The sequence below is a fragment of the Balaenoptera physalus genome (assembly GCF_965194825.1).
Source record: "Balaenoptera physalus genome assembly, chromosome: 7".
Classification (NCBI taxonomy): Eukaryota; Metazoa; Chordata; class Mammalia; order Artiodactyla; family Balaenopteridae; genus Balaenoptera; species Balaenoptera physalus.
This window is the reverse complement of record NC_138886.1, coordinates 92,207,932-92,423,444: the sequence shown is the minus strand read 5'-3', so window position 1 is coordinate 92,423,444 and position 215,513 is coordinate 92,207,932. Positions and strand designations below refer to the sequence as shown.

Sequence of the window (215,513 nt, the reverse complement as noted above, 5' to 3'; positions counted from 1 at the left end):
TCTTGTGATTCTGTGAACAGGGACAAGACGCCCATCCACGGAGTGCCTGGCATAGTCCTAGAGCTAAACTCTTCTCAGGTCTAGATAAGGGAAATGGAGACCAAGAAGGACTTGCCTTCTAGATTTGGGGCTCTTTTATTTCTGGTCCCTCCACTGAGGCAGAGGGGATGTGCTAGGAAAGGGTGCCAAGCACAGAGTGTAAATCCAGATGTAGGTCATGGGGGGACGATGCTTGGTGGGACCTTTCGGTCATGAGCAGGGACAACATCTTTCTCTCTGGCAGCCGGCAGTGGTCTCTGTAGGACCAGAGAGAGAAAGGTGGCCACTGCACAACTCCAGAGGGCACTCTTCCCTGAACCTCCCAGGCAGAAAGAGGAAATAATAGCCCTGAATAACAATACCAGCATCGGGAGCTAAGGTTTATTGAGTACTTGAATCAAGTCAGTACTGGGCCAAATGCTTCACATGCCTTATTTTACTTCGTCCTCCGCAACACCTCTTTGAGCTAAATACTATTTCCCTGTTTAACAGATGAGCCTTTTGAGGTAAAAGGACCTGCTCAAGGTCACCTAACAGTAAATGCTGGAGGTAAGCCTTTCATTCCGGAACCTGTCATTTACTCATTATGTGAGTCCAAACTCTAAAGCCAGGTTCAAATCCTGGCTGCATTTGGGCCTCAGGTTACGTACATGGATGAGCGTAATCCCGGAATGAACTCCTACATCCATCACTCTTTATACCTCGAGCACTTGTGACATGGGGCTGCAAAGCTGCTTCAGATTGTTATCTAAATATTGGGGAGCTGGTCTATGTTTTTGCTCAGATAACTAATGTCATGAGGGTTTAAAAAAAGTGCTCCATCCTGTAACAAACAAATTTAGTGAGTCCAGATCTAATATACCAATACTGACCTGCCTTGGGGGAAAATTTTCAGGACATGGCACCTAGATAATCCAGGATGATCTCTTCATTTCAATAAATCCTTAACTTTGCCACATCTGCAAAGTCCCTTTTGCCATGTAAGGTAACTTTCCCAGGTTCCAGGGACTAGAAAGATATCTGGGTATCTTCGCGCCCCGTAATTCAGCCTATGACAGTGCCTATCAGTGTCCCCCCTTGAACAAAAAGACGCTGCTTTCTCAAGGGATGGCCTAGGAGCACCAAGCTCGGCTCAAAGGTTTCTTCTGCCCTTTCTGCCAGCAGCACTAATGTATGCTTCCAGAAACTCTCTTGCCCCTTGACCTCATGCGTACTGTGCCACGGTTTCCAAGTTACTTTGAGCTTGCCTAGCAAACTATATTTCAGCAGTGAAATAATACTCAAGGAAATAGAGGAAGCGCCCCCTTGATTAGAAAAAATGTAATAAAGTAAAATTAAAAAGCTTGTACTTTGGAGCCAAATTGATCTAGATTTGAGTTCTGGTTTTATCACCTATCATCTGTGGATTCTTTGGGTTTTTTTTTTGGCTGTGTTAGGTCTTCGCTGCTGCGCACAGGCTTTCTCTAGTTGCGGCGAGTCGGGGCTACTCTTCGTTGCAGTGCACAGGCTTCTCATTGCAGTGGCTTCTCTTGTTGTGGAGCACGGGCTCTAGGTGCGTGGGCTTCAGTAGTTGCAGCATGCGGGCTCAGAAGTTGCGGCACGCAGGCCCTAGAGCACGCAGGCTTCAGTAGTTGTGGTGCGCGGGCTCAGCAGTTGTGGCTTGTGGGCTTAGTTGCTCTGCGGCATGTGGGATCTTCCTGGCCCAGGGATTGAACCCATGTCCCCTGCATTGGCAGGCGGATTCTTAATCACTGCACCACCAGGGAAGTCCACATCTGTGGATTCTTGGTTGAGTTTCTTAATGGTCCTAAGCCTCTTGGTTTTTTTTTTTTTTTTGGGTTTGTTGTTTTCTTTTGTCTGTTTGTTTTGTTTTGTTTGTTTTGTTCGTTTTTTGAATAGTGGTAGCAACCCATTAAGGGCTGTACACTTTAAATGAGATAATTCATGTAAAGCCCATAGCATAGTGCTTGTTAGATATTATTTTTAGCAAAACCAACTGTTTCATTTCTCTATTCTAGCATTTTCTTCTTATTAATAGTTTCACTTTTTAAAATGTGAGATCCACAAGCTTATGAAATTATTTTACTGATCTTGAGAAGAACTTTTTCCAGCTTTATGGAGATGTAATTGACACATAACACTGTGTAAGTGTAAGGGGTACATGTAATAATTTGATATATGCATATATTGTGAAACGTTTACCACAATAAGGTGAGTTAACACATCCATCACCTCACATAGTTACAACTTTGTGTACGTGTGTGTGGTGAGAATATTTAAAATTTACTCTTCCAGCAACTTTCAAGTACGCAACACAGTACTGTTAACTCTAGTCACAAAGCTGTATATTAAGTCCCCAGAACTTATTCATCTTATAATTGGAAGTTTGCACCTTTTGACCACCTTCACTCATTTACAGCCCTGCCCATGACAATCACTAATCTGTTCTCTGTTTCTATGAGTCTGGTTTTGTTAGATTCCACATATGAGTGAGATCATATGTGATCATATGTGGTATTTGTCTTTCTCTGATCTGTTTCACTATGAGCATAATATCCTCACCGTCCATCCACGTTGTTGCAAATGGCAGGATTTCCTTCTTTTTTTTCTGAATAATATTCCATTTGTTGACCTGAAACAAATAGACTGCCAGATATTTCTCCAGCAAAGATGGGTTTATTTGGGATCAGCAAAGGATTGCAATTTGGGGTCTCCAGCCATGGCAAGCCACTGGGCAAAGGAAGGAACAGGCTTTAAGAGAGGGAAAAAGAAGCAGGGAGGGCTACAGTGAACAAGGAGTGCATGGCTTTTCCTTGGCTGAGTCCTTGCCAGGAATGAGGAGGAGTCATTATTCCTGCGGGGCTCTGCTATAGGTGCAGGAGGTGAGAGCGCCCCCTCTGGTCTCCCAGCTGTATTTGATTGAGGTTTCTGTTTATTAATTTTACACACACACACACACAAAATATATATATATATATATATATATATATATATATATATATATATATATGCCACATTTTTATCCATTCATGTGTTAATGGACACTTTTATGTTTTGGCTATTGGAAACAATGCTGCAATGAACATGAGAGTGCAGAAACCACCATCTCTGAGATTTCATTTTGAGAAAGTTTTATTTTTTTAAGAGTCAAGAGTAAATCATTAAAAAAATTACTTGGACTTTGCTACACAGACCAAAGAGGGTTTGAATATGCATTTTATATATTTAATTTCTTAACAAAAATTAAAGTAAAGCACATAGAGCAAAATCCATCTTTTCAAGTGTACAGTACTATGAATTCTGACAGAAACACGCTGTCATGTAACCACCACCACAATCAAGATAGAAGATATTTCCATCACTCAGAAAAGTTTCCGGGTGCCCCTTTGCAGTCAATCCTCTTCCCCCAGCCCTGGCCCCTGGCAACCCCTGATCTACTTTCAGTCTTTTGTATTTTGTTGACTTGAGACATGGAAACAAAGTAAGTTGCTGGGTATCTTCTGGAGAGTTCAACTTCGGTTCTGCCACTTAGTAAAACTCTTCCTATGCCCTGCTGTTGATGCTGTCAAGGTCTAAAGCTGAAAAGATTCAAAGGCGGACCTTACTAGGATTTACCTCAACTTTTCCAGGAATCCTGGGAGGTCCTGAGCGTGACCACAGTTGGGGCTGAAGCAGGGACAGCAGGTGCCGTTCTGGAGCCCTCATGACACTGTTTACAGTTATGTAGACAGGACAGTGTCGAGACTGATGCCCCAGATGTTGGAGGCATCAGTGTAAAAGGAAGACCATAAGATAGAGAGAGACAGTAGTCAAGGTGCTGCCCCTTTTACCTGCACTTGTCCCACCGGGGCCCACACCCTCTGAATTAGAACCTTTCTGTCTCTGCACTGGCTGTGCCATCTCATTTTATACTTCATTTCTCTAATATAACTGGAAGGGACTAGATTTGTATATCTTCCTTCTTTATTAAAACTTTTGTTCATCTTAAACAAATACGTCTTGGGAGAAACTTACTGTTCTGCTTGCTGTGAGAGGTATTTAGTATTAGACAAGGCAAGCACAGTGAAAATGTGATTTAAGGTCAAGGATAATACCAACTACCCGTCTGTTGTGTAACTGTACTTAAGGGCACTAATCTGTGAGCTTCTGGAAAATGAAAACTGCATGGTATTTGTTTTTGTATTCAAAGACCTATCACAGACCATGGTGACGTCTAAGAAGAGTTCACTGTGTACCTGATGTACTTCATTTCTAATCCTCAGAACAAATCTGTGGAGTAGGTCTTATCCTCTCAAACATCAGCAGAAGCTTCAGGAAGTGCCTTTCTCATTGGGATTGGAAGCAATATGACTCTTTGCTGTATTATATTTTCACATTGCAAGGATGTGGAGAAATTGAAACCCTCATACATTGCTGGTAGGAATGAAATGTACAGTTACAGTGGGAAGTGGTTTGGCAGTGCCTCAAAAGTTAAAGAGAGTTACCCTATGACCCAGAAATTCTACTCCTAGGTATATACCCAAAAACTTGTACATGAATGTTTATAGTAGCATTATTCTTAATAGTCAGAAAGGAGAAATAACTCAAAAAAACATCATTTGATAAATGGGTAAACAAAGTGTGATATATCTAGTACTGTGGTTGGTTCTCAGGAAGTACTCTAAACATGGATGCTTATTTTCATTCCAAATCTAGGAAAAGGTTACGAAGAATTGCTTTGTGCACTTGGCTAACATCTCTAATGGCAACTCATGAGCTAGAGAAATGGAAATTATGTTGTATGGTGAAATCTCCATCGAAAACAGCAATAATGTAAGTTCCAACCCAAGGAAAGTAATAAGAACCCAGTGAAGTTGAAATTTACACAATGCACAATAACAAAGTCTATATTTAAGGTAAGTAAAAACTAAATCTAAAAGCCAAATTAGATAAGGAATTTCTATGCTCCTTGAAATCAGAGCTCAGCAGATGAGAGAAGTATAAATATTCAAGTGAAATTTGATACTGTAGTGAAATTGAGAAAAGTTTTTTTAATATTGTTTGTTACTATAATTTTTTAATAGAAATCACTTCTCTGTATGTCTTTTATTTATACTCGCTCAACATATGTTACGAAGTCCATAGCTTGTAGCCACATCTTTCTTGGTCTGGGGCTCTATGGAAGTTCACCATTTTGGCCTTTTTATAATAAAATAAAGACGTCTGTGCCAAGATGCCACTCTACCTTTGTTTAGTGAATCTACTTTTCATTGAGATACAGCCATAAGTTGCCCTGTAATCAAGAAAACAGGAGAATGATTACTGTAAGAAATATGCTCTTAAAGAAAGCTCTACTAATATACAAAATGCATAACACTCAGTGGAGGGGAGCTCGAAAAAAAGGTCATTTTTATTTGAAAATGAGTCTGTAATAATCACAATTAAAATTTATTTCAACCTCTTATTTCTTTCTTTAGTTTAATCCTTACAGTAACCCTCAAGCCTGGATGTTAGCCCATTTTTCAGATGACACAACAAGGCTTACTGAGATCAAGTGATTTATTCGGTTATAAAACTCCTAAAGTAGCAGAGCCAGGAGTCAAACTGTTATGTGTCTGACTTCAGAGTCCATGCTTTCCCACCACACTCTATTATTTCTCCTTAGTAAAGCTTACATATCCCTTTTTTGGAGGATATTAAGCTTCCTTGGGCTTTAGCCTCCCTCCAGCACGTGGGAAAATCCACTCCAATTGACATCTCAGTATCGTTACTTGAAATCACTCTGTAAATTCTTTTCAAGGCACTTCATGATCAGTAAACCATATGTGCCCTAGATTAGCATACGGCAACTTAGTCTTGTCATGTTCTAGCACTGGTTTCTAAATTTTATTAACTCTCAAAACCCTTTGTTCAAATGAAATCTTATAGGAAAGCCCAAGACATAAACAGAGTTGCTGCTGGAAGAGAGCAGGGTGAGCAGTGCATTGATAACCTGACCATCATCAACTGTAGCCACATTTATCGTTTACCGAGCACTCACCTGACACTATTTTAACTCACTAATCCTCATTAACTCTCATTTAATCCTCCCAACCACTGTTGTTATTCCCAACTTAAGAACCCGCCCATGAGTTAGGCATGTCTTACTCCGTGGGTGACGGAGAAGCCTACCACCCTTGCTTCATGGAACCGGGAAGTTGAGGGAGCCAGGCCAAGCCTGGTGCAGTTGCTCAGAGACATCAGCCTTCTTTTATCCTTTCCCCAAACCCTTAAAATGAGGCTTCTCTCCCTCTGGATGTTGAGGATGCACATTTGCTACAATGGAAGAACTAAGTGGTCTAAAAATTACCAGGTTCTAGGAGACCTGTGAAGACTTTTCTCCAGATTCAGTCACTGTGGTAATTTCCTCAGGCCCCAAGCGCAGCACGATCCTGTTTCCTGGGTCTTGGAGCTCCCTTCAACTCATCACAAGCGGGCTGCTACTGCTTTCTTCCCCCCCTTTTCTTGCTCCCCTTTTGACTTTGAGCTGCCGGTTCACTTCCACGATGATCCCAGGGGAAGCGGCTGCATTCAGAAGCACCTGGGAAGCACATCTTCACGACCTTTGGAAACCATGAATCATTTCGGACTTTTCACATACAAGATCTGATTTAATTCAAGCTTCAGAGATGTTCTCTGTTTAACATTCAGACAATGACAAAAATAGCAAAGATGTAGTCCTTACAATGAGCCAGGCACTGCTCCAAGAGCTTTACATACATTAATTGAATCTTCCAACAGCCCTATTATCCCCATTTACAGATGAAGAACTTAAGTACAGAGTGATTAAGGGACTTGTTGAAGATTGCACGATAGGAAGGAGCGGGACAGGCAATGTGGCTCCATTGTTTTCATCCACGATGTTGCCTCTAATAAATTTAAAAATATTTTACAGGTTATGATAACATGTTGAAATAAACTTAGCTGAAAAATAACTAATTGTTAACATTCATCAAATGCCTAAACATGCTTATCTAAATTTGCATCAATGCTATGATTTCTCATTCGAATATGCTAAAGCAAATTGTTACACTACTGTATTTCTAATCAACTAAGATATGCACAATTCATGTACGTGACGTGACAGAGGAGCTAATTTGATAACCTTTTGGCAAATGAGCTTCTTACTGGGACTGTAGCACTGTTTTTCTGCTTAAAATATTAATTCTGGCAACTTGGTGTTTCTTACGTATCAGGCACTGTCCTGGGGTCGATTACAGACGTCACAAATTCTTTGTTACATCTGCTATGGAGAGTGGAGTCTCTCTTTCTATGGAAGCTGGGTTGGCCTTAGTGATTCGTTTGACCAACAGAATGTGGCATAAGTGACATTTTGGGCCTTCGGAGACTAGCTCATAAGAAGTTTCTGCAGAGATGTCTATCAATTTTTAAACAAGGGCCCACTTGAGTAAAATGAGTCCGATCAAGTTGCTGTCATCTTCTGCCTGGAATTCAGCAGGGTGAGAGGGAATGGCCAAGCAGCTTGAATGGAGAGCAGCAGCAGGCAGGTCACCGCTGTCAGCATTACTGGGTCTGTGGTAGGGACTCGACAAACACCTTGTGAAGTCAATCTGCTCGTTCTTCCTTTATTCTTTTAACCTGTCGTATGCATTTATTTCCAGCTTAACGGTGGATGCCGGTGGTAAGCAGTAGTAGCAGCCAAACCCCCAAGAGCTTGTTGGAAGACTGCCCTCATCACGTGCTTATGTTCTCAGTCCTAGTAAGTGACATGACCTGAGGCGGGGATCTTGCCCCGGGAGCTCGTCTGACACAGCCCCTTGGTTCCCCTTCTCTTCCTTTATACCAACACTGGAGCTCTGACAGACAGATGGATAAGACAAGACAAAGTACAGGAGGGAAGATCTAACTGATACATGATAAACCTGAGTAATATCTATTAAAATCTATATCCTGTAAACCGGGAATATACTTTTTTAAAGTGATCCTGGAATATTTTAAAATTAAGAAAAGACAATAAACTCTCCACAGTAAATAGAATACACATAACATTCTCTGATCCTGATGCCAAAACATGACAACTAATAAAAGAGTCAGAAAACAAAACCACTACCCACACCAAACTGCCATTATCTGGGGGAAAAAAACAGCAAAGAAAAAGGGAAAAAGCCTTCTTTTATACAACTTGTCGGTTAAGGAGGAAATAAAAACTGAAACTGCAGAACACCTAGAATATAATAGTAATGACAACACTAGTTCACCTAAGTGATTCAGCTTAAGCAGTACTCAAGTCCACACCTTAAATCTCATATTAATAATTAAGAAAAAATAAAAATGATTAAACTGAATGCTAACTCAAGGAGTTAGAAAAAAAAAAACAACAAAATAAACTAAGGAAAGCAAAAAGTAGGACATTTAAGGAAATCAATTAATTGGAAAACAGAAAAATAACAGAAGAGACGTTCAAAGCATACCACTTGGGGGAAACAAGCAAACAAAAACAACAACAAAATAGGTCAACCATTAGCCATCTTTATTAAGACAACAAGGGAGCAAGCATAATACATAGTAAGGGGGACAGAGCCATATGCAGAAAAGAGGAGGGTAACTTTGCTCACCTCTAGGCAAATGAACTTGAAAACATGGACAAAATGGATGGTTGATGATCCTAGCTAAGACAGAAAAACTACACAGACCAATTACTGTAACAGATACTAAAAGAGCTGTCAAAGAGCTATTGCCGAACATCCACCAGCACCAGATAAATTCACTGAAATTTTAAGGAAGAGAAAATTCCAATGCTGTGCAAACTGTTCCAGAACTCAGGAAAAGGAAAAACATTTCCAATTTACCAGCATAAAATTAAAAACAAAACTTATTAAAGATAGCGTGCAACACACACACACACACACACACACACACACACAGGACTAACTGCACTGATGAATACAGATGCAAATATATTAAATAAAATATGAAACATAATCTGGAAATATATTAAAAGAATAATACATATGGTCAAGTAGTTTATTTCAGGAACGCAAGGATGGTCCAAAATGACAAAATATATTAAAAAGTCAAAGGAGAAAAATCGTATGATCATCTCCATAGAAAATGAAAAGGCATGTGATAAAATTCAACATGCATTCCTGACTAATTTATTTTAAAATAGGGATCAATGGATACTCCTTAACATGATTAAATGTATATATCTCAACCCAGTTCATTATAGCCAATATATTTTAACATTATTCTAGAAGTACTAGACAATGCAATCAAGACATAAAGAGGTATGCAAACTGGAAGACATGACTGTATAACTGGAAAACACAAAAGAATTAACTGAAGTACTATTACAAACCATAAGAAAATGAGAGTCTGGTAGCTGGGCAGAAAATTAACATAAATAAGTCATTAGCTTTCATATATACTAAAATCAGACTAAATTATAAACAGAAAGGACTTCCTTAATAATGGTAACAAAAATAATAAAATTTCTAAGAACTCTTGAAAAACATGTACAAGATCTCTGTAAAGTAAAATGCGAAGCATCTGTGAAGGAAACAACAAAAAAGACTTGAACAAATTGGGAACCATTTTTGGATAGAGCACCATGGTTTAGATAGAAGCTTTAACATGATAATGATGTCAAATTTCCCCAAGTTGACCTATAAAAGTAAAACTGTCCAAAAAAATAAATGTACAATGGATTTGTTTTGTGGAACACAAAGGGTTGATTCTAAAGTTCAAATGGAGAAATAAGCAAGAATATTTGAACATTTAAAAATTACTGTTATTAAAACAGTGTAGGACTGGTACAAAAAAAAAAAGGCAAGTCAATTGAAGAGAATGGAATTAGAGTCTAGAAATACATCCACATAATATGAAAATCTGCAATACGATAAAAGGGCCATTTCCAACAGCAAGGAAAGGACAGATTTAATAAACAGCCTTGCAGTAACTAGGTAGTTACCTAGGAAGAAAAACTGGAGCCTTAAATTCAGGATAGATCAAATTTTTAAATGTGAAAAGTCAAATAACAGAAATACCCAACTGTACTTTTAACATTCAACCAGTAGCAGATACACTTTTTCCCTTGAAAAAAGGTGCAGAAAAAGAATGCATAGTATGTTACAATTTGTATTACATCATATAGCATTTATACATATAGATACATTTATGTATCTATATGGTATTTCTGGAGGGTATACAAGAATTTGGTCTTGGTACCTATTTCTTTGAAAGGGAACTAGAAGATGGCTGTCAGGGATAGGAGAGAGACTTAATTTTTTTATTGTTTGAATCAAGAAGATGTATTAGTTAATTAAACAAAGAAATTAAAATATATGTCAGAAAACAAAAACAAAAAACCTATACATAATAGTATATAATTAGTAGGACCTAAACAAGGTTAATTTGGTAACCCAAATTCTGCCAGTAAAATATTGTATAGGGGTCTAAAATGTATCTGAAAATAATATAAAAAGAGAACTGATATAGTTACTGACTCTTATAAGACACATCAATTAAAGGCAAAATAATGTCCAGGTCCTTAGGGATTTTTTTACCCTTGAGAACTGGAGTAAGCTACTACTTTACTATAAGGGAGTTAAGAAAGACATCCCCTCTTTAATTTTTCTTCTAGACACACTGCATATTTCATGGCCTGAAATTGTATATGCACCAAATGAACAAAAATAAATAGAAACTTTGATTTAAAAAGTACCTCAAGGCAATACAAAAAAAAGAAGTCATTTTAATTTTTGATACATATTAAAACATTTCAGTCAGTTCTTCCTGACAGCATAACACGACAAATACACAAGACCTCAAACATGCTTTAAAATGACATTCAGCAAAGTATTTAAAATTTAATAAATAGCAATAATCATACACAAATACATTTTTCATACTCAAACATTAAGCTACTAAAACAGACAGCTAAAGAATAAATAAATGGGAATTGACAATAAAAAAATATGTGGGGTTTTGCAATTCATTTTACTTAAAAAAGGGAGGTGATCTGAATGATTTCTTAATTTGCTTTTCAACATGTAGCATGATCCTCCCCTTATGAATAAAATATATTGAAAAAATCACTTTCTTACTATAATGCAGTTTTTAAATACAACAAATAAATATGAAACTAGCAAAGCAACCTCAAGTTGTCATAAAAATGCCCCCTCACGCCCCCCCCCATAAGCTAGGGAAATATATAGTCATTATGATAGCAAATAATAGTATTTAAAGTGATAGTGCTTCTGCACTAAACTCATCTGAGACCTTGATATGATTTTAGTGCAAATCCCTAGGGTCCAATACAAGCATAACCCTGTATCAGGGAAAGACATTACCAGTTGGAACTTATCTTGTACAATTTTTGTACATATTTTATAAAGTTCAAGATTTAATGCATAGTAGAATATCTTCATCCGCTTAATTCTGTCCTTAAATAGAGATAAAAAAAGAAATGATTTGGGCTTTTTACCATTTGGTTTGTACCATATTAGAGTATTAAAGTCAACATTAGAAAATTTATAAAAGAGTTTTGTTTTTGCCATTAATTTATCTAACTCTATCTAAATTTCACATCATTGCATGTTAAACATGAGAAAAAATTTTAGACAGTTTTTTTCCCTTTGACAAGCTCATATTATGAAATCTAATAATGTTTAGACAGATGTTATACAAATAAAAACAGGTGAGAATAAGGACTTTTTCTCTTTTTATATTAACCACCTTAACATCTAGTATATTAAGTTACAAGATGTATTGGCAAAAGCATAAAGGGTTCAATTAAAAGAAGGTATTATTTTGAACAAAGAAACGTTTTAACATAGGATAGATAGAAACTGACAGTCAAATGAGTTTCTGCAGCCATATCTCTACTGCGAACTACAGTACCAGGATGAAAACAATTAGAAACAAATGGAAGAACATTATTGAACAATCTGAATACATAATGCATTTTTAGCTGCTACAATAGTAAACTCTAAAGTTTATAGAGTTACAGGTGTTTAATTTAACCATGCAGGCTAACATATGATAGTGAGAAATCACCCTGCATCTTTTTTCTTTTTAAATTAAAACTAGTTTAATTGTAAAGTTCCAAAACAATGAATGGATATTGCTCCAACTTGTATCCAATCTCCCTGATGGGATTCGTGTACCTAACAAAGTAACAAAGCTTCATCATCACTCGTTTCATTTTTCAGCGTTGCTTCTAAGCAAGAGTCTGATATCTGCGCAGTGTGGACAATACCGCAGCGCTCACAGGGGCCATCGCGATTACTTGGTCTTACTCCAGGGTCTGCTGCACTATATGGTTGTCTGAACCTTTGCCCTTGATCGGAGGCAAGATCAAGAAGAGGTCTGGAACAGTCATTCGCGTCAAAGTCTGAAGCTCCTTCAGAAACTGGACTCAGCATTTCGACATCATCATCTTCTTCTCTTCCATTTACCCCATTATCAAGTTGTCTCAAAGGGCTCTGGTTCTGACTTAGGGAGCTTGATCGCCCTAATGTAAAACGTACCCAACGTAGCCCCTGAGTCATACGACTTAGCGCACTTGTGAGCTGGTGACGCGCTGGACTCACACTTGGGGGTTCCGCACTTGTCACATCCCGTCCGGTTTCTGTGTGACCACCTCGGGTATTCTGAGTGGAGGAACTTCCACTTGCTCCCACTGTTGCTTCTACCGCTGTTGTGGGAGGGATTTTTTGAGGCAAAGGAGCTGCAACCCCGCCAGATGCTCCTACCGTATCTCTTCTCTCATTTTCTGTGTCTGTGTCGTCAGATTCCACAGAAAACAAACTTCTGTGAGTATGATTTCTTTCAGGTTCTCTGTTGGTAGTCTGACTAGGGGCAACCTCATCCCCATCTGCTGAGACCAGAGCCAATGACCCTGAATGGAGTGATCTTGCAAAATTAAAAATACGATTCCAGATGTTGCTGGATCTGCCTGCCATAGGAAGTCTGATTGAAGTAAATCCAAGCTGAGACCATACAGCTAGCCTCAGGTTTTCCAAAACAGAAGCCTGCGGAAAGAAAGAAAAGAAAGAAAGAAAGAAAGAAAGAACGAAAGGAAGAAAGAAAGAAAGAAAGAAAGAAAGGAAGGAAGGAAGGAAGGAAGGAAGGAAGGAAGGAAGGAAGAAAGAAAAGATCTTAAAACAGCTAACAACGAGGTATTAAGATGGAAAACACCCTTCTATTCAGCATGTGTTGTGGATGAAAGTTCTATTACTCATTTTACGGTCTATGGAGGATGAATTAAATTCTCTCATCGATACAGGTTCACCTCACTCCAGAATCTAACCTATAACTTGAACCACTGTTCACTGTGTTTAAGATTTTCTCGATACTTCATTTTATATATGAACTTTAAAATGATGTTTAATGCCAATTACAACAGCAATTTTATTTCAAAACTTCACATAGTAATCCAATCCTAGAAATGCACCAAAGATGGAAAATAAAAGTATTTGATACTTCTTTAGCTACGAAGATAGAAGAGTCTCTACAATAATTCTCTAAATGACCTAAAGAAGTGTGAAAACTAGGCTGTTTGTTTTTTTGTTTTAACACAGCACAAGTTAGACTTGATTTACAAGGATGAAACCTTCCAAAACATGTAAAAATTATATCTCACAGTTGGTTCTCAAGGATTTGTTGAATGAGTGGATATTGAGGATATCCATAAATTGAGGATATCCATAAATATTTATTATAAATAAATACAAATTTATTTATATTGTCATAAACAAAGGAATTACTGTATTTGTAATGCAGCACAGGAAACAAAAAGCCAAAGAAATTAACTTGTTTATAGCCCTATTCAATGGTATCTGAGACATTTGGGTTCCTTCTCAATCTTAAAGATTTAAGTCTTGGGCTTCCCTGGTGGCGCAGTGGTTGAGAATCTGCCTGCTAATGCAGGGGACACGGGTTCGAGCCCTGGTCTGGGAAGATCCCACATGCCAAGGAGCAACTGGGCCCGTGAGCCACAACTACTGAGCCTGCGCATCTGGAGCTTGTGCTCCGCAACAAGAGAGGCCGCAATAGTGAGAGGCCCGCGCACCGCGATGAAGAGTGGCCCCCGCTTGCCGCAACTAGAGAAAGCCCTCGCACAGAAACGAAGACCCAACACAGCCAAAAATAAATAAATAAATAAATAAATAAATAATAAAAATAAAGGAATTCCTTTAAAAAAAAAGTCTTTAAAAAAAAAAAGATTTATGTCTTATTTTCTACAGCTTCATGTTAAACATAAATTATAACCTTATTCTTTGAAAATTGGTGATTTTTAATTAGTGCATATGGGAGGTGACCATATTGCCCAACTGAAAGAAAAATCATCTAGATTTTCTTTTTTCTAGATGAATGACTATCGGAATTAAAAAAAAAAAAAAAAAAAAAACTACAGTATTTACAAAAACAGTCTTTAAGCTCCATCTAGTGGTTACAAAAAGGAGTAATCAAACTTGGAACAAACACAGCTTTCATCAATCTGACATTTAGTATTTAAAATACAGTATTTCCAAGAAACAATGGTGAATTGATATACTCCCTTTCAAAAGGTGATACAGTTTCCCTCCGCCAAAATGAATGGCTCTTGCCTGTCCCCCCACAGAAAAAAGGAAGGGAAGAGAATAAGAAGATGTGATAACGTATGTTTTCCATCTCTGTTTGTGACTGGTATTGAAGTAAATCCAAGCTGATACCGTACAGCTAGCCTCAGGTTTTCCATATAGATTTGTGATTTCCATATACACCCTTTGAACATAATCCCTGGAATATAATTCACAGAAAGCTAAGAAGCTACTATCACAGGAATATTTCATAGTCTAGCCTTAGTAAATAACAGATTGCCAATAAGAAATCTGAATATCAGCACATAAAATTTACTATATAAATGAGTAAGAGTTTTCACCAATTGGGAATGTAACTATAAACTAACTGAAAAAAAAAAAAAAGTGGCTCACATCCCTATGAACTCCATAGATTTGGTCCTCTTCATTTGGCATTCACGTTCTAAGGCTTTGTGTGAGCACTGTCATTAAATCCAGCAATGAATACAAGGCTCTTCAGATATCCTCCACTTTTATGCAGCTGCCACCCACAATGCCTTCAGCACACTTCAAAGCCGACTTTAACAGTATAGTCTGTCAGTGAGATGAAGCTCTCTACTGGCTTCAAAGTCTGTTTAATTAAATGATTGCCAATTTAACATTAGATTCTACAAGGGGATCTCATGATTGTTTTAGGAATAATTTTATATACTTCTTCCATTTATGAAGCAGAAGAAAAGGATTCTTCAGAAAGGATCGCTATTTTGAATGAGTTGGTAATCAGAAGATTATTTTTCTTTTTAAAAACAAATAAGGAAATTTGATAATTTATTACCAAAAGTTTCAAACATAAGAGTGTAATCTCATTAACTGAATAAAATCGAGTTTACCATTTGCAAACATATTTTATTTTAAAACTTTGTTGAAGCAGAATTCCCTCACAAGGGTAAATTATAACCCTACAAAAATGCTGTAGTAGGTAGTAAAGAATTGAAACCTTACCCAAAGTGAGGTCTGACCTTTGCCCTTTACTTCTGGGATGAGACCTCAGACCTTGGAATGTCAGCTTTGACAGGAGTGTCATTGCATGGAGACTTGGGCCAGCCAGAGAGTAGCACCGCGTTTTCGGTGGAGGCTCTGGGCCACACCAATGTGATGTAGCGTGGGAGAGTTGAGTCAGCAGAATCAGTCAACCTCTGGAGAGGCTAGAGACTGGGATCAGCCACGTGTGCAATTAATCATGCCTATGTGATGGAGCTCCAGTAAAAACCCTGGACACCGAGTTTGGGTGAGCTCCCCTAGTTGGCAATGTTTCGTGCATACTGTCACACACCTGTGTCGAGAGAATAACACTGTCCTGACTTTATGGGGAAAAGACAATTGGAAGGGTCGTGTTTGGTACCCTCCTGAACCCTGTCCTACGTGTCTCTTCCTTTGGCTGATTTAATCTGGATCCTTTCCCAGCAATAATAGTTACACCAGCTTATACTATTAAGTAAAACAGCTTTCAATGAGTTCTCAGTCCTTCTAGTGAATTATCAAACCTGAGGATGGTTTGGGAGCCCCGGAACTTAAAATTGGTTTTAGAAGTAAGGGCTGTCTTGTGTGGACTGTGCCCCCTCTAACTTCACAGTTGACTAACCTCTTGAAGGTAGCCTCAGGATATAGGGGTGGGGTGATACATGGTGGAGTGGGTGGATGGAATTAACCATCCTCTGAATTCCTACCTAAGAAGAACCCTTCCCCATGGCAGGGACAACAATATATAAAAGCCACAATGTAGGTTTTTCCTATGTTGCACACAAAATTCCAACCAGTGGAAGTTCTGAATTACTTACTTAGCAAATTACATCAAATTCTCACAAAGATTTCCTAAAAGACTCAAATAAGATGACCCACTGTAATTGGAAACCTATTTAACAAAAAGGAAACGGTCTTTCATTTTGAACAGAATTCAATTACTGGGAAAACAATGTTCATCAATTTTTCTTAATTCTGATACTGGGAACAACTTTTAGAAATGATTCTGGATGAATTTACATTTTAAATGTAGAAACCTTAATGCCCTTAAGAACCCTGGGCACAATTGTAAGCATTGAAAAAGAAATTAAAAAATAAATTGCAGGGAACTATATTTGATATCTTATAATAATCTATTATGGAAAAGAATCTGAAAAAGAATATATATATATATGTATAACTGGATCACTTTAATGTACACCCGAAGTAAAAAATCACTCACAAAAATTTAAAGAATTCAGAAACATTAATAAAGAATGAGTTACTATTTAAAGAAAATGATATGAATTTTTAAGCACTGTAAAATCCAGCTGTGAAGAAGTTTCCTCTCAAGTCAGGTAGAAATGTTAACTTAATTTCAACAACTTTTATTTTAATCTAGCATATTACTAATCTATTACTAAGCATATCAACTTTAGTATTTCTTTTTAAATCTTTGAAATAGTTCAAGTAGAAAATAAGCTGTCAAACTTTACTTTTGAATTTTAACGCACTAAATTATCCTAAACAGTAAAATGCTTAAGAATCACCTAACCAAATCAGAAGTAAAGAATGAAAAGTATACTTCTGAATTTGTTAAAATACAATGAAACAATTAGAGTTGACCCTTGAACAACATGGGCTTGAAATGCACGGGTCCACTTATACGTGGATTTTTTTCAATGGCAAATACTAGAGTACTACATGATACATGGTTGGTTGAATTTATGGATGTTGAGCCCCAGACACAGAGGTCTGACTATAAAGTTACATGTGAATTTTCACCTGCACGGAGGGTGGGTGTCCCAAGCCCCCTCGTTGTTCAGGGGTCAACTGTATAATCTCAAATCCTCCATATATTTAATTCTTAACTTGACTGCAAAAATTCTGACACAGTCAAGGATACTTTACCATTATATACAAGTATAGATTTCATTTTAAGAGGTACGGAAAGAGAAATAATAAGTTGCAACATACCTGATTAGGTGGACAAACAGGAAAATCTTCAACTGGTGGAATTAAACCCTGAGCAATCAATTGTCCATAAGAGGGAGGAGCTTCTCTTCTTAACAATTCTGCTTCCACTCTGGACAACTGTGTTTCAAATGATCTTTGAGAGAAACAGGGGGATGAAAAGGATTAAAAAAAAAGGCAAGCCAAAACAGTAATTTTTAAATTATCAACAATTAAAACAATCTGAATTTTAATATACTTGTTCATTTGTAAAGCTTACTTAGCCAACATTTGATGAGTATCTATACTACCCTACACTGAGAACACAAAGATGAAGCAGACAGTTTAGTCTCATGCGGTTTTACACTAGGGGTCTGGATCACTAAGTTTTAATAAATTAGATATCCCCGTAAAAGATAAAAGTACTAGATCTTTAAACCCCTAAGAACATAGGGGCTTGAGACTTGAGGTGAAAGTATTTGAAAATTCTTAGAAGACACTTTATTCATCAAGTCCAACACATTTACTTTTCAGATAAGGAAAAGAGTGAAATGAGTCACCAAAACCCTTTCTGGAATAACTTGTTCTTAAACTCAAGACCTCTGGTCTTCATTGTACTCTTATGTTGCAATGTAGTAAAACATTTTCTGGCCATTTATACTGAACCAAAGATAAGATGCACTTGGTTATTGTGATACTGTGCATCTATTCTTAGCTGTCTGGTATGTGACTTCTTTGTTGTATCTATCATTTGTAATTCTCCTGGGACTGACGGTCATGGTCTCCACAGGAGCTTTCTAGAAGGCCTCTCTGCCATCACCTTCTCCCAGGTCCAGTCTCTCCTCTACCACACAAAAGACAGCTCTCCCTGAAGGCCACCCTTTAACGCCGAACCACTTCTTAACTGAGATCTTCGACTTTTATACCACTTTATTTTATAGCTCTTACAACATTTATATTTTTTGTCATCTAATTCTACCCAACAGTTCCTTCCTTCTAACTGTAAACTGCCCATGAGATTACTCCTACGCACTTCTCTATTCACCTGTATAATGCTTTCAACACAGAAGGTTCTCAAATATCTGGAATTGTTGAATTAATATTTATAAAAACCGAGGTTAAAGAGCAACCACCGAGAATTACAGCTTGCAAAATTCCTGTAAGACAGATTAACCTGAAAACAGGAACTGATAAATACTGATTGGCTTTTCTCACCTCATAACTCTTAGTATTTATTTGTTTTTTAATGTTCTTATTAGGTTTTTGAGTCATAGGCTTTTCATAGTCATTTTATAAATCATAAGAAGTATTTATTTCTCAACAATATAACAAAAATATATTGCTAATCTCATTAAAAAAAATGTGTTGTAAATATTTGGGCCACGCTTTTACTGTAGAGAGCATAAGCACTATAGTTTTGTCTTGATACTGACCTTCGTTCAAACATTCTCAGAGAATAAAGCTTACAAGTACATCCCAAGGCAATGAGCAGTAACAGGCCACAGATATGGCTCCCTATGACGGCTGCAGTTATGACTCGGGTAGGCACGATTACCGGGCAATTCTCCTCGTCGCTGCCATCGCCACAGTCGTCCTGAGAGTCACACACCCAGCTTTCAAACACACAACGATTGTTTTTACAATGAAAATTTCCTGGCTGGCAAAAAAAGCAGTGTTTTTCATCGGAGCCATTTGGGCAATGATTCTGGTAGTTGCAGCGATCAGAACGAGGGTAACAGACGCCGTTCCGGGAACATGGGAACTCTTCCTTTTGGCACATGGTACAATTGATTTCATCCCTTCCGTTTGGGCAATGCCAATACCCATCACAGCGCTGCTGCGCCGTATAACACCCCCAGTTCCCTCCGCAGGGTATTTCCCATGGCAAACAGAAGCCGTCTACTTGGTAAGTAGCATTAAATCCCCTGGCAGCGTTGACTTTATCGGCACAGAAATGTACCCTTATCTGTCCAGAAGAAGACACGACAGTGAGAGGCGCATGAGAATCAAAAGCAGTTAACACACGCAAAAGCTTGTGTGGAGTCTCCTCTAATCCATCGTATATTTTGACATAATCACCATCACCAGTACCATCAAGTTTAAAGTCAGTGAAGCGTAAGATGACTTTGCGATGATCACCAGTGTCTATTAACCAGGTGCAATTGCTTCCAGGAGGATAAAAGTCTGGATAATTGGGAGAATTAAAAGTACCATAAAAATATTTTAACCACTGCCCGCAAGTTGGCACATCACACTCTATCTCATCTCCAAGGTCAAGGCAGTCAATGTTCCCATCACATTTTAAAGATTCGGGGAGGCAAGTGTAAACTTTGGTAAACCGAGATAGACACTGGAACTGGTTGTAAGCACAGGGTTGGAAAGCGGCCGATGTTGGAGGATTCACTTCTTTGGCACAGATCTCTTCATCAGAACTATCTCCACATTCGTCCATGTTATTGCATTTCCAGGCTGCTGGTATACACTTTCCATTACCACAACGAATCTGGTCACAGTTTGGTTCCTCAGATTTCCCTGGGAGGACATTGGGAGGAGGGAGATGGAGAGATAAGGAGGGAAAAACATACTCTTTAAAGGGTATGTAACAGCAAGTGGCATTTTTATCATAAATGTTGATTAGCCCAAATGATAGTTGGGCTTGATCAAAAATAGGTTAAACTCTAATGACAAATTAATATTGGCTTACTGATTACTCAACAATTTATTAAACACTTATGATTTGTTCCATGAAGATCTCTACAGCTGATCTAAAGAGAAAAGACCAATCCTGTTTTTGCAGAAGCTATTTTACTGCAGAACATTTAGTAAAGTGATGTAAGATATATAAGTTAGTAGGATGTATTGCCTAAGAATTTCAAATACTCTATTGTATAAACATTTTGCAATGAAGAAAAACTCTTCTATAATAATCACCTTTTCAAATCCAGTTTTAATATTCTTTTTGAGTTGTTTATATATATTATATATATATATATATACACATACACACAATATTTTGCTTTGTGTATCATAGCATATTTTGCAAGCCCATTATTTAGACTCAAATTTTTGCTAAGATTATCATAAGTTAACTTTATTCTATTTCTAACATTTCATGTAACCACAACATGGTACTTCCATTTTATAATTTCTATTGTTTTAATACAACTGCAAAATATTTTATGAATCTGAGCTAAAGGTATAAATTTACTCAACAAAACAGTAGGGGGAAGAAGAGAGAAAAGAATTGAAATGTTTATAGAATTCTGATTATCTTAGTGGACTACCTTAAATATATAACAATAATGAGGTAGGGAAAGAAAACCAAACATTAGATTCCTACAGTCCACACTGATGATGTCGGCCAATGCTTACCTCTCCATTAACAACTTTTATTTACTGGCAAATAGGTGACAGAAAATGTGCTTCAGCACCTAAGTAAATATTACAAAGACTGTGCTTTTAATAAAAAAGAGAAAAAGCAGCATATGTTGCTAAAGGAGACCATGTAATTTCAGAAAGTGTAAAATGATTTTCAGCAAAAATTTACATAACTCTAATGCTCTGAGTTCTTCATATTTGTATGATCTGCTCACTCTTTTTGGATAAAGTTTAAGAATTAGCATAAGAAGACTTCTGATACTACAAACTACGAAAGTGAAATTGATTGTCTTTTCTTTGAAGGTGTAAAGACAAGGGTAATGCACACACAAAAATACATTCTGAAGTAACTTGCAGGATACTGGTAAACACTTGAGGGGAAAAAGTTCCTTTTAAAATAAACGTATTCAAAATATTTAAAAAGAAAACTGACCTTAGTTTGTAAAATTAATCATTTTATTAGGATTATACAAAATGCCTTTTGGAGACCCGGATCTACGGCACCTGAACCTTTAGCCTCTAATTTCTCAATCTCAGCTGCCTTGAGGATTGAGTCACAATTAAATGGACCTTGTTTAGAAGGCGAGTCCCAAAGTGACTGAGCAGTAAATACTATAGAATTCTGTTCCATATCTTTCTTCTTATTTAAAAACACACCTGAAAAGTATGCCAGTCTGAAACCCTTCCTAGAGATACTGTCATCGGAATGGAACCTGATCCAGACGTGGTCTTGTGAAGAAATATATGGTGGTGGGATTGTAGAACCACAGGCTCTGTAGCTTTCAATATTCTTGTATGTTTCTATCGTCAACCAGTCCAAACTGCACCTTCTGGACCCTTGAATATCAAAATCCTGAAAACTACAAATAAAAAGTCAGAAAAGGCTACTGAAAAGGAAATTTTGGAAAAAAATTTCATTAATAATACAAAGTAACTGAGGACTTTATTATAAGCCTCCATATATTCACTGATTATCCTGGCTCTTCTAGGCCCACGACTATATCATCAGCAAATAATAATACTGCTTCTGTGTTCCTAACATTTACATCTCTTTCCCAGATTCCAGAACAATACCTCTTCATAAGTAACACGAAATTCCAAAAAAACGCTAAAAAACAGGAGACAGTTGGCACGATGTTTCTTTGTCTTCTCCCTGTGTGTGTTTAGGAAGGACCACTTCTAATTCTTAGCACCCTAAATTGTTCCCTGTTTGAACCACTCCATAATTCGATGAACTGAAAGACACAGAGGAAGTCTGCCTTCTCTAGATTAGACTGGTTCATCTGCTTGCTTAACGAGTTTACAGCTTACATTTTCAGGAGAGCAAATAGCAAACCTGAGCCAAGTAAAAAAGTTAAAAATGAACAAACAAAAAACTTCTTCAGTGAAAAGTCCCTGAGTTTGGGAATACTTTTCTACATAAATGATTTATAACCAAACGTTATCTTGTAGTTCATAAAATATGGGCATGAATAAAGGGCAGAAAAGTCAAATAAGGAGCACATACAAAATTAGCCAGTGCTATGAAAAAAGAAAAAACAAAATAGCATTTTCTACTAACATGTCTCACCGAAAAGTGAGATTCCTGCCTTAAGCCAAGTGATGATAAAGTTAATTATCCAAGGATTATTGTACCAGGATAGTTCCTCTTTAAATATTCTGGGGGCTTCCCTGGTGGCGCAGTGGTTGAGAATCTGCCTGCCAATGCAGGGGACACGGGTTCGAGCCCTGGTCTGGGAGGATCCCACATGCCGCGGAGCAACTAGGCCCGTGAGCCACAATTACTGAGCCTGCACGTCTGGAGCCTGTGCTCCGCAACAAGAGAGGCCGCGATAGTGAGAGGCCCACGCACCGCGATGAAGAGTGGCCCCCGCTTGCCACAACTAGAGAAAGCCCTCGCGCAGAAATGAAGACCCAACACAGTCATAAATAAATAAATAAACAAATACTCTAAATATTCTGAGTAACTATAACAAAGGCTGACAATTTGACTGCTTCCAGTTTTTCATTATTATGAACAATGCTGGAATCCTTATACATGTTCTCTCCACACACACATAAGCAAGTATTTCTCTAGGACAAATTTTTCTAGAAGTAGAATTGCTGGGTCAAAAGACACAATTCCACTTTAAATTTGATAGCAACACTGAGAAAAATGTTTATACCAACTCACAATTCCACCAAGTGCGTATGAAAAAGCACCTTATACCCCACAACTCTGGCAAAATGCAACATTTTATTTCTAAAGATTTGTTGCCAGTTAGGTGGATAAAAGAGATTTATCATTGTTCTAGTTTGCATTTCCTTATTTACTGAAATTGAAACACTTTTTCCTATGTTTATTAGCTATTTCTATTTCTTTTTCTGTGAATCACCTTGTTATATCCTTCGTACCTTACAATTTGTTCTTATTTAAGAGCTCTTTATATAGTATAAACGTGTATCTATTTGGGGCATGTATGTTATGCAAGATATATATAGATCCACTCAAACCCTCATTCTCTCCAATAGTTGGTGCTGTCAGTCTTTCTTAATGGTATCTTTTACTGAGAAGTTTTTTTTTTTTTTTTAAGTATAGTTGACTTACAATATTATATTAGTTTCAGGTGTACAACACACTGATTCGATGTTTTTACAGCTTATACACCATATACAGTTATTATTGCATATTGGCTATATTCCCCTGTGCTGCACATTACATCCTTGTAACTTATTTATTTTATACATAGTAGTCTGTACCTCTTAATACCCCTCACCTATCTTGTCCCTCTCCTTGATCTCTGTATCTGTGAGTCTGTTTCTGTTTTGTTATGTTCGTTAATGTGTTTTATTTTTCAGATTCCATATAAACTGAAAACATACAGTATTTGTCTTTCTCTGTCTGACTTATTTCACTAAGCGTAACACCCTGTAGGGCCATCCATGTTGTTGCAAATGGCAAAGTTTCACTCTTCTTTTATAGCTGAGAAATATTCCATTATATCACATCTTCTTTATCCACTTATCTGTTGATGGATACTTAGGTTGCTTCCATGTCTTGGCTACTATAAGTAATGCTGCTATGAACACTGGGATGCATATATCTTTTCAAATTTTTTTTTTCATTTTCTTTGGATATGAAGAGTGGAACTGCTGGATCATCTGGTAATTCTATTTTTAATTTTTTGAGGAACCTGTGTACTGCTTTCCATAGTGGCTGTGCTGAATGGGAGAAGATATTTACAAATGATATGTCCAATAAGGGGTTAATAATCCAAAATATACAAAGAACTCATACAACTCAATATCAAAAAAAACAAACATCCCAATTAAAATATGCACAGAGGATCTGAACACACATTTTTCCAAAGAAGACACACAGATGCCAATAGGCACATGAAAAGATGCTTAACATTGCTAATCATCAGGGAAATACAACTCAAAACCACAATGAGATATCACCTCACATCTGTCAGAATGGTTACTATCAAAGCCATGTTGGCAAGGATGTGGAGAAAAGGGAACCTTTGTGCACTGTTGGTGGAGACGTAAACTGGTGTAGCCACTATGGAAAACAGTACAGAGATTCCTCAAAAAATTAAAAATAGAACTACCATATGATCCAGCAATTCCACTCCTAGGTGTTTACTGGAAGAAAAAAACACTAATTAGAAAACATATATGCACCCCAATTTTCATTGCAGCATTGTTTACAACAGACAAAATATGGAAGTAATCAAAGTGTCCTTTAATATACTTTTTTTTTTCACACACACACACTGTATTTTATTTTTACAAGAGATAAATAGACTGACACCAAGCATTGTACATGGATGACCACAACAAAAGCAACAATGATTGCAATTACCAAACATGAAACACACTCATACTATGTCATAATATTGACATTCAGTCCAGTAATCCTCCACTGTAACAGCTCCTTTACTTTGCAGTGAAAATTGATTTGTATATTCTTTGCCTCTGAGTCCTTGTGGGATTTTTTTCTTTTTTTAAATTCAGACAGAAAGTCTCAAAAATTATACTCATCCTCATCAGTTCACTCAGTCCCATGTAATTAATTTTTTTTTTCATCTTGATCTTTTGTTAGCACTTTTATGAGTTCATCAGTTTTTCATTAGAGTTCTGAAAATGCTTATTCATTCAGTTCAGCAGTACAGTCAGTTACCAGAAACCTGTACTTGTCAGAGTCTTTTCCATGAATTTCTTGAAGATGAAACCCTTTTATAGGAACATATTTGCAAAATCATCAGAGTACACCCAGAACTGTCTGTAAATGACAAAAGACTTAAAAATGACCACGGTTAAAGATTTGATGAAAGTTCATAATAATGCAGTTGACAAGAAAATTAGTTATTTCTGAGATATACATTTTAAAGTAATAACTAGGATTATTACTTATAACATTATACCAGAACATATAAGATTTTTAGAAATTTCATGTAATGTCTGAAACATTTATATTAACATATTTCCATACAAATACAAATATAAGATTTTTAGAAATTTCATGTAATGTCTGAAACATTTATATTAACATAGTTCCATACAAATACAAATATAAGATTTTTAGAAATTTCATGTAATGTCTGAAACATTTATATTAACATATTTCCATACAAATAACCCAATGAAAGTTTAGTATTAGTTGTTTTGTTTGTTTTTTTATACTGCAGGTTCTTATTAGGCATCAATTTTATACACATCAGTGGATACATGTCAATCCCAATCGCCCAATTCAGCACACCACCATCCTCACCTCACCGCAGTTTCCCCCCCTTGGTGTCCATATGTCCATTCTCTACATCTGTGTCTCAACTTCTGCCCTGCAAACTGGCTCATCTGTACCATTTCTCTAGGTTCCACATCCATGCATTAATATACGATATTTGTTTTTCTCTTTCTGACTTACTTCACTCTGTATGACAGTCTCTAGATCCATCCACGTCTCAACAAATGACTCAATTTCGTTCCTTTTTATGGCTGAGTAATATTCCATTGTATATATGTACCACTTCTTCTTTATCCATTCGGCTGTTGATGGGCATTTAGGGTGCTTCCATGACCTGGCTATTGTAAATAGTGCTGCAATGAACATTCGGGTGCATGTGTCTTTTTGAATTACAGTTTTCTCTGGGTATATGCCCAGTAGTGGGATTGCTGGGTCATATGGTAATTCTATTTTTAGTTTTTTAAGGAACCTCCATATTGTTCTCCATAGTGGCTATATCAATTTACATTCCCACCAACAGTGCAAGAGGGTTCCCTTTTCTCCACACCCTCTCCAGCATTTGTTGTTTGTAGATTTTCTGATGATGTCCATTCTAACAGGAGTGAGGTGATACCTCATTGTAGTTTTGATTTGCGTTTCTCTAATAATTAGTGATGTTGAGCATCTTTTCATGTGCTTCGTGGCCGTCTGTATGTCTTCTTTGGAGAAATGTCTATTTAGGTCTTCTGCCCATTTTTGGATTGGGGTGTTTGTTTCTTTGATATTGAGCTGAATGAGCTGTTTATATATTTTGGAGATTAATCCTTTGTCCGTTGATTCGTTTGCAAATATTTTCTCCCATTCTGAGGGTTGTCTTTTCGTCTTATTTATGGTTTCCTTTGCTGTGCAAAAGCTTTGAAGTTTCATTAGGTCCCACTTGTTTATTTTTGTTTTTATTTCCAATACTCTAGGAGGTGGATCAAAAAAGATCTTGCTGTGATTTATGTCAAAGAGTGTTCTTCCTATGTTTTGCTCTAAGAGTTTTATAGTGTCCAGTCTTATATTTAGGTCTCTAATGCATTTTGAGTTTATTTTTGTGTATGGTGTTAGGGAGTATTCTAATTTCATTCTTTTACATGTTGCTGTCCAGTTTTCCCAGCACCACTTATTGAAGAGACTGTCTTTTCTCCATTGTATATCTTTGCCTCCTTTGTCATAGATTAGTTGACCATAGGTGCGTGGGTTAATCTCTGGGCTTTCTATCTTGTTCCATTGATCTATGTTTCTGTTTTTGTGCCAGTACCATATTGTCTTGATTACTGTAGCTTTGTAGTATAGTCTGAAGTCAGGGAGTCTGATTCCTCCAGTTCCATTTTTTTGCCTCAAGACTGCTTTGGCTATTCGGGGTCTTTTGTGTCTCCATACAAATTTTAAGATGATTTGTTCTAGCTCCGTAAAAAATGCCATTGGTAATTTGATAGGGATTGCATTGAATCTGTAGATTGCTTTGGGTAGTATACTCATTTTCACAATGTTGATTCTTCCAATCCAAGAACATGGTATATCTCTCCATCTGTTGGTATCATCTTTAATTTCTTTCATCAGTGTCTTATAGTTTTCTGCATACAGGTCTTTTGTCTCCCTAGGTAGGTTTATTCCTAGGTATTTTATTCTTTTTGTTGCAATGGTAAATGGGAGTGTTTCCATAATTTCTCTTTCAGATTTTTCATCATTAGTGTATAGGAATGCAAGAGATTTCTGTGCATTCATTCTGTATCCTGCAACTTTACCATATTCTTTAATTAGCTCTAGCAGTTTTCTGGTGGCAGTTTTAGGATTCTCTATGTATAGTATCATGTCATCCGCAAACAGTGACAGTTTTACTTCTTCTTTTCCAATTTGTATTCCTTTTATTTCTTTTTCTTCTCTGATTGCCGTGGCTAGGACTTCCAGAACTATGTTGAATAACAGTGGTGAGAGTGGACATCCTTGCCTCGTTCCTGATCTTAGAGGAAATGCTTTCAGTTTTTCATCATTGAGAATGATGTTTGCTGTGGGTTTGTCATATATGGCCTTTATTATGTTGAGGTAGGTTCCCTCTATGCCCACTTTCTGGAGAGTTTTTATCAGAAATGGGTGTTGAATTTTGTCAAAAGCTTTTTCTGCATCTATTGAGATGATCATATGGTTTTTATTCTTCAATTTGTTAATATGGTGTATCACACTGATTGATTTGCGTATATTGAAGAATCCTTGCATCCCTGGGATAAATCCCACTTGATAGTGGTGTATGATCCTTTTAATGTGTTGTTGGATTCTGTTTGCTAGTATTTTGTTGAGGATTTTTGCATCTATATTCATCAGTGATATTCGTCCGTAATTTTCTTTTTTTGTAGTGACTTTGTCTGGTTTTGGTATCAGGGTGATGGTGGCCTCATAGAATGAGTTTGGGAGTGTTCCTTCCTCTGCGATATTTTGGAAGAGTTTGAGAAGGATAGGTGTTAGCTCTTCTCTAAATGTTTGATAGAATTCACCTGTGAAGCCATCTGGTCCTGGACTTTTGTTTGTTGGAAGATTTTTAATCACAGTTTCAATTTCATTACTTGTGATTGGTCTGTTCATATTTTCTGTTTCTTCCTGGTTCAGTCTTGGAAGGTTATACCTTTCTAAAAATGTGTCCATTTCTTCCAGGTTGTCCATTTTATTGGCGTAAAGTTGCTTGTAGTAGTCTCTCAGGATGCTTTGTATTTCTGCGGTGTCTGTTGTAACTTCTCCTTTTTCATTTCTGATTTTATTGATTTGAGTCCTCTCCCTCTTTTTCTTGATGAGTCTGGCTAATGGCTTATCAATTTTGTTTATCTTCTCAAAGAACCAACTTTTAGTTTTATTGATCTTTGCTATTGTTTTCTTTGTTTCTATTTCATTTATTTCTGCTCTGATCTTTATGATTTCTTTCCTTCTGCTAACTTTGGGTTTGGTTTGTTCGTTCTTCTTTCTCTAGTTTCCTTAGGTGTAAGGTTAGATTGTTTACTTGAGATTTTTCTTGTTTCTTGAGATAGGCTTGTATAGCTATAAACTTCCCTCTTAGAACTGCTTTTGCTGCATCCCATAGGTTTTGGGTCGTCGTGTTTTCATTGTCATTTGTCTCTAGGTATTTTTTGATTTCCTCTCTGATTTCTTCAGTAATCTCTTGGTTATTTAGTAACGTATTGTTTAGCCTCCATGTGTTTGTCTCTTTTACGTTTTTTTCCCTGTAATTCATTTCTAATCTCATAGCGTTGTGATCCGAAAAGATGCTTGATATGATTTCAATTTTCTTAAATTTACTGAGGCTTGATTTGTGACCCAAGATGTGATCTATCCTGGAGAATGTTCCGTGCACACTTGAGAGGAACGTGTAATCTGCTGTTTTTGGATGGAATGTCCTATATATATCAATTAAATCTAACTGGTCTATTGTGTCATTTAAAGCTTCTGTTTCCTTATTCATTTTCATTTTGGATGATCTGTCCATTGGTGTAAGTGAGGTGTTAAAGTCCCCCACTATTATTGTGTTACTGTCGATTTCCTCTTTTATAGCTCTTAGCAGTTGCCTTATGTATTGAGGTGTTCCTATGTTGGGTGCATATATATTTATAATTTTTATATCTTCTTCTTGGATTGATCCCTTGATCATTATGTAGTGTCCTTCCTTGTCTCTTGTAACATTCTTTATTTTAAAGTCTATTTTATCTGATATGAGTATAGCTACTCCAGCTTTCTTTTGATTTCCATTTGCATGGAATATCTTTTTCCATCCCTTCACTTTCAGTCTGTATGTGTCCCTAGGTCTAAAGTGGGTCTCTTGTAGACAGCATATATATGGGTCTTGTTTTTGTATCCATTCAGCCAGTCTATGTCTTTTGGTTGGGGCATTTAATCCATTCACGTTTAAGGTAATTATCGATATGTATGTTCCTATGACCATTTTCTTAATTGTTTTGGGTTTGTTTTTGTAGGTCCTTTTCTTCTCTTGTGCTTCCCACTTAGAGAAGTTCCTTTAGCATTTGTTGTAGAGCTGGTTTGGTGGTGCTGAATTCTCGTAGCTTTTGCTTGTCTGTAAAGCTTTTGATTTCGCCATCAAATCTAAGTGAGACCCTTGCCGGGTAGAGTAATCTTGGTTGTAGGTTCTTCCCTTTCATCACTTTAAGTATATCATGCCACTCCCTTCTGGCTTGTAGAGTTTCTGCTGAGAAATCAGCTGTTAACCTTATGGGAGTTCCCTTGTAGGTTATTTGTCGTTTTTCCCTTGCTGCTTTCAATAATTTTTCTTTGTCTTTAATTTTTGCCACTTTGATTACTATGTGTCTCGGCGTGTTTCTCCTTGGGTTTATCCTGTATGGGACTCTCTGCGCTTCCTGGACTTGGGTGGCTATTTCCTTTCCCATGTTAGGGAAGTTTTCGACTATAATCTCTTCAAATATTTTCTCTGGTCCTTTCTCTCTCTCTTCTCCTTCTGGGACACCTATAATGCGAATGTTGTTGCGTTTAATGTTGTCCCAGAGGACTCTTAGGCTGTCTTCATTTCTTTTCATTCTTTTTTCTTTATTCTGTTCCGCAGCAGTGAATTCCACCATTCTGTCTTCCAGGTCACTTATCCGTTCTTCTGCCTCAGTTATTCTGCTATTGATTCCTTCTAGTGTAGTTTTCATTTCAGTTATTGTATTGGTCATCTCTGTTTGTTTGTTCTTTAATTCTTCTAGGTCTTTGTTAATCATTTCTTGCATCTTCTCAATCTTTGCCTCCATTCTTATTCCGAGGTCCTGGATCATCTTCACTATCATTATTCTGAATTCTTTTTCTGGAAGGTTGCCTATCTCCACTTCATTTAGTTGTTTTTCTGGGGTTTTTTTCTTGTTCCTTCATCTGGTACATAGCCCTCTGCCTTTTCAACTTGTCTATCTTTCTGTAACTGTGGTTTTTGGTCCACAGGCTGCAGGATTGTAGTTTTTCTTGCTTCTGCTGTCTGCCCTCTGGTGGTTGAGCCCCAATTCCTCTCTCTTTAAACATAAAGTGATTGGACTTAAAGCAGTGCTTAAAGTTTACTGGTACTATAATCCTTGTTCAAAATTGCTCTGTGGCATAAGCCACAATGCAGTGACTTGCTGACACCTCCAAATCCCAGGGAGGCCCCTGAGTGCTCTCTCAGGAGGAAATTGAGGTCAGGTGTATCTGATGGCCTGTGTGCTCTCTGTGCTCCTGGTGATATGTGGGGGCTTTCATGTGAGTGCAGTGGGTAGACTCATGGACTCTTAGTCTTGGCTGTGGGAGACAGCACTGTCGGGTTTATGTTTCCACATTTGCCTCCTTTTGTGTTGCCTTTCTCCCAGTTGCATTTAGCCTGATGAGAGGGAAGGAGGAGATGTCGGTAGCTGGGCAGGTGGTTCTCCAGGAGCAAATGTCAGGGACGGTTGTGTGGGCAAGATCCCTAGGCCCCGTCCTGGCAATCTTGCTGTGCACTGAGCAGTCCAGATGAATCGGGTCCTTGACCAGAAGTCCATGAAACTTTTGGCAATCTGGGCAAAATTTGGGATCTGAGGATGGGCTCAGAAATTTCAGCAAGGATTTGATGGTATCTTACCCTCGGGCTGTTTAAGAGCCCCTGGTTTTGAATGGCATGAAGCACCAGAGAGCCTTTGATCACATTCTATACAGCTGTCCTGTGTGTGGCCCTCCAGCAGCAAACCTTCTCTGCTGTGACCTCAGGGCAGGCCCCATCCCCCCCGCCCCGAGGCTCCTGCCCTGTGAAACATGAGGGTGTAACGCAGGCTGCTTGTCAGTGCTTGGCTCCTGGCTTGCCTGACGCAAAGGATGGAGCATCTGTTCACCTTGTGCTGGTGCCCTTCCCAGAATCAATGGGCTCACAGCCCAGACATTTATGCTGAGTCTGGGGGCAGCTGTGCCCTGAGAAGCCATGTCTTGTCACTTGGCCCAGGGAGCACCTCCTCAACGGACCACACTTATCATACGGGCCTCCTGCTCTTGTGCCCTCTTGTTTTGTTCTGAGGCAGGTGGTTGTGATGGCCAATACTGTGGGGTCTTGTGATCTCAGAGCAGACACTGGAGGCTGACTGACCCCACAGAGGTGGACAAGGATGTGGGCTCAGGCGATGGGTCCTTTCTTGGGTTTCTGCCTCTCCTCCCTGACTCCTGACCCTTGCTCTCAAAAGCTCACCTTTCTGTTGTAGTTGCCTCACCAGGGGGCAGTGACGGGCTTTGCCCCGCTGAACTATACCCTCGGGGTAGGTGGCCACAGCCTGGCTTGTCACACACTGGGGAAATCCTACACTGGGGAAGTCAGGATTGTGCCTTGCTGGGCTTGGAACCCAGGTAGGAAGGTAGATGGTGTGGGTCTGAGGGACTGATGCCCCAGCCCCAGGGCAGGTGACTTCTCCTGGGAGAGGTTGCTCATGGCCCCCTTTGGCCCCTCGACCCTGCAGAGGTGCTGATACACGCCCCCTGCAGGCCACAGCCTCTGTGCATAGGATCTGCCCCAGTATCACATGAGAAGCCGGGGCCAGGAGCCTCGCTCTCTCTGAGAGCAGCTGGTCATCCCACACTGAGGGGTGTCTTCTCGGACACAGGGCACATAGCTGACCTGCAACTGACATATGGACTCTTCCCTGGGCTTTACCCCTGAATTTACCTCCATTCTTGTCTCCTGTCTCATGGCCCCTGCCTTTTCCCCCAGACACCGGAGATCTCCAGGCTTGGGTGGAGTATGGCATGTTGTCAAGCTCAGTGGTGTCCACCTCACCAGCCCACTGGAATCAAGCCCCAGGGAGCCTTTGAGAGAGCAAGACCAAGGACTTTAAGAAGACTACGGTTAATGTTAAGGAGCAGAGATTGTAAGATGAGGAATTTCACTAGTGTTTTTCAATCCGTAAGAAGAAGGAAATAGAAATTGCAGAATTGAAACTTGCACAGATATCAAGAAATAATAGTTTACAGGTCTCAAGAAATAATAGTTTAACAAATGCCCCATTCACAGAATCAAGGAAATGAGCACCATCCACAGGGTGTGCAAAGGAGGTGCCTAATCCCAGGAGCAGCATGGCCACGGCTCGTCTGAGAGCGAGGCATGTGCTGGGCAAGCTTTTGTATGTAATGTTCACCAAAGGGAACCTTGGCCAGTGATACCAGGGAAAGGCTATCATGGTGAAGGCCCACTCATCTCCACCACCCTCAACTTGAATTAAAGTATTGGCTGAAGAAACAGACTTGACAGAGACTTTGGCCACCTGGCCTGGGTTCTCCCTACAAAATGTCATGTTCCTCCAAGAACAGGACAAGGAGTCACAGTTGTCCGAATCACAGACGGCATATCTTAACGGTACAGCTATTACAAATTTGCACCTTTGTTTGAAGGGAATTGTTAAGTGGTGGGTAGGGAGTGATGTGTTCCAGGGAGGATTTGGGCCCTCTGGCTTGCAGGTGACTCTCTTATCAGACAGGGCAATTCTGCCAATAACTCATCACTGCCTTCATTCCTCAGGTGGTAGGGATACAAAGGGATTAAAAGGGGTGCGGGCAGAGGACAGCCCTCACTGACAGCACAGAGCCATCACCTACTGTCTCCTCAACTCCTCTGCCCATATAGCCACCGAGGGTGCCAGCTGCTTGCGTTCACAGCAGCTGTTGATAGCACACCATCATCCAAGGAGTTCTTGAGCACCAACTTTGCACTACTCAGCAGCATAATGGAGAAATCAAGGATGGTCCATGGAAATAGCTAAGGGTCTTGTTTTAGGGCAAACGAGCTTATTCTGCAATATGTGCTTCTTAGTTAATTGGGGTTCGAATGTCCTTTCTTGTATGAAATGATGTTGATAATGTTTGAAAAATAAAAGGTTGGCCACCCCATGAGAAACTATGCTTTTATCTGAGTGGGGTTGGGGAGCAAGAGGGAGTAATGAAAATTTTGGTTGTTGAAGTAGTGACAGGGCAGGGCTAACTTGTTCAAGACTGCCTCCCTGCATGAAGGCCGGCCTTCCTCAAGACTTCATGGACACTACCCATAGCCAGGGTTTACGGCTGTCATAGCTGGTGACTCAGCCATGGGCCTACTGAGCAATACAGCTGCAACTGCAGCTTGGCTCAGCCCTGACCAGCAGGAGAGAGGCTGGGCCTCCCTCAGCCTGACTGCTCGTTCCATGGAGAGGGACTGGACCTGGGTCCTGTGTGTCCCAGTGCTGGTCCTAGTTCCTGCCCACACGGGACCTGGGCTTCCCTGATTCTGCAATATAAACACCAGAGCCCAAAGTTTGGGTCCCTCTCCTGGACCCTGGATCCCTACTGGATCCCTGTGTGCTGGCCCAGAACAAAGTGTGCAGTGGGGACCCACAAACTCCCCACTATTCCTGTGACTGTGAACTGCCCCTGATAAACATGGCTCCAGCAGCCAGGGTTACATATTTTTAGGGAACTCTCTCATGGTTACAAGTGCAAAAGACTGAGAACTACTATGTAAAACTAATATTTGAAAACTTCACTCCAGTGATATTTGAAGAACCTCTATAAAATAACTAAACAAACATAATCGCATTTTATTCCACTGTGTCCACAGTCTAAGCTTTAAATTGTATAAAAATGAGAACGAGAAGTAGAATGCCTCCAAACATTTGGAAATTAAGATGCACACTTCTAAATAATCCATGGTTAAAGAGGAATTTCAAGGAAAATTTTTAAGATAAATAGAACTGAGTGAAAATGAAAATACAACACATAAAATGTGGAAGGATCCAGAGAAAACATTCTTAAGAGGGAAACGAATGGCACTAAATGCTTATAATAGAAAAGAGGGAAGGTCTCAGATCAATAATCTAAGTTTTCACACACGGAAACGGGAAAAAAATTGCACAATAAAATCAACACATGAAGAAGGAAGCAAATAACAATACATTCTGATCAACTGGAGTCTATTCTCGGAACACAAGCTTGGTTTACTATTCAAAAATACTCAGCGTAATTTGCCATATTAATAGATTGAAGAAGAAACTCTACATGGCCACATCAATTAATGAAGAAAAAGCATTTGATGAACTTCAACACACATTCATGTCAGAAACTCTCAGGAATAGAAGGGCTCTACTTCAACCCAGTAAAGAATATCTACAAAAAAACAACAGTGAACATCATACTTAATGGTGAGAGAATGAATGTTTTCCTCCTAAATTCAAAAGAAGGCCACAATGTCCTCTTTCATCTCTCCTTTTCAACTTAGTACTGTAGGTACTAGCCAGTGCAGCATGGCAAGAAAAAGAAAGAAAGACACACAGATTAGAAAGGAAGAAATATTACTGTCCATACTCATGGATAGCATGACTGTCTGCATAGAAAATCCCAAGAAATCTCTAAAAAGCAATTAATAAGTGGCAATTACTTTAACAAAGTCTCAGGATACAAGATCAACACAAAAACATTAGTCATATTTCCAAATATTAACAATGAACAACTGGAAACCAAAACTAAAAACACAATGCCGGGGCTTCCCTGGTGGCGCAGTGGTTGAGAATCTGCCTGCCAATGCAGGGGACACGGGTTTGAGCCCTGGTCTGGGAAGATCCCACATGCCGTGGAGCGACTAGGCCCGTGAGCCACAACTACTGAGCCTGTGCGTCTGGAGCCTGTGCTCTGCAACAAGAGAGGATGCGACAGTGAGAGGCCTGCACACCGCGATGAAGAATGGCCCCCACTCGCCACAACTAGAGAAAGCCCTCGCACAGAACCGAAGACCCAACACAGACAAAAAGAAAAAAAGAAAAATTAAAAAAAAAAAACAACACAATGCTATACACAATGCTTCCAAAACATGAAATATTTGATTATAAATATTTTAATAGAGGATCTGTATGATACAACCAAACAAAACCTAAATCAATGGAGAGACATATCGCATTCATGGATTGGAAGACCCAACACAATAAAAGGTCAACTTCCAACAGAATTTTTTTGTCAACATGGACAAGCTTATTCTAAAATGTATGAACAAAAGGTAAAGGCAAAGGAACCAGAATAAGTAAAACAATTTTGAGAAAGCAGAATATAGTTAGAGGATATTAAGACCTACTGTAAAGCTATAAGTAAGACAGTGTGGTATTGGTGGAAGGATAGATACATGGTTCAATGAATAGGATAGAGAATACAGAAATAGACACATGCCAATACAACAAACTGTTTTTTTTTACATAAGTTAAAAAGCGATATAAAAAGCAAAATCTCTAGTCCTTATAATAACCCTAAAAGGAACACAAATCTGTTAAATGACTAAGCAAGACCATACAGTTAGTGGCAGCACCAGAATCAGAACACAGGTCTACCTACTCTTGCTATGACTGAGCCTCTTCTTCTACATCTCCTAAATGTCACTCTGAGTTGAAGAGGGGAAAGAAATGGGAGACCACCGTGATGCCACATCCCTGTGCTTTAACAAGTATGTTTCCTTTATATACTGGACCATCTATTTCAGATTTTATTTGAAGGAAGTTTTGGCTCGCTTCAGTATGTATTTCATGTTCTATTTATTACCCTCTTTCATTCATGGCAGACAGGCTCTAGAGGTCCTGAGAATGTCTGAAACAAAGAATGCTATAAAACACCTTAGTAACTCGAAAATGCTAAGTGGACCCTGAATCAAAACTTCAAGTTTCAGAGAACTTACAGTCACTAATGATCTGCAAAACAAACAAATAAACAAACAAACAACCCCACACCCTAGCAACTCTCAACCTTGGATCAAACTACAATATGTTGGAAGAGGTATTACTGAAAAGAGCTTGAAAGGGCAGCCTAAAAGGCAGAGGGTACAGAACATGGGCCATGTCCCTGTAAAGGGGACATGGTTCATAATATTGTGAATCAAGGGGCTGGTTCACAATACTGGTTATGATGTTCAAAACTGTCAATCAAAGAGAGGTGCATTATTATATATTTGCTTGTTGCTATTGCTTTTCTGATTAGAAGATACAGAGTCACTTTAGGTAACTTCCATTTAATTTAATATTTATTTTCATTTTATATCCAGGTCACATTTTCTACATTAAAATATAATCATGCTGACTCCCCCCACCCCCTATACCCTCAGAGAAAAAAAGTGAAGAACTTTACACAACTTGAAAGAAAGATGGAATGCACAGAGAAGTTGCTACTGCACCCAAGTAACAAAGAACACAGAGAGACCAAACAGTAGACATGTCAGAAGTGCACAGAAGACAGCTCAGGACGCGCAGCAGGAAGGAGGAGGAATTAAAAGACTAAAGCTTTTAAATGCTATCACTTGTGCCACAAGATTACCATGAAAAGGCAGATAGGTCAGAAAGCAGAACCAATTAGGGGATTTTCCAAAGGCTGCTATCTAACAGAGTTTAAAATATCCATAGATTATATATATATATAAAAGATTCCATACACAGAAGAGCTTTCTCTTCCCCACCTTGTCTTTAGCATCCGGTCAACACTTCAGAAACTTAAAACCACTGTTAGCATGTCCGAATGTAGAACCGATATAGGTTTTTTCTTTCTTAAAAAATTGTATCCCAACTCTTTCCAACCAAGAATTCTATTAATTATTTTCATTATGATTCCTCTGCATGGAAACCCAGTAAGGGATCATCAAGACAGGGCATCTCACTACTATCAGATCAATGCCAGTTGGGCAAAAGCTGCATGATTCTGTGTTACTCAGAGGGAGGGAGAAGAGTAAGACACAGGAGTTGAAACTTATCCGCACCAAAGAGGAAAAGGAAACTCCTTTTCTAACCTATTCATTAAATAGGAAACAGCAGGTGGACAGGAAAAGCCATCTGCTTAGAGCAGACCCAGAGGCACACCAAAGTCTAAAAACAAGCGCTCAGGAAAGCGTCTCGGCTCGGAGAGGAAGCGTCTTTCAGACCCTATCTTGTCCCTAGTTTGGAGATCAAAGCATTGTCACTTCAGATAGTGATACTCTGGAGGGGGTGGACAGGGAAGGTCTGAGAGACCCACATAATGAGGACACTAGGCAGCTAACTACACCACTACGTACAAATACACACATCAGTAAGAAAACCTCACCTCCAACCCTCAGCTACTTTAAACAAAGCACTGCAGTTCCAGGCTTTCGAAACAGGGGATATTTTAAAGTCTGTTAGCAATTTAAAACATTGCAACACTGGCACAATATGTTACCTATTCTTTGTTTTTAATTACAGGGTAACACAGTAAACTCCAACACAAAGGTGGGGATGGGGGAGTGCAAAAGGAATAAAGAAAACAGAACCAGTATTTCACAAGAGCATCGAGCCAGCGATGAAGTAGCAGCTAATGCTTTGCAGAGTCTCGAGGGTAGAATTCGCTCAAGGTGCTCTGAGGGATTCTCTTCAGCATTACTTTGGGGAAGATTCGGAGCAGTTGCCAGCCAATGTCCAAAGTCTCATAGACAGTGCGGTTTTCGTAAGGACCTTACAAAAAATTGAGATTAGATGAATAAAGGCCAAGTGCTTCCAACTTATCAGCGTTATTCAAAATTTATTGTTATGGGTCTAGCACTGTGAGCAGGAAGTATAAAAAAGAAACACAAAGCAGTCAGGCCTCCCAGGACTGGATGTGACCAAATGTGGAAATGAGGGTCTAGACAGTAAGTACCCCTGGGAATCAGAGAAAAGGGAGAAAGCTCGCAGGCGAGACGTTGGGCGCGTGCGTGCGTGCATGCGTGTGTGTGTTTAACAACGGGTGGGATCTAAAAACACTCCACGGAATAATGGCAACTAGACCCAGAGTTTTGTCCAGAGAGTAGTGAGAAAAGCAGTTTCCCAGCAACACAGGCTGACCTGAAGGAGGCTAGTACAGATACCTAGAAGGCCTTAAATGCCAATGAAGCACCTGAATAGGTCCACGTGAAAGTTTTCAAACTTGCTATTGCTATTATTATTTTTAATAGCAGCATCATTCTTATCCTGCAAATAAATCTCATTTTTTAACTAAGGAGTTAGAGTGGCTAGAGTTCTGCATTCTTTTCTCTACCAGAATAATTTTTATTTTTTTAAGATATTAAGGTTCTGCATAAATTTTTTTTTTTTTTTTTTTTTTAGAAAACCCAACAATCATATGTTCTGGGGATTTTAATAGTACTTAAAAAATGTATCACACAAATAGAAAAGTGCACAAATCCTAAGGGTGCAGCTGATGCATTATTCCAAAATAAACACATCGTTTGTAAGTATCACTGAGGTCAAAAATAGAGTTTACCAGCATTAGCAGGGGTGGCAGGGAAGAGACCAAACAAAACAGCTTGAAAGCCCTACACATGCTATGTAATAAAAACCATTATAGACTTTTTAACAGAAGGACAATCAATAAAATTAATACTAAATTTACCCCGGCAATGGCACATAGAGAGTCAGGGAGACTGGTGAAGATGCTCGCACTAACAGCCAAGGATGATGGGACAAAGGTCTGGACTAGGTCTTGGGACACAAAGAGTGGTCAGAGATCAGCAGCTTCAACATCGCCCAGGAACTTGTCAAAATACAGGCTCTCTGGCCCCACCCACACCTACCGAATCAGAATCTGCACTTCAACAAGATCCCTGGTAGATTCAAAAGCATATTCAACTTTGAGAAACACTGGCCTAAGTGTTTTTAATAGGAATGAAAAGAGAACAGGATAAGATGTTTCAAAGGAGAACAATGCAAATTAGCAAATATTTGATGACTGGAGAATAAATGAAGAGGCTTAAGAATGCCCAATTCCTGAGCTTGGGCTAACTAGGGTAATGGTCATGCCAGAGGTAGACAGAAATTGAAAAGGGAATTGCTAGGCAGGTGGTCAGTTGGGAAAAGACTTTGGTTCTCACCACGCTGAGCCAGAGAGGATGGTGGCATAAACACAGGCTTCCTAGCTGGAGATGTGGGATTAGAGCTTCAGAAAGAGGGTCAAGGCTCATACATAGCAAGTTAGTCATCAGCATAGGGGAAAAAAGCACAGAAAGAACAGGTAATTAAGCCTTTGGGAACATTAACAATTAAGAAGCAGGAAGATAAGAAATCAGGAGGATGAAAACAGAGGGACTGGGAAAGTCCAAAACCCCCAAAGCCAGAGGAGAGCATTGCAGAGAGGTTAAGAGCGAGGAGAAGTGGCAATGGAGGTAGGAGAGCAGAAGGCCGGTTGTAAGGAAGATAAAAAATAAGACAGGAGCTAAATAAATGGATAAAGAAATTGAAGGTAGAGGGGAAGGAACCAGAGGGCTAAGAACGAAGACATGGCAGGCGGCTGGAAGAACCTCTTCTCTAATCAGAAGGAGAATTGTATGGAGACCAATGTAAATTCTCTCAGACTAGGAAAGAAGTCCTCAAAACTGCATATGAGGGGATTAACCAAGATGGCGGAGTAGAAGGACGTGTTCTCACTCCCTCTTGCGAGAGCCCAAGAATCAAAACTGGCTGCTGGACAATCATTGACAGGAAGAACCTGGACTTCACCAAGGAGGATACCCCACATCCAAGGACAGAGGAGAAGCCACAGTGAGACGGTAGGAGGGGCGCAATCAGAGTAAAATCAAATCCCATAACTGCTGGGTGGGTGACTCACAGACTGGCGAACATTTATACCACAGAAGTCCACCCACTGGAGTGAAGGTTCTGAACCCCACGTCAGGCTTCCCAACCTGGGGGTCCGGCTACGGGAGAAGGAATTCCTAGAGAATCAGACTTTGGAGCCTAGTGGGAATTGATTGCAGGACTTTGACAGGACTGGGGGAAACAGAGACCCCACTCTTGGAGGGCACACACAAAGTAATGTGTGCATCGGGACCCAGGGGAAGGAGCAGTGACCCTGGGGGAGACTGAACCAGACCTACCTGCTGGTGTTGGGGGGTCTCCTGCAGAGGCGAGTGGTGGCTCTGTTTCACTGGGGGGATAAGGACACTGGCAGCCGAGGTTCTGGGAAGTTCTCCTTGCCGTGAGCCCTCCCAGAGTCTGCCATTAACCCCACCAAAGAGCACGGGTAGGCTCCAGTGTTGGGTTGCCTCAGGCAAAACAACCAACAGGGAGGGAACCCAGCCCCACCCATCAACAGTCAAGTGGATTAAGGTTTTACTGAGCTCTGACCGCCACAGCAACAGGGAGGGAACCCAGCCCCACCCATCAACAGTCAAGTGGATTAAGGTTTTACTGAGCTCTGACCGCCACAGCAACAGTCAGCTCTACCCACCACCAGAGCCTCCCATCAAGCCTCTTAGATAGCCTCAACCACCAGAGGGCAGAGAGCAGAAGCAAGAAAAACTACAATCCTGCAGCCTGCGGACCAAAAACCACAGTTACAGAAAGATAGAGAAGATGAAAAGGCAGAGGGCTATATACCAGATGAAGGAACAAGAAAAAACCCCAGAAAAACAACTAAATGAAGTGGAGATAGGCAACCTTCCAGAGAAAGAATTCAGAATAATGATAGTGAAGATGATCCAGGACCTCGGAATAAGAATGGAGGCAAAGATTGAGAAGATGCAAGAAATGATTAACAAAGACCTAGAAGAATTAAAGAACAAACAAACAGAGACGACCAATACAATAACTGAAATGAAAACTACACTAGAAGGAATCAATAGCAGAATAACTGAGGCAGAAGAACGGATAAGTGACCTGGAAGACAGAATGGTGGAATTCACTGCTGCGGAACAGACTAAAGAAAAAAGAATGAAAAGAAATGAAGACAGCCTAAGAGACCTCTGGGACAACATTAAACGCAACAACATTCGCATTATAGGGGTCCCAGAAGGAGAAGAGAGAGAGAAAGGACCAGAGAAAATATTTGAAGAGATTATAATCGAAAACTTCCCTAACATGGGAAAGGAGATAGCCACCCAAGTCCAGGAAGCGCAGAGAATCCCATACAGAATAAACCCAAGGAGAAACACGCCGAGACACATAGTAATCAAAGTGGCAAAAATTAAAGACAAAGAAAAATTACTGAAAGCAGCAAGGGAAAAACGACAAATAACATACAAGGGAACTCCCATAAGGTTAACAGCTGATTTCTCAGCAGAAACTCTGCAAGCCAGAAGGGAGTGGCATGATATACTTAAAGTGATGAAAGGGAAGAACCTACAACCAAGATTACTCTATCCGGCAAGGATCTCATTTAGATTTGATGGAGAAATCAAAAGCTTTACAGACAAGCAAAAGCTAAGAGAATTCAGCACCACCAAACCAGCTCTACAACAAATGCTAAAGGAACTTCTCTAAGTGGGAAACACAAGAGAAGAAAAGGACCTACAAAAACAAACCCAAAACAATTAAGAAAATGGTCATAGGAACATACATATCGATAATTACCTTAAACGTGAATGGATTAAACGCCCCAACCAAAAGACATAGACTGGCTGAATGGATACAAAAACAGGACCCATATATATGCTGTCTACAAGAGACCCACTTTAGACCTAGGGACACATACAGACTGAAAGTTAGGGGATGGAAAAAGATATTCCATGCAAATGGAAATCAAAAGAAAGCTGGAGTAGCTATACTCATATCAGATAAAATAGACTTTAAAATAAAGAATGTTACAAGAGGCAAGGAAGGACACTACATAATGATCCAGGGATCAATCCAAGAAGAAGATATAACAATTATAAATATATATGCACCCAACATAGGAGCACCTCAATACATAAGGCAACTGCTAACAGCTATAAAAGAGGAAATCGACAGTAACACAATAATAGTGGGGGACTTTAACACTTCACTTACACCAATGGACAGATCATCCAAAATGAAAATAAATAAGGAAACAGAAGCTTTAAATGACACAATAGACCAGATAGATTTAATTGATATATATAGGACATTCCATCCAAAAACAGCAGATTACACATTCTTCTCAAGTGCGCACGGAACATTCTCCAGGATAGATCACATCTTGGGTCACAAATCAAGCCTCAGTAAATTTAAGAAAATTGAAATCATACCAAGCATCTTTTCTGACCACAACGCTATGAGATTAGAAATGAATTACAGGGAAAAAAACGTAAAAAAGACAAACACATGGAGGCTAAACAATACGTTACTAAATAACCAAAAGATCACTGAAGAAATCAAAGAGGAAATAAAAAAATACCTAGAGACAAATGACAATGAAAACACGACGACCCAAAACCTATGGGATGCAGCAAAAGCGGTTCTAAGAGGGAAGTTTATAGCTATACAAGCCTACCTAAAGAAACAAGAAAAATCTCAAGTAAACAATCTAACCTTACACCTAAAGAAACTAGAGAAAGAAGAACAAACAAAACCCAAAGTTAGCAGAAGGAAAGAAATCATAAAGATCAGAGCAGAAATAAATGAGATAGAAACAAAGAAAACAATAGCAAAGATCAATAAAACTAAAAGTTGGTTCTTTGAGAAGATAAACAAAATTGATAAGCCATTAGCCAGACTCATCAAGAAAAAGAGGGAGAGGACTCAAATCAATAAAATCAGAAATGAAAAAGGAGAAGTTACAACAGACACTGCAGAAATACAAAACATCCTAAGAGACTACTATAAGCAACTTTATGCCAATAAAGTGGACAACCTGGAAGAAATGGACAAATTCTTAGAAAGGTATAACCTTCCAAGACTGAATCAGGAAGAAACAGAAAATATGAACAGACCAATCACAAGTAATGAAATTGAAACTGTGATTAAAAATCTTCCAACAAACAAAAGTCCAGGACCAGATGGCTTCACAGGTGAATTCTATCAAACATTTAGAGAAGAGCTAACACCCATCCTTCTAAAACTCTTCCAAAAAATTGCAGAGGAAGGAACACTCCCAAACTCATTCTATGAGGCCACCATCACCCTGATACCAAAACCAGACAAAGACACTACAAAAAAAGAAAATTACAGACCAATATCACTGATGAATATAGATGCAAAAATCCTCAACAAAATACTAGCAAACAGAATCCAACAACACATTAAAAGGATCATACACCACGATCAAGTGGGATTTATCCCAGGGATGCAAGGATTCTTCAATATACGCAAATCAATCAATGTGATACACCATATTAACAAACTGAAGAATAAAAACCATATGATCATCTCAATAGATGCAGAAAAAGCTTTTGACAAAATTCAACACCCATTTATGATAAAAACTCTCCAGAAAGTGGGCATAGAGGGAACCTACCTCAACATAATAAAGGCCATATATGACAAACCCACAGCAAACATCATTCTCAATGGTGAAAAACTGAAAGCATTTCCTCTAAGATCAGGAACGAGACAAGGATGTCCACTCTCACCACTATTATTCAACATAGTTCTGGAAGTCCTAGCCACGGCAATCAGAGAAGAAAAAGAAATAAAAGGAATACAAATTGGAAAAGAGGAAGTAAAACTGTCACTGTTTGCGGATGACATGATACTATACATAGAGAATCCTAAAACTGCCACCAGAAAACTGCTAGAGCTAATTAATGAATATGGTAAAGTTGCAGGATACAAAATTAATGCACAGAAATCTCTTGCATTCCTATACACTAATGATGAAAAATCTGAAAGAGAAATTATGGAAACACTCCCATTTACCATTGCAACAAAAAGAATAAAATACCTAGGAATAAACCTACCTAGGGAGACAAAAGACCTGTATGCAGAAAACTATAAGACACTGATGAAAGAAATTAAAGATGATACCAACAGATGGAGAGATATACCATGTTCTTGGATTGGAAGAATCAACATTGTGAAAATGAGTATACTACCCAAAGCAATCTACAGATTCAATGCAATCCCTATCAAATTACCAATGGCATTTTTTACGGAGCTAGAACAAATCATCTTAAAATTTGTATGGAGACACAAAAGACCCCGAATAGCCAAAGCAGTCTTGAGGCAAAAAAATGGAGCTGGAGGAATCAGACTCCCTGACTTCAGACTATACTACAAAGCTACAGTAATCAAGACAATATGGTACTGGCACAAAAACAGAAACATAGATCAATGGAACAAGATAGAAAGCCCAGAGATTAACCCACGCACCTATGGTCAACTAATCTATGACAAAGGAGGCAAAGATATACAATGGAGAAAAGACAGTCTCTTCAATAAGTGGTGCTGGGAAAACTGGACAGCTACATGTAAAAGAATGAAATTAGAATACTCCCTAACACCATACACAAAAATAAACTCAAAATGGATTAGAGACCTAAATATAAGACTGGACACTATAAATCTCTTAGAGGAAAACATAGGAAGAACACTCTTTGACATAAATCACAGCAAGATCTTTTTTGATCCACCTCCTAGAGTAATGGAAATAAAAACAAAAATAAACAAGTGGGACCTAATGAAACTTCAAAGCTTTTGCACAGCAAAGGAAACCATAAACAAGACGAAAAGACAACCCTCAGAATGGGAGAAAATATTTGCAAATGAATCAACGGACAAAGGATTAATCTCCAAAATATATAAACAGCTCATTCAGCTCAATATCAAAGAAACAAACACCCCAATCCAAAAATGGGCAGAAGACCTAAATAGACATTTCTCCAAAGAAGACATACAGACGGCCACGAAGCACATGAAAAGCTGCTCAACATCACTAATTATTAGAGAAATGCAAATCAAAACTACAATGAGGTATCACCTCACTCCTGTTAAAATGAGGATCATCAGAAAATCTACAAACAACAAATGCTGGAGAGGGTGTGGAGAAAAGGGAACCCTCTTGCACTGTTGGTGGGAATGTAAATTGATACAGCCACTCTGGAGAACAATATGGAGGTTCCTTAAAAAACTAAAAATAGAATTACCATATGACCCAGCAATCCCACTACTGGGCATATACCCAGAGAAAACCGTAATTCAAAAAGACACATGCACCCGAATGTTCATTGCAGCACTATTTACAATAGCCAGGTCATGGAAGCAACCTAAATGCCCATCAACAGACGAATGGTTAAAGAAGATGTGGTACATATATACAATGGAATATTACTCAGCCATAAAAAGGAACGAAATTGAGTCATTTGTTGAGACGTGGATGGATCTAGAGACTGTCATACAGAGTGAAGTAAGTCAGAAAGAGAAAAACAAATATCATATATTAATGCATGTATGTGGAACCTAGAAAAATGGTACAGATGAGCCAGTTTGCAGGGCAGAAGTTGAGACACAGATGTAGAGAATGGACATATGGACACCATGGGGGGAAAACTGCGGTGAGGTGGGGATGGTGGTGTGCTGAATTGGGCGATTGGGATTGACATGTATACACTGAGGTGTACAAAATTGATGCCTAATAAGAACCTGCAGTATAAAAAAACAAACAAAACAACTAATACTAAACTTTCATTGGGTTATTTGTATGGAAATATGTTAATATAAATGTTTCAGACATTACATGAAATTCCTAAAAATCTTATATTTGTATGGAAATATGTATGGAAATATGTTAATATAAATGTTTCAGACATTACATGAAATTTCTAAAAATCTTGTATTTGTATTTGTATGGAAATATGTATGGAAATATGTTAATATAAATGTTTCAGACATTACATGAAAAAAAAAAAAAAACTGCATATGATGCTGTTTCTATTCATAGGAAAATAGTAATCTTACCCTGAGCAATGAAGTTCCTCTCAAACTTCTGCAGAAATTCCAAGTAAAGCACATCATATGAGGTAAGGGCTTCTTCTCCAACTACGGCTTTCACGGCCTGCACATCCTTACCAATAGCATAGCATGCATACTAAAGAGGAAAAAAGGTTTACATGAACCTTTATAAATGGTAACGGTACTCTGGGCATTATAAGTGTATTGCTGTAGCTATCTTCACAGTATTTCACATTATTTCCAAACATAATTCACATATGCAAGTATTGGAAAGACTTTATTATACAGCAGTCTCACTAAGGAAGGAGTCTTCAGGCATGCAATACATAGACATTACTAACACTCTACAAAAAATACACTCCCTCAATATATCAATGAGCTTCCATTTTGTAGAGCATTTAAAAATCACAACTTATGCAATAGGAGAAATCCATCTCTAAATTCTATTCAAAAAAAAAATCTGGGTTATCAGTAGGTTTATTTATCATTTCTACTTTAAGGTCAAATGTAGTTTTCTTTAATTATGCTTGGTATACAATCTCAGGACTATAGAAACCGAGGATTTCATAGAATATACACAGCTGTATCCCTTAGCGTTCTGGTGATTGCCTAATATGTTAAACAAAAAATTAGTTAGAACAGTCTTTCAGAAATACTCTATGATAAAGGTTACTAATAAAAACTTAATCGTCTTATGCCTTTTTTATTTAAAAACTACCTCATACAGCATTAGAGGTGGGTTTCAAGCATGTGATCTTTAATCTTTGTCATGAGCAGTTATCCTTATGAAAAAGACTGTTTGGCTCTAATGAATGTTTCTGTATTCCAGTATTCTATATTATATATTCTATATTAAAATTCTACTTTGATGGGGGGAGAAGAAAAGTGATATGGAAGAAAGACAAGAGGTATAAGACAGCAGCATGAACTGAGAAAGTATTCATTTCTTTAAACACAATCCTGGAGAAAACATACGTACCAGCTGATTAGATACATCGGCGTGATCCTTTCTGGTCATACCTTCTCCAGTAGCAGACTTCATTCACCGAGACAACGAGGGCAGCACATTAATAGGCGGGTAAATCTTGGGTAAAAGGGGAAGGGGGAAAATATTATATTTAAGTACAAAATTCAAGCTTTACTGGTAGTAAAGGAGGATTTTGAAACTCATTTTTATTGCTTAAATTGCATAAAACTGCTACATTTGTTTCCTAGATGATTCCTAATATCTCTTCCTGGTAAGAAAAGGAAGTAAGAAACATTTTACAGGTTAAGATTTCTTTTTGAGAATCAAATCCAAAAAGTAAAATCTACAAAACAGTACAAGATTCTATTAAAAAACTGAATTTTCAACATCTGCCTACAATAGCAAATCCAAATGGTCTTCTGAACTCTGACTCATAAAATCACACATAAAAAGATTAACAATAATTTCACCTAAAAGCTGGTATCAGAAGCTGGCATCTACTAAAGAACCGATAAAAAATCTGTTTTTGATTATTCAGTCATAAAAAAGAATGAAATCTTGCTGTTTGCAACATCATGGATGGACCTTTACGGCACTATGCTAAGTGAAATAAGCCAGACAGAAAAAGATAAATACCATATAATCTCACATATATGGGACCTTAAAAAACAAACAAAAAAATGTCAAGCTCACAGATAGAGAACAGACTGGTGGCTGCCTGAGGCAGGGGATGAGTGAGCCAAATGGGTGAGGGAGGTTAAAAGGTACAAACTTCCAGTTATCAAATGAGTAAGTCATGGGGATGGAACTTTCACAGCATGGTGACTATGTACGTTAATAATACTGTATTGCATATTTAAAGGTAGCTAGAAGAGTGGCTCTTCAAAATTCTCATCACAAGAAAAAAAGTGCTGTAACTATGTGAGGTGGTGGATGTTAAGTGGACTTATTGTGGTGATCACTCTGCAACATATACAAACATCAAATCATGACATTGTACACCTGCGACCAATGTAATGTTACCTCAATTATACCTCAATTAAAAAAATTTTAACCATAAAAGACAAAGAAAAAACTCTGAAAAATCTGTTCTTGTATTAATAACAAAAGTGTGTGTGTTTAACAACGGGTGGGATCTAAAAACACTCCACGGAATAATGGCAACTAGACCCAGAGTTTTGTCCAGAGAGTAGTGAGAAAAGCAGTTTCCCAGCAACACAGGCTGACCTGAAGGAGGCTAGTACAGATACTTAGAAGGCCTTAAATGCCAATGAAGCACCTGAATAGGTCCACGTGAAAGTTTTCAAACTTGCTATTGCTATTATTATTTTTAATAGCAGCATCATTCTTATCCTGCAAATAAATCTCATTTTTTAACTAAGGAGTTAGAGTGGCTAGAGTTCTGCATTCTTTTCTCTACCAGAATAATTTTTATTATTATATATATTATTAGTATATGTGACCTGGAGGGAGTCACTCACTCTTTGAGACTTTGTTACAGGGAAGAACCAAATCTGACTACACGTTGCATCTGTTTCTTTGACTTTAACCTTTGCCTTCCGCTGCTTTTGTTCACTAAAAGGATACTGTCTGTACATAATGGCCTGCCTCGGGGAACCCTGTTCCTCTGCCTGAATGTTAAACCAAAGTGCCTTTGTTCAGGGAAACATACAGACTCTGTCCACCTGTGGATGGCTGCAATTAAAAAGAAATTAACACATCCCCTCCCTGAGGCTGGCCATTCCAGGGGATATTCGCAAAACTTATGGCCCTTTTACTTTACCTCCTCATCTCCTCCCCATCTCTGTGCTATAAAACAAACTGGCATCCAAACCCCGATAAGATGGTTATTTTGAGACTTTAGTCCGCCGTCTTCTCGGTCTGCTGGCTTTCCGAATAAAGTCGTATTCTTTCCCTCAATGCGTCATCTCTGATTTATTGGCCTGTCGTGCGGCAAGCACAGCAAGCTTGGACTCGGTAACAACCTTAGTTTATCCGGATGCGGGTGCTTTGTACCAGGTGAACTCTAAAGTTTTCCCTTCTGTAGATAAGTTTACCTCAACACGTTCCAGAAGGTAAAAGAATAATCTCTCCTTCTGCTTGATTAAAGTAAGCAAACATCTACCTAAAGTGCACTTAAAATATTTGCTTTCCAGACATTTATGTAATATATTCCGCCATGAAAATCTCAAGTTGTGGTCAATGTGTTGGAAAAAGTATGCACTTAATCAGTATTTCCAGTTTGGGTTTATGGCCTCTTGGTGGAAGCAAGTCAGGAGAGTCAAAAGCAGAAAGAGATAACCATCTCCGTGTGTCCCACCACCTTCTCCTACAGCAAGAGGGAACCCACCTGCCCCATGGCTGAGCACAACTACACCACACAGGAACTCACAGCGCCTGGCCCTGAAATCATCCGAAACCCAGGGCCAATGCAGATCTGTGAAACTGGGTCCTAAATGCTGCTTTTAATTGACATGCTTTTGTTATCTGTCTTGTTTAGACAGCTGCAACGTAAGCATGATAGAAACATTGTTGAAATCAAGTATTTTTCAAACACATTGCTAAAGTTATAAGCTTTTACTTTTTTTTTTCCCTCCTGCTTGAAATATTATTAATCTAGGATGGAACACAGGTCACCCTTCCTGTGCAGCAAAAGTACAGCTCAAGTTTCTCAATACTCTTTCTTTCCCAATCTTTCTAAATGATCAGGAAGAAAACATTTTAGAAGACATCTGGGAACATATCTTTTGCTGGCAAAGATGTTGAAAACAGAGAAAAAGTCAGAAAAAAATTACTTCCAATGACATCAAGACCGTATTTTGAAATTGTTACCGACCAGGGTTCTTGGCGTCCTTAAACAATAAAAATTGATCAAAGGCCAGACAAGAAATTCAGTCAAGGCTTTATTGGGGCCCCTGCTGCAGCAGAGCGAGAACAAACAACAGGGAGCGAGAACAAACAACAGGTTCCTTTGCTTGCGTGCTCCCTAAGCGGGGGCGAGCTTGCTGCTTATAACCTTATAACCTTTTTGGCACCAGGGACCGGTTTCATGGAAGACCATTTTTCCACGGACCGGCAGGGGGTGGGGTGGGGGGATGTTTCAGGCAGTAATGTGAGCGATGGGGAGCAGGAGATGAAGCTTTACTCGCTCCCCTGCCACTCACCTCCTGCTGTGCAGCCTGATTCCTACCAGGCTGCGGCCTGCCTGGGGGTTGGGGACCCCTGTTATATGGCGTGAGGGCAGGGGTGTGTCCAGGGGTCGGGCCAGAAGGGTGGCTTAGGTGGTTTGCCCACCGCTTAGGTGGTGTTGTGTGCAGGGGGCACGTGCAGTACCCTGCTTTTGCTCTGGGATCTTCAAAAGTGGCAGTTGGGTTTTTTGGTCTCTTTGTATCTTTTGTCCAGAATTTGCCCCAACTGGGCGTGCACGTCGTTATTTTTAGTCCCATACAGTTTCTTTGTTATTTTGTTGCTCGAGGAGAGGTGTGTCGAGGTGCAAGCACTGCAACACTGCAGCAAAGGGCCCCAGGTCCCAGCAAAGGGTCCCAGGTCCCAGCCTGTCTCAAAATCAATCTATGGCTGTTGAAAACAATACTAGAACACTGCAAATAAAAGTATGTTATTTGATACATGGCACAAATTTAGTTCTGACAAATGAATTGGCTTCTAAACTTCAAGAGTAACACAAAAGAAGAAAATGAAGTATGGTCAGTGTTATTAAGGAATGCCTCAAAGGAGTGCTGGGTAGTGGGCATATTCTATTAGCAGCTTCAAGGAATTAAATAAATTAATGAAATTAAAGGAATTAAAGTATTTAACTGTGAGTCTAGACTGTTTCAGGACTACTGGGAGAATAGCACTAACCCAGTGGCCTCCTGTATATGTTGAAAATAGTAATATGCAAATTGGGTCATTTGTACAAAATTTAGGAAGATTTCTCATTAAGAAGTTCCATTGACTTAAAGTGATCCCAATATGTGTTTAGTTCAACATTAAACTACTTCAAATGGTAGGGAATTCCTTTAACCTACTGTTATGTTGAAGCCCTAACCCCCAGTACCTCAGAATGTGACTGTATTTGGAGAAAGGGTCTTGAAAGAGGTGATTAAGGTAAAAGGAGGCCATTAGGGTGGGTCCTAATCCAATCTGACTGGTGTCCTTACTAGAAGAGGAAATCTGGACACAGAGAAGCACCAGGGAAGTGTGCACACGGAGGAAAGGCCATGTGAGGACACAGCAAGAAGACAGTCATCTGTCAGCCAGGGAGAGAGGCCTCAGAAGAAACCAACCCTGCCAACACCTCGATCTGGGACTTCCAGCTACCAGAACTGTGAGAAAAGAAATTTCTGTTGTTTAACCATCTGAATGTGGCATTTTGTTACTGCAGCCCGAGGAAAATAATACTCTTAGCTTCTGGATTGGCCTGTGGTGGCCTTGCTGAGTGACTTGGATCAGTGAGTCCCTTACGGCTCAGCCACAATCCGTTATACTCATGACCCTCAGGGTCTCACAAGGTTTGTATGCTAGGTGGGTGCCACGTTCGCTACCACTCTCTAAGTCTGCCTTATTTCCAAAGTAGTTTAAGTTTCTCCTCAGACCATCACTGACCAGTCTAGTTCTGGCAAGCAGAAGGCACTCGGTGGCATTGTGGAAATTCAGGAAGTTTTCAAGTTTAATTGTGTCTGCCAGTTGAATTCCCGGAAGAGTATGTGTCTGAGAAGGACCACGATGGTACCTCCTAGCTAACTCAGACCATCCTTAACCACATTCCACACCGTCCGTGCCTAACAGACACTTGTTCACTGACTCAATTTTCAGGGCCAGTTGGTCATTTCTAGCCTTTGCATCCTTTCTAGCGCAGGCTCCTTGTTCTCTCCTGTAGAGAGGGCCAGTCCAGAGGGGTCCTCTATGAGCCATCGCTCTTAAGGACTCAGGGAAATTACCCTGAGTCCTTAGTTTTGAAATGCGGCATCACTTATTTTTGAAATGTGACAGATTAAGCGCCTTACTAGGGAATGACCATTTCTTAGGTAATGAATGAAGGGCCTTGGTCGTGCCCTCCTCAGGAGCAGAGCCTCCAGAGCTTCAGAAGGACTTCGTGTGTTCTGTCCACCTTAGCGCAGGACCATGCTGGTATTTTCATGTAAGAAACTAAGGGTGTTAAATCAGATCATCTTATTAAAATAATAGAATATAAGATTGAAGGTAAGAAAGACTGAAGGAAAGGAAGAAAAAAAATCAGAACCAAAAGAGATAACAGTGATAACATTGCAGGCCTGAGTCACCATCCTGAGAAAGGCTTGCTGGTGTCTAGGCACCTGAATTTTGGGAGGGCTTTCACCACTCGCAGAATTGATAAGAGTGGCTCACTGCTGCCTAAGATGTTTATGCAAACAATGTGGTTGGTGCTGAACACTTGCTTTCCTTCTGGAATCTGGGATTTTGATATGTACCAGGGAGAGGGTGCCTACATGACCATCCCCCATAAAAGCCTGGGACCCTAGGCTGAGGCTAAGCTTCCCTGGTTGGCAACATTTCACACATGTTGTCCTCATGGCTGGAGGACTTAAGCGTGTCCTGTGTGCTTCCACTGGCAGAGGACTCGAGGGAGCTTGCCTCTGGTTTCCTCCAGACTTTGGTCCACTTGCCTTTTCCTTTGTTGACTGTACTTTGTGTCCTGCTGCTGTAATAAATCACAGCTGTGAATATAACCCTAGGCTGATTCCTATGAGTCCTTCCAGTGAATCATGGAGCCTGGGAGTGGCGTGGGGGACCCCAATACAGGAGTGATCACGGAGAACTGCCAGAGGCAAAGAACCCAGAGTGGAATGCAGCCTGGAGACATTCCCTATAGGGCACAAGTCACCTCCATGAGAACTGCACAGAACAAGCTCTTAACATAGCATCCTCCTTTCCACCTGTCACAGATGGGCCTTTCATAATAACAGGAGATCTGTTCTGCATTTCCACACTTTCAAGTAACAATCACAGGTCACAGGAAGATGCGTGACACAACATACTTATATATTCCAAGCGCTTTATCTAGTAACAGGGCAACTCTACGAGGCTTTCTCAAGATTTGGCTCTTTCGGTGATTTCATTGCTTCTGAGAATGAGATTATTATCTTGTGCTCAATAAAACATACAAACAGATAAATGTGTTAATGTCTTTACTAACTGTTACATTTGGGTAGACTAGTATAGGCTATGCGTGGTAGGATTAATTCTTAGATTTGCCAAAGTCCAAAAGAAGAGAGCCAGGTAAGCATCAAACCTCACACTTATCATCACAAGAAAAAGAATGTGTAACAATGTGAAGTGATGTTTGTTAACTAAACTTATTGTGGTAATCATTTCACAATATATACATACATCAGATCATTATGTTGTACACTTTAAACTTACACAATGTCATGTGTCAATTACGTCTCAATAAAACTGGAAAATAAATTTCACGCTAATGGTAGACATCTTGAACAAAAATTCCATTTTTAAATAATTTGTGAGGAAGAGTGAAAGCCACTGAGCAACTAAACCCTTCTGAGACATTCCGTATGGATTTTTAACCTCTTTCAAGAGGCTAACTGTCCATTTTAATATTAGGGAGAAGTAGACAATCCTGCAACAGTGGAATGAAAAATTCCTCCATTCAAAATTTTCTTCTCAAATCAGAATATTTAGATTTATCCTACACTATGTTTGTAAGGGAAACATACTTACTACCACAAGATTTTGCTCTCATTTATGCAAAAAATAGTAGCTCTCTTACAGTGTTTGTCACAATTCCGATTTCAGAGGAAGTGTTAAATAGGATTTAGCCAAATATGTTTAAAAATATGTCAAGATCGGGACTTCCCCGGTGGTCCAGTGATTAAGACTTTGCCTTCCAATGAAGGGGGTGCAGGTTCAATTCCTGGTCAGGGAGCTAAGATCCCACATGCCTCAGGGCCAGAAAAGCAAAACATAAAACAGAAGCAATATTGTAACAAGTTCAATAAAGACTTTAAAAATGGTCCACATCAAAAAGCTCTTTAAAAAAAATATGTCAAGATCAAACAGCTGTTTTTAAACTAACTGTGTATTTAAAGCTGTTTTGGTAGTTTTAGTGACAAAATAGAGATGCTTTTTTCTCAGCATTTTAAATTTGAGTTAGCAATACTGTTAAACCAAAATGATTAGGGTCATACGGTTCACACTGTAATTTCAAAATTAACTCTTACACAAGAGAAGTTAATCTTAGAATAGGACAAAGAAATATATATTTGAAAACTAAGTTTAAGTAAATGTGAAATAAGTCCTTTGCAACATATAATTGCCATTTCATAAGAAAAGTAAAAGGCTGTGTGTTAGTCAGAGCAGAGGTAAGACAATTCTCCATGGGTTTCTCACATTTCTGCACATCTTACAAACAGAAGCACCGACAGCCCTTTATTCTCAGCTATCTTTCCAAGGATGTTTAGATAGAAAACAGCCTTGTAAGATAATGTCTTCTTCCAGAGGTAAGGGCAAGCATGCTTACCTCCCAAAAGACTCTGATTCCCTGAACTCTTGTATTATAACCCACTGTGTGTGCAGGCATCCATCTGGGCCTGTCCACACAGCCCCTGTGTGACTCAGGGTCAAGGAGAACCAAGGCAAATATTCGGATGCCCATGCTGGTTGCAGTGGTTTATGAGTAACCAAGTAAGTAATAGAGTCCTTTGTTTCTGACCCATAAGTCTTCTGTCTTCTACCTGCATCCATGGAAAACGGCAGCTTAACTTGTTGCAAATAGGGCAAAATCTCAGATACTCCAAAGTTCTGGATGGAAAGATTAAAGTTCATCTCTCAGAAGACTTACTATAGAATGCATATGAAAAGGTCTATGACTAAATAATCTATTTATTTCAGGTCACTATGCAAACATTTATATATTTTAAGAGATTGATCTGCTCAATATGTTAAAATATATATGTATGTTTGTGCTCTTTTGTATTTTATTGATGCATGATTAGAAATTCTTCTTTGTTTCCTTTTTAAAAATGGTATGTATTGCATTGTTTTTTGATAGAAAATAACAATGAAAAAAATGTAGTCTGTGGTCTCACTAGTCAGAAAATCCCTGGTGACATAAAAAATAAATAATAGACATAGGCACACTTGGCTAGAAAATTCAAATAGTACAGAAAAGCTTAAAGAACACAGAAGCCACTCTTTCCAACCCAGCACCAACTTAACCATTTTTATGGTTTATTAAAATTGTCTGGGCTTCCCTGGTGGCGCAGTGGTTGAGAGTCTGCCTGCCGATGCAGGGGACACGGGTTCCAGCCCTGGTCTGGGAAGATCCCACATGCCGCGGAGCAACTAGGCCCGTGAGCCACAACTACTGAGCCTGCGCGTCTGGAGCCTGTGCTCCGCAACAAGAGAGGCCGCGATAGTGAGAGGCCCGCGCACCGTGATGAAGAGTGGCCCCCGCTCGCCGCAACTGGAGAAAGCCCTCGCACAGAAACGAAGACCCAACAGAGCCAAAAATAATTAATTAATTAATTAATTAATTAATTAAAAATGAATATCTGCTTAAAAATTTGTCTTTTACTTCTGCATTTACTGCTTCCCATAAATCCTTTCTTTTCAGATTTTCTGGTAGGAAACTCCACAATCTAAGACAGGGAAGGCATCAGGTTCCTGGTTTAGGCACGGTGGCCACCATCCCTCTGCCATGAGATCCTTCTCATCATTAACAATGTTCTAGGGAAGCTGCAGCTTAGGTTCCAGGCACTGGGGGAAATGTAAGCAAATACTTCCTCCTTCCTGTTCCCAATAGGGAAGTGTGCTGGGCCCACAAGACTCCAGTCCCTGTCACCTGGGGACACCCTCCCCTTTTCTCTTCCAAAAGGGAAAGAGAAAAAGATCTACCATGGCCATAGTTAATCTTCTGAAGAGCAGATCAGGATCTTATTTTTGCTTTAACCATTTAGAAGCAGGATCAACTGAAGTCACTATTGTGAACTGATTACCATTCATTTTAAATTAAAATGTGACATAATAAAAAGCATGCATCTCGTTAACTATATGTCACATTTGCTCAGCTCTAAATTTTGCTACACCATATTCTATTCATGTAATTTCAGTCTTTGAGTTTGTTTCTGCAGTAAAATTTCCACCTACATAAAATTTTACAGAATTGAAGAAACATGTTATGTGTACAGCCAGATCTTTATCATTTCAAAATGTTTATATCCATACTTCAGTATGCTTTGATGATCTTATTTTTAACCTCAGAGTACAGGTTGGACTCTTTAGATATGCAGATTAATCTATGATCTTGTGATTTCAGAGTCACAGGCAATGATGGTATCATTCACCAACCAATTGCTAGTGTCAGGAAGCAGACTTTTCTTCTGCCCTATTAGGTTTAGTAATTAGGGGCCTGCAAATTAAAATGACAAAAGATAGTTTAACAGGAGAAGAAGTTTATTCACATATATGGGAGCTAACAAGAGAAGTAACTATCCCACTAAATGTTTAAAGTTAGAGGTTTATATATCTAACTTAGCAGAGAAAAGGAAAGTGGAAGAAAGGACTTCTATTCTTTTAGAAGAATAAATGAACGATAAGTAATTTTGTGATTATTTTGTGTCTGCACGTTCAAGGGGTCTTTCCTTCTTCTATGCGAATCTCCCCAGAGAGGGGATTTGTGGTAGGTTTACTCTTGATTTCTCTCCTGGGAGTAGACCTGTCTTGAAGAGGGAATCATAGAAGCCTCATTTCTCAGAAATGTCTGCTTTTAGTCAAATAAGGAAAGCTCTTTCTGCATCTGTTGATTCCCAAATGTTTTGAGCTTAAAATAATGTCCATACCAACTCTGAGGGTCCAGCTGGGTCTCTAGGCATTCCTCCTTATATGTCCTCACTTGTAACGCTGTGAGGCAGTGCCTACTCTACCTTGTACAGATAAGGAAACTGGCTCAGAAGGACTCAGTTACCTGCCCCCGGTGAACAACTAGCCAGTTTCAGAGCTGGATTATTACAAGGGACATCTGACTCCATAGCCCAGCCTCTTAGCCCTTTGAGACATGATCACTCAAGAGATCTTAGAGGGCTTCCCTGGTGGTGCAGTGGTTAAGAATCCGCCTGTCAAGGCATGGGACACGGGTTCGAGCCCTGGTCCGGGAAGATCCCACATGCCGCAGAGCAACTAAGCCCGTGGGCCACAGCTACTGAGCCTGTGGGCCACAACTACTGAAGCCCACATGCCTAGAGCCCGTGCTCCGCAACAAGAGAAGCCACTGCAATGAGAAGCCCATTCATTGCAACGAGGAGTAGTCCCCGCTGGGTGCAACTAAAGAAAGCCCATGCGTGGCAACAAAGACCCAACACAGCCAAAAATAAAATAGAACAACAACAAACGTTTAAAAAAAATAAGAGAGATCTTAGAGCTCATGTGATCCAACCCTCTTTATGCTATTGAATAAATTTGTTTACCTCACTGTCAATCACTAAATGGGGGGTCTTGGACAATTTTCTCAGCCCATTTGTGTCCCGGTTTTTCCATCTGTAAAATGATTACAGTACTCACTTCAGAAGCATGCTTTGAGGAACAGTGCCAGGCACATAGTAAGTGCTAAGTATCTGCTCTTATTATTATTTACTTTATAGACATCAACGCATTCTTATAAAATATTCCAAGACTAAGTGTACAGAATAAAACATGTAAATCATCTCTTACCCACCTGCCCACCCTCTTCCCAGGGGTCACCATCAGTGGATGTGTTTCTAGTCCTTTACCATCATAGTCATACATATTTTTAATCTGTGCACTCATGAGCTGTCTTCATGCATTTTAACAGAAATGGAATCATATTTTGCAAATTATTCTCCAACCTCCTGTTTCCATTTAAACCACTCAAGTCTTATAGATCTTTCCATGTCAGAACATCTCAGTGTTGCTCATTCTTTTTTAACAGCTGCATGGTGTTATACTGAATGGACTTAAAATGATGTACCCTTCTGATATTGATAAGCTTCTAGGCAGTTGTGGGGCTTTTGGTTTTGTTTTTTTCATGTAGCTAGACAAGCCCTTAGTGATTATAGACATGTGGAAAAGCTAAAGAGAGCATGTTGTTCCAGAAAAGTTCACATTAATATACAGCAGAGACTCTTCTCTCATGATCGGCTTCGTGCCTCTCCAGCTCTGATAGATAGTATCATCTAAACAAACATTTGGGGTTTTTTTTTACCCATTTCTAGTGGGGCTGCACTTTTGGTTCCCTAACAACTTGCAGCTTCTGATCTGGGCAGAGTGAAGAACAAAAATAAAGGTGATGGTGGAGCTTGTGCCTAGGATGACACCCACTGGACTGAGATAATGAAACAGCCACTGAATGAGGCACGTTTGACCCTGGGGATGTCAGAGGTTTCTAAGGGAGCTTTTAATGGGCTAGTATCACAGGGTCACTTTTTAAAAACAGGTTCTACTTAAGTTGGACTGCATCTTTCTGCATGTTTCTTTCTACCATCCTAGTTTCCTTCCAAACCAACGGGATGACAGACCATGCTACAATAACATGAACATGTCGGTTTACATGAGGGAGCAGGGAGTTTACCCTTATCTGGGGAATTCTGAAATAGAGACTCCTGGAGGCACTATTTCTACCTGAATGTTTTGCACACTGCTAACGAATCACTTCTTAACTGCATGAGAGAGGAGTTTTTCTATGTACCATTTCAAATCAGAATCCGATGGTATTTTACCATTAGGCAACAAAAGATCATCAGTTTCCAAAATTTAGTGAAATTTACAATAATTGAAAAAAATTTTTGTGCTAGCAAAAGTATCCAAGAGAGAAGAATCCAAGCCAGGAGCAAATATATTATCAAATTATTCATGAAATAATAATGATAATGATGTTGTGTGTTTGTGGAGAGCTTCCCATAAATGACGCCCTGAGCCAAGCACTTGGCTTAGATCACCTCACTTAATTGTCTCGACAGCGTAATCACTCTCACCTAAATATGAATTCAATCAGTCTGACTGGTTGAAATGCAAGGAAGAGTTCACTGATGTTCCCTGGTTTATAAAGAAAACTGCTTGTTATTACTTCTCTTCTGGATTATTTCACAGACATTAGATCGAAGTTTTAGAAGAAAATTCCCCATTTTAGTTTAGCAGATCTTCCCATGTTTTTATCATGTCTTAGCTATAAAAATTTCAGAAATGCAAATATATAATGTAATATAATATACTCTTTACAAATAAGTAAAAGCAAAGATTTATCTCATTCACAAAAATGCTAAAAAAGCAAGATAGCAGAATTAATGCTTTAAACTTAACACCTGACTACTACAGGCTACTACAGATGAATAAACGTCTATAGAAGACAAAGTACAGGGACTCCCCTGGGGGCGCAGTGGTTAGGAGTCCGCCTGCCAATGCAGGGGACACGGGTTTGAGCCCTGATCCACGAAGATCCCATGTGCTGCAGAGCAACTAAGCCCGTGCGCCACAACTACTGAGCCTGTGCTCTAGAGCCCGCAAGCTCTGCAACATGAGAAAGCCACCGCAATGAGAAGCCCGCGCACTGCAACGAAGAGTAGCCCCAGCTCGCCTCACTATAAAGAAGGACTATATGATGAACAGCATCAAATTTATAATCACTGGGCAAACCATGAGGTACGATTTGAAATATACTAGAAATGGTCAGTGTCTTTCAAAATATCCCTTCTAGTCTTCCCCATAGTGTCGAAGGGGCCACCATGGCATTGAAATATTGATTTACTGTGAATCTCAAAGACTTTTCAATCTTAAGAAGTGTCTTTCTGAAATGGAACTACCCTTTGTGGCATTCTTTTTTTAAAAAAAGTAATTAATTAATTATTTTTTAAAATAGATCTTTATTGGAGTATAATTGCTTCACAATACTGTGTTAGTTTCTGTTGTACAACAAAGTGACTCTTTTAAGTCAGGGTCTCTCATCCGTTTATTCATCCAACAATATTACTTGAACCACAATTGCCAGCAGGCGCCGTGTAAGGCTCTGAAGAGGACGGGAGACAGAGGCAGAGCTTTCCTAGGAAAGCTCACATTTTCACCTCCTTTATTCTCACCTGAGAGCAGCTGACACAGAAAGAGCTGGAGAAAATGTTGATGTCTGAGTAGGTAAGAGGGAAAGGACAGAACACTCTCTTTGACCGCCTTACTATGAGCTGCCATGGGCTGGCTCTGTGGACAGAACATAAAACATGTGGCAAGATTGTGCTGGGGTAAGTGGTTTCTACATGGACTATTTCTAAGACAGTGTTATGCTCTTACAATTTCTCACTTTCATTGTATAACTGTCTCTGCTCTGAGTACATTTCAGAGAAAAATCTTAGGTGAGCATTCAAGTAAAGCAATGAAAATGTACTGCACTGTGATCAAGCGGGTATTTTAGCGATTTATAATTATGCCTCTAACATATAAAATGCTCTACACTTCACAAGTTGGACTTGTTAGGAGGCAGATAAATTCATGAATGTGTGCAGTCTCTATTATATTTCTATCCTGGACTATTTTTCTTAAAGATTTTTATAGCTGCATAGGAGGTGATTTTAAGAAAAATACTTTGACTACTTTTTTCATGTTAAATACTCACTACAGATATTGTAGGAATATTCAAAGATAGAATTCTTCTGTTCACCTCCTGTCTTGAAGAAGCTTTTACTTTGTGTTTCTGAGTGACATAAAGTCTCTTTGACTTTGTGTTTGAACGTGACATAAGTGTGGTAGGTGTCCTGATACAAGGATGGCATTTTCGGTTCCGTGCCTGTCTCTCAAAGGTTCAATGAAGCACAGAGGAGCAGGTGACTTCCTTACTGTTTCTGTGTGGGCTCTGCCTGTCCCATCACTGAGTCTGCCTGTCATCCTCGTGCAGATGGGCAGGCAGTTTACAGGCCCCATGGGGTCTGTGTCCTGGCTTCAATGTTGGACCCATTAGGAGAGCCCTGGGGGACCACATGAGTTGCCCGCAGGGTCCTACCTGAGCTCAGGGGAGCAAAGGGGGAGATTGAGGGCAGTGAGAGCTCTCAGCACCGCTGCCCCTGGGCTCCCTCCCTGGAGGTAGTGATGAATGCCCAGACCTAAGAGCCTTCTGTCCATGTTTGCTGCACATATAAACTTAGTGAGGCAGTGATGAATTTGTGGAGAAAACAATATTTTTTTAAGTCCAAAGAACTAAATTAGAGTCCCTGACCTGTTGTGATTCCAACTTTGTATACATCTCTTAATCTCCATGAACCTCCATTTTTCTGTGCAAAAGAGAGGTAACAGTGATTGCCCTGACTACCTCCACGATGGAAGATGTATTGGTGTTTTACGTACAATGAAAAACTATACAGGAGTTCCATGGCCGATGGTTTGTAGAATGAGGCAAGGTAGAATAAAAACAGTGACAGAAGGAACAAAAACAGAAAGACGGGGTGTTCTTTTCTTTTAAACAATAATGAATTCACTGAGGAGTCTGAAAAGTTCCAGGAGCTGGGTGCTGCAGAGCCCAGCGGACACCATGGAAACCTCAGCGGGATGTCCAGTGTTTCAATGTTGCATCACCGTTAACTAATAGGAAGCCAGTTTCCTCTCCCTAACTTTCGGAGAACTAAGGATTGTATATTTTGGAAAATAAGGTTGAAAATGAGAATAAAGAGTGAAGATGATCGGATTGTAAATTTTTTTTTTTAATTTCCTATTTTCCTGCTGCCTCAACACCCGGGGGACCAGGTGCGTGGGTGTGCCCAGGCTGGTTCCTGCCGCAAGATTCTCTTTTTGCCCTCCCCGACTGTGACTTAGACATTCCAAGAAACAATGAAATCTCCTCAAGCCTTGTTTCTGCTCCATCCAGACTTGCCCAAGGTCCTCACTCTCTCTCGACTCCCCACCTGCTAGGTGGCTGCTGAATAGTGAGGTGCGCCCTGTCTTCTCCTCTAGGACCTGTGGGTATAATAAACCCTGTAATTTCTTCTGCAGAAATATTGCAGTGGCCCTTAAAGACCCTACAAGGGGGACTTACTCCCCCATTTACAATGATACTGGCAGCAAATGGAATTTTAATTCCAAATGTATGTAGTTTGGGAAAGCTAGATGATTTCCTATACAGACTATCTAGAAGGTTCTGTTGGCTCCTAGACACCCAATAAGCTATTAGAGAGTCTGCTTCCTGGACCTTGGCTCACAATAGCTCAGTTTCTCAGGCCCCATCTTTATTTTCATTCTCCCCATTTACACTGGCGCTTATGAGTGTCAGCCATGCTTTATGACTAATAAAACCCTATTGTGTAAAATGCACTAGAGTGAGGACCTTGCACAACAGGTGATTTAGGCATAAGAAGCTATCCTTCTGCTATATTCTTTTAAAATACTGAATCATTTTTTAAAACATGAATTACAAGCTGTCAGGGATGTCAGTCATGTACACGCAGATATGCAACTAAAACTGTGCAGGTGTATCCCTCAGATTGTTTAGTGCTTACAATTTATTTTTGAAAGACATTTTGTGCTAAGTGAATGTAATCTAACATATAATTTTGGTATGTTTTACGAAAGGGACAATCATACTTCTCATTATTATCATTTAATTAATACGAAAAGAGTTAGTTTGGCTTTTGCTCAATTTTGAATGTGATTTTTAAATCTCATTTTATTAATTTAGATGAACTATAGAACTATGGGGGCTTCCCTGGTGGCGCAGTGGTTGAGAATCTGCCTGCCAATGCAGGGGACACGGGTTTGAGCACTGGTCCAGGAAGATCCCATATGCCGCGGAGCAACTGGGCCCGTGAGCCACAACTACTGAGCCTGCGCGTCTGGAGCCTGTGCTCCGCAGCAAGAGAGGCCGTGATAGTGAGAGGCCCACGCACCGTGATGAAGAGTGGCCCCCGCTTGCCGCAACTAGAGAAAGCCCTTGCACAGAAATGAAGACCCAACACAGCCATAAATAAATAAATAAATAATAAATAAATAAAATTTAAAAAAAAAAAAAACTATGGTATATCATAGTATCAGCAATTCAGAAATCCTCAATGCAGTTTAACTTTCAACCTGTTCCAAGAGGATTTAAGGGCATCATAATGTCCCAGGGCTGTAAAAATTTGCTTGTGGATGTAGTAACCATACGCTTATCTCACATACAACTTTTCAGTCTTAGAATTAATGGTTTTTGTGAATTAAAAATTATTCTGCAAAAATTAGCATAACTGTCCTTGCCTTTAAGCATCACTCTGGTGAGCTGGTATTAGGAATAATGAGAAGAAACTTGTATCAACCCTGCCCCCCACCACTGGTTAAACTACAATATGCTCTATACACCGTGAATCACTTCTTTTAAGAAAGTTATCTTATGAGATGGCAGGTGCTTATACCTGGAAATGTAGAAAATACTTCACTCACAACGTTTACGGAGACTAACTGATGAGGAAACACCCAAGGCAGAGACAAATGAGACGGAGCTGTGCGCTCAGGGATGCACGGGCTGGGATGCAGGAACCAAAACTAGCACCAAGTGGCCCCTGACCTGACGTGATTCTGCAGGGAATTGCAGCAGATACGTTTGCTGGGAAATCAGGCAACGCTCAAGGAGGAGGAGGCTGCAGATTTGTAATTTAATAACGAGGAATTTAAACTGTTGCCACAAGAGGAGGGGCATTTCTGGTAGAGCAAACCTCCATGCAGAGGCCTGGACTTGGAAGAAGGCGGTACACTCTCCGGACAAGCAGGATGCTGGGCGGAACTTGGCTGAAGTTTAGGAAAGAGGATGGTGAGAAGAGTCTGGGGAGTCATGTCAGGGCCACTCTGTGAGGGGCCCTGAGTGTGAGAGTAAGGAAGGGAGACCGCAGTCCCCAGGCAAGGGGGTGCCCAGGGAGGCACGGGGGAGAGGGGGGAATATGCCCACCTTCTCTGGGGGAAGATGCCTCCCCCCTCCCCAGGCCCCACAGGGGTGGGAGGCGAGGCTGGGGGATTTGCTTCAGAACACAGACGGGAATCTATTGTTATAGACTGTATCTGAAATGAAGAAAATTAGTAATCAGTAATGAGTTAAAATAGAGATCATTTCATTTGGAATTAGACAAATCCTTAAAAGGTGCTACATACACATGGAAGTTCATTTATCTTCTGGTGCTGAGTCAGGTTTTGGTTTTAGTTTTGTTTGTTTTCCCTTTTTTCTAACCAGCCACAATGAAATCAGGGCTGGGGTAGAGTTCTCAGTAGCAGTGACTGCATTCCGGAGGGAGGGGCAGTGAGCAGGGTCTCACCTCCTCGCCTGGATGCAGCTCACCGAGCTCTCAGGGAGGAGGGCGAGCTCCCTGCCGTCTTCCGCGGTCCCGAGCCCTCGTCCTTCTCCAGCCCGAGGTCAGAGAGGTGAGCGGTCCCTCCTTCCTCAAGGGCACAGCCCTGCCTTCCCCTCCTCAGGAGTGTCTCCTGGGATGAGCCCTGGGTGTGGGGCCCTGAGAGGCTGCCCCCGGCAGCTCCCTGCAGTACTAAGGGCTCCTCCCAGCGTTTGCCAGCAGCTTCCGTGCCGGTGCTTGTTAGGGCCGCTGGGCTGGGAGGACGTGACCCACAGAAATGTGTCATTTAGTGAATCCACAAAGTGGCGTCACTCAGCCCGGGTTGTTAGGATCACATCCAGATGGCCCTCAGGAAGCATCTGATAGAAATTGGTAAGTGTAGGTCACCTGAAATGCACCTAGAGAGAGGAGATCCTGGGGCAGGGAAGGGCTTAGGGGATGGCAGAGCCAATGATAGCCAGACACAGGATAAGATAAGGCCTGGGTGGGTCAACAGGGAGACATTAGATGAAGTCATTAAGGGAGCTCAGGGTCAGGTCTGGTTTCTAACTGTGATACTAATTTTTTATCAAATCAAATCCTGGCCATGTACTTCCTATGTGGAGTGAAGGCTGCCTTAGAAACTGGCATGTTTTTATATCTACAGTACTTCTCTCACTTCCTGAACAAGCATTGGCCTGAGAGCACGTCAGTACCCTTTATTTTTGTGGGGTGTCCAGGCATGCAGTGTTCCATTTCCAGCAGCATTGGGAGAGACTGACACCACCCTCAGCAGAGGGAGCAGAGCTGTGTTTGAGGGGAAGCATCTCCAGTTATACAAGGTCAATTGGTTCTCTGTAAAAAGTGACAGTGTCCACGTGCAGTCCTAAGGGCCCTTTTATCCATCACACGTGATAGGTTGGCAGAGTAAAGACTCTTTTCTTCCAGCAGTGACGAGAATATGTTCCTGTTTTGATTTAAGTACATAACCAGAAACAGACTAAAAAGGCATTATAGAAACTATAGAAATGTCAAAGATCTACAACAACCAAGCGAACGCACCATCAAAAAAATGTCACATTTAAAAGGGTAGGAAACCTGTGGCATTTTTTAGTCACTTTTTAGTGCAGCTTGAGGAAAGTGGCAGCCAGATCCCCAGCCCCCTTTTGCAAACCTGAGAGAGAGCAGACTGATCTGCAATGTTCTAACCTGTCTGTGGGCTGCCTAAGGATTGGTCTTTTGACACCTAACTCAGAGTTCAGACAAACAAAAATGGCTCAGATCTCAGAATAAGGGAGCCATGGGAAGCAGCGGGTATGATTTGTAAAAACGGTTGCAAAGGTAACTATAGACCCACAGACACCAAGGACAAGAGATTACTGATTGAGGAGTACAATAGGACAGCTAAGGCCCCAAGAGTAAGCAAGAGTGAGACTCTTAGAAAAGCAAGACATTTAAAAGCAGATGTATAAATAGGAGAATTGGGGAAAAAAAACACACGCACTGGTCCAGAGACAACACAGGTCTGAAAAGACCCTAAGACATCACATTAGGCTGATTACAAAGGTCTTCCCCTGTGTAGAGCAAGTATAAGAAGACTGGGAGAGGTGGCTGTTTTTTAAAATGCCCAGTTTTCAACAAAAGATCACCAGGCAGACAAAAAAACAGTAAAACTAGGCTCATTCAAAGGAACAAAATAAATATCCAGACACCATACCTCAAGAAACAGGTTTTGAACTTACTGGAAAAAGATTTTAGAACAACTATCTTATGTATGCTCAAAACGTTAAAGGAATACACCAACAAAGAACTAAAGGAAATCAAGAAAACAATGAAATGAAAATGAAAATGAAAGCACAACTTACCAAAACTCATGGGATGCAGGGAAAGCAGTACTTAGAGGAAAATATAATGTAAAAGCTTACATTGAAAAAGAAGAAACATATCACAATCAACCACCTAACCTTACACCTTAAGGGACTAGAAAAAGAAGAACAAATTAAATTGAAAGCTCAAAGAAGGAAGGAAATAATAAAGATTAGAGCAGAGATAAACAAAGAGAGACTAGAAAAACAATAGAAAAAAATCCATGAAACCAAGAGTCCGTTCTCTGAAAATCAACAAAATTGACAAATCTTTAGCTAGATTGACTAAGGAAAATAAAAAAAAGAAGACTCAAATAATTGAAATCAGAAATAAAGACAAAGACATGGCTACATATTTAACAGAAATAAAAGGATTATAAGAGATTACTATGAACTGTACACTAAAAAACTGGATAATCCAGGTGAAATGGATGAATTCCTAGAAACACATAACTTACCAAAACTAAATCAAAAAGAAACAGAAAATTTGAATAGACCTAGTAAGGAGATTTAATTGGTAACCAAAAGTTTCCTGGCAAAGAAAAGCCTTGGACCAGATGACTTCATGGATGAATTCTACCAAATATTTAGAAGAACTAAGAAGAACCAACACCAATCCTCTCAAACTCTTACAAAACTTAAAGGAGAAGGAACACTCTCTAACTCATTCTGAGGCCAGCATTTCTCTGATACCAAAGCCACATAGACACTACAAGAAAAGACAACTGTAGACCAACATGCCTTATAAACAATGATGCAAAAATCCTCAACAAAATACTTGTAAATCAAATTTAGCAGCATATTAAAAGGATTATGCACCATGACCAAGTGGGATTTATTTCTGGAATGCAAGGGTGGCTCAATGTATAGAAAACCAGCAATGTCATATACAGTATTAATGAAATGAAGGGGAAAAGCACAGGATCATCTCAACTGATACAGAAAGAGCACTTGACAAAAGTCAGCACACTTACATGATAAAAGCACTCAAGAGACTAAGAATAGAAGAAACTACCTCCACATAATAAAAAGCCATATATGAAAAACCCACGCTGAACATGATAATTTTTGGTGAAGGTTGAAAGCTTTTCCTCTAAGATCAGGAACAAGACAAGGATGCTAGATTTTGTCACTTCTGTTCAACATAATACTGGAAGTCCTAGCCAGAGAAATTCGGCATGAAAGACATCCAAATTGTAAAGTAAGAAGTAAAATTATCTCTGCAGACAACATGATTTTATATGTAGAAAACCCTAAAGATCCCCCCCCCCCCAAAATTGTTAGAACTAATCAGGGAACAATGTTTCGGGATACAAAATCAATACACAAAAATCAGTTGCAATTCAATACACTAGTAAGGAACAATCCAAACATAAAATTAAGAAAGCAATTCCATTTACAACATTATCAAAAAGAATAAAATACTTTGGAATAAGCTTAGTTAAGGAGGCAAAAGACTTGTACTCTGAAAACTACAAAACATTGCTAAAAGAAATTAAGGACACAAATAAATGGAAAACCATTCTGTGTTCATGGATTAGAAAACTTAATATTTTTAAGATGTCAATGTTTCACAAAGTGATCTACAAATCATTTTCAACAAGGGTACCATGTATTCAGAAAGGACAGTCTTTTCAACAATTGGTGCTGGGAAAATTGGATATTCACATGTAAAGGAATAAAATTGGACCCTTACCTTACACCATATACAAAAATTAACTCAAAATGGATCAAAGTCCTAAACATAAGACCTAAAACTATGGGCTTCCCTGGTGGCGCAGTGGTTGAGAATCTGACTGCCAATGCAGGGGACACGGGTTCGAGCCCTGGTCTGGGAAGATCCCACATGCCGCGGAGCAACTAGGCCCGTGAGCCACAATTACTGAGCCTGCGCGTCTGGAGCCTGTGCTCCGCAACAAGAGAGGCCGCGATAGTGAGAGGCCCGCGCACCGCGATGAAGAGTGGCCCCCACTTGCCGCAATTAGAGAAAGCCCTCGCACAGAAACAAAGACCCAACACAGCCATAAATAAATAAATAAACCCAAAGTTAAAAAAAAAAAAAGAAATACAGGAGCTAAATATTCTTTAGTCATGGTTACTGCAGAAAACAGCTTATTCAAAAAAAAAAAAAAAAAAAAAAAAAAAAAAGACCTAAAACTATAAAACACTTAGAAGAAAACATAGTATAAAAATTTCATCACATTGGATTTGACAATGATTTCTTGGATATGAAACCAAAAGTACAGACCACATAAGCCAAAATAGATAACAATATAACATATAGCTATAAATGCTTACATTGAAAAAGAATATCAAAACATAAGAACAGAATTTAAAACTTGGATATATCAAAGAACATTATCAACAGAGTGAAAAAGGCAACCAATGGAACAACAGAAAATATTTGCAAATCATATATATGATAAGGGGTTCATATCCAGAATATATAAAGAACTTTGTACATCTCAACAACAAAAAAATCAATCTGATTTTAAAATGCACAAAGTACTGCAATAAACATTTATCTAAAGAAGATACACAAATGCCCAATAAGCACAGAAAAAGATGTTTGTTAGGGAAATACAAATCAAAACCATAGTAAGATACTACTTCACTCCCTTTAGATTGGCTATTTTTTTTTTTTTAATGGAAAATAAGATGTGTCGGCAAGGATATATAGGAAACTTCGTGCACTGCTGGTAGGAATGTAGAACAGTGCAGCCACTTGCAAGACCGTTATGTCAGTTCTTCAAAAAATTAAAAATAGAATTACCATATGATCCAGCAATTTCACTTCTGGGTATATATCCAAAAAAGTTGAAAGAAGGGTCTCAAGGAGATATCTGTACACTCATGTTCACAGCAACATTATCCACCATAGCCAAAAGGTGGAAACAATCCAAATATCTACCAACAGATGAATGGATTAAAAAAATCTGGGATATACATACAGCGGAATATTATTCAGCCTTAAAATGAAGGAAATTCTGACACATGCCACAGAATGGATGACCCTTGAAAACATTAAGTGAAATAAGCTAGTTACAAAAGAACAAAAATTATATGATTCCACTTATATGAGGTATCTATTCAAATTTCTAAAGCCAGTAAAATGGTGATTGCCAGCGCCTGGAGAAAGAAAGGAAATGGGGAGTTAGTTTTTAATGGGTAGCAAGTTTCAGTTTGGGATGATGAAAGAAGTTCTGATGGATGCACTTGGAGGGCATTGTGCTGAATGAAAGAAGTCAGACAGAGAAAGACAAACACTGTATGATATTACTTACACGTGGAATCTAAAACCTATAACAAACTAGTGAATATAACAAAAAAGAAGCAGACTCACAGATATAGAGAACAAACTAGTGGTTACCGGGGGGAGGGGGGCAAAAAAAGGGTGGGGAGTGGGAGGTACAAGCTATTGGGTGTAAGAGAGGCTACAAGGTAGCATTGTACGACACGAAGAATAGAGCCAATATTTTGTAATAACTGAAAATGGAGTGTAACCTTTAAAAATTGTACAAAAAATATACACAGTAAATATTAGTTGTTTTACCTCTCAAAAAAATTCTGAAGATGAATAGTGGGGTGATAGTGACACAACAATGTGAGTGTACTTAATGCCACTTAAAATACTTAAAAGGGTAAATTATATGTTATGTATATTTTACCACAAGAAAAATTTAAACAGAGTAAAAGTGCATTTTCATTTATGTGAAATGTTAGCAATGAGACCCAGACTGATACAATGAGAAACAGAAAGTTTCCTGCCTATGAACTCCCTGTGGTAATGGGAAACTCTACTCGTCCCAGCCACTGCTGCAGATTTCCTGGGCACTCTGGGTGGGTGCCACCACGCCCACCCTCAATTTCATGTCAGTGACACAAAGCCCATTGCGACTGTACCTTGTTTGGTGTCACGTGGTGGCAGGACAGGACAGAATTTCTCAGTTCTTACCAGGGAATATAGTCATCATCAACTTCACACAGTGAGAGTCTCAAACTGCCCACAATCTTATCTAGCTCTTGCCAACAGGAACACCTTTTTTATCTTAAGGTAATGAACTCTGAATCATTAATACAAATCAAGAGCTGAACGAGGGAAAGTTACACACCCATGATTCAATCAAGATAAACGCCGAGAGGCCACGTGCTCCCACCCCCTGTGATTTGGATGCTTATATTACCCAGCTATGATGAGGGAGACAGTTCTGACTGAAACTGCTTCCCACTGAAAATGGGTGGCGGAAAGTCTCCCAGGAGATTGTTAGGCAGCTTCCCCACTGTTTCTTGGGGAACACAGTGCAGTAAACAGATCATCTCAGGGGGCTGTCAAATAAACAAAACAGGAGTGAAGGTAACAAAATCAGCCCTTAGCAAATAACGTAAACTGGCATTAAGAAGAAGAAAATGGTGATTGAAAGAAAAGTGTTACTTGAAAGTAATAAAGCCAAAATCAGGAGAAAAAAGCAGAAAGCAAAACCAAAGTAAGTGTAAATGAGAAAATAAATTAAAATGAAATTTGAAAATGACCTAACAACTTTCTAATAGAGAGAAGTGAATCCAGTCAAGCTCTTCAGGCTCCAACCTGGAGGCAGGTAAAGTGAGGTGTGAACAATCAAGGCCACTTGCTTCTGTTCTGCAGGTGACAGCTGAGCTAGGACCCTTACCTGTGCACCTCTCCCCTGCATCCTCCTTTCATCCTTTCTCCCCTTCCCTGGTTGATTCTTGGCCTAAGGTAGTTCTTGAGGACCAGGCATTGGGTTCAGATCGATTTAGGGAATAATAAACATCTTGATGCATCTTGAGGGCTTCCTGTGACTGAGGAAAGGACCAGTAAAGGACAAAGACTCAGGAAAAACTGATGCTCAGAGAGGCTGTGTCCAGATAAGAGGGCAGAAAAACAAAGCCTGGCCTGGAACTGCTCTGTCTCTCATTTCCCTGAACCAAGACGCCCCAGGTCCTGAGCTGAGCAAGTCCACACCCCTTTATGAAGCAGGGAATGCGTTTTGTCCAACGCTGAACTCCTCATCGCTGGCTTCCAAACCTGGCAGGAACATCTGTGTCTATTCTACATCTCACTCCCAGTAGGGAGACAGAATTCACAAAGGCACCAAACAATCCAGCATCTTTGTTTCTATGTGGAACCTTGAGCAAAGATGGCAGATCCCTAAGAACAGAGCCACAGCCTGGGCTGGGACAACAGCAAAACCACAGCACATAGGTGTCCATTCAGGATCCTGAGGTCAGCAGTTCTCCAGGTCATTTCTGACCACTGCCCTTGGGTGCACCCTCACCTCCTAAACCCAGCCCTGAGGTGACCCAGACTTGCCTCTGCCCCACCAAGAACACGATTGCGTTGTACAGTCTTCCTCCCTCTCATCCCCTCTTTCTTCTGTGTGCTCTGGGAATCTATCTCACTGCACGTAATTAATCATAATAATAAACAGGAAAATAAAGGGCTACTTCAATCATACCTTAGAATATTCCAGAGTAACACAGAAATTGACCATTGTGTAACTCTGAGCCTCAGTTTCTTCGTCTGTAAAATGAAGACACTCATGGAGAAAGATTAAATGATATGATGCACCTGAAATGCTTAAAACCATGCCTGGCTCACAATAAACACTCAGTAAACGTCAGACACCAACCACGGTTCTTCACCTTGACACAAACTCCAGCCTCCCTTTCTAGATGCCACTCCTTGTAGTACTCAGGGGTGTTGTTTGCTCATTTTCTCACATTCCATTTGCCATGGTGTCCAGAGCATTTCTTATCAATTTCTCATCAATTCCAGATTAATCTTCTTCTTCCCTTACAAAAAGTGGGCACAACAAACAAAATGAGAAAGTGCCTCTTTTCCTTTACGATAAGCATCGTTTGACTATAGCCACCTCTGTCCTTCCAGGCCACTGTCATGTTCACGTTGAGATATATTGGAGTTCTTACTCCGGAACCTGTGAATGTGAACTTATTTGGAAATCTGGTCTTTGCAGAAGTCATCAAGTTAAGATGAGGTCATGACAGTGGACCCTAATCCAATATGACCTGGGTCCTTACAAGAAGAGAAGAGACATGCACAGAGGGAAGATGAAATAAAGACACAGAGGGAGAACACCCCATGACAGTGGAGGCAGAGATTGGAGTGATGATCTACAAGCCAAAGAACTCCAAGAATTACTGACAACATCATAAACTAAGAGAATGACCTGGAAGAGATTCTCCCGAGACCCTTGCCCTGCCCATGCCCTGCCAAGACACTGATTTTGGACTTCCAGCCTCCAGAATTATGAGAGAATAAATTTCTGTTGTTTTAAGCCCCTCATTTTCCAGTACTTTGTTACAGCAGCCCTAGGAAACTCATCCAGGGAGAGATTTAATTCCTTTCAGTTTAAAGGTGCCCTGTACTGTTTGACAGGGGAGGGTTTTCAAAAGACCCTAGATATCACAGTCAGGTTCCTTTAATAAGTGACTCATGTATTTATTATTTATTTAATCTAAGGATAGAAAACTTATTGGCGATGTAATTCACTGACCATTTCACTTATTATGACTTGGGTATATATGGATGAAAAAGTGTTGCCACAGTAATTTTGCTTTCCATTCTGACGATATTTTTTGGTAACTCTCAAATTTTCTTCCAATATGTAGGAGCTTTTCCTATGTCTGAATTTTCCATCAGTGGGAACTTTAGCTAATAAAGCATTTGCTGCAGCATACACAAGAGCTCCCCAGGGAGCTCTTTCCACTGCTCAAGTGAGTTTTCTCTTCTCTCTCTTCTAAAAAAGAAGGATACTGAATCATTAAAATGTTCAAAGCTCTGAGAGGAAGATAAGCCATTCAGGTTGAATGATTAAGAACATTAAAAAACACAAAAGAGAAGACAGGAGTTCAAATCCAAATAAACTTCATTTGTCTAATGCACATCAAACATTATTTATTTTGAACTTCTCTCCCTTGGCCATAGCTGTAGTGTGAGGCTAAGTTCTGGTATTTCCACCACCTGCCCTTCTTCTTTCTTATGCACAGCTCCTTCTAGAAAAATGCCCTGACCTTCGACTCTTCTTCAAAACTGCTCTTCCTTAGCTCTTAACTGATCCCTCCTCAAGGACAAAGTGAAAGGTAGAGTATGCCAATAAAATAAGCAGAGGTTTTCAAGCATACCACAGGGTAATTGGGAAAATGACTGGAAGATGAGTCACGTGCTTCAGGTCCGGAGCTCACCCTATAGGTATTTAGGGTGCATGGCAGACAGATGCACTCCTGTCCATGCATCCAAACGAATGTAATATCATCTCAGAGACAGCTTATCCTTTTATTTTTTTTTATTTTATTTTTTTTTTAATTGAACTGATTGATTTTATCCTTTTTTTTAAAAATAAATTTATTTATTTATTTTTGGCTGTGTTGGGTCTTCGTTTCTGTGCGAGGGCTCTCTCCAGTTGCGGTGAGCTGGGGCCACTCTTCATCGCGGTGCGTGGGCCTCTCACCATCGCGGAGCACAGGCTCCAGACGCACAGGCTCAGTAGTTGTGGCTCACGGGCCCAGTTGCTCCGCAGCATGTGGGATCCTCCCAGACCAGGGCTCGAACCCGTGTCCCCTGCATTGGCAGGCAGATTCTCAACCACTGCGCCACCAGGGAAGCCCTAGCTTACCCTTATATATGCCAGAAGAAAGCCACCTCACCATAAAACTCTTAGAAGAGAACATAGGCAAAACATTCTCTGACGTAAATAGTACCAATGTTTTCTTAGGTCAGTGTCCCAAGGCAATAGAAATAAAAGCAAAAATAAACAAATGGGACCTAATCAAACACACAAGCTTTTGTACAGTAAAGGAAACTATAAACAAAATGAAAAGACAACATACGGACTGGGACAAAATATTTGCAAATGATGCAACCAACAAGGGCTTGATTTCCAAAATATACAAACAGCTCATACAACTCAATAACAACAACAACAACAAAACCCAATTGAAAAATGGGCAGAAAACCTAAATAGACATTTCTCCAAAGAAGACAAACAAATGGCCAACATGCACATGAAAAGATGTTCAACACTGCTAATTGTTAGAGAAATGCAAATCAAAACTACAATGAGGTACCACCTCACACCAGTCAGAATGGCCATCATTAAAAAGTCTACAAATAACAAATTCTGGAGAGGGTATGGAGAAAAGGGAACCCTCCTACACTGTTGCTGGGAATGTAAACTGGTGCAGCCACTCTGGAAAGCAGTATGGAGGTTCCTCAAAAAACTAAAAATAGAGTTGTCATATGATCCTGCAATCCCCCTCCTGGGCATATATCAAGAGAAAACTATAATTAGACAAGATACATGCACCCCAATGTTCATTACAGCTCTATTTACAATAGTCAAGACATGGAAACAACCTAAATGTCTATCGACAGATGAATGGATAAAGAAGATGTGGTACACAAATGCAATGGAATACTACTCAGCCATAAAAAGCATGAAATAATGCCATTTGCAGCAACACAGATGGACCTAGAGATTATCATATTAAGTGAAGTAAGTCAGATAGAGAAAAAGAAATATCAGATGCTATCACTTCTATGTGGAATCTAAAATACAACACAAATGAATTTATCTAGGAAACAGAAACAGACTCACAGACATAGAGAACAGACTTGAAGTTGCCAAGAGTGAGGAGGGGTGGGGGAGAGATGGATTGCGAGTTTGGGATTAGCAGATGCAAACTGTTATATATAGAATGGATAGACAACAAGGTCCTACTGTATAGCACAGGGAACTATATTCAATATCCTGTGATAAAACATAATGGAAAAGAATATGAAAAAGAATGTGTATATATACATAACTGAATCACTTTGCTGCATGGCAGAAATGAACACAACATTGTAAATCAACTATATTTCAATAAAATTAATTTTTAAAAAGGAAGAAAGTCACCCAAAAAGGTTTTTCTTAACTTGAAATAGTACTTACTCTTATCTATATCATCTAAAAGCCTGTATTAGGAATATATTCACTGTGGAAATGACTTAGAATCTACTTACATGAAGGAAACTTAAGTCTAAATCCCAATTTGAGCTGAAAATCTCAAGTAAGTAATGAGCATATTTTTATATTTTTTATGTTTAATAAAAAGGCCATATAAACGGTTTGACTTCTAACAGTTAGTACACAGATCTTATATTTGACATAATTTAGGTCGAGTGTATAATTTGGGAAACAAGATCAGCACAAAAGCACCATGAAAGAGAAAAGACGATAACTGAAAGCATTCCAAACACCAGCACAGAGAGACTGAGCGTCGTATAGTTCATGGTCATCCAGAAAGACATCTGAGAAATGGCACCATTTTGGAAGCTGTTCACGTGGCAGAGACACGGCTTAGTGAATACTGCCTCGGTTTCCCATGAACCTCCCTATGTGCTACAGGTAATGCAAAGCGTCCAGGACAGATGATGCTGCAGGCAGTGGGCTGCCTTAGAGGATCAAGCACCACGCTCGGGGGATTCACTGCTCTTGTAATGAGAAGATGCAGACCTGCTCCTTGCCTGGGGGAGGCTGGCCTCTCATCTCTCAGGACTGCTGTTTCTCTAGCACACCCTGAGAATGGCCTGGATAAAATGCAGCTAGAGCCTTCACTCTTAGCCTATCTAGAAAGAGCACACAAGCACTCAGGGTCCATGTGGATTGCATCTCCCCACATATCTTGAGGCTATTTCAGTGGGTAAGGGAACCAAATAAAAACACTATTTAGGGGAGGATGCAGAGAAATTGGAACCCTTGTGGAAATGCAAAATGGTGCAGCCACTATAAAAAACAATATGCAGAGTCCTCAAAAAAAGTAAAAATAGAATTAGCATAATAAACTCCAGCAATTCCTCTGCCGGGTATATGTCCAAAACAACTGAAATCTGGATCTTGAAGGGATATTTGTATACCCATGTTTATCACAGCATTATTCGCAATAGCCAACAGGTGCAAACAACCCAATTGCCCGTAGATGGATGAATAGATCTCTTAGTCCATTCAAGTTGATATAACAAAATACCACAGACTGGGTGGTTTACAAACAATAGAAATTTATTGCTCACAGTTCTAGAGGCTGACAGTCTGAGGTCAGGGTGCCAGTAAGTTTGGGTGAGGGCCCTCTTCTGGGTCTCAGACTTTTTTTTTTTTTTTTAATTTTATTTTATTTATTTATTTATTTATGGCTGTGTTGGGTCTTCGTTTCTGTGCGAGGGCTTTCTCTAGTTGCGGCAATTGGGGCCACTCTTCATCACGGTGCGCGGGCCTCTCACTATCGCGGGCTCTCTTGTTGCGGAGCACAGGCTCCAGACGCGCAGGCTCAGCAATTGTGGCTCACGGGCCTAGTCACTCCGCGGCATGTGGGATCTTCCCAGACCAGGGCTCGAACCCGTGTCCCCTGCATTGGCAGGCAGACTCTCATCCACTGCGCCACCAGGGAAGCCCTGGGTCTCAGACTTTTGTTGCATTCTCTCATGTTGGAATCAGGTAGGGATCTCTCTGGAGCCTCTTTATGAGTCACTAAGCCCTTTCTTAGTGGAAGACTTAGTCACTTCCCCAAACCCCCTACCTACTAATACTATTATCACCTTAAGGGGTTAGGATTTCAACGTATGAATTCTGGTGGGATACAAACATTCAGACCATAGCAACTGATAAACAAAATCTGGGATATACATACAATAGAATATTATGCAGCCCTAAAAAGAAGGAAATTCTGTCATGTGCTATAATATGGATACTCAAGGACATTATGCTACTTGAAATAAACCATCACGAAAGGACAAATACTGTATGATTTCACTAATATGAAGAATCTAAGGTAGTCAAAATCATTGAAACAGATAGTAGAGAGATGCTTGCCAAGGGCTGAGGGGATGGGGAGGGAAATTTGTGTTTAGTGGGTTTAAGTTTGCTTTACAAGATGAGAAAGATCTAGAGATCTATTCCACAACAATGTGAATATACTTAACACCACTCAACCGTACACTTAAAAATGGTAAGGATGGTAAATTTAATGTTATGTTTTTTTTACCACAATTAAAAAACTATTTTGTATTTCCTTTGCTTTTTTCCTCTAATCCTTTCAAAACCTGGTATTGAATTGAACAGCAATATACGCATGTAGTTGAAAAATACCATTCATCGCGTACTCATGGCATATCTTTACCCAGAATGAGAAATGCTATTAATAATTTATCTTGTATGCTTCCAGAAATAGTCTAATTATATTTACATGCACATATACGTATATGTTCATCTTGGAAATTTCTAATGGAAGCACAATAAATACATCCCTTTTCCTAGCTGTAAAAAAAAAATGTTTCTTAAATCTCATTATGAATAAATGTATTTGATAATCTTGTACACACGAAACTTATATAATGTTTTAAACCAACGTTACCTCAAATAAATAAACAGATCAATTAATTAAATAACCTCATTGTTTTCAAAGGAATGAATTCCATATAATACTATATTATTCCATAAAATGGAGTATCGTAATTTCTTTGTGTTCACCTATTGACAGAAAACTGGATCTTGACTGTAAACAATGCACTTAGTTTTCTTACAGGCACTTTCTGTGCACCTCTGAGTGTTCCTGTGGGACTAACTCCTAGAAGTGGAATTGTTACTTGGTGTAGACGATATATTGACAGGACTTAAAAGCATTACTCCTTTTGGGCTGTCATCTTCAGCGCTCTAAATAGCGGGTGCTTTTGAACACTTAAGTTTATAGAAATTGTCCTCCAAGGACGTGCATAATGCTGTGATGAACATGGGTGTACAAACATCTCTTCAAGATCCCGCTTTGGGTATATGCTTTGGGCATATCCCCATCTTATGCCATTTTATGCTCCTACCAGCACTGTCTGAGAGTGCTTGCTTCCCACGCCCTGAGGAAGAGGATCCCCATCCTGTATCATCACTTTATTCACCTCCAACATGAATCCTCTGTACTGTGCTAAGGTGGTTTGAGTGTGGGCCCTGCAGCCAGACAGCTAGGGTTCAAATCCTTGTTACATCACTAACTAGTTCTGTGATTTGAGGATAGTGAACTTGAACTTTTCATGCCTCAGTGTCCTTTTCTGTAAACTGGGCATAAGAGGGCTGTTGTGAGGATGTGTTTAATAAATATGTATAAAGCGCATGAAGCAGTGTCAGGCACTCACTAAGTACTCAGTATAACACTTCTTATTGGTTTAATAGTTTTCTTTAAATTGATTCTCTTTTTAACCTTAGTTTTATGCTAAATGCTATGTAATAATATCATAGATCAGATGTATACTATCTATATCTTATTCTGAAAGACATCAAATTACATGCATACATTTAAAATGAAAAGAAAGTTTTTCTAGGACACAGTTTGAAAAGGACTGTCCTAAGCAGGAGTATTAGCAAAGGTTTTGTGGAGTTCAAGTGGGAGAGGTTACATTGTGTCACACTGATGTTGTAATTTTCATTTCTTCCTACTGAATCCATACATCATACCTTAAATAGATACAAAGTGGACTACACCAGGGGTAAGCAACCTAAATCCAAAACCAGCTGGCTGTGTGGCTTTTTAAATAAAGTTTTATTGGAACACTGCCACGCTCGTTCATTTACATATTGCTTCTGGCTACTTTCACACAACAGCAGAGTTGAGAGTCACAACAGAGACTGCATGGTCTACAAAACCAAAAATATTTATTATCTGTCCCTTTATAGAGAAAGTTGGCTGGCCCCTGGTCTAAACCAATATTTCTCTCTGTCTGAGACCCTTAAACATGCTTGAACAGCATCCAGCTTCTCAACTGCTGCCCTAATCTTAGCCACTCTGAAAGTTTGAGGTTTGCTGATCAGAAATTCTCAACATCTCAGAGTTTTGAGACTGTGATATTAATATTAAAAAAAGTACTCAAGGGCTTCCCTGGTGGCGCAGTGGTTGAGAATCTGCCTGCTAATGCAGGGGACACGTGTTCGAGCCCTGGTCTGGGAAGATCCCATATGCCACGGAGCAGTTGGGCCCGTGAGCCACAAATACTGAGCCTGCGTGTCTGGAGCCTGTGCCCCGCAACGGGAGGGGCCGCGATAGTGAAAGGCCCGCGCACCGCGATGAAGAGTGGCCCCCACTTGCCGCAACTAGAGAAAGCCCTTGCACGAACCGAAGACCCAACACAGCCAAAAATAAAAATAAAATAAATAAATAAATAAAGTAAAAAAAAAAAAAAGTAAGTTAACAAACGTGACGTTTAAAAAAAAAAAAAAAGTACTCAAAGCCTGTCTTCCTGTTTTGCAAAATTTTAAAATTTCATCATTGCTTTTGTCTATACAAATATATAAAATGTGGTCTGCATCAAAGGCAGAAAATTGTTCTGTTAAGTGGCATAGGACTGCAGAGTGCAGAAACCTTAGGAGTTATCAAGGGCTGTGAACACAGCAGTGCTCTAAACACTCCACCTCTGCTGTGGGCCATTTTCGCAAGATCCCAGTTAGTTTGGTACCAAACCACTTGAGTCTTTTATGTCAAAACAACAGACCCAGGAAATCACCCATGAATAGCCTGAAGTACATACCATAATCTGTGCCTTCTGTACATTTACATTATGTGTGCAAATTGTAGAATTTGTAGACTTTACCTGTCATTCCCTATGAGACCCACTATTAGTACAACATCCTATGAAGCTAAGCTGCCAGAACTGCAGTCACGAGGAAGAATTTCCATGAAACCCTGGTGAGATGCTCCCTGGGCTGTCCTGCCTTCCACCTTCCCAAAACTTGGCTCTGCAGCACTTCCTTTCAATCAGTCTGCTGCCGGAGCACCTTTTTTGGTAAAAATTCACTTTTTCCATCATTTACTTTTCTTGATCAAAAACAATACTTTTGCCATCTCCCAAATGAATAAAAAAGTCTACTTATAAAGCTATTTCCCCCACAACTCTGCCATACTCTGTTCATATTACTGTTTAAGATTTACCTTTTTCATAAAATATATCCTAATTTCCATATATCTCTAATAACACCACTTCTGGAACTACTTCATTCCAGGAAAAGTAAAACTGTAATTTGTAAGATGTCTCAAGAGTTGCTATTTATCCTGCTGCATATTTAAAATTCTACTCACCACCACACCCCTCCCTCCCAACCTGATAACACCTGGCAATTCAAATGAGCAAAATCGTTACTTTTGCAAAGCAATAAAGTAGGTACAAAGGATATCGGGATAAACAAGCTGTAGTCCCTGATGCCAGAATTGATGTGAAATAAGCACGAGGTGAATAAATATGGCAAAAGAAAAGTAATACTTGAGAAATAAAAATGAAAAATCCTAGGAGTAGAAAAAGAAGGGCGTGTCTACACAATTTTAGTACAGAGTAAAAGGGATTCGAGTGAAGGTTTTCAAGTTGGGAAGGATTGTAATCGACAAATGGAAGGAAGGACGCTCCACACCCACCGAATGCAGCTGGCCCTGGCAAGAGGCAGTTGTTACTGGATCCTGGCTTTCCAGGGACCCATCGGCTACTTTGTGGTAGCAGCTCAGGTGTCTCATTCACTTCTCTGCCTCAACCTTTTCAGCTGCTCTGAGAGTTTTCGACAGACCAAATCCAGCTTTTATCTCTATTGTCACTGAGACCTGCAATGAAGGGCAAATGGAACCACCTCTCTCTCAGGTTCAGTAGGGCATCGTCCTTGTACAACTTTGTGGGGAAGAAGTGTTAAGCCTCTTGTTACACCTAGGCTTGGCACCGAAAGTCTCCCATCACACAAGCAGCATCACACAGTTGGCTAAGTTTTAACTTAACTAACCATCTGGGTTGAGGTCTGTTTGAGAACAGCAACTTTTCCTTAACTCAATCTAACAACTCCTTATTGAGAATCTGTTATAGGCCTGGCCCTCTGAGGAGATTAATCCCTGACCTAATGGCTCTCAGAGCCCAGAAGGGGGAGACATGTACAGAAAATTCAACTGTGGTCCACAATGGTAAGTGCAATCAACAAGACTGTCCATGGTACAAAGTCACTGCCTCGGGGATCAATGCGCTTGACGTAATGAGGTGAATGGTTAGGAAGGAGAGGGCCGTGTCCCTGACAAGGCCAAGTACATGGAAGAGATCGATACACAATCATTGAAATGCTGCTCCTATTCTGCCCAAAACCACCCAGTCTCAGAGCCAAACTTGAAATCGGCAAGCCTGGAGCTGGCACAAGCCTCAGACAGCCAAGGCACACTCTGCAGACCCTTCTTTGCAACCTCCTACCTGATGTGGGGCTTGGCTCTGTTGAGTCATCAACTCATTAGCAATAAATGTATTAACCTAGACCTGAAATAAACCAACATATATTTAAATGACTGAATTAGCAGGAATCTCTGTCAAGAGAATTTCCGCTCCTTCTACCAATAGAGCTTCACACTTAGCAGAGTGTCTGCTTCCTTACATACAAACCCTCCTTATCTCTGAGTCCAGTTTTTCTTATTATGATTTGACACTGTTCTTATCCCTCTTTATTCTGAAACTACACAGTCATATGATCTTTCTATTTATACCAAGTAAACGTCATTCTTTTAAACCTGAATCCAATATTCTTTATTAATTTGATTATGCAATATTTCAAACATCCCCCCAAAACAGATATGCATGTACTGATAATCTAGATTTATTTTAACAAGGTAAATATTTTGCCATATGTGCATCAGCTCTTTCTCTTAAATAAATGAAGTGGTGCAGGTATAACAAACAGTCCCCTTCCCAACCCCCATGCTTCCAGTATTTCCGTGTCTTTTTCTGCCCTGCAAATTTGGGGTCACCTTTGTTGCTCTCTTAGAGCACTGTGAGATTGTTGTGAATCTTTCAATACAATATTAATTAGCCTTATTAATTAGTCTACTTGGTGTTCTAGGTTGGAAATGATCTAAAGAAGAACAAAGGTTCAAACGATTTGCTACGTCTATTTTATATTCATTTAAGGACCTATTGCTACCTATTTTTTCAAGGCGAAAGAAATCTATAAAATAGAATTATTTATACTAGAACTTATGTTTATTTCAAGTAATTTCTTTTCTTATTTTTCTCAAATATATTTTGCCAGTCCTTTCCTAGAAGAATGCCTTTTTCACACAAAGGGCCTGCATAGGAAGAAAAATGCACTTAAATTCTAAGTTTAATTCAATGCATTTTGAATAACAATTTCTATCTTAAATTCATAAAGGATATAACTTCTGAATTAGAGTTCTGATGAGTTTTTAATATGAAGAATAAACTCCTAATGAATGCAGAGTATAGCGATTCAGGAAATATTATAGTTCTCAAAGATAGGACTAACTTTAACCACTTGATTGTTATTCACTGATAACAATGAGAAAATACCTGGGCTCCGCCCCCCTAGGTTGGTGACCATCAGGGAGAAAGAGGGTGTCTTGCAGTCAGAGGGCACTGGAGCAAGCTTCCTGAGGCCCTGTTACAGAGAGCATCACCTGTTCAGGCTAACACGTGCGTGGGATAAGCTGCATCCTAGAGCAGGCGGCACAGTCTCCTCTGATCCAGGCAGCTGGAGGATAGTTAAGGGGCAAAACAATTTCCCCCACAGATGGGACTTGGTTCATCCCAGTCAGTGCTTCTCACAATCTAGCTTGTACTGGAATCCCCTGCTCATCTTGTTAAAATGCAGATTCTATTCACTAGGTTGGGGTGGGGGCTGAGATTCCATATTTGTATCAAGATCCCGGGTGATGCTGCTGGTCCGTTGGTTACATGTTGAGTAGCAGGACTCATAGCAATCTAGGTCCTTTAATTCATAGAGAAAAAGGGAAGGCGAGGAGTAGAAAGATAAGATGTATAAGAAGAGGAAAGCAGAGAAATAGAAAAGAAAGCAAAAGGTCATGGAGAGAGAGTGAAAGAGAGAGAGAGAGAGACAAAGAACAGGAAATTTGATAATATGGCCCTCCCAGCATCCCTCCCTTCTAAGTGCCCCCATTAGGGTGGACATCAAGTCTTTACATGGCCCCACCCCCCAATCCAGGGGCTTCGGTGCTAAGTGTAGGGTGGCCTGGGAGCCGTCCTGATCAGATCAGATCTTCACAGGTGGTGAGATCTGAGACTCCCCTCAGCCAGAGCCAAGTAAGTCCGAGCATTTCCTCAGATTTTTGAACCAATATAGGAAAATGAATGCCAGAAGCTAATCCACAGAAGGCACAGGACAGGGCTGCCTCTTAGTTACAGCCATGTCAGAGACCCAGCTAAATCCTCCCCTTCTCCGTGTGGTCGGATTCCCAAATTACCTAGACTGATTCAAGTTGATTTTCTAGAATTTGTAACAATACAGATAGAAGAGGGATATAGGGAAAAATGGAGAGAGAAGAGAGAAATAAGGAGAAAAGTATTTAATGATAGGTGAAAAAAATACATAAGGAAAGAATAGAAGGATAGAGGAGAAGAGGGAGAAATAGTAAGGAGATGAGAATGAAGACAAAGTATTGATAAAATAGAAGAAAAAACACCCAGGAATTGCAGGAGGAAAGGTCCCCATGGCCAATAGGGACCCAGTGGTCCCTGGGCCAGATAAGCCTCAACAGAGGACACCATTGCAGTGGACACCATTAGGCACGGTCTCCCGAGAGGAGAGGTGGGTATTGGCCTGGCTCTCACTGAGTCAGCCCATTGTTCCCAAACAACTGGAACGGGGAGGGAGAAGAGACAGAGTCAGGGCAGGCAGGTGGTCTGGGAAGGACAAGGCTTGCTATAGGGTCCCAAGAAGACCAAATAGGTGCCCAGGAGGGTGGTGATGGAGCTGCCCCAACACCCCTCTAGAATACTGCCAGCGCTCTAGGCTGCCCACTCACAGACCTCTCCTGCCCACCAGGGATGCTCACAGACCCAGACTCAGAGCAGGACAGTGGTTGGCGCCCACACCTCTCCCCAGCCTGGTCCAGAGGCCCCCAGGGAGCTCAGAGCTCACATTAGCTTGCAGGTAAGAATCCTGGTTCGCAAGGGCTGCCCCACAAAATTCTTGTAATGAATCTAAGAGTCACAGTAGATTGATGTAAGTGTTGGCTGACATATTCTCAGGGAAACAGTAGAAAATAAACATTAGTGAGCTCTGTCAGTGATCACTGATCTGCTGCACTGCTCACTGCAATGCTGTTCTATCATCCTCAGCGTCCTAAGACTCTGGCCACTTCCTGATTTAGTTGGGCTGAAGCTGCAAACTCATCTTCTAAGTCCTATGGACGTTTAGCACCAAGCTTGGTCAAGCCACCTGGTTTACTAAATGACCGATATAAACCATGATTGTTCACATCGTATAGGAAATGCACCCCTTCTAAACTTGTTCAAACAGTGATACTTCTTCCACTACATTTCAAGTGAGGACATTTACTCTGCACATCAAAAGAGTTTGTATGTCCTGAGATGTAGTGCATCCCTTGGTGAGAGATGGTGATGCCTTTTCTGTCATGTAAGACACATGCCTATATTTCCATTTAAATAAAACCCTTTTGGAATGTATTTCACAGATCTGAGTATTTGTTTAATTTTTTGGGTTATTTTCACATAGAAATCCAGTTCAGCCATGGAAGCAGTCACTCATTAAGAAAAAATATTAAAGTGGAACATATCACCAGTGAAGAACATAATTTCTTTTTTTAAGAAATCAATTTGGATAACTAACCTTCAGTAACTGGACCTGCAGTCCTCAAATCTTTTAGTCAAAGACTTTGTGGCCAGCCATGTCTCAATTTTATAATTTTGAGAATTTAGAGAGGTATACATTGCATTTCACATATTCATTAATATTCCATGGCAGACATGTGGCAAAGCATATGGACAACTTGCCCAAAGTAACATAAGTAAAGACCTTTTGTCTTATTATCATCTCATGTCCATTTCCAGTAAGCAGTTAGGATAGACCTTTTTCTCAGAGTTTTCGGAATTTGGAAAGAGTTAACATGTATTAGCGGACAGAGTTAGCACAGACAGCAGATAGACCCAGAAGAACAAGAAAAGTCACTTAAAAAAATTATGGAGGCGCTCGCGCTCCGTGAGCATCGTGACCATGAGGCGCTCCAGTTCGCCGCCCGCCTCGTCCGGGCCCAGCGCCGAACCCCGCCGGCCATCCTCGCTGATGGTGGGCATCACCTCGCACATCACGGCGGCGGTGCTGGCCTGCGGGTACGGGGAGGGGGCAGGGAACCGAGAGGGGCTTCGTCAAAGCACACCAGCGAAACTTGAGGCATGGTCACTGGGATACTACATAGTGAAAACTGAGGCAGGACAACCCAAGCGCTGCACAGAAGAAACTGAGGCCCATCCATTCCGATCATGGCACAAGATAAACGGAAACCCATTGCTCCCAGGAAACCAGGCCTGGCTACCTGGGTGAGAGCATGTGGAGAAACAGGTCAGACTCCATCAGACACTGGCAGCAAATCTAGGCCCAGCCTAGTCAGAGAAGCCAAAGCCGGGGGCCCCATTGCCTGAGTGAATGTGGAAAGTTTGCAGGCCCCTCCGCTCTGGTCCAAGTCCCGCCCCTTCAAGCAACTCAGGCCCCGCCCATCACTATCTATTCTGGCCCTGCTGAGAATCCCCTTCAACCTACTGCATGAGCTAGAAAACTCAGGCCCAGGCGAGGGAGACCATGTCTTCAGGAGGCCACAAAACTGGGGTCACAGAATTAGGTCACTGGTACGTAGTCACCTGTATAATGTCACAGGGATGGTCCTCACCTGCTATTCAGCCCAATTCCTGCCTCCTTCGACTTCCCAGATATCTAGATATCTAGCTCCAGGAGAATCTAAAGACCCACTCCAGTCGGGAAAAACAAAAATGGTGGGGACAATGCTAGCCATCTCCCACTACGCAGGAGTCCAAGATCCAGCTGCCTCTTCTCTCAGGTCACAGGAATCTAGGTCCCCTATCCCTCCCTTCCCCCAGACTGAGGAGTCTGAGCCTCCAGCCTTCTCCTCCCCAGTCCCAGGAGTCAGAGACCACATCCCCTTCCTCCCATGGGCTTTCAACCTCCAACCGTAGACCTAGAAATCTCAGCCTTCAGACTTCTCCCCCCTCAGAACTCAGAAGTCAAGGCCCCCAGGACCCAGGAGTCCAGGTGCATGAGCCACGGGTGGAGATGAAGGGAGGTCTCCTGAGCCACTCCCTCCACACACATCAGGTCAGACGGGTCCATCTAGCTGAGCCGAAAGCAGGAGGGACTTTCACTCTTTCCCTCCTTTCTTTCTCTCCCTTCAGGCAGACGCATAACCGGTTCTCAGAGTAGATAATTTCCAGCTCCACCCAATATTCGGACTATGTCTGAAGCCTGGGACTGGGGCCTTGGACTCCTGGGAGGACAGGAGGGGACTGAGGGACCTGGGACCTGGGAGAGGAGGCAGCTGGGTGCCTGTAACCTTGGGTCTTTGAAGAGGTGCGTCTGGGAATCTAGACACCTGAATCCCAACACTCAGAGATCAGATTCAAGAAAATGTTTATAAGAGGGCAGGCCAGACTTAGACCAAAACCCAACATGGTATCTAAAACCCAGAATCTTTTCATGAGATGCAACTAAGGATGTTTTAGGGAGGCTGCTCTAGAACTTCAAATTCCCTGAGAAGGAAACAAAATTCAGCTAGGCTGGGTGTAGAATCTAGAAGGCCACGTGCAAGAAGACACAGTACAGAGTGCAGAGAGGACATACACTTCCACATTTACAATGTGCTTGGGGTAGGATCCATACATGGGGCCAAATAGAAGGGCATACTCTAGAACCCAGGTCTGGAACTTTGAACAAGCCAAGAGCAATCCAATAACTTCAAAGAGTGCCTGGGTCACCCCAGAACCCCAAACACAGAGGGGAGGATAATGATATCTAAGAACAGACCTAATGCAGTACATAACAAACCTAAGTCAGGAGACATAATCTAGACATAATCTAGAACTCAGAACATACCAGGGATGAAGGTATAAAGGTATATTTTATCTTTACAGAATAAAGCAGAGATCGCATGCTTGGTTTTCTCATGCATCTAGATAATGTTAGAACTCAGAGGGCAGAATATATGCTCTAGAATTCAGAACATGCCCTGGAGGCAAAGGAAAACCTAGAAAATAGCAAGGAGTTTGCCTGGAACTTAGAATCGCCTGGGGGAAGATGCAGAAAGATGCATTCTGGCAATTGAGAATTTCCTGGCATAAGGACTGAGCTGGCAAAGGGGGTGGGGATGGGGGTGGTGTGTTCTAGAAATGAGGACATTTCTAGGCTGAAGACTCCAAAAGAGGAGAGAGCCTAGAGCATGTTTAGAATGCTGAAGTGGCAGATGGAGGAAGCCCCCAATCCACCAGGGGACAAGTTCTAAGCCAAGGTCACACCAGGGAAAAGATGGACAGAGAAGGTGGGAATGGATGAGCCGAGAACATAGAACCTGAGGAAGGAAGATGCAATGTACAACACTTCAGTGGGAATCCTCGAGATTTAAGACTGTAGAGTTGGATGGAATCTAAAATAGGGAAGTGCAGGGACTTCCCTGGCAGTCCAGTGGTTAAGACTCGGCGCTTCCACTGCAGGGGATGTGGGTTCGATCCCTGATCACGGAACTAAGATCCTGCATGCCACACAGTGCAGCCAAAATAAATAAATAAAAATTTAAAATATAATAAAATAAAATAGGAAGTGCATTCTAGAATGGATAGCACAGTTTGGAGAAAGGCTAGAGCACATAAATGGAACACACATATTCTAGCACTTAGAATGCCCCTGGGAAGGGAATGGAATCTAGAACAATGCCAAGGATGTGGCTAGAACCTAGAACACACCCAAAATGAAATTTTAGAAGAAAATAAGCAAGGACTGGCTTCTTAAAAATTGGAACATGTAGGGAATTCTCTGGTGGTCCAGGGATTAGGACTCCGTGCTGTCACTGCTGAGGGCCCGGGTTCAATCCCAGGTCAGGGATCCAGCAAGCAGCATGGTGCAGCAAAAAAAAAAAAAAAAAGGAACTTGTCAAAGGGGAGGAGGGTGAGATCAGAATTTGGCTTGGGAGCATTAGCTAGATATTTCAATTTACCTGGGGAAAGTCGTGCCTTGAATTTAGCATCTAGCCTAGACTTTAGAACAGTACCTTGGGTGAAAAAGGAACAAAGATGTTGACTGGGAGTGTTCTAGGATTTAGGAAGAATCTAGAACACGAAGCATTGCCAGGGCTTATGTTTAGGTGGAAATGTGGAAGACAATTCTAGATCACAGAATGAACCTAGGCCATAGAACACATCTGGAGGAAGGGATGTATGTTTGGCTCACCAGTCTGACAGTGTACTCGAAGGATGTGACATCACGATATGAAAAAATCGTGATGGAGTGCTGGAAGCATCTCAAGAAGCTGGGTCTCAGGGGAGAATGTTGGAAACCCCAGGGAGCCCAGAAACTGAGATGATATGGAGATGAAGCAGGGTATTTCAAGGCCACCAGAGATGTCAAATTGATGGGAAATTGTGAGGCTGTAGGGACTTGGGTTCAAAAGAGTAACAGCTGAGTGGCTAGATACTTGGTGTGGCGGGTGGCAGAGTTGGGGAACTGGACTCCTGAGTTGTTGTGGAGGCCAAAGCCAGGAGATGGAAGTTTGGAGCCTGAGTCCTTGTTGGATGGAGGGCAGGGGTAGATGGCTTTGGTGGGCAGAATAGAAGGTGGGGTCTGAACTCCTGGGTCCCTGAGGGGAGGCAGGATCAGGGACAAGGCATCTAGGTCTCCAGGGGGCAGCGTGGGTAAAAGCCAGAGAATTGCATTAAGAATTGCATTCTGAGTCCCTGAAAGGGAGAGAGTCATGGCGCCTGAATCCCTAAGGGGGCAGATGCTGGGGTGCCAGGTGGATGGGTATATTTGTCTGAGGGGCACAGGGGCTGTTGAACTGCCTCTGAAGGGAGCAAAAGCTGGAAAACTGGATTCCTAGATCCTGAGGGGGTGAGGACTACCAGCTGGGGCCTTTAGCCAGAGGAAGTGAGGACTGACAGGGCTCCCAGAGCCCGGTGGGATCTGAGTCTTCAGATGCCAAGATCCCTAAGGTGCACCAGGCAGGAACATTCAGAAGCCCTGACTCCTCAAGTAGAAGCTGGGGTCTCCGAAACCTGGGTTGTTGAGGGTGGAGCTGAGAGCCTGACCAGCGGAACCCTGAGGCCCGGGCGCCCAGGTCGGGGAGGGCCTGGGTATCCCCAGGTCAAAGGCGCGGCAGGGGAGATCCCCGCGCCGCCGGCGCCGCCTCCCCGGCGGCAGCAGCAGGAGATGGGGGACGCGAGGCTGCCGAGAACGGTGACCATGGACAGCTCCAGAGCGGGCCTGTGTCCAGGGCGGCCGCCGAGCCGGCTGGGACTGAGGGACTCGGCCGGCTGTTCAAGCCGGAGGACCAGAGATGGGCAGACTGGGTGCGCGAATGGGGGACTATGCGGACGCGACGGGGGGGGGCGGCCGGCCCTAGCTGGGGGAGTCTGACACAGCCGCGGCCGGTGTCTGGAGCTCCCAGGACTGGGCCGAGGAGGAGGATCTAGGTCCAGAGGGGCTTCCTGGGGCTGACCTGGGAAATCCAGCCTCCTGGGCCCCGGAGGAGGCGCAGGCGGCAGTACGCCTGGGATTCCAGAGTTCGGTTGGGGACTCAGAGCCGGGAGGGGCACGCCTGAGTCTCTGGGGTCTGGCTGTGAAATCTGGGCTCTGAGGTCCCAGGGGATGAAGAAGGGAATCCAGGATCTCAGGGAGGCGGGGGAAGCTCGGCGACGGGTCCCCGGGATGGGCGCTGCCAGGCGGGCCGGGCTGGGCTCTTACCTACCTGGTCCGCGGCGGCTGCGGGCGGAGCTGGGCTGCAGGAGGGACGTGGGGTGGGGTGGGGGGACCGGGCGGGGCCCCTGGCGGCGGCCGGGGCCCGGATCTGTGGCTCCGGAGCCCTGTCTCCGCCGCTCGCGCGGGCTCCGCGTCTCTTGCTCCGGCTTGGTCGCTGGGGACCCCCCCCTCCCCTTGACGGTCTCACAGCCCTCTACCCCCTAAAAGAGCCCCCTGCCCCTTTCACCGTTCAGCCTCCCCCCGCGAGGCCGCAGCCGTCAGATCCAGGGGTGCTCACCAGCGCCCCCCAAATCCCACCTTCCCCCGCCAAAAAATTCCTCCTCCCTCCTCCCCCCACCCCCCGCAAACCAGCTCCGGGGCGGTCGTGGCCCCTTTAACAGAAGACTGACAGACGGGGCCGCATGGCCAATGGGAGGCGGTGTCTGCGCCGGCCGGCGGCTAAACCCCGCCTCCGCACTGCCTGGGAGGGGTCTCGCGGGCGGAGAGCGGGAGGTGGGGCTCAAAGTGGGACTGCCAATAGGCAAGCGGCGTGCGGAAAAAAAAAAGAAAAAAAAAAATTATGACAGGGAGAACATCCACAAAACTTTTAAGGCCAGAGAAGGAGTGCTTGATTTGGACTTTCTTATAAAAGTAGAAGGAGGCTTCCTGAGAAGAAAGCCAATACACAGTCTTTCTTGCTGGGGGTCAAGGTTACATCAGCGAGACCACAAGCTGGGGACACTGCTGTGGGTGAGAGCTACACTAGTGATGGCGGGGCAGCAGCCTCTCAGGGGGGACACCTGTGACACACCAACTGCGAGCAGGTGCTCAGATACCCCTGCAACATGACTTCATATGACTCTGGAAAACATCTTCAGATCCAATGAGAAATGTGTTTGCTAGGAAAGGATACCAAATGCAGAAAGAAAAAAAAAATCAGAGATGTATAAATACAGTGGGGTGGGCAGAAAGGCCTCAAAGATGTCCAGGCCCTAAAGAAAGGAACTGTGAATATGTTACTTTGCATGGCAAAAGGGACTCTGCAGATGGGATTATGGTTAGGAAGACTGTCCTGGATTACCCAAGTCGATCCAGTCTAACCACATGAGCCCTTAAAGTACAGGACTTTCTCCAGCTAGAAGAAGAGGAAATCAGAGAGGTGCAGCAGAAGAAGAACAAGAACAAAGAGCAATTTAAAGATGAAAGGGACTTGACCCCCTGCTGCAAGAACAGGCCACACAGAAAGCATAAGGGATGTGGGAAACCTCTAGGAGCAAAGACCAGCCCCCAGCTGGCAACCTACAGGAGATCAGTGTCTCAGTCCTACACCCACAAGGAAGTGAGTGAGTGTGTATGCAGAAGCATCAGGAGGGCAGTCCTGACTGCTGCCCTCTGAAAGGCCTGCTTGCAAGGCTGGCCCATTCCCAAGACTCTAATGATAAAGGTGGCTTAGTGTGCCTAATGTTTGTTCAAACACTGTGGTTCATACTCAATACCTGCCTTCCTTCTGGGAGTCTGGGATTTTGTTACATGCAAGGCAGAGAGTGCCTACATGACCAGCCCCCAGTAAATGAGCTCAGCTGGTTGGTAATATTCCATGTGGGTTTCTATAACTCACTGCTGGGGGATTAAGCTAGTCCCATATGACTTCCCTGGGAGAGGACTGTAGAAACCTGGGCCTGATTTCCTCTGGGCTTCACCCCAAGCACCCTCTTCCTTTGCTCATTTTGCTCTGTGTCCTTTCACTGTGCTAAATCATAGCTGTATGACTACACACTGGTCCTGTGAATCCTCCCAGCAAATCATGGAACCTGGGGAAGGTTCTGGGACTCTCCAGACACCTTGAAGGACAAGTCTTCCCCAGAGCCTCCAGGAAAAATGCCTTAAGCAGAGAACCCAGCCAGGTCTACTGTACTTTAGACCTACAGAACTATGACATAATAACTCTGTCTGTATTAGGTCACTAAATCCATGAAAATGTGTTAAAGCAGTGATAGGAAATTAAGTAAATGGCACCATGAATAAACATATTACTTTCACTAATGAAGAGTATAATATCTCAAGGACATTTTTTAAAATTTAAATTCATTCTCAAGTTAACATCAGCAATTCATATCTAAAACAACCACGTGAAGAAGGGGTAGAACCTCTGGTAAGGTGTATGGTTGATTTTTAAGAGCAGCTGACATTTTGTGAGAGGTCTGGAAAGCAGCCAAACCAGCCCAATTTTTAAAGAAACTGTGAGTATAATGTCAGAATCATCAACTAGTGTGATTTACTGCTGTCAATGCCAGTTGTGTATAGTTGGGCCCAGATTAGGAGATGAATTCACTTAACCCACGGTGGTGCACGCAGAAGATGTGAGGATGAGCCCTTTTCCTAAAGGAGCTCAAAATGTAAGAGAGGAGAAACACCTCCACTGGAGCTTCAAGGATCACTAAGTTGAGACCAAGGGCTACAGAGAAGCACAGAGCAGGGAGCTAAGGAAGGCATCCTGCCAGAACGTAGATTCCACTCATTCGTTTTAATTCAGCAAACATTTACCAACGTGCTCGGCCCCAGGCACCATGAAGTGCTGGGGACACAGGGAGGGATGCAAGCTCAGCAGGAGTGTAAGGCAGGCCACTTTACCCATGTTTATTGTGTGATAGGATGGATAGGATTGAGGGGTCCACTTCTGTCCTCACCTGCATGATCTAGGGTTAATAATGCCACTATATTCTTGACCCTACCTCCCCAAGGGTGCCTGACCTTTAAAGAAATCAGCAGAGGGTGATGCTTACATATGATTCCTCTCCAACCTGCTTAACTAAAAACAAGAATTGTTAGAGTTGCTCAATCAAATGGGATTGGAGCGGGGCGAAAATATGAACCTTAATTAATACAATGAAGAATAAGTAGGCATTAACTATTAGTTAACTAATTTTGAAAAATCATATTTAATTTTGAACAGAAGTTCTCTATGTAAGTAGATGTTTCATTAAGCTTTAACTTACTTAAGCAATATTGACCTTAACCCTGCTTTGGACTTGGTGTTCTTAGAATAAGCACAACATTAATATCTGCTTCGGATCATACACATGGCAATTACTTGTTTGGAAACCTTAGGTCAGCCAGCCCTAAAAACACTCACATAGCCCTTCCCACTTTGTTCTTTTATCTAGTATTAGACAACTAACTAGTTTTTTTTGATTCAATTTGCATCAACATTTATTGACTAACTAATAAAAGCTCCAGGGATAAGAAATTAAGTAGACCACAATCTATTAAGTTACAATAAGTTACAGAGTTCTAAGGAAATTCAAATGAGGGCAGTTTGTTACACAACGAATATTATCATTTTGTTGCCTGTTACTTTTATAGATAAGCTATGTGCTAAGACATAACGGCTTTTTAGCTGACAATTTTCTTCTTACTCTGACAATTAAGAAAAAAAAAATTTCTTAAGTTATACAACATTCTTAGCCTAAATTAAATGGAAGATACACTGTGTATTTTTTATTGTGGTAAGATATACATAACAAAAAGTTTAGCATTTTAGCCACTTTTAAGTGTACAGTTCTGGACATTAACATTCACATTGTTGTGCAAACATCACCACCTTCCATCTCAAGAACTTTTCATCTTCTCAAACTGAAACTTTGTCTCCATTAAAACACTTGCAGTCCATTACTCCCTTCCCCTGGCTCTTGGCAACCATCTAAATTATATTTTTAAGAAGAAGAAAACAGTAATTTCTTCTCCACCTGATGAATTTTCTTCAGGCCACACCCCATCAGCCAATTGCAAACCTGCTGCAGACCTTTACAACACTCTACTTTTAGAGCTTCTCATTCAGAGCAGACTGTGATTTAAAGATATGAAATGCTAAATATAGAATAAATTACATAAATTTTAATATTCAAAAAGTTAAGCAAACAAAATTTAATTCTTCTAAAAGAAGCATGGATATGTAATCAGAAGTAGAAACTATGTCACTGATGTAAAATAGTTATGATTCCAAAGAATCCTAGGGATCTATTGTCCATAAATTACAAGGGGCCACATGGTGCCCAAGTTCCTGTTGGAGCAGGAACTCAACATATCCCTCAACAAGTCCTCCACAGAGAGACTCTCCATTACATCTATTTTTACATGTTCAGGGTCTTTCAGAAATTTCAGTTTATCAGAGGGCACAGAGAAAATGAATTTGCTTTATTTAAAAATGCTGAGGCAATATAAACTATTGTGTTTGTTATCAAACAAAAATAAAATCAGTCGTATGTGACTTATTTATTCCTTAGACTTCACACTATTTAAAGGAATAATGGGAAGACATTTTCAATATTTCGCTACATTAAAAATTGTTTTACTTATTTCATAAATTAGCCATGGACGGTGTATTCTGGAACGTCACATGTGGCTTACATTCAGTGGAAACATTTTCAAGTAACTTAGGAGGCTCTGGTTCTATACTTGATCTGACAGATGGGCAGCAACATGCAGTAACTGGCATAATTCATACTCCGACAGACTGCTTTTCAATAAAGCACATACCCAGATGCTTTCCTCTCGTCGATATTGCTTCCAGTTCCTCCCGCCATCGCTGAACATCAGGAGGTAGCTGGTCACCCAGTCGGAGCTCCCGTATCCTCCCTGGGTGGCCACAGCTGTGACCTCCATTCTTTCTCCAAGGTCAATCTGCAGCCACTGGTATTTATTTGACACAAGGGGAGACCAGCCACCAGCTCCTTTTTGTGGGAATAAAATAAGAAAACCGGTAAAGACAGAGAAATCTTTGAAATCTATATTAACCTGTAAGAATGGGGTCATAAATAAGATGTATGAAAATCATAGTTTCAAATTCTGCATTATATAATGCCTCAGAATTATACAAACACACTCACATACACACACACAAACACAAAATAAAAACACAGGTTAAATCTAAATGGATGAAGCCTATATTAATTGTTTTGTTTCTTAGTTCATAACCCCTGACTCTCTGGTATTGGGGTGTCCCGCTAAGTGAAATTGCTTAATGTAATAGGTGGACAACTAAACACCATGCCATTACATCAGTGCTTGGAACTAGTGTCGTTACTGGCTTCAATGCATGACTTGCCCTTTGTTGGACATAAACAAAGGGCAAACTTTCCTTTGTTGGAAAATAACAAACTTTCCTTTGTTGGAAAATAAAGCTAGAAAACCTTAATTCTGGATTCCCAGCATGAGGAAGTACAATGTTGAATGTTGGGATAACAAAGATGGCTATGGCATAGTCCTACACTCATGGTGCTTACAGACTCATAGGAGAAGCAGACATTTCAAAGAACAATTTGAAATGCAATATGGGAGGGGTGGAGGTGAAAGTGATTTCTGTGCAGGGAGGGAGAGTTCTAAAAAGTCAGCAAGGAGGGTGAGCGAGAACCCAGAGGAAGTGAATGGGGAGGAGTTTCTCAGGTATTCAAGACAATAGGCGCAGAGTGGAAATTACTGTGCTTTGTTTTCTCCAGTGCCTGTGAGACACCGAAGAATTAGGGATACCTGTGAATGTATTATTGATATATTTTGTTCTTCTAGTTTAACAGAAACATGAGTTTTGAATTTGGATTTAGATGTCATATTAAATTTTCTGAATTTAAATTATTATGCAATATAAAAATTGGGAAACAGGTTTGAAATGCATTCTGGAACTGATATTTTGCTAATTATCCATGTCTAGAAAACACAGTGTCATGTAAACAGTCCTTAACACAAAAAAACTAGCTTTAAAAAAAATTTTCCCCATTGTCCTGACATCTAATTTGAGGCTCTCATAATAAGGTCTGACACTTTAGACAACATTTATTATCTTTTTTATTAGGGGCTATTATTAACATCCATGTCCTGTTTACAAAAGCTGTTACGACCAAGTACATGTCAGGAGGTGTGTGACATGGTTACAAGACAGCTCAAAGGAAAATGGAAGTGGAGCGCTTACATCAGGGTGTGGAGGTGAAACTAGCAAGTGGGCACATCTGTTGCTTCACTATGTCCTCTGCTAACGGCACTACGTGTATAACCCTTAGCAAAATTTAAAGCTCACAAATTCTTTAAAACTCAAATTCTTTCTAAGATTTCCTCATTTCCTGCAATCTTTATTCCAAAATTCCAAAATTTCCTCTCAACCAAAAGCACAATGTCTTTTCCTTTGATCCACATCTTAAGCATGCCACAACTCTGGCTGTTCTGTAATGCATTATTAAACTTTTTATTTTGAAATAATTTCAGATTTACAAACGAGTTGCAAAGATGGGATAGGGAGTTCCTGTCTACTTTTTACTCAGTGTGTCCTAATGTTAATATCTGACATCACCATGGTATTTTGATCAAAACTAAGCTATTAACACTGGTACAATGGTAACAAAACGACAAACTTTCTTTTGATGTCTCCAGTTTTTCCACTAACTAACTCCCTTTTTCTGTTCCAGAACCCCACATTGCATTTAGTCACCTTGTCTCCTTAGTGTCTTCCAACCTGTGATAGTTTTCAGTCTTTCTTTGTCTTTAATAACAAGATTGATCACCACCCAACACCTCCCTGCTACTTCTACTGATTTGTGCAAAGGTCCCATCTAATGTTTGATGAATGATAAGTCCTTCTGGGTGCTAGCTGAGGGTTAACTAACAGTCCCAAGTAACATTACTCTGCAACTGCCTGTAATTTTATAATAATTGCCAAAAGAAGTCAGAAATTAGGTGTTGGCATTTAGCTGATCATTTTAACTTAAAGGTTCTACATTTGAAGTTTTATATGAATCAGTTTCAATCTCTGCGAAACTGCTAAATGTCCTGTATTCTTTGTATCAAGGTTGTAAAGAATGTACTGAAGATACTTCTTCTTTTTGCATTTCACAATCTTTCTCTGTCATCTTTAATCTCTCTTGAAGCAGGAAGTACCATCAACACGGGCACCACATGTACAGAAACGCAACAGAGTAAAAAGCGTCAGCATGCTTCCAGCATCTGCCCTGGGACCAGCCTCTCCCACAGATGCAGCCACGTCTCTGTCAACCACTCTTCACCATCTGAAGGTAATCAACCTTGAACATTTCATATTCCTTACCTGTGGTGAGAAGGTGCTACTGGTATGCAAATTAAGCTATCTGATTAAGTAGGTACTCTGATAAAGTAATGAAACTGCAGAATTCCTTGTGCTGCAAAGCAATTCATTTCAGCTGGGTAACACAGCCACGGCGTAATCCCCAGACCCCTGTAGGGTGATGATGTTGAATTACTGTGCATTCGCCCATGCACACAGTCCACCGGGGTAGATGCCCTTTTTTCTAATGACTGGAAAAAGTGGGAAATGCACAAATGTAACCTGAGGACTGTTAGGGAGCCCCGAACAGTTTTACTGACGGGTAAGGGAGATCACTGCTCTGTAATGGAAAACAAAACAAAATACACTGAAACAACATTAAAGTGGGTACGCTTGAGCACAGCCGCCCCACCAGCTCTTAGCTGCAGAGCAGTGGTTCTGAAACTGATCAGCCTGCATTATTCAATGTTGCAAATCTTCAGTAAATTCCCCCTGGGAACCAACACCCCCTGAAACAGAGCCCAGGGATTTGCAATTACTGTTTTGGAGTCACCAGTGCTGAACCCACAAGAAAGGCACTTGCCCTCCCACCCAGCTCTTCCCCTGACCACACCACAGACTGTCTTTTTCCATTGTCACCGTCCTGTCTCCTACCTCAGCCCCTTAGTTGAATGAAGTGTCACAATTCATACAAAGGAAAACATGTCCAGAGGGTCTAACTTGCACAGAACAAGGTTCCACAGCTTAGGACACTGAACACAAAACATCCCTCCCAGCAAAGTGTGATAGGTATGCTTTAGGGCTGCAATGAGAATTCAACAAGAAGCTGTGTTAGAGCATCTAGCACAATACTTTCTCTCCCATACATGATCGCAAGACGGGAGACAGTCATGGTGAAAGAGGGGTGACATCCAGAGTGTGGGGCATTGCAGTCTTTTCATTACTGAATGGCCCGTTACCTGCCACTTTATACTAGATAAAGGAGAGAAAATGAGGAAAGCCAAAACTTGTCACAAGCATGTGATGTGTTCAGGACCCTTCCAGATGCTCTAAGTGCTACCTCACAACTCCATGCACCCGGCAAGTGGGACGGGTGTTACAGTCTCTGCTTTGCAGACAAGCAAAAAACAATCATTTTAGGTTCGGGTGAGGGTATTTTATAAAAGCTTAGCTCCCTTTTCATTCTCTACCCCTTCTAAGAACATATCCCTGTGATTTGTCAGTTATTCAGTATTGTTTGCTTATCAATACCAGACTGTCTTTTATAGTGATATACTGGCAGATATATTGGAAGGTTTCTGTCTCTAGTTATCCCTGTGTGACTGTTTCCCCCACCTTTCGTTGGCTCAGACACAGGCAGTGACTTGTGTCTTTGGGGAGAGGAAAGGCTGAACAGGAAACTCTCAGCTAGGGCCTTAATTATTCTGGTCACTGATCAAGATGAAAATGACCCCTGCCCCTGGTGGCCACGGGGCATGCACTGTCATAATGAGTGTCAGCTTTGTGTAGAGGGGGAAATTACCCAGAGGTGGAAATTACCCAGAGGTGAAAAGGAGAATAGCTCATGCCTTCTTCAAGTTGGAACAAGGTCCAGAGCAGAAAGATACCGAAGGGAGCAAAGTCAAGTGGGATAATCTGAAGTGAACAGACTAACCTATCTCCAGGGCATCTAAATGTCAAGCAAGTAAATGGCTAAATTGAAATTGTAACCAAGGGAAGTTTCCCTCCAAGATCTTCATTACATTGTCTCAAATGGGAGCTCATCAAGCTCTGTGTATTTCTTTCCTCACTTAAATGCATCTTAATTCACAGAAAACTCATTCCAGATTCCAGGCGGGGCTGGGTGAGTGGGGAGAGGGTGAGATAAGCAGGAGTAACAGATGTTCCCAGGAAAAAGGGGCCATAGGGCGGCAGGCCCTGGGGATGCTCCCTGACCATCCCACTCAGAGATCTCTGGGATTTATATATTGGTGTTTTTGTCACAACCCTGCCTACATTGCTGAGGGAAATTTAAGCATTTGCTCCAGCTCTGATTTCTTAAGGAGCAATTCCAACTATCTACATATACCATTTCTGGCTATCAGGATGTAAAAAATGCAGAAATCCTCCCTCTGGACCTGTCTAGGTAACCTCTGATTCCCTTTCTGCTGTGCTTCCTGCAGTCTGCTAGCAGCCTGAGCAGGAGACAACAGGTAGCTTTCCAAAAAGTGCATCCATAATGAAAAAATCACACAGAGCTGCCTAATTGTAAAACAGATTCCTGTACTAAATGCAGACATACCCTATAATGGTTTTGTAAACAGACAATTTAAAATTAAAAAAAAAATAAGTGTATACTTGTTAATTTGTGATTCAAATTAAATGCCAGTGATATTAAAGAAAAAAAGTACAGTGTGACTGTTCACACGTGACTCCCTTAAGTTCTGTGTGCAGTGTCCCGAGGGACAACTTTCAATGCCCTTGGCAATTAACATTCATCGCTGCAGCTCTTTCTGCATAAAATAAACAAAAATCCATTGCTACTGTGTGTTTTGTTTTGCTTCTCTCATAGACACTCCTGACCAAGTTTTAAAGAAACACACAGTAGCGAGGCATTCAGATCTGAGTTGATCTCAGGCTTTGCAGTTCTTATGTGTTTGAAGTTCTGTATTGACAAAACTATAAGATGATTTTGCTAATTTCTCACCTTAGAAGTAAAATACGAATTGCCCAGCAAGCCTATAAACCATCCGAACATGTACTAAGTACCTCATTCATGACTGAATAAAATGTATGACCAAGTTTATTTGTGCATCTCCCGTGAAATCTTCATGTTTATGAGAGATGCAGCTCTGAGATCTGGTCTAATTCTATAAAAGCATCATTGTGCATCTTTCAGAGGCCCCCTGAGTTATTCAGAACAGATATGATTCCAGATCATTCTTGAGGCCACTCAGAATAGCTGCATCTCCCTCTGATATGTAGAGAACAGTGGGGAATCCAGGATGCCCAGAAGGGCAGGAGGCCAGGCGTTCTGCTCCAAGGCCCCCACCACTTCCCAGGAACACACCGTTACTCTTCTTAAGGCAAGAGCTCCTTTTTCTTTTTAATTAAATTCAGTGTAGGATCATGTCAGGAAATGCAAGGGTGAGATGCTTAGAAATAAAACCATGAGTACTAAAATTATCCATCCATACTTGACTGCTCAGTTAACCAGAAGCCTTTGGAAAAAAAGTCCATTAATGGTAAAACTTACATTTTCTTTAGTGATGTTATGTAGCTGAATTCATTACAATTTGTAAGCACACTGTGAAAGCCTTGGATAAAAAGAGATATGTACAGACGAGCTGCTATACAAAATAGAGTAGTAAAATGAGAATGCAAAAAGGATGAGGTCTGAGCATCACAAAATGTAAATACTACTGACAAAGGTGCATTTTTCTGGGGTGTAGGCATTCATCCCCAGCAAAGTATGGCATTATTTTGTGTCGGAGAAAAGCCTGCTCCACTGGATTTCCTTGGAGGAAACATGGCAACAAGGGAAGAGTCTACTGCAAGGATCACAGGACAGAGAGAACAGGGAACCCCTGAAATACCATCTTCCAGTCAGCCTCTAGTCCAGAAGCTCCTCATTAATGTTCAGAGCAAAGGTGGGAGTAGCTGACCACAGGGTCCACTGAGATATTCCATTAGCCTTTGCCACTGGCTGTGGCCTTCCTGGACCAGTCTCTGTGCCACAAGTTAAACCAGAAGTTCAAGACTCCTGTGTGCTTTGATCATTAGTGATCCCAGATGCCTCATGAAAGGTTGCTAATTGAACCTCACCCCTTTGGCAGGATTGAAGGTCACCTCACTTGGTACGTCTTTCATCAGTGACTCCAAACAAGAAAAAGGGAATATCCCTACAAGAGGCAATGTAATTGCATTGGATGAGTAAAGCAATATGTGATGGGACAAAATATATCTCCATAGGGATGCCAATAATATTTATTAAAAGTGGAGTAAACAAAGACATCATGGTGTATGTCAAGGATACATACTGTTAAATAAATAACTTTCATGAACATTTCTGTATATTATACATGATACAAAAGTGAATTATTTTGGAAAAGAACAGAGTAGAATTTGCTAGACAACTATTTTTGAATTTGGATAGTGCTTAGAAGGGCTTCCACATATCTTTTGGGAAGTTGCCAAGTACGTCATAGGCAGTACTTACTTTTGGAAAAATACTATGGCAAAATTGTGGCCACCATAAGATACTTACTGGGCAGATAATAAACACAGACATAATTTTGCAAGGATAAACTGTTGTGTTTTTCATTCCTCTCCGGTAAATCCTGTTAGCCGGTGATCATTATCCCATGAAGCCCTAGCGAAGCCAGGGAGGGCAAAGACCAACTAAGAAAATAGGAAACAGGACGTGTGATGTCTCCCTCTTTGGCAGGAAGAAGAGACGGGAACCCAGACGATCGTGGGAAAGAGAGGAAATGGAGGAAGGGTAAAAGGTGGTGGGAGGGTGATTCAGACACCTTGCTCAGGAGCGAAGTCCCAGGGGGATCAGAAAAGTGAGAGGAATAAGCAAGCTGTGGAAAGGCTTTGTCTTGGCTTCCATTTGGAATTTTGGGAGATCACCTTGTAGGGGGCTGTGTAGTCATTACTAACGGTTGCCAACTATTTCCCTTCTTCTACCTTCCAGGCACTTGGAGGATTGCGATTTCCACGCCCCCTGGTGGTTGGGTGGGGCTATGTGACCAGCTCTGGCCAACAAGCTCTGAGTGGAAGTGATAGGTTACCTCTGGACTAAACTGCCAGGACAAAACCATTTGACGATCTTTTTCCCCTTGGTACGGTGAACCAGACTGCCCACAGGCCATCAAAAGGGGGCACAGAAGTGAGATGAGAGTCTGACTGGATCTGAACAGAAGGTCAACTTGGCAAAGGCAGATTAAACCTGTAACCAAGGCTGCTCAGGCTGGAAACCAAATGAGATTCATGGTCAGGCTTCAGGGAGGCAAGAAGTGACATCGCAAAGATCCCTTCCAGGAGGGACAATGATCTGTTCCCTGGGAACACGGTCTTACCAAGAGGTAAATCCGCCACAGGCTTCAGGAGCAGGTGCCAAGTAACCCTCAGCGTTAAAAGCAGACAAACTCCCTTCAGCAGATAGCAATGAGCTGAGCCGCAACGTGAGAAGCCCCACCATCCAGCTCCATGAGGGCACCAGCCCTTCTGTAAACCCAAACACTGTCTTGGAAAGAAACAGGAACAAAGAAATCTGAGCATCCCTCGAAGATGTTCACCCATTCAAAAGAGTCCACTGAATCCAAAAGAGACTGAAGATTGCCTTATTCTGGGGGTAGTGCTATAATTTGGGCTACTTGGTAGAGAGAAATGACAACATTGCCTCCCTGAAGGTTGTTGACAACGCTGAAAAACACGTTTGGTTTGTTCTGGTTTGTCTCATCTAGCATCTTAGGTTCTATGGAGGTAACCTGGAGACTCCAGACCTTGAAAAGGACCATGGGAAAATCTGAGCAGATGAGTTCTGTGTGACAACTGTACGGCAGGGTCTGCACGAACCCTGGGATTTGGGGGCTTCTCCTCTCACATGCTACCATTATGCCGTGATTTAATAAAGTTGCCTGGTCACCAAGACAGTGCTCTGTGCTTTAGAACATGGGTGTATTTTACATGGATGCTATTACATTTGGCCTGTCCACTGCACTCAATACCCACAGTTGCATCTGCAGGATCATTTGTTAAGAAAAATCGGAAAAAGAATGTGTCTTGGCCCTAATAGGTCTAAAAACTTTTAGGAAGCACAGATAAACAGAATGAAAAATCTGACATCCAGAGGCAAAAAGTCCCCAGTACATTCATATGCCTTTATAAAAATCTGGTTTGCAAGCCCTTTTATTGCCATCTGAATTGCTCAGACTAGTATTTGGGAATACTGACCAGTTCTACCAGGCACCTAGCCTGTGAATAAAAGATAGAAATACTGGAGAACTACGATTTTATGAAAAAATATGAGGGACAAGTTTATTATTATAAGATTTGCATCAAACATTTTTGATGTATTCAGTAATATTCTGATTTATATCAGGAGTTGATATACGTCTAGATATTTTAAATTATTATTCACTCTTTCCATTTTCTAACATTTCTTTGTAAAAAACAGTGAATTTTACATCACAGCTTATTTGGGATATTGCAGAGTCCAAATAATCAGACGTTCCAGGTTATAAGAAAATATTTAGTGTCTGATGCCCAGGCCTAAGCATTTTCTGCTAATCGAATCATGTGTATTTATTTCCTGCTAAAACCTGGAGTATTAACTTGTACTAGTAAATGTACTTCCTAAAGTGAGAAATAAATATCTTAACGCTGAGAATTGTTGCTAATATGCTCAGCCATCAATTGTATTGGGAGCATTAGACAAAATCTTTCCTGGCTCCACCAACACATAAGTCTGTTGTGAGGAAATATGATCAATGTCTCGGTACGGGAAAGGTGAAGAATTACAAAGAGAAAAGAAAACATCCAGTCAGTTCAGCTTGTCTCCATCTACTTTCTGTTTGCAATACACAATATAGTAATCTGATATGCCATTTTTGATCAAGTTAAATTTAAAGCAGTCTCATTTGCGCTGTCAGTGATGAGTGGCTTGCCGCATTAGAGGGCGTGATTTTCAGCATCTGGGCCATGCATGGAGTTGTCCCTCTTTCTGGGGATGATTGTTTATGCAAGCACTTTGGGGGAACAAAAAAGGAGAACAAAATGTGTGTACACTTCCTCCTAATCAATCTCAATCAGCTCTGGCCAGACCACTCATCTCACCACCACGCCTGCGGTGACTAAAGAGGACACGTCACGTGGCTAAAAAGAACATGTTATCCGGAGTTGGAAAGCAGCATCTGAAATGCTAAAGCCAGTTTCATGAAGGGTCACCTACAGTAACAATAATTGTAAAAACAAAAGGTTATTTTCACATGCAAGATCTAGAATGAAAGTCCAGCGTGGTTTACTCTAAGGTAGTTTTTTTACTTTTGGTTTTGGTTTTTTAACTTTTGTTTTGAATAAACTTGGATAAACTGCATAAAGTTCCTTTAGGAGATTTTTGAGAAGAAAAAAATGAAGTCAATATTATAGCATGTTCTTATTTAGAATACACAGATTTCAGCAATCTTGATTTTATATGAGAAATATTAGGTCACTTGTAATTCTAGGAAATATCAATTTAATATTGATGGAAACAAATTCAGCTAATATGAATAGTCAAACCCAATTTGACTGTAAAGATGTAAAGCTTCAAGAACTTTACATTTTTATGTAATGGCATCAATTTTCTTGAATAGGTATATGAATACATGTACGTGTCTGTGGTTTACCCCTTAAAAAAAATCCATCAGTTCTGAAAAATTATACATTCAGGCATTTCCAGTAATTTGTGTTTCTCTGTATAAAAAGGTAAGGTGTATGACCTCAGAGGGGATACTTTGTTAAATGTATTATCTGGAACCCAATCCCAGACTTCAAAATGGGAATGCTAGAGGAACCAGACTAGAAATTTCAAAAGTAAACTCCAGGAGCACTTAGTCCAATGTTGAGTGATGATACTAGCCCATTACTATCTCTACAATAACCAACACTTCCATTAGGGAGCTCACAGAAAACACTGGCAAACAGGTGGTAACATGCTCAGGAATCATGGTTTTCAAAGATGCAAGGTCTGCATCTCTCTGCTTTGGCCCACCTGTCCCTAGAAACGCCTGGATCCCTCCTAACTTCTCTGCTCATTCCTCTTAATATCCTTCATAGACTTCTTTCTTCTATTTATTGCAAAGTCTTTTCTAAGAAATATTTTACTACTTTTCATAAATTAATAGAAAACAAAATAAATACATAAACTGCATAAGTAAAAAATATGTAAAAGAGAAAACATGAAATGTGCAATAAGTTCTAGTCAATTAATTAATATTTGTTATGTGTTGAATCAGTGAAGTACTTTAAAATCATAAAATGCCTTAAAGTTTGAATTATTTGGCTTTGGGGGGTTATACAGTGGGTCAGATTTATATATATGCACACACATACAATCAAAAATTATGTATAGACTATTCTCTTACTACCTTTATGTATCAGGTAGATGAATTGATCAGCTGCTATGTATAAAGTTCTTGGTGGAAGCTGTGATATTTGAGACATTTCTAATTCTTAATGAACATTCTAGAAGCGCAATGACTTATGGCCAAAATAAGAAACTAGGGGTGTAAGACAGACCACCTTCTTTAAAACTTCCAAATACCACAACACAGACCAAGGAAATTTTAACCATACAATCAGGGAGTCTAACATGATTTTCCTCACTAGATCATACACAAAATATTCCAAAAAGCTAAAACTACTATATATGAAGAATCATCGCCCTCATTATATTCATCCACATTTCATACTATCCACATTTTACATCATAATCATCTAAACTAAAGTGAACTAATATGTTCTCCAGCATTTACCAAGGCAAAGGAAATGTCAATAAAGACTCTGGGATGCTGGCTTTTAACAGAAAACACATATAGATAATCCTTCAGAAGGAATATTGATAAATTGTGCTGTCTAAAGCATGCTTTAGAAATGGGTCTGAAATCAGGTGGTAATATCTAGGGATATTTAGTGAAATGTACACTATATGCAATCAGAGTAGCAACAACCATGAAAAAAAAACCCTCATCAGTTGATTGCCACTCTTAAAATAATTAATTTAAATTTGCAAAGAGAGTAGTTTAAATATAAAAGGTAAGCTTTGTACTTACCATTTTATAATGATGGCTTATAATATTCTGAGTTATTAGTTTTTTAATTAAATATAATGGAAATAAGTTCATCTTAAGCTTCAGGATTTTCCCTTCTAATGTTTATAAACTTCCCAGTGCCACCATATTGATAGCACTGGAGGCCTGAATCATAAAGATACTCTACACATGCAAATTAGAAACACAACACACAAGCCCCTCGGGCCTCTTTAAACTAATTAAATATGGCTTATTTAGTTTTTACAATTTTAGGGAAACCACTGGAAAGTTTAGATGTTAAGCTGATATTAGAATAACCACCAGACCGAAAATGGGTAATTTGATAACTGATCTCATTGAAATCTGGTTTCAAGGAGAATATATTTTTACTGGGGTGCTAAAAATGATTATGAATGATGCTTTGAGGAGTAAATATCTGGCCACAAAATGCTTTTTCCTGGGAAAAGACCATGAAGGTGGACAATTAATGGACATGCCTTCCCATCCTGAGCTCACTGAATTTCTTCACCTGTGTTCTTACTCTTCCCTGCCAATCGATTTGATCACTTACTAGGTTCCCAAATTTGATCCTTAAGGACACAGTAAAGTTCAAGCTAGACTTTAACTCTGATCTTAGAAATGTCAAAGAAAGGGAGGAAAACACTCAATTCCTTAGTAGTATCTCCAGAATTTACAGCAGTGCGTTTACATGGGACACAGTTAATTTTCACTTTTACTTTCTGAATTCATCTTTCATTTAAAAAATCTATCCCTTAAAACAGTAGCAAAACAAAAGCAGAAATAGAGACACAGACGTAGAGAACAAATGTATGGATACCAAGGGGGAAAGGGGTGGGGTGGGAGGAATTAGGAGACTGGGATTGACATATATACATTATTGATACTATGTATAAAATAGACAAGTGATGGGAACATACTGTATAGCACAGGGAGCTCTACCTAATGCACTGTGGTGACCGAAGTGGGAGGGAAGTCCAGAAGGGAGGGGCTATCTGTACGGGTGTGGCTGATTCATTTTGTTGTGCAGTGGAGGCTAACACAACATTGTCAAGCAACCATACTCCAATAAAAGTTAATCCAAAAAAGTAGCAAAGCATTTGAATTTGAAGTGTATGTATTCACTTATTTAATCCACTGAATTAGTATTTGTGCAATAGAAGAGGTAATTCACTCGACAACATTCAAGTAGCAAAAATGGACCTTTCCAAAAAGTAAGTCATTAACTCCCTTCCCACTAATAGGAAGGGAATCTTTATTTTCAGTAGCAGCCTTCACCTGGTCTCCTCCCAGGCCAAGTCCTGGGAATGGAGTCATTTTCCCATGACATCCTTTGGCAGCTTCACATCTTGCAAACATCAGGCTTCCCCAGTGGCCGCAGCACTGGCTCCTTCTTGTGTTGTTTTAGTTATTCATGACCAGCGCACTTGACTAGTCACCCTTCTGTCGCCGGTCCTAAAACTAAAAAGGGATGATAACCCTGGAAAAAATCTAGACTCCAATAATTCCCTTCTCATAAATCTTATTGCTGATCATTTGCTGGCAATCAATAGGGAAGGAAGATATCAAAACAAACCAAACAATGGATCATAAGCAAGAAGAAAGCTAGCAGAGGAATACTAGCAGATATGATGAACCTGCTGCTTTCTTCAGTTTCATTAAACTCAATATAATTAAGTTTTGACCTATAAGAAGGAATATGAACTAAAAATGAAAATAATTCTCTCTGGGAAAGAATCAGGGTGGATTGACAAGAAGACAGCTGCAGACTCACCATCTCTGCGATTAAGACTTGCAAAGCCAGGGCCGTGGCTGCTGGACCGCTCTGAGGAGCTGCTGAAGGAAGCCCGGGGCAGGGCAGACGCCAGAGGAGCGTCACAGCTATCTGGGGGGAAACACCACGTGCGGGTTAATACACTGATTAAAGCTTTCCTGTCCTCTCTTCCTCTCTTCTTCCTTCCCTCTTACTTTCCTTTCCTTCCTATTTCTCTGCCACCCTCCCTTCTCTTCTTCCTTAATTTCCTTTCTTTTTAGTTAACAGGCTAGGAAAATGCTAGAGCCTGTGACAAACATGGTACTCGTACCATGGCCAATTCAAAGCTATCAGCGTGATGTCACTGACCAGGAAGTTGGAAAAAGAATCATTATATAGTATTTTCACCACGCAGACACAAGGTATGTAAATAACCTCAAGAGCACTGATAACAGCAAGATGACATAAAGTAGGAAGTGGTGAGTTTTCAGAATGTATTACTTTTGTTTTAATATGATTTAATTAATTATGTTTATGTCATTTAATTTTTAATAATGATTGTATTTTCATGCAAAATTCATGAAAAGTTAATGATTGGCTCTTGCTAGCTGCTAAAAATTGGTTCCAGCACGTCACTCCTAAATGGGAAAATATTAAAAGTATTTCCTTGAAAATCAGAAAGAACACTTTCACAGACACCACCGTTCCTATTGAACATTGCACTGAAAGTCCTATCAGTACGTAAGAGAAAATTTAAAAATTAAAAGCACAAAATTGGATAAAAAAGAGCAACCGTTATCGTTTCCAGATGATACGATTATGGAGGTAGAAATTCTGAAAGTCATTGGCTAGCTTAACAATTCACTATACAAAAGCTGATAGTATTTCTAAACTTATCCATAGTTAGAAATTAAATTAAATAGAATAGCAAATACTAACAAAACATATAAAGTATCTAAGAATGAATCTTACAGAATTTGCAGGACATTTATGGAGATTATTATAAAAATTGTATTGAAAGACATTAAAGAAAAACTACATAAATTCAGACTACAATGATTGCAAATAGGAAGACTACTTTTAAGGTACTGGTTTTCCCTAGCTTGATCTAAAGATTCATTAGAAGTTCAATCAAAGCTCAGGAGGGTTTTTCACAGAACTTGAAGCAGTGAACCACACAGCTCAGGGGTTCTTAACGTGTGGTACAAATATGATATAGGGGGTCTGTTGAGATGAATAGAAAAAAATTACATCTTTATTTTCACTAACCTCTAGCTAAAATTTAGCATATTCTTCAGTCACAAATGTAGACAAACCAGACTATATTCACCAGTGCCCGTGCATATGTTACCAACATAAGTTACAGATATTTTAATAGCAATCGTTGTCACAGACATCTAGAAATATTGTTTATGGTCCCCTTTACTTCAAAATAACAGTATTTGTTAAAGTCACCACTAGATCTTGTTTTTGAATGCGCTAATAACTAAGAAGACACTATTTTACAATTTCTAGTACATTGATATCAGCATTTCAATATAACTATTTACTTTGTAACCCTATGTATACATTTTATGCATTTACAAGCATTGCTGTGAGAAGGGGTCAGGCTTCAGCAAAGTGCCCGAAGGGTCCTTGGCACAAGGAAGAGCAAAGAAACACCCGTTGTGAGTGTGTGCACTGCAAGTACAAAGCTGTTGAGACATTACTGGGGTATTATTAGCCATTCAGAAAATTCCAGAAGATTGGGATCATCCACAATCCACAGTCAGCTGTGCTAACTCGAATGTTAACGTGACAATTTCTCAGGGGACAATTTCTCTGCCTGTTGAGCAGACCAGGCCTGCATCATTCCCCCTTTAGGTAAAGGGGTCCCAGGGATCTAAGTAACCTGCTCAAAGTCACAGAGCTGGTTGAGGGTAAGTGAAGATTATCTCCATCAACTGTTTAGCTTGGGAAGCCTGCTCCTTTCCCAGCCTCCCCCACCGCCCCCCAGCATGGCTTCCTTTCTGAGTCTCCCCAGACGCTCCCCACTCAGTCCCCTCTGCTCACATCTTTCTCATCTCACCGTATTGGGGTCTCTCCTTTCTGGGTTGGAAACAGTGAGGACCAAGTGTAGATTCTGGAGCCAGACAGGGTGTGGGCATGACATTTACCAAGCTGCCTACTCTTGGGAAGTCACTGGCCCTCCCTAAGCCTCAGTTACCTCATCTGTACAATGAGGATGTCACACAACTGAATCACACAACTGGACAAAGGGGAATCACACAATTCATAGGGTTTCTATGAGGATTAATAGTGTTTGCTTTTATTATTCTCAGTATGGTAAGACAAGTCATCACATAAGCTTCTTCCAAATATTCTATAAGGACGTTTTCCCTATAGAGAGATATAGAAGGCAGCATGCAACGTTCCAAGCCATATTCTCATTTTTTATTCTTTCCTCAAAAGAAGGCATATGAATCTTAGTCTTTAAAAAAAAAAAAAAAGAGTAAGATGTACTCGCTCTTATGAAGTCATCTTTGCCTTTGAGAAACAATTTTAAAAGTGATCATTTTCTTTACAACCCTAATTGGTTGTTCCAATTCACTTCCACACAGTCAAATTTGAGAATGCACGTGATCAAAAAACGTGACCATGTCCAATAAGGTACTTGGAAAAGAGCGGCTCTGTGTTTGGACAGTGTTTTCAGTACATTCACTGTGTTTTTAACTAAATTACATTCAAGTAAGGTGAAGTCTCAGATGCCACCCAAAAATTTCCTTAACCATTGTTTTCAATCTGAAATGTCTATATTTTATACTACGATTCCTGGAGCCAAAATTGTTAAGACACAATTTAATTTTCTTTTTCTGGAATCATGAAAAAATATTTGATTTCCACTGAATATTATTCTTATCAATAGTCTGATACATACTATTTCTATCCAAAAAAAAAAAAAGATGAATCCTGAAATGCTTCAAAGCTACAACAATTATTCATAAATAATTGTTTTTAACAAACGAGATGGCAAAACAACTGAAAAGTACAACTATTTACCACTTAGGGGGAAAATGAGGTGAGTACAAGTAATAATCTTGTAAGAATTAACAAATGAAAATAGACAGATAATATTACAGTTCAATAGGCTAAAGCAAGTTTATTTCTCTTCATAATAACACTCATATTAAGAAGAAATTATTCTATGAAATAATCTCAGTTTTGAAATGCACTTATTCCTTCAAAAGTTCAAATGTACTCAGAAGCTCAAATGTTCTCAGAAAAGCTTAGGAACTCTAAAGGGAAACTGATGAGCCATTGTAACGTGTCTTGTAGAAAATACAGACACACCGTAATTGTTCATGATTTATGTGTGATTCAGATCAGAGTGCTCGGAACAGCCTTGTGTGCATGCTTCTAGAATAAGTTCTTATGTATTAAATGAGCAAACATTGTCTCAGTAGTTGTACCTATTGTAACATCATTTTAATCAATGGCCTATTGTTTGTCCTGCCAACAGAACAGCTTTATACTGAAATTATTAAACAATATTTCAGCTTCTGTTTTTAAAAATTATATATATATTCTTTTCTCCAGGTAAAATCTTAGAAATTTGGAACTTCCCATAGCTGGGGAAAACATAGTTGCCTTAATCCTCTCAATCTAAGTGACACTATCTGAGTGTTTTCCAGACCCTTGACCTCCTCCTAAAACTACTTAAATCTACCCCCTCCATAAATAAAAAGCAGTCCCAGACAAACCTCTTTGGATTACTACAGCTCCTTGGTGATGCATGCTCTTAGTTTCTTCAGAACTTTCAAATCCAGTTTATACACAACTGTATATAAATGGCATCTTTTCAATATGCATTATGTTCTAAAGTAGACTAAAAATTCCTCAGCAAAGAAAATGTCACTTTACTGAATTCATTGAGGAGCTCTAGTAGTTATCTGGTAGCACCTTTAGGATTTTCTATGTCTACTATCATATCATCTGCAAACAGTGACAGTTTTACTTCTTTCTTTTCCAATTTAGATTCCTTTTCTTTTTCTTCTCTGTTTGCCACAGCTAGGACTTCCAAAACTATGTTGAATAAAAGTGGTGAGAGTGGACATCCTTGTCTTGCTCCTGATCTTAGAGGACATGCTTTTAGATTTTCACTGTTGAGTATGATGTTAGCTGTAGGTTAGTTGTATATGGTCTATATTATTTTGAAATATGTTCCCTCTAGGACCCTTTCTGGAGAGTCTTTAATCATAAATAGGTGTTGAATTTTGTCAAAAGCTTTTTCTGCATCTATTGAGATGATCATATGGTTTTTATTCTTTAACTTGTGGTGGTGTATCACAGCCATTGATTTGCAGATACTGAAAAATCCTTGCATCCCTAGGATAAATCCCACTTGATCATAGTGTATGATCCTTTTAATGTATTGTTGGATTTGGATTGCTAGTATTTTGTTGAGGACAGATGAATGGATAAAGAAGATGTGCTACATATATACAATGGGATATTACTCAGCCATTAAAAAGAATGAAATAATGCCATTTGCAGCAACATGGATGGACCTGGAGATTATCATACTAAGTGAAATAAGTCAGACGGAGAAAGACAAATATCTATTAAAAAATTTAAAACAATAATTCAAATAATTATTTTAATAATATAATAATAACCTTCCAAAACAGAAAGCACAAAGTCCAGAGGGCTTCCCTGGTGAATTCTGCCAAACATTTAAGAAAGAAATCATGCCATGTCTCCATAATCCCTTTTAGAAGATAGAAACAGAGGAATACTTTTTAACTTATTCTATGAGGCTAATAGTACCATAATACCAAAACCAATCACAGATATTACAAGAAATGAAACCTACAGACCAATATTTCTCATGAACACAGATGCAAAATCCTCAACAAAATATTAGCCATCAAATCCAACAATGTATAAGAAGAATTACAGGGAATTCCCTGGCAGTCCAGTGGTTAGGACTCCATGCTTCCACTGCAGGGGGCCCGGGTTCAATCCCTGGTGAGGGAACTAGGATCCCACAAGCCACACGGTGTGGCCAAAAACAAAATAATAAAGTAAAATAAAATAAAAATTTTAACAGATTTTTAAAAAATAGAAGAAGAATTACATACTGAAACAAGTGGAATTTGTCCGAGGTATTCAGGGCTGGTTCAACATTCAAAAATCAGTTTATGTAATCCATCACATCCACAAGCTAACAAAGAAAAATCACATGGTGCTATCGATAGATGAAGAAAAGCATCTGACAAAATCCAACACCCATCCATTGTAAAAACTCTTGGTAAACTAGGAATAGAGTTGAACTTTCACAAATTGATAAAGAATATCTACCGAAAACTTACAGCTAACACCACACTTAATGGTGAGAAACTGGAAAGTTTCCCCACTAAGATCAAGACTAGGCAAAGATTTTCCCTCTCACCACTCCTTTTCCACATCCTACTACAAGTCTTAGTTAATGCAATTAGACAAGAAAAGGAAATAGAAGGGATACAGATTAGGAAAGAAATGTCTTTGTTATGGATGACAAGATCATCTATGCAAAAACTCCTGGAACTAATAAGTGGTTATAGCAAGGTCACAGGATACAAGGTTAAAATACAAAAGTCAATTGTTTTTCTATATACCAGCAATGATCAAGTGGAATTAGGAATCTGAAACACTATGCTATTTACATTAGCACCTAAAAAATATAAAATACTTAGGTATAAATCTAACAAAATATGCATGAGATCTATATGAGGAAAACTACAAAACTCTGAGCAATTAATCGAGGAAGAACTAAATAAATGGAGAGATACTCCATGTTCATGGACAATACTCAATATTGTCAAGATTTCAGTTTTTCCCAATTGATCTATAGATTCAAGGCAATCTCAATCAAAATTCAAGCAAGTTATTTTGTGGATATCAACAAACTGATTCTAAATTTTATGTGGTGAAGCAAAAGACCCAGAATAGCCAAAACAATATTGAAGAAGAACAGAGTGGTAGGAATGACACTACCAGATTTCAAGACTTACCATAAAGGTACCGTAACTAAGACAGTGTATTGGCAAAAGAACTGACAAATAGATCAGTGAAACAGAACAGAGAGCCCTGAAGTAGACCTACACAAATATAATCAATTGACCTTTGACAAAGTAGCGAAGGCAATACAATAGAGCAAAGATAGTCTTTTCAATAAGTGGTAATGGAACAAATGGACTTCCATAAGCAAAAACATGAATCTAGACACAGACTTTTTACCCTTCACAAAAATTAATTCAAAATGGTTCACAGATCTAACTGTAAAGCACAAAACTATAAAACTCCTTGAAGATAACATAGGAGAAAATCTAGATGAACTTGTGTTCTGCAAAGACTTTGTAGATACAAAGCCACGATCCATGAAGAAAAGAACTGATAAGATGGACTTTATTAAAATTAAAAATTTCTGCCCTGCAAAAGACAGTCAAGAGAATGAAAACACAAGCCATAGGATGGGAGAAAATATTTGCAAAATACACATCGAACAAATGACTTTTATCCAAAATATGCAAAGAACTCAAACTTACCAATAAGAAAACAAACAACTCCAATTAAAAAATGGTCCTAAGCTGACTTTAACAGACACTTCACCGAAGAAGATACACAGATGAGAAAGAAGCATATGAAAAGATGCTCCACATCATATGTCTTCAGAGAAATGCACATTAAAACAACAATGAGATACCACTACACTCCTATGAAAATGGTCAAAATCTGGAACACTAATGACACCAAATGCTGGCAAGGATGTAGAGCAACAGGAACTCTCATTGGTGGTGGGAATGCAAAATGGTGCAGCCTTTTTGGAAGACTGTTTGGCCGGTTCTTACAAAACTAAACATATTCCTACATGCAATCCAAAGTCTGTTCCTTGGTATTTACCCAAAGGGGTTGAAAACTTATGTCTACACAAAAACAGGCACAAAAATGTTTATAGCAGCTTTAGTCATTAAACGCCAACACTTGGAAGCAACCAAGACACTTTTAGTAGGGAATGGATAAACAAACTGTGGTACATCCATATAGTGGAACATTAGTCATAAAAAGAAATGATCCATCAAGCCATGAAAAGACACAGAAGAAACCCAAATGCATATTACTAAGTGAAAGAAGCCAGTCTTTAAAGGCTACATACCATACGATTCTAGCTAGATGATATTCTGGAAAAAACAGAAGTGTGAAGCCAGTAAAATGATCAGTGGTTGCCAGTGTTTAGATGGGAGAGAGGAATGAATAAGAGGAACACAAGGGATTTTAAGAGCAGTGAAACTATTCTGTACAATAATATAATGCTGGATACATGTCATTATACATTTGTCCAAACCCACAGAATGTACAACACCGAGAGTGAAACATCAACTATGGACTTGGGGTGACTATCATGTGTCAGCACAGGTTCACCAATTGTAAAATAAAAAAAGTATCAACACCACTCTGGAGAAGGATGCTGGTAATGGCAGAGGCTAAGCATGTGTGAGGGAAGGGGGTATATGGAAAATCTCTGTACTTTCTGCTCAATTTTACATAAACCTAAAACTGCTCAAAAAATAAAGTTTATTTTTAAAAAAGGGCAGGGGGGCTTTCTCTTTATCAACTACCCTGAGTATTCACTTAAAAATAAGTGCTATGATTTAAATAACTTACTGAGAAAGAAGAGAAACTTTCAGGGTTTTTTTTCCCCAGTTATACATCCTGGAGCCCATTTATAAAACTTAGTTCTATCCCTTCATGGTTTTAAAATTGTGCAAGGGTGTGTGACTCTATCAGCCTTCAGAGGAATCAAGTATCTGGAGGGAGAATGGCTGTAGTTTCTCATGGATTGTCCTGCTTCAGCACCCTAAGCAGACAAGGATTTAGATCTGTTTTAAAGGTCAATTTTAATTATCCCAATTATTATTCACTCATGACTGCTGAAAAATTATATTCGACAAAAGGAACAGATTCCCAGTGGTGGGAGTGTTTCTAAAATTATAACTTGTGCCAGTTTAATGAATCATACTGCTTCTCATACAGGAACAGCACTTTTTTTTTTTTAAAGAACCACTATTTATCTTTATTTCTTCAGCTTCCATCACAGTGCCTGGCACATGGTAAGCATTTGATAAATGTTTGCTGAATTAAATTGATCACAAGTCCGAGAGCAACTTTCTTAAATCTCCATATCTAAGTTATATTTCAACCCTGACATATATTGAGCTTAAAACATTGAAACAGCCAAGTTCATCCTAACAGAAAACTCATGCGGTCTTAATTTCCAGGCTGGGTGTGGGGTAGGTATGTGATAGTGGGACCCAGGAAAATATAGATAGAGAAGAGGGGTTCTCACTAATAGGAAGGGACTGCCAATGAAGTATTCACTTCAGAAGGCATTCTCATTCCTGCTTAAACAGGGCATGTCAGTAAAACTCAGCAATCCAACACACTCAGATATTTTTCAAAAATAATTCACAAATGGAAAGATGAGAACATGTCTGTGTTAGAAGTAACATCTCTAGATTTATCAAGATTGTATAATTTTGTGCAATGAAATTCAGGGGAGAAATAGACACAGCAGTTTTTCAGACACTGATACCCAAGGGGCAATTCCCCATCCCTGCCCCTGAAATTCTGATTTAGTGAGAGGATTTATTTATGTACTTAAGGCAGACACATTCTGTTCTTCAGAGAAGGAAATGTACAACACTCGGGACAGGAGCTGAGAGATCTCTGCAGCGGATGAAAACCTCAACTGTGCCAGGAGAGACCCTCAACGTGGCCACCAGGAGTGTGCACTAAATTGCAGTTTTCATATGAGTAGCCCTGGTATCTGTATTATGTTCTGTGGTTATTAAACCAGAATTGGAGAGTTGGGCAGTGTAAAAGACATACTTTCAAAAATCTGAAGCCCTATCACGCTAGTGCCCAGAAAGATGCACTTGGGAAACTCAGCTGTTGACTCATATTAGTATTGATATTACTTTAAATATTTAGTTTAAAAAGGCTTTCACTATCCATAGCTCATTAACTGGAAAACTTCCTTGCTTGTATATAAATCTGAAATATCCATTTAAGGGGCAAAGTCTAATATTCCACACAACTTACTCAAATTGTTGAAATAGTCACAGAGCAATGAAATATGCAGTTTTGGGGTGACGTCAGTATCATGATAGTGTGAATCGTTCCTTTTTTCTCTCTCTCCTTTGATTTACAACTATTAGGACGTCCATAACCAGAAAAAAAAAAAAAAAAAAGCACCTATCCACAGCATACAACGACATCCAAGGGATCCATCCACCTGTGCATCCAAAGTGGGTGGACTGGACCATGGAGTAGGTAGCAGGGATTGAGGTAAGTGGCTGCAGAGCTGGTGGCAGGAGGCTGTGACAGCACAGAAGGCGGCTGCTGTTCTGGCAGCGAGCCAGCACCACCTTTCTGGCAGAGGAGCTGGAGGATGAAGGCAGTGACTGGAAGTCTGCCCAGCCACGTGTGTTACAGCTGGCGGGACCAGTTGCTCTCTCTGAGGAGAGACTGCAGTGAATGGGCAGAGGGAAAGGAAAGGTAAGTAGACAGACAAAGAGAACTGAAGTCAAATGTCTCCTGCTGTCTGCCCCTGGAGGCAAGGGGACCGACACCCCAAGGACCCCTGGGACACCACCCCCATCCCAACTTGAGGATACCTCTACAAGGCCATGGACACCCACAAAGCCCCAAGTGCTAAGTACACACACCTCCCCCCTGCGCCCACATTCTGCCACCACGCGTTGTTTTTGTTGTTGTTGTTTTTGTTTTGTTTTGTTTTAACTGTGTGGGTTCCCAATCTTAGAAGCCGCTAGTTAACGCTGGTAAGAGAAACCAAAAACTTGTGCCATAGCGCCACCTTCTGGAAAGGAAGGCTCCTAGCTACGAACCTGTTGCATTCTTAGGATCAAAGTAAACAAAGTCTTACCTAAATAAAAATGGTGTTCCATTTTTTATTTAGGGAATCATGGTAATACGGTATCGCAAAAAAAAGAAAGACAATTTTCCAGTAGCCAAACCCAAAGGTATGGAATATTGTGATCTAACTGATAAAGAGTTTTAAATAGCTGTTACGAAGAAATTCAATAGAAAACTCATAAAGGCAAGGCAATGATATTAGGAATGAAAATAACAAGCAGAAGGAATACTTTACCAAAGAGATTAAAATTCTAAAAAAGAATCAGACAGATTTCTGGAGCTGAAGAACTCAATAAATGAGATAAAGAATGCATTACAATGCACTGGAAATAGAGCTAATCAGGTAGAAGAGGAATTAGCAAGCTCAAGGATAGAAATATAGAAATAATTCAGGTGGAAGAAAAGAGAGAGCTAAGATTTTTAAAAAGTGAAGCCTATGAGAAATATCTGATTCTACTGGAAAGGGAAACGTAAGAATAATGGGCATCCCAGAAGGAGAAGAGAGTGGGAAGGGGACAGAGTTTATTTAAAGAAATAATAGCTGAGAAATTCCCAAATCTGGGGAAGGGATGAATATACAGATCCACGAAGCTAACAGAATATCTTGTTATCTCATCACAGAAAGACCTCCACGACACATTTTAATGAAGCTGTCAAAATTCAATTATAAAGAAGCAATTTTAAAGGCAGCCAGGGGGGGAAAAAAAAAAAAAAAGACAGCAACCTACAGAGGTAGCCCCTTTAGGCTACAGTAGATTTCTCAGCAGAAACTTTGAAGGTCAGGAGATAGATAGTGGAATGACATATTCAAAATATTGAAAGATAAAAATTTCCATCTAAGAATATGTGGCAGTTATCCTTCAGATATAAAGGAGAATTAAAGCCTTTCCCAGACAAACTAAAGCTGAGGGAGTTTACCACCACTAGACCTGCCTTATGAGAAATGTTGAAAGGAGCTCTTCAAGCTGAAACAAAAAGACAAAAGTACACAAAACTCTGATTAAGATGATAAATACTCATAATTAGAATACTGTAAATCTTTACTAGAACACTATATTAAATTCTTAACTATAATATAATGGTTAAAGGAAAAGAGCATTAAAAATAGCTATAGATACTACAACTTGGTAATGAAATCACAGCATAGAGATAATTTCTAACATTAACAATATAAAAGGGGAAGAGTAAGCAGATGAAACCTTTATAGGTGAATGAAGATAAACTGGCATCAGCAGGAAAGGGGCTATTTTACCTGTAGGATGTTTCATGTAAACTTCATGGTAACCACAAGCAAAAATCTAGAGCAGAAACATAAACATAAAAAAGGGGAGAGTGAGCAAATCACCATGGAAAACCACCAACTTATAAGGGCAGACAGAAAGAGAAGAAAAAAGGAACAACAGAGAGACAAAATAAGCAGAAGGCAAAAGATAAAATGGCAATAGTAAATTCTTACATATCAATAATCACCCCTAAATGTAAGCAGATTGAACTCACCGATCAAAAGGCACATAGTGGGTGGATGGCTGAAAAAACAAGGTCCAACTCTATGCTCTCTACAGAAGACTCATTTCAGCTCTAAAGGCACATAGGCTCAAAGTGAAAGGATGGAAGATGATATTCCAAGCAAATAGAAATGAAAAGAAGGTGGGTATAGCCATCCTTGTATCAGACAAAACACACTTCAAGCCAAAAAAGGTAAGAAGAGACAAAGAAGGTCAGTAAAGGGGTCACTACATCAAGAAGATATAACAATAATAAATATGTACGTTCCCAAAACCTGATCACTGAAATATACAAGTATGTAATAATAGATATTAAGGAACAAATAGACAACAATGCAGTAATTGCAGGAATTTCAATACCCCACTATCAGCAATGGATAGATTGTCTTGACAGAAAATCAACAAAGAAACGTTGGACTTGAACCACACCTTAGAACAAATGGATTTAATAGACACATATAGAATATTCCATCCAACAGTAGCAGAACACACATTCTTCTCAAGTGCACATAGAACATTCAGGCTGGATCATATGATAGGTCACAAAACAAATCTTAGCAAACTTAAGAAGACTGAAATCATATCAGCTATCTTCTGTGACCACAATTGGTATGAAACTAGAAGTCCACAACAAGAGGAAGATGAGAAGATCTACAAACATGTGGAAAGTAAACCCACGTCTAAACAACCATTGTGTCAAAGAAGAAATCAAAAAGGAAATAAAAAATATCTCAAAACAAATGAAAATGAAAACACAACCTATCAAATATCATGGCATGCAGCAAAAGCAGATCTGGGTGGAAAGTTTATAGCAATAAATACATTAAGATGTTAGAAAAATCTCAAGTAAACAACCTAACTTTATACCTCCAGGAACTAGAAAAAGAAGAAAAAATTAAGCCCAAAGTTAGCAGAACAAGGAAATAGTAAGTATCAGAATGCAAATAAATGAAATAGAAACCAGAAAAACAATAGAAAGGATCAAGGAAACTACAAAATGTTTCTTCAAAAAGATAAACAACATTGACAAACCTTTAGTTAGACTCAGGAAAAAAAAGAAGAGTCAAATAAATAAAATTAGAGATGAAAAGAGAAGACATTACAACTGATACTACAGAAATACATAGAATCATAAGAGACTACTATGAACAATTATATGCCAATGGATTATACAACCTAAAAGAAATGGATACATTTCTAGAAACACACAACCTACCATGACTGAATCAGGAAGAAATAGAAAGTAGGAACAGACCAATAATGAGTAAAGACACTGTATCAGTAATTTAACAATTCCCAACACAGAAAACTCCAGGACCAGAAAACTCCCCTGGATAATTCTATCAAACATTTAAAGAAGTAATACCAATCCTCCTCAAACTCTTTCAAAATATTGAGGGGGAGAAAACACTTCCAAACTTGTTCTATGAGGCCAGCATTACCTTGATACCAAAGCCAGATAAAGATACCACAAGAAAAGCAAACTATAGACCAATATCCCTGATGAACATAGGTGCAAAAATTCTCAACAAAATATTAGCAAACCAAATTCAAGAACACATTAATAGAAGTATATACGATGACCAAGCGGAATTTACTCCTAGGATGAAAGGATGGGTCAACATATGCAAATCAATAAATCCAACACATCACATCAATAAAAGAAAAAATAAAAATCACATGATCTTTTCAATAGAGAAAGAAAAAGCATTTGACATAAAACAACATCCTTTCATAATAAAAACCCTTAACAGACTGAGGATAGAAGGAACATACTTCAACATAAAGGCCATGTATAACAAACACAAGGGTAACATTATACCTGATGGAGAGAAATGGAAAGTGTTTCCTCTGAGACCAGGAACAAGGCAAGGGTGCCCAGTCTCACTATTCTTATTCAATATAGTACTGGAAGTCCTAGCTAGAGCAATTATGCAAGACAAAGAAATAAAATATATCCAAATCAGAAATGAAAAAGTAAAACTGTCATTATTTGCTGATGATATGATTGAATATATAGAAAATCCCAAAGAATCAGCCAAAAAACTATTGAAATTAATCAACAATTTCAGTAAATTGGCAGGATACAAAGTCAACGTACAGAACTCAATTTCATTCCTCTACACTAATGATAAAGCATCTGAGAAAGAAATAAAGAAAACCATCCCTTTCACAATAGCATCCAAAACAATAAAATACTTAGGAATAAATTTAACCAAGGAAGTGGAAGATCTGTACAATTAGAACTGCAAAACTGCTGAAAGAAATCAAGGACACCAACAAATGGAAAGACACAAACAAAATCAAAGAAATTGAAGACACAAACAAATGTTCATGGATCCAAAGAGTTCATATTGTTAAAATATCAATAGTTCTAAAGCCATCAACAAATTGAACATAGTCCTCACCAAAATACCAAAGGCATTCTTCACAGAAAGAGAAGAAACAATCCTAAAATGTGTGTGGAACCACAGAAGACCTCAAACAGCCAAAGCAATCTTGAGAGAAAAGAGCAAAGCCAGAGATACCACACTTCTGGATTTCAAGCTATACCACAAAACCATAGTAGAAAAACAGTATTGTACTTGGGGGGAAAAAAGACAAATTGACCAACGGAACAGAATAGAGAGCCCAGAATTAAACCCTGGCATATACGGTCAACTAGTATTCAACAAGGAAGCCAAGAATACCCGGTGGAGAAAGGATAGCCTCTTCAACAAATGGTGCTGCAAAAATTGGAGAAACATATGCAGAACACTGAAAGTAGACCCCTATCTCACACCACTCACAATAATTAACTCAAAATGGCTCAAAGACTTAAACATAAGACCTGATGCCATAAGAATCCTAAAAGAAAATGTTAGGGGAGAAGTTTATTGATATTGGTCTTGGCAATCATTTGGTGGGCATGATGCCAAAATAACAAACAATAAAAGAAAATAATCAAAACATGGGACTACATCAAACTCAAGAGCTTCTGCACATCAAAAGAATAACTTAATTAACAAAATGAAAAGACACCCTACAGAATGGGAGAAAAATTTTGCAAACCATTTATCGAATAAGTGATTAATATCCAAAATATATAAGGAACTCAGTCGACTCAATAACAAAAAACAATCTGGTTAAAAGATGGGAAGAAGAAGTAAATAGTCATTTCTCCGAAAAGGACATCAAAATGGCCAAGAGACACATGAAAAGATGCTCAACATCACTAATCCTAAGTGGACTGCAAATCAAAATCACAGTGAAACATTACCTCACACCTGTGAGAATGGCTATCATCAAGAAGACAAGGACCAACAGATGCTGGTGAGGATGTGGGAATGTAAATTAGCCTAACAACTATAGAAAGCAAGATGGAAGCTCCTCAAAAAATTAAAAGTAGATCTATCGTATATTCCAGGTATTCCACTTCTGGGTATACAACCAAAGAAAATGAAAATAGGATTTTGACGAGATATACGCACTCCCATGTTTATCACAGCATTACTCACAATACCCAAGATACGGAAACAACCCAAAAGACCATCAGTGGATGAATGGGTAAAAAAATATGTGGTATACATACACCGTGGAACGTTATTCAGCCATGAGAAAGGAAGAGATCCTCCCATTTGCTACAACATTATGCTAAGAGAGTAAGTCAGATAGAGAAAGACAAGTACTGTATGATGTCACTTACATGTGAAATCTAAAAGTTAAACCTGTGAAAAACAGAATAAAACGGTGGTTACCAGGGACAGGGACAAGAGGGATGGTCTTTAAGGGTACAAACTTGTAAGAATTGGTAAATGAGCCACGAAGATCTAATGAACAGTATAATAAATAGACAGTAATACTGTACTATAATTATATAACGTGATCATGTGTATTATAATTATATAATGTGATATTACTTCAGCAATCACATTAACAATATACAAATGTATCAAAGTAACATACTGTATACCTTAAACATATGCAATGTTACAAGTCAAATTTACTCAATAAAAAAGTGTGCAATTTTATATTTTTCTGTTCATACATTGTTCACGTGAATTACCAAATTACTGTAATTGCCAAAATCACATAATTTTCTTCTACAAATGTTGCTGCTATATAAGTTGCTTCATGGAGCAAGGACCTAATAAATTTTTTTTTTTGTTTAATTTATTTTTGGCTGTTTTGGGTCTTCGTTTCCATGCGAGGGCTTTCTCTAGTTGCGGCAAGCGGGGACCACTCTTCATCGCGGTGCACAGGCCTCTCACTATCGTGGCCTCTCTTGTTGCGGAGCACAGGCTCCAGACGCGCAGGCTCAGTAGTTGTGGCTCACAGGCTTTGTTGCTCCGCGGCATGTGGGATCCTCCCAGACCAGGGCTCGAACCCGTGTCCCCTGCATTGGCAGGCAGATTCTCAACCACTGCGCCACCAGGGAAGCCCCCTAATAAATATTTTTTGAGTGAATAATTTATTTTGAAACTTTAGAGATTTTTTTTATCCTTCAATTTTCTCCACTAAAAATTGGAGACAAAATTATGTATTTCTTTCTGTATTATATGATTGTAGAAGAGTTAAAAACTGCTGCACAAATTTTTTAAAAACCTGTGATGAACATGAAAGGGTTAGATGTTCCTTTATATTTACAGGAGTGCTTCTTCTACAAGTCCATGTAACTTTAAAAACTTACAAAATTTAACAAAAAAATAACACCTATACTATAATATTTGATCCATAAATACTATAACAATTGTTAAAATTTTAGGACAAGATTTAAGTTACACAAGAAATTTTTACACTATGTTTGGTAATTTGGGCATTTTCATTGGAAAAAATTTAAAATAAAATAACCAACATATTCCAAAGCTAAAGATTCACTGCTTTGTGGTAGAATGAGAAAAGAGAATACACATTATTGCAAAGAAATGTGTATTTGGTGCTTTAAATAATCAACTGGGAGTTTCAAAAAGCTTGTCTAACTAGGATAAAACTCCATTCATACGCTGTCTTGCAATTTGGAAATACTTTCCTTTTGTCCATCCATCTCTCCTCCTCCCACCCTCTCCTTCTTCCTTGTCTTCCTCCTTTCCTCTCTTCCTTCTTTTCTCCAAGATATTCAACAGGGGACAGTTGTCAAAAAGATGTTCATAGCTAAAGGCAGCAAGTACAATCAATCCATTCAAAGCACAAGTACCAGTTAATGATCCCTCCATAAAATACCGCTTTTCTCATTTTGCCAGAGGGGAAAAAAAACAAGACAGTAACTTCTTTGTAGAGTTCCAAGAATATACACAAAATATATAGGGGAAAAAGGAAAATTTTATATTTTAGAAGTTGGATCCAAGTGACACCTAAAGTTTTAAAACAATTAATTCCTGGTAAATATTTTCAGGTTTAATCTACTGAGGTACACTATTATAATATAGCATTGCTGTTTAATGTAATGTTTACCTAAAAATTATTTAATTATTAATAGCAACAGTTCACTGAAAACTTGGGTCTCTGACCAAAAAATTTCCATAAAACAATAATTATGTTTAATTGTTCATGCTTATTCAAAAATACAGGCCACTGCTGTTACAAGAGTAGAAAACCCAATCATTTTAGGAAGTGTGTGTGTGTGTGTGCGCATGAACACGCATGCGTGCACGCACATATTTAACAAGTAAATAAAAAATTAGATTACTATTGAATAAAGCAGTGCATTCTCAGGTATCTCATTAGATACATATATAAAGATAAAATAACTATTTGGACGTGAAAACAAAGACTATTACAAGAGACAAAGAAGGACACTACATAATGATCAAGGAATCAATCCAAGAAAAAGATATAAAAATTGTAAATATTTATGCACCCAACATAGGAGCACCTCAATACATAAGGCAAATGCTAACAGCCATAAAAGGGGAAATCAACAGTAACACAATCATAGTAGTGGACTTTAACACCCCTCTTTCACCAACGGACAGACCATCCAAAATGAAAATAAATAAGGAAACACAAGCTTTAAATGATACACTAAACAAGATGGACTTAATTGATATTTATAGGACATTCCATCCAAACACAACAGAATACACTTTCTTCTCAAGTGTTCATGGAACATTCTCCAGGATAGATCATATCTTGGGTCACAAATCAAGCCTCAGTAAATTTAGAGAAAATTGAAATCACATCAAGTATCTTTTCCGACCACAACGCTATGAGACTAGATATCAATTACAGGAAAAAATCTGTAAGAAATACAAACACATGGAAGCTAAACAATACACAACTTAATAACCAAGAGATCACTGAAGAAATCAAGGAAGAAATCAAAAAATACCTAGAAACAAATGACAATGAAAACACAATCACCAAAAACCTATGGGATGCAGCAAAAGCAGTCCTAGAGGGAAGTTTATAGCAATACAATGCTACCTCAAGAAACAAGAAACATCTCAAATAAAAAACCTAACCTTACACCTAAAGCAATTACAGAAAGAAAAACAAAAAAAACCCCAAAGTTAGCAGAAGGAAAGAAATCATAAAGATCAGATCAGAAATAAATGAAAAAGAAATGAAGGAAACAATAGCAAAGATCAATAAAACTAAAAGCTGGCTCTTTGAGAAGATAAACAAAATTGATAAACCATTAGCCAGACTCATCAAGAAAAAAAGGGAGAAGACTCAAACCAACAGAATTAGAAATGAAAAAGGAGAAGTAACAACTGACAATGCAGAAATACAAAGGATCATGAGAGATTACTGCAAGCAACTCTATGCCAATAAAATGGACAACCTGGAAGAAATGGACAAACTCTTATTAAAGCACAACCTTCCAAGGCTGAACCAGGAAGAAATAGAAGATATAAACAAACCAAACACAAGCATTGAAATTGACACTGTGATTATAAATCTTCCAACAAACAAAAGCCCAGGACCAGATGGCTTCACAGGGGAATTCCATCAAACATTTAGAGAAGAGCTAACACCTATCCTTCTAAAACTCTTCCAAAATATAGCAGAGGGAGGAACACTCCCAAACTCATTCTACGAGGCCACCATCATCCTGATACCAAAAGGAGACAACGATGTCACAAAGAAAGAAAACTACAGGCCAATATCACTGATGAACATAGATGCAAAAATCCTCAACAAAATACTAGCAAACAGAATCCAACAGCACATTAAAAGGATCATAAACCACGATCAAGTGGGGTTAATCCCAGGAATGAAAGGATTCTTCAATATACGCAAATCAAACAATGTGATACACCATACTAACAAATTGAAGGATAAAAACCATATAATCATCTCAATAGATGCAGAAAAAGCTTTCAACAAAATTCAACACCCATTTATGATTAAAAACCCTCCAGAAAGTAGGCATAGAGGGAACCTACCTCAACATAATAAAGGTCATATATGACAAACCCACAGCCAACATCTTTCTCAATGATGAAAAACTGAAACCATTCCCTCTAAGATCAGGAACAAGACAAGGGTGCCCACTCTCACCACTATTATTCAACATAGCTTTGGAAGTTACAGCCAGAGCAATCAGAGAAGAAAAAGAAATAAAACGAATCCGAATCGGAAAAGAATAAGTAAAGCTGTCCCTGTTTGCAGGTAACATGATACTATACATAGAGAATCCTAAAGATGCTCCCAGAAAACTAGAGCTATTCAATGAATTTGGTAAAGTAGCACAATACAAAATTAATGCACAGAAATCTCTTGCATTCCTATACACTAATGAGGAAAAATCTGAAAAAGAAATTAAGGAAACACTCCCATTTACCACTGCAACAAAAAGAATAAAATACCTAGCAATAAACCTACCTAGGGAGACAAAAGACCTATATGCAGAAAACTATAAGACACTGTTGAAAGAAATTAAAGATGATACAAATAGATGGAGAGATATACTATGCTCTTGGATTGGAAGACTCAACATTGTGAAAATGATTATACTACCCAAAGCAGTCTACAGATTCAATGCAATCCCTATCAAACTACCACTGGCATTTTTCACAGATGTAGAACAAAAATTTTCACAATTTGTATGGAAACACAAAAGACCCCAAATAGCCAAAGCAATCTCGAGAAAGAAAAACGGAGGTAGAGGAATCATGCTCCCTGACTTCAGACTATACTACAAAGCTACAGTAATCAAGACAGTATGGTACTGGCACAAAAACAGAAATATAGATCAATGGAACAGGATAGAAAGCCTAGAGATAAACCCAAGCACATATGGTCACCTTATTTTTGATAAAGGTGGCAAGAATATACAATAGAGAAAAGACAGCCTCTTCAATAAGTGGTGCCGGGAAAACTGGACAGCTACGTGGAAAAGAATGAAATTAGAACACTCCCTAACACCATACACAAAAGTAAACTCAAAATGGATTAAAGACCTAAATGTAAGGCCAGACACTATCAAACTCTTAGAGGAAAACATAGGCAGAACACTCTATGACATAAATCACAGCAAGATCCCTTTTGACCCACCTCCTAGAGAAATGGAAATAAAACAAAAATAAACAAGTGGGACCTAATGAAACATAAAAGCTTTTGCACAGCAAAGGAAACCATAAGCAAGACGAAAAGACAACCCTCAGAATGGGAGAAAGTATTTGCAAATGAAGCAACTGACAAAGGATTAATCTCCACATTTTACAAGCAGTTCATGCAGCTCAATATCAAAAAAACAAACAACCCAATCCAAAAATCGGCAGAAGACCTAAACAGACATTTCTCCAAAGAAGATATACAGATGGCCAACAAACACATGAAAGAATGCTCAACATCATTAATCATTAGAGAAATGCAAATCAAAACTACAATGAGATATCATCTCACACCAGTCAGAATGGCCATCATAAAAAAATCTACAAACAATAAATGCTGGAGAGGGTGTGGAGAAAAGGGAACACTCTTGCAATATAAATTGATACAGCCACTACGGAGAATAGTATGGAGGTTCCTTAAAAAACGAAAAACAGATCTACCATATGACCCAGCAATCCCACTACTGGACATATACCCTGAGAAAACCATAATTCAAAAAGAGTCATGTATCACAATGTTCATTGCAGCTCTATTTACAATAGCCAGGACATGGAAGCAACCTAAGTGTCCATCGACAGATGAATGGATAAAGAAGATGTGGCACATATATACAATGGAATATTACTTAGCCTAAAAAAGAAACGAAACTGAGGTATTTGTAGTGAGGTGGATGGACCTAGAGTCTGTCATACAGAGTGAAGTAAGTCAGAAAAAGAAAAACAAATACCGTATGCTAACACATTTATATGGAATCTTAAAAAAAAAGAATGTTCATGAAGAACCTAGGGGCAAGACGGGAAAAAAGACGCAGACCGACTAGAGACTAGACTGGAGGATACGGGGAGGGGGAGGGGTAAGCTGGGACAATGTGAGAGAGTGGCATGGACATATATACACTACCAAATGTAAAACCGATAGCTGGTGGGAAGCAGCCGCATAGCACAGGGAGATCAGCTCAGTGCTTTGTGACCACCTAGAGGAGTAGGATAGGGAGGGTGGGAGGGAGGGAGACGCAAGAGGGAAAGATATGGGGGATATGAGGATATATGTATACGTATAGCTGATTCACTTTGTTATAAAGCAGAAGCTAACACACCATTATAAAGCAATTATACTCCAAAAAAGATGATAAAAAAAAGTCCATATTTCCCAAAAAAAAAAAAGATAAAATAACTATATGGTATTATTTTCACAAGGTACAACTAAACATTTCTTTAAAAATTTTTCTGAAGAGGGTGTTTTTTTCCCTTTCTGTACAAAACTTCCAAACTGTGCTGGTGTACAGCACTCATGTCAAATAGAAGGTGAAACATTTTAATTCCGCAGCAAGTGGAAATTAAAAATTCACAGAATTTGTTGAATTATACCAGGTATGGAAATGGTCTTCTCTTTCGTAAACCTGACTATATGTATATTATACATAAGACTACATATAAGCATTGTATAAGATTATAGAACTTAAAATTAGTTTATAAAAGATACAAATCTGTTAACCTAAAAGGAACTCCAGATTTTTATAGAAAATGCATCATAAGATCCAATTTCATTCTATTTAAAAATCTGAGAAATCGACAAATATTTTAATCACTTACAGGAAAATGTTTCAGTTATTTCTCAGCAACAATAATTGGTGAAAGTTTCTACGTATAATAATAGTAAGATGTTAAGGACGTGAATTATATTGTGTCACCCAAATCCACCCAGTGGTGCTACTCATCATTCTTAACAGTTTTCACAGGTCTGCTTCCACAAGCCAACAGTAGTCTATAAAAAAAATAGATTGGGTAAAAAAATCCACATGCTTAAATAGCCTCATACACCTATTCTAAAGTACAAACAAACTTTCACTGTTTAACCAAGAATATTCTCACTATCAGATGAAAGAACAATGAATGAAAAAACATGCAATCATATTAAAACATGAAACAGAAAACAGGACTTTTTCTGAGGAGGAAAATCAGTTTCATGATTTTGAAAAGCACACAAAATATCACATTTAATTTATTTTCTACTGATCATCCTTCTATTTATAACGCAATACTTTATCTCAATTTTTAAACAATGTCCATGGTTAAATTCTATTTATTTCTCAAAGAATATTAGCAAGATTTTAGTCTCCCTCTTCATCCTCCCCACTCATGTTTTACGATGGTTTAAATAATAGTTTCTAGTAAAAAAGTTATTTTCCTTCAGAACTTATACTTATTTCTATATTTCTTTTTGCTTCTTGTATTACAGCTCTGCTGAAGTTAAATTAGCTCTCATTCCATTAGAGCAAATAAGTTTATATCATTATTTTTGGTGGTTTAAAATGTGACCATGTTTCTAGGTATTTTTTTTTTAATTATTGTTTTCCATTCATCTAACTCAGCACAATATGAGCTTTTGTAAGTGAGATACATTATTGCTTTTCAGTTTTAAGAAATTTTATTTTTATGTTACTAATTCTTTTAAATTTATTGAAACTGGTTTTATGGTTAAGTAAAAATGTAAATACTGCACATGTAATTGAAAAGCCTGCATAATATTTTCTAACTGTTATATATATATATCCTTAAAATCAAAGTTAGAAATAATTTATTCAAATCTCTATATCCTTATCACTTCATTTTATTCTATTTTATGCTTATTTGTCTCTTTTTCTCAGTTATTTTCTCCTCCCCTCTCTTCTTGCTTTCTGTTGAACAGACTGAAATCTACCCCCATCCCATTCCATTTTTCCTACTGGTTTGAAATGTGTATGTCTTATTACTCTTCTTTAAGTGGTCATCCTTAAAATTTTACACTGCATTCTGCTTAACAATTTAACAAAGCCTAAAATTAAACAAAATAATGCAGGGACCTTAGAATGCTTTAGGTCTGGTAAGCCTTTTCCAACTATATTTTCAATTGTTCACTTAGATTTATCTTGTCTTCTTCCTTTGAATTCCATCAACTTCATAAAGATGTTGTTGTACAAACAGCTTTATTACTGTTCAAATATGTGATTATACCTGAGGACCTGCCATTTGTTTCTAGCTACTAGATTATAAGTACTCATAACTGCCCTCTGTAATAATTTTCTTTCTTGCTAAGTATATCCATTAACACTTCTTTAGTGAAGGTTAATTGGCCTTAAATGCTCTTTGATTTTCTATTTCTGTGAATGGCTTTATCTTACCTTCATTCTTGAAAGAGAAAGAAAGAGAAAGTCAATGAGTCTACAATTCTTGGTTGGTAATTATTCCCTCTCAGAACTTTAACAGTTCTTGTCTCTGATTTTGTTTGTTTATTTGTTATACTTATCTTTTATCTGCTTTTAACACCTCTTGATTCTGGTGTTCTACAGTTCCAATATAAAGTGTTGTTTTGGGTGGGAATTTATTTTCCTTTGTATTACTAGGGATTTGAGAGGTTTCCTGAATCTAAACATTGGTGATTGTCTTCAATTCTGGGCAATTCCCATAGATTATCTCTTAAGTATTTCTTTTTCCCACATGCTCTTCCTTCTAGAACTTAGATCAGATACAAAAATCAATCGCATTACCCCATCCCCTAACCTGGCTTTCATATTTTCCATCTCTTCATATCTCTGTGGTGCATGCTGGTTATTTATTTCAAATGTGTCTTCTAATTTGTTGAGTCTCTCTTCACCTGTGTCTAATCTGCTGTTTCAGCATTCACTAAATTCTTTATTTCAGTGATTACATTTTTCATTTCTCAATACTACTCTTTTTCAATTCTACTTGATCATTTTGATAGTCCCTTATTCTTTTCATTCTTCTAATCTTTTATTTCTTTATACATATAAAATAAATTTTATATCCTAAATCTATTTCAATATATACATTTATTTTGGTCTAATTCTGTAGTTTATTATTTCTGATGATTCTTCCTCTTGCATTTTATGTTTTTATTTTTATTGTGAGCATATGTTTCCTGGAAATGGATCTGTAAGAGCCTAGATGACTATATTCAACAGGAAGACAAGACATGGAGAGAAAGTGCCAGAAGTAGAGGGAGGGGTAACTGAAAGTCCTGATGGAAGAATGCCAGTGTAGCTAGATGGTGGTTGTAGTTTAGGTTCAGTTAAAGGAGGGACTAGGAACAGTAAGTGAAGGGAAGGGACCTTTCAAGGAATAAATGTGTGTGTGTGTGTGTGTGTGTGTGTGTGTGTGTGTGTGTGTGTGTGATGTGAGGGAAGATTCGAAAATCTTTACCCAGAAAAGCAAGATCATCAGGTAAGTGGTCTTTAGAAAGATTATTCTGGCAGCAGGATAGCAAATGGATCAGAAGGAGGTGAGGTAGAGACAGGAAAATCATGAAGACAACAACAGTAAATGCCAGAGATTTAGAGGCTTTGAATAAGTCAGTGATGGGATGACTGAAGAAAAGGGGACATGAGAAAATTCAAGAGATGGGGCTAAACCTAACCTTTCACAATCAAGCAGTAATGCTCTCTTTCCAAGGATCCACACCAAAGTTTTCATACCCATTCTAAGTGAGATGACATTCCAAAGCATACAAAATATGTTTGACTTGGACACTAACACTCATTTCACTATCATAAATGTCAAACAACCCATATTGATGGTCAGATACTATATGTCTTAGAAGACTTCATAAAAAACAGCCAGATAACAAGCAGTATATGTTTCAGCAGCATATTGTCTTAATCTGGGGAGTCCTTTTCAGCTAACGGAAAAATATATAAAACCGAAAGAAGTCAAAGTTGCTAGTGACAATTTAATCCAAATAGCTTAATCTGAAAAGCTTTATTGCTTAGAGAGATATAATATTACAGAAAGCTGAAACATATCAATGTACTGTTAGAGTTTCTAATTCTATGACATAAACTTATTTTTAAATATTCTTCTTTTGTAATATTGTCTTAATCTTGCAGTATTAGTGATAATACTTTGAATAATGGAAATACCCAGTATAAATGCCTTTCCCTAAAATTGCTTATCTGATTATTCTACCCAAAGTCATGGACCAAAGTCACATTTCTGATTTTACACTTGAGATCAACAGGAGCAATAGTAATGGCTAAAATTCACTGAGGACTTACTACGTTCCAGGCATTATTTATATATATTAATTAATTTAATCTTCATAACAAGTCTATGAGATGGGTTATAATTATTACTTATATTTTTGGAGACAAGGAAGCTGAGACACAGAAAGGATAAGCACATTACCCAGGGTCACACAGCTGGCATTCATCAGTGGAAGCAGAAACCTAATCCAAACATTCCTTTCATAACCACTCCACTCCACTGCCTATCTGAAAGTGTGACTCATTATGTTAGTACATCTTGTTGAATTTTATAGTTTTATGCTGTTTGAAGGAGTGCTGCTGGAATCATCTTCATTTCTATACCTCCACTGGGCCCTTCTATGTAATTCTGAAAATACGAACGATCTTTGTTTGAAAATAGAGGTAGTCTTTAAGTGATAGCATGTGCATTTTGTCATGCCTTTGAGCTAGCTAGTCATAAAACTTCTCAAAGATAGTAACAGGTTTTGTTGACAATAATGGCCAGCCATAAACAGACTCAGAAATGCCTCACCCTAGACCAGGGGGTCAAGTCTGCAAGCACAATGGGAGCTTCCACTTGATGTTGCAGGTTACTGGACACAGAGTCCATGGTTTGCACTCCCAGAGGCAGCTGTGACCCAAATGAATTTAGCCTCATGGGTGTCAAGGAGACAACTGGACACCTACACTGAAGTGCAATGGCCACCTGTGCACCTGCAGGCCCTCTGCCCTGATGTGCAGTGAGCCTTTCCCACCTGGATTAGATGCTGCTTCAAGTATCAGGTAGACACTATGAACCAGGCTTGTGGAGAATGCCAATTACACACTGCCCCCAGGCACCTCTGTTTCAGGCTCCTCCTGAATATGGAGCCTTGCTGAGATCAGACTTGATCAAGATCTCCCTAGATAACAGTCATCTTGCCTAATAATACCTGCCAGAAGGCCTCCTCTTTGCTGCTTGTTGGTCTTTGGTAGTTCCCCTGACACCTGGCCTTTTCAAGCTCTCCCTCAGGGCTTCCCAGCAACTTTTAGAACAGGCACCATGCTTTTTATCAAAGCCTTGGGTCAGAAGTTATGTCAGGCATTTTCCTACTGGAAGAAAACAAAACACTCAAAATCAGCCAATGGATCCTTCCATGAACAAATCAGTTGGCTAGTAGAGAGCTCAGGGATAGTCACATAAAAATTCATTTTGATTAGGCCACCTAAAAAATGATTATAAAATACACAGGGGGATTCTGCAGATATTCTATATACTTTCAAGGTAGCATATTTAAAATAGATTAATTTCTCCATTTATTTGGTACTTACTGAGTACCATCAGCAAAGCACTGCAGGAACAAAGAAGCGTGATTCTGTTTTCAGGAAGTTTAAAATCTGATTAAGGAGGGAGACATGTAACCAAGCATCTGTTCTATGAAGCCAGTAAGAGCCTGAAAGCTAGTGCTTTTCATAATAGATGTTAAACTAATTACCTAAATGGATTGTGCATTTTGCTTTCTTGTCAAAGTGATGCAGTCAAAGCACCTGGTCAAGGATCAAGTTGCAATCACTTCCTGGCTCCACCACTGGTCATGAGGGCCAACCTTTCCTGTCACAGTAGCTGGATAAGAGCAGTCACAACACAGACAAAACAGTGGAAGTCAGATCTGGGGATCTTGCTGGATGTTTGGGGAAAGAGAACCATTCACCTTTTTACTTATCCAACAAATATGTATTGAGAACCCACTGTCTTCCAGGACCATCCCTGTGCTCTGGGGATTAGGAAGTAGGAATAACAACAAAAAAGAAAGAGGAAGTCTCTGCTTTCCTGGAGCTTGAGTTGAGGGAATAAACAAATAAATACATGCTTAGTGCTTCAGGGTAATAAGGACCAAAGTCCAAATAGAGGAAAGCATTCTCTCTACCACTGTGATCAGGAAGGTCGACCTTGGACATGGAGCTACCAAGCAGATTCATGCCTGAGCATCAAGCTGACACTGGGAAGACAGAGCGGAAACATGAAGAGAGGCTGATCCTGATGGCACAGCCTCATCTGGATCTAACCTTGCCTGAAATGCAATGATGTGAACCAACAATTCCCCGTTTTGTTGAAGTCACTTGCCAATACCCCAGTCCTTCACACTCCCATTTCTTATTACTCCACATAGAATCAAACAACCATTAAGTCCTGAAAGTGTTCTTTGTGTGCAGTGTCACGTTCTCATTCTCACTGCCATCCTCCCACTTCAGTCCCTCTTACACCTGGGAAATGGAATAAGAGTGGAAGACCTCAGGGGGATGGATCCCACAGGAAGTAGTGAAGGAGGAAGGACACCTCTTTGGCTGGCCAAATCCACGCAAGTCAACCCAGGAAGTCATTCGGCATCACCTCCATCTAAGAAAATGGAAGAAGATGCTCATGAAGGCTCTGGGCATGTTGATGCTGGGGGTTGGGAAGGAGGCCTTGGGAGGGTGGGTAAGCCTGTCTCATCCGTAGGGAACTGGGATGGTGATTAAGATACAACATATGTCCTTTTCATGCTCAAATGCGCAATAGCCTGCAGGATGTATCTCCCCACTCCTGCTTCACCTTGCAGCAATATTCATGAGGAAAAGGAACTTTCCCTAGGCAAACATGCAGCCTATCTTCCAACAAATGAATCCTATCACTTAGAAGAAGAACAAGTGAAATCAGTCCATAGCGATGCAAATCTCCCAAAGATCAGGTTTTCAGGTTTCTTAAAATAGATCAGTAGTTCATCATGACAAAAGAATAGTAAATAATTATGATCCAAAATTTATTCTTATAAACGGAAAAATCAATATTATGTTTGTTAACCTTGTACCATAGTTCAAAATAGATCATTTGACTTACCTCTAATAGGTAATTGACTCTGAGATCTGTCAATTCTACTGTGTTCTATGCCAGAAAAAATATTTTTCAGAAATGTTCCTTGTCACTTTAAGAAAGCAAAAAGTAATTTGGCGTTTGCTCCCTTAAACTCTCTTATACATACCTTAACTAAACTCTAGTCAACATATCCTCTTTCAGTCCCCCAGTTTTTTTAACCCCTCGCAATGACGGCATGGTTCACACCATAGAAAAGGATGTGCTCTGAAATGTCGAGGCTCACAGGTTTTCTTATCAGAACTTCCGTGAATCGAGACTTCCCTGGTGGAGCAGTGGTTAAGAGTCCGCCTGCCAATACAGGGAACACGGGTTCGATCCCTAGTCCAGGAAGATCCCACATGCCGCGGAGCAACTAAGCCCACGCACCACAACTACTGAAGCCCTTGCGCCTAGAGCCCATGCTCCGAAACAAGAGAAGGCACCTCAATGAGAAGTCCGCGCACCACAACAAAGAGTAACCCACGCTGGTGGCAACTAGAGAAAGCCCGTAGCCTCAGTGCCGCAATGAAGACCCAACACAGCCAAAAATTAATTAATTAATTAAAAAAAGAAAACTTCCATGAATTAACACAACGTTGCAGAGAAGCCTAAGAATCACAGACACACAGCAGCTAGCCAGCTTGATGACATTACACAGCTATATTTTTCTTTTTATGTTGTATTATTATACTTTTAGTGTATAGCAATGTCCTTATTCTCAAGTTTCTAATCATCAAAGACACAGCAAACGTAAAGCTATATGACAAATCCTTAATTTTGATAATCTCCAAACATTTGAACAGATGTCTATAGAAACATATTATTTTTCTTACATCAGCCAAATCTGAGACATTAAAATAGTTAACAGTTCTTAAAATATTTTCTTCCATAATAGAAGTTTATATTAAAATTACTTTCTTTGACCTGAATCAAATTACTGAATTATTTTCGCATGCTAATCAGATTCCCTTTATTATATCTACTCGCCTTTAAATCAAAATCCTACCAGCCATTCCTTAGAACTGTATTAACAGGAACCAGGACCTGGGAAGGCCTCAGAGGCAGGTTAAGTGCTGCTGGTTCTAACGGTGGCTGCATAGCAATATCCTAGAACACAAAACACCTCCGACACGTGAAGGCAATAGTTTCAACTGGGGCTCAACTGGGTCAGGGCAGATGTCTTTGTATTTCCTGATTGCTCACATGCTCAGAAATCCAAAGTGGAGAATATCCGTTCTGCATGGTAACAAGTAAGAAATAGCTCAATCCCACGTAACTGGATCGTCACCTAATCCAATCTGAGCCTCTCTTACAACTATTGACAGTGGTTTTTAATTCCTTCAGCAGGTCTCTCTACCCAACCAGCCTCCCTTAAGACACACAAACATACGTACACACACATGGTTCATTCTGCCACTTCTCCCACCAATTCACCACTCCGAGGAAGAGTGTATTTAGCTTAACTTTATCAAGCTCTTTGGCTGCCTGAGGATTTATAAATGTTAAAATAAAAACTAATGACAACCTTGAGAACTGCAGGTGGCACCTGGTCTTATGTCTCAAGGCAGCAGGTCGCTCCTGCATCATCCAAGCAGCAATGTCACTGCTTGCTCCTAAGCTCCAGAGAAACCCTCTGTTGGGTCTCGAACACCCCAAGTAATGAGATGCTACTGAAACGATCATGTGGGGACCCTAGGTCTATGCCACAGCGTTCAGTGGCTTCTGAGGTTCTCGAAACTGCCACTGATTCCAAACAAGGTTCACCAGCCCCTTCCTCCCACAGTGGTCCAGTGAACACGTGGCATAAAAATTCCTTCTCCACAGGTGACAGCCACTAAGGCCAGAGATGGAACCACAGGTGATACAACTTAGGAACACATAAATTTAAATATCTGATACACCATTTACCATATCCCTAAAATGACTCATCCGAAAGGATCATATTTGCCAGTTTCAAAAACAAACTTTTTTCAAGTTTCTCTCCATGAGTTAGCTATAACTAGCACATCCTCCATGAGTATCTTTTCCTGATGTACTACCGAGTAAAAACCTAATAAAAGCCATAGCCTAGATAAAATATATCATTTTTTCATTTGTGATTAACAGCCTTGGAGGGAGGTTTTTTTTTAAACTGGTCCATTAAACGGGCATATATTTAAATAAAAATTATATAGTTTCTAACTTTAAACTACTCAAAATTGCAAGTACTTTATGTTTCAATTCTATTTCAAATCAGTACACTGAAAATACCCATTACCTGGAAACTAAGGAGAATATTTTTATTTTTTATGGCGAGCCAGACTCCCTATATTATTATTGAAAAGTAAAGTTTCTAATGAACCAGAAAGGAAATTTATTGTAAAGCAACACTCAAACTAAGCACATGTATTATCACACAAGGTTATGTGTACACCTACCAGACATGTGCAATCTCTATGTCAAAGCATTATTTTCAAAAAGTTAAAAACACAACACGTACAAATATAGAACAAATGCATGCCAAAGAATCATAAACTCATTAATGACTAATCCAGTAAGAGAGCATTTTGAGAAACTAGGAATTTACAGGCATTTAGAGAAGAACATTAGAATGAGATTGCTAGGTTACAAAAAAACTGATCAATGTCCTACAGGGCAATAAAACCTTTGTAGTTACCATATGTACCTGAAAAAAAAAAAAAAAGAAATCATCAATTTCAGCGTCTAAACTCCAATCAAATGGTAAATGACCAAGTCAGACATGGGTGCATTCTTCTAGGTAATTAAACAATCATGTGGGCCTATTAAACAATGTTCCTGCATAATGTCAAAAGGTCACTCTATCATACCCTCTCTTTTTTTAACTTTTTATTTTACATTGGAGTATAGTTGATCTACAATGTTGTGTTAGTTTTTACAGTATTTACAAGTTGTGTATAACTTTAATTAGCACACAGATTTTAACCTTACGCCATAGAACTCAAACTGGAAAAAACAAGTATGATATTTTGAAGGAACGTATTACCTGTGGCTTCCTGCCTCTCAGAAATAGGTAGACATAAATAATTCAGTTTTTAAAAGTTATTCAATACGATGCAACAGAGCCTATAGCAATCAGCACCGCAACGGGCCCCAGGTAGGCAGATTGAGTGGGGACACTTTGGAAGTTACTCTGAAGAACTTTGTATGTTGAAGCCAAGCCTTTAAAGGCTCTGAAAAGTTAAGTGGGGAGAAGATCCAGAGGTTAATTTCATATTTGTTTGTCAGGATTAGAATTAGAATTGCAGGTCAACCCTGGATCTATTCATTCCAAATTGTTTGAACTCTTTTATACTTTTATAAGTATACTTTTATATTCAAATTCTGATTTTGATTTAAAGGGAAAAATTCAAATTCAAATTTGCTCAGTTAATTGAGATTTTTGTCAGTGAATATGTCCTTTATTTAGTACTCTTGAATGATTTGGGGTTTTTTTTCCAAATCAACTCAAAGGAGCAGACATTCTTGAGCTCCAGTCTTCTCCCCAGAACAGGCTTTCAGGCGTGGGAGGGTCACTGATAATGTGTCTTTAGGGTCATTTTGTTTGTTTGTTTGCTTAAAGAGTGTCCCCCAGTTGCATAAGCTTCAGGACCCTCACAGCTCTAGCCTTGCCTGTCACTCTGTGTTGATAGTCACATAGACTTTGTAAGTTTTTTTGGAGAAAAAAATGTTGTTGTTTTCCCGAAGTTTTCAAAAATATTCTGACCTCAGTATTTCTGGGAAGTTTATTCAAATATGATTTTTTTAAAAAAACGGTCCGTTTACCAGTTTGTTGAAGACTCTTTCCAACAAGTCCAAGCTCCAGTGCTTACTAAATACCTCTCTCCATATTCTATGCTCATTTTCCCCAACATGTTTCACTGAATCACGAATGGATTCCCCATTCACCTGCTCCAGGGGCACATCCTCTGATAGGCTCCCTCCCTAAACCAAGGAACATATTACATACGGTCTAATGCCTTTCAGAAATAGGTAGACATAAGTAATTCAATCTAAATATCAACCAAAATACTGACATTTTCTTATTCAGATTATATCTCTTCTTCCTCCCCAAAGATCTGAAAATTCATAAAGAAACAGTAGATTCACAGGGATAATCCTGATTAACTTGGAGGATTCGACTCACTCTAGAAAACCACTAAGCACACTATTGAGACAAAAAGAAGCCTGCACCAATTAAAACAGTAGCAGGATTTTAGTCCATATTACCCAAGGTGAAAACTTCTTTATGGACTGTATTGTCTTAGCACACATGGCATTACTTGAGAGTGACTGTGCTCACATAGCAATAGAATATGTTGATGACACTTAGCAAATAATTACAAAGAATCTGTGCCCATTGAAATGACAGGAGTTCTGACAAACAATACCCTTGAGAAGAGACATTTGATAAACACACTATTAGACATTCACTTAAATCAATTCTCACGATTTTATATTTCTTAGCAGTTGTAGCATTATGTTCAGTTCCTCCATTCTGCAATTCCTGTATTTTTATACCAAATTCTTAAGGTTAATCATGTTATTGGGTTAGGATAATTTATACAACAAGTGTCTCACTATTATACTGTGTTATGTTATTTTTCTTTTAAAAGAATAATATTGTGTGATAATATCTATTAGAGGATCATATTAATAAACTTTCATTAAAGATGATACAGTAACACTTTAGCACATAAGGAGCCATTGCTCCAGTGAAGAAAGGATTCAAATCTGATACAAATCTTCAAATTGAGGTGCTAATATATTTGCCTAGATCAAGCACTAGGTATTACATGAAGAGCACATGTTTGTCTCCCATGCTGGCCAACAAAATGGGCTTGATCTGCTCCCCCAACCAAGGGCAGAGACCTCTCATACATATGCAGGACATAACAGGGAGGAGACATTGTTGGATAAAAACAAATCCTGATTACCACTCCTAGAACAGTGATTCAAGTTGTGTGCCCCACCTGTAGTGGGCCAGAAATACATCTTTTATTCTCACAACAAGAAGGGCACTTTTGACAGGGGAAGGAAACAAAAGAAGACTTCTAGAGAAAATTACAAGTACTGAGATTTAACAAGGTGCGGATGAGTGTGTAACACTCACTAAATTGAACCCCTGGATCTATAAATATCATCATTTACGTCAAATAATCACCATCAACAGCGGCTGAAATGTCTAACACTGGCTTCAGTCCTTTTCAGAGACTTCAGTCCTTTTTCTTTTCACTGGGGAGTAGAGTTAGGGAGGACAGCAGCTACTAGCTATAGCTGGTACTTTACTTATATGGGGAAAATAATTCAGCTGTAAATTAACTTCCAATTGTGTTGTTCCCTAATCGGGAAAGAGTGAACATTACTCCTCAAAGTGACATGCGATCCAGGAGACAGATTTACAATACTAAATATGCAATCAAAACACTGACATTTTCTTATTCAGATTATATCTCTTCTTCCTCCCCCTCCCAAAAAGATCTGAAAGTTCATAAACAAATAGTAGATTCACAGGGATAATCCTAAAACAGAGAGCTACTGCCCTCTTCCACTTGTGGCTCACGGTAGGAAGTGAGCAAACCAACCACTGTCTGCACAACAACTTCTGGAAAACAGGGCTCTAACTTGGAATCTATATTCTAACTTTCCTCTTGCATTCCATTTAAGAGGATAACTCCATTAGAATAACACTTTCATCTTGACTAAATACAAAGAGTTCTAGAAGGCAGACCAAGTAGAGATGCACAATTTTTAAATATCAGGTCCTAGAGGATGCTGTCCATTCAACTTGTTTTATCTTCAAAAAGACAGAGAATAAGAGAAAAAAAAAAAAAAAGCCCATGTTTTTGGCTATTTAGAAACATTACTCTCGCCCTGTGTAGACTCCTCCTGACTTAAAATTTCCCATTAATTATAAAGATTCATGTCAAAACATGGATAATTTCTGAGATGTCAAATGTTTCAACCAAGTCCTGTATGAGAGTATGTCTTATGCCAGAACCTCACCCAGGTTGACACCCCCCCCACCACCCCCCACCCCCGTCTCACTAATTTACTACTGAGAACCAGTTGTAAATAGAGGAAAAATGTCACTGTATCCTTTTGGGGAGAAGATCTTTACCTTTTTAAAAATTTACATACAGTTCTCATTATTTTATCAGGGCTTAAGAATATTTCATTTTTGTTAGTTTTAAAGTCTTGTCTGAAAAGATTACTTGAGTTCTTAAAACACTTCTTAGGAATAAAAGGTTAGCGATCAAAAGACTTGAGCAAATGCTGGTGTTCGTGATTTCTTGTTGGTAGCCTAAATCCCATCCTGCTGGCAAACTCCTCTTCGGAATTTCTCAAATGATGGGACAGGACTAAAAGAACCCTCTACCTTGATTTATGTAGTAACAAATTTCAAATATGGGTTTGAAATACCTTGCTTGTATATACATCTACACATACAAACAAACACCTCCCAAATATTCGAGAGTTAAGGAAAAATCCAATTGGTCAAATTAGCTAATCTAGACTATAATAAGATTCATTCACCATTACTTCTACTGCTACAAAGGATACTGTCAAATGAGATTAGCAAGCAATTATCAAACACAGTTTGTGTACCCTCTATGAATCTTTAAGTCTGCAAAGACATTTAAATATATACTTGACACTTGAACAACTATAGTAGCCATCTTTGCGGTGATCAAGGACTCTATAGTATCTAAAATGTTCTTAGCCATGCAAATTTACATCGGTACTTTTAACTTACTGAACTTTTAATCAGAGTACTAAGCACATCTAAATAAAACAGAGGCTGAAAAGTGAAAACTAGCATTGACATTTGAAGAGTCAGCCAGAGACCCAGACGAACTGAGCTTAGAGATATATTCAATTCAGAAAAGGCTATCTGCCTGGATATTCAGACATGGAGCACCTCAGAGCATGTGACTCTTAAAAAAGATGCTCAGTATGAAGAACATGATACCTCTGTGGATTTCAGGGAATAAAATACAAACAGAAAACAAAGAAATATCAAAATAACTGATCTTGCAATATCCTGTAATCACAACTAAGGAGACAAGAAAGGCAGCACAGCACTCTGCTTCTCTTATAAGGGAAGGATTTTTGAAGCCATGTTTCCTTTAAGTAAGAGTGACCTCTGGTGACTTTTTAATTGCACCTCAGTGTACTATGTTAAATTATTCTACAATTCTTTTATACTAGCAATTCATTTAGTACTACATTTTTAATTTCTTAGCAAAGTGATAAATGCTTTACTGCAGGACCTAAGGATTTCATGTAAATGCCTCCATTTTAATTAATTCATGGAAATTGTGCCCAAAGCTAAATTAAAATTCTGTCTGAAACAGGGGGCAGTATTTTCTTAAAGGAGACTAAGGCTCATTTTCAGGAGTGACTCATATAATATGGCATTAAATGAGCTGATACTAAATGATGACAACACAAACTTATCACAGCCTCGGGGCATATATGGATGAGTGCTGGAAGGGTAACTATTTGTACAATATGCTTTTCACTTTAGCACAAACTTCCTGGTAAGGGCGGAGTTCCCCAGCCCACCCCACCCCCAGATAAAACTGGATACCCAGCAGCAAGTTTGGTTTCTAACATGCCTACTAGCACTTTCTTGAAATGCATAATAGCTTGCCTTACTCCCTACAACCTGATTTAAAAAAAATTCTTGAGGGGGATGGGGTGTGGATGTAGGACTAAGGGGGCTTTCTTCCAATCGCTCAAGGAAAGAAAAGCGCTATGATGGAAATTTCAATCTGAATAACACTTCGAAAACTTTTTCCGATTTCCAGATTAAAATGCCTTGAGGTCGGCTGAATCAATTTGGCCTGCATCTTTAGATCAGACTCACATTGCCAGTCCAGAACTGAGAGGTTAATACATCTTCACTGAACCAACAAAATGAGAAACACAGCACATCACAATATACAAGCATGTGCACTTGCAAATGAACCTGAATGGCAGGTTATGTTTTTCCTTTAAGCAAAAGCCTTCTAATTCTGAGGGGTCTCTCCTTCTCGTAATTCTGGGGACTAACCAGCTTTGCCGCCTGGGCTCTGCTGCGGAGCCTACCCGCCGCTGCAGCGCCCGAGTTCTTGGTACCCGATTCCGCAGGGCGCCAACTGCAAACATCTACGCTAATGCAGGACCCGGCCAGGTCGGCCAACGATTTCCTTTCTGACATAAATCCTGCAAAATGTATTCATGGTAAAAAGAAATAAATGACATATTGGCATGCTCTTCTCTCCTCATCTCCTGCTATTCTCTCAGGTCTCTCTCTGCCTCAATATTCTCATGCTAATTTTAGGTTTTACTAGAACTTGAGCTTTCTCAATGAATATTCAAAACAACAGCACACAGACAAATTTCAGCTCACAGACAAGTCAAAAACAGGCTTTGTGTATTACAGACTTGACAAGTGGAAAAACCATTGTAAACCATCCTATCCAAGCGTTGGGACTTTGCGATGTTTTTTAAATGCCTCATTTTCAGAAGCAGACCAGTGATTCCATTTGTAAAATTCAATTATTTTTTTAAAAAACACGAATTCTCAGTTGTCAGTATAAGTTTTAAAAGATTTGCTGTACTCACAAGTATTCCCTGCTGCTAATGTACTCCAGGGCTGGGCAGACAAAAGAAAGAGCATCCTGAGACAGGCTCCCGCGGCGGAGTCCATGTTCACAGTCGCCGGGGCTCCCCACCCCAAAACCCAAGGTGTCCAGACAGCTGCTCTGAGCCGGAGTCTGCAAGCTCCCTCCCGCTCGGGGTAGCTAGCGCTCCCTCCTCCGGGCTCGGCGAACCCGCGCAGCCGGCGGGGCGGGAGCCCCAACCTGCAGCCACACCCCCACCCCCACCCCCACCCCCACCCGCTCCCGCCGCGCTGCGAGCTCCACGCGTCCCGGGCGCTCCTGGCGGTGGCGGGAGGAAGTGCGAGTCAAGTCGGTGAAGGTCTTCAACCTGCGCTCGCTCCGAAGCCGAATCCGAATCCGCGGTCCTAGCTCCTTCACCGGCAGGTTTCCCACTCTGAACAGCTGAGCAGTTCAGTGGACTTCAGTCTGAGACCGAGCTTCACCACGCTGATGATGCTTGAGCATTAACACCGATGCTAGGAAAAAGGTGAGTTTCTTTTTTTTTGGTTGAAAAGAAGTTAGGACAAGTAACTAACCCAGTTTGAAGAAAATATTTACATGTACTGAGAACTGTTGTAAAAAAGACTGCTTTTGTTTTCCCAACTCATTTAATGATTCATATTTAAAAATAAAAACCTAAAGAACCTTATTATGGTAATCATTTCGAAATATATACGGTTATATATACAGTGTTATGTGTCAAAATACATCTCAAGAAAGCTGGAAAAAATTAAAATTTAAAAATAATTAATTAAAACACCGACCCGACTTCTACTATAATGTCAGCATTTTATTATGTATATTCCTACTTGGAGATTTGAGAATTGTGGTCAGCAGATATATAAAACTAAAAACTGACATCCTGGGAGAAGGAATCTTACTCCAAATATCATCAGGGAAGTGACCTTATGTTAAGTAGGTAAACTGAATACACTTAATTGAAGAATGAAGAGTTTTGAATCAACTTCTATATACTGTATGTGTATTCCTTTCCATTCAAATTCTTTAATACAATTACCCAAAAGTTCATATTGAAAAATGATGGAATAGAAAAGGCATCTTAAATAAATAAATAAATGGATAGATAAATAAATGGATAGATAGGCAGATAAATAGATAAATTGTTTCAGAGTATACAGATAGAGGCCTGATGGCCCATGGAGGAAGAAGGATTTCAAGATCCATGACCTTGAGGTAAGTCACATGGCCTCCTCTACTTCCTAAAGAGGCTGCCAGCAGATGTAAATGAAGGAGGTATGAGCATGGCATCACTAGGATCAATACTCTCCTAAAACTGTGACCAGACTCATGACAAATGTGCTGAGACTTAGGAACAGTGTCCACGCATGCTTGCACCATCCAAAGTGATCAGAATATGAAAGTAACTTTAACCTTGAGTAGGGCATTGTATGCCTGAGAACAAAGCAGAAAAGCTGTTTTTATTATTTCTATTCTGCAACCTGGGTAAAAAACAAAAACAGGAATAGAAAATGTAAATAGCTTGGCAAGGCCACAGAATTTACAAGTAGAATTTGACCCAAATATGTAGATTCTGATCCCAACTTTCCAGCTTTCTCCACTCCTACTCAGGGCCCCTGGGAATCAGGAACTCTTCCCACCCACCCCATCAATCAGCAGTCCCGGGAAACACTGAGCAAAGCTTGCTCGGAGGGTGCATTTAGAACCTTGAAAAAAGCCACAAGCGGTAGAGTGACCTTCATTTATTAGTCAGACATTTTCCTAGTGCCTAATACATGTCCCAGAACCTGAATATGGTATTTCTCATTTTTAAAGCAAATATAAATTAATGATTTACATTAAGTGTCTAATATTTTTTAAAGCCTATACAACAGACAGTCTGTGTGTGTGTGTGTGTAATCTAAATAAATGGTCACAGCATTCCTTTGAAGTAAATGTTACTCTGCCCATTTAATGGATAGACAGACTAACCTCAGAGAGTTTAATGGATGTGTCACAAAGCAAGCCAGACTTGGACCAGGTCAGCTGAGCTCTGAAACCCCTTCTCACTGGCCCTCAGGTCTCTGAAACAGAAAAGTTGTCACCTGTGAAAACTCTATTCAGTTGTTCATGGGAAATCCATTTAAAATGGGTTAGAAGGCGCCTCAATAATTGATGTCAATTAAAACCAAAAAGGACAATGCTGGTAAATTACTTGAGCAGACATTCAGGATGGATTTTCCAAGTCAGAGATGAAACAGCCCACGAGGGATTGAGATTTGCAGGCAGATGTCCTTGTGCAGTGCACAGCATTGACCACTGGACAGCACTGGGGCTGTTACATGATCTTCCAAGACAAGGGCAGCCCCAGGTGAGGAGGCTTGAAGAGACCAGGCAAAGCAGGGCCCAAAGCAGGGACTTGCTAGCAGACAGCTGATGTGACTCCTGGTTTGACCCCTTTCCATCTGCCTTCTTTCGCTGGAGACTTCGTGGCTTTGTGCTTCACTTTTCTTGTTTGTAGAACGGTGATGATAGCCAGTCATAGAGCCATTATGAAATTACAGGTCTGAAACCCCCACAAAGGGATGGAAACTGCTGAGCATTCCACGTACCAGCCCCAGAGCTGCCCTGGGAGTTGGTACCCACCCGTGAGACCCCCGGCAGCTGCTCAGCATCTGTGATCCTCAGCTTCGTTGTCTGTTTCATAAGATAATAGAAGTCTTACCAGCAGAGAACTGATCCAAGGGTTACAGGAGAAAATGAATGTCAAGTACTTAACACCATGCTCATCCACAGGGCGCTGGATCAGGTAGGCTGATGCTAGAGCTCCAGGCTCAGAGGAGAAAGGATGCCTAACCGGACCGCCAAGGCCTCCAAGCTAAATCCCTGCAGGTCAGGGGCAGTCCGCTGCATTCTGTGACCTGTTTCCACAGCCCTTTGCTCTTTTATGTAAGAAAGATGACAGATAATCAACAAGGACCTACTGTATAGCACAGGGAACTCTACTCAACATTCTGTCATAATCTATATGGGAAAAGAATCTGTAAAAGAACGGATACATGTATATGTATAACTGAATCACTTTGCTGTACAACTGAAACTAACACAATATTGTAAATCAGCTATACTCCAATATAAAATTAAATTAAATTTTAAAAAATCAAAACAAAGGAAAGGTGAAGAAAATGTGTAGATCTAATCTTGCACATTTCTATAAGTGATGATTCAAACCCCACAAATCACGCACGTGCATATATGTATGTGTCTGTAGAGTTCACACCAAACACAAAAGAGAACTTGAAATCAGCACACGTCACAAATAAAAGACAAGAAATCAACTTCCGATGTTCAGAAGTGTGTGGACCCTCATATGTGTAAGTGCAGACAGGCTGCCTAGGAAAGTAGATTCTAAGTGAAACTACACCCTTGGCATTTCCTGACCAAAGTCATCTGTTTTCCTGCTCACCTGGGAGCAGTCTGTGCACTCAGGATTCCCTACCGAGAAGAGGAAGGATCAACTCACCCCACCCGAATGAAATCCTTTCTCAATGCTCTCCATAGATCAAAACATGACTCCATTCATTTTTCTTCTTTATTCAGCAGTTTTCTCCCTGTAAATTATTTCTGCGTGTTTTATCTAAATCTGGGAATACATTTAACTTTACTCTTGTAATGGGAACAGATTTATCATTAAATCCTCTGAAAGAATACTGTGAATCAAATAGAATAGTATTTCTATTAGGAGTCATTTTTCCCATAAGCCCCCAGGCAACAAATCCTGAAGAACAGTTATGGAGAGACAGACTGCAGGGAGAAGAGCTGTCACATGTGTGATAAAAAACACACTGCACGGTGTCTTCGCAGGTTATCTCTGATGAGCTATGTTCCCTATAACTAGCCCTTGGAAGCCCTGGTTTTAACAACCAAAGGATTATGCATCTAATTACATAAAATCTCAGCTAGAGAATAGTCAGCCTCATATTGTTACCCGAAAAACTAGGTTCGCCTCTTGGTGGGTGTCGAGCCAAAAGACACAACCAAGACAAAGAGTGAGAGAAGGAAGGATTTGTTACTTGCAGCAAGTAAGTAGAACACCAGGGATCTTTCCCAAAGCAGTGTCTCCCCAAACAGCAAAACTGGGGAAGTTTGAAGCTAAGGGTACATGGATATTCATGAAAGGACTTGGGAGGTAGGCAGAGCCCAGGCTTTAGTTGATTGAAATCCGGAGGATCAGAAAAGGTCAAGGCCATCATCCCTTAGGTTCCCTTTGACCTGGTGCTTGAGTGCTTCAGGCTAATCCCTACCATGGAAACAGAACTGGAAGTCTTTACAACTGATACATTATTACTAGTGCTACTTCTCTTGCCAGATAACAGTCAGCATTCTTGTTTTCCCTTAAGATCCTTAATTACTGAGACCTGTTCAAGGGCAAGCACTCTGGCCAGGCTTAGATCACACAAAATGGCTTGTACTAAATGAATAGGTGTTCTCTTATGGCCAGAAAGCCATGCCTGGTTTTCTTTCTCCATAGACCCCCTACCTTATCTGCTTATAATATTTCTTTCCAATTCAGCCCATTTCAACCCAGGAGGACTTTTGGGGACTAACAAACACTGGTATCTAAGATAGAACGAACCACAACTAAGAACTTGAAGTATAAAAGCAATACTGCATGGTATTTCCAAAAGTGCTTAATAAACATTTCACAGGATTGCGCATAAACAACACACTTTTCCTGACATTCTGGCACAAGTAGAATCAGAGAGGCTTAACGTTAAAATGAAGTGCAGAGTCAGCTGTCCAGCATTCTACCCAATTCAAGCACCACAGTCTCCAATATCATCTTGCACACATGTCCACTGATGGCAGCAGCTGAGGTGCATACATATAGAGAAAAGGGAGATTCGAGAACTTCCTTCTATCATATCACAAAGAAGGATAAATTCACAGAATCAACTACATGAGTGTCCAGGAAAAAAAAATTCTTTTTTTTTTTTTTAAACTTTTTAAATTGAGATATATTATACCCTTTAAACAAAATTTCTAATTTTATGAAAGGCATAAAAGGTCACAAGTTTTCTTTACTTCTTTGGGGTAGGAAGAGGGAGGCAGAGTTGAGTGTATCCTTGAAAGTCCTTTTCTAATTTAAAATTAAAATCAACATCTGATCTTGACCTAAGAATTTTTCTATTGAGGTATAATTGACATAGAACACTGTATTAGTTTCAGGTGTACAATTCAATGATTTGACATTTGTGTGTATTGCAAAATGAACGTCACAGTAAGTCTGGTTACCATCAATCACCATACACAGTCACAGATTTTTTTTCTTTCTTCTTGTGATGAGAACTTTTAAGATTTACTTGCAGCAACTTGTAAATATGCAATACAGTATTAATAACTATATTCACCATGCTATACATTACATCCCTGTGGCTTATTTATTTTATAACTGGAAATTTGTACCTTTTGAACCCCCTTCACTCATGTCACCTATTTCCCACCCCCATCCCCATCCCCCCAGTCTGGCAACCAACTATCTCTTCTCTGTATTTGTGAGCTCCTTTTTTTTCTTTTTAAGATTACTTATATAAGTGAGACCATAGGTTATCTTTCTCTAACTTATTTCACTTAGCATAATGCTCTCGAAGTCCCTCCATGTTGTCACAAATGGCAAAATTTCCTTTTTCTTAATGGCTCAATAGTATTCCAGTGTGTGTATCACATTTTTTTAGCCATTCACCCATCAATGAACACTGAAGTTGTTCCCATGTCTCAACTATTGTAAATAAGTCTGTAATAAACATGGGTGTGCATATATCTTTTGGAGTTAGTGTTTTCATTTTCTTTGTACAAATACACAGAAGTGAAATTGCTGGATCATATGGTAGTCCCAGTTTTGATCTTTTGAGGAAACTCCATGCTATTTTCCATACTGTCTGTAACAATTTACTTTCCCACCAAGAGTGCACAAGTATCTCCTTCTCTCCACATCCTTCCCAACACTTGTTATTTCTTATCTTTTGATGCTAATCATACAAACAGGTGTGAAGTGATATCTCATTGTGGTTTCGATTTGCATTTCCCTGATGATTAGTGACGTTGAGCATCTTTTCCTATACCTGTTGGTCAACTGTATGTGTTCTTTGGAAAAATGTCTATTCAGATCCTTTGCCCATTTTTAATTAGATTGTTTGTTTGCTATTGAGTTGTGCGAGATCTTTATATATATTAGCTATTAGCCCATTATCAGATACATGATTTGCAAATATTTCTCCCATTCAATTGGTTGCCTTTTCATTTTGTTGATGGTTTCCTTTACTGTACAAAAGCTTTTTAGTTTGATGTAGTCTCACTTGTTTATTTTTACTTTTATTGCCTTTGCTTTTGGTGTCATATCCAAAAAATCATGGCCATGACCAATGTCCAGGAGCTTACCGTATATGTTTTCTTCTAGGAGTTTTATGATTTCAGGTCTTAAATTCAAGTCTTTATTCCATTTTGAGTTAATTTTTGGATGGTGTAAGGTAGTAGTCTAGTTTTATTCTTTTGCATGTGGCTGTCCAGTTTTGCCAACACCATTTGTTGAACAGACTGTCCATTCCCCATTGTATATTCTTGGCTCCTTTGTGATCAATTAAGTGACCATATATGTGTGCGTTTATTTCTGAGCTCTCTATTCTGCTCCATTCATCCATGTGCCTGTTTTTATACCAATACCATACCATAGTTTTGTAATATAACTTAAAATCAGGAAGCATGATGCTTCCAGCTTTGTTCTCTCTGAAGATTGCTTTGGTTATTCAGGGTGTTTTGTGGCTCCTTACACATTTTAGGATTTTTTTGCTCTGTTTCTGTGTAAAATGCCATGGGAATTTTGATAGGGATTGAATTGAATCTGTAGATTGCTTCTGGTAGTATGGACAGTTTAACAATATTAATTCTTCTAATCTATGAGCCACAGAGTATCTTTCCATTTATTTGTGTCTTCTTCAGTTACTTTCATCAGTGTCTTATAGTTTTCAATGTACAGGTCTTTCACCTCCATGGTTAAATTTATTCATAGGTATTTTATTCTTTTGATGCAATTGTAAGTGGTATTGTTTTATTACTAGCATATAGAAATGCAACCGATTTTGTATTCTGCAACAGTACTAAAGTTGTTTATTAGTTCTAACAGTGTTTTTTTGGTGGAGTCTTTAGAGTTTTCTATATATAATATCATGTCATCTGCAAATATTGACAATTTTACTTCTTCCTTTCCAGCTGGGTGCTGCTGATTTCTTTTTTTTTTTTTTTTGCCTAATTACTCTGACTAGGACTTCTAATACTATGTTGAATAAAGGTGGCGAGAGTGGGCATCTTTCTCTTATTCCTGATCTTAGAGGAAAAGCGCAGAGTATGACATCAGCTATGGGCTTCTCATATACGGCCTTTATTGTGTTATAACCAATTTGATTTTATTGCACAGAATTGAATCTAAATTCAACCATAAGCATTTTAATGATTATCATTAAAAGTCTTTTTAAATTGAAAACAAGACTGAGAACTTGTAATAGTGCTGGATAATTAAAAAAATACACCCTTAAGGATTAAGTTTATTCCATAATTCCAGTGATATTTTTTTAGGCTGAAGTACTGATGAATGAAGTACTCCAATGTACAGGAATCTTGAAAATACTCTGAGTGAAATTAGTCAGTCATAAGGAACCATATATTATATGAGCCCATTGATATGAAATGTCAGAAAGGACAAACCTATAGAGACAGAAAGTAGATGAGTGTTTGCTTGGGGCTGTGGGAGATGGGAGCCTTGTAGGCTAGGAAAAGAAAGATTTCTTGTTTTGGAAATTGATAAAATTTCCAAAATTTTTTTTATCAATAAAATGGATAAAATAGATTGTGGAGATGAATGCACAACTCTGTGAATATACAAAAAAACAATTGAATTGGACACTTTAAGTAGGTGAATTGTACAGTAGGTGAATTATATCTCAAAGCTGTTTTTAAAAAGGAATACAGAAACTCTAGAAAAACATTGAATCCATTGACATCTACTTTACCACACTATTCCAAATAGAAATGTAACTGAAAAATGGGAGTTCAAAAACATAAGCAGTAGGGCTTCCCTGGTGGCGCAGTGGTTGAGAATCTGCCTGCCAGTGCAGGGGACACGGGTTCGAGCCCTGGTCTGGGAAGATCCCACATGCCGCGGAGCAACTGGGCCCGTGAGCCACAACTACTGAGCCTGTGCGTCTGGAGCCTGTGCTCCGCAACAAGAGAGGCCACGATAATAAGAGGCCCGCGCACCGCGATGAAGAGTGGCCCCCACTTGCCGCAACTGGAGAAAGCCCTCGCACAGAAACGAAGACCCAACACAGCCAAAAATAAATAAATTTAAAAAAAAAAATGCCACCTCAAAAAATGCCACTTTGGCATACATATGGTTTTGAGCGGAAAGCAATTGAAAATCAGCAGATGCAGGAAGAAATCTTCCCTCCCCTTTTCTCCCTAAAAGCAGGGCATGAATTTTCCCTGAGACCGGGGCCCCCTCTCCCGAACCAGGAAGAAGAGAGTGACTCTTGTCACCAAAGGTGGAGAATGGGCACTGAGGTGAGTCTACATAAACAAACCTTATGAAAATAGCGCTTCTCTCCCATCAGTTTCCCCATATATTTCCTACTCACTTTCCTCCAAACCCCCTTTCCTTTCTTAAAAATGGAATATAAGCCCCCAAGTCTAACTACTTCTTTGAGTTTCACTTCCTTCCTCTTGGACTCTTTCACACAGAAAATATTAATTAAAATAATTTATGTTTTTTCTTCCATCATTCTGTCGTTTGTCAGTTTACTTTGCAGGCCCCTACGAATAAACCTAAGAGGGTAGAGGAAAGAAATTTCCTCTCAGACATTAGCAATGAAGGGGAAAAAAATGTTTTAGTGGTGACATGGGAATGAACTTTGGAGTTGGTCAAATCATCACAATGGTCACATCAGTCATCTATGCTGAGCAACCCTCCCTTGGTATTCTTGTCCTGCCTCTATTTCTCACGATATCTGGTAGCACTGCAGTGCCCAGGAATGTAATGAGCTCTCTCCAAGGTGAGGCCTATATGCAGATATTATTTTATAAACTATTTCCAGAATCTTGTTCAAGGTAAAACCATACAATTCATGTTCTAAGTTCGAAGGCAGCTCAGCTCACAGAGAAGACCTTTGAGAAAGCACAACATGCTTACGGGTCTCTGGCATGGTAAAAATGTCAGCCTCTAGACTGTGTCAAAAGCAATTCTGCACTCCCTCGTATTGACCAAACATGGGTAAAATACCTCTTCTGGTGCTTCCTTCTCTCTGATGATGTAGCTACCTGGGAGCCTGTAAGAACTCACTAATACTATGCTTTCTAAGAGCAGTTTCTGCTCTCACTCAAAATTGTATAGTTTTTCTTTAATCATGTGGATAGCTTCAAGATGAGTTTTTTGGTTTTTGGTATTTTTTACAATGGGATAACTTGATAATATATCTGAGAATACCCTTCCCAGTAATTCTAGTCTCCTTGACATCAGTAAGATACGGAAGAGAAAAACCTTTGTAAAATGGTGTTAAGGAAAATTATCCAAAAGCCTGAAAAAATCTAAAGGGACGTTTGCCTGTTCTTTCTTAGTTATGCTAGGGTTTGATTATCAGGCCTGCCTGCGGATTATCTGAATCTCTAGGCATGTACCTTTGCATCTTTGTTTAACTTGTTATTTACTATTGATAAAGGTATGGTGTAATTCTGAAGGGGTTGATGTTGATTTGTACCTTGATTTCTGTCAGATAGCAATACAAATAATGTCTGTTCAGTAGGGATGCAAATGATTCCTTTCTGATGGAAAATACAATTTCCAAAATTCAGAATGTTAGCTGATTTTCCCTACAGAACATGAGCTATTTTTTTATGTAAAATCAGTAATCCTATTTAGGAATTCTTCCAGCTACTATAAAAGCTTCTACCCCATTTAGTTCTTTTGAATCAGCACTACCATCATGCCAGTTCTCTTATTAATGGGTTCATTAAATCTGTGCCATATACTCATTTAACATTTGCATGAGAGTCATGAGTTTAATTTATGAAAATGATACTTTGACAAGGAGCAATTGTGAGTAGCACAATGTGCACCAGTCAACAAACCATGGGCACACAAAGTAAGGGCTACCTGCATGGACATACACACCAAAAAAACTGGTCACTTTCAAACAGTATCTCTGCTATCTTTTCCCTGCTTTTATTTGGGTTCATAAGAGCTCAGATTTCCCAATATCTAGTAGATATCTTAAGTTTCTCTGTTAAAAATATGTAGGCTTATATTTGTTTTAAGCTCATATATTATTTTTAATCAAAATTTTGGACTCTGCCCTTTTCCATAGGATAGTTAGTGCCTAGTGATTTGAGGGTGGGTCTGATAACAGGCTCCTATCCAAAGCTGAGATTTATTCTGGAAAGTTTAAGCCTGCAGCTCCATACTGTAGGTGTCCTTACACCTCCAACACTGAGGTGTCCTTACTCACCACCACCTCCCTGCCCTGCTTGTTCCCGCTGTCTGCCTGGAGAGAACCCTGGGGAGAACCTCCACCACTGCCCCACTCTTCCTTCTTTTTGGTCTTCCCCCTTACTTGGGGAGATTGCTTGTACACTTCTGCTTTTCCTTCTCCCTTCCCTTTGCCCCTCTTTTACCAAGTCTAATCATACTCCTTGGATGGGACTATTTCCCTTGCAATCAACTTCATTGCAATTGTTTAGATTAGTGGTTATTGGCACCATTCCCCTATCAAAAAGAACTAATCAAACACCTGACCTGGTGGGTGGGGATCAATTCCACTACGATGAGCAAAGGAGAGCTGAGAGGACACTGATTTCATAAATGGACTCGTGAATGTTTTAGTTATAAAGAGTTTTGTGTCCCTATACCATTTAGTAATTGTAGGCCTGTGAAACTGAATTTTAAATTAACCAAAACTCTGCATTGTTCAATTCAAAGGATATGTTCTACTTACTATTTTGTACCAGAACAAATGTTGAACTGGCACCAAAGATGAATGACACATCCTACCAGCCCTCAACGAGGTCACAGTCCAATGGAGTTGATAGGCATGTACATATAACATGCAAGATTTCTTTTATAAATATTGCAGAGGTATAAACCAGGTGAAATTAAGGCATAATTAGGGAGAAACACATGATTGAAGAATCTAAAAAGGCTTACCGGGGGCATCACATTTCATTTTATTACTATTTTATTTTAATGAAGTCCTGTTGCATTTTATATTGCGTTCTATGATCCATTTAATGTATATGAAAAGTGTAAGGTCTTTGTCTAGATTCATTTTTTTTTTTTTTGCATGTAGCTGTCCAGTTGTTCCAGCACCAAAATTACACACGGAGAAACAGACAATCTCAATAGGCCTATATCTATTAAAGGATATGAAACTATAATTAATAACCTGCCAAAAAGAAAGCACTAGGGCCAGATTGGTTCACTGGTGAATTTTAACAAATATTTTAGGGAAAATGTATGCTTATTCTCTAAAAATAGAACTAGAATGAATACTTTCTAACTCATTCTAGGAAACCAGCATTATCCTAACACCAAAAGCATACAAAGCATTACAAAAAAAAGGAAAAATTCAGACAAATGAATATAGTTGCAAAAATCCTGAACAGAATATTAGTCAATCAAATCCAACTATGTATGAACAGAATTATACACCATGGGCAAGTGGGATTTATTCCAGGTATACAAGGCTGGTTCAACATAAGAAAACCGACTAGTGTAATTCATCATATAAACAGGTTAAAGAAGAAAAACTATATGGTCCTATTAATAGATCCAGAAAAAGCATTTGACAAATCCAGCATTCATTCATGACAAAAACGTTCAGTAAACTAGAAATAGAAGGGAACTATTGCAACTTAATAATGAGAATTTACAAAACACCTACAGCTAATATAATATTTATTAGTGAGAAACTAGATGCTTTCTCACTAAGATTAAGAACAAGGCAAGGGGGCTTCCCTGGTGGCGCAGTCGTTGAGAATCTGCCTGCTAATGCAGGGGATACGGGTTCGAGCCCTGGTCTGGGAAGATCCCACATGCCACGGAGCAGCTAGGCCCGTGAGCCACAACTACTGAGACTGCGCGCCTGGAGCCTGTGCTCCGCAACAAGAGAGGCAACGATAGTGAGGGGCCCACGCACCGCGATGAAGAGTGGCCCCCGCTTGCCGCAAGTAGAGAAAGCCCTCACAGAAACGAAGACCCAACACAGCCAAAAATAAATAAATAAATAAATAAATAAAAAAGAACAAGGCAAGGATATCGCCTCAACACATTTTTTCAACATTGTCCTAGAATTCACAGCTAATCTAATTAGACAAAAAAAGGAAATTAAAAGTATATAAATTGGAAAGGAAGAAATAAAACTGTTTTTGTAGATGACATGATCATCTATGTAGGAAATCTCACAGAATCAACAAAAAACTTTGAGAACTAATAAGCAATTATAGCAAGGTTGCAGGATACATTTTTCACATATACAAACTAATTGCTTCCCTGTACACCAGCAATGTACAACTGGGTTTTGAAATTAAAAAACACAATAGCATTTACATTAACACCTAAAAATGAAATACTTAGGTATAAGTCTAAGAAAATATGTGTAATATCTGTATGAGGAAAAACTACAAACCTGTGATGAAAGAAATCAAATAATTTAAACAAATGGAGAGATACTACATGGTCATGTATAGGATGATCAAAATTGTTAAGATGTCAGTTCTTCCCAACTTGATCTACAGATTTAATTAATCCCAATCAAAATCCCAAGTGATCTTGTGGATATTGACAAACTGATTCTAAAGTTTATAAAAACCCAGAATGGCTGACACAGTATTGAAGGGAGAGAACAAAGTTGGAGGATTAACATTACCCAAAATCAAGACTTACTATAAAAGTTAACAGTAATCAAGACAGTGTGGTATGGGCAAAAGAATAGACAAATAGATCAGTGGAACTGAATAGAAAGCCCAGAAACAGACCAAGACAAATACAGTCAACTGATTTTAACAAGAACAGAGGCAATATGATGAACAAAGATAGTCTTTTCAACAAACAATGTTGGAATAACTAGACAGCCACAGGCAAAAAAAAGTGAATTTAGAAACAAACCTTACACCTTTCACGAACATTAAGTTAAAATAGAGCACAGACCTAAATATAAAACACAAAGCTATAAAACTTCTGGAAGATAACATGGAAGAAAATCTTCCAACTCTACAACACTCTGGAAAAGGCAAAATTATGGAGACACTAAAAAGATTAGGGGTTGCCAGGAATTAGGGACAAGAGAGGAATGATGAACAGGTAGATTACAAGAATTTTTAGGGCAGTGAAACTATTATGTATGAGATTGTAATGGTCAATACATGTCATTATACATTTATCCAAACCTATAGAACGTACAACACAAATAGTGAACTCTAATGTAAAACTTAACTAACAACAATCTATCAGTATTGGTTCATCAATTGTAAAAATGTACCACTAATGCAAAACGTTAATAATTGGGGAAAAGGGAATGGGGCGTTGGCAGGAGAATAGAATAAATGGAATCTCTATATCTGCTTAATATTTCTGTAAACCTAACACTGCTCAAAAAAACGTTTCTAATTAAAGAAAGAGTGGCAGAGAGAGTTGTAGATTTGTAGCAAAGTGCTGATTCATGAAGGTTTTAGAGATTTAACAAAAATGCAGTAAGTGATTGCTTAGGGCTAGGAGGCTTGTGGGGATAGTAGGGTGATAGGTATGGGATTTCTTCTTGAGGTGACAAAAATGTTTTAAAATTAACCGTCGTGATCACTGCACCTATCTGTGAATATACTAAAAACGACTGAATTTTACACTCTAAATGGATGAGTTACAATCATATGTGAATTATATCTTAATAAATCTGGCTAAAAAATTAAATGGCCTAGATCTGTGTTACTAAATTAAATAAACAGCACTTAATAGTTTTTCTATAGCTGAAGTGTATGCTGTAAGGTTCTAACATATGACTTCTTCCCAGGAAGTCAATAATGTTTAAAAGTATAAAATTTCAGAGTTAATATCAATTTTTTACAGATTTCAATGACAAGAGAATCACAGATGCAAGGGCCAAGAGCCATTCAAATAGTTTCCTTCCAGATCACAGACTAATGAATAAGATTTCCAAATGTCAATATTGATGACATGGAAAAGTATACACTATTAACTTGGAGTGAAGCTGTCAGCATTTCTTTCTGAATGAAAACGATTACAAAACCCTCTTCCCCAAACACACACGTACAAATGCCGAAGAGTGCATCCTCCTTCGTGAAGCTACCAACTCAGCAGCCTTCAATGAAGGGCATACAAAAGATGGAGCGCACTACAAATATCCATTGTTGCCACCACCTCAGTAACAGAGGAGTGGCTTTATCATCGGAAGTAATCGAAAGAAAGAAAGAACAGATGGACGTCTGGTTTCTGGGGACTCACACAGTAAGCGTCACCCGAGGTGGAGGGCTTGCCACGAATAGAAATTAGGTGTTAGAAAGAGGGAACATGAGCGCAACAGAGAGGAAGACGGTTTGGAGAAGGGATGCTCCATTATTTTATTCGGTTGTTTTCTTTTGTGATATATGTCTGACAAACTGATTGCCCAGAATCGCATTCTCTTACTGAATGAAACTAATGAGTGTAATTATTTTCAATTGAGGCTATCTTATAAAAAAGCTGAAGAACTCGGGGGCTTCCCGGGTGGCACAGGGGTTTACATCCTGCCTGCTAATGCAGGGAACATGGGTTCGAGCCCTGGTCTGGGAAGATCCCACATGCCGCGGAGCAACTGGGCCCGTGAGCCACAATTACTGAGCCTGCGCGTCTGGAGCCTGTGCTCCGCAACAAGAGAGGCCACGATAATGAGAGGCCCGCGCACCGCGATGAAGAGGGGCCCCGGCTCGCCGCAACTAGAGTAAGCCCTCGCACAGAAACGAAGAACCAACACAGCCAAAAATAAATTAATTAATGAAAAAAAAAAAAAAGAAAACCCCAAACATGATAAATATCAATACAAAGAAAACCAAGCCTGGGCACATCATACTCAGATTACTGATGAGTAAAGATAAGGAGAAAATCTTTAAAATATCCAGAAAATAAAAGACACAACACATACAGAGGAACAAAAAAAAAAAAAAAAAAAAAAAAATGCTGAAGAACTAAAACCAAAAAAAAATGATTTCTTTTGATTCTTTTAAAATATCCTATGAAAAGCTAGCTTTTAATAGGGACTTTAGATCGCTGTTATTTGGGGTATTTTGTACACTCTCTTCTATAGTTTCTAATTCACCTGTGTTTCATCAAGTGAAAAATCACATTTCATTGTACTTGTGCTCCATTTGTTCTCCATATAACATCTTCCCACCCTTGTTTTAGTATTATCTAAGATCTTGGGAGATTTCAATCAAAAACATGTGGATGATTTTGGACTCTAAGCTTGGAGCATCCGCCAATTATGTTTGAATTCACGAGACTGAAATAGCTATTGGCAATAGTGTAACCAAGAGAGGAGATCCCTTCTTACACCTCACACATGTACATTTCACATGAGTGCCTCTAGTGTAGCTTTATCACAAAGATGTTTAACCACCTGGCAATTAAAAAAAAAAAACAAAAACACTTTGGTGCTCTAAATTCTTGTCATATTCTTCAAACTTATTGTCCTAAAAATATTTGTATAAACAACTGAATTTCAAAGGCGTATTTTTAAAAGCTTTCTTATTATATATGCATATAGATCAACTTCTTAAACACTGTAAGCTGTAAGATGGAAGAATTTCTGCATCTAAGTGCATGCTTCTTTTCTTAGACATATTTGCACAATCATTGCAGGCTAAAATTGATGGTGCTCCTGAATGCAAGTTCCCTATAAGGTAAAATTCAGTTTCCTGTACTTCATTCCTATAATCTATAAATATTGAAATGAGGTAACTAGAAGGTAAGTTCATTTAAAAATTTAACTAAATTATTTTTGTAGCACATTGAATATTGTTTATTAGCATATATATTTTAAGGCACTGACTTACATAGGAATGATTCCCAGGGTGAAAACATGTATGTGATGTTTTAGAGAATAAAACAAAATTATTTTTATAACATATGTATATATATAAATGCATATATTAGCCAATATCCATTTGGAAACCTTTATTCTATTCAAACTTAATACTCCACTTCCAAAACGATATGTCCATGTAAAGTTGATAAAGTTCACCTCTTAAAATATGTCTATGTTTAAAAGAAATAAAGGTGCACTATACACCAAATTCTGTTATTTAAATTTGTATTTCATATATAAATTGGACTACACTGCATTACGTAATACTCCATAGGTACTGAATAAGTAATAAAAACTAAACATAGTATTTATCTAGATGATATGATTGACCAGAGGGTATGTCCTGGATTATTATAAATATTTCAAGACGAGGAGGATTATCTATAAAACCTTTTTCATCTGAAGTCCTGGGTCTTATGATATAGATAGAACTTTATCGAAACATGTAGAGTTTCCTGATTTCCTTTGAAGAAATCAGTAAGAAACTCTTTGAGAAGAAGAACAAAACAAAACAAAACAACAAAAGCAAGGGGCAAGTTAAAACAGTTTATGCTGATCTTTGTTTTACTAGATCTTATTTAATTTAAAATCAACTTGAAATCTCTAGTAATACGTAATGTTTACTTAAGTAGAAGCAATTAGACAAATAGTGTTTTAAGTACAGATGTACCCAGCCACTCTGATAATTCATTTTAAAGACACCTTAAGATAATAGGCTGAGATTTCCAAATAGATTTAGTTACAGGAGGGCTGGCTAACAAAGTCACTTCTAAAAGTTTGTGCCCTGATATTACAAACACCAATAGAAAATATTGCCTATTATCTTTAGATCTCAATTTTGCATTAAGTTTGGGATGTATAACTGTAAAAAGCAACTTTATAATTCAGTGGTATTTGGGGGCAAACTTAATAATATCTTTTCCAGAAAAAAATATAATGGAAGCAAAAAATCTCTATTCAATTGGAATTTTTAAATTTTAGTCACAAAATTAATAGAGGCACATAGTTTAAAAAGTCAAATAGCACTAAAATGTTTACTTTGAAAATTAGCTTTTCACAGAAGCTGTGGAACTTGGGCAAGTTCCATTTAAGAGGATAACTCCATTAGAATAACACTTTCATCTTGACTAAATACAAAGAGTTCTAGAAGGCAGACCAAGTAGAGATGCACAATTTTTAAATATCAGGTCCTAGAGGATGTTGTCCATTCAACTTCTTTTATCTTCAAAAAGACAGAGAATAAGAGAAAAAAAAAAAAAAGCCCACGTTTTTGGCTATTTAGAAACATTACTCTCGCCCTGTGTAGACTCCTCCTGACTTAAAATTTCCCATTAATTATAAAGATTCATGTCAAAACATGGATAATTTCTGAGATGTCAAATGTTTCAACCAAGTCCTGTATGAGAGTATGTCTTATGCCAGAACCTCACCCAGGTTGGCCCCCCCCCCTCCCCCCCGTCTGACTACTTTACTACTGAGAACCAGTTGTAAATAGAGGAAAAATGTCACTGTATCCTTTTGGGGAGAAGATCTTTACCTTTTTAAAAATTTACATACAGTTCTCATTATTTTATCAGGGCTTAAGAATATTTCATTTTTGTTAGTTTTAAAGTCTTGTCTGAAAAGATTACTTGAGTTCTTAAAACACTTCTTAGGAATAAAAGGTTAGCGATCAAAAGACTTGAGCAAATGCTGGTGTTCGTGATTTCTTGTTGGTAGCCTAAATCCCATCCTGCTGGCAAACTCCTCTTTAGAATTTCTCAAATGATGGGACAGGACTAAAAGAACCCTCTACCTTGATTTACGTACTAACAAATTTCAAATATGGGTTTGAAATACCTTGCTTCTATATACATCTACACATACAAACAAACACCTCCCAAATATTCGAGAGTTAAGGAAAAATCCAATTGGTCAAATTAGCTAATCTAGACTATAATAAGATTCATTCACCATTACTTCTACTGCTACAAAGGATACTGTCAAATGAGATTAGCAAGCAATTATCAAACACAGTTTGTGTACCCTCTATGAATCTTTAAGTCTGCAAAGACATTTAAATATATACTTGACACTTGAACAACTATAGTAGCCATCTTTGCAGTGATCAAGGACTCTATAGTATCTAAAATGTTCTTAGCCATGCAAATTTACATAGGTACTTTAAACTTACTGAACTTTTAATCAGAGTACTAAGCACATCTAAATAAAACAGAGGCTGAAAAGTGAAAACTAGCATTGACATTTGAAGAGTCAGCCAGAGACCCAGACGAACTGAGCTTAGAGATATATTCAATTCAGAAAAGGCTATCTGCCTGGATATTCAGACATGGAGCACCTCAGAGCATGTGACTCTTAAAAAAGATGCTCAGTATGAAGAACATGATACCTCTGTGCATTTCAGGGAATAAAATACAAACAGAAAATAAAGAAATATCAAAATAACTGATCTTGCAATATCCTGTAATCACAACTAAGGAGACAAGAAAGGCAGCACAGCACTCTGCTTCTCTTCTAAGGGAAGGATTTTTGAAGCCATGTTTCCTTTAAGTAAGAGTGACCTCTGGTGACTTTTTAATTGCACCTCAGTGTACTATGTTAAATTATTCTACAATTCTTTTATACTAGCAAATCATTTAGTACTACATTTTTAATTTCTTAGCAAAGTGATAAATGCTTTACTGCAGGACCTAAGGATTTCATGTAAATGCCCCCATTTTAATTAATTCATGGAAATTGTGCCCAAAGCTAAATTAAAATTCCGTCTGAAACACGGGGCAGTATTTTCTTAAAGGAGACTAAGGCTCATTATCAGGAGTGACTCATATAATATGGCATTAAATGAGCTGATACTAAATGATGACAACACAAACTTATCACAGCCTCGGGGCATATCTGGATGAATGCTGGAAGGGTAACTATTTGTACAATATGCTTTTCACTTTAGCACAAACTTCTGGTAAGGGCAGAGTTCCCCAGCCCACCCCACCCCCAGCAGCAAGGTCGGTTTCTAACATGCCTACTAGCACTTTCTTGAAATGCATAAGAGCTTGCCTTAACTCCCTACAACCTGATTTTTAAAAAATTCTTGAGGGGGATGGGGTGATTGTCTGTTTCAGGCTAATCCCTACCATGGAAACAGAACTGGAAGTCTTTACAACTGATACATTATTACTAGTGCTACTTCTCTTGCCTGATAACAGTCAGCATTCTTGTTTTCCCTTAAGATCCTTAATTACTGAGACCTGTTCAAGGGCAAGCGCTCTGGCCAGGCTTAGATCACAAAATGGCTTGTACTAAATGAATAGGTGTTCTCTTATGTCCAGAAAGCCATGCCTGGTTTTCTTTCTCCATAGACCCCCTACCTTATCTGCTTATAATATTTCTTTCCAATTCAGCCCATTTCAACCCAGGAGGACTTTTGGGGACTAACAAACACTGGTATCTAAGACAGAACAAACCACAACTAAGAACTTGAAGTATAAAAGCAATACTGCATGGTATTTCCAAAAGTGCTTAATAAACATTTCACAGGATTGCGCATAAACAACACACTTTTCCTGACATTCTGGCACAAGTAGAATCAGAGAGGCTTAACGTTAAAATGAAGTGCAGAGTCAGCTGTCCAGCATTCTACCCAATTCAAGCACCACAGTCTCCAATATCATCTTGCACACATGTCCACTGATGGCAGCAGCTGAGGTGCATACATATAGAGAAAAGGGAGATTCTAGAACTTCCTTCTATCATATCACAAAGAAGGATAAATTCACAGAATCAACTACATGAGTGTCCAGGAAAAAAAATTCTTTTTTTTTTTAAACTTTTTAAATTGAGATATATTATACCCTTTAAACAAAATTTCTAATTTTATGAAAGGCATAAAAGGTCACAATTTTTCTTTACTTCTTTGGGGTAGGAAGAGGGAGGCAGAGTTGAGTGTATCCTTAAAAGTCCTTTTCTAATTTAAAATTAAAATCAACATCTGATCTTGACCTAAGAATTTTTCTATTGAGGTATAATTGACATAGAACACTATATTAGTTTCAGGTGTACAATTCAATGATTTGACATTTGTGTGTATTGCAAAATGAACATCACAGTAAGTCTGGTTACCATCAATCACCATACACAGTCACAGATTTTTTTCTTTCTTCTTGTGATGAGAACTTTTAAGATTTACTTGCAGCAACTTGTAAATATGCAATACAGTATTAATAACTATATTCACCATGCTATACATTACATCCCTGTGGCTTATTTATTTTATAACTGGAAATTTGTACCTTTTGAACCCCCTTCACTCATGTCACCTACTTCCCACCCCCATCCCCATCCCCGCAGTCTGGCAACCAACTATCTGTTCTCTGTATTTATGAGCTCCTTTTTTCTCTTTTTAAGATTACTCATATAAGTGAGACCATAGGTTATCTTTCTCTAACTTATTTCACTTAGCATAATGCTCTCGAAGTCCCTCCATGTTGTCACAAATGGCAAAATTTCCTTTTTCTTAATGGCTCAATAGTATTCCAGTGTGTGTATCACATTTTTTTAGCCATTCACCCATCAATGAACACTGAAGTTGTTCCCATGTCTCAACTCTTGTAAATAATTCTGTAATAAACATGGGTGTGCATATATCTTTTGGAGTTAGTGTTTTCATTTTCTTTGTACAAATACACAGAAGTGAAATTGCTGGATCATATGGTAGTCCCAGTTTTGATCTTTTGAGGAAACTCCATGCTATTTTCCATACTGTCTGTACCAATTTACATTCCCACCAAGAGTGCACAAGTGTCTCCTTCTCTCCACATCCTTGCCAACACTTGTTATTTCTTATCTTTTGATGCTAATCATACAAACAGGTGTGAAGTGATAGCTCATTGTGGTTTCGATTTGCATTCCCCTGATGATTAGTGACGTTGAGCATCTTTTCCTATACCTGTTGGTCAACTGTATGTGTTCTTTGGAAAAATGTCTATTCAGATCCTTTGCCCATTTTTAATTAGATCGTTTGTTTGCTATTGAGTTGTGCGAGATCTTTATATATATTAGATATTAGCCCATTATCAGATACATGATTTGCAAATATTTCTCCCATTCAAGTGGTTGCCTTTTCATTTTGTTGATGGTTTCCTTTACTGTACAAAAGCTTTTTAGTTTGATGTAGTCTCACTTGTTTATTTTTACTTTTATTGCCTTTGCTTTTGGTGTCATATCCAAAAAATCATGGCCATGACCAATGTCCAGGAGCTTACCGTATATGTTTTCTTCTAGGAGTTTTATGATTTGAGGTCTTAAATTCAAGTCTTTATTCCATTTTGAGTTAATTTCTGTATGGTGTAAGGTAGTAGTCTAGTTTTATTCTTTTGCATGTGGCTGTCCAGTTTTGCCAACACCATGTGTTGAACAGACTGTCCTTTCCCCATTGTATATTCTTGGCTCCTTTGTGATCAATTAAGTGACCATATATGTGTGCGTTTATTTCTGAGCTCTCTATTCTGCTCCATTCATCCATGTGCCTGTTTTTATACCAATACCATACCATAGTTTTGTAATATAACTTAAAATCAGGAAGCATGATGCTTCCAGCTTTGTTCTCTCTGAAGATTGCTTTGGTTATTCAGGGTGTTTTGTGGTTCCTTACACATTTTAGGATTTTTTTGCTCTGTTTCTGTGTAAAATGCCATTGGAATTTTGATAGGGATTGAATTGAATCTGTAGATTGCTTCTGGTAGTATGGACAGTTTAACAATATTAATTCTTCTAACCTATGAGCCACAGAATATCTTTCCATTTATTTGTGTCTTCTTCAGTTACTTTCATCAGTGTCTTACAGTTTTCAATGTACAGGTCTTTCACCTCCATGGTTAAATTTATTCATAGGTATTTAATTCTTTTGATGCAATTGTAAGTGGTATTGTTTTATTACTAGCATATAGAAATGCAACCAATTTTTGTATATTGATTTTGTATTCTGCAACAGTACTAAAGTTGTTTATTAGTTCTAACAGTGTTTTTTTGGTGGAGTCTTTAGGGTTTTCTATATATAATATCATGTCATCTGCAAATATTGACAATTTTACTTCTTCCTTTCCAGCTGGGTGCTGCTGATTTCTTTTTTTTTTTTTTTTTTTTGCCTAATTACTCTGACTAGGACTTCTAATACTACGTTGAATAAAAGTGGCGAGAGTGGGCATCTTTCTCTTATTCCTGATCTTAGAGGAAAAGCGCAGAGTATGACATCAGCTATGGGCTTCTCATATACGGCCTTTATTGTGTTATAACCAATTTGATTTTATTGCACAGAATTGAATCTAAATTCAACCATAAGCATTTTAATGATTATCATTAAAAGTCTTTTTAAATTGAAAACAAGACTGAGAACTTGTAATAGTGCTGGATAATTAAAAAAATACACCCGTAAGGATTAAGTTTATTCCATAATTCCAGTGATATTTTTTTAGGCTGAAGTACTGATGAATGAAGTACTCCAATGTACAGGAATCTTGAAAATACTCTGAGTGAAATTAGTCAGTCATAAGGAACCATATATTATATGAGCCCATTGATATGAAATGTCAGAAAGGACAAACCTATAGAGACAGAAAGTAGATGAGTGTTTGCTTGGGGCTGTGGGAGATGGGAGACTTGTAGGCTAGGAAAAGAAAGATTTCTTGTTTTGGAAATTGATAAAATTTCCAAAATTTTTTTTATCAATAAAATGGATAAAATAGATTGTGGAGATGAATGCACAACTCTGTGAATATACAAAAAAACAATTGAATTGGACACTTTAAGTAGGTGAATTGTACAGTAGGTGAATTATATCTCAAAGCTGTTTTTAAAAAGGAATACAGAAACTCTAGAAAAACATTGAATCCATTGACATCTACTTTACCACACTATTCCAAATAGAAATGTAACTGAAAAATGGGAGTTCAAAAACATAAGCAGTAGGGCTTCCCTGGTGGCGCAGTGGTTGAGAATCTGCCTGCCAGTGCAGGGGACACGGGTTCGAGCCCTGGACTGGGAAGATCCCACATGCCGCGGAGCAACTGGGCCCGTGAGCCACAACTACTGAGCCTGCGCGTCTGGAGCCTGTGCTCCGCAACAAGAGAAGCCACGATAATAAGAGGCCCGCGCACCGCGATGAAGAGTGGCCCCCACTTGCCGCAACTGGAGAAAGCCCTCGCACAGAAACGAAGACCCAACACAGCCAAAAATAAATAAATTAAAAAAAAAAAATGCCACCTCAAAAAATGCCACTTTGGCATAAATATGGTTTTGAGCTGAAAGCAATTGAAAATCAGCAGATGCAGGAAGAAATCTTCCCTCCCCTTTTCTCCCTAAAAGCAGGGCATGAATTTTCCCTGAGACCGGGGCCCCCTCTCCCGAACCAGGAAGAAGAGAGTGACTCTTGTCACCAAAGGTGGAGAATGGGCACTGAGGTGAGTCTACATAAACAAACCTTATGAAAATAGCGCTTCTCTCCCATCAGTTTCCCCATATATTTCCTACTCACTTTCCTCCAAACCCCCTTTCCTTTCTTAAAAATGGAATATAAGCCCCCAAGTCTAACTACTTCTTTGAGTTTCACTTCCTTCCTCTTGGACTCTTTCACACAGAAAATATTAATTAAAATAATTTATGTTTTTTCTTCCATCATTCTGTCGTTTGTCAGTTTACTTTGCAGGCCCCTACGAATAAACCTAAGAGGGTAGAGGAAAGAAATTTCCTCTCAGACATTAGCAATGAAGGGGAAAAAAATGTTTTAGTGGTGACATGGGAATGAACTTTGGAGTTGGTCAAATCATCACAATGGTCACATCAGTCATCTATGCTGAGCAACCCTCCCTTGGTATTCTTGTCCTGCCTCTATTTCTCATGATATCTGGTAGCACTGCAGTGCCCAGGAATGTAATGAGCTCTCTCCAAGGTGAGGCCTATATGCAGATATTATTTTATAAACTATTTCCAGAATCTTGTTCAAGGTAAAACCATACAATTCATGTTCTAAGTTCGAAGGCAGCTCAGCTCACAGAGAAGACCTTTGAGAAAGCACAACATGCTTACGGGTCTCTGGCATGGTATCAATGTCAGCCTCTAGACTGTGTCAAAAGCAATTCTGCACTCCCTCGTATTGACCAAACATGGGTAAAATACCTCTTCTGGTGCTTCCTTCTCTCTGATGATGTAGCTACCTGGGAGCCTGTAAGAACTCACTAATACTATGCTTTCTAAGAGCAGTTTCTGCTCTCACTCAAAATTGTATAGTTTTTCTTTAATCCTGTGGATAGCTTCAAGATGAGTTTTTTGGTTTTTGGTATTTTTTACAATGGGATAACTTGATAATATATCTGAGAATACCCTTCCCAGTAATTCTAGTCTCCTTGACATCAGTAAGATACGGAAGAGAAAAACCTATGTAAAATGGTGTTAAGGAAAATTATCCAAAAGCCTGAAAAAATCTAAAGGGACGTTTGCCTGTTCTTTCTTAGTTATGCTAGGTTTGATAATCAGGCCTGCCTGCGGATTATCTGAATCTCTAGGCATGTACCTTTGCATCTTTGTTTAACTTGTTATTTACTATTGATAAAGGTATGGTGTAATTCTGAAGGGGTTGATGTTGATTTGTACCTTGATTTCTGTCAGATAGCAATACAAATAATGTCTGTTAAGTAGGGATGCAAATGATTCCTTTCTGATGGAAAATACAATTTCCAAAATTCAGAATGTTAGCTGATTTTCCCTACAGAACATGAGCTATTTTTTTATGTAAAATCAGTAATCCTATTTAGGAATTCTTCCAGCTACTATACAAGCTTCTACCCCATTTAGTTCTTTTGAATCAGCACTACCATCATGCCAGTTCTCTTATTAATGGGTTCATTAAATCTGTGCCATATACTCATTTAACATTTGCATGAGAGTCATGAGTTTAATTTATGAAAATGATACTTTGACAAGGAGCAATTGTGAGTAGCACAATGTGCACCAGTCAACAAACCATGGGCACACAAAGTAAGGGCTACCTGCATGGACATACACACCAAAAAAACTGGTCACTTTCAAACAGTATCTCTGCTATCTTTTCCCTGCTTTTATTTGGGTTCATAAGAGCTCAGATTTCCCAATATCTAGTAGATATCTTAAGTTTCTCTGTTAAAAATATGTAGGCTTATATTTGTTTTAAGCTCATATATTATTTTTAATCAAAATTTTGGACTCTGCCCTTTTCCATAGGATAGTTAGTGCCTAGTGATTTGAGGGTGGGTCTGATAACAGGCTCCTATCCAAAGCTGAGATTTATTCTGGAAAGTTTAAGCCTGCAGCTCCATACTGTAGGTGTCCTTACACCTCCAACACTGAGGTGTCCTTACTCACCACCACCTCCCTGCCCTGCTTGTTCCCGCTGTCTGCCTGGAGAGAACCCTGGGGAGAACCTCCACCACTGCCCCACTCTTCCTTCTTTTTGGTGTTCCCCCTTACTTGGGGGGATTGCTTGTACACTTCTGCTTTTCCTTCTCCCTTCCCTTTGCCCCTCTTTTACCAAGTCTAATCATACTCCTTGGATGGGACTATTTCCCTTGCAATCAACTTCATTGCAATTGTTTAGATTAGTGGTTATTGGCACCATTCCCCTATCAAAAAGAACTAATCAAACACCTGACCTGGTGGGTGGGGATCAATTCCACTACGATGAGCAAAGGAGAGCTGAGAGGACACTGATTTCATAAATGGACTCGTGAATGTTTTAGTTATAAAGAGTTTTGTGTCCCTATACCATTTAGTAATTGTAGGCCTGTGAAACTGAATTTTAAATTAACCAAAACTCTGCATTGTTCAATTCAAAGGATATGTTCTACTTACTATTTTGTACCAGAACAAATGTTGAACTGGCACCAAAGATGAATGACACATCCTACCAGCCCTCAACGAGGTCACAGTCCAATGGAGTTGATAGGCATGTACATATAACATGCAAGATTTCTTTTATAAATATTGCAGAGGTATAAACCAGGTGAAATTAAGGCATAATTAGGGAGAAACACATGATTGAAGAATCTAAAAAGGCTTACCGGGGGCATCACATTTCATTTTATTACTATTTTATTTTAATGAAGTCCTGTTGCATTTTATATTGCGTTCTATGATCCATTTAATGTATATGAAAAGTGTAAGGTCTTTGTCTAGATTCATTTTTTTTTTTTTTGCATGTAGCTGTCCAGTTGTTCCAGCACCAAAATTACACACGGAGAAACAGACAATCTCAATAGGCCTATATCTATTAAAGGATATGAAACTATAATTAATAACCTGCCAAAAAGAAAGCACTAGGGCCAGATTGGTTCACTGGTGAATTTTAACAAATATTTTAGGGAAAATGTATGCTTATTCTCTAAAAATAGAACTAGAATGAATACTTTCTAACTCATTCTAGGAAACCAGCATTATCCTAACACCAAAAGCATACAAAGCATTACAAAAAAAAGGAAAAATTCAGACAAATGAATATAGTTGCAAAAATCCTGAACAGAATATTAGTCAATCAAATCCAACTATGTATGAACAGAATTATACACCATGGGCAAGTGGGATTTATTCCAGGTATACAAGGCTGGTTCAACATAAGAAAACCGACTAGTGTAATTCATCATATAAACAGGTTAAAGAAGAAAAACTATATGGTCCTATTAATAGATCCAGAAAAAGCATTTGACAAATCCAGCATTCATTCATGACAAAAACGTTCAGTAAACTAGAAATAGAAGGGAACTATTGCAACTTAATAATGAGAATTTACAAAACACCTACAGCTAATATAATATTTATTAGTGAGAAACTAGATGCTTTCTCACTAAGATTAAGAACAAGGCAAGGGGGCTTCCCTGGTGGCGCAGTCGTTGAGAATCTGCCTGCTAATGCAGGGGATACGGGTTCGAGCCCTGGTCTGGGAAGATCCCACATGCCACGGAGCAGCTAGGCCCGTGAGCCACAACTACTGAGCCTGCGCGCCTGGAGCCTGTGCTCCGCAACAAGAGAGGCAACGATAGTGAGGGGCCCACGCACCGCGATGAAGAGTGGCCCCCGCTTGCCGCAAGTAGAGAAAGCCCTCACAGAAACGAAGACCCAACACTCTATATCTGCTTAATATTTCTGTAAACCTAACACTGCTCAAAAAAACGTTTCTAATTAAAGAAAGAGTGGCAGAGAGAGTTGTAGATTTGTAGCAAAGTGCTGATTCATGAAGGTTTTAGAGATTTAACAAAAATGCAGTAAGTGATTGCTTAGGGCTAGGAGGCTTGTGGGGATAGTAGGGTGATAGGTATGGGATTTCTTCTTGAGGTGGCAAAAATGTTTTAAAATTAACCGTCGTGATCACTGCACCTATCTGTGAATATACTAAAAACGACTGAATTTTACACTCTAAATGGATGAGTTACAATCATATGTGAATTATATCTTAATAAATCTGGCTAAAAAATTAAATGGCCTAGATCTGTGTTACTAAATTAAATAAACAGCACTTAATAGTTTTTCTATAGCTGAAGTGTATGCTGTAAGGTTCTAACATATGACTTCTTCCCAGGAAGTCAATAATGTTTAAAAGTATAAAATTTCAGAGTTAATATCAATTTTTTACAGATTTCAATGACAAGAGAATCACAGATGCAAGGGCCAAGAGCCATTAAAATAGTTTCCTTCCAGATCACAGACTAATGAATAAGATTTCCAAATGTCAATATTGATGACATGGAAAAGTATACACTATTAACTTGGAGTGAAGCTGTCAGCATTTCTTTCTGAATGAAAACGATTACAAAACCCTCTTCCCCAAACACACACGTACAAATGCCGAAGAGTGCATCCTCCTTCGTGAAGCTACCAACTCAGCAGCCTTCAATGAAGGGCATACAAAAGATGGAGCGCACTACAAATATCCATTGTTGCCACCACCTCAGTAACAGAGGAGTGGCTTTATCATCGGAAGTAATCGAAAGAAAGAAAGAACAGATGGACGTCTGGTTTCTGGGGACTCACACAGTAAGCGTCACCCGAGGTGGAGGGCTTGCCACGAATAGAAATTAGGTGTTAGAAAGAGGGAACATGAGCGCAACAGAGAGGAAGACGGTTTGGAGAAGGGATGCTCCATTATTTTATTCGGTTGTTTTCTTTTGTGATATATGTCTGACAAACTGATTGCCCAGAATCGCATTCTCTTACTGAATGAAACTAATGAGTGTAATTATTTTCAATTGAGGCTATCTTATAAAAAAGCTGAAGAACTCGGGGGCTTCCCGGGTGGCACAGGGGTTTACATCCTGCCTGCTAATGCAGGGAACATGGGTTCGAGCCCTGGTCTGGGAAGATCCCACATGCCGCGGAGCAACTGGGCCCGTGAGCCACAATTACTGAGCCTGCACGTCTGGAGCCTGTGCTCCGCAACAAGAGAGGCCACGATGATGAGAGGCCCGCGCACCGCGATGAAGAGGGGCCCCGGCTCGCCGCAACTAGAGTAAGCCCTCGCACAGAAACGAAGAACCAACACAGCCAAAAATAAATTAATTAATGAAAAAAAAAAAAAAGAAAACCCCAAACATGATAAATATCAATACAAAGAAAACCAAGCCTGGGCACATCATACTCAGATTACTGATGAGTAAAGATAAGGAGAAAATCTTTAAAATATCCAGAAAATAAAAGACACAACACATACAGAGGAACAAAAAAAAAAAAAAAAAAAAAATGCTGAAGAACTAAAACCAAAAAAAAATGATTTCTTTTGATTCTTTTAAAATATCCTATGAAAAGCTAGCTTTTAATAGGGACTTTAGATCGCTGTTATTTGGGGTATTTTGTACACTCTCTTCTATAGTTTCTAATTCACCTGTGTTTCATCAAGTGAAAAATCACATTTCATTGTACTTGTGCTGCATTTGTTCTCCATATAACATCTTCCCACCCTTGTTTTAGTATTATCTAAGATCTTGGGAGATTTCAATCAAAAACATGTGGATGATTTTGGACTCTAAGCTTGGAGCATCCGCCAATTATGTTTGAATTCACGAGACTGAAATAGCTATTGGCAATAGTGTAACCAAGAGAGGAGATCCCTTCTTACACCTCACACATGTACATTTCACATGAGTGCCTCTAGTGTAGCTTTATCACAAAGATGTTTAACGACCTGGCAATTAAAAAAAAAAAACAAAAACACTTTGGTGCTCTAAATTCTTGTCATATTCTTCAAACTTATTGTCCTAAAAATATTTGTATAAACAACTGAATTTCAAAGGCGTATTTTTAAAAGCTTTCTTATTATATATGCATATAGATCAACTTCTTAAACACTGTAAGCTGTAAGATGGAAGAATTTCTGCATCTAAGTGCATGCTTCTTTTCTTAGACATATTTGCACAATCATTGCAGGCTAAAATTGATGGTGCTCCTGAATGCAAGTTCCCTATAAGGTAAAATTCAGTTTCCTGTACTTCATTCCTATAATCTATAAATATTGAAATGAGGTAACTAGAAGGTAAGTTCATTTAAAAATTTAACTAAATTATTTTTGTAGCACATTGAATATTGTTTATTAGCATATATATTTTAAGGCACTGACTTACATAGGAATGATTCCCAGGGTGAAAACATGTATGTGATGTTTTAGAGAATAAAACAAAATTATTTTTATAACATATGTATATATATAAATGCATATATTAGCCAATATCCATTTGGAAACCTTTATTCTATTCAAACTTAATACTCCACTTCCAAAACGATATGTCCATGTAAAGTTGATAAAGTTCACCTCTTAAAATATGTCTATGTTTAAAAGAAATAAAGGTGCACTATACACCAAATTCTGTTATTTAAATTTGTATTTCATATATAAATTGGACTACACTGCATTACGTAATACTCCATAGGTACTGAATAAGTAATAAAAACTAAACATAGTATTTATCTAGATGATATGATTGACCAGAGGGTATGTCCTGGATTATTATAAATATTTCAAGACGAGGAGGATTATCTATAAAACCTTTTTCATCTGAAGTCCTGGGTCTTATGATACAGATAGAACTTTATCGAAACATGTAGGGTTTCCTGATTTCCTTTGAAGAAATCAGTAAGAAACTCTTTGAGAAGAAGAACAAAACAAAACAAAACAACAAAAGCAAGGGGCAAGTTAAAACAGTTTATGCTGATCTTTGTTTTACTAGATCTTATTTAATTTAAAATCAACTTGAAATCTCTAGTAATACGTAATGTTTACTTAAGTAGAAGCAATTAGACAAATAGTGTTTTAAGTACAGATGTACCCAGCCACTCTGATAATTCATTTTAAAGACACCTTAAGATAATAGGCTGAGATTTCCAAATAGATTTAGTTACAGGAGGGCTGGCTAACAAAGTCACTTCTAAAAGTTTGTGCCCTGATATTACAAACACCAATAGAAAATATTGCCTATTATCTTTAGATCTCAATTTTGCATTAAGTTTGGGATGTATAACTGTAAAAAGCAACTTTATAATTCAGTGGTATTTGGGGGCAAACTTAATAATATCTTTTCCAGAAAAAAATATAATGGAAGCAAAAAATCTCTATTCAATTGGAATTTTTAAATTTTAGTCACAAAATTAATAGAGGCACATAGTTTAAAAAGTCAAATAGCACTAAAATGTTTACTTTGAAAATTAGCTTTTCACAGAAGCTGTGGAACTTGGGCAAGTTCCATTTAAGAGGATAACTCCATTAGAATAACACTTTCATCTTGACTAAATACAAAGAGTTCTAGAAGGCAGACCAAGTAGAGATGCACAATTTTTAAATATCAGGTCCTAGAGGATGTTGTCCATTCAACTTCTTTTATCTTCAAAAAGACAGAGAATAAGAGAAAAAAAAAAAAAAAGCCCACGTTTTTGGCTATTTAGAAACATTACTCTCGCCCTGTGTAGACTCCTCCTGACTTAAAATTTCCCATTAATTATAAAGATTCATGTCAAAACATGGATAATTTCTGAGATGTCAAATGTTTCAACCAAGTCCTGTATGAGAGTATGTCTTATGCCAGAACCTCACCCAGGTTGGCCGCCCCCCCTCCCCCCCGTCTGACTACTTTACTACTGAGAACCAGTTGTAAATAGAGGAAAAATGTCACTGTATCCTTTTGGGGAGAAGATCTTTACCTTTTTAAAAATTTACATACAGTTCTCATTATTTTATCAGGGCTTAAGAATATTTCATTTTTGTTAGTTTTAAAGTCTTGTCTGAAAAGATTACTTGAGTTCTTAAAACACTTCTTAGGAATAAAAGGTTAGCGATCAAAAGACTTGAGCAAATGCTGGTGTTCGTGATTTCTTGTTGGTAGCCTAAATCCCATCCTGCTGGCAAACTCCTCTTTAGAATTTCTCAAATGATGGGACAGGACTAAAAGAACCCTCTACCTTGATTTACGTACTAACAAATTTCAAATATGGGTTTGAAATACCTTGCTTCTATATACATCTACACATACAAACAAACACCTCCCAAATATTCGAGAGTTAAGGAAAAATCCAATTGGTCAAATTAGCTAATCTAGACTATAATAAGATTCATTCACCATTACTTCTACTGCTACAAAGGATACTGTCAAATGAGATTAGCAAGCAATTATCAAACACAGTTTGTGTACCCTCTATGAATCTTTAAGTCTGCAAAGACATTTAAATATATACTTGACACTTGAACAACTATAGTAGCCATCTTTGCAGTGATCAAGGACTCTATAGTATCTAAAATGTTCTTAGCCATGCAAATTTACATAGGTACTTTAAACTTACTGAACTTTTAATCAGAGTACTAAGCACATCTAAATAAAACAGAGGCTGAAAAGTGAAAACTAGCATTGACATTTGAAGAGTCAGCCAGAGACCCAGACGAACTGAGCTTAGAGATATATTCAATTCAGAAAAGGCTATCTGCCTGGATATTCAGACATGGAGCACCTCAGAGCATGTGACTCTTAAAAAAGATGCTCAGTATGAAGAACATGATACCTCTGTGCATTTCAGGGAATAAAATACAAACAGAAAATAAAGAAATATCAAAATAACTGATCTTGCAATATCCTGTAATCACAACTAAGGAGACAAGAAAGGCAGCACAGCACTCTGCTTCTCTTCTAAGGGAAGGATTTTTGAAGCCATGTTTCCTTTAAGTAAGAGTGACCTCTGGTGACTTTTTAATTGCACCTCAGTGTACTATGTTAAATTATTCTACAATTCTTTTATACTAGCAAATCATTTAGTACTACATTTTTAATTTCTTAGCAAAGTGATAAATGCTTTACTGCAGGACCTAAGGATTTCATGTAAATGCCCCCATTTTAATTAATTCATGGAAATTGTGCCCAAAGCTAAATTAAAATTCCGTCTGAAACACGGGGCAGTATTTTCTTAAAGGAGACTAAGGCTCATTATCAGGAGTGACTCATATAATATGGCATTAAATGAGCTGATACTAAATGATGACAACACAAACTTATCACAGCCTCGGGGCATATCTGGATGAATGCTGGAAGGGTAACTATTTGTACAATATGCTTTTCACTTTAGCACAAACTTCTGGTAAGGGCAGAGTTCCCCAGCCCACCCCACCCCCAGCAGCAAGGTCGGTTTCTAACATGCCTACTAGCACTTTCTTGAAATGCATAAGAGCTTGCCTTAACTCCCTACAACCTGATTTTTAAAAAATTCTTGAGGGGGATGGGGTGATTGTCTGTTTCAGGCTAATCCCTACCATGGAAACAGAACTGGAAGTCTTTACAACTGATACATTATTACTAGTGCTACTTCTCTTGCCTGATAACAGTCAGCATTCTTGTTTTCCCTTAAGATCCTTAATTACTGAGACCTGTTCAAGGGCAAGCGCTCTGGCCAGGCTTAGATCACAAAATGGCTTGTACTAAATGAATAGGTGTTCTCTTATGTCCAGAAAGCCATGCCTGGTTTTCTTTCTCCATAGACCCCCTACCTTATCTGCTTATAATATTTCTTTCCAATTCAGCCCATTTCAACCCAGGAGGACTTTTGGGGACTAACAAACACTGGTATCTAAGACAGAACAAACCACAACTAAGAACTTGAAGTATAAAAGCAATACTGCATGGTATTTCCAAAAGTGCTTAATAAACATTTCACAGGATTGCGCATAAACAACACACTTTTCCTGACATTCTGGCACAAGTAGAATCAGAGAGGCTTAACGTTAAAATGAAGTGCAGAGTCAGCTGTCCAGCATTCTACCCAATTCAAGCACCACAGTCTCCAATATCATCTTGCACACATGTCCACTGATGGCAGCAGCTGAGGTGCATACATATAGAGAAAAGGGAGATTCTAGAACTTCCTTCTATCATATCACAAAGAAGGATAAATTCACAGAATCAACTACATGAGTGTCCAGGAAAAAAAATTCTTTTTTTTTTTAAACTTTTTAAATTGAGATATATTATACCCTTTAAACAAAATTTCTAATTTTATGAAAGGCATAAAAGGTCACAATTTTTCTTTACTTCTTTGGGGTAGGAAGAGGGAGGCAGAGTTGAGTGTATCCTTAAAAGTCCTTTTCTAATTTAAAATTAAAATCAACATCTGATCTTGACCTAAGAATTTTTCTATTGAGGTATAATTGACATAGAACACTATATTAGTTTCAGGTGTACAATTCAATGATTTGACATTTGTGTGTATTGCAAAATGAACATCACAGTAAGTCTGGTTACCATCAATCACCATACACAGTCACAGATTTTTTTCTTTCTTCTTGTGATGAGAACTTTTAAGATTTACTTGCAGCAACTTGTAAATATGCAATACAGTATTAATAACTATATTCACCATGCTATACATTACATCCCTGTGGCTTATTTATTTTATAACTGGAAATTTGTACCTTTTGAACCCCCTTCACTCATGTCACCTACTTCCCACCCCCATCCCCATCCCCGCAGTCTGGCAACCAACTATCTGTTCTCTGTATTTATGAGCTCCTTTTTTCTCTTTTTAAGATTACTCATATAAGTGAGACCATAGGTTATCTTTCTCTAACTTATTTCACTTAGCATAATGCTCTCGAAGTCCCTCCATGTTGTCACAAATGGCAAAATTTCCTTTTTCTTAATGGCTCAATAGTATTCCAGTGTGTGTATCACATTTTTTTAGCCATTCACCCATCAATGAACACTGAAGTTGTTCCCATGTCTCAACTCTTGTAAATAATTCTGTAATAAACATGGGTGTGCATATATCTTTTGGAGTTAGTGTTTTCATTTTCTTTGTACAAATACACAGAAGTGAAATTGCTGGATCATATGGTAGTCCCAGTTTTGATCTTTTGAGGAAACTCCATGCTATTTTCCATACTGTCTGTACCAATTTACATTCCCACCAAGAGTGCACAAGTGTCTCCTTCTCTCCACATCCTTGCCAACACTTGTTATTTCTTATCTTTTGATGCTAATCATACAAACAGGTGTGAAGTGATAGCTCATTGTGGTTTCGATTTGCATTCCCCTGATGATTAGTGACGTTGAGCATCTTTTCCTATACCTGTTGGTCAACTGTATGTGTTCTTTGGAAAAATGTCTATTCAGATCCTTTGCCCATTTTTAATTAGATCGTTTGTTTGCTATTGAGTTGTGCGAGATCTTTATATATATTAGATATTAGCCCATTATCAGATACATGATTTGCAAATATTTCTCCCATTCAAGTGGTTGCCTTTTCATTTTGTTGATGGTTTCCTTTACTGTACAAAAGCTTTTTAGTTTGATGTAGTCTCACTTGTTTATTTTTACTTTTATTGCCTTTGCTTTTGGTGTCATATCCAAAAAATCATGGCCATGACCAATGTCCAGGAGATTACCGTATATGTTTTCTTCTAGGAGTTTTATGATTTGAGGTCTTAAATTCAAGTCTTTATTCCATTTTGAGTTAATTTCTGTATGGTGTAAGGTAGTAGTCTAGTTTTATTCTTTTGCATGTGGCTGTCCAGTTTTGCCAACACCATGTGTTGAACAGACTGTCCTTTCCCCATTGTATATTCTTGGCTCCTTTGTGATCAATTAAGTGACCATATATGTGTGCGTTTATTTCTGAGCTCTCTATTCTGCTCCATTCATCCATGTGCCTGTTTTTATACCAATACCATACCATAGTTTTGTAATATAACTTAAAATCAGGAAGCATGATGCTTCCAGCTTTGTTCTCTCTGAAGATTGCTTTGGTTATTCAGGGTGTTTTGTGGTTCCTTACACATTTTAGGATTTTTTTGCTCTGTTTCTGTGTAAAATGCCATTGGAATTTTGATAGGGATTGAATTGAATCTGTAGATTGCTTCTGGTAGTATGGACAGTTTAACAATATTAATTCTTCTAACCTATGAGCCACAGAATATCTTTCCATTTATTTGTGTCTTCTTCAGTTACTTTCATCAGTGTCTTACAGTTTTCAATGTACAGGTCTTTCACCTCCATGGTTAAATTTATTCATAGGTATTTAATTCTTTTGATGCAATTGTAAGTGGTATTGTTTTATTACTAGCATATAGAAATGCAACCAATTTTTGTATATTGATTTTGTATTCTGCAACAGTACTAAAGTTGTTTATTAGTTCTAACAGTGTTTTTTTGGTGGAGTCTTTAGGGTTTTCTATATATAATATCATGTCATCTGCAAATATTGACAATTTTACTTCTTCCTTTCCAGCTGGGTGCTGCTGATTTCTTTTTTTTTTTTTTTTTTTTGCCTAATTACTCTGACTAGGACTTCTAATACTACGTTGAATAAAAGTGGCGAGAGTGGGCATCTTTCTCTTATTCCTGATCTTAGAGGAAAAGCGCAGAGTATGACATCAGCTATGGGCTTCTCATATACGGCCTTTATTGTGTTATAACCAATTTGATTTTATTGCACAGAATTGAATCTAAATTCAACCATAAGCATTTTAATGATTATCATTAAAAGTCTTTTTAAATTGAAAACAAGACTGAGAACTTGTAATAGTGCTGGATAATTAAAAAAATACACCCGTAAGGATTAAGTTTATTCCATAATTCCAGTGATATTTTTTTAGGCTGAAGTACTGATGAATGAAGTACTCCAATGTACAGGAATCTTGAAAATACTCTGAGTGAAATTAGTCAGTCATAAGGAACCATATATTATATGAGCCCATTGATATGAAATGTCAGAAAGGACAAACCTATAGAGACAGAAAGTAGATGAGTGTTTGCTTGGGGCTGTGGGAGATGGGAGACTTGTAGGCTAGGAAAAGAAAGATTTCTTGTTTTGGAAATTGATAAAATTTCCAAAATTTTTTTTATCAATAAAATGGATAAAATAGATTGTGGAGATGAATGCACAACTCTGTGAATATACAAAAAAACAATTGAATTGGACACTTTAAGTAGGTGAATTGTACAGTAGGTGAATTATATCTCAAAGCTGTTTTTAAAAAGGAATACAGAAACTCTAGAAAAACATTGAATCCATTGACATCTACTTTACCACACTATTCCAAATAGAAATGTAACTGAAAAATGGGAGTTCAAAAACATAAGCAGTAGGGCTTCCCTGGTGGCGCAGTGGTTGAGAATCTGCCTGCCAGTGCAGGGGACACGGGTTCGAGCCCTGGACTGGGAAGATCCCACATGCCGCGGAGCAACTGGGCCCGTGAGCCACAACTACTGAGCCTGCGCGTCTGGAGCCTGTGCTCCGCAACAAGAGAAGCCACGATAATAAGAGGCCCGCGCACCGCGATGAAGAGTGGCCCCCACTTGCCGCAACTGGAGAAAGCCCTCGCACAGAAACGAAGACCCAACACAGCCAAAAATAAATAAATTAAAAAAAAAAAATGCCACCTCAAAAAATGCCACTTTGGCATAAATATGGTTTTGAGCTGAAAGCAATTGAAAATCAGCAGATGCAGGAAGAAATCTTCCCTCCCCTTTTCTCCCTAAAAGCAGGGCATGAATTTTCCCTGAGACCGGGGCCCCCTCTCCCGAACCAGGAAGAAGAGAGTGACTCTTGTCACCAAAGGTGGAGAATGGGCACTGAGGTGAGTCTACATAAACAAACCTTATGAAAATAGCGCTTCTCTCCCATCAGTTTCCCCATATATTTCCTACTCACTTTCCTCCAAACCCCCTTTCCTTTCTTAAAAATGGAATATAAGCCCCCAAGTCTAACTACTTCTTTGAGTTTCACTTCCTTCCTCTTGGACTCTTTCACACAGAAAATATTAATTAAAATAATTTATGTTTTTTCTTCCATCATTCTGTCGTTTGTCAGTTTACTTTGCAGGCCCCTACGAATAAACCTAAGAGGGTAGAGGAAAGAAATTTCCTCTCAGACATTAGCAATGAAGGGGAAAAAAATGTTTTAGTGGTGACATGGGAATGAACTTTGGAGTTGGTCAAATCATCACAATGGTCACATCAGTCATCTATGCTGAGCAACCCTCCCTTGGTATTCTTGTCCTGCCTCTATTTCTCATGATATCTGGTAGCACTGCAGTGCCCAGGAATGTAATGAGCTCTCTCCAAGGTGAGGCCTATATGCAGATATTATTTTATAAACTATTTCCAGAATCTTGTTCAAGGTAAAACCATACAATTCATGTTCTAAGTTCGAAGGCAGCTCAGCTCACAGAGAAGACCTTTGAGAAAGCACAACATGCTTACGGGTCTCTGGCATGGTATCAATGTCAGCCTCTAGACTGTGTCAAAAGCAATTCTGCACTCCCTCGTATTGACCAAACATGGGTAAAATACCTCTTCTGGTGCTTCCTTCTCTCTGATGATGTAGCTACCTGGGAGCCTGTAAGAACTCACTAATACTATGCTTTCTAAGAGCAGTTTCTGCTCTCACTCAAAATTGTATAGTTTTTCTTTAATCCTGTGGATAGCTTCAAGATGAGTTTTTTGGTTTTTGGTATTTTTTACAATGGGATAACTTGATAATATATCTGAGAATACCCTTCCCAGTAATTCTAGTCTCCTTGACATCAGTAAGATACGGAAGAGAAAAACCTATGTAAAATGGTGTTAAGGAAAATTATCCAAAAGCCTGAAAAAATCTAAAGGGACGTTTGCCTGTTCTTTCTTAGTTATGCTAGGTTTGATAATCAGGCCTGCCTGCGGATTATCTGAATCTCTAGGCATGTACCTTTGCATCTTTGTTTAACTTGTTATTTACTATTGATAAAGGTATGGTGTAATTCTGAAGGGGTTGATGTTGATTTGTACCTTGATTTCTGTCAGATAGCAATACAAATAATGTCTGTTCAGTAGGGATGCAAATGATTCCTTTCTGATGGAAAATACAATTTCCAAAATTCAGAATGTTAGCTGATTTTCCCTACAGAACATGAGCTATTTTTTTATGTAAAATCAGTAATCCTATTTAGGAATTCTTCCAGCTACTATACAAGCTTCTACCCCATTTAGTTCTTTTGAATCAGCACTACCATCATGCCAGTTCTCTTATTAATGGGTTCATTAAATCTGTGCCATATACTCATTTAACATTTGCATGAGAGTCATGAGTTTAATTTATGAAAATGATACTTTGACAAGGAGCAATTGTGAGTAGCACAATGTGCACCAGTCAACAAACCATGGGCACACAAAGTAAGGGCTACCTGCATGGACATACACACCAAAAAAACTGGTCACTTTCAAACAGTATCTCTGCTATCTTTTCCCTGCTTTTATTTGGGTTCATAAGAGCTCAGATTTCCCAATATCTAGTAGATATCTTAAGTTTCTCTGTTAAAAATATGTAGGCTTATATTTGTTTTAAGCTCATATATTATTTTTAATCAAAATTTTGGACTCTGCCCTTTTCCATAGGATAGTTAGTGCCTAGTGATTTGAGGGTGGGTCTGATAACAGGCTCCTATCCAAAGCTGAGATTTATTCTGGAAAGTTTAAGCCTGCAGCTCCATACTGTAGGTGTCCTTACACCTCCAACACTGAGGTGTCCTTACTCACCACCACCTCCCTGCCCTGCTTGTTCCCGCTGTCTGCCTGGAGAGAACCCTGGGGAGAACCTCCACCACTGCCCCACTCTTCCTTCTTTTTGGTGTTCCCCCTTACTTGGGGGGATTGCTTGTACACTTCTGCTTTTCCTTCTCCCTTCCCTTTGCCCCTCTTTTACCAAGTCTAATCATACTCCTTGGATGGGACTATTTCCCTTGCAATCAACTTCATTGCAATTGTTTAGATTAGTGGTTATTGGCACCATTCCCCTATCAAAAAGAACTAATCAAACACCTGACCTGGTGGGTGGGGATCAATTCCACTACGATGAGCAAAGGAGAGCTGAGAGGACACTGATTTCATAAATGGACTCGTGAATGTTTTAGTTATAAAGAGTTTTGTGTCCCTATACCATTTAGTAATTGTAGGCCTGTGAAACTGAATTTTAAATTAACCAAAACTCTGCATTGTTCAATTCAAAGGATATGTTCTACTTACTATTTTGTACCAGAACAAATGTTGAACTGGCACCAAAGATGAATGACACATCCTACCAGCCCTCAACGAGGTCACAGTCCAATGGAGTTGATAGGCATGTACATATAACATGCAAGATTTCTTTTATAAATATTGCAGAGGTATAAACCAGGTGAAATTAAGGCATAATTAGGGAGAAACACATGATTGAAGAATCTAAAAAGGCTTACCGGGGGCATCACATTTCATTTTATTACTATTTTATTTTAATGAAGTCCTGTTGCATTTTATATTGCGTTCTATGATCCATTTAATGTATATGAAAAGTGTAAGGTCTTTGTCTAGATTCATTTTTTTTTTTTTGCATGTAGCTGTCCAGTTGTTCCAGCACCAAAATTACACACGGAGAAACAGACAATCTCAATAGGCCTATATCTATTAAAGGATATGAAACTATAATTAATAACCTGCCAAAAAGAAAGCACTAGGGCCAGATTGGTTCACTGGTGAATTTTAACAAATATTTTAGGGAAAATGTATGCTTATTCTCTAAAAATAGAACTAGAATGAATACTTTCTAACTCATTCTAGGAAACCAGCATTATCCTAACACCAAAAGCATACAAAGCATTACAAAAAAAAGGAAAAATTCAGACAAATGAATATAGTTGCAAAAATCCTGAACAGAATATTAGTCAATCAAATCCAACTATGTATGAACAGAATTATACACCATGGGCAAGTGGGATTTATTCCAGGTATACAAGGCTGGTTCAACATAAGAAAACCGACTAGTGTAATTCATCATATAAACAGGTTAAAGAAGAAAAACTATATGGTCCTATTAATAGATCCAGAAAAAGCATTTGACAAATCCAGCATTCATTCATGACAAAAACGTTCAGTAAACTAGAAATAGAAGGGAACTATTGCAACTTAATAATGAGAATTTACAAAACACCTACAGCTAATATAATATTTATTAGTGAGAAACTAGATGCTTTCTCACTAAGATTAAGAACAAGGCAAGGGGGCTTCCCTGGTGGTGCAGTCGTCGAGAATCTGCCTGCTAATGCAGGGGATACGGGATCGAGCCCTGGTCTGGGAAGATCCCACATGCCACGGAGCAGCTAGGCCCGTGAGCCACAACTACTGAGCCTGCGCGCCTGGAGCCTGTGCTCCGCAACAAGAGAGGCAACGATAGTGAGGGGCCCACGCACCGCGATGAAGAGTGGCCCCCGCTTGCCGCAACTAGAGAAAGCCCTCACAGAAACGAAGACCCAACACAGCCAAAAATAAATAAATAAATAAATAAATAAAAAAGAACAAGGCAAGGATATCGCCTCAACACATTTTTTCAACATTGTCCTAGAATTCACAGCTAATCTAATTAGACAAAAAAAGGAAATTAAAAGTATATAAATTGGAAAGGAAGAAATAAAACTGTTTTTGTAGATGACATGATCATCTATGTAGGAAATCTCACAGAATCAACAAAAAACTTTGAGAACTAATAAGCAATTATAGCAAGGTTGCAGGATACATTTTTCACATATACAAACTAATTGCTTCCCTGTACACCAGCAATGTACAACTGGGTTTTGAAATTAAAAAACACAATAGCATTTACATTAACACCCAAAAATGAAATACTTAGGTATAAGTCTAAGAAAATATGTGTAATATCTGTATGAGGAAAAACTACAAACCTGTGATGAAAGAAATCAAATAATTTAAACAAATGGAGAGATACTACATGGTCATGTATAGGATGATCAAAATTGTTAAGATGTCAGTTCTTCCCAACTTGATCTACAGATTTAATTAATCCCAATCAAAATCCCAAGTGATCTTGTGGATATTGACAAACTGATTCTAAAGTTTATAAAAACCCAGAATGGCTGACACAGTATTGAAGGGAGAGAACAAAGTTGGAAGATTAACATTACCCAAAATCAAGACTTACTATAAAAGTTAACAGTAATCAAGACAGTGTGGTATGGGCAAAAGAATAGACAAATAGATCAGTGGAACTGAATAGAAAGCCCAGAAACAGACCAAGACAAATACAGTCAACTGATTTTGACAAAAGAACAGAGGCAATATGATGAACAAAGATAGTCTTTTCAACAAACAATGTTGGAATAACTAGACAGCCACAGGCAAAAGAAAGTGAATTTAGAAACAAACCTTACACCTTTCACGAACATTAAGTTAAAATAGAGCACAGACCTAAATATAAAACACAAAGCTATAAAACTTCTGGAAGATAACATGGAAGAAAATCTTCCAACTCTACAACACTCTGGAAAAGGCAAAATTATGGAGACACTAAAAAGATTAGGGGTTGCCAGGAATTAGGGACAAGAGAGGAATGATGAACAGGTAGATTACAAGAATTTTTAGGGCAGTGAAACTATTATGTATGAGATTGTAATGGTCAATACATGTCATTATACATTTATCCAAACCTATAGAACGTACAACACAAATAGTGAACTCTAATGTAAAACTTAATTAACAACAATCTATCAGTATTTGTTCATCAATTGTAAAAATGTACCACTAATGCAAAATGTTAATAATTGGGGAAAAGGGAATGGGGCGTTGGCAGGAGAATAGAATAAATGGAATCTCTATATCTGCTTAATATTTCTGTAAACCTAACACTGCTCAAAAAAACGTTTCTAATTAAAGAAAGAGTGGCAGAGAGAGTTGTAGATTTGTAGCAAAGTGCTGATTCATGAAGGTTTTAGAGATTTAACAAAAATGCAGTAAGTGATTGCTTAGGGCTAGGAGGCTTGTGGGGATAGTAGGGTGATAGGTATGGGATTTCTTCTTGAGGTGGCAAAAATGTTTTAAAATTAACCGTCGTGATCACTGCACCTATCTGTGAATATACTAAAAACGACTGAATTTTACACTCTAAATGGATGAGTTACAATCATTTGTGAATTATATCTTAATAAATCTGGCTAAAAAATTAAATGGCCTAGATCTGTGTTATTAAATTAAATAAACAGCACTTAATAGTTTTTCTATAGCTGAAGTGTATGCTGTAAGGTTCTAACATATGACTTCTTCCCAGGAAGTCAATAATGTTTAAAAGTATAAAATTTCAGAGTTAATATCAGTTTTTTACAGATTTCAATGACAAGAGAATCACAGATGCAAGCGCCAAGAGCCATTAAAATAGTTTCCTTCCAGATCACAGACTAATGAATAAGATTTCCAAATGTCAATATTGATGACATGGAAAAGTATACACTATTAACTTGGAGTGAAGCTGTCAGCATTTCTTTCTGAATGAAAACGATTACAAAACCCTCTTCCCCAAACACACACGTACCAATGCCGAAGAGTGCATCCTCCTTCGTGAAGCTACCAACTCAGCAGCCTTCAATGAAGGGCATACAAAAGATGGAGCGCACTACAAATATCCATTGTTGCCACCACCTCAGTAACAGAGGAGTGGCTTTATCATCGGAAGTAATCGAAAGAAAGAAAGAACAGATGGACGTCTGGTTTCTGGGGACTCACACAGTAAGCGTCACCCGAGGTGGAGGGCTTGCCACGAATAGAAATTAGGTGTTAGAAAGAGGGAACATGAGCGCAACAGAGAGGAAGACGGTTTGGAGAAGGGATGCTCCATTATTTTATTCGGTTGTTTTCTTTTGTGATATATGTCTGACAAACTGATTGCCCAGAATCGCATTCTCTTACTGAATGAAACTAATGAGTGTAATTATTTTCAATTGAGGCTATCTTATAAAAAAGCTGAAGAACTCGGGGGCTTCCCTGGTGGCACAGGGGTTTACATCCTGCCTGCTAATGCAGGGAACATGGGTTCGAGCCCTGGTCTGGGAAGATCCCACATGCCGCGGAGCAACTGGGCCCGTGAGCCACAATTACTGAGCCTGCGCGTCTGGAGCCTGTGCTCCGCAACAAGAGAGGCCACGATGATGAGAGGCCCGCGCACCGCGATGAAGAGGGGCCCCGGCTCGCCGCAACTAGAGTAAGCCCTCGCACAGAAACGAAGAACCAACACAGCCAAAAATAAATTAATTAATGAAAAAAAAAAAAAAGAAAACCCCAAACATGATAAATATCAATACAAAGAAAACCAAGCCTGGGCACATCATACTCAGATTACTGATGAGTAAAGATAAGGAGAAAATCTTTAAAATATCCAGAAAATAAAAGACACAACACATACAGAGGAACAAAAAAAAAAAAAAAAAAAAAAAATGCTGAAGAACTAAAACCAAAAAAAAATGATTTCTTTTGATTCTTTTAAAATATCCTATGAAAAGCTAGCTTTTAATAGGGACTTTAGATCGCTGTTATTTGGGGTATTTTGTACACTCTCTTCTATAGTTTCTAATTCACCTGTGTTTCATCAAGTGAAAAATCACATTTCATTGTACTTGTGCTCCATTTGTTCTCCATATAACATCTTCCCACCCTTGTTTTAGTATTATCTAAGATCTTGGGAGATTTCAATCAAAAACATGTGGATGATTTTGGACTCTAAGCTTGGAGCATCCGCCAATTATGTTTGAATTCACGAGACTGAAATAGCTATTGGCAATAGTGTAACCAAGAGAGGAGATCCCTTCTTACACCTCACACATGTACATTTCACATGAGTGCCTCTAGTGTAGCTTTATCACAAAGATGTTTAACCACCTGGCAATTAAAAAAAAAAAAAAAAACACTTTGGTGCTCTAAATTCTTGTCATATTCTTCAAACTTATTGTCCTAAAAATATTTGTATAAACAACTGAATTTCAAAGGCATATTTTTAAAAGCTTATTATATATCCATATAGATCAACTTCTTAAACACTGTAAGCTGTAAGATGGAAGAATTTCTGCATCTAAGTGCATGCTTCTTTTCTTAGACATATTTGCACAATCATTGCAGGCTAAAATTGATGGTGCTCCTGAATGCAAGTTCCCTATAAGGTAAAATTCAGTTTCCTGTACTTCATTCCTATAATCTATAAATATTGAAATAAGGTAACTAGAAGGTAAGTTCATTTAAAAATTTAACTAAATTATTTTTGTAGCACATTGAATATTGTTTATTAGCATATATATTTTAAGGCACTGACTTACATAGGAATGATTCCCAGGGTGAAAACATGTATGTGATGTTTTAGAGAATAAAACAAAATTATTTTTATAACATATGTATATATATATAAATGCATATATTAGCCAATATCCATTTGGAAACCTTTATTCTATTCAAACTTAATACTCCACTTCCAAAACGATATGTCCATGTAAAGTTGATAAAGTTCACCTCTTAAAATATGTCTATGTTTAAAAGAAATAAAGGTGCACTATACACCAAATTCTGTTATTTAAATTTGTATTTCATATATAATTTGGACTACACTGCATTACGTAATACTCCATAGGTACTGAATAAGTAATAAAAACTAAACATAGTATTTATCTAGATGATATGATTGACCAGAAGGTATGTCCTGGATTATTATAAATATTTCAAGACGAGGAGGATTATCTATAAAACCTTTTTCATCTGAAGTCCTGGGTCTTATGATATAGATAGAACTTTATCGAAACATGTAGAGTTTCCTGATTTCCTTTGAAGAAATCAGTAAGAAACTCTTTGAGAAGAAGAACAAAACAAAACAAAACAACAAAAGCAAGGGGCAAGTTAAAACAGTTTATGTTGCTCTTTGTTTTACTAGATCTTATTTAATTTAAAATCAACATGAAATCTCTAGTAATATGTAATGTTTACTTAAGTAGAAGCAATTAGACAAATAGTGTTTTAAGTACAGATGTACCCAGCCACTCTGATAATTCATTTTAAAGACACCTTAAGATAATAGGCTGAGATTTCCAAATAGATTTAGTTACAGGAGGGCTGGCTAACAAAGTCACTTCTAAAAGTTTGTGCCCTGATATTACAAACACCAATAGAAAATATTGCCTATTATCTTTAGATCTCAATTTTGCATTAAGTTTGGGATGTATAACTGTAAAAAGCAACTTTATAATTCAGTGGTATTTGGGGGCAAACTTAATAATATCTTTTCCAGAAAAAAATATAATGGAAGCAAAAAATCTCTATTCAATTGGAATTTTTAAATTTTAGTCACAAAATTAATAGAGGCACATAGTTTAAAAAAGTCAAATAGCACTAAAATGTTTACTTTGAAAATTAGCTTTTCACAGAAGCTGTGGAACTTGGGCAAGTTCCATTTAAGAGGATAACTCCATTAGAATAACACTTTCATCTTGACTAAATACAAAGAGTTCTAGAAGGCAGACCAAGTAGAGATGCACAATTTTTAAATATCAGGTCCTAGAGGATGTTGTCCATTCAACTTCTTTTATCTTCAAAAAGACAGAGAATAAGAGAAAAAAAAAAAAAAAGCCCACGTTTTTGGCTATTTAGAAACATTACTCTCGCCCTGTGTAGACTCCTCCTGACTTAAAATTTCCCATTAATTATAAAGATTCATGTCAAAACATGGATAATTTCTGAGATGTCAAATGTTTCAACCAAGTCCTGTATGAGAGTATGTCTTATGCCAGAACCTCACCCAGGTTGACCCCCCCCCTCCCCCCCGTCTGACTACTTTACTACTGAGAACCAGTTGTAAATAGAGGAAAAATGTCACTGTATCCTTTTGGGGAGAAGATCTTTACCTTTTTAAAAATTTACATACAGTTCTCATTATTTTATCAGGGCTTAAGAATATTTCATTTTTGTTAGTTTTAAAGTCTTGTCTGAAAAGATTACTTGAGTTCTTAAAACACTTCTTAGGAATAAAAGGTTAGCGATCAAAAGACTTGAGCAAATGCTGGTGTTCGTGATTTCTTGTTGGTAGCCTAAATCCCATCCTGCTGGCAAACTCCTCTTTAGAATTTCTCAAATTATGGGACAGGACTAAAAGAACCCTCTACCTTGATTTACGTACTAACAAATTTCAAATATGGGTTTGAAATACCTTGCTTGTATATACATCTACACATACAAACAAACACCTCCCAAATATTCGAGAGTTAAGGAAAAATCCAATTGGTCAAATTAGCTAATCTAGACTATAATAAGATTCATTCACCATTACTTCTACTGCTACAAAGGATACTGTCAAATGAGATTAGCAAGCAATTATCAAACACAGTTTGTGTACCCTCTATGAATCTTTAAGTCTGCAAAGACATTTAAATATATACTTGACACTTGAACAACTATAGTAGCCATCTTTGCAGTGATCAAGGACTCTATAGTATCTAAAATGTTCTTAGCCATGCAAATTTACATAGGTACTTTAAACTTACTGAACTTTTAATCAGAGTACTAAGCACATCTAAATAAAACAGAGGCTGAAAAGTGAAAACTAGCATTGACATTTGAAGAGTCAGCCAGAGACCCAGACGAACTGAGCTTAGAGATATATTCAATTCAGAAAAGGCTATCTGCCTGGATATTCAGACATGGAGCACCTCAGAGCATGTGACTCTTAAAAAAGATGCTCAGTATGAAGAACATGATACCTCTGTGGATTTCAGGGAATAAAATACAAACAGAAAACAAAGAAATATCAAAATAACTGATCTTGCAATATCCTGTAATCACAACTAAGGAGACAAGAAAGGCAGCACAGCACTCTGCTTCTCTTCTAAGGGAAGGATTTTTGAAGCCATGTTTCCTTTAAGTAAGAGTGACCTCTGGTGACTTTTTAATTGCACCTCAGTGTACTATGTTAAATTATTCTACAATTCTTTTATACTAGCAAATCATTTAGTACTACATTTTTAATTTCTTAGCAAAGTGATAAATGCTTTACTGCAGGACCTAAGGATTTCATGTAAATGCCCCCATTTTAATTAATTCATGGAAATTGTGCCCAAAGCTAAATTAAAATTCCGTCTGAAACACGGGGCAGTATTTTCTTAAAGGAGACTAAGGCTCATTATCAGGAGTGACTCATATAATATGGCATTAAATGAGCTGATACTAAATGATGACAACACAAACTTATCACAGCCTCGGGGCATATCTGGATGAATGCTGGAAGGGTAACTATTTGTACAATATGCTTTTCACTTTAGCACAAACTTCTGGTAAGGGCAGAGTTCCCCAGCCCACCCCACCCCCAGCAGCAAGGTCGGTTTCTAACATGCCTACTAGCACTTTCTTGAAATGCATAAGAGCTTGCCTTAACTCACTATAACCTGATTTTTAAAAAATTCTTGAGGGGGATGGGGTGATTGTCTGTTTCAGGCTAATCCCTACCATGGAAACAGAACTGGAAGTCTTTACAACTGATACATTATTACTAGTGCTACTTCTCTTGCCTGATAACAGTCAGCATTCTTGTTTTCCCTTAAGATCCTTAATTACTGAGACCTGTTCAAGGGCAAGCGCTCTGGCCAGGCTTAGATCACAAAATGGCTTGTACTAAATGAATAGGTGTTCTCTTATGTCCAGAAAGCCATGCCTGGTTTTCTTTCTCCATAGACCCCCTACCTTATCTGCTTATAATATTTCTTTCCAATTCAGCCCATTTCAACCCAGGAGGACTTTTGGGGACTAACAAACACTGGTATCTAAGACAGAACAAACCACAACTAAGAACTTGAAGTATAAAAGCAATACTGCATGGTATTTCCAAAAGTGCTTAATAAACATTTCACAGGATTGCGCATAAACAACACACTTTTCCTGACATTCTGGCACAAGTAGAATCAGAGAGGCTTAACGTTAAAATGAAGTGCAGAGTCAGCTGTCCAGCATTCTACCCAATTCAAGCACCACAGTCTCCAATATCATCTTGCACACATGTCCACTGATGGCAGCAGCTGAGGTGCATACATATAGAGAAAAGGGAGATTCGAGAACTTCCTTCTATCATATCACAAAGAAGGATAAATTCACAGAATCAACTACATGAGTGTCCAGGAAAAAAAATTCTTTTTTTTTTTAAACTTTTTAAATTGAGATATATTATACCCTTTAAACAAAATTTCTAATTTTATGAAAGGCATAAAAGGTCACAATTTTTCTTTACTTCTTTGGAGTAGGAAGAGGGAGGCAGAGTTGAGTGTATCCTTAAAAGTCCTTTTCTAATTTAAAATTAAAATCAACATCTGATCTTGACCTAAGAATTTTTCTATTGAGGTATAATTGACATAGAACACTATATTAGTTTCAGGTGTACAATTCAATGATTTGACATTTGTGTGTATTGCAAAATGAACATCACAGTAAGTCTGGTTACCATCAATCACCATACACAGTCACAGATTTTTTTCTTTCTTCTTGTGATGAGAACTTTTAAGATTTACTTGCAGCAACTTGTAAATATGCAATACAGTATTAATAACTATATTCACCATGCTATACATTACATCCCTGTGGCTTATTTATTTTATAACTGGAAATTTGTACCTTTTGAACCCCCTTCACTCATGTCACCTACTTCCCACCCCCATCCCCATCCCCGCAGTCTGGCAACCAACTATCTGTTCTCTGTATTTATGAGCTCCTTTTTTCTCTTTTTAAGATTACTCATATAAGTGAGACCATAGGTTATCTTTCTCTAACTTATTGCACTTAGCATAATGCTCTCGAAGTCCCTCCATGTTGTCACAAATGGCAAAATTTCCTTTTTCTTAATGGCTCAATAGTATTCCAGTGTGTGTATCACATTTTTTTAGCCATTCACCCATCAATGAACACTGAAGTTGTTCCCATGTCTCAACTCTTGTAAATAATTCTGTAATAAACATGGGTGTGCATATATCTTTTGGAGTTAGTGTTTTCATTTTCTTTGTACAAATACACAGAAGTGAAATTGCTGGATCATATGGTAGTCCCAGTTTTGATCTTTTGAGGAAACTCCATGCTATTTTCCATACTGTCTGTACCAATTTACATTCCCACCAAGAGTGCACAAGTGTCTCCTTCTCTCCACATCCTTGCCAACACTTGTTATTTCTTATCTTTTGATGCTAATCATACAAACAGGTGTGAAGTGATAGCTCATTGTGGTTTCGATTTGCATTCCCCTGATGATTAGTGACGTTGAGCATCTTTTCCTATACCTGTTGGTCAACTGTATGTGTTCTTTGGAAAAATGTCTATTCAGATCCTTTGCCCATTTTTAATTAGATCGTTTGTTTGCTATTGAGTTGTGCGAGATCTTTATATATATTAGATATTAGCCCATTATCAGATACATGATTTGCAAATATTTCTCCCATTCAATTGGTTGCCTTTTCATTTTGTTGATGGTTTCCTTTACTGTACAAAAGCTTTTTAGTTTGATGTAGTCTCACTTGTTTATTTTTACTTTTATTGCCTTTGCTTTTGGTGTCATATCCAAAAAATCATGGCCATGACCAATGTCCAGGAGCTTACCGTATATGTTTTCTTCTAGGAGTTTTATGATTTGAGGTCTTAAATTCAAGTCTTTATTCCATTTTGAGTTAATTTCTGTATGGTGTAAGGTAGTAGTCTAGTTTTATTCTTTTGCATGTGGCTGTCCAGTTTTGCCAACACCATGTGTTGAACAGACTGTCCTTTCCCCATTGTATATTCTTGGCTCCTTTGTGATCAATTAAGTGACCATATATGTGTGCGTTTATTTCTGAGCTCTCTATTCTGCTCCATTCATCCATGTGCCTGTTTTTATACCAATACCATACCATAGTTTTGTAATATAACTTAAAATCAGGAAGCATGATGCTTCCAGCTTTGTTCTCTCTGAAGATTGCTTTGGTTATTCAGGGTGTTTTGTGGGTCCTTACACATTTTAGGATTTTTTTGCTCTGTTTCTGTGTAAAATGCCATTGGAATTTTGATAGGGATTGAATTGAATCTGTAGATTGCTTCTGGTAGTATGGACAGTTTAACAATATTAATTCTTCTAACCTATGAGCCACAGAATATCTTTCCATTTATTTGTGTCTTCTTCAGTTACTTTCATCAGTGTCTTACAGTTTTCAATGTACAGGTCTTTCACCTCCATGGTTAAATTTATTCATAGGTATTTTATTCTTTTGATGCAATTGTAAGTGGTATTGTTTTATTACTAGCATATAGAAATGCAACCAATTTTTGTATATTGATTTTGTATTCTGCAACAGTACTAAAGTTGTTTATTAGTTCTAACAGTGTTTTTTTGGTGGAGTCTTTAGGGTTTTCTATATATAATATCATGTCATCTGCAAATATTGACAATTTTACTTCTTCCTTTCCAGCTGGGTGCTGCTGATTTCTTTTTTTTTTTTTTTTTTTTTTGCCTAATTACTCTGACTAGGACTTCTAATACTACGTTGAATAAAAGTGGCGAGAGTGGGCATCTTTCTCTTATTCCTGATCTTAGAGGAAAAGCGCAGAGTATGACATCAGCTATGGGCTTCTCATATACGGCCTTTATTGTGTTATAACCAATTTGATTTTATTGCACAGAATTGAATCTAAATTCAACCATAAGCATTTTAATGATTATCATTAAAAGTCTTTTTAAATTGAAAACAAGACTGAGAACTTGTAATAGTGCTGGATAATTAAAAAAATACACCCGTAAGGATTAATTTTATTCCATAATTCCAGTGATATTTTTTTAGGCTGAAGTACTGATGAATGAAGTACTCCAATGTACAGGAATCTTGAAAATACTCTGAGTGAAATTAGTCAGTCATAAGGAACCATATATTATATGAGCCCATTGATATGAAATGTCAGAAAGGACAAACCTATAGAGACAGAAAGTAGATGAGTGTTTGCTTGGGGCTGTGGGAGATGGGAGCCTTGTAGGCTAGGAAAAGAAAGATTTCTTGTTTTGGAAATTGATAAAATTTCCAAAATTTTTTTTATCAATAAAATGGATAAAATAGATTGTGGAGATGAATGCACAACTCTGTGAATATACAAAAAAACAATTGAATTGGACACTTTAAGTAGGTGAATTGTACAGTAGGTGAATTATATCTCAAAGCTGTTTTTAAAAAGGAATACAGAAACTCTAGAAAAACATTGAATCCATTGACATCTACTTTACCACACTATTCCAAATAGAAATGTAACTGAAAAATGGGAGTTCAAAAACATAAGCAGTAGGGCTTCCCTGGTGGCGCAGTGGTTGAGAATCTGCCTGCCAGTGCAGGGGACACGGGTTCGAGCCCTGGTCTGGGAAGATCCCACATGCCGCGGAGCAACTGGGCCCGTGAGCCACAACTACTGAGCCTGCGCGTCTGGAGCCTGTGCTCCGCAACAAGAGAGGCCACGATAATAAGAGGCCCGCGCACCGCGATGAAGAGTGGCCCCCACTTGCCGCAACTGGAGAAAGCCCTCGCACAGAAACGAAGACCCAACACAGCCAAAAATAAATAAATTTAAAAAAAGAAATGCCACCTCAAAAAATGCCACTTTGGCATAAATATGGTTTTGAGCGGAAAGCAATTGAAAATCAGCAGATGCAGGAAGAAATCTTCCCTCCCCTTTTCTCCCTAAAAGCAGGGCATGAATTTTCCCTGAGACCGGGGCCCCCTCTCCCGAACCAGGAAGAAGAGAGTGACTCTTGTCACCAAAGGTGGAGAATGGGCACTGAGGTGAGTCTACATAAACAAACCTTATGAAAATAGCGCTTCTCTCCCATCAGTTTCCCCATATATTTCCTACTCACTTTCCTCCAAACCCCCTTTCCTTTCTTAAAAATGGAATATAAGCCCCCAAGTCTAACTACTTCTTTGAGTTTCACTTCCTTCCTCTTGGACTCTTTCACACAGAAAATATTAATTAAAATAATTTATGTTTTTTCTTCCATCATTCTGTCGTTTGTCAGTTTACTTTGCAGGCCCCTACGAATAAACCTAAGAGGGTAGAGGAAAGAAATTTCCTCTCAGACATTAGCAATGAAGGGGAAAAAAATGTTTTAGTGGTGACATGGGAATGAACTTTGGAGTTGGTCAAATCATCACAATGGTCACATCAGTCATCTATGCTGAGCAACCCTCCCTTGGTATTCTTGTCCTGCCTCTATTTCTCACGATATCTGGTAGCACTGCAGTGCCCAGGAATGTAATGAGCTCTCTCCAAGGTGAGGCCTATATGCAGATATTATTTTATAAACTATTTCCAGAATCTTGTTCAAGGTAAAACCATACAATTCATGTTCTAAGTTCGAAGGCAGCTCAGCTCACAGAGAAGACCTTTGAGAAAGCACAACATGCTTACGGGTCTCTGGCATGGTAAAAATGTCAGCCTCTAGACTGTGTCAAAAGCAATTCTGCACTCCCTCGTATTGACCAAACATGGGTAAAATACCTCTTCTGGTGCTTCCTTCTCTCTGATGATGTAGCTACCTGGGAGCCTGTAAGAACTCACTAATACTATGCTTTCTAAGAGCAGTTTCTGCTCTCACTCAAAATTGTATACTTTTTCTTTAATCATGTGGATAGCTTCAAGATGAGTTTTTTGGTTTTTGGTATTTTTTACAATGGGATAACTTGATAATATATCTGAGAATACCCTTCCCAGTAATTCTAGTCTCCTTGACATCAGTAAGATACGGAAGAGAAAAACCTTTGTAAAATGGTGTTAAGGAAAATTATCCAAAAGCCTGAAAAAATCTAAAGGGACGTTTGCCTGTTCTTTCTTAGTTATGCTAGGGTTTGATTATCAGGCCTGCCTGCGGATTATCTGAATCTCTAGGCATGTACCTTTGCATCTTTGTTTAACTTGTTATTTACTATTGATAAAGGTATGGTGTAATTCTGAAGGGGTTGATGTTGATTTGTACCTTGATTTCTGTCAGATAGCAATACAAATAATGTCTGTTCAGTAGGGATGCAAATGATTCCTTTCTGATGGAAAATACAATTTCCAAAATTCAGAATGTTAGCTGATTTTCCCTACAGAACATGAGCTATTTTTTTATGTAAAATCAGTAATCCTATTTAGGAATTCTTCCAGCTACTATAAAAGCTTCTACCCCATATAGTTCTTTTGAATCAGCACTACCATCATGCCAGTTCTCTTATTAATGGGTTCATTAAATCTGTGCCATATACTCATTTAACATTTGCATGAGAGTCATGAGTTTAATTTATGAAAATGATACTTTGACAAGGAGCAATTGTGAGTAGCACAATGTGCACCAGTCAACAAACCATGGGCACACAAAGCAAGGGCTACCTGCATGGACATACACACCAAAAAAACTGGTCACTTTCAAACAGTATCTCTGCTATCTTTTCCCTGCTTTTATTTGGGTTCATAAGAGCTCAGATTTCCCAATATCTAGTAGATATCTTAAGTTTCTCTGTTAAAAATATGTAGGCTTATATTTGTTTTAAGCTCATATATTATTTTTAATCAAAATTTTGGACTCTGCCCTTTTCCATAGGATAGTTAGTGCCTAGTGATTTGAGGGTGGGTCTGATAACAGGCTCCTATCCAAAGCTGAGATTTATTCTGGAAAGTTTAAGCCTGCAGCTCCATACTGTAGGTGTCCTTACACCTCCAACACTGAGGTGTCCTTACTCACCACCACCTCCCTGCCCTGCTTGTTCCCGCTGTCTGCCTGGAGAGAACCCTGGGGAGAACCTCCACCACTGCCCCACTCTTCCTTCTTTTTGGTCTTCCCCCTTACTTGGGGAGATTGCTTGTACACTTCTGCTTTTCCTTCTCCCTTCCCTTTGCCCCTCTTTTACCAAGTCTAATCATACTCCTTGGATGGGACTATTTCCCTTGCAATCAACTTCATTGCAATTGTTTAGATTAGTGGTTATTGGCACCATTCCCCTATCAAAAAGAACTAATCAAACACCTGACCTGGTGGGTGGGGATCAATTCCACTACGATGAGCAAAGGAGAGCTGAGAGGACACTGATTTCATAAATGGACTCGTGAATGTTTTAGTTATAAAGAGTTTTGTGTCCCTATACCATTTAGTAATTGTAGGCCTGTGAAACTGAATTTTAAATTAACCAAAACTCTGCATTGTTCAATTCAAAGGATATGTTCTACTTACTATTTTGTACCAGAACAAATGTTGAACTGGCACCAAAGATGAATGACACATCCTACCAGCCCTCAACGAGGTCACAGTCCAATGGAGTTGATAGGCATGTACATATAACATGCAAGATTTCTTTTATAAATATTGCAGAGGTATAAACCAGGTGAAATTAAGGCATAATTAGGGAGAAACACATGATTGAAGAATCTAAAAAGGCTTACCGGGGGCATCACATTTCATTTTATTACTATTTTATTTTAATGAAGTCCTGTTGCATTTTATATTGCGTTCTATGATCCATTTAATGTATATGAAAAGTGTAAGGTCTTTGTCTAGATTCATTTTTTTTTTTTTTGCATGTAGCTGTCCAGTTGTTCCAGCACCAAAATTACACACGGAGAAACAGACAATCTCAATAGGCCTATATCTATTAAAGGATATGAAACTATAATTAATAACCTGCCAAAAAGAAAGCACTAGGGCCAGATTGGTTCACTGGTGAATTTTAACAAATATTTTAGGGAAAATGTATGCTTATTCTCTAAAAATAGAACTAGAATGAATACTTTCTAACTCATTCTAGGAAACCAGCATTATCCTAACACCAAAAGCATACAAAGCATTACAAAAAAAAGGAAAAATTCAGACAAATGAATATAGTTGCAAAAATCCTGAACAGAATATTAGTCAATCAAATCCAACTATGTATGAACAGAATTATACACCATGGGCAAGTGGGATTTATTCCAGGTATACAAGGCTGGTTCAACATAAGAAAACCGACTAGTGTAATTCATCATATAAACAGGTTAAAGAAGAAAAACTATATGGTCCTATTAATAGATCCAGAAAAAGCATTTGACAAATCCAGCATTCATTCATGACAAAAACGTTCAGTAAACTAGAAATAGAAGGGAACTATTGCAACTTAATAATGAGAATTTACAAAACACCTACAGCTAATATAATATTTATTAGTGAGAAACTAGATGCTTTCTCACTAAGATTAAGAACAAGGCAAGGGGGCTTCCCTGGTGGTGCAGTCGTCGAGAATCTGCCTGCTAATGCAGGGGATACGGGATCGAGCCCTGGTCTGGGAAGATCCCACATGCCACGGAGCAGCTAGGCCCGTGAGCCACAACTACTGAGCCTGCGCGCCTGGAGCCTGTGCTCCGCAACAAGAGAGGCAACGATAGTGAGGGGCCCACGCACCGCGATGAAGAGTGGCCCCCGCTTGCCGCAACTAGAGAAAGCCCTCACAGAAACGAAGACCCAACACAGCCAAAAATAAATAAATAAATAAATAAATAAAAAAGAACAAGGCAAGGATATCGCCTCAACACATTTTTTCAACATTGTCCTAGAATTCACAGCTAATCTAATTAGACAAAAAAAGGAAATTAAAAGTATATAAATTGGAAAGGAAGAAATAAAACTGTTTTTGTAGATGACATGATCATCTATGTAGGAAATCTCACAGAATCAACAAAAAACTTTGAGAACTAATAAGCAATTATAGCAAGGTTGCAGGATACATTTTTCACATATACAAATTAATTGCTTCCCTGTACACCAGCAATGTACAACTGGGTTTTGAAATTAAAAAACACAATAGCATTTACATTAACACCCAAAAATGAAATACTTAGGTATAAGTCTAAGAAAATATGTGTAATATCTGTATGAGGAAAAACTACAAACCTGTGATGAAAGAAATCAAATAATTTAAACAAATGGAGAGATACTACATGGTCATGTATAGGATGATCAAAATTGTTAAGATGTCAGTTCTTCCCAACTTGATCTACAGATTTAATTAATCCCAATCAAAATCCCAAGTGATCTTGTGGATATTGACAAACTGATTCTAAAGTTTATAAAAACCCAGAATGGCTGACACAGTATTGAAGGGAGAGAACAAAGTTGGAGGATTAACATTACCCAAAATCAAGACTTACTATAAAAGTTAACAGTAATCAAGACAGTGTGGTATGGGCAAAAGAATAGACAAATAGATCAGTGGAACTGAATAGAAAGCCCAGAAACAGACCAAGACAAATACAGTCAACTGATTTTGACAAAAGAACAGAGGCAATATGATGAACAAAGATAGTCTTTTCAACAAACAATGTTGGAATAACTAGACAGCCACAGGCAAAAGAAAGTGAATTTAGAAACAAACCTTACACCTTTCACGAACATTAAGTTAAAATAGAGCACAGACCTAAATATAAAACACAAAGCTATAAAACTTCTGGAAGATAACATGGAAGAAAATCTTCCAACTCTACAACACTCTGGAAAAGGCAAAATTATGGAGACACTAAAAAGATTAGGGGTTGCCAGGAATTAGGGACAAGAGAGGAATGATGAACAGGTAGATTACAAGAATTTTTAGGGCAGTGAAACTATTATGTATGAGATTGTAATGGTCAATACATGTCATTATACATTTATCCAAACCTATAGAACGTACAACACAAATAGTGAACTCTAATGTAAAACTTAATTAACAACAATCTATCAGTATTGGTTCATCAATTGTAAAAATGTACCACTAATGCAAAATGTTAATAATTGGGGAAAAGGGAATGGGGCGTTGGCAGGAGAATAGAATAAATGGAATCTCTATATCTGCTTAATATTTCTGTAAACCTAACACTGCTCAAAAAAACGTTTCTAATTAAAGAAAGAGTGGCAGAGAGAGTTGTAGATTTGTAGCAAAGTGCTGATTCATGAAGGTTTTAGAGATTTAACAAAAATGCAGTAAGTGATTGCTTAGGGCTAGGAGGCTTGTGGGGATAGTAGGGTGATAGGTATGGGATTTCTTCTTGAGGTGGCAAAAATGTTTTAAAATTAACCGTCGTGATCACTGCACCTATCTGTGAATATACTAAAAACGACTGAATTTTACACTCTAAATGGATGAGTTACAATCATATGTGAATTATATCTTAATAAATCTGGCTAAAAAATTAAATGGCCTAGATCTGTGTTATTAAATTAAATAAACAGCACTTAATAGTTTTTCTATAGCTGAAGTGTATGCTGTAAGGTTCTAACATATGACTTCTTCCCAGGAAGTCAATAATGTTTAAAAGTATAAAATTTCAGAGTTAATATCAGTTTTTTACAGATTTCAATGACAAGAGAATCACAGATGCAAGCGCCAAGAGCCATTAAAATAGTTTCCTTCCAGATCACAGACTAATGAATAAGATTTCCAAATGTCAATATTGATGACATGGAAAAGTATACACTATTAACTTGGAGTGAAGCTGTCAGCATTTCTTTCTGAATGAAAACGATTACAAAACCCTCTTCCCCAAACACACACGTACCAATGCCGAAGAGTGCATCCTCCTTCGTGAAGCTACCAACTCAGCAGCCTTCAATGAAGGGCATACAAAAGATGGAGCGCACTACAAATATCCATTGTTGCCACCACCTCAGTAACAGAGGAGTGGCTTTATCATCGGAAGTAATCGAAAGAAAGAAAGAACAGATGGACGTCTGGTTTCTGGGGACTCACACAGTAAGCGTCACCCGAGGTGGAGGGCTTGCCACGAATAGAAATTAGGTGTTAGAAAGAGGGAACATGAGCGCAACAGAGAGGAAGACGGTTTGGAGAAGGGATGCTCCATTATTTTATTCGGTTGTTTTCTTTTGTGATATATGTCTGACAAACTGATTGCCCAGAATCGCATTCTCTTACTGAATGAAACTAATGAGTGTAATTATTTTCAATTGAGGCTATCTTATAAAAAAGCTGAAGAACTCGGGGGCTTCCCTGGTGGCACAGGGGTTTACATCCTGCCTGCTAATGCAGGGAACATGGGTTCGAGCCCTGGTCTGGGAAGATCCCACATGCCGCGGAGCAACTGGGCCCGTGAGCCACAATTACTGAGCCTGCGCGTCTGGAGCCTGTGCTCCGCAACAAGAGAGGCCACGATGATGAGAGGCCCGCGCACCGCGATGAAGAGGGGCCCCGGCTCGCCGCAACTAGAGTAAGCCCTCGCACAGAAACGAAGAACCAACACAGCCAAAAATAAATTAATTAATGAAAAAAAAAAAAAAGAAAACCCCAAACATGATAAATATCAATACAAAGAAAACCAAGCCTGGGCACATCATACTCAGATTACTGATGAGTAAAGATAAGGAGAAAATCTTTAAAATATCCAGAAAATAAAAGACACAACACATACAGAGGAACAAAAAAAAAAAAAAAAAAAAAAAATGCTGAAGAACTAAAACCAAAAAAAAATGATTTCTTTTGATTCTTTTAAAATATCCTATGAAAAGCTAGCTTTTAATAGGGACTTTAGATCGCTGTTATTTGGGGTATTTTGTACACTCTCTTCTATAGTTTCTAATTCACCTGTGTTTCATCAAGTGAAAAATCACATTTCATTGTACTTGTGCTCCATTTGTTCTCCATATAACATCTTCCCACCCTTGTTTTAGTATTATCTAAGATCTTGGGAGATTTCAATCAAAAACATGTGGATGATTTTGGACTCTAAGCTTGGAGCATCCGCCAATTATGTTTGAATTCACGAGACTGAAATAGCTATTGGCAATAGTGTAACCAAGAGAGGAGATCCCTTCTTACACCTCACACATGTACATTTCACATGAGTGCCTCTAGTGTAGCTTTATCACAAAGATGTTTAACGACCTGGCAATTAAAAAAAAAAAACAAAAACACTTTGGTGCTCTAAATTCTTGTCATATTCTTCAAACTTATTGTCCTAAAAATATTTGTATAAACAACTGAATTTCAAAGGCGTATTTTTAAAAGCTTTCTTATTATATATGCATATAGATCAACTTCTTAAACACTGTAAGCTGTAAGATGGAAGAATTTCTGCATCTAAGTGCATGCTTCTTTTCTTAGACATATTTGCACAATCATTGCAGGCTAAAATTGATGGTGCTCCTGAATGCAAGTTCCCTATAAGGTAAAATTCAGTTTCCTGTACTTCATTCCTATAATCTATAAATATTGAAATGAGGTAACTAGAAGGTAAGTTCATTTAAAAATTTAACTAAATTATTTTTGTAGCACATTGAATATTGTTTATTAGCATATATATTTTAAGGCACTGACTTACATAGGAATGATTCCCAGGGTGAAAACATGTATGTGATGTTTTAGAGAATAAAACAAAATTATTTTTATAACATATGTATATATATAAATGCATATATTAGCCAATATCCATTTGGAAACCTTTATTCTATTCAAACTTAATACTCCACTTCCAAAACGATATGTCCATGTAAAGTTGATAAAGTTCACCTCTTAAAATATGTCTATGTTTAAAAGAAATAAAGGTGCACTATACACCAAATTCTGTTATTTAAATTTGTATTTCATATATAAATTGGACTACACTGCATTACGTAATACTCCATAGGTACTGAATAAGTAATAAAAACTAAACATAGTATTTATCTAGATGATATGATTGACCAGAGGGTATGTCCTGGATTATTATAAATATTTCAAGACGAGGAGGATTATCTATAAAACCTTTTTCATCTGAAGTCCTGGGTCTTATGATATAGATAGAACTTTATCGAAACATGTAGAGTTTCCTGATTTCCTTTGAAGAAATCAGTAAGAAACTCTTTGAGAAGAAGAACAAAACAAAACAAAACAACAAAAGCAAGGGGCAAGTTAAAACAGTTTATGCTGATCTTTGTTTTACTAGATCTTATTTAATTTAAAATCAACTTGAAATCTCTAGTAATACGTAATGTTTACTTAAGTAGAAGCAATTAGACAAATAGTGTTTTAAGTACAGATGTACCCAGCCACTCTGATAATTCATTTTAAAGACACCTTAAGATAATAGGCTGAGATTTCCAAATAGATTTAGTTACAGGAGGGCTGGCTAACAAAGTCACTTCTAAAAGTTTGTGCCCTGATATTACAAACACCAATAGAAAATATTGCCTATTATCTTTAGATCTCAATTTTGCATTAAGTTTGGGATGTATAACTGTAAAAAGCAACTTTATAATTCAGTGGTATTTGGGGGCAAACTTAATAATATCTTTTCCAGAAAAAAATATAATGGAAGCAAAAAATCTCTATTCAATTGGAATTTTTAAATTTTAGTCACAAAATTAATAGAGGCACATAGTTTAAAAAGTCAAATAGCACTAAAATGTTTACTTTGAAAATTAGCTTTTCACAGAAGCTGTGGAACTTGGGCAAGTTCCATTTAAGAGGATAACTCCATTAGAATAACACTTTCATCTTGACTAAATACAAAGAGTTCTAGAAGGCAGACCAAGTAGAGATGCACAATTTTTAAATATCAGGTCCTAGAGGATGTTGTCCATTCAACTTCTTTTATCTTCAAAAAGACAGAGAATAAGAGAAAAAAAAAAAAAAGCCCACGTTTTTGGCTATTTAGAAACATTACTCTCGCCCTGTGTAGACTCCTCCTGACTTAAAATTTCCCATTAATTATAAAGATTCATGTCAAAACATGGATAATTTCTGAGATGTCAAATGTTTCAACCAAGTCCTGTATGAGAGTATGTCTTATGCCAGAACCTCACCCAGGTTGGCCCCCCCCCTCCCCCCCGTCTGACTACTTTACTACTGAGAACCAGTTGTAAATAGAGGAAAAATGTCACTGTATCCTTTTGGGGAGAAGATCTTTACCTTTTTAAAAATTTACATACAGTTCTCATTATTTTATCAGGGCTTAAGAATATTTCATTTTTGTTAGTTTTAAAGTCTTGTCTGAAAAGATTACTTGAGTTCTTAAAACACTTCTTAGGAATAAAAGGTTAGCGATCAAAAGACTTGAGCAAATGCTGGTGTTCGTGATTTCTTGTTGGTAGCCTAAATCCCATCCTGCTGGCAAACTCCTCTTTAGAATTTCTCAAATTATGGGACAGGACTAAAAGAACCCTCTACCTTGATTTACGTACTAACAAATTTCAAATATGGGTTTGAAATACCTTGCTTGTATATACATCTACACATACAAACAAACACCTCCCAAATATTCGAGAGTTAAGGAAAAATCCAATTGGTCAAATTAGCTAATCTAGACTATAATAAGATTCATTCACCATTACTTCTACTGCTACAAAGGATACTGTCAAATGAGATTAGCAAGCAATTATCAAACACAGTTTGTGTACCCTCTATGAATCTTTAAGTCTGCAAAGACATTTAAATATATACTTGACACTTGAACAACTATAGTAGCCACCTTTGCAGTGATCAAGGACTCTATAGTATCTAAAATGTTCTTAGCCATGCAAATTTACATAGGTACTTTAAACTTACTGAACTTTTAATCAGAGTACTAAGCACATCTAAATAAAACAGAGGCTGAAAAGTGAAAACTAGCATTGACATTTGAAGAGTCAGCCAGAGACCCAGACGAACTGAGCTTAGAGATATATTCAATTCAGAAAAGGCTATCTGCCTGGATATTCAGACATGGAGCACCTCAGAGCATGTGACTCTTAAAAAAGATGCTCAGTATGAAGAACATGATACCTCTGTGGATTTCAGGGAATAAAATACAAACAGAAAACAAAGAAATATCAAAATAACTGATCTTGCAATATCCTGTAATCACAACTAAGGAGACAAGAAAGGCAGCACAGCACTCTGCTTCTCTTCTAAGGGAAGGATTTTTGAAGCCATGTTTCCTTTAAGTAAGAGTGACCTCTGGTGACTTTTTAATTGCACCTCAGTGTACTATGTTAAATTATTCTACAATTCTTTTATACTAGCAAATCATTTAGTACTACATTTTTAATTTCTTAGCAAAGTGATAAATGCTTTACTGCAGGACCTAAGGATTTCATGTAAATGCCCCCATTTTAATTAATTCATGGAAATTGTGCCCAAAGCTAAATTAAGATTCCGTCTGAAACACGGGGCAGTATTTTCTTAAAGGAGACTAAGGCTCATTATCAGGAGTGACTCATATAATATGGCATTAAATGAGCTGATACTAAATGATGACAACACAAACTTATCACAGCCTCGGGGCATATCTGGATGAATGCTGGAAGGGTAACTATTTGTACAATATGCTTTTCACTTTAGCACAAACTTCTGGTAAGGGCAGAGTTCCCCAGCCCACCCCACCCCCAGCAGCAAGGTCGGTTTCTAACATGCCTACTAGCACTTTCTTGAAATGCATAAGAGCTTGCCTTAACTCCCTACAACCTGATTTTTAAAAAATTCTTGAGGGGGATGGGGTGATTGTCTGTTTCAGGCTAATCCCTACCATGGAAACAGAACTGGAAGTCTTTACAACTGATACATTATTACTAGTGCTACTTCTCTTGCCTGATAACAGTCAGCATTCTTGTTTTCCCTTAAGATCCTTAATTACTGAGACCTGTTCAAGGGCAAGCGCTCTGGCCAGGCTTAGATCACAAAATGGCTTGTACTAAATGAATAGGTGTTCTCTTATGTCCAGAAAGCCATGCCTGGTTTTCTTTCTCCATAGACCCCCTACCTTATCTGCTTATAATATTTCTTTCCAATTCAGCCCATTTCAACCCAGGAGGACTTTTGGGGACTAACAAACACTGGTATCTAAGACAGAACAAACCACAACTAAGAACTTGAAGTATAAAAGCAATACTGCATGGTATTTCCAAAAGTGCTTAATAAACATTTCACAGGATTGCGCATAAACAACACACTTTTCCTGACATTCTGGCACAAGTAGAATCAGAGAGGCTTAACGTTAAAATGAAGTGCAGAGTCAGCTGTCCAGCATTCTACCCAATTCAAGCACCACAGTCTCCAATATCATCTTGCACACATGTCCACTGATGGCAGCAGCTGAGGTGCATACATATAGAGAAAAGGGAGATTCGAGAAATTCCTTCTATCATATCACAAAGAAGGATAAATTCACAGAATCAACTACATGAGTGTCCAGGAAAAAAAATTCTTTTTTTTTTTTAAACTTTTTAAATTGAGATATATTATACCCTTTAAACAAAATTTCTAATTTTATGAAAGGCATAAAAGGTCACAATTTTTCTTTACTTCTTTGGGGTAGGAAGAGGGAGGCAGAGTTGAGTGTATCCTTAAAAGTCCTTTTCTAATTTAAAATTAAAATCAACATCTGATCTTGACCTAAGAATTTTTCTATTGAGGTATAATTGACATAGAACACTATATTAGTTTCAGGTGTACAATTCAATGATTTGACATTTGTGTGTATTGCAAAATGAACATCACAGTAAGTCTGGTTACCATCAATCACCATACACAGTCACAGATTTTTTTCTTTCTTCTTGTGATGAGAACTTTTAAGATTTACTTGCAGCAACTTGTAAATATGCAATACAGTATTAATAACTATATTCACCATGCTATACATTACATCCCTGTGGCTTATTTATTTTATAACTGGAAATTTGTACCTTTTGAACCCCCTTCACTCATGTCACCTACTTCCCACCCCCATCCCCATCCCCGCAGTCTGGCAACCAACTATCTCTTCTCTGTATTTATGAGCTCCTTTTTTCTCTTTTTAAGATTACTCATATAAGTGAGACCATAGGTTATCTTTCTCTAACTTATTTCACTTAGCATAATGCTCTCGAAGTCCCTCCATGTTGTCACAAATGGCAAAATTTCCTTTTTCTTAATGGCTCAATAGTATTCCAGTGTGTGTATCACATTTTTTTAGCCATTCACCCATCAATGAACACTGAAGTTGTTCCCATGTCTCAACTCTTGTAAATAATTCTGTAATAAACATGGGTGTGCATATATCTTTTGGAGTTAGTGTTTTCATTTTCTTTGTACAAATACACAGAAGTGAAATTGCTGGATCATATGGTAGTCCCAGTTTTGATCTTTTGAGGAAACTCCATGCTATTTTCCATACTGTCTGTACCAATTTACATTCCCACCAAGAGTGCACAAGTGTCTCCTTCTCTCCACATCCTTGCCAACACTTGTTATTTCTTATCTTTTGATGCTAATCATACAAACAGGTGTGAAGTGATAGCTCATTGTGGTTTCGATTTGCATTCCCCTGATGATTAGTGACGTTGAGCATCTTTTCCTATACCTGTTGGTCAACTGTATGTGTTCTTTGGAAAAATGTCTATTCAGATCCTTTGCCCATTTTTAATTAGATCGTTTGTTTGCTATTGAGTTGTGCGAGATCTTTATATATATTAGATATTAGCCCATTATCAGATACATGATTTGCAAATATTTCTCCCATTCAAGTGGTTGCCTTTTCATTTTGTTGATGGTTTCCTTTACTGTACAAAAGCTTTTTAGTTTGATGTAGTCTCACTTGTTTATTTTTACTTTTATTGCCTTTGCTTTTGGTGTCATATCCAAAAAATCATGGCCATGACCAATGTCCAGGAGATTACCGTATATGTTTTCTTCTAGGAGTTTTATGATTTGAGGTCTTAAATTCAAGTCTTTATTCCATTTTGAGTTAATTTCTGTATGGTGTAAGGTAGTAGTCTAGTTTTATTCTTTTGCATGTGGCTGTCCAGTTTTGCCAACACCATGTGTTGAACAGACTGTCCTTTCCCCATTGTATATTCTTGGCTCCTTTGTGATCAATTAAGTGACCATATATGTGTGCGTTTATTTCTGAGCTCTCTATTCTGCTCCATTCATCCATGTGCCTGTTTTTATACCAATACCATACCATAGTTTTGTAATATAACTTAAAATCAGGAAGCATGATGCTTCCAGCTTTGTTCTCTCTGAAGATTGCTTTGGTTATTCAGGGTGTTTTGTGGTTCCTTACACATTTTAGGATTTTTTTGCTCTGTTTCTGTGTAAAATGCCATTGGAATTTTGATAGGGATTGAATTGAATCTGTAGATTGCTTCTGGTAGTATGGACAGTTTAACAATATTAATTCTTCTAACCTATGAGCCACAGAATATCTTTCCATTTATTTGTGTCTTCTTCAGTTACTTTCATCAGTGTCTTACAGTTTTCAATGTACAGGTCTTTCACCTCCATGGTTAAATTTATTCATAGGTATTTAATTCTTTTGATGCAATTGTAAGTGGTATTGTTTTATTACTAGCATATAGAAATGCAACCAATTTTTGTATATTGATTTTGTATTCTGCAACAGTACTAAAGTTGTTTATTAGTTCTAACAGTGTTTTTTTGGTGGAGTCTTTAGGGTTTTCTATATATAATATCATGTCATCTGCAAATATTGACAATTTTACTTCTTCCTTTCCAGCTGGGTGCTGCTGATTTCTTTTTTTTTTTTTTTTTTTTGCCTAATTACTCTGACTAGGACTTCTAATACTACGTTGAATAAAAGTGGCGAGAGTGGGCATCTTTCTCTTATTCCTGATCTTAGAGGAAAAGCGCAGAGTATGACATCAGCTATGGGCTTCTCATATACGGCCTTTATTGTGTTATAACCAATTTGATTTTATTGCACAGAATTGAATCTAAATTCAACCATAAGCATTTTAATGATTATCATTAAAAGTCTTTTTAAATTGAAAACAAGACTGAGAACTTGTAATAGTGCTGGATAATTAAAAAAATACACCCGTAAGGATTAAGTTTATTCCATAATTCCAGTGATATTTTTTTAGGCTGAAGTACTGATGAATGAAGTACTCCAATGTACAGGAATCTTGAAAATACTCTGAGTGAAATTAGTCAGTCATAAGGAACCATATCTTATATGAGCCCATTGATATGAAATGTCAGAAAGGACAAACCTATAGAGACAGAAAGTAGATGAGTGTTTGCTTGGGGCTGTGGGAGATGGGAGACTTGTAGGCTAGGAAAAGAAAGATTTCTTGTTTTGGAAATTGATAAAATTTCCAAAATTTTTTTTATCAATAAAATGGATAAAATAGATTGTGGAGATGAATGCACAACTCTGTGAATATACAAAAAAACAATTGAATTGGACACTTTAAGTAGGTGAATTGTACAGTAGGTGAATTATATCTCAAAGCTGTTTTTAAAAAGGAATACAGAAACTCTAGAAAAACATTGAATCCATTGACATCTACTTTACCACACTATTCCAAATAGAAATGTAACTGAAAAATGGGAGTTCAAAAACATAAGCAGTAGGGCTTCCCTGGTGGCGCAGTGGTTGAGAATCTGCCTGCCAGTGCAGGGGACACGGGTTCGAGCCCTGGTCTGGGAAGATCCCACATGCCGCGGAGCAACTGGGCCCGTGAGCCACAACTACTGAGCCTGCGCGTCTGGAACCTGTGCTCCGCAACAAGAGAAGCCACGATAATAAGAGGCCCGCGCACCGCGATGAAGAGTGGCCCCCACTTGCCGCAACTGGAGAAAGCCCTCGCACAGAAACGAAGACCCAACACAGCCAAAAATAAATAAATTAAAAAAAAAAAATGCCACCTCAAAAAATGCCACTTTGGCATAAATATGGTTTTGAGCTGAAAGCAATTGAAAATCAGCAGATGCAGGAAGAAATCTTCCCTCCCCTTTTCTCCCTAAAAGCAGGGCATGAATTTTCCCTGAGACCGGGGCCCCCTCTCCCGAACCAGGAAGAAGAGAGTGACTCTTGTCACCAAAGGTGGAGAATGGGCACTGAGGTGAGTCTACATAAACAAACCTTATGAAAATAGCGCTTCTCTCCCATCAGTTTCCCCATATATTTCCTACTCACTTTCCTCCAAACCCCCTTTCCTTTCTTAAAAATGGAATATAAGCCCCCAAGTCTAACTACTTCTTTGAGTTTCACTTCCTTCCTCTTGGACTCTTTCACACAGAAAATATTAATTAAAATAATTTATGTTTTTTCTTCCATCATTCTGTCGTTTGTCAGTTTACTTTGCAGGCCCCTACGAATAAACCTAAGAGGGTAGAGGAAAGAAATTTCCTCTCAGACATTAGCAATGAAGGGGAAAAAAATGTTTTAGTGGTGACATGGGAATGAACTTTGGAGTTGGTCAAATCATCACAATGGTCACATCAGTCATCTATGCTGAGCAACCCTCCCTTGGTATTCTTGTCCTGCCTCTATTTCTCATGATATCTGGTAGCACTGCAGTGCCCAGGAATGTAATGAGCTCTCTCCAAGGTGAGGCCTATATGCAGATATTATTTTATAAACTATTTCCAGAATCTTGTTCAAGGTAAAACCATACAATTCATGTTCTAAGTTCGAAGGCAGCTCAGCTCACAGAGAAGACCTTTGAGAAAGCACAACATGCTTACGGGTCTCTGGCATGGTATCAATGTCAGCCTCTAGACTGTGTCAAAAGCAATTCTGCACTCCCTCGTATTGACCAAACATGGGTAAAATACCTCTTCTGGTGCTTCCTTCTCTCTGATGATGTAGCTACCTGGGAGCCTGTAAGAACTCACTAATACTATGCTTTCTAAGAGCAGTTTCTGCTCTCACTCAAAATTGTATAGTTTTTCTTTAATCCTGTGGATAGCTTCAAGATGAGTTTTTTGGTTTTTGGTATTTTTTACAATGGGATAACTTGATAATATATCTGAGAATACCCTTCCCAGTAATTCTAGTCTCCTTGACATCAGTAAGATACGGAAGAGAAAAACCTATGTAAAATGGTGTTAAGGAAAATTATCCAAAAGCCTGAAAAAATCTAAAGGGACGTTTGCCTGTTCTTTCTTAGTTATGCTAGGTTTGATTATCAGGCCTGCCTGCGGATTATCTGAATCTCTAGGCATGTACCTTTGCATCTTTGTTTAACTTGTTATTTACTATTGATAAAGGTATGGTGTAATTCTGAAGGGGTTGATGTTGATTTGTACCTTGATTTCTGTCAGATAGCAATACAAATAATGTCTGTTCAGTAGGGATGCAAATGATTCCTTTCTGATGGAAAATACAATTTCCAAAATTCAGAATGTTAGCTGATTTTCCCTACAGAACATGAGCTATTTTTTTATGTAAAATCAGTAATCCTATTTAGGAATTCTTCCAGCTACTATACAAGCTTCTACCCCATTTAGTTCTTTTGAATCAGCACTACCATCATGCCAGTTCTCTTATTAATGGGTTCATTAAATCTGTGCCATATACTCATTTAACATTTGCATGAGAGTCATGAGTTTAATTTATGAAAATGATACTTTGACAAGGAGCAATTGTGAGTAGCACAATGTGCACCAGTCAACAAACCATGGGCACACAAAGTAAGGGCTACCTGCATGGACATACACACCAAAAAAACTGGTCACTTTCAAACAGTATCTCTGCTATCTTTTCCCTGCTTTTATTTGGGTTCATAAGAGCTCAGATTTCCCAATATCTAGTAGATATCTTAAGTTTCTCTGTTAAAAATATGTAGGCTTATATTTGTTTTAAGCTCATATATTATTTTTAATCAAAATTTTGGACTCTGCCCTTTTCCATAGGATAGTTAGTGCCTAGTGATTTGAGGGTGGGTCTGATAACAGGCTCCTATCCAAAGCTGAGATTTATTCTGGAAAGTTTAAGCCTGCAGCTCCATACTGTAGGTGTCCTTACACCTCCAACACTGAGGTGTCCTTACTCACCACCACCTCCCTGCCCTGCTTGTTCCCGCTGTCTGCCTGGAGAGAACCCTGGGGAGAACCTCCACCACTGCCCCACTCTTCCTTCTTTTTGGTATTCCCCCTTACTTGGGGGGATTGCTTGTACACTTCTGCTTTTCCTTCTCCCTTCCCTTTGCCCCTCTTTTACCAAGTCTAATCATACTCCTTGGATGGGACTATTTCCCTTGCAATCAACTTCATTGCAATTGTTTAGATTAGTGGTTATTGGCACCATTCCCCTATCAAAAAGAACTAATCAAACACCTGACCTGGTGGGTGGGGATCAATTCCACTACGATGAGCAAAGGAGAGCTGAGAGGACACTGATTTCATAAATGGACTCGTGAATGTTTTAGTTATAAAGAGTTTTGTGTCCCTATACCATTTAGTAATTGTAGGCCTGTGAAACTGAATTTTAAATTAACCAAAACTCTGCATTGTTCAATTCAAAGGATATGTTCTACTTACTATTTTGTACCAGAACAAATGTTGAACTGGCACCAAAGATGAATGACACATCCTACCAGCCCTCAACGAGGTCACAGTCCAATGGAGTTGATAGGCATGTACATATAACATGCAAGATTTCTTTTATAAATATTGCAGAGGTATAAACCAGGTGAAATTAAGGCATAATTAGGGAGAAACACATGATTGAAGAATCTAAAAAGGCTTACCGGGGGCATCACATTTCATTTTATTACTATTTTATTTTAATGAAGTCCTGTTGCATTTTATATTGCGTTCTATGATCCATTTAATGTATATGAAAAGTGTAAGGTCTTTGTCTAGATTCATTTTTTTTTTTTTTGCATGTAGCTGTCCAGTTGTTCCAGCACCAAAATTACACACGGAGAAACAGACAATCTCAATAGGCCTATATCTATTAAAGGATATGAAACTATAATTAATAACCTGCCAAAAAGAAAGCACTAGGGCCAGATTGGTTCACTGGTGAATTTTAACAAATATTTTAGGGAAAATGTATGCTTATTCTCTAAAAATAGAACTAGAATGAATACTTTCTAACTCATTCTAGGAAACCAGCATTATCCTAACACCAAAAGCATACAAAGCATTACAAAAAAAAGGAAAAATTCAGACAAATGAATATAGTTGCAAAAATCCTGAACAGAATATTAGTCAATCAAATCCAACTATGTATGAACAGAATTATACACCATGGGCAAGTGGGATTTATTCCAGGTATACAAGGCTGGTTCAACATAAGAAAACCGACTAGTGTAATTCATCATATAAACAGGTTAAAGAAGAAAAACTATATGGTCCTATTAATAGATCCAGAAAAAGCATTTGACAAATCCAGCATTCATTCATGACAAAAACGTTCAGTAAACTAGAAATAGAAGGGAACTATTGCAACTTAATAATGAGAATTTACAAAACACCTACAGCTAATATAATATTTATTAGTGAGAAACTAGATGCTTTCTCACTAAGATTAAGAACAAGGCAAGGGGGCTTCCCTGGTGGCGCAGTCGTTGAGAATCTGCCTGCTAATGCAGGGGATACGGGTTCGAGCCCTGGTCTGGGAAGATCCCACATGCCACGGAGCAGCTAGGCCCGTGAGCCACAACTACTGAGCCTGCGCGCCTGGAGCCTGTGCTCCGCAACAAGAGAGGCAACGATAGTGAGGGGCCCACGCACCGCGATGAAGAGTGGCCCCCGCTTGCCGCAAGTAGAGAAAGCCCTCACAGAAACGAAGACCCAACACTCTATATCTGCTTAATATTTCTGTAAACCTAACACTGCTCAAAAAAACGTTTCTAATTAAAGAAAGAGTGGCAGAGAGAGTTGTAGATTTGTAGCAAAGTGCTGATTCATGAAGGTTTTAGAGATTTAACAAAAATGCAGTAAGTGATTGCTTAGGGCTAGGAGGCTTGTGGGGATAGTAGGGTGATAGGTATGGGATTTCTTCTTGAGGTGGCAAAAATGTTTTAAAATTAACCGTCGTGATCACTGCACCTATCTGTGAATATACTAAAAACGACTGAAT

General features: G+C 38.6%; 2 protein-coding genes and 2 long non-coding RNA genes across 15 annotated transcripts; all 4 read right to left on the bottom strand.

Moving 5' to 3' along the window:
- Positions 1-3,153: 3,153 nt before the first annotated feature.
- LOC309664542 lies at positions 3,154-7,849 on the bottom strand. Its single transcript, XR_014265910.1, has 2 exons — positions 6,368-7,849; positions 3,154-5,311 (listed from the first exon to the last, which is right to left on the bottom strand). It is a non-coding gene; the product is annotated as an uncharacterized lncRNA (long non-coding RNA).
- Positions 7,850-11,321: 3,472 nt separating this feature from the next.
- LOC309664386 (low-density lipoprotein receptor-related protein 12-like) lies at positions 11,322-146,639 on the bottom strand. 8 transcript variants are annotated; one of them, XM_082469659.1, is made up of 7 exons: positions 146,231-146,639; positions 107,765-107,875; positions 94,669-94,862; positions 21,570-21,772; positions 18,968-20,066; positions 17,559-17,691; positions 11,322-13,052 (listed from the first exon to the last, which is right to left on the bottom strand). In XM_082469659.1, the coding sequence occupies exons 3-7, from the start codon at positions 94,713-94,715 to the stop codon at positions 12,186-12,188; spliced, it is 2,349 nt and encodes a 782-aa protein (XP_082325785.1). In that variant the 5' UTR covers positions 94,716-94,862; positions 107,765-107,875; positions 146,231-146,639; the 3' UTR covers positions 11,322-12,185. The 8 variants fall into 8 exon arrangements, with proteins under 8 accessions (XP_082325785.1, XP_082325789.1, XP_082325784.1 ...); XM_082469663.1 differs by having other exon boundaries at positions 107,765-107,871; XM_082469658.1 differs by lacking the exon at positions 146,231-146,639 and adding an exon at positions 144,243-144,485.
- Positions 37,814-64,698, bottom strand: LOC309664481 (V-type proton ATPase subunit B, brain isoform-like). Of its 5 annotated transcripts, none has more exons than XM_082470000.1 (4): positions 64,106-64,698; positions 47,221-47,325; positions 46,248-46,377; positions 37,814-38,096 (listed from the first exon to the last, which is right to left on the bottom strand). In XM_082470000.1, exons 2-4 carry the CDS (start codon positions 47,281-47,283, stop codon positions 37,957-37,959), a joined length of 333 nt encoding a protein of 110 aa, XP_082326126.1. In that variant the 5' UTR covers positions 47,284-47,325; positions 64,106-64,698; the 3' UTR covers positions 37,814-37,956. The 5 variants fall into 5 exon arrangements, with proteins under 5 accessions (XP_082326126.1, XP_082326124.1, XP_082326123.1 ...); XM_082469998.1 differs by lacking the exon at positions 64,106-64,698 and adding an exon at positions 57,674-57,690; XM_082469997.1 differs by lacking the exon at positions 64,106-64,698 and adding an exon at positions 57,669-57,686.
- Positions 67,852-68,554, bottom strand: LOC309664205. Its single transcript, XR_014265677.1, has 2 exons — positions 68,495-68,554; positions 67,852-68,094 (listed from the first exon to the last, which is right to left on the bottom strand). It is a non-coding gene; the product is annotated as an uncharacterized lncRNA (long non-coding RNA).
- Positions 146,640-215,513: the final 68,874 nt, after the last annotated feature.

What these genes read in the sequence shown, in the direction of transcription:
- LOC309664386 (XM_082469659.1), bottom strand. Translation starts at nt 94,715, where the DNA reads ATGGCGGGAGGAACTGGAAGCAATATCGACGAGAGGAAAGCATCTGG. An exon ending in GACGAGAGGAAAGCATCTGG is followed by an intron (nt 21,773 to 94,668) that starts GTATGTGCTTTA and finishes TTTTATTTGTAG; the next exon opens with TTTTCAGGATTTTGATATTC. An exon ending in CTGTTTGTCCACCTAATCAG is followed by an intron (nt 13,053 to 17,558) that starts GTATGTTGCAAC and finishes TTCTTTCCGCAG; the next exon opens with GCTTCTGTTTTGGAAAACCT.
- LOC309664481 (XM_082470000.1), bottom strand. Translation starts at nt 47,283, where the DNA reads ATGAAGTCTGCTACTGGAGAAGGTATGACCAGAAAGGATCACGCCGAT. An exon ending in CCGATGTATCTAATCAGCTG is followed by an intron (nt 46,378 to 47,220) that starts GTACGTATGTTT and finishes TTTCCTCTTTAG; the next exon opens with TATGCATGCTATGCTATTGG. An exon ending in GAGGAACTTCATTGCTCAGG is followed by an intron (nt 38,097 to 46,247) that starts GTAAGATTACTA and finishes ATTTTTTGTAAG; the next exon opens with GTCCTTACGAAAACCGCACT.